General features: G+C 45.1%; 3 protein-coding genes and 1 non-coding gene across 5 annotated transcripts; 2 read left to right on the forward strand and 2 right to left on the reverse strand.

Moving 5' to 3' along the window:
• Window positions 1–34,527: 34,527 nt before the first annotated feature.
• On the reverse strand, window positions 34,528–63,690 carry MOGAT1 (monoacylglycerol O-acyltransferase 1). Its single transcript, XM_028510619.2, has 6 exons — window positions 63,246–63,690; window positions 52,655–52,833; window positions 51,701–51,905; window positions 47,929–48,103; window positions 47,214–47,413; window positions 34,528–39,417 (listed from the first exon to the last, which is right to left on the reverse strand). Exons 1-6 carry the CDS (start codon window positions 63,337–63,339, stop codon window positions 39,263–39,265), a joined length of 1,008 nt encoding a protein of 335 aa, XP_028366420.1. The 5' UTR covers window positions 63,340–63,690; the 3' UTR covers window positions 34,528–39,262.
• On the forward strand, window positions 60,903–61,009 carry LOC114495794. The gene has a single exon (XR_003684468.1). It is a non-coding gene; the product is annotated as a U6 spliceosomal RNA (small nuclear RNA).
• A 13,084-nt stretch (window positions 63,691–76,774) lies between the features above and the next one.
• On the forward strand, window positions 76,775–130,223 carry FARSB (phenylalanyl-tRNA synthetase subunit beta). The gene is made up of 17 exons (XM_028509536.2): window positions 76,775–76,909; window positions 80,417–80,472; window positions 81,497–81,651; window positions 82,310–82,379; window positions 82,991–83,106; window positions 86,566–86,716; window positions 87,518–87,626; window positions 88,597–88,667; window positions 90,085–90,146; window positions 91,066–91,117; window positions 92,638–92,699; window positions 92,966–93,173; window positions 93,648–93,728; window positions 97,076–97,168; window positions 99,612–99,729; window positions 111,852–112,007; window positions 129,889–130,223. The coding sequence occupies exons 1-17, from the start codon at window positions 76,852–76,854 to the stop codon at window positions 130,038–130,040; spliced, it is 1,770 nt and encodes a 589-aa protein (XP_028365337.1). The 5' UTR covers window positions 76,775–76,851; the 3' UTR covers window positions 130,041–130,223.
• Window positions 130,224–137,291: 7,068 nt separating this feature from the next.
• Window positions 137,292–241,042, reverse strand: SGPP2 (sphingosine-1-phosphate phosphatase 2). Of its 2 annotated transcripts, none has more exons than XM_028510635.2 (5): window positions 240,824–241,042; window positions 201,917–202,075; window positions 169,025–169,204; window positions 165,904–165,993; window positions 137,292–140,044 (listed from the first exon to the last, which is right to left on the reverse strand). In XM_028510635.2, the coding sequence occupies exons 1-5, from the start codon at window positions 241,040–241,042 to the stop codon at window positions 139,493–139,495; spliced, it is 1,200 nt and encodes a 399-aa protein (XP_028366436.1). In that variant the 3' UTR covers window positions 137,292–139,492. The 2 variants fall into 2 exon arrangements, with proteins under 2 accessions (XP_028366436.1, XP_028366437.1); XM_028510636.2 differs by lacking the exon at window positions 240,824–241,042 and adding an exon at window positions 220,548–220,811.
• Between the last annotated feature and the right edge of the window lie 47,316 nt (window positions 241,043–288,358).

The following is a 288,358-nucleotide window of genomic DNA, read 5'->3' on the forward strand; positions in this document are numbered from 1 at the left end:
TTTTCCCAGAGGAGCAAACTGTTTTCATGGATAAATTAGTTCACAGGGATCACCTGAAGCGAAGAGCTGAACTGTTTATTTGTTTACACTTACCTCCCTAGGCAATAATTTCCAGAATATATTAACTCACGTCTTTCATGTACTTGGACACAACCGCAAATTATTTGATGTGTGGAAGCTAAATTCAATTATCTTTCAAGAATAACATGGTGAGTTTTCTTTAGAGGACTATTCTCAGTAGATGAAAGGATATGCCTCTTTTTGCCATAGAAAGACCACAGACGTACCTATAGGGGCTTTTTATAAGAGGTAGCCCGTAAACCTGTGGCCAATACACGGTGCTAAGCACATCATGGTCACAGCTGGGCAGGCCGGAGAACGTTTTGTTGCTTTATGGCCCTCATTACACCTATAACCTCAATTTTCCATTATGGATGCCATTAATCATAACAGAGAATAAAAGTGGGCAACATCAGATGAATTCATAATCAGATGAGGAAATCTATCCCCACAGCTATAAAAAGAGCTCCAAGCACATAACCTTCAAAGAAGCATTTCTTACAGAGCTCAGCACATTGGCCAAAAAGCCAGTGTAGCCCGTGTACATCTTATCCACTGTCAGGGCTGACGTAGTCCGTGGAAGTTCACTGAGTTAGGAGGTATTAACACGATAGCATCAAACGAAATCTCCACGATCAGTACGGACTGCCAGATCAGAGCATGCGGGACGCAGGGCTGATGGGCGGGTGTGAACTGCACAACTGGGGGAATGTTTCCCTAAATAAACGGGCTGCGCTGAAGCAGCAGCTTTCCACCTGACAGCGCATCAGCGTTTCTTCAAATCAGACTCTCATTTTCTGCCATAGCAATCACCGGTTTGATGACATAAGCACCATTTCTAGTTCTCATTTTGAGACAAGTTATAGTTCACTGGAAAATTTCTAGCATGGCAGTGTATCCTGGTAGACTCTTTTGTTGCCATTGATACCAAGGATAAAGACCAAGGGAAACCAGAGTGCCTCTCGAGAGAAACTGAATGATAGTGCTCACAATTTTAAGAAAATCTTTGAAAAGGCTGCTTAAGAAGCTCCATTTGAACATAATGAGCTCTTTAAAGACCTAAGCTTCAAGTATGGTTACATTCTGTGGTCCTGGGGGTTGGGGTTTTAACATGAGGATTTGGGGGCTCCATAACAGAGGTAATGAGGAGGGTGGGGGTGCCCACGGTAAACGCACCAGAGGAGGCGAAGCCCAGGGGAGACTGGGGAGACAGGTGCGTGTGTCTCCCAGAAGCCCGAGCAGCCAGGTGAGCTCTCAGACAAGAAGAGACTGAAGAGGTCTGGGCCCTGCTGCTTATGAGGAGCCAGTGCCATTATCTGACTTCAATTTCAGGCGTGGAATGTGTGTGGAAGGAAAGCTCAGCTGCCTGAGGAGCTGCACCTGTTGTGATGGTGTGTATGTCTGTCTTTCTAGATCCCGGGCTCTTGGGGCCAAGGACCCTAATCCAGCCGTCTTGGCGTCCCCAGTGACCAGGGGCCTGAAGGAACACAGCAAGGCTTGTTGAACGAATTAATGGGCCTCTCATGGAGGTGTGGAATGAACTAGAGCCTTCTTTTCAAACCATCTGTGAACTGGGTCACTTTGCAGGGAGGTGGTCCCATTATTTCTAGGTTTATTTTCATCTTGTTCTCAAACTCTGGTTCTTGTCCCCCACATACCCAGGCTGTGTGCACATACACGTGTTCACACACACGTGTATGTGCACACACGTGGACACACACTGTGGTCCTCTGGCTATATATAGCAAGAAAGAATGGCAGAATCCCCACAGACGTGGTACATGCCTGTCTACCTAAAGGTAGATGAGGCCAGACCTTCACTGGCTCATGAGCCTTTGTTTATAAGAACTGCTAGTAACAACGGGGTTAGACTTCTAACTAAGAAACACGGTGCTCACTCTGCCCTTTCTTCTGGCCTTCTTTAACCCTGCCCCACCTCACCACTTTTGGAAACGTGGAAAAGTGGCCTGCAGTCAGTGGGAGTGGTCATCTCAGCTACTCGGAGAATCTGATCCGGGTGTAGATTACTCATGTGGGTGAACAAAGAGGTTCCATGGAGAGTAACCTCACGGGGTGCTCTGATCATAAATTCCTAACTGGGCAGGTCCTGGTGGGTAGTCACCTCCCAGGCATATGACTTCTTTAGTGAAAGGTTTCAAGCCGGGCCAGCCCATTGCTCCGGTGCATCCAGGCTGACGCACCTTAGAACGCCTGAAGTCCTGTGCCTGGAAGCAGGTGCTGATGCTCAAGAGTGCACACCATCTTGCTAAGTACCCTGTGCTCCAGTCCCCACTCTGCTCCCTCCCACCTCCACACAGCCTTCCTTACATTCCCTCCTTGACTGCAAACTCATTAAAGAAGCTGTAAAACTTATTCTCCGGGCCATCTGAGATCTTCTTCCCCAGCTTATGTCATCAGTTTGGTTCAAATAAACTCTGATAAAAACTTTCCACAGGTCTGGACACCCCTTAGGTCCAAACTCATTACATTTTCAGGCACTGCATCTTGTCTTGCTGCATCACCTAAGACGGATTTCCACTTTTTTGAGCCAGTGTGGTCTCTCCCATAACCCACACTGAATAAATGGTGCAGCCAAAACACGCTATCGAAAGTCTTTGGGTTGGAATACGGAAGCGAATTCTTTCTAATCTCAATTTCTGGGATACTAGCATGACCCGGGAGGAAATGCTGTGTCCACATGAAGTGGGCAGGAGGCAGGACAATTGTCTGCTTGGGCGCACGGGGCCAGGTGTTCCCTGTCAAGTCTACCGGTCTACCCCGGGGAGGCCGACGGCCCATCCACGTGTATACATCAGGTAGTGGTAACGGAAAGCAAGTGATCAACTACAAAGGCCTCTGGTCACAGGGGGAAGTATAGTTGCTTCACAATCGGTTCCGAACGTTTAGGTTTTCCCAATTGTGTCCCTTGGACCCAGTATTCCTAATGCCTAACCTTTCACCATTGCCAAGAGACAGGAAAACATATGTCACAATCCCCCTGATAAAGGCCTAAATTGTGCCCCCCCCCCCCCCCCACACACACACTCATATACTGAAGTCCTAGCCCCTCGGACTAAGTTTGGAGATAAGGCCTTTAATGAGAGACTGTGGTAAAATGAGGTCATTCGGGGGGGCCCTCGTCCAATCTGACTAGTGTCCCTGTAAGAGGAGGAGATGAGGACACACACAAAGCACAGACTGGGAAGGGCCTCCAGGGATGCCCGCGGAGAAAAGGCTGGGCGAGGACGCAGAGAGGAGGCGGCCATCTGTAAGCTGAGGACAGAGGCCCCGGGAGAAACCAAACCTGCCCACACCTTGATCTTGGAACTCCGCGCCTCCAGCCCGTGAGGTTTTGTTAGGGCAGCCCTGACAAACTAGTACACCCCGTTTTACAGCGAGCCGTTTGCCCAAGGTCCCTGAGCACATTGGACTTGGACCAAGACCCCTCGGTTTAAAATTTTTTTACGTTGGTCTCATTCTAAAAAGAAACAGACATTTTACTTACCATTTTAAAAGTAGCCCCCCTTGCTTTCTCTTTATTGTTAGAAATGTACATAGGTCTGTTGTAGAAAATTTAACTTTAGAATAATAAGAGTAACTTGAAAGAAGAAAATATAAATTGTCTATTATCCCAGGAGCCTGAGGCAACAGCTGCTGTTGACTCCCAGGCCGACAGCACTCCTGCTGATCTGTGGGCAGAAAATGGTCCACCTCTGAGGGATCATTCGGTCGAAGCCTCATATTACAAACAGGAGGACGACAAAGTGGAAGAAGGCAGTTCCTGATGATCATGGAGGCACCACCGAAGGCATGGGCTACCCATCTTAACTTCCACATGAGAAAGAAAGAAAATTTCATCTGTCGAATCACTGCTATTTTGAATGTTTCTGGTTCAGCATTAGAACCAATGTTGCCGACCAAGACTCAATAGAAAACTTAGAAATTTATGTATGGAGGGTTCTTAAAGTTAAACATTCACAAGAACTCACTCTGGGTGATTCCAGAATACCACTTAGGTGACTAAGGAAGGTTATCGGAATCTCATTGCTTAATCCCAAAACTCTGATGAAAAAAATTCCTTTAATCTTTTGTCTGCTTTCTGTGTCTGAGCCTCTCTAGAACCCCAAGTCCAGGCATGAAAGAGGGGTCAGCCGGATCTACTGTGGGGGAGCATCCGGCTGCCTCAGGGGACCCCATGAACTCTGGGGACCCAATCAGGAGACTCAGGAATTTTACAAATATAATAAATATTCTCTAGAACTATCATAATCGCTACTGTTTATTAAGACCAGGTTATGTGCAGATAAGGTGCTAGAAGTCTTTATGTAATATCTCCTTTAACCCCCAAACATCCTTGGGAATGACTTCCTGTTAGTATGCCTTATTTTAATGAAAAACAGAGACCCAGGTAAGTGAAGTAACTTATTCAAGGTCATACGGGAGCTGTGTTCCCCAAAGGATCTAGAACCAACTTTGGCCCAGTGGCGACCCTCACCCAGCACGGAACCCAAAGGCCTGCAGCTCCATCAGCTTCAGACGGTGTTCAAACCCCGTCTTCAAACCGCCCTTTGGACTTGGCGTGAAGGGAGCAACAAACAGCAACGGCCCGTTTATTTTGCTGAAATGTCATTGAAACTGCTCTTTGTTTTTGTTTAATCTGAGTTCCCTAGGGGCCAGCAAATTGCCAGCACACAATTGAAAGCAGTCTCAATGCGATGACTGCGGAGTTTGCGGGGTAATAAGATGTAATAGAACCTGGTAGGAAGGAGTTAGGGGGCGTGCTTGCTGCTTTCATTGTCCTTAATGATAATGAGTTCACGTAAGGACAGTGCCTTGCTCGGAATTCAGCCTCTGTTTTCTCTCTTCAAGCTCTGAGTTACCTCGTTTACTTCCCCAGCGTTTTACTGTTTTCTTTTTAAAAATATAAGAATATATATATTCTTATAATGCGGTTGATTCACATTTTATTTAAGGTATTGAGTATTTTTTAAATGTCGAGTTTGCTGGGCTTTGCTATCACTATTCAGCATCCTTATGCTCCAGATAATAAATAAGAAAATAAATATACAACTGCAGTATTTTTGACCAAAGCACTACATTTATTAAAGGTCGTATGTCCTCCTCCACCTCCACTGCACTGTCCCTGCTGTGAAGGTTGGAGCAGCTTGAAAATCACATCCTCCTTTCACATGTGAACCAACCCACCTGAATCTATTCTCCCAAATACCCACTTTATCTAAGCCTCACATACCAAGCCAGCATTTGCCCCTACCCTAAACCACCCCTGGGCTCAGGTACCCCTCCAGCCCAAACAAAGCCTGCTGGAATGGTTCAAACTCGCTGGTCCTCAACTCTTCACTCTGCTCTGCAGGCCTGGTCTGGCGGAAACACTAATAAAGGCTTTGACCTTTCGGTTGCCCCAGACCAAACCCTGGTATTTTCTCTCTGACCTTGTGCGGTGTGGCCCCTTCCTCTTTGGAAATGTAAGTAATAATCTTCTCTCAATGGCAAAACAAACAAACAAACAAAGAACAAAACTAAAGCATAGTCCACTATTACATAGATAGAGCCAAGTCCATTTATTTATTAAAACATTATCAGTTCTGCCCTGGCTGGTGTGGCTCAGTGAATTGAGTGTCGGTCTGCAAACCAAAAGGTCACTGGTTTGATTCCTAGTCAGGGCACATGCCTGGGTTGTGGTCCAGGTCCCCACTTGGGGGTGTGTGAGAGGCCACCAATAGATGCTATCTCTTGTGCATTGATATTTCTCTCCCTCTTTTCCTCTCTCCCTTCTCCTCTGTCTAAAAGTAAATAAATAAAATCTTAAAAAAAATTATCAGTTCAAATACCTGGGGCTTGGCAGGGCCGTGGCTGCATGTTTTCCTCCTTGTTGAAGGTCAAGGCCGCCTTTTCCTGCCATCGTAACTCCATCGACCCCTTTCTCACGTAGCCTACTTTCACAAAACATGGATACAGAAAAAATTCATAATGGTTCTTCTCTGTCATTTTGGTTTCCATAAAAACAGTAGAGCTGTTTATCATCCAGGAGCAAAGAATAATGCATGCCATTAGGCATAAAAAGGAATAAAACCTCATTAAAAAAAAGACAACAAAACCAGGTCGTCACCGATTGCTGAAATGCCGCCTGCCAGAATGGCTTCCCCAAGGGATACACCTAGCTCTCTCATTCAATTACGGAAGCAATTTCGCCAGTACAATAAACATTTACTAAGTCCCTCTTCCATCTGGGCACTGTGCTATGCCTCAGCGATTAAAAGACAAACAACAAACAAAAAGCATAATAAAAAAAAGTTATGACTTCCCATGTTCCAAGATCTCACAGTCTTGTGGGGGGAAAGGAGCTACAGACAAGGTCCCAGTTCCCGGGGAGGAGCACACGAGGAGGTGTGAGTACTGTACAGCCGGACGCAGATACGAGAGAAGACATCCATCTGCCCGAATTGTTCAGGAAAGGTTTTGTGAAAGACGAGCACTTAGGTGGGATGCGCATCAGGTGCACTGCAGTAGTTTGGTGGGAGGCTGAGGGGTGAGAGGTGGGGGGACATTCCAGGCAGAAGGACCCGGATGAACAGAGGCACCTGTGCAGCGTGGGGCTGGGTTTGTGCATGGCTATCCCCACGGCCATACTGGTAGGAAATACAGAAATATGACACTGGTTACCTTAGTTCTGGGATTGGAGGTAAATCAATTTAATATTCATCATTCCCCATGTTTTCCAAAATTTGTACAAATAGACTGCTACATTTTTAGTAAGGAAAAAAAGATCACTTTTTTTAAATGCATGCAAATTCGGGAATATGGCGAGGAAGTGAAGAGGTCAGGATGTGGAGGGTGCGCAAGGAGCCTGAGGAAGAAGCTGTGGTTAGGGCGCCCTCCGTTTCCCCGGAGGTTAGGAGGAGGCCTGTGGTTCTCAGTCCTGGCTGGGGAGCTTGAAAATTTCCCATGCTTGGGCCACACCCAGACCAAGCAACAGAAACTCTCTGGGGGAGGGTTTCAGGCCCCTGCAAGTTGGGGTGGGTATGGCCAGACACAAACACTCTAAAATGAGTGTGCAAGGAGAGGCTGGGGGAGGAGCCAGGAGGGGGAGCGGAGACACTGCGGAGGGTAGTGGCCGGTGAGGACATTCTAGGGTTGGAAGAGGGAGGAATTCAGCAGGTAAAGGAAAGGGTGAAGAATAATAGAAGACAGAGGGAGCCCTGGCTGGCATAGCTCAGTGGATGGAGTGCAAGCTGCAAACCAAAGTGTCGCAGGTTCGATTCCCAGTCAGGGTACATGCCTGGGTTGCAGGCCATGACCCCCAGCAACCGCACATTGATGTTTCTCTCTCTCTGTCTCCCTCCCTTCCCTCTCTAAAAATAAATAAATAAAATCTTAAAAAAAAAAGAAGACAGAGGGAAGAGCACAGGAAGGCGTGGAGTGTTCGGAGGAAGGACATAGCGACCCTGTGAGTAGAACAAGGTACAGACAGGACATGAAAGTGGTGAGACTGAGCACAATGGGTTTAATGGATCTGAAAATATCTTTACCACTAAACCCATGGCTCCTTATATGATAGAATGCGATGTGTTTCCTTTTTCTGGCCACTGTACAGTTATGTGCATGGCTCTTGAGTTATTACTGATTTTCAAATAGTTTCATTGATCAAGTTTCAGATGTATGGGTTCTGTGGTTAGTTCTAATTGACCGATGCTTATAAGCTGCAATTTGCTTTAATAATAATGATGATGATGATGATGATGATGATGTTACTGTTTTAAACTCTGGAGTCTGTTGGCCTGGAGCAGGCTTTCTCCACCTCAGCACTACTGGCTGTTGGTGCCGGGTCATACTTTCTCGGTGGGGGGACTCGCCTCTGTACTTCTGCACTGCCAAGCAACACCCCCAGCCTCCACCCACCAGATGCCAGTGACATCCTCCCCTGCCTGTCCCCAGGCATGACAATCAAAAATGTCTCTGGTCATTGCCAAATGTCCCTTGGGGAGTAAAACCCGAGCCTGCCCAAGGTGAGGGCCACTGGTGTAAATCTAACTCCACACAAATTCTTCTCAAACTGTGTGTGCATGGCCTGAGATTTTGCATTTGTAACCAGCTTTTTTAAAAAAGATTTTATTTATTTTTAGAGAGGGAAGGGAGGGGAAGAGAGAGAGACAGAGAGAGAGACAGATCAATGTGTGGTTGCTGGGGGCTGTGGCCTGCAACCCAGGTATGTGTCCTGACTGGGAATCGAACCTGCGATGCTTTGGTTCACAGCCCACGCTCAATCCACTGAGCTATGCCAGCCAGGGCAGTAACCAGCTTTGTAAAGTGGTGCTGCTGCTGCTCTAGGGGCAGCACTTTCGAGGAGCAGGCTCTCTCAATCCCTCATATAGTAGCTAGTGCTAAAGCACATGCTGATTTCACAATGGGCTCGTGTTCTTTACAGCTTTCCATTAGTGCACTTGAGAATTGACCATGACCTCTGTGTATTTGCAGGATCACTTTCTACCTTTTTATAGAATTCATAAACATGGAGACTCACAAATACATTGCATGCTATAAACATGGAGACTGCCATCTGAGTGACTTTGTTTATATAACATTATTCACCTGGAAGCCTTCTTTTTAAATTGCCCCATTGTTAATCCTTTCCACTACAAGACGTGCAATTAGAATTTGATCTTCATTGGCAGCACATATTTCCATGTGGTTATGGGATACTGTTTTATTCTAATCATACTCCACTATCTAATCAAAGTCCATTTTTAAATCATGGGTGAAATGCTGTCCCTTTAGCCTAGGACCCTGTATTAGAGGTTACATATATATTCGGAATGGCCACCCAGATGAGCCTCTCGCGATGGAATGGATGTGATTCAGAGCAGCTGAACTGGAAAATCCATTTCTCAAAGTGAAATAGTATCTTCTCCAACTTATATAATGCAAAGTTTATTTCCCCTGCAATGATTCCCTTAGAAGACAGTATCAGGAGAAAGCCTGTTAAGAATCCATTTAGCATTCTTTGAGTCCACAAATAGTTACTGATGCCCTACAATGGGACGGGGACCATTGCAGGAGCCTGGCACACAGGCTGGGATGTGACAGTGACACGGAAGGGGGTGAGGGTGCTCAGGGCAGGCCTCTGTAGCAGAGTGTGGCAGGGACACTGAGGGCCGAACAAGAGGATATCCCTGCGGAGATCTGGAGGAGGGATACTTCCCAGGAACGCAAAGTGATGTGAGCTAAGAAGACTGGACTGGAAATGGAGGAAGGGGAAATTTCAAAATAAAGAACCAGGGGGGAAAAAAAGGGCCTTGCCTCACCTCAGTTACTTGCTGGCTCTTGGAAGTTGAGCAACCTTCCCTGATCCTTTCTCGGTCTCAGTATCTGCAAAATTAGTTGTTCTCAAACTTGGCTGCATTTTGGAATTCCCCTGGAAGCTGTCCAAACACCAATGGCTTAACTGGCCTGTGGTGAAGCCTGGGCAGAGGGACCCCAAGGGAGTCTACATACACAGCAGCTTGAGAGCCCCGAACTGCATCGTCTGTGACCCACCGTCCCACCCCCTAACACCTACAGTTGCAGGGCTGACTTGGATGTGAAGTGACCTCAGCCAGCCAGCCTCCCTGGGCCCCCAGGCCTCCAGCTGTTGCATGTGCCTAGGTGACCTGGATTTACCTACCCCTTTTGTATTGTTATTATTCTGTGACACGGTTAGATGGTTTGCTTATTTAACCACAGGGCTGAAATCCCATCTTGGGCCAGCAGCCTTTTTCCCAGCTGGAGGAGGCAACGTGATAGGATAGTCCCTGCAGGGTTTCTTTCTGCCTCTCAGCCTTTCCAAAACAAATACACTTTTCCACCCTTTTCAACTGCAGCATGAAGAGAAAGCACCACAGCCTTCATAAGCGTTTCCTTTATGGGAGGAGGCAAACAATAAAATAGCACGCAGCTTGCTAGCCAGCGACACTCAGGACAAATTTAGAAACACCGAACTCGGAACCATCCATTGACGAAACAGGGTGAGAATTTGTTCCTTTTGTTCCCTGACTGTTTCATTCCCCCATGCTCTTTGGAATTCCTTAAACTAGAGTCCCAAGGAACAGGCAGTGTGTCCAACGAGCAATGCTCACTAAAGGACTTAACTCTGCTAATGACTAAATTCCAGCTCAGGCAGATTAGCCACGTTAAGTCCTTGGCATTAGGGTTTCCTGTAACATCCAGGCCCACTGAGCTGTCCGCCCTCCTTCTCACAAATCCTCTCTTAGCTCCCAGCAATAGCAACTTAATCTTCGAAGAAAGCGGCAAAGGAAGAGATCGAAGAACATCCCGTGCTTCCAAGCCGCCCTGCAGAAATATAGGATCTGGGGGAAGTGAGGCCTGCTTGAGTGTGGTTGGTTGGTAGGGTGATAATATGGGTGTAATAATTTATGGTTTTAGCTTGAACATCTCACCTAAAGTGTCAAATGGTATGCTTGAGTGTGATATTGTTATGTGACAGAATTACACGCTTATGACTTTGTAATAATAGAGTTTGCAATAAAAAGGGGGCGTTATTTGTGCCCCTTTAAAAGGGGGCGGACCCTGTAGCTTGTGAGCCACAGGCTAAGTTGAAACTCCCCAGGAGCCAAACTAAACAGGTAACAACAACAACAAAAAAGAGCTGGAATTCATTTTAATTGATATTTTACCCCATCTAGCCATAGTACTGTTCCAACACGTGACTGATATAAAAACTTCATCCGTGAGATGTTTTTTTACACGATCATTTTCTTAACAAGTCATTGACCCCCCAAGTGTATTTGGCAGCACAGGACAAGCTGGACCGGACACCTTGGCAGCTTCCAGCGGGCCAGTGTGGCCAGTGACGGTGGGGCCTCAAAGGGTCCTGACTGTCTGCAGTGCTGGGGGTGCGGGAGGGGTGAGGTCCCACAAACATTTCTTTAAACAAATGGGGAGCGGTATGAACCCGGCCGAGGAAAACATGTGAGAGAATTAAATTTTTTTATTAAACAGGCAAGCTTGAATGAAAAAAGGCTTTGTGGTTAAATAGAGCTCAGTTCAAATTCCGCCTGTTTTGAGTCCTAGGGTGTTTAGACGAGCCGTCTACTTTCTGAGCCTCACTCTCCTCAACTGTGAAATGGGGACAATCTGTCCTCATCAGTTCTTAGGAGAGCGAAGTGAGGAAACACCCAAAAGCCATGTCAGAGCTCCAATCTGGGACTGGTCAATGAGGAAACACGGACACCCACCCTGGGGACCCCCAGTGCCTGCAGACAGCAGGGGACCCGCTGGTGTTTGTTGGGTTCCTTTAGAAAGATGGCATTAACAAAAGCAGCAGCAGCCGGCCTGATTCTTATCGACAGAAGCTCAAGAGCCATAAACCCTACCTGTTGCAATAGATCCAAAGGCTGTTCATGTATTTACGTGTTCTCTAACTTCTCTGACCTGAACACGGGAACTATTATTTGGAACAAGTTGCCACATCACCTCTTGACGTGACTGCAAGATTGGGTTAAAACTTTCACTGTTCCTGAATGAAAGTTTACTTTAACTTTTCTTTCAGGTGGTTTTCCTTTACTAGAGCAGAAGGCTGTGGCCGTGTGCTCTTCCAGACTCCCGCTGTGACAGGGAAACGAACCTCCTCCACTCCCTGCTCTGGGGAAGCGCCCTGATCGCCACTGAATACCGCCGGATCGCTACTTTTAAGATCTATAAGGCGTTATGCACTTTTTAACTTTCAAAAAGACATAAAATATGCAATTTAAAAACAGCTTGGCATGAATAGTGGGGGAAGCTATGCATGAGTGGGGGCAGGGGGTGTGTGGGAATTCCCTGTACATTCTGCCTCATTGTGTGGCGAGCCTAAAACTACTCCCAAACACAGTTTTCTTAAAAGAAAAAAAAAGTTTGGCACAGGTAAAAAAAAACAAATTATAAACATACAATAATACCATAGCTACTATGTTAGTGTGCACAAATTAGTTCTTTCTTTCCCTTGTTTTTAGCCATAATGAGACCTAGAGAGAAAGGGGTTATCTAATGGACATAAAAGCAAAGCTCAAATTGAGAACTGCAACTAGCAAGTCAATAATGTCTGGATGTCAGCTTGGGTAGCTGTAGTTTTGCCAAACTCAGAGCTGGCAGGGTTGAAAACAAGCACAGGGAGTCTCTGTGTGTGTGTGTGTGTGTGTGCATGCAAACCAATCCGGGTGTAATTTTCATTGCCTGAACTCTAACATTAATATAGGATCTAATAAGACAAAAAAGATACCAGAGTTAAATTGTATCAGTGTCCTAGTTTAAGTTCCCACAATGTGGACTCTAAGACAACTTAGGGCAAGTCATTTTGGGGGAGGTAATCTCAGTACGTACCAGTGAGGGAGCAGGAAAGGAGAAGGGAGACAGGGAGAAACCAGTAAATAAGTGGTATGTAAATAAGTCTTTTCTCTAGGGAACTCTAAGATCAGTCTCACGGGGAGCCACACAGGACCTTACAGAATGGGCCCACTGTGGGGGTTGGGAGGGAAGGGTTTGGGAAGTTGAGTGTTTTCCACGGACTCCTCTCCCTCACTGACTGAGGGCTGCCCCTGAGGTTACTGAGTTCCTGGGCCGTCCAGGTTCCCCAGGGCACACAAACAGAACAGATGTCAACCTGCTTTTGAACTAACTAGCAGAGGGTGCCCCTCCTAGAGGTGGGAAGTTGTTGCTGTGCTGGGAACCGTCCACTGCAGCTGCCCGTGAACTTGGACAGAAGCAGGAGATTGGAAAGGGAGGGGAGGGGAGGCAGAGGAAGCTGGCCCCAGGAGCTCTGTTTAGCAAAAACTGATCAACTGATGCATTCTGCTAGTTTATAATCATGTCCTATAATTTTTTTTGTAATTTGTTCCTCCCTCCCTCTCTCTTTCCTTCCTTCCTCCCCTGTCTTTTACTCCCCTTCCCCGTTTCTTTTTTCTGTCCTGCCTTCCTCCCGCCCTCTTTCCCACCCTTCCCCTTCTTTCCTTCCATCCTTTTTTTTTTAAAATTAAATAAAAAAAACTGTAGACTGTCAGACCCTCACACTAGGGAGGGAACCTAAGCATCCAAACTTGCTCACCACCGCCTGGTGGCAGCTCCTGGGATTGCAGGCAAAGAGATTTGGTAAATAACATCTTGGGTATGATTAATTTAAATCTGATGTATCAGATCAAAACTCCAAAGAAAGAACTAAACAAAATGGAGATAAGCAATCTATCAGATGCAGAGTTCAAAACACTAGTTATAAGGATGCCCAAGAAACTTAATGAGGACCTCAATAGCATAAAAAAGATCCAGTCAGAAATGAAGGATACACTAACTGAAATAAAGAAAAATTTACAGGGAAACAACAGTAGAGTGGATGAAGTGGAGAATCAAATCAATGATTTGGAACATAAGGAAGTGAAGACAACTAATAAGGAACGAGATGAAAAACGAACAAAAATAAAAAGCCCTGGCTGGTGTGGTTCCATGGATTGGTTGCCGACCTGCAAACCGAAGGGTCACCAGTTTGATTCCTGGTCAGGGCACGTGCCTGGGTTGCGGGCCAGGTCCCCAGTGCAGGGCATGTGAGAGGCAACCACACACTGATGTTTCTCTTCTCTTTCTCCTATTCCTCTCTCTAAAAATAAATACATAAAATCTTAAAAAAAGAAAAGGATAGTGTAAGTAGCTTCTGGGACAAGTTCAAGCATTCCGACATTTGTATCATAGGGGTGCCAGAAGGAGAAGAGAAAGAGCAAGAAATTGGAAAGCTAATTGAAAAAATAAGTAAAGAAAACTTCCCTGATTTGGTGAAGGAAATACATATGCAAGTCCAGGAAGTATAGAGTTCCAAACAAGATGGATGCAAAGAGGCCCACTCCAAGACACATTATAATTAAAATACCAAGGGTTAATAAAGAGATAATCTTAAATGCGCCAAGAGAAAAGTAGTTAGTTACCTACAGGGGAGTTCCCATAAGACTGTCAGCCAATTTCTCAAAAGAAACTTTGCAAGCTAAAAGGGATTGGCAAGAAATATTCAAAATCTTTAAAAGCAAGGACCTACAACCTAGATTACTCCACCCAGAAAAGCTATCGTTTAGAATTGAAGGGCAGTTAAAGAAACTTCCCAGACAAGAAAAAACTAAAGGAGTTCATCATCACCAAACCATTGTTATATGAAATGTTAAAGGAACTTATATAAGTAAAAGAAGATCAAAACTATGAATAATAAAATGGTGATAAATACATATCTATCAATAATGGTTCAAGTGGAAAATTTTGTTAATATTTTACCACAGTAAAAAAAAAAAAAGAATGATGAGGGCAGAAATTTTTAAAACCTTTAATAAGTCCCTAGAAGCTATACTTTATAACTATAGTTTATATACTATGACTTTTAGTTAAAAAACAAACTAAGCAAACAAGAAGATCAGAGACAGAATCATGGCTATGGAGAGCATTTTGATGGTTGCCAGGTGGGAAGGGGATATGGGGGAATGGATGAGGAAGTAAAGGGATTAAGAGCTACAAACTGGTAGTTACAGAATAGCCACAGGGACGAAAAGTGAAGGACAGGAAATGGAGTAACCAAAGGACTTGTTTGCATGGCCCACGGATGTGAACACTGGTGTGGGGACTGCCTGAGGGAGTGCAATGTACTGGGCAGAGGGGGGCAAAGGGAGAAATATTGGGAAAAGTGTAATAGCATAATCAATAAAACATAATTAAAAAATAAATCCAATTTACTTCCTTGAACAAAAAGGCCATGGAAACGTCAGGTGAAAATAAAGGCTTCTGTTGTGGGATAACATCTGTGTAGTTCCAGGAATTTTTCTATCCTTTTCATAGCCCCAGTTTCCTAATGTGTAAAATGATAACACACAGAGAGGGTAAAAACATTTAAAAATTGCAGCATTTTAAAAAAAATTCTATATGAATGGAGATTAGCTTCGAACACAATGACAAGATAGCGCTGAAGTGAAATGAACTATTTTCTGGATCCAGAGCAAATGCCATAGCAGCACATACAAGGCTGACCGCTGGAGCCATGGAAAGGGTTTCTCGTTCATTATGGGACTTCTCAGGGCCCTTATGCTGTCCCCTTGTACCTGGAACGTCCAAGCCGAGGGTCTGGTTGGCAGCTTCCTAATGGTTCACAGTGGGATCAATCCGAGGCCCCTGAAATCAGTGTTTGTTACATCGCGGTGGAAATGCCTGGCCTATGAGATGCCTAAAATAAATATGAAGTGAGCATTTTGCTTTACGTGAAGATAAAAAAAAAAGATCCAAAGTTGAAAAAATGCATTGATTTCATTTCTTTTATTTTTAAGAGAGTAACGATTTTTTAAAGTAAAAACAAATGTTTGTTTACTTAAATTTTACTATTGTTTTACGAGTTTTACTTTTTTAGTGATTTTTAGAAAGCATACAAATAAGATAAATAGACCAAGACGAATCAACTAATAGCTGACGAGCTGTTTTGCTGTGGGCCCTTCACTCGTGTTTAACCAGCACCATTCAGCTCACCAGATCTTCAAGTCAGATCTCATTGTTTCCACATAACCCCACTGACCCGTTTTGGATTTGAAAAGGCAAGAATAATGGAGCTCAGTTTCTTAAAAGCAGTGCTGTATATATATATACCTGGCCATGTCCTCACTCCTTTAATTTCAGAGGCTTTTGCAGGGGAAAGATGTGGGAAGTCGGCTGTTGGTGGCATCACTGGATGTCCACTCACATATGTAAAACAGACCTTCCCAAAGTCTCTCTCCTCTTCACCCACTGACTGCTTTAATGAGCAAAACAATGCCTTTAAAAGAATAAATTTGGCCACTTCAATGTACACTTAAAATGCTTCCAGTGGAAAATTTTGTTAATTTTTTTTTACCACAATAAAAAAAGAGAAGGATGAGAGCAGAAACTTTCAATCCTTTAGTAAGTCACTAGAAGTTATAAACTATCCAAATACCAAAGTTCATGCCCTCTACTGCTGCTGTAGTTCCTGACATCCTAGAGGGGTTCCCTTTTCCCTTGTTCTTTAGGAAAGGACGTTCTAATAGCCTCTTCGGTCCTGGGAGATTCATGGGAGACCAGTACTTCATAAGCATGCTGACTGATTCCAGTCTATTATGCCTGGAATATGCCTATTCACTTTTAAAACGTCGAAATAGTTATTCATCATCCTGTCACTTACTGATCAAGGGGAATGAAGCTTGGTTTGATGTCTGTGTCCAAACGCAGGTCCACTGGTAGAGCAATAACCTATTTGAATGTCCAAAGTCCGTGGTCATGAGGTGGGCTGATTAATCGCACTGGCCGCAGAAAATGCAAGTCTTGTTTCAGGGAGTATCCAGCCTGGCCTCATTTTTCCGTGGGGCTGAGAGCTGTGAGAATGCACTCGGTACAGTGCATTAGTGTTGTGCTTGGGGAATTCGAGGACCCGGTCGAGTCCCTAGAGGAGCAGAGGGAGAATGGGCTGTGGAACTCAAGGAGCCCATCTCGAATACCCTGAGTGGCCTATATTTAACATGAATCACTAAGATGATCTTAATGATCCGTAAAGTGCCAGATTGCAGAGCGAACTAAACCCTGGGAGACCTACTGTCTCAGTCATCCAGATAGCCACCTGACCGAATCATAGTTATTATTGTTAACGCTGTTTGCTGAAAAACTCCTACCCATCTTCGGCGTACACATTCAGATTTGTGTGGCCCCCAGCTTACGTGAGCCTCACACAGCCCCTGCGGGTTCTGCTCTTCCAGAACTCTGGAGTTTACAGTTCACTTCATGAGCCGTCAGACTTACTACACTAGGTATATATCGGGTGTACAGTTGACTCTTGAACAACACCGTGGTTAGGGCTGTGGAGCCCCTACATAGTCCAAAATCCATGTGTAACTTTGGACTCCCCCAAAACCTAACTACTCACAGCCTCCTGTTGACCCAAAGTGTTACCGATAATATAAACAGTCAACTAATACATAGTATTTTGTGTGTTATATGTATTATATACTGTATTCTTACAATAAAGTAAGCTGGAGGAAACAAACTGTTATTAAGAAAATCAGTCCTGGCTAGTGTGGCTCAGTGGAGTGACCAAAGGGTCGCCGGTTTGATTCCCAGTCAGGGCACATGCCTGGTTTGCAGGCTAGGTCCCCAATGGAGGCCACGCAGGAGGCAACCACACACTGACGTTTCTTTCCCTCTCTTTCTCCCTCCTTTCCCCTCTCTCTAAAAATAAATAAAATCTTAAAAAAAGAAAAGAAAATCATAAGGAAGAGAAAATACATTCATTGAAAAAAGCTCTGTGTAAGTGAACCCGCACAGGTCAAGCCCACATTGTTCAGGGCCAACTGCGCTGTCTTTTCAACACATATATATAACCCTTCACATTTCTGTTCTGAAAGACCTGCTGAGTTTGCCCCTGAGGGAAGCAGCTGTCCCCACTCAGGCAAACAAGTAAGTTCTGCTTTGTTTCAGACTGCCGTGTGGCTATCTTTCATTCTTTCTTTTACACCATACAATATTAAGGCACCTAATGTGAAACCAAAAACCAATTTTGTACACGTGTCAGGGGCACTTCCACTAGGATGGGAGATTCACATACTTTCAGGCACCGGGCCGGTACCAGGCGAGAGAAGGGCTGATGCAGAACGAGAGGATGGAGGGGAGTCTGTACACTGGAGGTACGCCCCTCTCCCGAGGAGGAAGCTGACTCCCAGCTCCAGGAGTGGAGGCCATGTGGCAGGGCCCGTCTACCACTGAACCATCTTCTGATTCTTTCAGAAACACTGTCAACCTGCCTATTAGTGCGAACATTCTCAGGGTTTGAAAGGGCTAAATAAGCTGCAACTGCAGTTTGGCCTACAACTGCAGGCCAAATGAAGCCTGCCGACTGCCAGTTTTCGACTTCACGCTTAGAGTATTTTAGATGTTGTGTTCATAAAAAGAGCCTGCAGTCTGCAAAGAAACAGACATATGCCAGCAGTAAAGTATAAGGTGAAATGCTGTACTAGAGGGAGGCTCAGGATTGACAAGGGGCACAGAGAAACTAGGAACCCTCACAAGACTTGGCTCTGTCTCACCTTGCATTTGCAATGTGTATCAGGCTATTTATTAGAAACTGGAATTAAAAATGGTTACAATGGCAATTTTTATGTTATGTATATTTTACTAAACACTCAGAAAAGCCCGTGAATGGAACATTCTTTAGAAATAGGTCATGTCATCAGGGTGGCTCTTAATGCGATATGACTGATGCCGTTAAAGAAAGAGGGAAATTAGAGACACAAAGGGAAAACACCACGTGAGAGACAGCAGGGGCAGAGGGTGGGGAGATGTGGCTGCCGATCAGTGGCCACCAAGGCCACCAACGGAAGCTGGAGGAGGCAGGGAAGGGTTTTCCCCTAGGCTTCAGAGGGACCAAGGTCCTGCCAACACCCCGATTTTGTGCTCCTAACCTCCAGCTCTGCGAAACAATAAAACCTTTGTTTGAAGCCACCCAGTTTGCGGCCCTTTGTAATGGCAGCCTTGGGAAGCAAGTCTACAAACCTTGAGTAAATCCCTTAGCTTCTCTGAGCTTCTCTGAGGAAGGTTTCCACCCGTGTGAAAGGTGGGTATTGTTTAATTAAGCTGTACGAGGATGCTGCCAGGATTAAAGACAACATCGGTGATCTCTGGAGGCAAGATCTGCGAGAGTTGTCACAATTTGACAGAGAAATCTTGAACTAGGTCACTATGAATTAAACACACTCAGTACACAGAGATGAAAAGAGAATTCTATCCCGGAATCCGCAACTTTTCTCAGGTTCACAGGTTTATTTCATATTTTGAATCATAGACAGGCCTGGCATTTGCTATTATAACCTCCTACTCTTCTTAGCCCAAAGAGATGGTGAATGCAGAAAAAAACTCACTAAAAAGGGAGAAATAGGCTTTCCCCTTAAATTCTCTGTTCCTGACAATTGGACCCATTTTGTCCCCCATGCCAGCTTGTCAGAACAACTGAGGTCACTGGGGTCGCTGTGAACGCCATGGTGCTCTGCTCACCACGCCTTCAGTCCGGGGGTCTCCCCTGACTGCTGTATCGCTGGCCATGAGAGGAGCAACTACAACTGCTGGTTTGACTGACCAATGAGAGCGTGACCAGGGGCCGCGGTACAGGCAGCCTTCCGGGATGAATTAAATGGATAGGATGCGAGTGCAAAGAAACTATGACTTATTTTTTAAGGGAAATAATTATAGTTACTTCTACCTAGCGGGGGAGAATTCTGAAAATTCATGCATTGTGTTTTCTGGTACAGAATCTATCATTGTGCCTTACTAATTGAAAAAAAAGAATACCTTCTCAGGCATGGTCTGGGAGAAGAGTATTACACTAAGAAATAAATAAAATGTAAAGCATGCCATCTAATGAAGTAACAAATAATCCTGGGGGAAACGGTGAAGAGGCTTTGGAGCTTAGCAGAAAAGGAGATAGGAAATTGGGTGAAAGGTGGGTCATTAACAAAATGAGTTTTAAAAAGAGAGGGAAGACCTTTGGCACCTGGAAGAGCCACAGGAGTGGATAAAGAAAGGCCCAGAATCTGTGGCTGGACGCCTGGTCAGAGGCAAGACCTGGCCCTGTCACACAAACGTCTTCGTACGTAAGTGAGACATTCCCTACCTTAGATGACAGCTGAGTGGGTTGTCACTTGTCCTTTCCGCAAACCCACAGAGAAAGAAGTCATTGAGGTGATCTGGAAGGGACGGAAGTGTCAGACAGGTGTTAACTATGGGACCGAACACAGTGGGTCCAACCAAGGAAAGTCACGAAGCGCAGCCCTTGAGTGACAGCAGGTGCGTCTGCACAGAGACCGCCACGGTGCCTGTGAGGACGGGGCGGTGCACAGCTGCAGGTGAAGACGAAGTTCTCACTGCATGCCTTTCAATGTGAAAAAGTTTGAATGTTGCAAATATAACACCTGCTCAAAATAAAAATAAAAGGAACATGTTAAGTTCAATAAAATTTGCCATGTTTGGTCATTAGTTAATATTTTGCATTAAGATTCCACAAAAATAGTAGGATGGCAAGAAAGGATTCCATAAAGTGTGGGGTTACAAGACAGGTGGGGCAATAGCCCACCCCAACCATGCTTTCTCCCACCTAAACAATTAAAGAAATTCCTCTGGGTGCTACATAGGAGGAAAAAAAAAGATACTTTCCTTTAGAACAAGAGAATGAGGCTAGATGCACATTTCTGAATGTTCTTCGCATGAAAGATAGCTTTGGAAATCTGATTAAATACATCTACAGGCCAGTACTCCCAGAAAAATGCACACTGTGCCTAAGTATTTTTTGTATACCTGAAAGGGACAATGATGAGAAAATGCAGGGGGTCACAGTCTTTCTTCCTCATTTCACATTCTAAAGAAGATACTGTGTTTGTTCTACTTTCCTCAGAGCCTCTGTCATGCAGATCAACGTGAGTGTGGAAGGGAGAATGGGAAGTAACTGGAGAGGCTGGATTGACTTACCAGAGGGTCAGGATGCGAATGTAGAGAAGGTGAGTGAGAGTAGATCTGGGGTAGATAAAATGTACTCCTTCAAAATTAAAAACTCTTGTGCTTCCAAGGACATCATCAAGAAGGTGAAAAACAACCCACACAATGGTGGGAAATATTTGCCAATCCTATGCCTGACAAGGGACTTGCATCTACAATAGATGAAGATCTCATGCAATTCAACAATAAAAAGATGAATAAGCCAGTTTAAAAATAGGCAAAAGACTTGACTAGACATATCCCTAACGAAGTCATAGAAATTATCAATTAGCACAACATCGTTAGTCATTAAGGAAATGCAAATAGAAACTGCAATGAGACACCACTTTACACCCACTGGGAAGGCTATAATAAAAAGGGTGGGTAGCAGAACTGTTGGCAAGGACATGGAGAAATTAAAAGCCTCATGCGTGGACGGCAGAACTGTAAAAATGGCTCAGCAGCTGTGGGAGACAACTTGGACATTCTTCAAAAAGTTAAACATAGAATTATCATATGATCAGCAATTCCACTCTTGGGTATACACCAAGTGAATTGAAAACACATGTTCACAGAAAAACTCATGCATGAGTATTTCTATAGCAACATCATTCTTAATGGCCAAAACAGTTACAGGTGGGGGACCTGAGGCACAAGGAGGTTAAGTCATTGGCCCGAGGCTGTGGAGCTGGTAAGCCATAGAGCCAAGACTCACCCCAACCCAACTCTCCATCAGCTCATGCACAGAGAAACAAAATGTGGTGTATTGGAATATTATTCTGCCATCAAAACAAATGTATTGATACTTGCTTCAGTGTGAATAGACTTTGAAGACATTATGCTAAGTGGAAGAAGCCGCATATCCTATGATTCTATTTGTGTAAAATGATCAGAAGGGGCACATCTGTGGAGACAGGCAGCAGACACGGGGTTGCCAGAGCACGGTGGAAGGGACGGCGGGTGATGACTGCTAACGGGAGCCAGGTCCTTTTCGGGGTGATGAAAATGTTCTGGAGTTAGCGTGATGGCTACACCACCTTGTGAATAGGCTAAAAGCCACAGGATCACACCCTTTAAAATGGTGAATTTTATAGTTTCAGAATTATACCTGAATTTAAAAAAGTAGATCCAGGGGCAGAAGAGGAGAGAAGAAACGCAGAAGACAAGGGAGACTGCGTGGATCAGACTTCTGGGGAGAACGAGGGAAGAAAGTTCCAGCTACCTGCCTTGCATGAGATGTGGGAGACAGGCACGGGCAAAGAGGATTTTTAAGAAGTGTGAGGTATATTTGGGATATATCTCCACATCCTGTTGTTACATATTCTAGAATCTTCAGAAACTACCCATTTTTAATGCATTTTAGAATCGGATTTGTGGGGTTGGGGGTTGGGATATTGAACTGAGACTGGTTCCAAAATAATCCACTTATTTTTGGTTTACACATTCATTGAGTCAGCAAATGTTTACTGAGCAACTACTGAGTGCCAGGCTGTGCTGTGAGGACACTGGGTGCATGATGACGAAGACGGGATGAGCTGCTGCCCTGCTGGAACCTTTGTAGGCTAGGGGGTGTAGCTGTGGGTGTGCACATGCGCAGAAATGTGAGCTCAGACACAGGCTTGACGAAAAAAGTAAAAACATATTATTATTATTCCAAGTAGTAGTAGTAGTGCTTTTAACAAAAAGAAGGTAGAAAACAGTGATGAAGAGTGACAGGATCCTGAGGGCTCCATTTTAGGTGGACATGGAGCCCTTGAAGGCCATTGGTTTAGAGACCCCAGGTCCAGAATCCCTGGACAACATGATATCTCTAAATATCCCAAACATGATATCTCTAAATATCCCATTGATCTAAAAAAAATCTGTGATTCATGGACTAGGTGTGAGAGGTGTGAAAGTGACGAACACTCCAAATTCAGCATAATGTCAGGAACTGGGAGCCTGCCGTTTTGAGATGTGCACTAGTGGAACGAGGAGCTTGGCTGAGATGTACCTTATACAATATTATCAATAAAGAGAGAGTCTGCAAAACAAGCAATGTTAAAGTCAAATCACTTCACCGACTCCCTCAATTAACTCACAGGCATTTCCTGAGGTCCGCGGTGCCCAAGGAATTGAGATGACCCAGAGCAGGCCCCACGTGATGGACGCGAACGCTGGAAGGAACTTCGGCGATGATCTAATAACGGCTTCAATCCCTTCATTGTATAGGGGAGGAAAGGGATATTCAGAGGCTCAAGTGACTTGGCCACGTTTCCACAGTTTGCCAGCCGCAGAGCTGGGATTCCAGTCTAGGTGCCCTAATTCCAGGTTCGGTCAGAAGCATCCATTAAAAATAACTGCAATGTCAATACATGATTGTCTGTTTACTAAACCAAGGGCCCAGAGTTCCCTCTGGAACAATATATTGCTTTTTCATTCTGTCTCTCTCAGTGAACAATAACAATGAAACAGAATTCCGTTTGCTGATTTATTTTTCATTTATTCAGGTTCGCTATGAAACAACACGTCACTTCATTGTTTTATGAGTTAACAATAATGACTGACTGATTGCTTTCATTCACTCAGCACTAGACTGTGCACCATTAGTAATGGGCACGTCATTCAGATGGAATCCCTGACCTCAAAAAGCTAAAAATCCCCTGGCTGGCGTGGCTCAGTGGATTGAGTGTGGGCTGTGAACCAAAGCATGGCAGGTTCGATTCCCAGTCAGGGCACATGCCTGGGTTGCGGGCTGCGGCCCCCAGCAACCGCATATTGATGTTTCTCTCTCTCTCTCGTTCTCCCTCCCTTCCCTCTCTAGAAATAAATGGACAGGATCTTTGAAGAAAAAAAAAGCTAAAAATCCAGAAGAAGAAATAAGACGTTAAATAGTTATGATGTAGGGTAGATCTTGGTGACACCATGAGATGCTACCACATGTCATGATGTTCCAGAGGAGTGAGGTCACACCAGCCTGGGATGAAGGAAAGCAGGAAAATACAGGGTGGGGGAGAAGTGGGTTTACAGTTGTGAGGACACAGAATGCAGTTTATTCTCATATTATTGCTTATTAATTATTGTATTATTTTCCATACGAACAACTGCAAACCTACTTTTTCCCCAGCCTGCATAGTCTGACTTTACAAAGCTTCAGAGAAATAACAAATACAGTTTATGGAAACGGTTTAAGTCTTTGGACAACAAAAAAACCCACATAAATTATGAGGGAAAATTAGCAATTTGCTTAAAAGCACCCAAACTATTTAACCACATGCACGTTGTTGTTTTTTTTTTCCGCAGTGGAAATACAACGTCCTGCCCAGCGGTAGTTTCGGGGTGGAGAGTTTCAGACAAACGGTCCAGAAGTTAAAGAAACAAGGAGAAAGGCCCCACGTGCTTGGGTCAAGCCCAGCCTGCTCCCACGCAAACCCCTTCCCATTTTCTCACCACACGCAGCTGGCACCGGGGCCCAGCGCAATGCCATCTAGCGGAGTTCAGGAGGCCAAAGAAACAAACGGCGAGGAAGTACATTCGGGCCTCAGTCCAGCAGGACAATGCAGCCACTGTCTTCCGTTCTGGCTTCTTGGGTCTTGTCACATCTTCACAGACCACGGATAAAGAGATTGGAGTTAGCCGGGCCGCCCTCATTCTCTCGGCTTTCCTTCTCTCGGGGGTGGTTGCCAAAGCACCCTCCCCTCACATCACCCCACTGGCTTCCTCCTCCCACCACCCCCTCTCGGCGATGAAAGTTCATCATTGTCCGGCAGGCCCAGGGGGAGGTGGAAGATGAGAACGGAGAGCCGGGAGGAATAAGCACGCCCCCTCTCTCGCAGCAGTGGGGTGATGCTGGAGACCTACTTCCAGATCCCCACTCTGCCACCCAATGGCTGTGCAAATAGGGGCATGCTGGTATCTATCTTAAAAAAAAAAAAAATAGGGACTGCAGTTAAGAAGTAAACTACTTCCTGTACAGTAATGTTTTAGGGGTGGGTGCCAACGCTGAAGGGCCGGGGAAGGAGTAGTACTTCTTTCTGACCCTTCGACCCCCCTGGGCTCCACTGTCCTTCACCCTTGAAGTTGGCCTGCACCCACACAGACCAGCGAAACAGCATGCCCAGAGAGGAGCCCCCTTTGATGAGAATTTACCCACAGCCCTCCTAGTTTTACCATTTTTCTGAGTCTTGCCCATCTGGGGTTGGCTTTTCGGGGAGCTCCAGTTCATGGGGTTTTATTTAAGGCCTGTACACCCTTTGCAGGTACCTGGCAAAGGCCTGCTGATGGCCTGTCACGGGAACCCACAGGTAAGGATGAAAATGGCTCAGAGCCAGAATGGGTGATTTCTTTAAAATCTAATCTTATAGGGTAAATGTAATTTTCTTTGAGATATGAGGTATTAACACTTTTTATTATCTTAAAGTATATATAAATATTTTTAAATGTTAAAACTAATAAAAGTAGTTACAGTATATTTTCATATTATCATAAACATGGGTTAGCAAGTCAAGGAAGTCAGCCAAGGGTTGGCTTATCATGAGAGCATCAGTTTCCTGCTTCACCTTCAATTGCCCCTTCCACTCAACAATTTCCAACTTATTTAGCTCTTTCTTTATGTATTCTAATCCGTATTTTAACACATTGTTTGCAGGTAGTTTTTATTGCACGCTCTACTACCAGTCAATGTAAAATGTTTAAATACGTTTCCCGCATACAATGTGTTAAATTATATGCTTACGTTGCTGTCTCTTGATGTGTTTATTTTAGACTGCCCGATGGCTCTCTTCCATGCAAGAGGAGGCTTTTGCTCCCTCATGCATTCCCGTACCTGGTTTTCTCCTGCCCACACCCTATATAGTCACGTCACTTTCTGTTTTCCAAATCCTTTTTGCATAGCATTCTGTTCTTGTTCTACTGCTGCAAAATGTCTTCTAACCGCTCTGAAGATGTAAGTTAGGTTTTCTCCCTCTGTCTCCATCGCCTCGAGTTTCTCATTTGTCACGGCCCCTCCTGTTGAAGGCTTGCTTCCAACATCCGGGGATTCTTGGATGTCTGTGACTGCCACTAAAAAGCTGACCAGCAGCTCCATGTAAATAGATAGGAGTTTATTCATTGGTGCGCCCCCTTCTATTTTGACAGATGGGGACCCAAAAGGATTGGAATCAGTAGGTCTTCTCTCTTGGGTTGATCGACTTCCCCCAAAAGGAATCCTCCACTCTCCTGTTGGGGTGACAGAAAATCGGCTCCCCAGGGTGATGGGAGCCTTGTGTGAGAAGGAAGCTACGGGCATATGAAGAGTTTCTCTGAATCTGCTTTGATGGCACCTCATCATTCCATCATATTCCATTGAGCCTAGTATCCCAGAGCTCAGGGCTTCTCTAGAATTTCCCCGAGCAAAACACCTGTGCACTACTCAGGCGGGGGATGGACGAGCTGCAGGAGCTGGGGCAGGGGGCCCGGAAGTCCGCCCCTCAAAGAGACTCTCAGCTATTTTCTGGTTTCGGTTCCCTCCACACCCCATTTTAAATAAGTGGTATCTCCCCATCACTCGGCCTGAGATTCTGCAGAGGGAGTCAGCCTGCTTCTTAGTGGACTCTCCCCCTCCACTGCCTTTGACATTCAGTTTCTGCCTTTTCAGCTCTGCCAAGTCAGCTACCGCACGCCCATCTGTTTTTCATTTTGCAAAATTGTGTTGGCACCACTTTCTCCTCTTACTCCTCCTTTGTGCTCCTTGACTTTGACTTTTTACCATTTTTCTTCTTTTATCCTTGTTCCCGTGGATTTTCATGAAAAAATGAAGATGAATGCAAGCATTCAATTTGCAGTGTTTACCTGAAAGTAATTAATGTTTAATTCTTAGGTGTCATATGCCCACTTAGCTATTTATGTATATACATGTATGTATTTAGAGACATACACACACACACACACGTGTATCTGTGTATACATTTATAATTGGGTGAGAGAAAGACTATCCTTTCCTGCTTCCCTTGCAGCCTGCTGTACCACGTGACTAAGTTCAGGCCAATGTAATGAAAGTGGAGTGATGTCCGCACTTCTGAGCCTTGGCGTTAACATTGAAGTCAGAGCTGCTCAGCCCTCTCTTTATTTTTCCCATGGGCTGGAATGCGGACGTGGCAGAAGCTCCAACTGTGCATCTCTCTAGGGGACTGTGGAGCAACAAGACAGAGGGACATGGGACTTTGAATGAACACATCTGTCATCCTGGACTGTTTGCCTCCAGACTATCACGTGAGAAAAACATTAACTTCTCTATAGTTTGAGGTCTTTGCTACGGCAGCTTAGCTTAACGCACTCTAATGTGACCTCAGTTCATGGCTTCCAAAGCAAGTCCATGGATGAACTGTGGATCTATTGCCTGGGGGGATTTAAAAATGTACAGAATCCCAGAATGCACTCTCAGACTCAGATTCAGTCCATCTGGGGGTGGGTACGGAAATCTGTTTTTGTTTTTTCTTGACTACCTAGCTTTTTCTGATGCTGTGCCAAGATTATGAACCGCTGACTTTGCCCAATTAACTATAAAACATATTCTTTACATTCCCACAGTCTTTCCATTCCTTATTTATTTTCCTTAGGTCTCCATATTCTCTTTCTATTTCTTTGTTGAAAGTCACATGTTAATGTTGTTGTGCTAAACAACTGTTTGTGTCTTCCCGGAACCCATTCCCCCTGGTTCTCCTCTGGGAACTACTTATCTTTTAGTTCCTGTCCACGTGCCTCAGACAGACCGGCCAACCCCACAATAGCCCCAGCTCTAGGAGGAGGCCTCCAACCACACCATCCAGTCCGAGCCAGGCTGGTCAGCATCTTCCAACCTCCTGACCACGGTGATGTGTTCAGGGGTGGACACATGACCCAAGTCGGCTCAGGGAGACCCTGTCCCAGGGAAAAGAGCAGATTTTTTTCCTCTGGGAAGCCGAGCTGGTAGCCTGAGTGCCTGCGGCTGCTGGTGCCCGTCTTCCTGCTGTGAAAGGAGAGAAGGAGTAAAGTCAACACCGTGGGGAGAAGAGAAGAAAGAAGGAGCAAGACTGACTTCCGATGGTACCACTCAAGCATCTGGGCCCCTGCCTGAATCCCTGGTCTCTCCATCCACACAATTCAGTGCCTTTCATTTTTTAAGGACGAGAGCATCTTATTACATACATAATATAGTTATATACTACATATGCATATACATCATGTTCACATGTACTATATTAGAATTTTGTCATAATTCTATGTTTATGGGTACACATATGTGCACATGTATGCATGCATGTTTATGATGTATATCTTTATGTATATACACAAATACATATACACACAATTATAAAAGTAACTGTAAAATTCAAAAGAGGACAAATAGAAAGCTTCTAAGAGAACATATAGGTAACATTGTAGAGAAGTTTTCAAAAACGATAATCACTAGGTCAACGGATGTGACGTATCACTCCCCTGTTTTTACTGGTGTGTGGGGCAGGGTTTGCTCCGGGTTCTCACGGACAGAGCTCGGGCAAACGGGCCTTTGGGCAGCCGTGGAAATGTCTGTGTTACAGCATTGGGAATTTTCTGCTTACAGTGCTGGACTTTATTCTAAAGTTTTTCCATAGAAAGTTGGATCCCGTTTTTACAGCCATTATAGGCCAACTTAACACACAATATGTAAAATACATAAAACCCTCTGGCCCAGAAGATCAGCAGTACAGATTTTCCGAGTTCAAGCTATCTGGTAAACTTCACATCGTCGACGACAAAGAACAGGAGTTGGGGGCTGACTGTCCTCGTCGATCTCGGGGAAAATGAAAGTTGGCTTGCTAGCCTGAGCTTGTCATCACTCTCCAGCGTTCTGTGTGCAAGGAACGCAGCCGATTCGCAGCCGCACTGTGGTGGCCTCCAACGCCACCCCCACCCCGCCCCCACAGCACACACAGGAAGAGCCCGTGACCACATTTTTAAATGGCTGAGAAAGATCAAAAGAAAAACAACACTTCATGAATAGCACATGAAGTTCAACACTCAGCGTCTATAAATAAAGTTGTGTTGGAACCCAGCCACGTTCACTCATCTACACGTTATCTCTGGCTGCTTTTGCCCCCACACGCTGAGTTGAGTAGTTGTGACCGAGTCCAAACGGCCTGCAAAGCCCAAGCTATTCACTGTCCAGGTCTTTACTGAAAACATTCACTCACCCCAACCCCCCATCCCCCATGGAAAGTCAATCACTTTCCCGTCACCATATGACCCAGTTACAACCAATGAGATGTCAGGAAAGTTTGCAAGAGGAGCTCCAGGAACAACTGTGATCCTTAATAAAGTAGAGGGAGAGAGTGGACTCCTTTTTCCTTCTTGCTTTCAATACAGATGTGACTTCCGAAATGCTGGGGGCATTTTTTTTTTTGTCGCCATGCTGAAGGTTGTCAGCCTTTCTATTGGATATACTATTGCTTCACTGCTTATGAAGATCGAATGCTTTCTTGAGTCTCTGGAGTTGGAATTGATTTGAAGCAGTCTGTCATTTTTCTGAAACTAGTCTCAACAACGGTCTCTGGGGAGAGGATAATTTGGACAGATGCTTCCCAAGGGGAACGAAACGTCCTGTTTCTTTAGGAATTTGGTCGTGGTCATATAACCCCAGGCCCCAGAGCTCAGCGTCCACCCGAATGAAATCTGCCACGGGGTTGGAGTGGGAAGGACACACGGACACATGCAGGAAGCCGTGTCCCGAGGCTAAATGTGCTCACTTAACTGTGGCACAGAGGTAAACACACAGGTGAATACTCGTGCCTACTACTCAGCGCATCTGCTGTACAGGAGAAATAAGTTTATTATTTTAAGTAAATACTCAGCTGAAATTCGATATTCTTATATTCAATTCTCACTTCTGTTCCCTTATGTCAGTGACAATTTAGGTCACGAAATCTCTGCCACGGCTATTCCACCTGTGGTCCTTTCGGGAACAAAGTGTAAATAAATAATGAACTTTAAAATATAATATTTTTAACAGGTAAAGGGCAGAACAAAACAAAATAAAGACTAGTAAATGCTATGGAAAGATGAGGTCATAATGTTTGTTAACATTTCAGCCCTCTAAGTATATCTTGGGTTTCAACAGTCCCAGGGGGGTGGGCAACCCTGTATTAAAAATATTTTGGAAATCCGTTATAGGAGAAAATAATTTTCCCCTGTAGAGAGAAAAACTGAAGCCCAGAAGAGATGGTCACAGTCACCAAGTAACACTCATTCCGACAAAATAATGCATTACAAGGAACTTGTGACAGAATGTCGCTCAAACATATGGAGAACCTTCCAGAACCTTAGGCCTATCTGCCTTCGCTTTGTGCTCCCTGCAACTGGGAAGTTTCAGACTCTAATACGGTATGTAACTACATATACGAAGCATAGGGCACATAAAACCATATAATTTCAGAGTATCCTAGACAAATTTATTTCTTTTCCAAAAATTAGTTTAAAAGCTGCTCTTTGGGACATTTAAAAAAAAGACTCCCTGCTGTCCTTCCCAAAGGTGGGGAGAGTGTCTAACTCTCCCTCCCTGCCTACGGCGGCCAACCCACCCACTTTGCCTGGGACTGACGGGGTTCCCAGGACGGGGGCTTTTGCTGCTAAAACTGGCAGGTCCTTGCCTGGTCCAACCACGGCAAGTGGCCACCCCAGCCTGACTCCCCTGCCCAAGGTCTCCCTTCACGCTCACCTGTCTTCCTCATCGCTTCCTCGTCACAAGCTCGAGGGATCCCGTTCCCTCCATGGCTCCTGCCAGACCCACGGGCAACAGTGTCTCTGCCCACACAGCTGAAGCTGTGAACCAGTGCTGTGCTTGTCACACTCGCCTGCCTCTGTCTCTGAGGAGATGCCTTTCTAATTAAGGGCCCTGGGAGGGCGGCTCACAGGCCCCACCCCTTGCTTCGTCCCACCCAGTGCTTGATCACAATCATTCAGTCGACTGGGAAGGCATTCAGAAGAACCGGGCCCCTAGCATCTTCCTCCGCTCTGCATCCCGACTTCCTCTGGCATGAACAGGGACCGCGCACCTTGCAGCCCGGGCCTCAGCCCCTCCGTGAGTGTCTTTGAATGACTGGAAGATGCAGGAAATTCCAACTGAATCTCGTAACCACAAAGCTGAGAGTAATTTCTTCAGTGGATTCCTGCCAAACAGCTCTGGCAGAGAAACATTCCTGATGCAACTCAGTGAATTAGCAGGAAGAAGCATACATACAACCCAGACAGAGGATTAGACTGAAGTCATTCCATGCCCGTTTCTCAAAAACCAGTGCCCAGAGCAAAGAGGAATTTCTCCTTTGAAATAAGGGCCCCGGAGCAGTTCTTAAGCCTATCAAGATGCGGAAAGCGAAATAACTTCTGCAATCGAGTCAGGCCAAAAGGATGTGGTAACCGATTCAGAGCGAGTCAAGAGAGTTCAGTAAGCAACAGTTCCTAATAAACAGCGTTTTCTCTGGCCGCAGGTGACCATCGGGGCACGCTGCTTCCGTGAGCTCTGCCACCTAGACATCCACACCCAGCCATTGTGCAGCCACATCATCCTGATGGCTTGTTTCACAGAACTCGCCACAGTAGCAGTGCAAATACATGAAGTTCTAAAGCCTATGCTGATTGAACTCACACAGTTTTACCATGCTGTTTTTCACTTGACTGTTGCATCTTTGGACTAGTTCCTATATCAGCTGTCAACTTGGCATAGTGTCAGGGTGGCGGCGGGGTGAGGTCTATTTTCAAACAGTAATCAGGGTTATCAATAGCAGCCGGGTAGGGCTCCGAAAGTCTGAACGGCTAATGCAGGAATGCCGCCTTCAGATCACCAGAAAAAAAGGCCAGGAAGGGGCTGTGCCTGGCTTCAGAGGGGCGCCATCCCCGAGAGAGCTCTGTGCTCAGGAAGCTTCAGGTGTTTCTGCCTGCGGCTGAAATGAAGGTCACGGGATCAAGGACACACCAGGGGATGGAATGGGAGAGGTCTGTTAACAGTGCGCCCACTGCTGTCCCTCCTCCTCTTCCTCAGTAACCCCTCCTGCTCGCTTCCTTTCCAGCTCTTCCCTATTTTCAGCGTCCTTGACTTGACCTTTGACAGGAAATACGTTTCTCAATTGCGTCTTGCAATTCATCTCTTCCTCTTCTCTTGCTTTGATATTTTTTTCTTTCCTGGCTTATGGACAAAAAAGCAAAGCTGACGGAGAGAAAAAATGAAATAATGTAAAAGGGTAGAAAAGGGGAGGCGTGTGGGTGGTGTCTGATCAAGGTCCTCCCGGCTGGGGAGGTCGCCCACCCTCTGCAGCTGAATCCTGGGTGGGAAGGTCGCCCACCCTCTGGAGCCGAAGTGCTTTTTTAAGGGCAGGGTAACTGGTCTGAATCAGCAAAGTCATGTTGCCTCTTGAAGAAACACTGTCGGGTGTCGCTGCGTCGTCACCTGTGTTCCCTTGTAATAATAATGGCACTAAGCTCAATCAACTATGTATTACTCAAAATATGAATCACATTCATCTCTAAAAGTATGCCTTGTTCCCAAATAAATTACACTGCTTTTATTCCCAGTGATTTAAAATTTTCTTTATTTGGGCATGATTTCAAGAACAGTCATGAATATATCTCTCTATATATATAATATATAAACCCTTCTGCAAATCCCAGTAAAATTATTTAATATGACTGAACATTCTACATTCATGGACTCAATATCATTTTAAAGTTAAGTGAATTTGAAACGTTATGATCCTGTTCTTGTAGCATCCCCCGATCTAAGAGAGATGGTTAGCATTCCTTTGTTTCAGCGTCACGCATGAAATGTCAATGCCGGGTCAAACTAAAGATCAGATTTTCTACCCACCGAGAATTTTTAAAGAGTGGGGAACTGGAGAAGGCAGGAAAGAAAAGGAAGTTTCTTCTTTAGTTGGAACATGCAGCAATTGTGGAAAAAGTATTTTTTTAATACTTAGAAACACACATGTATGTGTTCACGTGTTAGAAAGAAACTCTAAAATCAGATTGGAGAAGTGAGCTTCCCCCAGCTAATGCTCCACGTGGTAACAGCTACCAAAAAAATCAAAAGACCTTTAGGTAAACAGGTGTTCTTTTTTAAAAAAAGATTTTATTTATTTACTTTTAGACAGAGGGGCAGGGAGGGAGAAAGAGAAGGGGGAGAAACATCAGTGTGTGGTTGCCTCTCCTGCACCCCCACCGGGGACCTGGCCCACAACCCAGGCATGTGCCCTGCCTGGGAATTGAGCCAGTGACCCTTTGGTTGGCAGGCTGGTGCTCGATCCACTGAGCCACACCAGCTGGGGCTAAACAGGTGTTCTTAATGTAGCATTTTAAATGTTTAACCTTGACAACAAATGTTAGTGCACTTGTGAAGCTTTCTTACCCTGTCCTTCTGATGAAGGACACGATACTGTGCCAACTCACAGCGGGTCCCCAGGGTTGCACTGGTTGCTGAGGATGGCACCCATGCCCTTTGGGTGTGGGGCTGGGGGGAGGGAGGGCATTCAGAAATGGATATAAAATCACCAGTAGATGGACCCACAAAGAGCCATAAAGATCTTGCCCTGCCCACCCCTCTAATACGTGAACAACACAAGGTCACATACATAGAGTCACACAGCAAATTAGTGGTGGAGATGGCAGACACCCCAGGGCTCTCAAGTCCTATCCTTAGAATGAGGGCTCTGGCCAGAGGACCCTGGCACCCCCCTGATCACGGTTTACTCGGCCAAGTTCTTAGCCCCTGGGAGGCCCAGTTTCCTGTGGGATAGAAATAGTGCCAACCTCACGGGGCTATTTTAAGAGCCCAATGTCATAACGAACACCCGGAATTCAGCCCATGTCTGGCACACTGCAGGTGGTCAATCAACACCCAGTTGTTTTTACATGATAACGTGAATTAGCATATGCTGCAGTATTCATAAAATACTGGTGAAAATGAAGGTCACGCGGTACTTTACACAATAATAAAACAGCACGTTCTCTAGCCTATAAAATACTCACAAAGAGTATTAAAAACACCTATTTTCAAAAGAGCACCGGGGATGCCAACAGCTCTCAAAAATCAAGGACTAAACTTTCACGCACCAAGTGCTGACAGGGAAGGGAGGCAATTTCCCTTTTGACACATTTTAAAAAGGGATTTCGTTTTCGGCTGCTTCTGTTCTTTTGGCAAGCGTGCGGCTGACTCAGTTTTATGAAACAGCTTTCTTGAGGTACGATTCACAGACCACAGACTTCACACATTCGAGGCGCAGAGCCCAGAGGCATCCCGTGAGTTCACCGAGTTGTGTAACCGGCACCGCGGTCTAATTTTAGAGCGTGGTCATCATCACCCAGGAAGAAACCCCGTCGCCTTGAGCCGTGATTCACCGAATGTGTCATCTGCACGCGTCTCCTGCGTCTTCTCCAGTTTTCGAAGGTTTCGGGTTCTGGGAGGACTCCTCCCCCCACCACGTGAGACCAGGGCTGTTTCCTGGCTTGTTTTCTGCTGCTGCCTCCTGCTGGGGCTTCCCTCTGCACACCTGAGGTTTTTGGTTCCCCCTGCCCCTGCTTTCGGAGCTGTCCTTCCTCCGGTCAGAAGAACTAAAGGATTGACTCTTCAGTATAAGAATGCACAATGCGCCCTGGCTGGCACAGCTCAGTGGACTGAGCTTGGGCTGTGAACCAAAGCATCGCACGTTCGATTCCCAGTCAGGGCACATGCCTGGGTTGCAGGCCACAGCCCCCAGCAACCGCACATTGGTGTTCCTCTCTCTCTCTCTCCTTCTCCCTCCCTTCCCTCTCTAAAAATAAATAAATAAAATCTTAAAAAAAAAAGAATGCACAATGCTCACAATTTCAATGTCATTCCCTGGATTACATCCATACACAAGTGCAAGTTAGCGCAGCCTTGCCAAGGCGTGTAAAAGGAAAACTGTTCCGTGCAAGTGAAACACCACATCCACACGTTTATGGCTCAGGCATAAAACACATTTATTGGTCAAAACTTTACAAACCGAGAGCTTTTAAAAAGCACACAGCAACACATGACAATAGAGGAAATATAAAAAATCACCATCTCCTGTACAGATTTTAACAAGTAATAATCTATGATTTCATAGTTTATGATTTCATAGTTTTGAACACTATAAAGGAGGAATCCTTGTAGATCAATTTCTCCTTTTTATTTAGAGAATTAAATTATTTCTTAGGAATACCAGGACTGAAGGTCACCATGATGGTGGAGAAATTTCTATAGCAATTTATGTTTTCTATATACCAAGAGAGAGCGAGGTATTCATTTGGACTCACTGTATGCCTGCAGGAAACATCCAGGTAACTCTACATCTCTAACTAGATGTCATTACAATGACAGGGAAAAAAAGTCAGCAGGAACCATAGAAATAGAACCAGGAGGGACCTTGATCATTCACTCTGACCTTGGTTTCTATAGGAAGGAACTGAGCCCGGGTCTCCCAGCCCATTCGTGGAGGACCAGAGGCTAAAGGATTGTTTGAAATAGAAGCCTGGAGAGGAGAAGAATGGGGCACCTAGGTTCTCTGGGCATGTGGCCTCGAAACCACTCCCACAGGGGAGGGTCCAGAATCCAGCCAGAAAGTCCTGGGCTGCTGGCTGGTCTGGAAGGAGAGTTGGCAAGAACTACGCAGCCCTGGGAATCCAAGGGAGGTCAGGTTCATCTTTGAATTCTCAAGAGAGCTGAAGATAATTCTTAACCAGAATGTGAGAGCCATAAAAACAAATTTTAAAAAAGACAGCTGTGGCAACCCACCTAGATGAGACGGGAGCCAGAACAGACTCGGAGCTCAGGGCTATCAGTGATGTGAAAGAATCTGCAGGCACCTGTCTGAATAATGAGGTTGCTTTGTCCTGTGTTAATGCCCGCAACACGGCTGAGAGGGATCCTTTGCAAGGTCTGTCACCATCCTGAGTGCAGGTGCCTCGCCTGATCCTGCTGGGGCAATACAAAAGGCGCTGGTGGCTAAGCTTGCTGTTGAAAACTTGGACTGGACTCAGGATGCATCACCAAAATAGCTCTTGCAAAAAGGGAAAGTCAACAATGAGGTATACTGGTCTCAAAACAGAAAAATGTTCGCCGCCCCAGGAAGACAGAGCTTGCTGGAGGGTTGTCAAGTCCCTTGCTTTAGGTATATATTTTTAAACACACTACTTTTTGGACACTTTTGATTCCTCGGGGAACTGCTGGGTTTATTGATCAATGATCGGGACACAGAAGCACCCCCAGCTCAATCCAGAGCAGAGTGATACAAACACAGAGTCAGTTCCAATCCGCATTCAGCTTCACTGGGATTCAACCGCTTCCTGGGCAGAAGGAATAACTAGACAGACTGTGAAGTCCCTTCTGGCTCTGAAACAGCTTCAGTGACGTGCTCCACCCAGTGGCCGGGTCAGTGCCGTGAGCATCCATTGAGAGATTGCTCCAGGGCCCAGATCGAAATGCACACAAGCCAGGCTCCGCTGTCAGGGAACTCGCTATCCCATGGGTCGGCTGTGGAAAACCTTCTCCATCTCATTTAAGATATTAAGGCACTAGGCTGAAGGTGTTTGGGAAGGATCAGTTTCAAAAATCAACACATCGAGTATTAGAGAAACCCTTTTGTTGTTAATACAAAGAACTGCTTCCGAGAGAAACTGGAGCAGCTAGTTGGTTATTCCGAAGCTGCCTTGTTTTTCTTTTTTTAAAAGATATATAAATTTGACTTGGTGGAACTCTCCCAGCACCATCAATAGACATATTACCACTTATTATAAAAAATACAGGTGATAGAGGAGAACCAGCAATCCTGGATTACTGGGGTTGGGTGGGGGGGGATCCAATTAGCACATCCCATCACCACTGTGTCTTGTCACAGGAAGCGGAAGAGGTAGCCAGAAAGAGGTGTCAGGTTACAGAGGTAAGGGCATCATGCCTGGGTTCCACGCCCCGTGCTTCCCATGACAGAAACGTACCGATAGAGGCTCGCCCACCATCCCTAAAGAAGGTACACTTCGAACATTTTCACAGTCGCAGCGAAGGGTTTGTGTAAACCATACAGTGACCCTGACCCTGGTCCCCCATGGGACGGAGCAAAACTGGCTGGCCTTCCGAAGCCCCGAGGCTGCACCCAGCGATGTGAGGGCCAGGGGCTTAGCCAGACACAGACCGCTTCAAGGCTTCCAGACTGCAGACACAGGAAATGACAGCCTGCAGCCAGTGTGCACGGGAAACAGGAAAAAGAGCTGTCCAAACCAAACAGCGTGCGTGCACATTTTCTCAAGGCAGCTATCCCAGTGTCTCTCCCAGCGTTCTGGGGTGACTGCTGCTGCTGTGCCTGTGTGGCTTTGCTGCTTCAATTTTAGGTGCAAGCATGTAGCAGATGAGAACCTTTAAAACAGAGGTCTCCATCAAACCACACTCGTGGATGCAGTCTATGACCCACATGTGCACTGCAGCCAAAACTCACAACAAAAATTCCTTTGCAATTTGTAGGGCTCTATGGAACTTACAACTGGGCTTTGAGTTTATGGAAGGACTTCTGGCCTGGTGGGATTACCACCTCTGGAGACCCTAAGAAAAGAAGAGATGAACTCCCTAATATTCGTACCTAACGAGAGAATTTGGGGTACACCAAAATTAAAGGTGCTGATGTCTAGATTTTTTTAATGGAGGAATTCTAGATAAATTCATCCAAGCAGAACTTTTCTCATTCTTCAGTGCCTCTGTTTTACTACACATGGACTGCACCTGCTTACTAGACAATGCAGCTGAGGCCGGGGGCCGGGGGGGGGGGGGGGTCAGCTTGGCCCTCTCCCTCCCAACCATGAGGTTAAAATGCATACCTTTGTGAAACTGCAAAACACTATGTGCCATGACCTTTTAATAAGCTCCAAAGGAAGGAAATTCATATGCTTTATAATAACTTGAAGGCCTTTGGTTGTGGTTGTTGGGCCTCACAGTTATACTCTGAGAGGCTGAACTCTGACCAGCTGGAAAGTCATTGCATGTAAATGGTGTTCCTTATCCACATATACGGAAATGTTTGTTTGTTTGTTTGCTTGCTTGTTTGTTTTAGTATTGGGTAAAAAGGATTTACAGTTGAATTTCCACCATCTAGTAAAGCAAGTGTTTACTCAATTCCCTGCTTTCTACAAAAAAAAAAAAAAATCGGGACCTTGGCCACAAAACCTTACGAAGAACAATCAGAAGGGTTCCCTTTCGCCTGTGTGAAATGCATCCCTACGCAGGGCACTACCCAGCATGCCTTCACTCTGCTCTGGCGGAACCCAATCCTGGCTCCAGCCCAGAGCTCGGTGTTTTAAAAATTAGAGGCCTGAAGACATATTACCCAATAAGCGAGAGCAACTCAGGGAAGTTACCCTCCAATACCCGGAGTGGAGGAAGCTCAGAAGCAACACCTAGCAATGGAGATTGTTTGGAAACTACACATTCTTCTTACCAAATAATTACTTAATGCCCAGCGGCTAATTATTAGAAATGTCCCTCTGATTTGCTCCTTCCAAGCCAACCTGCAGTACTGTCAACCACGGGTGTGGCACACTTAGACACACACAATTATCTCCTTCTGAAAGTGGGTCTCGCCTTATATTATAGGTTTCATCCTACGGTAGAGCTTTAAAAATTCTTCACCTCATGGCCAAGTTTGTGTGTTCCTCTGCAAATACATTCATTTAATCATGCACTTGCTTCGTGTCTGCTAAGTGTCATGAGCTGACCCAGGTGCAGAGAGACAGCAGCGCACAGAAGGGACGAGGTTCCTGCTCTCACAGACCTGACCTCTGGTTCCGGGGAGACTCAAATAACCCAAGTTGGCAGAGAACTGGGCACATCTGACCAGAGGGGGGCGCTCTCGTTCATAGCTTGTCTTAATCAAAGAGGACATTGGGGAAGAAAATTAAAACCATTTCTATTACCATAAAAACCTGCTGCAGTGTCAGTGTCCTAAAACATGTGCAAAAGTATGTCTTCCTCCTTCTCCACAGCAAGGGAACATCCTCCTAAGCAGGTGAGAAGGATGAGTACTTGTCAGCATGAACAGAAACGAGGAGCCAGGCTCGAATCCACACGGGTTTCCGTAAGGGAGATCCATCCTTCTGGGACCACGGCATAAAAATCCTGCCCCTTTCTATAAAAATGTGTTGGTTGACATGATCTAATGTATCAAATGATCTAAGCCTTAAAAGTCACATTATTCACTGATGCAATGGTCTGTTCAAGTGAAAGAAAAATAAATAAATGATCTAGTCTGGCTCGGTATGGAAGATTATTTTACACACCAACTCCTGAATGTCCCAGCACTGCTGAACAGCAGCGAACACACTTAGGGAAAACACCACCTTGAATTATTGTGATATTTAGAAAAGGGTCTAATTACTTTTTGAAGCTGTCATATTGTTTTGAGGATGTAATTCTAAACCATTCCTGAACCTGTAAGGTGATTTCACCTTCCTAAAAGTTAAGGAAGGTGATTAAAAGACTTAGTCATCTCTAACCTTATCCTACAATCACACATGGTATTCTTATTTTACACAGGTACACATCAACATCCGCCACTAAAATAATACTTTCGGTTGCACATTTGATTCCACGGTCAAGGGAAAATAATAAACTTATTTAAAGTGTTTATTCTCAGAATGGGATGCTCGCTCATCCTCCTTAATGCCTTCTGAGAGGACAGTTACCGAAAAACGACCGTCTCGTGCTCCGGAATACCGTATTTCCCCTTGTGCTCGTCGAATAATTTCCTTAGCTCCTCCATGTAGGTCTGATGCAGCTCCTCGATCTGCTCTGAGGTCGGGTGCGGGGTCTGCTTGACAGGGATGGGATGGCCAACTGCAAGAACAGAGAGGACACCAGGCGTGAGAAATGGAAACCACTCCGCCACCCCACGTGGCTGCCTCAGTGGCCGGCCCCGGAAAGATCTTCCAATCGGGCCCCACCAGGCCTGCTGGCTCCAGGCCCCCTTTCATTCTCCTGGCTGCCGACCATGGTCACCCCGTCCCACCTGATGACAAATAAAGAACTTTCCTTCTCATCAGACACGGCATTGTCTGTGCCCTGGTGGTTTGGACTCGGAGTCAAGCGAACCGCTGTGCTGACTGCAGCTGGGAGGGGAGAAGCCACCGCTGTGTGTACGCATCCCCAGCATCCCCCCCCCACCCTTGGGGACAGGTGACAGCCAGACCACAGTCCCCTCTTATCACTCACTGACTGCGAAATCTTGACTCATGAGGCATCAACCCTCTGCTCTCTTTTTAATGGTACCCCCCCCCAAAATTCAAAGATGGCTTTGTTGCTAAATATCTGTACTAGGAAACATACATGATCCCAAGGATTCCACTGTTTGTAAGAGTGGAAAACAGAACCAACCAAAAGGCTCACTGGAAAAGTTACTAAATAAACCGGCAAACATTTCATTCAATGGAATCTTAGGCAGCAATTTTTAATTAAATAATATTTTTGTAACTCTGTATAATGAGGAAGTTAACTAGATTTATTGTGCTCGTTTTGCAATATAGCAAATACCAAGTCAATACACTGTACACCTGAAACTAATAGAAATGTAATCGTACTTCAATTTTTAAAAATGAAATAATATATATGTAATACACACAGAGATGTCTAAAATGTATTAAGTGGGAAAGAGGTAAAAAAGTCATATGTTCTCATTTATGAAAAAATTATATTTCTAGATGCATGATAAGCTTTTTGTGTATTTAAAAAGTATGGAAAGAGAGACTAATAACTATTACCTCAAGCAAGGAAGGAGAGATGAAGCAATTTTCACTTTACCTGTATTGTAAATTTCTACAATGAGAATACATATGTGTTTCACCTATGTAATTAAAGATGAACTAATTCATTTTTTAAAAACTGGTAACCTCTACATGCATTTTCAAATGCATTTGTGTAATAAATAACTTTAATCTCACTTGTCTCAGATTTGAGAGAATTCAGACAGGAAGGTACACAGGGCTTTAGCTCTTCTGGGTCCTTTCTGCTGCTCACTGCGCCCCCTGCTGCTCTAGTGCTGCTACTAATGCTGAGTTTAAAACGTACAGGATGCTCAATGACCAGCTGGGTGGCAAACTGCTTATTACCTTTCATTCATTAGCCTGGGCATGAGGTCAAGGGGGGCTGTAGGGAACAGAATAGAACTGATAGGGAAGGAGGTTTCCTTTGCCTGTCCTGAGTCACCTGTGCTACATCCCAGCTCAAATCCCTGTCAGCAACAGCAGGTGGTTACTTAAGGGAGAACCAAGGAGGTATATTTGTATATATATAGACCCTTACTGCAACATTTTAGCAAATTGCTAACTTTTTAACCATTTATAGCCTCAAGAAGCTTGTGTACAGTTTTCTTTATAGCCTGGAGGTCACATTTCTATAGAGTAGGCATGGGTCCTTTGTCCTTCAACATGAAGAACTAGAAACACAAGGGAGGTGGGGGGAGACAGAAGAAGGTAAAAGGGGATGAATGGTGATGGAAGGAGATTTGATAGACACCTGAAACCTGCATTATTTTATCAACCAATGTCACCCTACTACATTCAATAAGTAAGTTTTTAAAAAAAGAATTTGGTAGTTATACAGCTGAAAAAATAAAGCAGCAGAAACATAACCGTCTCTGTCTGTTGTGGTTGGAAATGCACGCCGAGGCTAAGGTGCTGGGTGGAAGTGGGAGCTGGTGACTCACACGGGGAGTCACCAGCTGGGGCCAGGGGGCCACGAGGAGCCACGGGGCCGGACGGCGTCTGGTGCCGGCTCACCAGCAGGCACGTGGAGCTAAGGAGCAATGCCCTCCCTCGCCTGCATTCCCACGTGTGCAGGATACAAAGTACAGTTAGGAAGATTCTGAGGCTCCCTTTCAGCTCTGACCTTTGCTGTTTGAGGGGAGGGGGGAAGAGACATCTACATGTCAATGTGCTAGCAAACTCCTGATTTTATAGGAAAGCTTCTGTTTTCTTAGTGAAATGATCCCAAGGACGGAGGTCAAGTGCAACTAACTGTTCGGGGTGAGAGTGAGGGACCTGTAAAGAGACACGGCTGTCTAAGAAGATGAGGCGTGGTGTTCCCAGCTCACTTTGTCATCAGAACGTGAGTTCTGAGGTTGTCTCTCATTTCCTACGAGTTATCTTACAGTCAACTTCGATTCCCTTCAATGCACATCTTTATACTTCAGATAGTTCTTCCAGAGAGCTCAAAGATGCCTATTGTATTTACCATCATGAGACCTTTCCCTGCAAAGCGTGAGGTGGCGCCATACTTGCCTTCTCTCATTTACACGGACAGAAGCTGAGGTGGTGGCAGTTGCTAACCTACACACACTAAGCAGAGGAAATGGTGATGTATACCCAGTATTCCTGCCCCTCATTACAAAACTGACCTGAACTTGGATTCGAGAGTAAGAAACCTTTCTCCATTACTTCTTAGGGATCAAGCCGGAGGGAACAAACAAAAATTAGCAAATCCGAGAAGGGTCTCCTGAGCCCTAAGAGACCAGAGCTCTCCTCTCCACGAGAAGATGTTTACCACTAAGGAGAAGAAAAAAACACTTTCAACCTAAAACAAAGTTAGTGGCAACCTGCCGCATAACTCTCTTTTTACAATACCAAGGGGAAAACAGCTGCCCCAGACTGCTCTGGGCAAGAGAACTCCCCGCCCTGGAAAATCCACCCAACATCTACTTGTGGCCGAGTCAGGAATCTGAGCTTCTGTTTATGTTTTGGTGCTTTTCGGAGCTGGCAGGTCGCATGTCCCCTTTTCCAAGTCCATGTGACAACTGGAGGTTCGTTATGCATTACCGCTTCCCACGGCCACCTCGCTCTGCTGTCTAAGGTGCTGGGCTGCATTTATCGAGGGCAAAGAACTAGCGACTTTGTGAGCCGCTGTATGTGCAGCTGGAGGACCATTTGGACATGGACGTTATTTCCTTCTCACTGAGGCAAAGCGTAGATCTCTGACAAAAAGAAATCTTTGTCCTGCTTTTCTGTAATTATGAAAACTCCACAGCGTTTCTCTCTCTAAAGGCCTTACACAGGAATTGCTTTCTCCAGAAGCTACAACGCCATACACGCGAGAAAGAACAGGCAGAGAGCTTGTGACACCCACAAGCTTGTGTCTCTGCGTGACAGAGTGGGTGGAGGGTCCCAACGTGGGTGCCAGACGAAACCTAGGCATCAACAGATGCCCCGTGTGAGTGTGTGTGGTGTGTGTGCATGTGTGTACATACACACATTACACACCACACACTCAAGAACATTTACTGAGCACCTTACATGTTATCCTGGGCACTATACTGATCCTGTCAACATTACGTACTTTAATCTCTTCAATTAAAATTTCAATGAAAGCTTCCTCTTCCTTTCTTTCTATTTCAGAGAATCCTTTAGCATGATTTTTTTTTCCTATCAGGATATAATAATGACTTGAAACATAATAGACTACATTTTTCCTCATGTGGTTTCAAAGCAATGTTATTCAAATAAAGTACATCCCTTCTCTATCTCTTTTTATTTAAAAATGTGTCAAACCTATAGAAAAAATGATGCAATAATCACTTATATACCCTTCCACTACAGTCACCAATTTCAAAACTTTTGCAAACACATGTATATGAATCTCATTACAAGGGGGAACTAATAAAACCTGGAATAATCTTCTGAAGGGTGGGCCCCTTGTAGCACAGGTTTCCCCCAATAGGTGAGAGTTCTAGGACCCCATCTGTATCAGTGTGCCAGCTGGCATTATTGAGAGGCTGCGTTTGGCTTCACTGAATTTTTGAAGACTCAACGCATTTGCCTGTTTCATGATGGTGATTTACAAGCCCACCTGCTCACATCATGGTGAGTGGTCTGCAGAAGCCCTCCAAGGGAAATGTTTTGCCAAAATGGAAGAGGTAAAACAAAAAAACAGCAGAAGCACTAGAAGGCATCAAAACGGATGCATTCAAAAACTACTCCGAGCAGTGGAAAAAAGTCTTGATAGGTGTATTGCATCACACAGAGAGTACTTCGAAGGTGACTGAAGTTTAAACATATAAGAATACATAATTTTTTAATAAATCCTGTTTTAGGGCCCCCCTTCATATGTATTTACATGTGTATTATTATTTTTTTTGTAGAACCATCTGAAAGTTGCAGACAACAGTGATTCAGTCATGCTAATCATCCCTACGTACTTCAGCATACAAGAACAAAGACACCGTCCCGCATAACAAGACCATTACCACACCCAAGGAACTGAACCTCTGCCCCATATTATTTTGTACTTAACCCACATTCAAACTTGATCAACTGTCTCAGTTGTACCCTGTATCTCTTTTCCCCCCAATCCACGACAGCTGTTCTCACTCTCTCCTTCCGGTCTTTGGCAACATCGGCATTTTTGGGAGAGTTAAGATCAGTTGTTTTGTACCATGTCCTACAATCCGGACTTGCCTGAATGCATCCTCATTGTCCGGATTCAGATGAACCTTTTGGCCAGGATCCTTGCTTACGCAAGGACATTGAAACATATTTGACAGCTGTCAACAATCTGGTCAGGAATCTACCTTCTGCTCTGTAAACGCACCTGCACACACTCACCTGGCACCTGGCGGCCACAGGGTCCCCCCCCCCCAACCCCCTCAGATCAGCTCATCTACTCCCGAGGGACTCGTTGAGGAGACAGGCAACAGGCAATTATAACCGTCTCCCCTTTAGAGGTGGAAAGGCTGAGGCTCAGAGGAGATAAGGGGAACGTTCTAAGTCACTCCGAGTCAGACCGCAAACCCACAGCACTTCCTCAGGACACCTTCCCGGGCGCGGTATCAACTGTGAGTGGCGATGGTGGCTGAGCATCGGCTGCAGCCGCCACGGTGGGCCTGCAGATGGCAAGAACCAATGCCTTTTTTTTTAGAGAGAGAGAAATTGGAAGGAAGAGAGACACATCAATTAGTTGTTCCACTTATTTTTCCATTTACTGGTTGATTATTTTTTAGATTTTATTTATCTTTTAGAGAGAGGGGAGGGCAGAGAGACATCGATTGGTTGCCTCTCACATATCCCCAACTGGGGACCTGGTCTGCAACCCAGGCATGTGCCCTGACTGGGAATCGAACTAGCAACCCCTAGGTTTGCAGGCCAGCCCTCCATCCACTGAACCACACCAGCCACAGGAAAAACCAATGTCTTAATGGCATTGCTTGTATTTTTTCAATGTTGCCATAAGAGTCCAAATGCAGTAAACACTTCTGTCACACCTATAATCAGAAGACAGGCTGAAGGGTTAACAGGAGGACAGCAGACATTTCCAGGCTAGCGAAGATGGGACTGGACCCCTTTCTGTGCCACATGCAAACACAGCAGGTGAGCCTGTCTGGGTAGCCATACTGCAAAATGATCTAACACTGGGACTTTACGGTAAATGACAACTAACTAATACAAAGGGATGTTGTAGTTAGAAAATCACCAGTTGGCAGCCACAACTATAATAATTGAGTCAGGTCAGAATTACCAAAGGAGAGTGAAAACAAGTGAGTGAAGTTTAATAAAAAACAGGGCAGGCCCTGGACAGGTGGCTCAGTTGGTTGGAGCATCATCCTGTACACCAAAAGGTTGTGGGTTCAATCCCCAGTCAGGGTGCATACCTAAGTGTTGGGTTCAACCCCTGGTTGGCGCACATATGGTAGGCAATCAATCAATGTTTCTCCCTCACATTGATGTTGCTCTCATCTCTCTCACTCTTCCCCTTTCTCTCTCTCTCCCTGTCTCTCTCCCCACTGGCTCTTTCTCTCCCTTCCTCCCTCTCTAAAAATCTGTGAACATATCCTCAGGCGAAGATTAAAAAAAGAAGGGTAAGTCCACAGTCTCTAAGTAACACTACCCCCAGATAACATCTCAATGAAGAAAAAAATCTTTCTATTTCTACATATAACACATAACACATATACGTAAATACATAAAGATTTACACAGACAAATGCACAAATGTATCTTGATAGTGAAAAACCTGGCAAACCCCTAAGGGACCAAAGTTACCATCACCAGCAACAAGACCAAGCACCATCAAGCGCCTCCTGACGTGAGGTGTGGAGGAGGACACGCCACCATTTCTGTGGAATTCCTGCCACGTACGCACAGCTGGGACGGGACACAGTCACAGGGAAACACACTACCCCAAGACGAGGGAGCAAAAAAATGACTCCTCTTTACGGTGAATTTGAATCTGGCCACGTCCATTCGACTGCTGACCAATGAACTACTTGTCAGTAGGATGTAACCAGGCCGTCTACATGACAAACCACTTAAACAGAAATGTCCCTAGGGGGATGGATGGGGACGGACGGGGACTCGACTTGGGTGGTGAACACACAGCACAGTGCACAGATGGTGTGCTGTACACATGTACACCCGAAACTCATATAATTTTATTAAGCAATGTGACCCCAGCAAACTCAATAAAATGAAAATAAATAAATAGATAGATAGGTAGATAGATAAATATTTAACCCAGCCAGGTGAGAACTATAATCGTTTAACCTGAAAACATATACTTGCTTTGAACATTCACAACTTATTTCGGGGTACATATGTGTTATACTTAATTAAACGTTTAGATCCTAAAAGCATGTCTTAAAATTTTTTAAATCCCCCAAAATGCCAACTATAGTAAAAATATAAAATATAAATATCACATAAAATATCAAAATGACTAATTAAAAATATGCCAAAAAATGAAACCAGCTTGTCCTAAAAAACACAATTAAAGACTTACTCTTACCTCAGTATTTCTATTGCACTAACTAATCAACGTCTTCTAACCTTCCATCTGAGTTAAATATAGCATTTAAAATGTCACATGACCACATGTGAGACTCAAAGCTCTCACAAACTAACAGTCGTACAAACCCCTTCTGATGAAACAGACCTAAAAAGAGAACATTTAGTTTCATTTAATGGGCCATCCGTGGTGAAACTATTACTTCTACTTTCCTAGGAAGTATACAATTTTGGTTAACTCTGCTATGAACACCTGATTCAGCAATTTCTAATTTTCAACTCTCCAGTTCCTGTTCCACCGGAGACCTAATTACTTTCCTCCTCAGTCTTTTTATCAACAGGCTGTCACCCTCCTCCCCCACCTCCGTTTCCCTAAACATGCAACTTATAAAAATAAAGTCAGTCTATATTCAGATATGCATAAATATATCTAAACTGCAAAAAAAATGCTTTTGAGATAGAAACTGATGCCAATGTGAACTGAACATGCTGAAGACACCTTTTATCCAGAAATCTGCATATACAAACAGGCTCTGACAGAACTTCCTCTAAGAATCTGCTACAGAGAGACAGGTTTTCCTAGAGGATTAGAAACTTTACTTCCAAAATTAGATTCGACCTGTAGTTCCAGAGCAGGAATCTTAGAAGTCATCAATTCCTATTCAAATGGAAAATACAGTCATTTTGTAAACAACAGGCACACCAAAAATGAAACTCAAACAACATCTGTAGAATTGTTATTTTAGAAAGATCTTACTCGAAGCCACTTCGCTTGCATTAGCACCTCAGTCAAGAAGAATAAATGCTGCTCAAAGGAAGGTAACATTTCTATTCATTTTAACAAGCCTTCCGTCTCTGACGTACGTACCAACGGTGTGAATGGGTTTCCTGTAGGGCACGAGCCCAAAGTTGTACTGGAAAATCCCTCTGGCGTGGAACAGCGGCAACGCGAACCCCATGATCTTCTGTAGTTTATCCTGCACAGTTCGCAGCAGCGAGCCTTCGGGGTTGCTAACTTGTTTAAATAGTTCATTTTCACCAAAGGAAAACACCGGGACCAAATAGGCACTACAAACACAAAAAAAAAAGGTGGGGGGAGGAGGGGAGAATAAGAAATTTAAATGAAGCAGATTGAAAGATGTTCTTCTGTCCAACTGACTTTGCGACAGGCTTCTAACAGTTCTTTGGTGCCCCTTTCCTAGACTGCTAACTTCATGTTCCACACGTTGACACTGACTTACACTTGAATTTCTTGGGTGGGAGGTTGGGGGGGTGGTACATGAGCAGTGTAGTAGTTGGTGGACTTTACTCTATAGAAAATCAGGGTTCCAGAAAAATCTTCCTTCTATAGTTTGGGCCATGGTTCTTTTGTTTATTTGGTGGAAATCTTGCGTTTCTTTATGTACTTTGCTTATAAAGTGTTTAGTTACCGGGTGCCATGGCGGTGAGATGTGGGAAGGTCAATCCCACGCGCCATGAGCATCCACATCCGCTTTTATGGGAAGGTCGACGGGAGGAGGGCTGCCAAAATTACTTGACTCCTTTGTGCTCACTCAACAGTGTCGAAATGAAGAGCCACTTACCCGTGGGTCAGAGCCATTTTCACAAAGCCTTTCCGCTGGCGGATGAACAGGGTGAATTTCCCAGGATGAGCGTCTAACGACTCCTCTGCGCCCCCGAGGACAATGACTGAAATGTGTCCACCTCCCTCCTTGCTCAGCACGTGGCACAAACTTTTCTTGGAAACGGAGACTGGCCCTTAGTGAATAAAACAAAAGGAGTAACTAATCATCCTTCGTTAAACATGAAAACACTTTCATCACAATATTTTATGGCATCAGAGAACACCTAACAACATTTTCTATGCTGCTTAGACTCTGTCTACCTCGATGGCTCAACAACCTCCTCAAACTCTAAGCTTCCAAACCCCATGGACCAAATCCTTTGTCGAAGCTGTTCCTTGTCCAACATTTCCTATCGAGGTGAATGGAACCATCATCGGTCCTGTCGCTCAAGTCAGAAACCGAGTCCCATGGGCATTCCCCTGTTCTTAGCCACCACGTTGGCCCATCTTTCACTCAAAATCCTCCACTGAGCGCCTGCCGCAGGGAAGACACCCTGCCAGATGCTGAGGACATGGGGACAAGATCACCACGTGCTGCCTTCATGGAGCCAATCAGCCACTTAGTCTTGTTCAACCTCTCGACCCTTTTTCCTATTAATCTTCTGCATTTCCACGGCCACCATCACTGTGCCCGCTGAGCCCGCAGCACCTGTCCCTGATCACCGCCTTAGGCCCCTCCCGTCACCACAGTCTCCAGGCACATCTCCTGTCTGGATGACCTTTCAAACATGCAAACGACAGTCAGGTCCCTCTTTTGCTCAAAGGCCCTCACAGGTTCCCATGGCTCACTACCAGGGCTTTAGAGCCCTCGAAGGACAGCCAAAACTGTTGTAATCTGATCTGCACTCCCTGCCCGCTGGCTGGCCAGAAGGGGCAGATGGAGGGGGTGTGAGCCTTGAAACACAGCGCACTCTGGCTGACCCCTGCCGGGCACACCCCCACCAGCCTGAGCCGGGAGGACGGGTTTGCAGCGGGACTGACGCACTTAGAGCCACAGAAATCTCTTGAGTGAGAGCACGTCAGACACCTGACAACACAGCATCTCTCAAACCCTGCTGGTTCTTTGCTAGAGGAGGTCTGGCGCACAAGTCTGTCTGTCTGTCGTTCACACCCCGGCTGCACTTGCTGAGGCAGGCGCACAGTGGATGGGCAGCCTGGGACCAGGGCCTGTCCTGGGAAGCAGGTTTTTGGGAGGCACTGGGAGTTCTCTAAGCTTAGACACAGAGTAGACAGAACCTCTACTGGCTATATATCTTGATATTTTTACTTTTTTTCTTTTAAAAAAGTATTGAATTTATTGGGGTGACATTGGTTAATAAAATTATATAGGTTTCAGGTGTGCAGCTCACCACCCCATGTCAAGTCTCCTTCCATCACCATTTATCCCCCCTTTACCCTGCCCTACCCACCCCCAACTCTCATTCCCCCTGGTAATCACCATACTGGTGTGTGTGTGTGTGTGTGTGTGTGTGTGTTTTACTTAATCCCTCCACCTTTTCTAATGCAGACTCCACTCCCCTCCCCGCTGACAGCTGTCGGTCTGTTCTCTGTATCTATAAGTCTCTATTTGTTAGTTTATTTTGTTTATTAGATTCCACATGTAAATGAAATCATATGGTATTTGTCTTTCTCTGGCTGACTTATTTCACTTAAGGTGATACTCTCCAGGTCTATCCATGCTGTTACAGAAGATAAGATTTCCTTCCTTTTTTTTTTTTTTAACAGCTGAGTAGGATTCCATTGTGTAAATGTGTATTTATTTCGCTTTGAGAACGCTTGACGTCACATCACAGCACAGGACAAGATCTCATGGTGTCGTAACGCAGTGGTGGCAGGCAGGCCTCAACTCACACGCTAGCTCTAGCAAACAGCAGTGGCGGCGGCGGTGGCACAAGAAGGAGAGCGCCCCCCGCCCCAGGTTGATTACTGGCATCTGACATGCAGAGGCAAGGGTGCGCCTGCGTCTCCCGTGCCGCAGATTCGCCACACCTGCTCTCAGTCACGCCACTCGAACTCACCTGCGGCTGCACTTTGAAAACGACACGAGTATCTGTAAATAGATTTCTGTACTTTTTTGAGTTTCCCTCACAAAGGGAAGTTTCCCTTTAATTTCCCTTTAATTAAAGTTTCCCTTTAATTTTCTTGTGTAAAACCCTTATTGCTTTGTTATTTTGTCCCTCAGATTCCACATATGCGTGAAATCAGATGGTACTTGTCTTTCTCTGACCGACCTGTTTCCCTCGGCAGGATGCTCTCCGGACCCATCCATGCTGTCGGGAGGGGACACCAACAAAATAGAAACAGACTCATAGAGAGAGAACGGACCAACAGCTGTCGGAGGGTAGGGGTGCAGGGCTGGGCGGAAAGTAAAGGGATTAGCAAAAAATAAAACCTCATAGACACAGACAATCGTACGGAGGTTACCAAAGGGACAGGGGTGAGAAGAGGCAGAACAGAGGATGGGGGGCAAGTGATGATGGGCGGAGACTTGACTCGGGTGGTGCACACACAACAATATACAGATGATGTGTTGCAGAACTGTACACCTGAAACCTATGTAATTTAATTAACCAATGTCACTCCAATAAATTCAATAAAAAAGAAAAAAAACCTCTAACCCAACATCTGCAAAAACATGGAAAAGAAGGGATATTTTTCCTCTAGAGTAGTTAGGAAGGGTTTAGTGCACCCCCTAGAGGCCACATGCAGTGTCGGCCTCGACTGGACTGAGCCCAGGGCCGTGTCGGAGAAGGTCCATAAACAGCCCCTGAAAATCCAGCCACAGAGCCTGGTCCTTTGGTGTTCAGTGATGTCCTGTCAGCTATTCATGACAACGGAGATTTGGTCAATTAACAAGAAGTAGTGAAAACCTGGAAGACCATGTTATCTCTGAACATGCCATTCATTGATTCTGAAATTGAAATTTTTCAAAAAAGAAACTACCCACTTTTCTTTCTATCCAAGAAACCCAAAGACAATAATACGCATAAAGCACTTTCCAAGTTACTGTAGTTGACGGTTAGTCGATAACTTGCTCAAATTGGAAAACCGAACAAACTGCGCCCCTTCAGGCGAGGTGGGAGCTAGCGACAGAAGCTAGGCCTTCTGTCCACGCTCACACAGTATCTCTACGGCATTTCCGCTGAGCGTGTCCCCAGCACCGGTAGAACTGCAACCTCACTGACCAAAGCGTCTTCCACTAGTTCAAAGCGCAATCAAGCAAGTCTGATTTCTGACCCCACCGAGACGTAATCAGGGAAACCAAAGATGGCAGATCATGTTCAGTTTACAGCAGGGAAGCAAAAGATAGGTTATATACACTGCCATTACTTCGAGGTACACCGAGGGACATCTCTCATCTCTAACATTCATAAAAGTATACGAGACACCTTTCCGCAGGTGCAATTTATCATTTGTTGGCTTCTCTCTCCCGCATCTGTATACCATACACTCATCAATTTATCCTTTTGTTAAATTCACGTCTGCTGACTGTCCCTAGCTTCCAGGCACTAGGCCGATACTTGGGTGGAACAGGAAAAAAAAAAGACAATGTGTGTGTTGCTGGCACTTTGGGGCGCGCGGCGCGGAGGCAGGAACATCTAACCAGCGCAGGAAGTGCCCTGTTGGGATGCAGACGCTGCGGACCTTTACCCGCACTGGGTTTGGGGCGGGGCCATTCCCGAGGCCCCGCCTCCCGGAACACCGCAGACCCAGCGTGCGCCCTCACTCACCGCTGCTCATCAGATACTCTCGGAAGAGCGGGCACCGGAACCAGATCGGGAGCACGTGCAGGTACGCAGTGAAGCCGGGGAACAGCTCCTTGAAAGCCGAATAGTTGGTGCAGAAATTTCCGAAGGCTCCGGCCACGAGCACTCCATGGGGGTGAAACCCAAATATGTAGTTGTGACTTGGATCCAAATCTGTGGTTTTGATGAGCTGTAACACATTTAGATCAAGATGGTTTTTGTTTTAATGTTCCCTGCTTAGTTTCCAGGAAGAAAGAAAATGACTCACAATTGCCTCTCATATCAACACAATATACAGGTGATGTATCATAGAACTGTACACATGAAACCTATGTGATTTTATTGATTTTATTAACCCGTGTCACCCCAATAAATTCCATAAAAAAGAAAAAAATGAAAATAATATGTAAAATATATTAGGACTTTAAAAAAGAGGAAATAAAGAATATGACTTGTTTTTGTTCTCTGGGTTAGAGCTGTTCCCCCAATGTACTTTTATCTTCACCCAAGGACATTTTTCTTTATTGTTTAGAGAGAGGAGAGGGACCAGAGAGGAAGGGAGAGAGAGAAACATCAATTAGTTGCCCGTCTCACGCACGTGCGTGACCCCAGACCAGGGGTCATATGTGCCTGGACTGGGGATCAACCCCACAACGTAGGAGTGTGCCCTGACCAGGACTCGAACCTACAACCTTTTAGTTAAAGGATAATGCTCCAACCAACTGAGCCACACTGGCCAGGGCCCCCCAGTTTTTATCTATTTCCTGAGCCCAGAGCCCCTCACCATAGCCTTCTGAATTTCGATTTAGCTTAGAGTCCATTCAGTAACTTGGGCTGACTTGGAGGCTTTCTCCCCTAAAAGGGGAAAAGTTTGAAACATGTGTCATAAAAATGTTTCAGTCATCTCAAAATCATACTACTTAAAAGAAGTCTACTCACATGGATCGGAAAATAGTCTTTGAAGTACTTCCAAACGGTCCAGCTTCTGACCCACTCGGATCTCCTGCCCCCCTCCTCTGGGGTACGCCAGTCGAAGTAAAGCCATGTCAGGTACGGGATGTAGAGGAACCAATAGTTGTACAGGATCAGGAGCACGAGGATTCCAATGCACACCTCCGCTGTGAGAGAGGGAAGACCCCGGGATCAGGGTCCACTGGCATCTGCCCACTATTGCCCAGTCATTGGCCCGTGGAGGGGGACTCAATACAGACGAAGGGTGTTAAACTAAGTCTCGGTTCAAGTGGGTGCTAAATCAACACAGCAATGACCTAGTATTATTTGACACTGATTGGATGTTTACTATATACCAAGTATTGTACTGTGTATGCTACCAAAATATTTCCATGTAATCCTCATAGTATCCTCCATGGTATCAACGAAGCAGCCACAGCACTCTTAATGTCCTGGCTACAGAAGAGATGATGGGTTCAGAGGATTGCACAAGCCACATAGAGTACACATGGTTGATCTATCTAAATTCAAAGTTGACATCGACTCCCTGATGAGATACGCAGGGGGCGAGGGGGAGGCAGGGTCAGCAGGGGATCGCGCCGGACAGGGGGCATGCAGAGGGGCTCCTGCAACAGGTGTTCACCTTGACCGAGGAGCGGCTGTTATGCCCGTGCTCACACAGGGGTCCATGCTAGTGACAAACTTCGTTTTCAGGAACTCGACTGCCAGAGACAGAAAGAGTATAGGGGGGATTCTTTCCATCTTAGCTCATCAATCACTACTCGCAACATTTCACAATGACAGAGCAAGACCCAACCGCTCCTGCAGCTAATGAAGCAAGAGCTGACAAAACTTGACCTGGGTGATAATGGGAAGAATATATGCCTTAAAGCAATACCTTACGCTAAGCTAGAGATTTCCTTTTTATGTCTGTGCTACATATTACACTCAAATATTTATAAAAGGAGAAATATATCAACGAGGGGGAGGGAGCATGAAGACATAGAGCTTGGCACATAGCAGGTGCTCAGTCGGTGCCAGCTGTTACTGCTGCTTTAAGGAGAGCCACTGGCTGCCTCTCTGCTCCGACAGGCGGCAGCCCTAGTCCAGGGCTGACTTCAGGCCCCCAAGTCCTCTCCACTGCCTGTGACTTAGTTAAAAGGAGCTCTGTCCTGACCCGATCCACCATGGTACCAGAGGAACAGCGCCTTGATCTATTATTGTCTTATAGACACGGATATTTTTTTCTGCCCAAACCAGAACATGTATGTGTATATATATATTGTTTTCTTTGGGAAATACATAGATTTAAGCCAAACAGAGACTTGAACTCCGTCCAAGGAGTGTGGGTTAAAGGTTAAACGAATGCAGTGAGGAGGCACACACCCTGCACCTCTCTGCGGGCTGTTCTGTTGCATGCTTGGACCGCCAACAGTTTCCACGAGACCAGAAACCAGGCCAAACGGGTGTCCTTTGCCCTCATTCCTACAAGGAACATTCTACAGGGTCCAGCTTGTGCCCTTTTTTTTATTACAAAATCTTTTATTACAAAAGCATACGCATGTCATTCTGCAACATAACACTAGCACACTCAGGCGCACCAAATGACATGTTAGGTGAAGTGTTCATATTAAAAGTATAAATTGTCACACCCATCGGGTCACCCTACCAGCCGCTCTCCTGCAAGCGGTACTTCTGCCAGACCCTGTATTTTGCTTCATCTACTTCCCACTCCCCAGATCGGAGTGCTGACAATTCGTCACCATTGGTTAATTGTTTATTTCACAAACACAGGCAAACAATGCATAAGAACCTTAGGTAGGTGTCATTAGTCCGTACTCTGAGCCACATCCTGTGAGCTAAGAGCAGTGAGGGGAGAGAAGAGTTCCTGAGGAGTGACCGGTCCCCACCCCCATTTACTCCTGCTCGCTGCCCTAAAGGAAGGTAGCACAGTCCCCGCGTGCAGCTGCGGAAACTGAGGCCAGGCGCTCTACGAGTCTGAGGGACTTGTACCTGGATCTGCGTAATCCTGAAACCGATGCACCAGTTTTACAAAACCAAATCGCCCCCAGGTAATGGCCCCAAAATCATAAACTTACAAGTAATTATTGTATATGCACAAGCAGGTTTATGAGGACAGAGACTCAGGCGAATGAGACATTCAGGGTTTGTGGGTTTTGTTTTTGTTTCTTGTTTTTTAACTATAATGATGGAGAAACTGAGGCCAAAAGCAAATTTATTTGATTTCAACCATGGAGTCGAGCAGATCCAGAAATCAAGTCCCCTAGCTGCTAGGTCAGTGTTCCACTGACCCAACCAACCACGCATGTCCTCTGCCTGAATACACGTTTGTATCTCCTTACTATTCATCATGTGCTTTGCATGTATGATGGTTAAGACGTGAATCTGGAATTGTACTTCTAATGCTGGAACCTTCCCTGACTAGAGGCCCGACCTGAGGCAAGTCCTTTTATTTCTTAAGCCTCAATTCCTTTACCTGTGAACTAGGAGAATGACAGAACCTCTCTCCAAGGACTGTGGCGAGACTGAACATGGAGACGTGACAGTACCCGGCAGGGAGCAAGCACCTGGCCAATGGGAGCCAATGTTATGCATATATTTTTTTTACTATTATACAGGGAGAATGCAAAAAGTAGAAGGGGATAAAATGTCACCCACATTCCAGTCACCCAGCGAAAATTACTGTTAAGATTTTCCTTGTACGCACTCCTATGTTCATTGCAGCATTATCCACAGTGTCAGGACATGGAAACAAACTAAGTGATCTTTGATGGGTGGTTGCATAAAGATGATATGGGACATATATACATGGAATACTGCTCAGCCATAGGAAAAGATGAAATATTCCCATTTGCAACATGGATGGGTCTTGAGAGGGTAAAGGGGGTCAAATATATGGCGATGGAAGGGGCTTTGGTGAGCACACAATGCAATATGCAGATGATGTATTATAAGTGTATCCAAGTTTATAGAATTATACACTTGAAACGTGTAATTTTGTTAACCAATATCACCTCAATAAATTAAATAAAATAAAAATAAAAAACATTCCTTGTAATCTTTTTATTCCAGGAACAGATTATATTTCTTTAACATGGTTGATCACATGTATTTTTTATTCTGTATTTTATCACTCACGATGTTCTCATATTAGCTGTTTGGTATTATAAATATGGTAATATAACTTTCATTGCTTTAATAACACTTATCAGTGCTAAGCCAACCACTACTTTCTCTTTGAACATTTGGGGTTCTAATAAATTTTCTCTACAAACGCACATTTGCATGAAGCTTCCCTGCTTTTTGATGTGCTCTCACCGGGCACTACATCCAATACTGGGTCACCAAGCAGAAATGTCTTTGTCACCTGATACACATCAGCGCCTCACTATCTAAAGGGGTTGTTCTCATTTAAACTCCCAGTCCACAAATTGCATACACCCTTTTATATTTCTCATCATACACAGCACAACATCTTTTTTCAGTCCCTCGGTCCTAAACTGAATCAAGGGCAGAAAACCCTACAAAAACTAGGTGACGAGGTCACCTCTGCTTTCTATTTTTATCTCATTAAGCAATCCAAGGTAACATGATTCTTCTACATTGGAGGTCAGAGAGACACAAGGAAGATATGAAAAGACTATCCCAACACATTGTGCAGCTCTCAAAGCTGATGTTGATGCCTGCTAAAATTGTCTAGATCCTCAAACCAAGCCGCGCTGAAGGCCTGAATTTCAGCAGCCTTGACTTAGTACCTCCTGGATGAAACACCACGGGCCAGCCCCTATCACTTACACTCCCACAGGCTGGACTCTCTCTACACTGTTGAGGCACCTGCCTCCCACTATTTTTTTTATCAAGGTGAAATTCACTTAACATAAATTAACCCTTTTAAACAGGCCAATCTAGCAGCACTTAGAATATTAATAACGTTGTACAAGTACCATCTTGACCTAGTTCTGGAACGCTTCCATCATTCTGAGATAAAACCTTGTACCCACTGAGCAGTGACCCCTTATTCCCTCTGCCCTGGCAGCCAATCATCTGCGTTCTGCTCCTACGGATTTACCTGTTCAGAGAGCTCATTGAAATGGAATGATCTATGTACCCCGTTGTAGACATGAAGTTTTTGAGGTTCATCCACGTGATCGCATGTGCCAGAACTTCATTTATTTTATGGCTGCACAGCATTCCCATGTATGGATACATCACAAAGCGTGTATCTATTCATCTGCGGATGCACTTTTGGGCTGTTTCCACCTCCGGCTGTTGTGATTAGTGCTGCCAGGCCCCGCCCCCTTTAACAGTACCAAAATTCAGAAACCAGTAAGATGCAGCCGCAGCACATACATCGTCGGTACATTTAGCATCACCAATACAGTCACAAAATGAGATATGCCACCCGATATGATCTCATGGAAAATATACCGCATCACCTCTGTGGGCTTCTCACCCAAAATCTTTAACCTGACTCTACTCAGCAGAGCATGATAAGGCAACTCCAGACTGTGGGACAGTCTGCAAGATAACTGAGACTGCTTTTAAAATATATATATTTATAAAAGATTAAAGAACAAATAAAAGATATAGAAACTGTTCACTTTAAAGGAGAATCTTAAGACTTAGGGAAATCTGAATCTGACTCAAATAAGATTATTGTATCACTGATAAATTTCTTGAAAATGAAACGGGATTGTGATTCTCTCCAAAATCCTTCTTCTCAAAGACACACCCTGTGATACTTAGGGCTGAAATGCAATGGGTCTACAACTGGATTCTTGTTTTCAAATGGCTCAACAGCAACAACCACAACAAACTTTGTGTGTGCGTGTGTGTGCGCGCACGCTCATACAGAGAGGAAAAGCAAGTGTGGAAAAATGCTAACAGTTGGTGAATTTAAATAAAACACTCTCTAGTGAACTATTCTTTCAACACTCCTCTAGGGTTGAGAACATGTAAAATCAGAAGGTGGGGGAAATTATGCATCACACAGATAAGTGATGATAACACATAGCAGGTCGAGCACGGCTGCCTGGCTGAGCATGAGTGGGAACCGCTAAGAGGGACCCACATTTGCAGGCAAGTCTTAACTTCTAGTCTCAGACAAGGAGAGGTAATGACTGATCCAGTGACCCTCTTCCAGCTTCACAGTGGCCTCTAGGTACCCCTAGCTTTATAGAAAAGAAGTATTCTAGCAAAACCAGGAATGTGCATTTCTTTTTTTCTCTCCATGGACTAAAGACTTGGCAAGGAGAGAGGCCAGGCCTACAGCATCTGGGAGGCGGAGGGCCCTTCAGTGCTCATGTGGGCACTTCCATGTCGGCAGGCAGCCCGGAAGCAGCCATCCCCCTCTGCGGCCCCCACTCTTTCTGCCTCCAGCGCACTCAACTGGAGTCACACGATCAGTGAGGTCACGCTGACCCAGAGCATGCGAATGGAGCGCACTCTGCTGACAGGGGGTCCAGCCTTTTGGAGCCTCTGCGCCACGCTGGGGAAGGAAGGGTTGTCTTGGGCCACACATGAAATACACTGCAACACATAGTCACACGCACACAAATCTCATAATGTTTTAAGTAAATGTACGATTTCGTGTTGGGCCACATTCACAGCCGCCCGGAGCGTAGATTGGACACCTCTGCTGCAGCGTCTGACCCGTGGCAACTGCACCATCGATGTTAGCGGGATTTCAAAATAAATGATCGGCCCGACCACCTGTGACACAGGGGCTGTAGGTAAACGGTGGCCCATACACGCAGGCTCTCGTTTTCCATTGACTGCTTTTCAGTCAGCGGGCGGGCAGCACGCAAGTGAGCAAGTAACGTCGCCCATTTCTTGAATATTAAGACTGGGTCACAGGAGATCCAGCCATCGCACGTCTGGGGGTTCGTCTGAAGGAAAGGAAATGTCACCATCTCAAAAAGGTATCTGCCGCCCCTGCGCTCACTGCATTGTTTACAGTAGCCAAGAGACGGGAACGACCCGAATGTCCATCGACGGATGAGCGGATAAAGAAAATGTCTCTCTCTCTCTCTCTCTCTCTCTCTCTCTCACACACACACACACACACACACACACACATACACACACACAGGAATGTTATTCAGCAACCATGGAAAAGGAAAGCCTGCCACTTGAGATGACATGAACAGACCCTGAGGGCATTGCGTCAATGAAACAGGCCACAGAGAGAAAGACAAATACTGAATGACTTCATTTACATATGGGATCATACTCACAGATACAGAGAATTGACTGGGGCTTGCAGAGGCCAGAATGGGGTGGGGGTGGCAGTAGGGTAAAGGCATCAAAAGGCACACACGTCCAGCTATGAGATAAATAACTCTTGGTGATGTCATGTGCAGCAAGGTGACTAGCGTTAACCATACTGTGTTGTATATCTGAAAGCTGCTAAAAGTAAACCTTAAAAGTGCTCATCGCGCCCTGGCTGGCATAGCTCAGTGGATTGAGCATGGGCTGCAAACCAAAGTGTCGCAGGTTCGATTCCCAGTCAGGGTACATGCCTGGGTTGCAGGCCATGACCCCCAGCAACCGCACATTGATGTTTCTCTCTCTCTCTCTTTCTCCCTCCCTTCCCTCTCTAAAAATAAATAAATAAAATCTTTAAAAAAAAAGTGCTCATCGCAAGGGAGAAGTTTGCAACTATGTGTGGTGAGGGATGCTGACTGAATTTATTGTGGTGATCATTTTTCAGGATGTACGCATATCAAATCATTATGCTGCACACCTAAAACTAACACAAGGTTGTAAGACTGAATGACACACCTGGCTGGTGTGGTTTAGTGGTCTGGGCGCCAACCTGTGAATCAAAGGTTTGCAGGTTTGATTCCTGGTCAGGGTACAGGCCTGTGTTTGGGCCAGGTCCTCAGCTGGGAGAATGAAAGAGGCAATTAATTGATGTTTCTCTCCCGCTCTTTCTCCGTCCCTTCCCCTCTGTCTAAAAAATAAAGTCTTAAAAAAAAAAACTGACACATACTTAACATTTATCTCAAGGAAACAATGTTTGATTTCATGACTAACTGAAACATTTTGCTGTTTTTTAAATAATCCCAAGGGCTTACAGACTCATTTCCTGATGAGAAAGATTTTTCTCTCCTGGTGGAAAGAAAAATGTATTCCAAGATTCTGATTTAGAGATCTTAATATTGATAGTTAATGAAGCCTCTCTTTTCAGCATTAGAAGTAGCTATTACAACAACTTCTTACTTTAAAACGGATAGTTAGGTGGAAAGAAATAAGTGAGCTTTCATCCTACTTGTCCTCTAAGAACTGAACTGTAGGTTAGTCAGCTGGCCCTAAAAATGGGGGGTGGGGGGGGTAATTCCTTGCATGACGTCTGGTTCATATATGAAGAATGAAAGAAGGAATAAGAAAACTGCCATTTCTGCAGTGCAATGAAAACAGTGAACTCAGGCAAGAATCATTAACAGAGACTCAACCCACCAGGCGAAGGGGGAACCCTTCTGTGTGCAGCACGTCAGCGACCACCCCGCAGATTGCGTCCCACCCGATCTCGCTCTTGGACACTGATAATGGGACAACGAGGCATTATGCGCATCCTGACATCATGCAACGGGAAACACGCCGCAGCGCCTAGGAAGATGCCATGCCAAAAAGGCTTCACCTCAACCGAATGGAGCCCTAACTCTAACTTCCATTTTAGAACAAAAAAAAAAGTTCACAGAATTGGGGAGTAGGTCACCACTTCGAAAAAGCAATCAGACAAATTTCAAAGGTGAGAAAGTTCGCCTGACTTCCTCCGTACTCTGCCAGGAAAATAAATGAGAGAGTACCACTCAACAAAGACACAGGAAAACTAGTGCCACCCAAGGGTCTTGTTTGGATCTTGGTTCAATCAATCACCAATAAAAGTGTACTTTGGGTATAATTTAGGAAATGCGATTTGTTTAAGAGTATGTTTTGCAAAATAATAAATAATATGGCAAATTGTTAAAATAATTATAAATCCGGGTAATTGGGAATATGGGAGTTTACACCCTTCTCTCTACTTTTCTGTATCTTTGAAATCTTGCATAATAAAATTTCCAAAATATATGATAATACAAAATAATATGCTCCTAGGAACATACATGTTAAGGGCATGGGAAAAAAAAGCCTTTCAATGAATTGTCTGTTGAGCCACTGTAGTTCCATGTAAATTAGGAATTGTAGGTCATGTCCAAGCCACTGGTCCTCAGTGCTCGCTTCGGCAGCAGGTACACTGACACTGGAAAGACCCCGAGAAGGTTAGCATGGCCCCTGTGCAAAGATGCCACACAAATTCGTGAATAATTTCATTTTTTTAAAAGGAAAAAAATTGTCCTCACCTCTAACCCCTGTGGCTCTCCATGGACTTTGAGCCACGTGACCTTGAGTGACTCATTTCACCTCTGAGCTCTGTCATTTGCAAAGGAGCGCAGGGTGGCCCCTACCTCACAGGGTTGCTGAGAGGATTACTTAAGAATCGGGGCTGTGGGTCAAATAGCTTGCCTCCTGGGTGACCTCGTGGAGGCAGGCATTCGACAAGCATTTACTGCATATGCCTTCCAGGGCGAGGCACGTGCCCGGGGCTCCCTCACTGAGCTGTTAGACCAGGATGGCAATGGACAGACATTTCTCAAGTAACCGCAGACATACACAAACACAAGCAATGACAAGTGCCATAAAAGGATGAGACATGTGCTGATTGTTCAGAAAGTCAGTCCCCAAGTTCAAGTCACTACAGAGGCAGCACAGGGGTTAAAGCAAAGACTCTGGGTAGAACACTTGGGATGCATCCAGCTCCTTTACCTCTGACTAGCTGTGTGACCTTGAATTTCACCTTAGTTCCCTAGTCTGTACAAGCACCATGCAACAAGCTCGGGTATGCATGGTCCTTACACCATAGGGCTGATGTGAGAGTACCCAGTTAGTACCATATGTTGCCCAGAAGAGGGCTGGCACACGCTAAGCCCTCCATAAGCATTTTGGTTATTATCTCAGCGATCCTTTGGCCCAGAGCAAAATGGAGTGTGATGCTTCCCACCCTGTCTGTTTGGCCTGTGAGGACTTAGTGAATCAACTTTTTTCCATTGCTTTGAGAGAGAGGATGTGAGAGAGAAACATCAATTGGCTGCCTTCTCATACACGCCCTAACTGGGGATCAAACCTGCAACCCAGGCAAGTGCCCTGCCCAGGAATTGAACCCATGACCTTTCAGTCTACTCAGGGCGATGCGTCAACCAACAGAGCCACACTGGCCAGGGCATGAGTTAATGTTCCGAATTTCCTCTCTCAGTAAACCCCAGCTGTACAATAGAGTCACTCAGAGAGATTGCTAGAATTTTTTTACTTTTTTAAACATATAAATATAAAGTACATACACATACACAGTGCATAATAACTTTACAGGTATGAACACGTGAGAGTGTATTCTTGTATTATTATGTATTAATTATTGTGATATTTCTTTGTATTACAACTATAAACCTTCTTTTGCACACCCCCATATTTGATGCATGCACTCCATTCTGAAACAAAAGACCTAGAAACTCTAGGGACAGAGCCTGGGTGTCCATGTTTTGGAAGCTCCTCCACTAATGCTAATGTGCAGCCAGGGTTGGGTTGGGACCACGGACCCAGGCAATCACAACGTAAAGCCATTTCAAAGGTATGGGCCCCTCCTGTGCAATGACTTCTCTGTTGCTGCCGCTGTTGTTGCTGCGGCCTCCACAGTGTACAACCCAAGATCTGACCTCACAGCATACAAACGATGTCTTCAGGAGAGTGTGAGTACCCACCGATTTCCTTCTCCTCTCATGCCATCCCCTGTGTCCCCAAGGGCAGAACAACGAAGTCCCAACTCCACTCCGCCTCCACCCCCTACGCCACTGTGACTAGCTCCCGTGGGTTACTATGCCGGCTTAACCTGGCAATCGGTCAAAGCACACTCCTGGGTGGAATTGTTGACAGACAGAGGCCAGCCAACCCAATGTTTGGAGCCGTCTTCTTTGCATCTGGAAGGCCTTAAACACGGAAATGCTAACACGGCTATTTGTCCTGAGGGCGGGGAGAGGAAGGAATCAGGTGTTAAAGGTTTGAGCATTGTTTTTGCATTTATGAATCAACCGTTCGAGAAATGGGCTTATCGGTTTTGCAGAGTTGACATGCAATGTACTATAGCTCCCTCGGGTCGTGGTCACAAATGAGTGAGTACATTTGCCAAGACCTGTTGGACAGTAACACTCACAACCTGTTATTGCAACAGGTTACCTACAATCTTGTATTGTAGGTAAGGTGCAGCTCAGTTAAAAAAAAAATAGCACAGGGAAAAATAAAGTTGGCAAACAGTGGTTCACGAGGGGGAAAGAAAACAGGAGGTCAGTCCCGAGTTAGCTCCAAACGCCCTCTTTGACCTGTTCGCCCCGGCTTAAGGGGAAGGAGGTCTGGAAGGTCTCAGCACGCCCTTGGACTAGGACTGTCGGGGAGGGAGGAGACGGAGTCCTCTGCACCGCGGCGTTTTGCCTGGATCTGGCGCGCCGGGAGCTCGCGGGGTTCTTACCGAGCAGCAGGAAAGACAGGACCCACTGAAACACCGCCGCGGTTTGCAGCCGCCGCGCCAGCGGGATGTTGAGCGGCGCAAACTCGACCTTCATGGCCCGGCCGCCGCGAAGACAGCGCAGACTGTGGTCAACTGGAACCTCGCTCGCTCGCGGCTCTGCACAGCCTGCGGGAAGTGCGCGGCCGCGGCCGGATCAGGGCCCGGCGCAGGGTACCCGCTGGGCGGAGAGTAGGAGGCGGCGGCCCCTGAGCCGGCGGTGGCTGGACTTTGGCTTGAGTGGGAGGGTGTGCCGGGGCCGAGGCTGGGGGCTACCAATCACGCGCGCCCGGGCCACGGAGCAGCTGGCGCGCCTGGGGCGCATTGGCTGGCGCGCCGGGGCGCTGGTGACAGCGCTCCGCTTTGGGCACAAGGGACGCCGAGAAAGATCAGCTGGCTGCCCGCCGGAGCCCGGCAGCGTGGGCTCCTGCAAGCCCTGGAACCTCCACCGAGATCTGACTATTGTTCAGCTGATCGATCACCGTGCGCTCGGCTTCAGCATCCGCCTTTAAACCCACCCCTTCCTCTGAATCCTCGGCGGCTGGGGAAGGGTTAGTTCAAGGAATCGCCTACCAGCTGGAGGAAAACGCGGGACTGAGGTTCTCTGGAAGCTGGCTACTCACCTGTTCATTGGTCTGTGTCCCCCACACCACCACCAAACTGGAGGTGGAGGGCGGGGGTGGGGGCGGGGACCTGGCCTCCTTCCTTTTGTGTCCTCAGATTCCAACACGAGTCCTGGAAATCCTTTACTTATTCACTCATTCAACAGACACTTATTGAGTCCCCACCACGTGCCAGGCGCCATTCTGGGCGCCGGGGATACAACCAGTAACCAAGCCATTCATTGATGCTGATCTCTGAGTACAAATTATAGGGGGGCCATGGGAGGTGACGAACATTAGCAAAATAACCACACAGTTGGGTGTGTAACTGCAACGTGAAACCCTGCTGTGAATGACTGGAAGAAGGTTCCAAGATAGACTAGAGAGTCTGGGAGGTCTCCGAAGAAGCGACCTTGACTTGAACTATAATGATGAATCTAGTCCAGGCAAAGGGAAGCACGGGTGCAAAGGTCCAGTGGTTGAAATCCAAAAGAGACCAGTAGAGGACAAGGAGGAGTTTGGGGTGAAATGAGGCAAAAACCAGGTCCAAGGCTAACGCACCTTAGGAATGCCAGAAGTAACCCCTTAAGACGGGTATTAGACCTCAAGAGAACACATAACCTTGTCAGTTTTCCTGTAATTCAACCCTCACCTTGCTTTTTCCCACCTCCACATAACCTTCCTTACATTCCCTCCTTAATTTTAGTTGCTTAGGGCCCTGGCAGGGGTTGTGCGTGCTCTCTCTCTCTCTTTCTCTCCTCCTTCCTTTCTCTCTCTAAAATCAATCGCTAAAAAAATTATAAGCTGTAAAACTTATTCTTGGGAACATTTGAGAGCACATGTCATCAGTTTGACTCAAGCTTTTATATAAAAATTCTCTACAGTCTTGGATATTTCTTACACTGATACCTGCTTTGCATCAGGCATTGTCTTCGCTGCTGATGACGGAGAAGAGAATTCAGACCTGGTCTGTCTGTCTGTAAGAATTCACATGCATTCATTCATTCCTTGGCTGTTTGTGGAAAGGCTTCAATGTGTTGGCACCAGATGGGGAGAGGGGATGGGCTACAACAGTGAATAAGAAGGGTCTCTGTCCTCATGGGGCTCACAGTCTAGTGGGAGAAGCAGAAAATGAACACGTGAGTGGATGGTCAAATGTGTGCCAAGGCCCTGACAGAAACATACACGTTCCAGCGACTGAGGATAATGAGCACCTGTCTAGAGCCGACTGGAAGCCAGAAGAGTGGAAGTAGGGAGACCCTAAGAAGGCTATTGTAGGGTGGGAGAAGAGGAGGGGGACTCGGTCTACTGTGGTACAAGGGAGAATAGAGACGGGTTGGGGCTCTGCATGGGAGCTGTAAATCGTAGGGCTAGCCGATTCACAATCTATTGGTAAAGAAGAACAAGATACTCAACTCCCACTCCTCATCACTTGGCATTTACGGGACTGAACACAACCATGCTTTTGTCCCTTTCCCACAGTCCTTAGCCGGTAGAAAAGAACTGTCATTGCCCACCACAGCCCATGGAAGCAAAGCATGGACCCACCAGGGTCCCATTTTAATCTCCATTTTAATCAACAATGAACTCACTCACCGGTTCGTTTACCATTCAACACATTTATTTGTGCACGCATCGCGTCCCAGGTTATTGGAGTCAAGCGATTATTAGACTTAAAATGTGAGAGGGTTTTCATTCATCAAGCTGCTCGAAACAACTCATCCGTAGCAGTTTAGCTGATTTCAGGAACTTAAAACTAACAGGAAAACATGAAGCTTAGACGTTATCTTTTCAAACTACACATTTTGTAGAACGGGGAGCCAAGAGCAGAGAAGTGAGGTGATCTGCCCAGGATAACCCAGCCACTTGCCGGCGGGGGGCAGCCCCAGGTCCCTGCATCCCGTCCTGGGACAGGCGGAGGGCGATGTGGTGGGAGGCGGAGGAGCAGTGCGGTGTGGGGGACTTTAGCAGGGGATTTTGAGAAACTCTTCAAAGACCTCGAGTTTGTGAAAGAAATCCAAGTAACACTTCCCTTGTTGGCATGGAATGGGGAACCTGACTCCCACCTTCTCAGCATCATCCTCCTTCATGAGGTGACATATTTTTAGCAAAATTAAACATCAGACAGGAACAGAAAAACCCAAGTTGGAAATCACTGCTTATTTGCCTTCCTCTCTCTCTCTCTTTCTCCCTTTCTTTCTGTATTTCTTTTCTTTTTCTTCTCTTCTCTTTTCTCCTTCTTCTTCTTCTTCTTCTCCTTCTCCTTCTCCTCCCCCCCTTTTGCCTCCTCCTCCTCCTTCTCCTCCTCCTCCTTCTTCTTCTTCCTCTCTCCCTCTCTCTCTCTCTCTCTCTCCCTCTCTCTCTCTCTCTCTCCTTTCTTCTTTATTTCCTGTGTGTGTAGTGGGGCAGCCTAATATTTGGATAAGTAATTGAATGGGGTCACAGCTAACAACCATACGTGATATATCGGCACTGCTGAGTGCTTACTAGCTCACGGACACGATGCTGTGTGCTCCGTGGGCCACGTCTGATTTGCATCTCACAGCTCTCCCAAGTAGGTACTATTATATTTCTTGCTAACCGACAAAGTGAAACAAAGGTCAAACGAGTTGTTCACCTACCAAGTAGAAGAACCAATTTCTGTTTTTTGAAAATAGGTTTGTCTTGCAGAAGAGAAAAGAAAAAAAAAAACAAAAAGAAAACAGGTTGGTTTGTTTCCAAGGTCTGAGCAAATAAGTGGCATAGTCAGCTGTCCCTCAAATGATGCCACGAGGAAGGAAGAAATGTTGAAACTGCAGAGTAACACAGAGAACAACACTTGTCACAGTTTGGTTTGGGGGTTAGTTCTTCATTCAATCAACAAATATTTACCCATCCCATGCCACGTGCTTGGCATTACATGTGTATGAGTAATAAAACTTACTTAAATTTTCAGTACAGTAATTCAACCTGAATGTCTCAAGCCCCTTGGCTGTGGCAGGTCCTGAAGAGCACGTGGCGACAGGACACCAACACTATCCTGTTTGAAGATCTGAGATTCCCCTGGCGGACTGTGGTTCCTCTTTCTACTGCTCAGCAGTCAAGAACAGAAATGACAGTTCAGATTGACTCACAGATTACAACAGCCAGCTCTGGAACATGAGTAATTTAAAGTCATTTCCTTGTTGTAATTCAGTTCCTGTGTATTTCAGTTAGCCAACTTCCACTAGCAAAAAGATGTGTGTCTTTCTTTCCTTTTTTTAATGACTTTATATTTTTTATTTTTTAGAGAGGGGGGAAGGGAGGGAGAAGGAGGGAGAGAAACATCAATGTGTGGTTGCCTCTCGTGCACCCCTGACTGGGGACCAGGCGTGCGCCCTGACTGCGAATCGAACTGGCGACCCTTTGGCTTGCAGGCTGGCACTCAGTCCACTGAGCCACATCAGCTGGGGCAGATAATGGTTTTCTATTACGTGACATTCTAGGCAGTTTAGGACAAAGGTCAGTGTTCTGATTTTCATATGGTGCCTTAATCATAAAGGTAAATATTCTTTCTCACACGCATGAAACCCAACCATCATGGGCACCATCATTCACTGAAAGTGACCAGCTCTGGTCAAAGTCAAACAGAAGGCCATCACTATGGTAGTTTCAAAGGAACGTCTTTCAGGAAGCTCTATTTTCAAGGCTCTTTGGAACTAGATTCAAGGAATTTGCTCTGACCCCTCTGTTCCTCTTTGTCTTCCCGATGAATTACTTCGTCACTCTGAAGGGTCTGAAGTATGCTTGCTCTGGGCGAAGTTGCAGGAGTCTTGCCTGAGAGAGTGAGGCGTTACAGCCACTGTGATTACTGTCCGATGTGTCCTTTCCCACCCATTTTCTTGTTGCTATAGGAACAGGCAAGGTCTCAGATTACACAGCGTTCCTGCCTTCCTGCCTTTCCCATTTTCCTTTGAAAGCTCCATGGATACAAGGTCCACTGACTGGCTTTTCCTTTAGTTTGTATTAGTATATGATGTTTTCTCTACAAACTAGGTGCTCTTTAAGTCGTAACACTAAGAACAACTCTTCTTAGAAATTATTATGGTAATTACCAATATTTAGTAAATGTCCTTTCTCTCCCCATGACCTTCACCCCCACTTTTCCCGTTTCTGTTTGTTCTTGGCCTGGGGACTTCAGCAAGGAAGAAATGAGGAGAAAAGGGCTGGGAATGCCTACGGCTGCCAACCTGGGTCTAAGGCAGACTCTCTCTCTTTTTTTAAAGATTTGATTTATCTACTTATTTTTAGAGAGAACAGAAGGGAGGGAGAAAGAGAGGGAGAGAAACATCCATTGGTTGCCTCTCGCACAACCCTATCTGGGGACCTGGCCCACAACCCAGGCATATGCCCTGACTGGGAATTGAACCCGCGCTTACTCCACTGAGCCACACCAACCAGGGCCTCTGGCAGACTCTTAAAGGAGGCAGACAGCAACGCCGACAGCAGCGTCCTTGGAGGGGTGGCAAAGTAGCCACCTTCGCTTCCTTCTGGTTTCCAAGAAGATCCAATCCAGTGGAGGGGCCTGTAACTCCTGTTGTGTTTCTTCAGGTGTGTATGGCCCCTTGTTATATGCTGATTCCTCTGGTCTACTATTATTACGTTTTTCTTCACACAGGCCATTTCCCCAGTCCCGGCTGCTATCATTTTCCCTTGGAATTATTGCAGCCTTCCACCCGGTCTCCGAGATTTGAGATGTGCCCTCCACGGTAGCACCTCTAACTCTTTTCCCACAGTGAACCCAACGTGATCATTCCAAAATACCAAGCTGATCATGTCATTTCTCTGCTGAAAACCTTTGAATGTCATCTTCCAGACTCCCATGGGGAACATGGTGGGGGCTGGGGGGCTGCAGGCTGAGTGCATGTCCCACCAGGGTCTGCAGCTCCGGGGGCACTTTCCTTGGCACAGACAGCAGGGAAGGTCATCTTTAAACGGTTTTCAGGGCAGCCAACACCAGAGGCTCCTGGGGGAAAGATGGTGAGTTTGCTGGACTCTCCCCAGAAGGACTGGCTGGTGTTTGCAGGGAGTGGTCATTTGACATTATGCAGATGGGGGGTACCACCCAGACCAAGGAGCTGAATTGTCACCCCCTTATAGGCCACGGAGGAACAACAGGACAATGGGGGGAGCTGGGGTTCAAAGCCATCCTTTGACCTGAGGTAAGCTGTCCAGAACCTGCTGTCCTTCTTGCTGCTGCTGCTGCTGAGAGGGAGGCCAGCTGCACCCACCCCTCCCTCTCCGCACCTGCAGTGCCCCTTCTGGGGCCTGGACCCCAGGCAGTCAGAGGAAGTGCTGTGGGCAGAGAGGGAAGGGGGCAAGGGGAAGATCATTAAGCAAAAATAAATAAATAAATGCATGGTAAATAAAAAGAAATCTTTGAATTTCTTCCTATTGCCCTTAAAATAAAGTCCACATTCAATAATGTAACCTTGAACCCTGCATTATAGGGCAACCACTTCCCTCCGGAGCCTCAGCTGCAGCCCTCCAGCTCACACGCTCCAAGCCTTCAGGCATCTGAGCTTGAGCTGAAGAACAAAGTTTGGGGAAGAAGAGGGGCCACTGGGATTTGAGAACAACCAGGGAATTGAATGCGTCTAGGTCTCTCTACACTACCCTTTCTCGCGGCGTCAGCATCCTTTTACGTCACCGCAGATGTTTTCTTCGTGGGGTGGGAGTCAGGGCCACCGGTGGCTCCTGACTTGTAGCCGCCAGCTGCTGTTATCAAATAAAATGGACTTCAAGTTCCCTGTGGCCCCAAGTCCAAAATCCAGCTTGGCTCAGGTGTATACCCCTGGACCAATTCACAGGCATGAGACACAGGGCCCCCCTTGCTCTAACATGGTGACGGGAAGGTTTGCCCTGTGCTGAGAGTAAAAAGGCCTGCTGGGCAGGCATCCCCGGTGTTCCTCAGTCATAACCAGTTAGAAGAGAGAAATGACAGAGTCAGGGCTAGGTCAACATCGGTATTTCTGGCTTGGGTAACTCAGTGGATGGTGGTGACTCTGGAAAGGATCCGGTGTACACAGGGAAGAACAAGTTTAGTGGTAAGTTCAGTTTCTGACACGTTGAGTATAGGATGCCAGTCTGCTCAACATCTGTATGTGAATGTTCAGCAGCCGGCGAGAAATATGCCCAGAAGAAATATGGGGTACAGATCAGAATGGGAGCTGTCTGTGCTTAGTTGGTAGCAGGAGCTGAGATCTTCTGGGGAGAAGATCCCCAAAGAGATAACACTGGAGGGCACCCCACACCAAAGGTGGGGAAGGGTAGTGTAGGAGGTAGCAGGGGCTGTGAGAGAATTAATAGTTATCGAGCCTCCACAGTGTGTCAGCCCCTCACGTGAACTACTTCTCTTACAATTTGCACAACCATCCTAGGCTACACCTATGGGGTAGGTCTCATTATTATCTCTGTTTTATAAGGACCCAAGGTTTACCTGCATTTGGTCATTGGTCCAAGGTCTCAGAGAGTAAGCAGTAGATACAGTATTTTAATCAGTGATTCTTATCTTGTGTTATCTCTCACATAGTGATAGTAGACAAATCCAGAGAGCTAAATAGAGGAGGGTGGAGACAGGAGAATTTCAAGAACGAGGGAATGGTCAACAATATAAAACATCTCACAAGTTTATTTCGAAAGTACAACTGAAAACGACCATTGGTTGGACAATTAGAAAGTCAGGACTGACCAGCCTGATTTTTTTTTTTTGGGGGGGGGGGTCTGGCAGACCTTTTTGGTTCCAGAGAGATCCATCAGTAGAAATCCAAGAAGAGGTTCAGAGGAATGTACAAAGGGATGCGAGTGCCCTGGGGCATTTAGAGGAAAGGCAGATCCGGTTTTAGCCAGAACGGAACCAGTTGTAGATACAGAGCAATTAACACAAGGCCAGTTATAGTAAACTGTGGTATTTATTACCTGAGTTCTCAGCCCTGCCTCGCCTTCCTGGAGACAGCCTGCTGAGTTGCACTGAGCTTAACACCAGAAGATTCATAGTCTCTGATCACATGGGCTGTTACCTGGAGCGTAAACATTTAATATTCGAAGGGCACTTCGCAGGTTTCAGGTTGTTTCCACCTACTTTTACCCTCTTCGCCGGCCAATCAGGTCCTACTCCATGTTACAAATGAGGAAACTGAGGCTGGAACTGGACGGTGTTTGTTTCTGGAGAGGAAACCCCTGTGTGTCACACCCGTGAGCCATTTTAAACACTCCCCTGCTTGCCACAGGGTGAAATGTCACCGGAGGCAGGACTGCAGTTCTAGGACCTGAAGCATGTAGGAAGGATTTCAGACCTGACGACATGTCTTTCCCAACGACCGCCCAGCCCACGAGCCTTACAGGAAATGATCATTGCAGCAGCTTTCTCCACGGTACATGTTTATTACAGGAAAACCGATGACCATTGCACAGATAGATCTATATGGGCTCGGCCTGCCTGTGGATGAGCGGACTGGATTGTCCACCACGAGGTCTGATTGGGCAAGGAGAACTGAACTCGGCTGGGTTTATTTTTGCTCACACTCACACACATACATACAGTCGTTTAAAACATGTTATTGGCCAGTAACTTGTTTTCACCCGATACATTGTGGTCTTTTTTTTTTTCCATGTTAGAAAATGTAGTTCTCAAGCATCATTTTTGACATTTGTATAATATTCTACTACATGGAGTTATCAGACTTGGTTTAGTCAAGTTCCACATTGTTGCACATTTACGTTGTTTCCGAATTTCCTATATTATGTACAGGAAAATACTTGCTTGATTACTTCCTTCGAAGAATTCCAAGAGTGGGATTTCAGGATCAAAGAGAATACATATTTTAAAGCTTTAAAAAGTTTTTCAATTACAGTTGACATTCGACATTATATTAGTTTTGGGTGTACAGCATAGTGGTTAGACATTTATATAACTTACGAAGTGGTCCCCAGATAAGTCACCTGTCACCAAACATCGTGATTACAGTGTTATTGACCATATTCCCTGTGCTGGACTTCACATCCCCAGGACTATGCTGTAGCTACCAATCTGTACTTCTTAATTCCTTACATGTTTTTCACATGGCCCCTCAACCCCCTTCCCATCTGGTGACCGTCAGTTTGTTCAAAGGGAATACATATTTAAAAATTCGATTCATATTGCCAAACTGCTATTTATATTCATGAAAAGCGTGTCTATTCATGTCAGCTTCCTAAACCTCTGCCAACACACAGTGGTATCGTTTATTTATTTCATCTCTGCCAGTCTCCTGGGAGAAAATAGCCCTGCTTTCATTTTTGTTTTAATTTGCATTTCTCCTCCCCTTCTCACTTTGTGTTTTCTGGTTGTATTGGGTAGGCCCAAAAGTTTGTTTATTTTTTTCCACAATATAAGAGACAGATTTTTCATTTTCACCAATAACGTTATTGATTTGGATATGTCTAGCATGCCGGCTATCTCCCGCTATCAGCTTCCAGTGGGTGGAGGCCAGGGGCGCTGCTAAACATCTTCTGATGAATAAGACAGCCCCACAGCAAAGAATTATTTGGCCAAAATGTTGAAAGTGCCAAGAAACTTTGGAAGCCACTTTTGACACATTTGATCAGTTACAGCACCTTCTCCATACACTGCACAAATCTTTTTTTTTAAAATTTCAGTTGTGTTTTTACCTTTTTTGAAATAATAAAGCATAATATGTCCAAAAATGTTGCATATCTTCTTCCTCCTTCAATATTAAAATGGTTGCACAAAAATTCACCGATTTGGTAAGTTCTTTTAAAATGCATGCTGATATGGTAGCTGTCACAATACAATCTAACAAAACCATTTCAAATGAAGTTAAAGACAACTAAGCACTACCAGAGCCATGTAAAGAAAAAATGAAACAAGTTTTTTGGCCAATGCATTATTTAATGAATTGGTTGTTTATTTTCTTTTTCCATTTTTTCTACTGAAGTATCTACTTTAACCAAGTTAATATACCAAATATTCCTATCATTAAAAAAAAAACTTCAATGATTTGAGAGTCTGCCTATGCCAGTCACTATTTGAGGCTCTTGGCGTCTATGAGTGAACAAAACACAACAATCTCTGCCCTATGGAACCTGGGTTTTAGCACAGAGGAACATTTATGTCTATAACCATAATAAATAGTACAGTCAGGGGTAGGTCATTCTGAGAAGCCTTGTAGGAGCTGAGTGAGCTAGCCCTGCAGGAGTCTAGGGGCAAGGACATTCTAGCAGAGGGAACTGCTGGTTCAAAGGCTCTACGGTGGGCCATGACCTGGCTAGTTCAAAAGCTTGTGTGGAGCCCTGGCCAGGTAGCTCAGTTGGTTAGAGAGTCATCCTGGGTCTCTAAGGTTGCAAGTTTGATCTCTGGTCAGGGCACATACAAAAATCAACCAATGGCCCTGGCTGTTGTGGCTCAGGGGATTGAATGCTGGCTGTGGACTGAAAGGTCGCTGGTTCAATTCCCAGTCGGGGCACATGCCTGGGTTGCAGGGCCAGATCTCTGATTGGGGGCGTGTGAGAGGCAACCTATTGATGTATCTCTTATGCATTGATGTTTCTCTCCCTTTCTTTTCTCCTCCCTTCCTGTCTCTGAAGAAAGAAAGAAAGAAAGCAAGAAAGAAAGAAAGGAAGGAAGGAAGGAAGAAAGAAAGAAGGAAGGAAGGAAGGAAGGAAGGAAAGAAAAAAAGAGAAAAAAAGAAAGAAAGAAAGAAAGAAAGAAAGAAAGAAAGAAAGAAAGAATTAACCAATGCATGCATCAGTAAGTGGAACAATAAATTGATGTATCTCTGTCTTTCCCCTCTCTACAGAGCCAATAAATTAAAAAAAAAATTGAAACAAAAAACTTGTGTGGAGGTTGTAGTTCTTGGTTAGGACAATCCCTAAATCCACAGATTATGTTTGATTCCTAATAAAATATTTTTAAAATGTTTTCTAAAACTTCAAAACTTCTAATGTTCATCTAGAAAAATTAACAGGAGAAAATAGTGAGGATATTTTTGAAAAAGAAGTCTTTGGAGGTACACTAACTCTTCCAAATATTAAAATGCACGAGATAGCTATAATAATTAAAAGTAGTTTGGTATTGACAATGGAATTGTTTAGCAATAGGTCCAAATATGTATGCAGATTTAATATATGCTAAAGGAGGTATTTAAAATCTGCGGGGAAAAAGAAAGTTGTTTAATAAATTGTGTTGGGCTAACTGGATCACTGTTTGAAAACAAAATAAAGCTGATTCATTCGCTTGATCCAAAACCAAAACAAATTTCAGAAAGATCTGAGATTTAAATGGAAAAAAAAGAACACATTCAAGACCTTGAAGCAGCATATATGATTTAAAAAATATTGGGTGAAGAAAGAGCTTTTAAAAGGTAACCTGTACTTGAATAATAATGACATAAAGCCATGTGGAGCCTTTAAAAAAATAAAGCATGACCTAAAACCCAGAATTTATAAAGGAAATGAATTATAAATTAGACTAAAACTTTGGAAGGAAACCTCTTTATGAAAAAAAATATCTTTAAATAATCAAATGTTGCCCTGGCTGGCGTAGCTCAGTGGATTGAGCGCGGGCTGGGAACCAAAGTGTCCCAGGTTCGATTCCCAGTCAGGGTACATGCCTGGGTTGCAGGCCATGGCCCCCAGCAACCGCACATTGAATCTCTCTCTCTCTCTCTCTCTCTCTCTCTCTCTCTCTCCCTCCCTCCCTTCCCTCTCTAAAAATAAACAAATAAAATCTTAAAAAAAAATAAAAATAAAAAATAAAAAATCAAATGTTAAGAATTTCTATTGTTTTTCTACTCACCTATAAGCCATCAAGCATTTGTCTCTCCCCACCCCCAAGAAGTGCTACACTCAGCTCGTTTCCCACCTTCATCTTCACTTCCTTAACAATCCATCCACGGAGGTACACCAGGTTAATCAGAACATTGCTGATACTTCTGAAACCCTTTTGGTATCCCAGTTGCCCAGACTGCATCCTTTCCACCCTACTCAGAACCAGCGTGTCTCAGATTTTGTGTTTTAGCCTTCCTTTTCCTTTTAGTTGTGATGTTTATTTATGCCTCCCTAAACAATATCCTCTTTAAGTTAGCTTCATTTTCATTTTTATATAAATGGCACCATGCTATATACATGCTTCTGTGGCTTACGTTTTGGTTCACAGGCCCACACTCAATCCACTGAGCTACACCAGTCAGGGCTGTGATTTACTTTTTTATCCAAGAAAATAGATAACGATAATGACAGTTGCTCAATTTCTGGGAGCTATGATGTAAGAACTGTATTAGTCATTTATGGGTATTATTTCTAATCTTTACAATAATTCTCTAAGGTGTGTATTATTATCTCTACACTGTAGATAAGGAAACTGAGTTTCAGAGGCCACAGGACACTTGGAGTGGCCAGAGGGAAGCAGGTCAGCATGCAATAATCCCGAAAGTCCTTTATTCATTAATTGAGCACTGAGTACCAATTTGGGAGCAGAGAGGGTTGTTTTTTTTTTTGGCATTGGAGAGAGATGCTTGCCGTTAATGGGCACTCTGCCACTCTGGTATGTTGGGCACTGAGAAGGGACTGCCTGTAGCCCTGGAGGGAAGCTACTAATATAGTGGAAAACTGCTTGATTGGCAACCTGCGAAGCCTAAATCCAACCCAGCCACTGCCCCCTCACCTGAATGGCCTTCACAGCCCTAATCCATTGTACAGTATGAAACATAAGGGCAAGGCCTCCTGTGGAACTGCCTCAGCTCTGCCTTGAGAGTTGGGTGACTCAGACAGCATGGGCCTTAGGTTTATTATCTGTGAAATGGGGATAATGGTAATACCTACCCTAGTGTATAAGTTCCCCATGGCTGCTGTAACAAATTGTTACAAACTCAGTGGCTTAAAACAAAGAAATTTATGCACATTGTTCTGGAGACCAGAAGTTAAGTATAGGGCTGTTCCAGAGGCTTAAGGGAGAATCTTCCTTTCCTCTTCAGTTTCTGGTGGCTGCAGGCATTCCTTGGCTTGTGGCCGCATCGCCCCAAGCTCTGCTTTCTGTTTCTCTGTCAAATCTCCCTCCGCCACCTTCTTATGGGCACTCACGTGGTTGCACTTAGGGCTCTTTCTAATAAATCCAGGATACTCCCATCATTTCGAAATCCATAATCTGCAAAGACTCCTCTTAAGGCAACATTTACAGGTTCTGGGGATTGGGATCTAGAATCTTTGGGGCGCGGGGTGGGGGGATGTTAGAGCTTATTCAGCCCAACACACTCAGGGTTGTTAGGAGGAAATATGCTAATACTGGCAGAGGATGGAGCATAGCATTGGCCAGTAGACAGCAATGAGTAAACGTCAGTCTGTTTCCTCTTCTAAAGAGGGTCTCTTATGAGGCCTCCCTTGTAGGGCTGCTGTAAGTTGAAACAAAACACAGGTATAATGCTTAGAAGTGTACAACGGAGACTATGGACGAATGAAGTAAAAGCTGATGTCTGTTACACATTCTCCCACTCCCTTTACTCGGGTTTGCACACCCTTCCCCCTGGATACCTCAAACCCCGCCTTCTCACAGTCTCCCCAATTACCCGCGAGTATTCCCCACCTTGAGGCCCCGCCCCCTGTACGCCCCTCCCTCTTTCTCCGCCCACGTAGTTGGACGTACTCTCTCCGCTGTGCATTAGCAGCGAGAGGACCTTTGCTGTCTGTCTAGTGTACTGCCCACAAAATAGTAGCCTAGTCTACCCAATATTCTGTCTTCTTTATCAGCTTTTAGTTTATTAATCCAACGTACGTAGGTTTACTGAGCATAGTAGTGGTAATTTACTTGCCTTCAGATAGAAAAGAAAAGTAAAAGCTGTTGGAAGAAGACGGGCAATATTCAAGACAGCCTCACGAGGAGGACCGGGTCCTACATACTTCGGTCTTGGAGGCCAGACCTGCTCGCCGCGCAGGCGCAGTGGACGCACTCACTCGCCATGCCGACTGTCAGCGTGAAGCGGCATCTGCTATTCAAAGCCCTGGGCCGGACCTACAGTGAGTGCCCGCCCCGTGGCTTGGGCTCTGTGCCTCTTCTCGGAGGCTGGGAGGTCCCCCCACCCCAATCCCATCCAAAAGGGCATCGTGGCATTCTTCATGCCCCTAGATCTGTTTTGGCACCGGGTAGTCGGGGGGAGAGGCAGCGGATGGACAAAGTGGCCGGCTTGGACTGATCTAACCTCTCGGAACCGGTCTCGCCACGGCTGCAATTGCATCACCCCTACGTGTCCGGCTCGCTGTGTGATTCATTCAGCGTTCTCGCGTGGAGCGCCTACTGCATGCCCAGTGTTAGGGGTCGGTCGCTGGGGATGAAGCCCCAGCTTGTCTCCCGCGTGTCTCAGCTCGCTGAGTGCAATAAGAAGAGCAACTCCGTTCATGAGGGATGGGGAGAAGGTTGAGCCGGGAGGGGTGACGGCATTCTGTTTTTATTATTAATAATTGTGAACACCCGGTTGTCTGCTAGGCACTGTTCTAAGCGCTTTGGGAACACAGCAATGCACATGACACATAAGGTCTACTCGCACGTTCTGATGAGGGAGGCAAACAGTAATGAACTAGGACATAAATAAAACGCGGATAATATTAAATGAGATTAAGGGTGCAAAAAGGATACTGTGCTAAGAGTGATATTAGATAGGGTGGTAACGTTTGAGCTGAGACCTAAATGACTAGGAGTCTACTTGGTGCACTTAGTCTTCATGCTACACTTCACTTCTTCTTCAGTTCTAAATATGTTACCATATAAAAGGGGAGGAGGGTGTTAAGTACAATTACTAGTTACCCTATAGATGTAGCAGTTGAATTTACATCTGTCCACCCCGTAATTATCAGTTGGTATAAAGGTTGAATGTGGCACTTGGTTTGTGAGTTATCTTTAGTTTTAGGGCCCAATATGGTAAGATAGTCCTAGTCCGTACTGCTTCCTAGAATAAGATAAAAAGTGAAAGTAAAGCTAGCTTTTAAAAATGGTTCTAAAGGTGTACTTTTGGGTACTATGTATTCTTGAAGTATTATTCTCCCTAGAGTTCTGCCGTAGGTACTGCTCCTGCCCTCTGAACTTGCCTCTAATCCCTGACATTTTTTATTTCATGATATTTATATTTTTTATTCATCCTTCTAAATCATATACACTCTAATGGTGTATAACATACCTGAGTTGCTTAAGGTGGTATGTGGCAAATACTCGTTCAAGACATTGATTAGTTCCCACTAGGCCTCCATCTCTGGGAAACAAAGATATAATCCAGGTTTTACAACAAGGGTATGAATACCATTCCCTGGGGACCTGTGTTATTCCCCGCCCTAGTTAATGATACCCCCACCACAGACGTGGGAGTCTTCTAGATTCTTGTTCACTCACTGTCCCCACCTTCCATTCAGTCCTTGAGCCTTACAGATCCTGCCTCTAACATTTCTCACACTCTTCCTTCTTCCGGGTACCCACTGCTGCTTTAATCAAGTCCTCACCGTCTCACCTGTACTGTTGCAATAAAGTCTGTCCGCCACCCTGCCACTGTTTTGTAAACTGCGGATCTAAGGATGCCTTTGCCCAGCTAAAAATCCTTCACTGGAACTCCCCATTACTGGCCAGCAGGATGGAGGATAAATCCCTGGACGGGTTATGACCTGGCTTCTGTCTACTTGTTCTATTCTATTTCTTCCTGACGTGAACTTATGCTCCATCCATATTGAACTTTACAAATTTGCCATGCTGTTGTCTCTCTGCTATCTCTGCTTACTGAACTGAACTCATCCTTTTTCTGAAGGCTTAGTTGACCCTAAGTGGAGCTGATTACTTCCTTTGTTACCACCTCTGTACCTTGCACTTAATTATATTTACACATCCGGTTTGTTTACTAGAGTAGAAAATAGTTCATGTTGGAATTGTGTTTTATTTATCTTAGTACAGTGGCTGGCATATAGTAGGTACTCAATAAATGTTTGTTAAATTGATTTACTATTGGGATCTGGAACTTTTTTAAGATTATTTTTTATTTATATATATATTTTAGAGAGGGATAGGAAGGGGGAAAGGGCGGAAGAGAAACATCAATGTGTGGTTGCCTCTCGCATGCCCCTTACTGGGGACCTGGCCCACAACCCAGGCATGTGCCCTGACTGGGAATTGAACTGGCAACCCTTTGGTTCACAGGCCGGCGCTCAATCCACTGAGCCACACCAGCCAGGGCAGGGGTCTGGAATCTTAAGATTAGCTTTTCACTAGAATATGAGGGGAGGACCCCCCAAAATGGACTTTATTTGTAAAAAATTGTGTATTTATTGTTACACATTTAAACTTCAATCAGTGTTAAAGTCCTCTCCATTTTATGTGATGCACCTATGGAGACATTTTTTTCCCTGCTCAAAAGAGTTTTTGAACTCATTGATTTTGATGCCTTTTAGTGCTTCTGCTGTCTTTTGTTTTACTTCTTCCACATTCTTCCACACCCCCTTTGAGGACTTTTTTCATCCAGGGAAACAAAAAAAAAAAGTTGCCCCAGGCAAGATCAGATAACTAGAGAGGGTGGGGCAGGGGGGATCAAGCTGTTTTTGGTCAAAAACTGCAGAACACTCAGCGCATGGGTGTGGGCAGGTGCACTTGTAGATCACCCATCTTGAAATGGGCAAACACATTGAAAGAGTCTTCAAAAAAAATTCCCTGAAGCTGGATGTAGCCTCTCACAACAACACCAGCTGGTACACTGCTCCAAATGGGCTCCTAGAACACTCCCCTATCAGGGGAAGCCTGTTTACAAGGGGCCCACCCTCAGAAGATTGTTCTGTTCTTTGGGGTGTCCCCTCATGTACTGATAATGAAGCTTTGTGTTAGATATTTTGGTAATGAGGAAACCCTCAAAATACCGTATCAGGAAGTAAACTGGAATATAACTTGCAACTAAGGAAGAGAACTATTAATTATTGTAGACCTACTACATTTCAGGGCACTGTGATGAGCCACGCATTAACTGCATGAACTTATTTCAAGTTTTCCAGTAGTTGTATGCTATAAATAAATGGATGTAAAATGCCACTTTATAGATGAGGCATAAGAATGAGGACGTCTATATAAGGTGCCAAACTCTCAGAACTGGTAAGTGGGGTAGTCAGAATTCAAACTCCTGATTGGCCTGGCTCCAAAGCCAACTGTCAGGCTGCCTAAGAGAATTGTGAATGATAAAATTTATATGACATTATTCCATTGTGTTGGATCTGTGATTTGGAGCCTTCACACTTGATCTTTATTTAATAGGTTACTTTTCTTCTAAGTAACTGTAAACTCCCCAGTTCAGGTAACGTAATTCTGTAGTTGATGTTTGATGAATCAATTTTAATAGTTGTGTGTGTTTTTTCTTATTAAAAAATTTTAAGCTTTGTTTTTAAATGATGATATCTGATGACTGATACTTAGTATGCTTGGCATAAGGCAATTAATAAGAAAATGGAGTTTATATGCTCTTCATTTATGCTGATCAGATTAAAACAATGTTTTTTTTTTTCCCCTAGCTGACGAAGAATTTGATGAACTATGTTTTGAATTTGGTCTGGAACTTGATGAAATCGTATGTATTGGATATGTATTTTTCTGATATTCTGTGTTGAAGCCCATTTTTCAGCCCAGTTTGCTATAGTTTATCTTTGTTACCTTATGGTTAGAACACTTGTGGGCCATGGTGACCCTGTGTTCCTCTGTGTTAAGGGGCTGAGTGCTGGGTCTGAGACTGTCTGTTGCTTTGCCTGAAATCTCAAAAGCGGCCCCTGCCTTATTCTGTGTGTAGCACCTGGCTCCTGCTTTGGAGCTGGGTAGCCGTCTTAGGCAACCCTCCAATCAGAGTGCACTCCTTGGCAGTGAGGTGCCTTATGGCAGATAAATCATATGGGAGGGGCCCTGGGAAGTGGTGGAAATGTTGCTTCAGCCACGGTTGCTGTCTCCGTGGCCTCCAGCTCCCCCTTCCTTCTCTTCTCTGTCCAGCACCCCACCTTCCTTTATGCATATTTAACCGATGTTAATTCATTCCTAATTTATTAACTGTATACATTGATCTTGTAAAGTGATCTGTTTGTGAAGAATGGCTTATAGAAATGATTCTGGAGCATTTTCCTAGTTTTTTGATTGTTGAACAATTAAAATATTTTAAAAATAGCTTTATTTACAACTATATTAACTATATTAACTAATATTGATGATATATTAAAGGTGAACTTAAAAGATAATTTATAATTTAGTGTTGTTATTAAAAACAATTTTTTTATTTATAGATTTTAGCAGGGGAAAAGGAGAGAGGGGAACATCAATTTGTTGTTCTGCTTGTTGATGCATTCAGTGTTTGATTCTTGTATGTGCCCTGACTGGGAATTGAACCTGCAACCTTGGTGTATCTGGACAGTGCTCTCACCAGCTGAGCTACCGGCTCATTTGTGGTATTCTCGAATGAATGAGGATGCTACATGTGTGAACTCAGTAAAAGTCATTTTTTTATGTTGTAGAAAGAAATCTGTGTAAGGTAGTTACTGCTTTATAGTGCTGACAAGTAGTTTTTCAAAATAATTTAGATTCATTTAATTTAATTTTTGTGCTTGTTCTAGACTTCTGAGAAGGAAATTATAAGTAAGGAACAAGGCAATGAAAAGGCAGAGGGGGCATCCGATGTCGTTCTTTACAAAATTGACGTCCCCGCCAACAGATACGATCTCCTGTGTCTGGAGGGACTGGTTCGAGGGCTTAAAGTCTTTAAAGAAAGGTAAGGGGATATGTTCACTAAATACTTTGCCAAAGTGGATGTTTTTTCTTTTTTTGTTTTTAATTTATAGTATTTCTTTTTTTTTTAAGATTTTATTTATTTATTTTTAGAGAGGGAGGGGAGGGAGATAGAGAGAGAGAGAAACATCAATGTGCGGTTGCTGGGGGTCATGGCCTGCAACCCAGGCAGGTACCCTGACTGGGAATCGAACCTGCGACACTTTGGTTCTCAGCCCGCGCTCAATCCACTGAGCTATGCCAGCTAGGGCAGATGTTTTTTCTTTGCCTGTCCTTATTAGCAACTCTTTAAGTTACTAGAAAAAACCTTGTTGGACAGGTATACAGGTCTGGTTCTGCGTAGACGGGTGATTGGTGGGTGAGGTTCACATAGGTTGTAGCCATTTGAAACTTTGGGGTATTGAGTCACAACCGTTCATTTTGGGAGCATATTTTACCATGGAAGTGGTTAACAGTTTTATGGAGAACTTTAAATCTTAGGAAGTTTGTTAGCTTTTTAAAAAAATATTCAGTTCAAATTTGATTTGCTGTAACGTCAGCCCATTGTATTAGTTCTGTCCATTTTGTTTACACAGAGAATATAATTAATTTATGAAATGTTTTGGTTAATAATGAGCAAGTTTGTTTTAATATTATTTTAGGATAAAGGCTCCAGTGTATAAACGGGTAATGCCTAGTGGAGAAATCCAGAAACTGATCATCACAGAAGAGGTAATAAGGATAAAATCTTATTTTCCTTTGAAAATCAGTCTCTTTTGTGTATATATAAAGTGGGGAAGAAAAAAGAACAGAGCTAAATTCTTCTGCCAAATATAATTTCTTTGATGATTTGCAAAAATGGATGTATATTTGACCTCTAGCTTTTAAATATTGTCAATTTGTTTGTATCAAGAATGAAAGGGAACAAAAGCATCTGTTTTCTATGAATAATTTTGGAAAATAATATCCAAATGTTTATTTAAATTACATTTGGGATGTATTATTTAAATTGTGGTATAGTAATAAAATTAAAAAGACGCTTTTGGGAGAAGTTATTTTCATAAAAAATACCAACTGAGCAAACTGCTTACTTAAAGGTTAATTTTTTCTTAATTATTTAGTAAATTTTCAGAATTCTTACTGACTTGGAAATTCCACAAGGACAGTAACTTTGTTTTTTGTCACAATTATATTTTGTTGCTTGTTGGTTGAATGAATATACGCTTGTTTGAATGAAAGTTTGTGATAATGTCAGGAGCTCAGCTGACTTTCTATTGCAAGATGGATCACAGAGAAAAGCTTTAGTTAACACTTACCGTCTCTCACGATATGATGACTTTCAGACTGCTAAGATACGCCCTTACGCCGTCGCAGCGGTCCTCCGCAATATCAAGTTCACTAAAGATCGCTATGACAGCTTCATCGAGCTTCAGGAGAAGTTGCATCAGAACATCTGCAGGTCTGTGGTCGTACCTTCTTTTCCCCTTCCCTGCCTTCCTCCTGCTCCTTTCTCTCCCTACTCTTCCTCTCTCCCCGTCTTCCCTTTCCAGTTTCCCTCCTTTCTTCCCTGTACGCAGAATTTTTCAAGGCATTTCTAAAGTAGTAATGTGAGAATAACAATAACAAGAGCTTAAATTTGCTTTACCAGACAGCTAATTATAAATGCTGCTTGTATATAGTGTATTCATGGAGATATAAGAGACATTTTGACGATGCTGTATAGAGAAGAAATACCTAGTCCTAGAGATTTTCATGATTTTTGTGTTTGTGATTTTGGTTCAAATCATTAGTAATGGATTATACTACTAAATATTACACTATGGTAATGTGAAGAGTGATTTGTTCTTTTAAAAATGGAAAAGTTTTGGCTTGAATCTACTTACTGAGTGAGTATAATTACAAATTGACAGTTAAAACTTGAAGCTTTTAATTGACCAAATTTTCTTACTGTATATTTGACATCACCATACATCATTTTCCGTACAACTCTGTATGGTGATCTCCAAACATAAGTAATTCCTGAACTCCTGAAGGTCAAGGAGCATAACAGTGAGAGTCCTGGAAATAATTTCAGTATTTCAAGAATCTAATGAAAATTACATATTTACTGATGATAACAAACACCAGACTTTTGGTAACATATCAATTTTTTTGTGTTGCTTCTGAGGTATATCAATATAAGTTATCTCATTCCGATCAAAAGGTATGATTAATAGTTATGTACATCTTGAATAGAAATAGTAGAATTTCTTTTTCTAATAAATGCAGTTTGGTAAACCATGGAGACGAGAAGAGGCCTGTGTGTCAGTGATGGGCTGGGGAGGGGGCTGAGGGGGCCTGGGTGTTTTCCTCTGGGGCGAACAGTGCTCACAGGTGAAAATAATGCCTGCGGTTAAGCTCACGGGCTCTCCTTTTTCTGAAACATCTTTGCTAACGTGGTAGAAGACACTTTTTTTTTCATATTCCAAATAACATTTATTCCCAGTCCTTTTATAAAAAGAGTCTATTTGTTAGCTTGCTAAAATGTTATTATTAAGCAAAATAATAATTTAAATATAATTTCAGAATAAAGAACAAGAGATAAGATTCCTGGCAAGTATATGTGTGGGTAGTGAGTGTTTCAGCGAGATGACCTGTTCTGGATTTACTTTATTTGAAGACTATTTTTATCTAAATCAGAAGGCATTTCCTCACTTCAACTCTGAGCTTTCATTGGATATATTTGGAAGTCCTGAGTTTTTTTTGAAGGAGAGAAATAAATCACATCCTAACACTCTTGTGTGCCAGAGTCCTGATCTCTCAGTAAATCCCAATTAACGTTCAAGTGAACTTTGGAAATTTGCCTTTTTTAGGGAATATATTCACTTAGTTTAAGTTATCAAATTCATTGGCATAAAGCTGTTCATAAGGTACCCTTATCCTTTTAATGTTTGTGCTACATGTAGTGACATCACCTTTTCACCCTGTGTCTTTTGTCCCTTGGTCCGTGTGGCTGAGGCTTGGTTTCATTGGCTTTTCTCTGCTTTCCCCCTCTGGTTTTCCGTTTTTATTGGTCTCTGTAGGGCTAATTAGTTGCTACTGCCGAGGCAAGACCCCTCGCCTCCTTTATCCACTGCCACACGCACAGTGAGGCTTTCAGTTGGGTGAGCACTGTCCCCTCCAGTTCCCTTGGCTGGTCCTTCCTTCCCGCGTGTTTCCTCGCATGCCTGTGCTCACGGGACTCGGGCGAATCCTTGAGGGGGACCCTCTGGATCTCCAGACCCCTGTCTCTTTGTAGCCGTCTCCTCTCCAGTTCTCTGTCCATTGGATTCCGGCCGTCTTGGTCTTCCTAGACCCTCGGCTGTGTCTCTTCAAGCCAGAGAGTCCACTGGGCCCCACCGGGCCCCCTTTCCTGCCCTGCAGCGTGGACCCCCCCGCAGGCAGCAAGCTGGGGCAGTCGTGGGGCTCACGTACTTGTTCCCAGGCTCTCAGGAACGCTGCCCTCCATTGCCCGATGTCCGGTGCCAGCCGCGAGAACTGGCGTTTCATCTGTTTGGCCCTTTTTATGGTGTTTCCGTCAAGAGAGCAAACCAGCCTCTGTTACTCCATCTCGATTGGAGGTGTTCAGTGAATTCTTTACCTCAGTTATTTTACTTTTCATCTCCATTTGGTTTCTTTTTAGAAGTTTTTCCTTTTCTGCTGATATTTCCTCATCTGTCCATGACGTGTATATTTTTCTCTTGAACACATTTTTGTACGAGGAGCTTTAAAATCTGTGTGGTGTCTTGAAAATCATGTTAACATTGGGTTTGGTCAGTCTTTAATTTATGTAAACTTTCTGAACCACATCTATTTCAATTTATGATAGTTTTGGAGTTCTCTTTTATAAGCATATCACTCATTGAGTGAAGTAGCACTTCCTTTTTGCTTGTCAACGGTTCTGTTCCAGTCAACCGTGTTTACTAAAGTTTTAGTCACCTGTCTTAGAGGTTGACCAAAATCGGTTTCTTGCAAATTTTAAAAACTGTTTTATAGTTATTGCAATAGAGACTTTAATAAAATTCTTGATTACTAATGCTTTTTATCTCTTCATGTGTATGTGTAGTTATACCTAAATATGCAAATATATGCACATACCTCTAAAGCCAATTTCAAGAAATGTTGGGAATGCCATAAATTCTGACCTGCTTTCTCTTTGAATTGTCTGTTGGAACACTTAGAGCCAAATTGGTGGCCCCCGCCTGTTGGTAAAACTGGGTCTTTCGCTTCTAATTTAGTATATGAACAGATTTCCTGGCTCTGTGTGATATCCCTACTTTCGTTTCTTTCTCTCCTAATTTGTAACTTATTGTAAGTTCCTAAAATTACCTTAAATCCTTTGTGGATATATCCTTTGCAGTAGAACAAATAGCTTGTGAACTTTCCTTATGCATTGAACTTTAAATGTAAACTAACAGTTCTTAAAATTAAATTTTATGCATTATTAATATAATATGTAACAGAAAGTTTAGGGAAATATAAATTAGTCGAAAAACACAGCAATTTGGTAGTTTATTCTAATTTAGTAAAACATTGATGTTTACTTGAGGACACTGATTGGAAACAAGGTTAAAAAAACCAGGGGGAGTGTTGACTTGGAAAATGTCCTATAATAACACAGGTCCTGGGAAGGCATATTGGTGAGGAATTTACTTCAGCTACTGAAATGATGTGTTGTTAGTAGCTTTATAATTTCTCATCACTTTCATGGTTGTGAGACTTTGTTCCCTAACTCCTTTGAAGTCGCCATCCGGCAATAGGCAGTTTTAGGGAGCTGTCCAAAAACAATTTTTAAAAACATGCAGTCTATTATCTTCAGAATTTCTGCTCTGGAATATTCAAATCGCTCTCTCCGTCTCTTTCCTTCTCTCTTCCTGTCTCCCTTCCTTTCAACCTTTAGGAAAAGGGCGTTGGTTGCTATTGGTACCCACGACTTGGACACTGTGTCAGGCCCGTTTACTTACACTGCAAAGCGACCTTCAGACATCAAGTTCAGACCTCTGAGTAAGACAAAGGAGTACACAGCCTGTGAACTGATGAACATGTACAAGGTAAATGCTCCTTTATGTTATGCGGTAGCTCTGAATAAATCTTAAAGTTCCTTCAAAGTCAAGTCAGAGAATTATAGAAAGGTGATGAGTGCTTAAAAAAAGAGCGGTCTCTGGGCTCCAACACAGAGATCTGACTGTTTGGTCTGGAGCGGGGTGCTGGGTATAGTTTTGTCTCATTATTACATTTTTGTCCTCTTGGATGACTTTAATGTACAGCCGGGACGGAGAACCACTGAAGTGGACAGTACCACACTGTAATATTTATATTTGGGTATGGTGAGAACTCCCGTAAGTATAAGGAACAATGAGAATTAGCTATGTTTTGTGGGGGGGGGCAGCATTACAAAGTGCCTGCCTCATTAATTTGACTTTATTGTCCAGCAGTGACAATGAAATCGATGGTCACGTTAGGTTGCGCGTAACAGAGACATAGTGGGTATCATTCAGAAAAAAGCAGCTGTTAGCCTTGGCCTGATTGGCCGGTGGTTTCTTTTGATTTATCTGAACAGTGTTGTGACGGTGTTTGTTTTCCCTGAGATGACTCCGGCGAACCGGCGCAGATCTGCTTTCCCTGTTGAAAGCGGCTCACTTGTGTTCTCACCTCTTCCAGCGGGAGGGGAGGCTGTGCGGGGATGCTGAGGTGCTAATTACTATTAGAAAATCGTAGAAACTTAGAACTCTGTAATTTAGTACAGGTTTGTTTTATGACTTTTAGCCTTCTTCTTAGACTAGGTAGGTATGTAAACTAATTACATCGATAGAAATAAAAACCTAATTTTGTCCGATTTAATTGTTTTTCAGACTGACAACCACCTTAAACATTACTTACACATCATTGAAAACAAACCCCTGTACCCAGTTATCTACGACAGCAATGGTGTCGTCCTCTCCATGCCTCCGATCATCAACGGTGAGCTGTTTCTTAAGCGCCATAGAGTTTCGCTATCTCTTCATATTCTTCTGCATTTCTGTAGCATTCTCAATAGAATTGGCTGAGTCAATCAAATTAACCCTTGACCTGAGAATCTCAGGTCTTTTGTAGACTTTTTTTTGTAATAGTTCTTCCCATTCATTTATTCAATGACATTTTACCTGGGACTTTTATACAATTTGTAGATACGTAAATATTTTTAAGTTCATAAATACTTTCTGATGGCAGTCTCTGGATTCTGTTATATTCCTCCAAAGGGTATTGCTGTTTGGGTTTTAGGAGATAATTCTCTTGGTTAAATTCAAAGTCAGATTCTGCTTTGTTTTATAGTTAAAAAGAAAAACTTTTAAACTGAATTTTACCCTCATCTCTTTTCTGAAGGCTGTTTTGATGAGGCAGCTTGAAGGAAATTACAAAATGATATGATGTTGGATGAGATGATGATACAAAATTTAATGATGTTGAAGCCATAGATGTTTGCTTTTCTGGAGATACGACTGGGATTTAGTTGATTCACCATAGACAGGCGAGTCTTTGCTTCTGAGATCTTGGACTCTAAGTGGTTAAGAATCAGAGGCTGGAGGTTAGCCAGATCCAGCCTCAAATCTTAGCCTTGCTGCTTAATACTCTGTCGTCACGGTAAATGAGCTCCATCCCTGACTCTGAGTGGTCTCTCTGCCCCTCTGCCCTGGGGCTGTGGCGGAGACGAGGTGAGGCACCTCTCTGAAGTGCTGGCTACAGCACCTGGTGCGCTGAGTGCACTCGGTAAGGCCTGTTAGTAGTTCGGTCCGTATTCTGGAGCGGGCTCACTGTTGTGTTTCTCCTTGCTTTGAGATCTTAGTTTGTGTTGTGTTGTAAAGTAACTGTAGGTTCTGTTTGTAGAGCTTTTTAGTGCACTTACATTTCTAAAACTGATTGTTTTGTCATTACTGTTTTGTGCTCATTACAGGAAATCATTCCAAAATAACAGTAAATACTAGGAATGTATTTATCGAATGCACAGGAACTGACCTTACTAAGGTAAAGAAAACTTTTCTCTGTTTTTGTACTGTTAGACATGATAGATTTTACTTCTGGGCCAAGACTCTGTGGCTGAATTTTGAAATGTTTATTTTGAAGGTGGGAACATAATGTAGGAAATTAGAAAGATATAACAGTTTGGTTATGGTACTTTCATTCAGTTGGCAAATGTTCAGTGAGCACCTATTATCTTTTCAGCGCCAAGAATTTAATAATGAGTTGCAAGTTCCTTGACTTCCAGGAGCTGGTAGCTTTGGGAGAATTAGCCACATACCTAACTGTGAAACAGAATGGGATAAGTATGCAATGTGATCTGTATAAATTGTTTATCTTAGTTGGCTCAATTGAAATGCTGAGTAATTTGGTACCTTTGTATAGTTGGTGAAAAGCCTTTAAAAACGAACTGGCTATGAAGAAATTGCAGTTTGCAAACTGATAAAGGGTGTGTGCACACGATACTGAGAATATGTGGAATACTGGCTGTGCCCTCACTTTCGGCTGCTCATCAGTTGGGTTGGATTGTGATGAAAGCTTTTTTCTACGGCGTGTGATTTCTTCACTCGTGTCAAGCGAGGTGCGGAGTGAGGGGGCAGCTAAGCAACTTCAGATAAACTTGAATGGCAGGAAGAGGCTGGAGTGTAGAAGGCAGATAAATGGCATTCATATACGTTAACAGAATCAGACAGTTGTAAGCTATTTCATTTATAACTTTTTGTACCATATTTGCCTTGAGAAATAGTGCCAGTAATATTCATATGAAACCATGTTTAAACTTATATATTAGACATTGCATATCTTTCTTGAAGCTTTTATGTAAGGGTGAGGGATATACAAAAGCAACGCATATATTCTAATAAGGTTACTGTATTTTTCAATTACAATTTTTTAACAGATCTCTATGGCCTTCAGTATGTCAGGCATTGTTCTTTGTGATTGAGAGATAAATATTTTTTCATCCTTATAATAACCAAAATAGGTAGGGAATTTTATTACCTCCACTTACCAGTTGAAGAAACAAAGGTGCAAAGACCATAAGTAACTTTCCCTGAGTCAGACTGCTCGTAAGGAAGTATTTGAGGCATCAGGCCGCAGAGACTTATGGTATTGGTAAGGGTTACCCCTTTAGCCGTTTGTCTTTCTTGAAACATGGAGAATCCAAGGGAGGGGTGTGGAAGTAAATGACTGGTCTCTACTGTGGAGTGTAACTCTCAGAAAACCACATAATGCTGAACACTCCAAGATAAGCACAGACCTAATTTAGCTCCTAAGTGTTCATGCCACTCCCCTTTTTATAATGTGTATGTAGGGGTCCATTTTTAGATCTTTGGGAACTAAATTAAATATTAATTCATTTCCATCTAAGTGAAGAGAAAATACATCTATTTATAGGTTACCATATTTGTCTTTTTCTTTGCAGGCAAAAATAGTTCTTGACATTATCGTCACCATGTTCAGTGAATATTGTGAGAATCAATTTACGTAAGTTCATTTGGCACCTTTATCTGTGGCCTATTGTTCTGAAGGCAAAGCACAAAGGCCTTGTTCTCTATATGAAGATGAAAAATGTGTTCCTGTAACTAGAACATAGAATCTCTTCGGGAGCTAAGACATAGGCATAAACAATATATAAAATAAGAAGTGATAAGCACTTCAGAAAGTTTCAGTGATGTTCTGGCTGTTTGCAAGGGCAGGTTAGTCCCAGCTGGGGCGATCTGGGCCGGCCTCGTGGGGGCAGTGGAATGTCCACTGTGTTCAGGGGTCATTGAGTTTGAGGATGGAGACATGGTGGAGGAGCTGAACCAAGGTAGAGCAGCACATGAGCAAATCCTGTAGGATATATATATATCAATAAGATAACTGTAATGTTTTCAAAGCTAGTTTTTCATTTAAAAATTTTATGTAACTTATATGGCCCTTACTGTGTACCAGCATCATAGTACATTTATTTCAGAATGTTAATTATAATTCAAAATGTGTAGGTGTAGAAATCGGGACTGAAACTGTATGAGCAGTATTGGTTTTGTTTTAACTGATTGACTCTTTGGTGGCTGTGTCAGTCGGCCCTCGTGGTGTGACACACCGCCCTGGGAGAGCCGGGATGCCCCTGTCAGCGTTGGCGAGCAGTCCTGAGAGGATGTGTGCCTGGCGGTGCTGGGAAATACGCTGGGAAATACACGTATGGAGTGGGCGCCGCCTGAAGACACGGGGAGCCGGAAGAGGAGAGTAGGATAGTGAGGTTGTACTTAGGAGGGTTAGTGCAAGCAGCAGTGTTGAAAGTGAGTAGTCTGAATACGTGGGGGCTGCAGCTGTAGGCCAAGTGAAAGATTTGTTAACCATACACCTTTCCAAAATTTATGGACCCTTTTTTGCTTAAGTATTTTATTTCTTTTTTCCCCAGGGTTGAAGCAGCTGAGGTAGTTTATCCTAATGGAAAATCATACACCTTTCCAGTAAGTACTTAAGAAGTGACTTGATGGTGATGATGATGAGGATGATAAGCGTGATAATGGCTATACTGTGCTTGTAGGCTGTCTGTTTATCTGTCCATCCATCCACCCACAGGCCAAGAACTATACTATGTGCATCACACGGATTTAATTCTCACATTAAGCCTATGAGAGTGGGTGCTGTTATAGTGCCCTTCTCTAGACGGAGGTACAGAGACCTTGAGATGTTAAATAGCTTGTCTGTTACTATGAAAGGTGGGGCTTGGATTTAAGCCCGGCCAGCCCAACTTTAGCTCCCAACACACTACATTCTACCACAGCATTATATGGCCGTAATTCCTGTTATTTGCTAGAATCAATCACTGTAAATAAAAAAAAAATGTAAACCAGCATTATTCTTAATTTTGGGCTGCTTTTTCCCCCAAGAGGGCTTTATAAATATAAGCATGGCCACTCTAATAATATGATAGCATCTTAGTCACTTAGTTAAGGTTCTGATTCGGTGAGGCCATTCTTTGATGAGCTGGGGTTTTTTTCACTCTCTGTCAGTTTTGAAGTAAATCAGCGTAGAAGGGTTTCTAGTATTAATATTTAAATAGCTTTTAGAGCAGATAACATCTGTCAACATCAGAAATGTACCCTTCCTGACAACATTGGCACGTAGCATCATCTTTTATTCTAGAGTACTAGTTATAATTCAAAATAAATGGATAACTGTAGAAAGCATGACTATAATGATGGGCAGTATCTTTTTAAAAAATTATTTTTGTACCTGTTACCAGGTTAGCTTATGTTATGTGACAAACTATCCAAACAGTTGATGACTTAAAAGAAGAACGAGTCATTTATCTCTGGATTCTCTTGGTCACCTGGGTAGTTCTTTTGGCCTGGACCAGCCTGGCTGCACTCTGCTGGGCTCGCTCCTGTGTAGTCAGCTGGTTGGCAGGCTAACAGCTGGATGACCTCAGATGGCCTCACTGGCATGTCCCCTTCTGGCAGTGGGGTCAGCAGGTCAAGTGTCTCTCATCATCCAGCGGGATAGCTTGGCCTTCATTGCCTGATGGTGGTTGCAGGCTTCCTGGCAGCAAGACAGCATGTCCAGGGCTCAGGCGCTGCTGAGCAAGCTGTCTTGTTGTCCCAAGCCAGCAGTTTTGCTAGATTGAAAGGGGGAGAAGTAGACTCCGAGTCCACATAGGCTGGAGGAATTTGTGGCCATTTATACAGTTCACCCACAGCGTGGTTCGGATTGGCCAGGGATGGCTTTTAGTCTGTTTTAAAGTAGCGTCTAATTTGAAGAAGTTTTCTTTTTAATACGAAGAATTGCCAAGTCTTAATAAAAGTGTAATAGGTATCAGATTTATTCTTTCATATTAGTGTTTTGAAACAGCAGACCAGGTAATTTCAGTATCCAACAGGCTCTTTGGGGTGGGGGATAAAACTATAACAAGGGGCTGAAACAGAAAGGGGCCAGCGCTGCATCCAACAGGGGCGCTGTAAGCTTCTCCGACTCTCTCTCTCTCAAGGAACTGGCGTACCGAAAGGAGGTGATGAGGGCTGACCTAATCAACAAAAAGGTTGGAATCAGGTATGCTCTGGAACTTCATTGATTTATTGACGGTTGGAGAGAATGCAAAAATGAAGTACGCACAGGTTATTTATTTTTTTCCTGAAACAATGCTGGGAGATACCCCTTCAGAGTAAGTGAAGTGTTGGGAAGACACCTATGAGGATGTCTGCTGTGTCTGGTGGAATTTAGAAAGAAAGGTTACTACTTCAGTTAGTAGCGTGTGTTAAAACAAAATGGAAACACGTTTTAAATAGTCCAGTGACATTTATACATTCCTATTTCAGAGAATCTCCAGAAAACCTTGCTAAGCTTCTGACCAGGATGTACTTAAAGTCAGAAGTCATCGGCGATGGGAATCAGATCGAGATCGAAGTCCCCCCGACCAGAGCTGACATCATCCATGCGTGTGATATAGTAGAAGACGCAGCCATCGCCTACGGCTACAACAACATTCCGATGACTCTCCCGAAAACGTACACCATAGCTAATCAAGTGAGACTGCACCCTTAAGTAAACACTCCTTATTGTTGGAAAGTGCCTGTCGAATGCCGGGAAGGCTGCCAGAGAAACAGAACGCAGGAATTAAGCAGTATCTGGATCTGCTGTGCTATGAGAGGCGGTTTGCTGTGGAGGGGATACAAAACAGATGCCCAGCTGAGGAGAGAAAGTTGAAAACTTGTGATGACTAGTGCTTTGAAGAAAGACAGGTTTTGAGTGTGGAGCCCTTGGTGACTCTCGAGCTGGGAGACTTATTTTCTCAGCTGGGCCTGGAGGCGGGAGCTGTGTGTGGGGAGGTAAACGTGTAGGCGTATCGGGGTGGTGAGGGGTGGGGAAGGGGTGGTACTAGCAATATATTAGTAAGGATGGAAGGGTGGTGTCCTTTTAGTGACATGTTCTGTATAGATCACTTTTTTAAAAATATAAAACTTTATAAAGGTGAATTAAAGTAAACTTTCTTTCTTCCAGTTTCCCCTTAATAAGCTCACGGAACTTCTGAGACACGAGGTGGCAGCCACTGGCTTCACTGAGGCCCTTACCTTTGCTCTGGTATGTTTCCCGGTGCTTTTTGCTCAGCCACCTGTTTCCTTTGAAACTCTGTGCTCTCTCTTCTGTGATTCCTTATATGGATGTGCAAAGTCTAGACTGCCAGAATTTCAGGTTTTAGAAGAGTAACTGTTATTTGAGATGGTACACTTTCTTGTAAAGAAATGTTGAAAGATTTTCCTAGTTGCAGAAAAACATGATGGACTCAAAAAGCGTCTTAAATAACAGATGATAGCGTATTTTACAGTTTCGTATGAGTGTTGATAGCTCACAGTGAATTTCATAACCACATTTCTCAGGTTAGAACTTTAGGTCTCCACTTGGTCGGGCCTGTGTCTGCTGGATGCCACCCTGCTGAGGGTGGGATTCAGGGACTGCTCCACATCAGACTCCTTCGTTTGTCTTTGAACATGTTCACGAGCATTTGCTTTGAGTTGCAAAGCTGACATAAGAGGCCTAAATCAGGAAATGAATTTTATTTCAAAATTAGAAGGAAATCCCCCTCCCCTACCATATTGACCATTTGAAAAGAAGAAAATGTGCATGTAATTTGTAGTTTCCTTTTCTCTTGCTGAGCATTTCTGGGGAGCTTAGTGTAGTTTTGAGCATTCAAGTAAGTTTCATTTACTGATATAGGGCAAAACCCAAAATGCCCAAAGACATCCAAAACAAGCCACTTCTTTTTCTCCCAACAACTGAGTTCCAGCCCTATAATTCTTAAAGTTTTAAAGTATTTACAGAAGGCAGTAGTGGGAATTCCTACCATTGTATGGAGACGCAGCCTCTCCCACAGTCACATTAGCGAGTATTCATAATTCACAAGATACTAACGTCAGAAGGGACCTTACAGATCTGGTTCAGCACCTTGATTTTTCTGATCCAACCATCATTTGCTCGACAGCGTTTCTGCTGCATGTGTTGTGCATCAGGCACAGTGTCAGTGAGGACGGCACAGTGTCAGTGATGCCAAGGCGCCCAGACAGGATGAGGAGTACCTGGCAGTTTACCCGGCCAGCAGGAAAACCAAGGCCAGAAACCCCGCCTTCTCTGTGATGTCATACTGTGTACGCTAGGCTTGTTGTAATGCCACACTGTTTATACATGTACACAAATGTACACAGGAGTTGTGAGCACGGATGACTTCATGTGAAACGAAATACAAAAAGATAGCTTTGGGAAACACATGTTGTTTTTTTAAATGTTATTGAGCGGCACAGAATTTGACTTTGTAGCTAGCCCCAAGCATCTCAGGGAAGCCCGTGGTCTCTCTGCCTCCTGGCGCGCCGCCGCCCTGCAGAGTTGGTTCTGTGCTGACAGCTTCGGTCCACGCACGGTCCCATCAGTCAGCGGGCCCTGTACGGAGGCCTTCCCGGCTCACACAGCAGGTAACTCAGGTAACTTGGCCCACTCCACACAGCAGTCAGCTGTGGGCCAGGGACTTGGCCCGGGTCTATCTGTACCCAGGGCCTGCGACTCCTCTGTCCCACCAGGAGTGCCACTCTGTTCACCCGTCCAAAGTCTCTTCACCACATCCGTTACCACCAGGGGAAAGGAGTGGGGTGCTACACGGCTTTAGATTTATAACTACAGTTTTCCTGTAGGATTTTCATCATTAAAGGTATTTATGAAGTTATATACTATCAAAGCAAAACTAAACTTCTCTGAGTGTTTTATCTACACAAGAGTGCCAGCCCTTTTCCTAAAACCCAGCTGTTGACTTCCCAGGTTTAAATTAAGCAAGTCACATCTCATCATTAGGAGTTTTGCTGTCTGTTTACTTGTTATAATATTTTCTTTTAAATTACCTTTTAAAACTAAATATCTGCTCTAGCCTTATTATAAGAATTATATTTGTAAAAATTGTGGGCTTCATTTACTTGTATTTTCATAACACTTTAAAATAAACACATAAATATTAACATTTAAGAAATATTCCTTCCCATATACTAGCTACTGTCAATTCAGGCTACCTTGCTTTACACTGCTTGTTATTTCTGTCCCTGATCGTCTGTTGTCATGGTCAAGTACAGGTCACTCAGATACCACCCAGCTGCATCAACACGTGTCTGTGGAGCCTTTTTCTTTTGTTCAGACAGTACGAGTTCTTTTGGAGAGTAGATTGCATCATGTAAATTGCATTTCCTAATTGATTGAGCACATTATATCTAAATCTTGTTGTAAAAACTCCTCAGTGGGAAAAACGGTTGCTCCTAGCCGGCTGGCCCCCATTTTCCACCCCAGCCCCCTGGCAGATCAGGGCGCCTTTTCTGCTGTGCCTGGGTGTGGCCCCAGGATCCTGCCCGAGAGCGCGCGGGGGCGAGAGCTGGCGTTGGCATGAAAGGAATCAAACCCGTGCTCGTTTTCTGAGTGAACTACAGGCCTGCTAGCCCTGGAAGATCACGCTGTAGAACTGGGCAGTGAGCCGTATCACGGAGCACTGGGAAATAATACAGTGATCTGATGGTGTGCTAGTTTTATGTTAAGTTTTAACTCTTTTTCAAAGTTAGCATTACTGTATGTGGTAATAAAATATTTTTAGTAATGATTTATTATCATTATTAATAGTTTTTGATCACTTAATTCATGCCAAGCATTTTATTTGCATCATCTCTTCTCATTCATTATTAGATTTGCTATATCTAATAGTTTTATTTTCACAACTCCTGCCTGCCATCCTGGTTTTTAAGGGCGAGCATCTTTGTTTTTGATGGATGAGTGCTCAGAAGTTTATGTATTACCTGGAGCTTTATTGAGTGCATAAGCAGGGAAGTTAAATGGCCACTTGAATTCGGCTCTCAGTCCTGCCGTTCCGCCCTAAGTCAGTACTGACTTAACGGAGCACAGTCGTGGTCAAAAAAGAAAGCCACAGGGACTCCAGGGAGGGAGGGAGCTCTGGCTGGCGTCACGAGGGACACTTTTGTGGAAGAGCTGGAAGTGAGGTCATTGAAGTGCAGCCCTGGGCGGGGGGGGGCGGGCAGCAAGTTGTCAGGAGGGTGTTTCAGGTAAAGGCAGGTGAGAGTGTACGGTTCCGGGGACGGCGAGGGAGTCGAGGGAGGTTAGACGGGTAGGGCAGGTGGAAGGCCAGCTTGGGAAGAAGACGTATCACACCCCCACCTCCGTGTGCACGTGCACTTCAGCGCTCTGTCAGGGGAACGGTTAGTGTGAGATTGCACCTGCTGTGGGGCCGAGTTATTTGGAAAGTGTTTATTCTTAGCTTACTCTTAACTCACTGATTTGAGCAGAGAATCAACATTGCTATAGACTGTTGACTTTCATGGCATTAAATGCTTTATGAAATTCGGTTATTACTTTTCCCTATTGAACTATTTTGTATGTATTGTCTTTCTTAGTGCTCCAAGGAAGACATTGCTGATAAACTTGGTTTGGATATCTCTGCGACACAGGCAGTCCATATAAGTAATCCTAAAACAGCTGAATTCCAGGTAAGAATTTCCAGTGGATAAGTATTTCGGTAAGTATAAACGAGGCAGTACGTAAGTTACGAAAAGTCTCCTCACACTGTTATACCTCAAATGGCAAAATATTAGAGCTTTTTAAAAGTCTCTTCTTGGATAAGTTTATAAGTTCTTACTTTACTGACAAAAATTCTTAAAAGTTTAAAATCTTTTCTTGATTAACTTTATAGCTGGTTCTTACTTGCTATGTATGTTGTCTAGCTCAGTCTTGTCTGAACTTTCCATTTTATAATTGATTTGTTAATACTCTTCTCAGATTTTGTCTTTTTCACCTATTTATAATAGATGAATCAACACACCTGTTCCCAGTATTTCCCTTAAGTCGTTCACTTTAAAATTAGTCGTTACATCAGTTCCCGCCTCCGCTGCCTGTGTCTTCCACTGTAATTGTCTACTTTACTGGTAGTTGCATGAGGAGTTCAGGAATAGTTACATGAGAATGATATTACATTAGTAGTAAATGTTAAATGATCTATGTTATAGATTAGGACATTAACTATAAAGAGCATTTCAAGGCTATAATATATCTTTGCTTATTAGTGACTTCACATCTCTTCCGTACCAATAAGCTCTCATTCTGTTTTTCTTACGCACGCAAGGTCTAGGGGACCGGGCAGGGGAAACAGCAAGGGTGGAGGTCTGAGATGGAAAGCTGCTTGCAGTGTGTGGGTGTGTGGCTGGACCATGGGAAGCCAAGGGGAACGGCAGGGGTTGAGGTGGGAGAGGGGCCAGGTCCAGGTTCTATAGGGTCCCATGTCGGGCATGGATTTTATTCAAAATTGTATGGACCTGTTGGAGATTTTTGAGCAGAGTAGTTTCATGGTCTGACTTAGGCCTGAAAGGGTCACTCTGGAGAGCGGAGCGCAAGGGGGCAGGGATGGCAGCAGAGAAACCAGCCTAAGCAGCTCATGCGAGAGCCTGGGAGAAAGACAATGGCGTGGGAGCCTGCAGCTCCCAGACTCCTGGCGGTGCCGTCACACCATCGCTCTGAAGCCCTGCCGGCAGCACGGTGGCTCCACGGCCGGCACGGCTCATTTGCCTTAGAACGAGACCTGTGTTCCAGGCAAAAGCAGAGAAGTTGTGTGGTTCTATGTTTGTTTGTTTGTTTTAAAGAACTGAGATGTGTATTTGTACCTTTTGGCTACTCAGCTGGAAACCCGAGTCGCCGCCTGCCCCGAGCAGCTGCACAGTTTTTCTAGCACCTGCACATCGGTGACCGGTTTCCCTCGTTGTCCTGGAGTTTTAGTTGCATTTACATTTTCCCTGGTCCGGTTTCTAAATTCTTGATTAGTTCATATTTAATCTATTTAAATACAGGTTTGGGTAAAAGTAGGTTTACAGTTGTGAGTATGTGAAACAGAGTTAATTCTTATTTATTAATTGTATTATTTTCCATATGAACAACCATAAACCTACTTTTGTCCCACCCTGTATTTATATTTCTTATAATTACCTCAACTTAATATAAGGCAGGATATGAAAATTTACATATTTGAAATCTTGAAAGCTAACTTTAATTTTAAAAATGATAACATAACCAATGCTAGATAAAAGCAACTATATTTGCTATAATATTTGTTTATCACTTATTTTTTAAATCAAATTTATGATTTTTTTATTTTGTGAATTCGAAAGTCAGAACATTTTTAGCTTTTTGAATGACCTGAAATTGAAAAATAAAAATGGCTTGGCTGTTGTTACAGCTATATGGTTAACCAATTACTTGTTTTCACTTTTAATAAAATAAATCTTTAATTGTGAAAAAAGTGACAGATATTTAAGCACTGCATTTTCCAGAAGTGTCTTCTTGTGAAGCCACGGGTCTCTTGGCAGTGTCTTCAACCAAGTACACTAGTTCCCCTTTCATATCTGTGGTTTCGCTTTTCTTGGTTTTAGCAACTTGTAGTCAACCCAGTCTGAAAATACTGAATGTAAAATCCCAGAAATAAACAGTGCATTCATTTTAAATTGCAGCTGTCCTGAGTAGTGTGATGAAACCTTGCCCCTGTCCCTCTCCGTCCCATCTGGGACATGAATTATCCTTCCGTCCGGCACCTCCATACTGTTTACACTGCCTGCCACTTAGCAGCCGGCTTGGTTATCAGAGTGGCTGTCGAGGTGTGGCAGTGCTTGTATTCAAGTAACCCTTATACTTAATAATGGCCTCAAAGCGCGAGAGCGGTGATGCTGGCAATCCAAATATGCCTAGGTAAAGCCATAAACTTTATCATAGGTATGTATGGACAGGGAAAATCGTAGTACATACACATGCACCCATATACAGGGTTTAGGACTATCTGTGGTTTCCGGCACCCGCTGAGGCTCTTGGACGCATCCCCTGATGCGAAGGGGGAAGTACTGTGGGTTTGGGTCCTATTTGGCCAGTGCAATTTCCCGTCTGTTCCTGTAGGTGGCACGCACTACCCTTCTTCCCGGCCTCCTCAAGACCATCGCAGCGAATCGGAAGATGCCCCTCCCTCTGAAACTGTTTGAAATCTCTGACATTGTAGTGAAAGATTCTAGCAGAGGTAAGAATGAGCCACCTTTGGTTTGTATACCTAAAGCATTTTTTTATTATGAAAATTTGAACTGTGTGTAAAAGTAGAGAAAATAGTATAATTACCCTCATGAGTCCAACACCCAGCTTCAACAATTATCAAAATCTGGCTAAGCTTCTTCCATTTAGACTCCGGCCCACCTCCCCATATTATTTTAATGCAATTCCTGGACATAACATCGCACCAGTAAGTACTGTAGTGTTGCTTTCTCAACGATAAGGCCTGTCATTTTTGTCTTTTCTAAATAACCCAAATAACAATATCACGCCTTACTATAATTAAACATTTAATTAGCATTTCCATTTTCACAATTGTTGCATAAATTTAATTTTCACCATCAATTTGAATCAATCCAAGCAAGGTCCAGACGTGTGGTTACTGTATCTCGTATTTCTTTTACTAGAAAGCAAATTTTAGCAAAGAATTTAATAACACTTTTGGAAGAGCCCTGTTGAAACCTCAGCCTGAAAACCACTCCTGAAAAGGAGTGTTTCTTTTTTCCTTGCGTGGTACGGCCTACGTGTATATCGTGTGAAGGCACTGGATTTCCGCCCTTCTGGTTTAGTAGCAACTGTCACCACCACTGGTGTCCCGACGGCTGTGTGTCGCCAGTTGGTGACTGTGAATGTGTTTTACCAGTTTTTGTCTGTCTGAATATGGTCTGGACTCATTAGTAGAGCAGGTGGTTTGGTTCAGCATTGGGAGTGTAGCGGTCATTTAATAAATGTGCATTTAGTGAGTGCTTATACCTCATGGCTGAGGAGGTCTGTCTCGGTCAGCTTCCCGTGTCCTGTTCAGACTTCCCCATGTCTGCAAACGCACCCGTTTCGAGCTGCATACGAGGTCCTCTCTTGGTGAGCAGTCCTCTCAAATGACCAAATTGCTGGCAGTATTTCCTTGGTTCCCGGGAATTAACAGTTCAAGTCCCAGCAGTGTTTATTCGGTGAGGCTTACGCCAGACTACAGAATTGCGAGTGTGTGCTTACAAGTCAGTTAACACAAGCAGAGGCCTTTTCCTCGCCCTGTGTTCGTGGACCGTCCGCAGCAAACTGTTCAGCCCGCGCTGGGTTCCCCTGCTCCCCAGCGTGCAGCCTGCTCTCCGTCAGCGGCATCGCCTTGCGTTCATGTGCTGCCTTTACTTTTCAAAAAGAATTTTTTAAATATGCTTCTTCACTTTTGATTGTTAAGCCATCTCTGAGGTAGATGGTACAAAAAACCCTGTCCCCTTTGAATATATAGGAAAATTAAGACAGAAAAATGGTTGTTTTCCTAAGCCTTCATAAATATTGGCCTCAGAACTAGGGTTAGAAGTTTGATCCCCGTGCTTGTGTCCTTAGAGGATAAAAGTGCATTTCCTGCCAGTCCACAGAGAACTTCCCCTGGGCGGTACAGCTGCTGTAACAGGAGCCTGGAAATCCTCAGCGCCAGCTACACCCGGCTATGAGGGCTCTTGCGCCTCGTCCTCCACTGGTGCGGCTCACTACGGATTCGGTCTAACTCTGGTGTCAAGTTGTTCTGTTCCCTGTGACTTGTTTTCTTTCATCTTCTCTGACTTTTATGTTGTTTGACCCTTGGTGACGCAAACGTATTTATAAGTGGAGAGTTAGGTTAGTGACACTAGGTTTCCTCAAAGGTTTGGAATACTGGTTTAGCAGTAAGCCTCTTCCCTAACTGCAGGGGCTCCCTGCAGGGCTGCACGGCTGGGAGCTGGGGGGGCACAGGCAGGCCGCTCAGAGTCTGGGGGGTGGGGCGAGGAGCAGGCTGTGGCCCCCAGAACCGCCGCAAGGAGGGTATCGCCGCTGGCTCGGAGCACTTGGGAGCACTGACTGCACCGCACTCCTGGGCAGAGGTGCCGTTACTGTTTGTCCCCCCTCTGTAGCTCTCGGGGAGGGCCTAGACAGCGCCTCCGCTCTGCCCCAAGGCCTGGGCTCGGGGATAACCCACCCCGGAGAGGGAGCCGGGCTGCAGTGCTGGTGCTGCGGGCGTTGCTGATGATGCACCAGTGCAGACGCTCTTGAACTCAAAGGTTTGCCTTCCCACTGCACTGGGTTCATTCCGTCAGGAAGAGTAGCTCTGGTTTCTGCGGCAGACCTCCCCTGTTCCTGCTTCCCGCTGGGGCTGTTCTGCTCTGCCTGCCCTGCCCGGCCGTGGCATCTGGTAATTACTCTCACCTCTTGTCCTGCACCATTTCGTTTATTCCCTTTCTTTAAAAGTGTCTGTCACTGCGATGTGAGGGATGAGGGGAGGTACATCTGCTCCGGAAGTTTACCGTCTTGAAATCATAGGTTTGCTTTAATTTATTTGGAGTATGTTTCCTCTTTAGCTAGTCCTGGATTTTATTTCATAACAAAAGTAGCTTTTCCGATGGATTATTTTAAATATGTACATGTGGACGCCCTACTTGTCATCTGGTGTGCATAGACACCGCTGGCGAGGCAGCCCGGCGGTTCCGGACGGAGACTGCAGCCAGCGTGTCCGGTCGCGGTCGTGGTTCTGCCGCTCCCCTGCTGCTTCCCTTTGGGCAATGTGTTTGGTCTCTCTGTGCCTTAGTTTCCTTGTCTGTACCGTGGGGATAATAACAGCACTCATTTCGATAGATTATTATAAAGATTAAATTAAAAGTTCCAAGCCCTGGCTGGCGTATCTCAGTGGATTGAGCACAGGCTGCGAACCAAAGCATCGCAGGTTCTATTCCCAGTCAGGGCACATGCCTGGGTTGCAGGCCATGACCCCCGGCAACCGCACATTGATGTTTCTCTCTCTCTCTCTTTCTCCCTCCCTTCCCTCTCTTAAAAAAATAAGTAAATAAAATCTTTTTTAAAAAAATTAAAAGTTCCAGCCACATCACAAGTGCTGTTTGGTATCTACTTTTACTGTTAGGGTAGCAGCAACCCCACACGTCAGGCACTGAGGATCTTGGTTTGGCAGTTTTCTGTGCGAGTGACTTGAAAACCTTTGCTGGCTATTCCAGGATTCATCCCCCCTTGCTGGGGACACTCGGGCTCATTTTTATCCTAACCTTTGCTTAATTGGTTTTTCTTCTGTTGTGTACTATTTTTTTTCTAAGGATATGAAAACCAAAATGTACTCATATGGGAATTTACTTTAGAAAAACAGGAATGTTGTTTTTGTTTTTTTGTTTTTTCAGTAATTCATCACCCACTTCTTTTTAATGAAATGAGCACATATGTTTTTACTGCCTTTCAAAGCAGTAAGCATTTCTTTGTTGGATTTACATTAGTCATTTCCTCCTAAATAATAAACATTTTTGAAGGAAAAAATCTAGTCCAAGAAAAGTGAAATGATAAAGGGGGTTTCCAGTTAATATGAAAGTGTCCAAAATTTTCCTTAGCTGGGGCAAAACCCAAACTGCTGATTCAAAAGGGGGAGAAATGGCCCTAGCTGGTGTAGCTCAGTGGATCGAGCACAGGCCTGCAAACTAAAAGGTGGCTGGTTTGGTTCCCAGCCGGGGCACATGCCTGGGTCAGGCCAGGTCCCCAGTACCGTGTGCACAATAGGCAACCACACATTGATGTTTCACTCCCTCTCTTTCTCCCTCCCTTCCCTCTGTATATAAAAATAAATAATCTCTTTTAAAAATTTTTTTAAAAAAAGAGGGAGAAATGTGTGGCTAGAGTGAGCAAAGCAGTCTCATTCATGGCCCAAAGTACTTTTGAGTTCCTGTTTTGTGTGTGTGTGTGTGTGTGTTTGTTTATGCTAAGGGCTGCTTAGAATATAAGAGGAAGAGTGGATAGGGAACAGACTTCTCTGGATAGATGGGTAGTGTGCAAGGTGCCCTGATAGCACAGGCCTGGCAGTGACCAGTGCCACTAACTTGCTTTGTAAGATTCGGGCAATACCCAGCACCACCAGCCTCCCGCCAGTGCTGTGCGGGCGAGCACGTCTTCCAGAGTGGAGATGAAGGAGGGTCTGTCCTGGGTTTCAGTGCGCCTCCCACCAGCACGCCTGGCCGCGTTCCTGTAAGAGTGACCGAGGGACTGCCCGCCCCCACTGTCGTGCTCGGCCTCCTCCGACAGTGTCCTGTGCCGGAGTGGACTTTTTCACTGAGTGGTCGTGTTGGGGTGCTCCCGGCCTGGCCGCCCAGCTGGTGACTGAGCCTGGTGCACTGCCGAGTATCAAGACTTCCGCTGTGGCTCAGACACGTTCCAGTGCTTTGAGGCTGAGCCAGCCACTGCATTTACAGAGTTTTAAGATCCAGAGTTGCTGCAGCATTTAAAAAAAACTTAGTCATGACTCAGGGGACTGAGCTGATTTATCCCTTTTGTCGGGCAGGGTGGCATGTGTCTTGTGCTGTGGGGTAAGTTTTCGGCTCTATAACAGGGAAGTCGGTAGAGGCAACACTGCCGCTGACAAATCAGGCTGCTGGGTGAGTTATTGATTGGTTCCAGTTGTTAATACCTTTGTTTCTTCTGTTCCACGTCAAGGGTAACTAAACTACAAACAAAATAGTAAAAAATGACTGTAGAGGAGCAGAGGACCTAATTGTGAATTCCTGATCTTTATGCAGCCATATTTTGGGAAGTCCGACATTCTGGCTTTTTATTAAATGCAGCCTGAAGTCTGCCATCACGGTTTATTTCACTATGGTTACCGAGCCACCAGCATGCCTAGACGCTCACTGAAAAGGCGGGAGAAAATGCATCTCGGGGTTGAGTTTAAGTTTAAAGGGACCCACAGCCTAAGAAAGATGACTTAGTTGCCTTCGTAAAGTACGGAGGGTGATGTCGATTTAGCACAAAACAGCCGTTCTGTTGTCAGGGGGCATATGGCTATGGAGAACCCTGATCATCAAATTGCCGTGCACTTTAGTTTCAACTGCTGCGTTCAGAGAATTTGGGGGTTTAGTAATTATTCTAGTGGGTGGAATAGGTTAAAGACCTTTGGTCCCTTGAAGGGCTCCAGCTCCCGCACTCGCCTTAGCACGCTCACGTACCCCGGCCGTTGGCTTCTTGCTCAGACACTTCCCCTCTCCAGAGCGCGGCTGTAGTCCTGCTGCAAGTCTCAGTTCCTCTGCTTCCCAAGTCCCTGCTTCGGTCGCCTCTAGCATTTCTCATTCTCACCGAAGCGGATTTTCTCGTCAGGAATGGTCTACTTCTTACCTTCGTTAATTTGGCTATGGAGCGCCAGAATTTATTTTTCTAAGTTTAGTCGCGATATACTCAATATATTCAAGATTCTTGTTCCTTTCTCCTCTGTGGGCCACTGTAGCTGCTGGGAACATAACTAGTTCACGATTCTTTTATGATTTGGTTTGCTCTTTCAATTTGCTCTTGGTTGGTACCATTCATGTATCTGTCTTATAGCGTAACCTACTGAAATACAGGGTTCAGATCTTCATAGTTTTTCCTATAACTCTTTGATGGATAAAGAACTCAGTAAAAGTGCTTTCATTGTGACCCTGTGAAACGCTTCAGCTCTGGGAAAAGGTCCATTAATTCTGCAGCCATCGGATCGTGGAAGATTATCTAGCGTCCGCATGTGGACTGTGGTTTTTGAAGAGCGCTTATGTCATCCGTGTGGATTAATTTAATTTTACTTCATATTTTTGGCATGTAGGATTTCCAATTAATAATTCAAAAAGTATGGGCGTAAGGCACATTGACATTAACTATATTTGAAGTGGCATCATTCGCATATGTGATGGCATCGTAACTGTGTCAATAACATCATTTTTAATACAGAAAGTTATTTTAGTGTGTTTGGTTCCACACAGATCTGCTAACGTGAGTATAATGTGATCTGTCATGCGTTGCGTATTATATTTTTTTAATAGATAAAAATCCATTCCAGGTTTATGTTAACTAAATAAAAGCCAACCCACAAGACTACAAGTGTGTCCTTCACGCATTGAGAAGGTCATAGATTTTTCCTCACATTTGTTTTTTGGCTTTTGGCATTATATCAAAAAGAATAAAAAGTCTGTATTTTGGTGCTATAATATAGATCCATTTTAAGGAAAAATATTCTTTTCATTATGTACGCTTTTAAAATTGAGGATATATGTGTAGTATCCTTAAGAACTTTCATGAGTATTTATTTCTGACTTGTAAATAATTCTATTCTCTTAATATTAAAAAAAATATACATATGCAACTTCTCCATAATCCTACTCCTAGAATTAGTCGGCAGCCATTGCCCACTCACATGCAGCCATGCTTTACGCTTCTGTGTGTAGCCAGCTATATGGAGGCATGCTTTCTTGAACCGACACCAGTGAAATTATGCTTCACCCGTCCAGCTTTTTTCTGTGAACACATTCTGTTCGCCTCATTCTTTTTAATGACTGCGTAATATTCCATTATATGGATGCACTATAATTTATGTACTCAGACTGTTGTTGAACATTTAGATTGCTACCAAGGTTTTGCTAAAATGTGTCTGTTACAGTGACTATCCTTATACTCCTATACAAACATATAATTTTAGAAATAGAGTTGTTAGGTCTATAGCGCTACACATTAACTGTTGCTCTCTTGTCAAATTCTCTTCCAGGAAGGATTTTTTTACAAACTTGCAGTCCTACCAGGAATGTATAAGGGTTCCTGTTTTCCCATATTAGATATATTTTTTAAATTAAATTTATTGGAGTGACATTGGTTGATAAGATCATTAGAGATCATTTTTTAAGGTGCATGTCTTCAGGGAATTCTTGTAGCTTTCGAGAATCATTTAACACTGCTCTGGAGGTTTTCAGGAGATGACGTTTAAGCTTCAGTCTCCTGAGGACCAGTGTAAAGAAATTTATTGGATGGAATGGACTAGAAGTCAAGATGCTGTATTTTCTGAATATGGCCAGACTGTTCGTCTCGAGCTCAATACCAGCCTGTGGTTATCCTGGGAGCCTTTTTGGTTTTCCAGTAGGCTTTCTTCTGGAGTCTGTTTTTGGGCTTCTGGGTGAATGTGAGAGTAGCGATGCAAAGGGTGAAGAATTCTGCTCTTTTCCGGTCTGTGCCATATATGATAATACAGGCTCACACCCCTGATTCTCTCTTAATCGTTGGTGCTTTAGTGAAAGAGGCTCTACCCCAAGGAGGACCCTATTCTAAAAATCTGAGTTGTGTGCAGGAACCACCTAGTAAGGGACATCATCTACCACCCTTGTTTCCTTTATCTCTTGTGAAAGCTCATCATTTGGCAGGTTCTTCCCGCGTACAGGAGCGGGGCAGCTGCCCCTCTTCTGGGGGGTGAGATCAGCCTCCCCAGGCGGTGCTTTGAAGCCTGTGCAGTGCACAGGTAATTCAGGCTGGCGCGCGGGGCAGGCCCGCTCACAGGGCGGGCTGTGTGATGGCACGACACGCATGGGCGGTCTGTCGCCGAGCTATAAAGGACTGAGTCATTGGCAACAGGCCCTCATTTTGGCATGAAGTTTAAATGCTTCTCATTTTGTGGAGTGCAGTCAGTAAACTTTGTGATACAACACGGTTCTTCAGGGCAGCACACTAGGAAATGGGAATTTTACTATGCATAGCCGTTTCTCCAGGGAGGAATGGGAGGAACTGAGACTGGGGTGCTTTTTCCCTTTTTTCAGTTCAGCCGCAGTGGAGGGCCTGTCTCGGAGAGAGGAGAGGAGCAAGGCCAGAGGGAGGGAGTGGTAGCTCTCGGGAAGTGTGGAGACCGGCCAGTCGGTGGTGGGAGCTGGGAGGGCCACCTAAGTAATGAGTTTCATCTAATTTTTATGGTGGGTTGAGTACAAAGCCCTGAAAGTCAGTGACCTTTCTTAAAAATATTGCAAAACTGAGTCTAAAAATTAAAAATGTATAGCTCATTATTGTATATGTGTGATGTGCATGCAATAAACATCCTGAAACCTTTCTTGGAGTGGAGTTTTCTAAAGCCCTGTATTTTTAATGTAATTTTATTCTGATCATCAGAATCACTTAATTTGTTTTTAATTGTGAGTTTTTAAACTAGATGTTGTTCCTCCTATCAGAAAGGTAAGTTTTACGTAATTTGGAAATCAGCAGAGAAGTATCCCAAGGCAAAGGTTACCAAAACAAGGCTTCCAGTTTACGTTGCGAGGTTCCCTGAGTGGGGGCACTACTGTCGGGCTGTGCTCTCACAGCAGCAGTGGAACAACAAAGTCGTCTCAGTGCGTGTCTGCGCGTTAAAGTGGAAGCATGTGACACCAACAAATGGGTACCACATGGCAGAGATGCCCAGGAGCACTCAGCATTATGAAAGGGGCGATTTAGTTCTGTTTCATTTCATTTTTTTTTTTCCTTCAGGGAGGGAGAGGGGAGGAGAGGGCGAGAGGGAGAAGGGGAGAGATTGTTCCTACACAGGAGTCAGGCCCCTCCTTTTAGTCTGTGCGTGTGGTTGGCTTGTTGAGGTTTGATGCCTGCCTGATTTTAATACCAATCTTTACTCTTACACCTTCCATTAACGCTTTTAGATACCAGAATTCTCCATCCTTGCCAACGGAAATGATGGAGAGTGACAGCAATGCAGTGCTCACTTTCCTACATCAGCTGACTCTTACGCTGACTTTGAATGGGGCCTGTGGTCTTCTGGCCTTGGCCTGGTTCAATAGTTACTTGTGTGTGCTCACCTCCCCTTCCAGGCCTTAATTTATTTATTCAGACAATGATGGTAGAAGCGTTAGTTTGGGCAGGTCCTGTGCTGGCTTTGACTATTACTCTCTGGGGTTACCTAGAGAGGAGTGCCTGAAAGTAGCAGCTCCCGAGAAATGGCATGTGGCCAGAATGGTGATTTCTCCACGAGTGGTCCGACAGTGTTTGACTTAGAAGATACTTTCCATGAGTGAAAATACTGTTGGTGACCAGAAACTTCGGTTAACTGACTTCTAAAAAGAATTTACTCCAGTAACTAGAATTCTTAGAACACTCAAACATTAGCTTATCATATCAAAACCATTTCAAGAATGGAATCTTTGACTATATTAGGTAATTATATATCCGCATATGAGTGTGCCCTTAAATTATTTGTTGTCACCTTGGCTGGCATAGCTCAGTGGATTGAGCGTGGGCTGGGAACCAAAGTGTCGCAGGTTCGATTCCCAGTCAGGGTACATGCCTGGGTTACAGGCCATGACCCCCAGCAACCACACATTGATGTTTCTCTCTCTTTCTCCCTCCCTTCCCTCTCTAAAAATAAATAAATAAAATATTTTAAAAAATTATTTCTTGTCATCTAAATCCTTGAGAGATTTAGAGATTTCCACTGGATGGTGGAAAGAGCATGGGTTTTAGAGTCAGATGATTCTGGTCTAGTCCTGGTTTTATAACTTACTAGCTGTGTAATTAGTTACAATTAGCTCCAGCCAGTTGGCTTGGCTTTGTGCAAAATGTTTCTGAGCTTTTGTTTCTCCATTTCATTTTCCCCATTCTATTTTATAGGGATAATAAAACCCAGCTTACATGATTTTCTTGAGAATTCAGTAAGATTATAGATACATTGATAGATCGGTACTGAGTACCTGGCACTTAGTAAATAGTTAACATTAATTTCCCTTTTCCTTTTATCCCACTTATGTGCTCACTTTTATATTACTTTAGTAGTTGAGTACAGTGTCTTAAAATAACATGTTTTATTTCATTATCAGGAAGGTAAAAGGTATTCAGTATTTTGTGTCAATTATGCAAAGGGGATTGTTAATCAAAAACCTTTGAGACTGAAAGTTTTTCTGAAAGAGAGGATTTATCGAGCCATATGCTAGCCAGAAAAAGGACCAGGTCCCAGAGCATATGGTCTGAGCCACCCACAGCAGGGCGACATGGAGAAGACATACGTGTCTGCCTTCCTGGGGTTGAAAGGGCTCTTTTTTTTTTTTTAAGATTTTATTTATTTATATTACAGGGGAAGGGAGGGGGAGAAAGGAGAGGGAGAGAAACATTAGTGTGTGGTTGCCTCTTGCATGCCCCCTACTGGGGACCTGACTTGGCCCACAGCCCAGGAATGTGCCCTGACTGGCAATTGAACCAGCTACCCTTTGGTTCGAAGGCCAGCACTCAGTCCACTGAGCCACACCAGCCAGGGTTGGGGCTCTTTTACACAAAAGGAGAAGAGAGATGCAGGTGGTTTTGGATGAATTTACATTGGCTGTAGGTAAGAGGGCGCTGGAAGAGGAGAATGGGGGCAGTTCTGGGATAGATGCATATTCCACAAGGAAGCACGTGATGCTTTTGGATTGGTTGTGGGCGCTGGTTTGGAAAGTTCATGTGTCACCAGTATGCAGTGCCTTCTGGTGGTCGGCCATTCTCTCTAGGTAACTGAGGAAATGGCCACCGGAGAGTTAATGCACTCGTACACTCAGTTAATTCAGCGTACACTCAGGAGCGTAAGAAGGCATTAGTTGGTTTTGGCCCTTTTACCATTAACTGATGAACCCTTCCTGGCTTTTCTTTGCTCCGTGCAGCCTGATGTGATTTAACTCAGGACATCTCAGAAGTTCTCCTTCTCAAAATAAATCTGTGGGAAAACTTTGGCTCAAGACATGCTAATATAAAGCAGCTTTTCATTTGTAGTTTGTTCCCTAATAGACATTGGTTCTTTCTTTGGTCCTACTTTAAAAAGTGATATGAAACCCACACTCATTCAGTATTTGTATTAGAGCTGTGGTCTCCTCCAGAATTTATTAGGCAGCCACAATGTAGTGTATACCCATTATAAAGGAAATGACCAGATTGAATTTGAGTCTACCTTTATATGCAGTGCACTTCTTTTTTTTATAAAATACATTTTAATATGGGTTTAAATTTTTGTAACCATCACTACAAGATACAAAACTGTTCTATCACCCTGAAAACCCTTCACGGTTTCCATTGTAGTTGCATTGTTCCCTCCACGTCTCACCTCAGACAAACACTGCCTGCTGCCGGCCTTCTCCAGGACGTCATACAAATGGACTCGTGCTGCATGTAGCCCTCTGAGACCGGCCCTTTTCATTCAGCACAGCACCCTCGACAGTAACCAGAACTGCCACGAGTGTCAGTGGGGTTGTGTCTTCTTACTGCTGAGTATGTCGTATGGATGGGCCACAATTTGTTCATGCACACACCCATCAGGGCTTATTTGGACTGTTGAAAATGAACAGCGTTACCTTTTTAAAAATACTGTCGTTTCTGCGCTCTAAGTTTCAAGGTAGGATAATACATAACTAATCAAGGAAAAGAGAGAAATTAGATAAAACTTGGACAAAAATTATCTCTGCCCAAACATAACCTCTGTTAACACATAAATGCATTTGTTTGGTCTTTTTCCTGTGCGTGGAGTTTTCTTGGCTTAAGGATTTATTCACGCAGTTGTAATTCTTGCCTTCATATATTGCTTTTTTTCTGCTTTAGTTGTGAAAAGTGTATATATGGTTTAAAAAGAGTAGTATAACACAAACACTAGTGTAGCCATCCAGCTTCAGAAATGGACTACTCCCAGTATCTTAAGCTTTTTAAAGACCCCTCCCCATCATACCACCTTCTCTGTACCTGGAGTGACCACTGCCCTGCCTTTTGTGGCAGCCATTCCCTCTTCGCTTTCTAGTTTTTGAACCTGTTGTATGTTCTTCCTTTTTCTTTCATTTACTGTTTCCAGTATCTGTTCTAGCTCTGTGATAAACCTTTATAAAGATGTTTCTTAGCCACATTGTATTCTGATGAGTGATTGTAGTATTTTAGCTAGGCATTCCTTCCCCTATTCACGTGTTTTCTGATTTCACAATTGGAAATAATGCACTGTGCAGAAATAATATCTTTTCAGATGAAGCCTTTTTTTTTGTATTTAGGATTATTTCCTCTGTATAATATTATGAAGTTTCAAGGTTCTGATGTATGCTGCTAAACTGATTACAAAGAGTTCTACCACTCTGTACCACTAGGAACCCTTATTGTCTTTGGGCCAGCATTGAGAGTTTTCCTTACCTACCCCAAATAAAAACTCTTCAGGGGATTCAGTGGTTCAAAAACCATCTTACTTTGAGTTTGAGGTTGAATGGTTCCCTCTTGTGTTTATTAAGAAGTTTTCTTTTTTGTTGATCTCGTCTAACTTTGTGTTGGGGTAAATCGGGTTCTTGAGTAATTGTCAGTGTGACCTCGTAACTACTTCTTTTATTTTTTCAGACGTAGGTGCCAGAAACTACAGGCACCTTTGTGCTGTTTATTACAACAAGAACCCTGGGTTTGAGATCATCCACGGGCTGCTGGACAGAATCATGCAGCTGCTGGCTGTGCCTCCCGGTGAGAAGAAGGGCGGCTATGCCATCAGAGCCTCCGAAGGTGAGACCCAGCGGCTGAACCTGGCGTCAGGGATAATGTGCTGAAGGCGCCTATCCCTGTTTTCGATAAAGAAGTTTTTTTTGGGGGGGGGAGGCATTGGGGAGGAAGGAGACAGGGCCTCATTTCAATTACTTGTTAGTAATATCCCTTTCCTCCCTACGTTTAAAGAAACCGCTGTGCAGAGCTCCTGTGCCGCGCAGCATGCTTTCGTTGCACTCCAAGCGTGCTCGTTTCCCACCGTCCCAGGAATTTGGGGATTTCTGCTTCTCGTCCCTGCGGCTCGAACCTGAGTTCGTTTAGTTAGGCAAGAGATCTAGAAACAACTTGAAAAAATTATCTTACAACTTGTTCCTACTGTTTCATTTATACTTTTTTTTATAACTGTATTTGGCTTCTTAAATTTTTAACAGAACATTCCTGTTTTAGAAGTGTTATTTAGCCATTACTTTGTGGTGTGGGGTTGGGGGGGACCGGTTTTTGTTTTTCCCATAGATTTAGTTTTCTTGGTCCTTGGAGGGTTGTCGTCATTGTTGTTTTGTTCTCACTTGTTTTTATTTGGAGACTTCTTTGAAAATGCAATAACCCAGAACTCTATGGGCCCTTTTAGGTTGAAGACTGATGGGATTGTCTGTTTATAATAATAAAAAAAGATGTTACACTTACAGGATTCTAGAGTGTTAGACCTGAGACTTGGGGTTTATCAGGGTCAGTTTCCTGGTTTGACAAGGGAAGGCGCCGAGGCACAGCGGGTCAGTGAGTCGGGCCGGTCACACGCGTGGAGGCCGGGCTCCCTGCTTCCCAGTGTTCTTTGCACAAGGCCGAGTTGCTTGCATTCATCATTCCTTTTACTGTTAAACAAACACCTTTGACGCTAAAAGTTTTTCTGAAAGAAAGGGTTTATCCTCCTACGAGCCAGGAGGATCCCCCCAAACAGGAATTTATTTATAAAAAATTGTGTATTTATTCTTATGTGTTTAAACTTCAGTCACCTTCGAAGTACTCTCCATTTGATGCAATACACCAATCGAGACTTTTTTCCTCTGCTCAAAACAGGTTTTGAACTCGATGATTTTGTTGCTTTTTTAGTGTTTCTGCCATTTTTTGTTTTACCTCTAACACATTGGCAACACACTTCCCTTTAAGGACTTTTTTCATCTGGAGAAACAAAAAAGAGTCTCTTGGGGTGAGATTGGGTGAATAGGGAGGTAGGCACAGGGATCATGCTATTTTTGGTCAAAAACTGCAGAACACTCAGTGCAGTGTGGCTTGGTGCACTCATAAAACACTCATCGTGAAATGGGCAAGTGCATTGAGAGAGTCTTCAGAACAAAATCACTGAAGCCAAACACAGCCTCTCACAACAATGCCAGCTGGTACAATGATAGAGATGGATTCCTAGAACACTCACCTAGGAGGGGAAGCCTGTACTATAAGGGGCCCCACCTCCTGAAGATAATTCCGGTTTTTGGGGGGCCCACCCCTCGTATGCTAGCCAAAAAGAGGACAAGGCCCTTGGGGCATGCAGTCGGAACCACCAGCAGCAGGGCGAGATGGAGAAGACAAACATGTCCTTGGTCCTGAGGTGACGGGGCTCCTTTATATAGTGAGTTGAGGGAAGAAAGATCTAAGTCGTTCAGAAAGAATGGACTTGGTTGGTAGGTGAGGGGGTGGGAGAAGGTGCAGGAGGGCAAGTTCTGGGGTCGATGCAGAGTCTGGAGGGAGCAGGTACCGGATGCCTGTGCACTGGTCATAGACAGCAGCTGGGGAGTTTATGCATAAGTACCATGTGGTGGCATTTGTTGGTGAGCTGTTCTTTTTTGATAAGAGCTGAAATTTTGGCCAGGGGCTTGTCTTCTTCCCACCCTCCAGTCTACTATAATTTAGGTCAGCTCAGAATTTGGCTCTCTTGTCATTACTTGTTCACCAGTCTACTTCTCGAGATTTCTGCTTTGAGATCTGCTTTAAGGTTATCCTTGTTAATAGCAACCGGAAAGCTGATGTGACACATCTTCCAAACCTTACTTCATAAACAGATTAACTGGATAAAAATCAGTTCCCTGAAACAGATTATACCATGTATTTGAGGTCTAATTTTTTTTTTCTTTCTTGAAAGTTTGCAAAGAGCTGAAATGGTAATTTGGAGCATAATTTATTGTGGGTTGATATTTGTATATGTTACTTCTATATTAATGGTGTTTCTATAAACCACAAACCAATGTCTTAATATTATGACTCTCGTGCCTCAGTAAGCTCCTGAGACATTTGTTTCCCACAAGCATCTGCGTTCCCAGCCAGGAGGCAGGGTTTAGGAGGCAAGGATAAGTAGGACACCGTCCCTACCCTCAAGGTGCCTGTGGCGGGAGAGACCCCTGCAGACCTGGTGTCACAGCAGGCTGCCAAAACGAGTGCCGTGAGGTCTCCAGAGAGGGAGATGCTTCAGGGAGGGCTTCTTGAGGGGTCTGGGAAAGTATTCATGCATTTCTGGGCTCTTAGATGGGCCTTTGAAAGAAAGCTATTTGGAGACCAAGGAAACAAGGCAAAGCACGCGAGAAAGCCAAAAAGGATAGGAGACGTGGCCGAGTGCAGTTTGGTTTGACTATAGGGCAAGGAAGGAACTTAGCACTATATTGAGAGTTTTGAATGCTGGAATAAGGAATCTTAGCTAATTAGGGGGAAATATTGAATCTGCTTCTTAATTTTTTTAAGTGAGTGATATGATTAGATCTGTACTTCAGAGGGATTAATCTGGCAGCAATATGTAGGCTGGGTTGCATAAAGAGTAGAGGTGAGGAGATGGCTGGACGTGTTATGGTATATTCGAGAGCAGTTGGAGTGAGGACTTGAACTTGGATGCTGGCCATGGTTACACTAAGGAGAAGACGGACTTAAGAAACTTCAGGAAGGTAGAAGCCACAGTATTCAGCATTTGGAAAAGTTCACGATACGTGCCACTTGGAACCTTTAATGATACAGCTAATACATATTGATCTCCTTTTATAAAGTCAGATTTTAATCATTCTAAACCTATGACACTGTAATTTGAATCTTATTTATTTATTTTGGTACCAAAGCAATGTGGTACTTAGCATGTAAGTTCTCTAATATGTAGATGTCTGATGTTTTGGTTTGGAGTATACTATTTTTATTAGAAGATACATTCATAAACTGTAGCCACTTATGATGTGTTTGTAGACCTGTATGTTCAGTTTTTTTAGGCCAAATTGTTAATATGGTTTTTGGTTACATATGGGGACAGAGTCAAGCTTGTGTTTCCTTTTGAATTCACTTTGGTTCTCATAATAAAACATTGCAACATTTTAAAGTTTTTACATGTATGAGAAGTCCTGGATTTATGAATTTGAGAAGGTTTGGTGCAACTTCTTTATACATGCGTGTGGCCTCCATCAGTACATATTCCAGTGTATCTAACTGGCTTTCTCTGAAAAGAGACAAGCATTCACTTTCGATGTCTCTGTCAGCAGCACCGGCTGCATCATTTTCCTCGGGATGCTTTCTGTAAGAGCCCTCAAGCCAAAGGGAGTGAGTGTCGCTGTAAATAACAGGTCCTCATTTCTCCTAGGGATTTCTAAGTCTGTTTTGACTGTCTAATGGCAAATACGATTATCTTTTTTTTTATGGTTAAAGAAATTAAGGTCTAAAGGTGTGGCTTGTCAAAATAAATCAGCATTAGTTCTTCATGTAAAATTTCATAAACCTGTGAACTTCGTATAGCTTTATCTCGTGAGTAAACCTGTAAACACAGAATTTGGTTGCAGGGGTATGTTTACTTACATCATTTTTTTTCAAATTTATGATTTTGCATGTTAAGTGTAGGTCTTCTGACTATCAAGGAGTAAAGTAAAAAGAGATTAAGAACTGCTGTTTCCTACCATTCTTGATTGCTGAGTTGTCTTCTGTTACTCTGGCATATGGTTTACCTTTTAATAATTAAAAATCCCTGGTGGCTTTGCAGTTACTTTTGAGTTAAGTCTGTTCACAGAAATGCCTGCTCGCGTCAGTCCGCTGGCGGCAGCTCTGCCTGCTCTCTCCGTCCTTTCCCAGGAACCACCCGTTTCCTCCTGAGCCGCTTTGTTTGCAGGTGGGGGCAGTGGAAAAGAGAACGTGATTCCCCTTTGAGGAACTTGGCCCTGTTCATTGTAGGAGAAATCTGGAAACCCATTTAACTGATCACCACACCGATCCCGAGGAGTTTTGTGGACCCCGGCGTGTAAGCCCGCTTGTTGTGCAGGCGGCCGCCCTCGGCAGCGTGCGGAGCCTCCGCTGAGGTCACTGAGCCTTACGGAGCCTCCGTGTGCCGAGCACCCTTGCACTTAAGAATGTCAAGTGAGGTAGATGGGGTCGAGTTGCCAATGAGAGTGAGGTCAGTTGTTGAGTGGAAACAAAGGAAGGAGCAGCTTTAACTTTTTATCGGACTACAGCGCATTTAGAGGGTCTCCAAAGGGTCCACTCAGAATGTTTCGGTGGCACTGGATCAGATCATTACAGCGTCTGGATGTGCTCTTCCCCAGGCTTCTTCCCCTTTGTTTTTGTGGTTTGTTGCAAACTAAATTATGTATGTTAAAATGCATTTCTCCTTTTTAAAAACCACCTTTGGGCAGGGAACATTTTCCACATTTTTGTGTTTAGAGCAGTTATGTGGTTCCCGGGCAAATCAGTGGCGAAAGCCATTTGTTTTAGAAGGCAGAGGGTTTTGTGTGGGATTGGCTGCAGCGACTTAAGGGTGTATTTTTCCCTCCTTTAATTTGTTACCTATTTCAGTTTATTTACAGTTCTACAGAAAACTTCAGTTTAACTTGATACAAAATCTCTGATGGACAGAAGTTGTAGAACTTTTAGTTTTGACAGTGCTAGTTTTCATGCTGCTCGGGATTCATTTTGTGAAGTGAAAAATAACCTTGTAAGTAATGCACACCTAATCCTGCACCATATGCACCCACAGCGGCTGCTTAGATACCTTCTGTTACAGTAACACCTGATGATTATTGACGTGACCTGTAGGTCATGACCTCTTTCCTCTTTCAGGACACCTGAGAAAGGTTTCAGATGCTGACACCTCGGGGAAATTGTGATGTTTCCCTGGTCTTCACACTGGTTTTCAGTGTGACACCAGCTTGGGAATATATGTGCAGAGCAACCTGCTGGAGTAAAGGTGTTGCGTTCAAGGTTTGACTTACATAAAACGTCCTGCATGGAGTGCCCACATTTAGTTACCACCAACAAAGACATTATTCCGTTAAGGCATCAGGTTTAAAAGAAAAAAGGCTTGGAAGTTTTTTAAGCTTCCTGACCTTGTTACTCTAAAAACACTCCTTATTCCTTTGGTTCCCTGTTTTTTGTGTTTGGGGGAAGCGTTCAGATGCAGTTCAGAGAAGGGATTAAAAGACTCGGCAGCACTAAACCTGTCCGCAGTCGCCATCACTGCGCGGTCAGCACAGCTGGTGGCACGGGGCTTCCGTGTTTCCGCAGGCTTCCTCCGTCACCACGCGCGTGAGTGAGTCCTTGCTCTCTGTGTCATTTCTGTGCACGTGCGTTGTCCTTCCCCACGTTTTCTTACTTGTGCAAGGCAGATTTCTCATGACTCATGGTCACTCTTTTCTGGTGGCAGGTTGGGTGTGTTGGTGCTTGTTTGATTGACATTTTAGTGCTCAGCAGGCCGAGTGCTGCACAGCCCGTCTCCCCGGAATGACGTGGGCAGCTCAGTGTCCCGCCTGACACTGTCATGGCCTGGTGCTTCTCAGCCTTGTGACTCTTAAATCCCCTCTCCCCTAAGGAACCTTTAAATTTTAAGTTCGACCTTAAATTTAAAAACTAACATTTAAGTATATCTGCTGAATAACTTTTAATGTTATTTATTTACTTTAAGTTATAGTGTATCAAATTATATATTTGCCAATTAGCAATTTAAATGCTTAATGTCCATATCAAACATTTTAAAAAATCATTCAAAAATTTTTTTCAGCAAAAGTAAAACAATTGAAAAAGTAATTCCTTAGAAATCATTTTTAGTGAATGTGACTTTTCCTTAATGACAGCAAATAACTACCTGATAGTTAAATACGGTCAGTGTCCTTTTCTGTGCAGCACTTGATGTAATCAGTGATGCACTGACTAGCTTTCTGACTAGTTAGACACCCATAGCCTGAGCCACACACAAACTGGTCCTGGGCTCTCGGGACCAGACACAACCAGTGTCCATGAGGCAGCCAGCGGCAGCCCCTGAGCAGCTCCCCACAGGACTTCGTGGTCAGTGGCAGCCTTCCGGTCACAGTCACGGCCATCCACCTCCACAGGCTCGTAGGCCTGACCGCACGTGGACCGACTGTCTCCCACGTCCCTGTTGCACCTGCAAGGCCCGGGGCAGAGAACCCACTGGGAAGAACTGAATACCAAGGAGTGAGATTTATGTCAGGCAGGTTCAGCTGTGGAGGGCCGCAAACCAGGGTGACATGTAAGATTTTTCATACATCCGCTGTGTCCCCAAGAACCGGTTGTCACCCCTCTTAAACCTGTAGACTGGAGCTGAGTGCATTGTGGGGGCTATTTAAATTTAACTACATGTACTGGACCAAAAAAAAAGAGAGAGAGAGATAAAGATATTTTTACTTAGCACTTTGCACTCCTCTCCTGTTCCCAAACTGGATGCAGACTTCCACCGTTCCACAGAAAAGGCCGTGGCCCCAATACAGAGAGATGCAAAAGTTCACCTTTAGCTCCGTGGGGGCCCAGCTTCTGAAACTCGAGAGGATTTGAGGGTGATTTTCACTCCTTAGTCTTTATCTCACACGTGAAAGGCAGGTTTGCTTTCTCGCGGACTGCCGGGTGTCCGTGGGGGCCCCACTTCGGCAGCACCCTGGTGTGGGATGTGGTGTGCCGCGGCGTGCTGGTTGTCCCAGTCCTGCGAGTTCCTGCACCTGATGTGTCCTGGTGAGCTAGTTATCAGTCCTCGGAGTGACCAATCCTGCTGTAATCTGGAAGGACTGAAGGATGCTGGATGGACAGAAAAGTAGGTGAACGCAGGGCGGGCAGCCGCCAGGTGGGGCTGCGGAATGTGGAGTGCTCTGCCGTGCACCAGGCCGCGCAGAGCGCACAGAGCAGAGGCCTTATTTCCTGGAGCCGCTCCTCTGGCTTTGACGTGAGGGGAAAACACGCTTCTGTCTTTTCCAGCCGTTGTATTTGGGGCTTTCTTTCTTGAAGATTAAACTAATCCTAATTTGCCTGCCTCAACTCCTTTGCAGCATTAAAATGCTACCCAGCTCTAAGATAACTGAATCAAGTTTCCAGCCAGCTTATAAGTTATTTTAAAATTATTAGTAAAATCATTCATTCTTTCATTTACTCCCTCTCTCTCTCTCTCAGTTCCTTTACTCTTCATGTTTAAATGCTTTTGATGGTTTGCTCTTTTATCCACGTCTGCAGTGGTTTTATTCCAGACATTTTCACGTGTACTAGCTTCAAGGACGTACTTGTGTCTCGTTGCCTTTAAGGGTGTTACTGCTAACCACTGGCATTTATCTCCTGTTGGCATTTTTACAGCTAATGAGGACTTTGGCCATTCCCAAGGAATACTGCTTTAGAAGATTGGTTTTAAAAATGTTTTCTGGGCTCCCATTAAAAAAAAAATAAAATTGTGTATACACTTTGAACAAAGTTTGAAACCCACCATGTGGAGAATCAGAAAGTCCATGGATGCTGCAGCGATGGTGGTTAGGGGTTCTCCCTCTTTACACCCTGCTTCTCTTGCCTTCCTTTCAGGTGCGGTGGCCAAGGGTGTCTAAGGTGTTAATACTGCTGAGTCAGCGTACCACGTGGTGTAGTACTTTGCGGGTGTGAAACCTGACTGATGTCGATGTGGCTATTCATAAAGCAGCAGTCAGATTTCAGGGTCTGCGTGTTCTCGTAGCATAGGGCACCAGGCACTTAAGGGTGTCCTATGCTTCCGGGTGCTGGACCATGAGTAGTAATTACGTATCATTACATTGCCTTAAAAAGGAAAGTCTGCCAAAACATTGATGATTCAACTCGTATTTCTTAAGTTCTCTTTAGTAATTTGAAGAAAATGTAGTGATATGAGTTGATATTGATACAACAGAAGATCTTTTTGGTTTTTTGCTTTTTTGGGGGGGGTCTTAAGTTCCTAAAATTCCCCAGTAAAATTAACTTAGTCACTTAAAATAATGTATGATATCTAATACTTTGTCAGGGTAAGGTAATAATGAAATGAGAGGATGTTGCATTCCCCAAAATAGTAGGAACTACTGGGATAGAGGAAAAAGCATGTATGCATGCATCTGGATGGATGGATGGATGGATGGATATATATTAAGTACAGAAATAACTTCTCTCCTTTCAGTAACTTAAATCCCATTTTGTTAATTTTTTGAAAGTCACATGCTTATTAAAAATGCAAATACACCTGCATAATTTTGTCAACTAGTGTGACCCCAATAAATTCAGCAAAAAGAAAAAAATGCAAGTACAGTACAAAGTGCTTTTTCCTGAACTATTTGAGAGTAAATCACCAACCTGATATCCCATTTCCCCTGAATTCTTTAGTATGTGTTAACTCCAAACAAGGACATCATCCTACATAACCACAATATAATCATCACCACCAGGAAAATGTTCATGTTAATGTTAACCACCATCCACTCCCATACCCTGTGCAAGTTTCATCAGTGCTCTATGTCAAAGATTGCCTGTTGCCCCCAGCTGTCATGTCTCATTAATTTTGTTCTGGCGTGTTCTAGCACCATCTTTCCTTGACCTTCAAGACCTTGACACTTTTGAAGATTACAAACCACTTATTTTGTAGCGTGTCCCTCAACTTTGGGTTGCCTGATCTTTATTTACTGTTAGATTCTAGTCAAGCAGCTTTGGAAGAACGCTACAGAAGTAATGCTGTGTTCTCAGTGCGTCCTATCAAGTGTCTTACCAAGACAGTTTCCATTTACCTCTGAACTGATAACGTTCACTTGAATCCCTTGACTAAGGCTCTTTTCTGTAAAGTCATTCTTTTCTCCATCACAGTTAACGTGAATGTTCTATTCCTAATCTGGCTTGCTATGTATTTATATCAGTGTGGATTCAGTATTTCCTATTTTATTCAGTGTATTTTAATCCACTGCAGTCATTATTCTGATGCTCACCTTGTCCCCAGTTTGGCTAAAGGTCGCCCCTTCGTGCTGGCTTTTGTGTCCTTTTAACATGTTCCTGTTAGTTTGCATTATTATTAATACTTCCTGTCTTTGTGCACTTTTAAGACTTCCTGTCTTAACTAAGAAGATATACCATGCTTATCTGGAACTTTCCTTTGCTCTGTGTCTCCATCCTGGTTCTACTTGGGGGTTGGGGGTGGTGTCTAAACACCAAGATTTAGGGTGTGTTTATTGCTATTAGGGGTGAGAGTTGCTATTTGCATGTGTACATGCATATGTGCATATGCATCATTTGAGTCCTAAGTCCACAACACTACCTCCATTGCAGCCCAGCCCTTCAGGGCTCATCCCTGTTTCCTCCCGTTCCCTTCTCCTTTTCTCCAACAGTGAGGAACCCGGCTTCTGTTATCTCTTATCTATCTGTCTATCTATCTACTTATTTATTTATTTAACTATACTTTGGGTTTATTTATGTGTGTTTTCATTGTAGTTATATTGTATGAACTAACAGAACCAATATTCAAAAGTTGTTAGTAATGGTACTATTTAGTGATTCCTTTTAAGGAAAAACATAAGGATGAAACATGCTAAATATCATTTCTTTCTTTTGTATTTACTTGATCAGTGCCCCTGGGTGTAACCTGAACTCCATTTTGTCCCCTGCTGTTGGCCCCACTCATCACTCAGACTCGGACTGTCACCTTCTTGCTTACCTGTGGGCAGCTCTCCTTCCCAGGTCTGGGTTCGGCTGAATTGTCCTGGAAGAGAAAGGGAAAGGACTTCTCAAAGTCTGGAGGAGCCCCCATTGGCTGGGAGATGCTTGTTCAGTGGGTGGCGGGCGGTGATGCAGGAAGGAGATTTCTGGGCTCGTCATACACAGTTTCTGTCTCAGCCCTGGAACCAGCTACATCTCCGAGCAGATGCGGTTCCTTTTGGTGGGAAATCGAATTTTGATCACAATCTGAGTGCTAAGGTTGTTCATCACTACTGAGCGAGTCATTGTTTCTAGGAGTTTTTAGAATGTGGAGCTGGGGAACCCCACCCCCTTTTTTAAAGGACAAAAATTGAGTTCATGTGAATCTTACTGGTTTATACTGGGGATTAGAGAATTTTTACTTACTGTGTTTGACTTTATAATTTATAGTTCTTTACACTGGAAACCTTGTTTTTTAAAATTATTATTATTTTTAAAGATTTTATTTATTTATTTTTAGAGAGGGAAGGGAGGGAGAAAGAGAGAGAGAGAGACATCAATGTGTAGTTGCTGGGGGCTGTGGCCTGCAACCCAGGCATGTGCCCTGACTGGGAATCGAACCTGCGAGAAACCTTGTTTTCTAACAAATTTATATTACTACTTACTTGTTTACCCTGTCTATATATACCGTCTGTCCAGCTAGCTTAGTTTCAAAATAATATCAGTATTATTGCTGACAACTGAGTATAAACACAGTCTGTTTAAGCATCATCTTAAGTCTTTTTGTACTTAGGATATACACGACGGGGCAGAAGTAAGTCTACAGTTGTGAGTACGTGAAGTAAGAGTTTATTCTTGTCTTATTATTTATTGTACTATTTTCCATGTGAGCAACTGTAAACCACGTTTCCCCACCCCGAGTACTACCAGCTAAAGCATGTTTAGAGAATTCCATCTTCATTCCCTTCACACTGTTCCCTCCCAGCCTCTATAGTTTATAAAAATGTTTTCGCTTATTTTTCTGTAGTTTTTAAAAAATGTAAGCATGCGTGCGTTTATACTCTCCTCCACTTTCTCAGCCGAAGAGTCGCTACTCGACACCCTGTCAGCACAGCCTGCACTGGCCGTCACGCTACGGCGGCGCCTGGAGACCCCTCCTCCTCTCTTGATTCTGCGGGGATCTGTGACACGGGGTCCACGTTCATTCAACCGACCCTCTGTTGGTGGACAGGCTGCCGCCAGTCTGCACTGTTACAGACAATGCTGCAATGAGTAGCTTTGGGCGTGTCAGGAATTTTTGCTAGGTATTTTTAGGACAGATTCCTAGAAGTATGGGATTATTAGGACAAATGGTAAATTAATATTTTTGCTAGGTACTGCGAAACACTCCTCTGTGGGTCTCGTGATTCTAACAGTGTACGAACTCAGCAGCAGCGTGTGAGCAGAACCCCGTTCACAAGGCAGGTCGTCGGCCAGCCTTTCAGCGGGGAGCAGTATCCCCTGCAGGGGTAACCGGGTCTCCCTCGTTATGGGCAAGTAAACACATCTTCACGTTTCCAGGACACTTTTATCTCCTTGTCTGTGAACTAATTGCCTGTTCACATGTGTGCTTATTTTTTCTTTAAGTTTGTTGGTCTTTTTCTTCTCTATTTTTAGAAACTTTTTATGTGTTTGGGATATTAACACTTCATGATATATTCACCTGTTTTTATGTTCTCTTGTCTTTTGTGTTTGCCATGTAGATTTTTAAAATTTTTATATGATAAAACTTACTAGTTTTTTTCTTTATTGCTTCTGGACTTGAGTCATAGTTCGGAAAGCTTCTCCCACTCTGTGATTAGGGAGGACTTCCCCAGGCCCCCTCTCGTGCTTACATTTCAGTGTCTTACCTGTTTGTAACGTATCCTGAGTACATAGGAGGGATACATCCAGTTGTATCTTTTTCTATATGCTTTGTAGGGTTTTTTTTGATATATGTTGTTTTCCAGCAATTGCTGGGACTTTTTTAAATGGTACAAATGTTTGGCTTTCTGAATTTATTTTGTTTTATGGTAAATGTTTTTTTAATTCACGAAGGAATAGAAGAGATCTAAAATTTTATGATCTTTGATATTTCTAAAGAATGAAATGATTTATAAAGCCCTTCAATCAGATTGACCATGTTCAAGAGAAAACATGGAGATATTTAAACCAGGTAAGAATGAAAATCCAGTCCACATCAGAGCAGAGTTCACAGATCTGTAGTTACAAAGATACAGCTTGCTATGGTCTCTGTTTCAAGAAAAGACCTTTAGCCATAGCCGGGTAGCTGGGCTGGTTGGGGTGCTGCCCCGTACACCAGGAGAGTTGTGGGTTTGCTCCCTGGTCCCTGCACACACCTAGGTTGCAGGGTTCCTCCCCGTGGATGGGAGGCAGCCAATCAGTGTTTCCCTCCCTTTCTCTCTCAGGTCAGTCAACATATCCGCAGGTGAGGACTTAAAAAAAAAAAGACCTCTGTCATTTAACTCTTTTCTTGAGAAGCATTTCAAGAAATTTGCAAGCGTGCATCAGGGTTGCCACAATAGTCTCCTCAATCCCCAGCCCCTGTTGGATCACATTTAAATTCTAAGATTCCTGACCTCCTTCAGATTTTGAAATGTGAGTATGTGTGTATGAGAGGCACGCGGCTAAAATTAGACTTTAAAGTCCATCTTAAGAAATGTTAAAAAGGGATAGCCATGGAAATAAGCTACAATTTTTCTACATAAAGTAAAACTGGGGAATATTAAAGTTATGATGTTAGACATTTAGTCATAAGGTGGTTGTGGTGACCTGTTTTTTAAAAAACTCTTTGTCAAAGACACTTCTCCATTAGTTAGAAGACTAGGTAGTCTGGGCCTTGCCGGTGACTTTTCAAGAATAAAGTCCTACTGGAGCCAGCTGTTGCGTGCACAGATCTCTCCAGGCTGCCCGATGGGATGTCGCCGAGCGCAGGTCGCCCTGCGGGGGCCACGCGGTGGGGCCCAGTGGGTCCTGGCGCTCCCGTGTCGGTTTCCGTTGGGGGAGAGTTAATGATGTCTGCAGGTGCGTTGGGATTAGCCCCGCAGAGTTGTGTAAGGGGTTTTCTTTCTTTTGATCTTCAGAAGGGGATGAAAGATAGCCATTAAACTCAAGGGATTAGGTCCCCTTTCTTTAAAGACCTTAGGTACCATAAATATTTCCCTTTAGATGTAAGATGAAGAATTGTTGTGCGTCTGGGGGAAATGGGTGTTTTATATTACCACTTAGAAATTATTCAGTCTCCACTTACAAATTAAACGGTATTTGCTGAGACATTTTCTTCCAGCCTAAAGTGTACAAAGATCTGAAAAAAATGTGTATGCTTATATTTGGTAGTTAGGCCTTTTTTTTTTTTCTGCCATACTCCTAAACCCTGTCCTTTCTTTACTGTCTTACCTCCGCTGTGCCTTCTCCTCCTTGGGTCCCCCCTCGGTGTATAATTCCATTGGTGCACCTAAGAAACTCCTGGTTCTAACACTGCAAGAACCACTACTTTAAAAAATGGTGCCATGCTCAAATGTATGGTGTGTGTCTTCAGTTTTTTAAAAAGCCTTATATTTTGTTGTCCCTTTAAATTATCATTATCTAGAAAAGCAAAGTGAGGTTCACGTGTCGGCAGCAGGAACACTGCGGATTGTTTTATGTCCTGGGTGTGAGTGTGAGGATGGCTGGTGGCGTGTGGAACGTGTTTTCTGTCTGAGGTTGCACTGGAGTCAGGGGTGGGGTGGGAAGGGCAAGGTTTGCAAAGGTGCCAACCGCCTGTTAAATGATTATTCCTTCCTCTCACCCCACAGTGCGTAAGCAGTCATTTACAACAGGTGTAAAATACAAAACACATTCAGTTGGCCCAGGGGCTTTACTGAATCTGTACGTATAATTCTCCATTTTGTATTTTCTCCCTGAATTTGGGGACCTCTGTGGTTGTTGGTATTAAATTAAGCTCATGATTGCAGTTTCTGTTATTTGCTAAAACTTACGTGACAGAGGTTCCATTTTCAGTGTTCCCTGCCCTCTTTATTTTGTTTTTATTTTTTTTATTGTAGAAAATGTGGGTGGTAAGTACCAAATTGCAGGGAGTTACAGTATGTGGGTTTAAACCACTAAAGCATGTATTAGTGATGTGCAGGAAGGGAAAAGTAAAATTTATTGGTAGGTAAATTAGAGATGAACTGAATACTAACTACCAAGTGAATTAGTTGAGTTATCAATTCCTTAATATTAACCTCCTAGCAGGGGGTTATTATTAAGGAATTAAGAGTCTCATGCTTGATAACAGCCTGGACCTTTTCAGGTTAGGGGTCTGCTCAGTTGCTACCTTAACCTCTTCCGATGCTTCATCAAGTTACAGGGATGAGTCTATGAGGAAAGTTCGTCCAGTCCGAGGTCCTGGAATATTACTCTAAAAGAAGGGGGCGAGGCGACACTGGGGAAGGTGTTTGGCAACGAGCAGGGGAGGGGCTCACTAGCTCTTTGAAGGTCAATTAGCCAGAAAATGTGCTAAAGGCGGGCGCTGCCCGGGATTACCCGCCCAGAATCAGCCCCAGGTCCTCAAAGCAGTCCTGCCTTCGGAGCTCGGAGACAATTACAGACCTCGCAGAGGGGCTACAAAGGCCTTAATTAAGGGACTTACTTACACCCCACTAAGTTTTGGAAATTCTTGTTTGTGCTCAACCTATGTTTCTTTTGTCTGGGCTTCCCCATGTATTTCAACAGAGAACGCTATTTCCCCAAATCTGTTTCATGTTGGAAACCCTTTCACTGGGACGGACACTGGCAGAGCTAAGTTTAATCGGCGTAAGGAGCGAGGGGGGAATCGTGCTGAGAGGCTTTTTGCTGGGGAGCATTTTGGACACAGGTTGAAAATTGTATTTATGCATCTTGGTGCATCCGTGTGCCAGGGGCTCTGGGCTCAAACACATGAAAAAAAAAAAAACAAATGTACTTTGTAGGATTTGAGTTTTAGAATTCCCATTCACAGGGCAACATGACTTTCCTTGAATTGGCAACCTCTTGTTTCCATACACAACAGGCTGTTTTTTCTCCAGAAACATGTCTGTCTGCCTGCCTGTCTGCCTGTCTGTCTGTCTGTCGGCGAGACGAGAGTAGCCTGTATCCATGACCCAGCTCTGCCTGTTCTAAGCCTGGACCCGGGGTTCCATTCGGAGGGGACTTTTTCCTTCTGGAAAGGCTTTGAGTGGAGCGGCATCAGTCCCAGCCGGGGCGTGTTGATCACACGGCTCACCGCCACCCGGGGCTCCCTGCGGCCCCCCAGGGGTGTCCCCTCTGTGCTGCTAGGGACGCAGTCCATTTCTGCCTGCAGGGTCTGGTTTCAACCGTGAGGATTCTTGAAGCGCACTAAGAAATGCTGGTGTTTTTATAACTTTAAATTTTCTTTCAGTTATTTCTAGTTTACATACAACATCAAGTGGCATATTTTGGGGTTTTCTCTGTACCCCTTTCAAACCCGAAGGTGCTTTTGTGTGTCTTTCCGTTCCTGTCTGGAGAACCGAACTTCTGCCTTGCTCTATCTACCTGAGCAGGGAGTCGAAGGGAAAACCCTAAGAAGTGTCTCTGTCGTAATCTGACCTTGTTAGAAATGAAAAAGTGGCAAGAAAAGGTTAGATTGTCATCACAGGCTGAAGTGCCCAGTTTTCTGTAAAGTGGAGTTTATGCAGAGACCCCGTTACTGGGCTGAACTTGCACCCACGGGTGGCGCAGGAGGGGATTGTTGCTGGGTGTGAGGGCCGGGGGCCTGGGGACCCCGCGGGTCCCTCCACGTGCTGGGCTGGGAGTGTCCGGTATTTATGTCACTTGGACTATTCTCAAACTTGCATGTATTTTAAGTAATGCATAATAAGGATTTCAGTTTTCTTGGGAAAGAGAAAATTGTATTTAGTGATAGGAATATTTTTGTTTACCTAGGTGTTTCATGAACAAAGCGAAGTCTGGTCCAGATTCCTGGATGGAGGTGCAGCTGGTATTATCATACCTGCTCACTGAAGAATATGAATACGAACTGAACTTTGCTAAAAAGTGCCGATTCTAAAAGTTGTTTTATGAAGTAAAAATTCTAAATTCTTTCCTCTTAGGCTTTATTTTGATAACACTGTCAGAACTAGCACATCTGGCTTAGATTCTGAAATAGTCTAGTTTTACGCTTTAGTTAAAGGAATCCAATCAAATTGGAATTTGAGGATAGATAAAAGGGAGGATTTGGGTACAGTGGGGATTCTTAAACATGGAAAGGTTGTCAGGGAAGGTCCTGAAAATGGCCTTTCTGAATGGCCTTTCAGGTGGACTGGGGTCATCCGCAGCTCATGGGGGCAGTGCAGAGCGAGGGCAGCGGCTGGGGGTGGGTGACGGACAGACGGAGTAAGTGACTTCCCAGCAGCCCGTCCCGTGACTGCCAGTTATACTGCTCACCATCAGTAACTGTGCCCCAACTTCACTGGTGTCATCTGAAGGTTTCTTTTATTGGGAAGGGGAATGGTACTGTCTTTTCAGTTAGGTTTTCATTTTGATAGAATTAAAGTGTGTGATCTTCATCAGGTTTAGCTCTTCATACATCACTGAGGCTCTGCCTGATCAGTCCAGCTTGGCTTCTCTGTTAGTTTGAGTCCTCTTCCCACTCCTCTCCCAAGGGTACATTAACAATGTAGCCAAATAATTATGACCTTCAGACGCAGGCCTTTGAAATGCCTGCTTTAATAGACAGCGAAACAGAATTCTTTAGTTTTGGGGAGGTGTGAAAAACAGACCACCTTATATTTCAGCCAGATTGCTTTGGGAATTTTAAATAATGACAAAACTTTTTCAGGACGATAAGCAAACGTCCTTCTGTGCTGGTCAGGAAATACGTGTGATCCCCTGTGTTTCTGTGGGGTAGCTGGTGCTGACCTGACACCCCGCCCCCCCCCCCCCCCCCATTTCTGAACTTCTTCATCATATTGACCTTGGAGCCATTAGTGGAGACTCAGCAGTTTGCTCGTTCATAAATAATGCACTCAGTCTGGAGTGGCAGGCTGGAGGCCCGCGGCCCAGCTCCGCGGGGTATTTATAGCTCAGGCCAGTAAACGTTTTGGTTGGATCAGCCAGGAGCTGTGGGCCCGATCCTTTTCCAAGTTGGTGGTGAGAGAAGTGAGTCAGCGTTTTTAGTTTTTTTGTTTTTGTTTTTAATGTCAGCGGAGTGCAGTGTTGACACCTCTCTGGCCCTGGTCATTAGTGCCCATGGAGGGGCCTGTATGTTTGTAGCTCTTTAAACCTCAGGCACTGTCGCTGGTTTGGTGAGGCGAAGCTGTGCATTGGCACCAAGTGAAGAGAGAATGTTCTGCCTGCCTTGAAATAAGTCGGGGGTCAGCCCAGACTTGCCTGGGGCCGGCCTTGGCTGTGGTGTTCCAGTCGATGCTCCAGAGCTGCTTAGCAAGCACCTTTCCCGGCAGGAACATGGATGGCGTCCAGGTGACAAGGTCTTTGTCTGCCGATGACGTGCAGTTGTGTTCCTCTGTAATAAGGCAGAAAACTTCAGTGCAGACTTTTTGTCCAGCGAGTATTACTGAGGAAAAACCTGTTTCAAAACAGGTTCTTCCCACGCAAGGTCGTCGGTTTCACATTTCATTGTTCCCTTTGTCCTTTCTGGACCCGTTCCACACCTGGGCCCGGCCCCGCTGAGACTTCCGCGACTGCGCCCTGCAGCCCCCGCTTCCTTCATCCCTCCTTCTCCACCGGGACCCTGTGATAGACAACACGGGCCCCCCCGCTTCCTGTTGCCCCTCAGCCTTCCTGGGGGGTGCTGGGGTGAGGTAGCAAATACCTCTCCTTAGGGCCAGAAGGTGTGAGGAAGCACTCATTTCCTAGTCCGTGCTTTAGAGAAGAATTGTTATTTTTAGAGTAGACGAGTGAGCTTTCAGTGTTAAATGTCCATTGGCATTTTTGCCAGGAGAAACCTTGATTTTTCTCTCCTTCTGTTTTGCAGGCCCCGCTTTCTTCCCCGGGCGATGTGCCGAGGTCTTTGTCAGGGGTCAGAGCGTTGGGAAGCTGGGTGTCCTCCATCCTGACGTGATCACCGGATTTGAGCTGAGCATGCCCTGCTCCTCGCTGGAGATCAACATTGAGCCCTTTCTGTGAAGATGGGTCTCGGCTGTGTGTTCTCTGCCTGAGAGTCCCTTTTCCTCCACCGGTGTCCTTCCGTTGTCCTCACGGGGAACAGCCACTGTGCTCTGATGTTGAATAAAGCAGAGGGCACTGTCTCCTCCGTGGGTAGGCCCGCCCGTGCCCTGCATTAGGCCAGCTTGCCTGTGCAAATACGAACGTGGTGTCTGGGTGATGCTTCTTTGTCTGGTAAAAGCTCAGTGGTACCCAGGAAACGCACTAGCGGAGGGCGGATCCGTCCGAAAATCAGAGAGGCTCCTCGGACACCAGGGCAGCACACCGACCGTGGGCCGTGAGGACGGCTGCAGGGCGGGGCCCATTCTTCCCAGTGACGAGCGAGGGGGTTGATTAGAGCGCACGCTGACCGAGCGCACCGTGACGGAGGGTTTTAGTTTTCATTCGCTACATTTGACCTGTGTTCATGCTTGGGAAATGATGACATAGCATTTTTAGAACATCTTTAAGAATCAGTGATGGTCTAGTAGTTACAGCCTCTGAAGTCATTTTTAAAGTGAAACAAAAATCTACAACACAAATATGCAACATATCTGAGAGTATGTAGGTGTTTTTTACTCTTACCTGTACTCTGAGACAGACCTAGAGTTTACACAAGATAAGTAAGTTCTGCCAGAAGAGAAACAAAAGCCATGTTGGTATCAGTGTAGTTTGAACACTAGGAAACAATGAAAAACTCATTGCCCTAGGCCAGACATTTTACTATAATCGTTATTCTAAAATCAAAATCATTGTTTTATATGCTCAACTGAGCTGCTAGTCTCTGTCTTATTTTGTAGGGAGGCGTTAGCTTGTGTCTGAAGTTAGGCTTCTGCCGGCCCACCTGAGCTTTCCTCCCGATTTACGTCATGCGCTGACCTGGAACCCTCCAGTGGGTGCCCCCTGCTGCTGCTGAGGTGTGCACAGTTCCTGCTGAGGTGATACGGACCCCAGTAAAATGTAAAGCTCGAGCGGCAGGGAGGTAGAAATAGCCAAGACAGACAGACTAGAATTATGTTTCTGGAACTCTCGCCGAGCCTACTTCTCAGAACAAACACGACCATATTGCTGCCTCGGAGGAGGACAGCAGCGCCCCACTTAGCAAGCTTCGCGACCGCAGACTTGCATCTGTCCCTTCCTGTCTGCCGTAGGCACATCCGTACAGCATTTCAAAAATGGAATGAGAGATGCTCATAAAAAATAATGCTGGTCAAAAGGTTTATATCCAGCATACAAAGATTCCTTACAACTTAATAAGACAAAATTGGTAACTTAAGACAATAAGACAAAGATTTTTATGCAGCTGTTCACACAGCGTTACAGTAGCTACAGCCCAAAGGCTCACCAACAGATGAATGGATAAACACCGTGTATCTGTATTATGGAATACTTATCAGTGAAAAAAAAAAAGGAACTGATACTTGAGTAAATCTCAAAGCACCAGGCAAGATGGAAAGGCCAGCACTAAAGGCCGGATGTGACCCCACTTACATGCAGTTCTAAAAAAGTCAAGGGGACCCACTGCAGAGGGTTAAGAGGAGACCGTCGGGTGATGGAAACACTGAGGGGCCTTTAAGATGTAGGTTATACCTCAGGAAAGCTGGGGGGGAGAGTTAATGCAACACGCATTTTAATAATTTCGTGCAACACCAGCCTGTGCGTGCATGGGGGCGAGAGCGTGAATCATAGGGTCAGCATGGCTGCTCCTGAAGACATTCTCCCCGAGGTTCGGTTTCACCACGGTTCCAATGGTAGCCACTGCCGGAGTGGGTGGGGCCATTCACTCTGGTTGCAGTCAGCCGCCTGGGCATGTTTGGAGTGGTCAGAAACTAGTAATAAAAACCCCAGCGATACCTAATCGTGGATCCCAGCATGAAAGGGGGAAGATCAGGGCCATCCGTCATGCGGATGCTTCTGCCCCCTGAAGCGGGAAGCAGCAGGGGAGGAAAGCGCCGTCGGCACCCGAGAAGAGGAAATGAGCCTCCAGCTTAGGGAGTCGAGGTCCCCCAGCCAGATCACCTTCCTTGTCCCTGGCGAGGCGTCTGAGCCGGAGCTAGGGCAGTCTGGGGGTGCTGCCGCAAACCCTTTCCTGGAGCAGACACACATTCGGGAAAACGGGGGCCCTGGTACTAAAAGGGAAATCTCCCTGATACGGGTTCTCATTTACAGATAACTTCTACTGCAGCCCGACATTCCCGCGTGACTCGAGTTTCATCGAGTATTTTCACATGGGGTCTTGTTTCAGCATTTAAGTGTTTTAACTTACTGGTCATAGGAGGTAGGTGGAGTAAGAATTCCCTCTGATTGATAGAACAGAAGACCTTCAGAGAGATTTCATGGCATGCCCCAAAGTTATATGGCTAATGAGCAGGATGGAGACACCGAATAAGGGTGACTTGGAGTTCACGATCATTCAGTGTTTAGGACTTTATCTCCTTATCCAGAATATCGAGATGTTTTTACCAGGTTTTTATATAAAAATACTGAAAAACAAGAAGTTGAAAATCTTAACACTGCCACTTTAGAAAAGCTGTGCAAAGGAAGGCCTTCCCACTACTGCACCCTTCCCCGCAATGCCCTGAAGCCCATTACCACTCTTAACAGTTCGGCTTGTGTTGTTTCTGACATTCTCCCTTGTTTGGACAGCCAGCCACGCACGTGCCCACAGCGTGTGGGTCACGCTCTGCTTACTGGTTCACAGCAAGTCTTGACTTGTACTTCACCTAGCATAGCGGATGACATTCCACTTAACATGTCCCTCTTTTCCAGCTCAGGACCTACAGACCTGCCTCATTCTTGGACACGAATGGCGTGGCGTTGTGTTACACAGATGTCCATGATGTGTTCCGCTGTTCCATTGAAGACATTCTGTTGTTCCCAACCAACTGCAGTTACAAACAGTGCTCCAGTGGACTTTGCTGTAGCTCCCCTAAAATAGCCCTGGCTTAGGGACCCCCAAAAACAAGTCCTTGGGCTGTATAACTGCATAAGTGCCCACATCTGCTGTCTGATGGTCACATTCACAGATGCATGGGGGTAGATGTTCCCAGATGTGAGTTTGGTGCCTGGGCAGTGTGTTATCCCAGTAGTTCAGAGTCCTAGACATGTAGGGGACGTCAAGTGACTGACTACCTGTACTGTGGAAACAGGAGCCGCCCGACCTGGAACCCGGGAGCCTCGCTGCCACTCCTGCCGTCCCTGCCGTCTGCAGGGCTGGCCCCTCAGGCCAGTAAAGACATTGCTCACAATCCCGTTTTGCTCACAAAACAGCCTGCCCCGGGCAGGCCCTGGACTGGTGTTTGTACCGGGGTGCAAAGAGGACTGGTGAGCATCAGCCAGACCTGACTTCCTCTTCGACTGTCAAGCTATTTAAGCATCTGGCTGATCCACACACCTTTTCTTCTTTCTTCCCAAGGAGCCTCTTCCTACTTTGTATACCCCAGCTAGGAATCCAGACAAAATATGCAAAACAGTGCTTTTCAGGACACTGGACACCAGCAGTGAAGGTCAGTGATCCCTGAGAGGCACGAAATAAACAAAGGGAGGCCTGTGATTACCAGGCTGGCCTTCCGGGCTGTGGTGCAGGGATGGACCCTCAGGAGGTGAGCCGAGGCTGAGAGGCCACAGCAGCCCAGGCAGCCGGGGTTGGCAGGGAAGGTGAAGGCTGCAGAGACATGCACAGAGCCCCCCGCCCCACCTATTGAGCCCAAAGCCTGGTGCTGATCCGCACTTGCACGTGAGGGCACTGCCTGTTACAGAGACCACCTGTGACCTCGCATGACGAACAGAAGGAGCGCTCCCTGGAGCCCACACGGGCCCAGGCTAGAAACCCGGAGAAAATGGGGGCAGGGAGGGCATGGGGAAAGTCCTCAAAAGGCTTTTGCCTCACTACTGGGAACACCAACTTTAGACTAAATGTTCCTCTGGCCCCACCTAATAAAGCCTAAGAACAAGACCCAGAAGAATCAAACTAGTTCCAGGGAATAAACTGCATCCCAGGACAAACCTTAAGAATATTTATAGTGATACAAAAATATCCAGCACCCAACAGTGTAAAATTCACAGTCCCGATAAAAATTACCGGGCAAGCAAAGAAGCCGGGAAATACAGGCCTCATGAAGAAGGGGAGGAAAACGGGAACCAAAAGCTCGAACGTGGCAGGGCGGACAACACTGTGGGCAAGGACACTGTAACAGTGGTGTTCCAGATGTTGGAGAAGCCAGAGGAGGGACTGGCCAAGTTGGGACGTGGAAGAGGCATGCTTTGAATTCCTGGAGAAGAAAACTACGATGCGAGAGGTGAAAAGGAAAAAGAACAAGCTGATGAAAACAATACTAATACCTAGTTAATAGCAGCATTCATTGATTTCATGAAACAAATTACATTAAACTACATCTTTCTCCTCCACAACAAAAATAGCACTCCAGCCTCGTGTTTTAGCAGCCCCTAACTGAGACGGCTAAACTGACCTGCGTCGGGCGTGCCCCGTGCGGGACTTGCTCTCTCGCAGAGCCACCCATCCCGTTCCCATGAGACCGAGAGGGACTGCAGGCTGGACACCCACTCCTGTGTAGACCCACAGATGCAGGCAGATGGCAAGAAGGCGGCCCCGAGTCGCCCTGCCCCGCCCCCAGCAGTTTGAGGCCAGCTGCGTCCAGAAGCATTCCTGTTCCTCGAACACCTCCGCTGGGGAAGAATCTGGCCTGTGCTCCACCCAAGGGGACCCTGCCGTCAGCGCCATGAGGAACGGGGCCAGCAGATGGGCTGAGCGTGTGCACAAGAGGAGCCTTCCTGCCGGAACTGCTCGCTGCGCCCTTGCTTTCCTACTTTGTTTCTGCATGCCACAGAGACAGGCGTGGAGAAGGAAGACGGATTTTTGGCTTCACGAAGCTCCCTTGTCTCATGTGGCCGCAGTTTTTTAGAATGTAACATTCTGTTCCTGGTTCACATTCAGCTCTCATTCTTCGCACGCACCCGGGGACGAGCCACGTCTGCCCCGCAGGTGTGCCCCACTGTAAGGAAACAATGGACGTGTGGCCGACCCACAGTAATTCATTAAAGAGCTTATGTTTTCAGGGATGGTGAGTTGCCATGTGATTTTAAACAGCACACCCCTTGGTGCACTTAAAATTCAAGTTTAGAAAGTCCAAACAGAGGCAGCTTTTAGGACCACAACTGTTCTCTAAAATGAGATACATCTACATGCTTAATCCACTTGGTCCTGGTCAACCTCTTCCTGGAGACCCAGCGCTTCATTCAGTGTCATTAAAGGGAGACTCGACGGATGTACTTACAGGTCCCCGAAGAGCCAGGCTCATGCGAAATGTTTTTTAAGTGAAATTCCACAGGACCAGTTCAGGGAACCGAGCAGAGAGAGGAGGGAGGAAGGCACCAGGGACACAGACCGAGTCCCCAGATGCTGTCACCTCTGCTTAGAGCCAAAAGAGGACACAGGGATGAAGCTGCATCTGAGAGGGTCAGAGCTGGAGGGAACCGGGCGGGAGAGGGTGCCCACTACTGACTGTTGGGCTCCAATGAGGAAAATGAGAGGAGACTGGAGTCACCTCCCGGTGCCACCTCCTCTGAATGGCCCCACGTGGACACAAGGAAATGGACTAAGTGACTTCTCAGACTTCCTTCCTGTTCTTGTGATCTGCTTCTGCAAAGTCAAAGCCCCCTGCTGAGCCTGCCACCACTGTTATTTCTACCCACAGAGGCCAGCACGGGTTTGGCTGGGATTCTCCCTGTGAGAGCTGGACGGAGGTATTTGGGGAAGGCCTCTGACACACCGGGCCCCCCGTGGAGCGCCACCTTGCACCTGCTCCCCTGCACATACCCCCCTGTGCAAACCTCACTGGCTTGTGCATCCCCTCCCCCACGAGCCTCCCTTGAGCTGCTGCAGCCCCCACGCTGGAATTCACCCTCACTCCTCTCAACTCCCACAGCGTGGTTATTTTCCCCCAACAGCCGTAACACTTTGGATCTTGAATTGTGATTCTCTGAACCTGGCCTTCCGCTCTCCCAGGAAAACTCCACAGGGTGGATGGGGGTCTCATCTGCCTATGCCCGAGGTGTTTATTCAGTAGGAAATACATGCTGTTCAAAGTACAAACAGGACTCTATCCTTGACCTTGCAAATAAGAGTGTCAGCTTTCCATACCATTTCAAATAGTAAGTTCGTGATGCTGGAGGGCAGAGCATAGCGTGGTAAGGATGTGAAATAGGATTGCGTCCATTTGGTTCAGCAAACTGTATACCTTTCATGACCTTAACTAGGAAGACCTATAAAGTTTACCTGTCACCACACAGTGACACTTAATCTATGATTATGGTAAAAGGATGCTCTGTAGTATCAAGGAGTTACAGGGTATTGAAGCATGCAGACACACTCTTACTTCCTGCTAATCACACCTGTGACCTCTGCGACACTCGCCGACATTTGCATGTGACTGAATTATGACAGTGACAGAAAAGGACATAGCCTGCTTTATATTGCTGTCCCCTCTGTCGAACTCACACCCAATAAACCCTGAGAAAAAAAGTCTAGGGGAAAAAAAGCCCAAGGAAGCAGAAACTGACTTTTAAAGCACTTAATAAGGCAAAATCAAACAAAAAAAGATTTTATTTTTAAAAGAATAAATTTACATAACAGTACATAAGCAAGACAGCTGAAAGCTTCCAAAATAGAAACCAGAGCATCTGGCCCTGCGACACCACAAGCCTTGATGGCTCTCGGGAAGTCTCAGCCGCCTCTCCGGGCAGGAGGACCCCATGGCACAGCGCGACCGTCAGGCGTGCTGTGGAGCGTCCGTTCAGGAGTCTCGTCTGCGTCTCTTCTGCGTATTCCGTTACGGGCGCAGGTCTGAGCAACACGGGCACAAAAGGAGCACTCCTTGGAGGGATGGTTACAGAAAGGATGCCCTGGGCCAGAGCAGTGGTGGGCTGGGGGCCGGATGGGGGCAGGGAGGAAACAGGCATCATGTCCCACAGCCCCCACGCCCCTCCCCCGCCCCCCCCCCCCCCCACGGCTCCTGCAGGGGCCAATGATCCGGAGGGCTTTGGTGTCACAGGTTCCAAGGGCAGGGTTGGCTGCAGGCTGGAGGATCTTTGGCCTCTACTGGGTACATCACGGTGAGCTTGCCTTTCGAGTTAATTTCTAAAAATTTTGATGGTAGTTGCATTTTTCAAATTTCTTTATCCTATTGATTTTTCTTAAGTATTGATAATTAAAAAAAAAAAATCATTTTTGAAGTTCTTAGATCAAGAGAGGGGCTTTGGAGCAAGGCCGAGGGTAGACCAGCAGGGGGCAGTCTTTCCCCAGAGAGAAAATCAAAGCATCCTCACAGTAGACCCAGACAAACTCGGAGGGGCCTGTGTGGATGGGAAAGGCTGAGCTGGGGCGAGACTATCAGCATGAGAAGCGGATGGAGAGGGCTGACGAAGCGGGAGCGCAGAGACTGAGCTTGGCCTCATCCACGTACGTACACTCTTTAGCCTCCAGTTGCTGTAAGAAGACACTTGAGAAAGCCGCCAACCGTGACAATCCCTGGCTCGTTCTTTGGTGTGCGATGGCTCAGTCCAAACTCCAAATGCAGCCTTGAGGACCTCAGGATAGCGGACTGACCTTCCTACTGTTGGGAGGCCACCGATGGATCGCCAACACCCACTGCTCGTGACGACAAACGGTACAAGTGGCAAAGGCTAATGCTTTTGTCGGGTGGCTTTGGACAAATCAACTGAAATGATTTTGCATAATTACCCAATGGTTTGGCATCGAGGGATGGAAAGCGCCTCACCCACTGCACTGGGGGCGGGGCAGAGGGAGGGCAGGAGTGCCCGTGGGCTGGGCTCTCCCCAAGCACCGCCCCCGCCCCAATGCGTGGTGCCACAAACACCAGTATGATGGAAAAATAGTCAATTGGTGGCCCATTTTTATCCCTGCCTTCTAACTGAAAAATGTGAGAAGAATTTGAAGGAAGAACAGGATGTCTTACTAAAAATTACTCTCAAGAAACTGGAGCACGAAGTCGAACACAAAAGAAAGACCATTCCAGCCTAGAGGCCAGGGGCGGAGATCAGCGGTGTCCGCTTCCACGCTGGACGCAGAGGTAAGAGCCGCGCTCCCCGGGCAGGCGCGGTTCCCCCAGCGTGTGCTCGGCCGAGACGCGTGAGGGTTATAAATAGCCACGGCGGCGGCTCCAGTACTGGACCACAAAAGGTACTTCGTTAACTACGTATTTACACTAACTTATGAGAAAAATTGTTGCTACGTGTTCCTTATTCTTAGTGACAGGAAAGGTGGCCTGCGAGAGAAGCCCCTGGTGTGGGTCACCTATCTACGTGTCCCGAGGACACACCCTCCGTGCAAAGGCTATTGTGTTTGCTTGGCTTGTTTTCCCAAAAGAGGCTGACATTACTCTTGCATTTATTACCCTGAAAATTGCCAAGAGATGAGAGGGGGGAAGACAGGGGGCCCCTGACTCTATTTGGTAGAGAGAAACACAGATGGACAGAAAGTAACGCAGAAATGGAGGAGCGATGTCAGGACAGGCCACGCCTGAGGCTGAGTCTCTCTGTGTCAGGCTCCAGGGAGAGTTACATTCTCTGTTCCTCTCTGGATCCACTTTCACATGCAGACAACAGTCTGCAAGGAAGCAAGAGAAGCTGGAGATGGGCAGAGGGCTCATCCCAAGTCCCTCTGAAGCAGGAGGGAGCAGGGCACTGAGAGAAGCCCCGGGGGGTACCTGCTGTTGAGGGAGGCTCACCCCCACCTGCCCGGTGTGGCAGGAGCAGCCAGGGGTTCCATGGATCAGAAGAGCGTAGCGATGGTGCCTGGAGTCCCTGCAAGTGCACACACGGGGAAGGGCAGACCCCTGTTTCAATATCCACACCTGCAGAGACTGGGACGCTACAGGCTAATTTGATCATAGTGACAAGAGAGTCACTGTAAGGAATGCAGTTTTCCAGGGTGCTGCCCACCCTTTCTCCTGCACCAAAGTTCCAGTTTGGGAAAGGAGACTCAGCGTTGGGCAAGGCCGTCCCCGGAAGAAAGGCCCGCCCCCCAGCCCCCCAGGTCCTGTCCCCCTCTCCAGAGCCAGGTGCAGCTGTGGCCACTGTTTCCACCAGCCCCTGACTTGGTCTAGTGTCCAAGCTGACACACAGGGAGGGTGGGGACCCTTCAAGAACTTGAGTATGGGTTTCAGCCTGGCTTCCCATGTGACATGACCCTTCCCGACTAATGCTCCTCCGAGACAAGTCAACGCCCCCCACCCTCCCCATACAGTAACAGCATTTATCATGGCTATCAGCAAAACAGACATGTGACTTAAAGAATTTCTTCGAAATAAAATGTGTTGTCAAGATTTGCCCACCCCACAACTTTCCTACTACGTCCTGGCTCTCATCCAGCGGGCTCGCTTCCAGCGGCCCGGGCCTCAGAGCAACCCCAGGAACCTGTGCAGCATGGGCACCACGGTGGTCGCACAGATGCCGACAGACGTGTAGGTGACGAACTTGTAAGGCACTTCGATCTCCAGTCTCCGCCTGGCCTCCTTGTTCCTGGTGACCACCTTGAACCAGGAAAACAGCACCTGCAGCGAGAGCTTTTGCACCAGCTGGCGAACCAGGAGGACCAACATGATTCCCACGGCGAATTTGATCAGACCCAAAACCAGCACGTCGGCGGTGAGTGGGGGGATGTGCTGGATCACGGACCGCGAGTCCAGGGGCTTAGACTCGAGCTGGAAAAAGTGGTTGATCCAGAATCCTATGGTCACCCCCGCCCCGGCGGCCAGGATGGTGGTGGTGTCCGCTCGGGTCGGGCTGTAGTAATCTGACGTGGGGTAATTGTAGCACAAGAAGAAGGGCACCACTATGACGCACACAGGGAAGAGGGGGCTGGCTGAGTCCAGTCGATCAATGAGGGTCCAGGAAGGGTAGGTGAGGACGATGAGGACCGCGGTGATGAGGACGCCACCCAGCACGTCCTGCAGGGAGGAGAGGAGAGAAGAGAGTGTGGTCAGCCAGTGAGAGCTCCCCTGTCTGCAGGTGTAATGTTGTCTCAAATATGGCCGATCTGACATGTAAAAACCAATTTTTACACTGCACCATTTTTAAATACATGTTGGTAAAAATGTAGAGTAGACAAAATTTGAAAGGAGGAATGATACAACCAATAAGCATGCTATGCACGTGATGCGTTTTCTTCCAGTTTTTCTTTGGGAAGAAATTCTATTTTGGTTTCTGTAATGCACAGCTATGATCACATGGCTCCTTCCACCTTCAGTTCTTTTTGATGTAATGTTATATGACAAGTATCGCTGTGATCCCCACACAGGTGGCATCGTCCCTTCCTGGCCAGCAGGGGTTGGGGCGGCAGCGGGCGGGCAAAAGGAGGAGGTTGGTACAGCCACGGCCACACCACCTTGCTTATAGGGCTCCCCTATTCAGGTGGCCTGAGCAGACCTCAGGGTGAGGTGGCACCAGAGTGCCACCATGCCACACTCTTACTGAGTGGCTGCTCCATGCTCGCTTTACCCAGTCTTTCTGTACAGCATCTGAGATTGTGGTTTTCTCTCTTCCTCCCTCCATCCCTTTCTTCCTTAAGTGCCTGCCTAAAGTATCTTTAACTCCTTAATATCATCCATCTTCTTCTTCCTTTAGTGTTCCCATTGCAAAATCTACTAGAAGACAAATCAGTGTAATTAAAGGATGAATACAGGTAAGTCAGAATGGGGAGCTGGCTGCAGTTTTGTTACAAAGTTTCATGTGGGTTGTTTTGAAAGTTTATAGTTGAACAATTTAAAACATTCCTTCCAATGCACTGGAAAATCTGGAAGACACCAGGAAGTGATACATATGCAGTTTAATCTGGAAAACACTGAAAAGTGGAAGAACAAAAATAGATCCTTATTTCCACTACCTGCAGTCAACCCTGCCTATATGTTGGCATGTTGCCGTTTACTCTTTTTTCACATACACATAAAATAGAAGTCTGCCCCAGCTGGTGTGGCTCAGAGGATTGAGTGCTGGCTTGTGAACCGAAAGGTCTCTGGTTTGATTCCCAGTCAGGGCACATGCCTGGGTTGTGGGCCAGGTCTCCAGTTGGTGGAGTGCAAGAGGCAACTGATGAACGTTTCTCTTGCACATTAATGTTTCTCTCCCTCTCTTTCTCCCTTCCCCTCTATCTAGAAATAAATTAAAGCTTTAAAAAATAGAATTCTGAAGACTTGATGTTTCATTTTGTAATAACTTCATTATTTCTCTTGCTTACTTTCTCATAAAATGACCTCTCAAACAATGGGTGAGAATTAGACCTTAGGAAAAAATCGCTGAGGCTGCAGCAAATTTCCGGATCAGTGGGCATCCATTCATCCTTCCGAGGAGCACGCACGAGTGACCGCTGTATGCCAGACACGGTGCTCGTGGATCCAGTGTGAGACAAGTACATAATCAGTTCCCATGCAGAACTTAACAGTCCGGCAGAGAGATGATTCGGTTATTTAAGAGGGAGAAGGCTAGTTTGTGTGGCTGTTGGTGGTCCTTTAGGGTGAGAGACGAGAGAGCGAACAGGCAGGAGACACCTCCTCCAAGGCCCTGAAGTCCAGTCCGCTTCCTGAGGACAACATCCTGTGAGCAGAGCGAAGCCACTGAAGTAGCTCTCCATGGGCACCAGCACAAGGAGATTTTCTCCTCTAAAGGACTGTCCCGACTGCAGTGGGGAGAACAGAGGGAGGAGCAGGAGTGGATGGGGTACCACCTGCCTCCTCAGAGGAAGCCCTGTGGCTCCACTGTGCTCTGTGTGGCACCTGGGACTTCACGTGCTCTCATTTCTGCCATCATCTCTCTCCTCAGTTATCCCCGGGGCAGGCTTTGTCATCTCCACGGTCTCCCTTCCCATGATTCCTTTCCCCATGCCTATGAATATGCACAGGCGTTGACTCATTTTTGGAAAAAGGACAAAATCCTTCCTTTAAGCATCCTGATTACCAAAATTAAACCACACTTTTGGATTACATTTTCTATACCAGTTGCGTCTGCTTCTTCAACTTGAAAAACAAGTGCCGTTTAAATTCCTAGATTTAGATTATGCACCATTTTCAAAGGCCACTTACAGACATTAGTTGGTTGTTTTTTCTCCCAATAGCCTCATATTTTACCTTGAGGATCCACAAGGTTCTGGGAAATTATGGAGTTGAAGCATGTGACCTAGGTAGGCCAATCAATATGTTGTATCTCCTGGTGATAGTATTTGCTGCAGGGGTGGCCATGTGACCTAAGCTGCCCGAATCTGAATGAGCTGTAGGGCTTTGGCTTGGAATTCTTGGAAGGAGATGTTCTTCTGGACACTGTCCTGTGGGTTTACACACTTTTATTTAGCAGGACTTCTCCTTTCTTTCCTTTTCTTGCTTTGCCTTTTCTTTTTTTTTTCTTTTCTCTTTTCTTTTCTTCTTTTTTTTTTTTTTCTTTTTTCTTTCTTTCTTTCCTCTTTTTTCTTTCTTTTCTTTTTTCTCCTTCTCTCCTCCCTCCCTCCCTCTCTCCCTCCCTCCCTTTCTTTTTTCTTTCCTTCCTTCCTTCCTTCCTTCCTTCCTTCCTTCCTTCCTTCCTTCCTTCCCTTTCCTGTCCTTTCCTTTCCTTTCCCTTCCTTCCTTCCTTCCTAAAAGGTTTTACTTATTTATTTTTAGAGAGGGGGCAGGGAGACAGAAAGAGAGGGAGAGAAATATCAATATGTGAGAGAAACACAGATTGGTTGCATGTACCCCAACGAAGGACCGGCCCACAACTCAGGCATGTGCCCCAACTGGGAATCAAAGCAACGACCCTTTGCTTTGTGAGCTGATGGTCAACTCACTGAGCCTCACTGTTCAGGGCTAGCAGACCTTTCACATTCAGCTTCTATTAGTGTTACCCTGCACCATCCCAGCTCTTCCCTGACCACTAACAAGTTAGGCTTTTCTGCTTCCACATCCTACGCGTGGGCATTTCCATGGATTCTGTCTTCAAGCTTTGCGTGTTTTCCCCCATGAAGGGTTTGTGCAGGTCTGTGGCTTCAGCTTCCATTCTGCATCTGTGTGAATCTCCAGTCTATGTCTTCAGGTGTCTCTCTCAAGCCTCGGCCCCATGTTTTTTAACTGAACGCTTCACATTTTCTCCAGATGTCCCCTTAGCCCCCCAAGACAACTTTGTCTAAAATAAAAATCGCTAGCCCTGGCTGGTGTAGCTCAGTGGACTGAGCATGGGCTGCGAACGAAAGTGTTGCAGGTTCAATTCCCAGTCAGGGCACATGCCTGGGTTGCAGGCCACGGTCCCCAGCAACTGCACATTGATGTTTCTCTCTCTCTCTCTCTTTCTCCCTCCCTTCTCTCTCCAAAAATACATTTTTTAAAATCTTAAAAAAATAAGAAAATTAAAAATAAAAATAAAACGAAAATAAAAATCACTGACAACCAAACAGAAAAATGAGTAAAGGAAATGAGCATCCTACAGAAAAGGAACTATGAACGCCCCTTGAACATGGGGAAATGTACTTAAACTTACTAGTAAGAAGTGCAAATTATGCCGAGGAGAAATTAACACTGATGTTCACACCAAAACTGGACATGAATGTTTATAGCAGGTCTGTGGATAACAACCCAAACCTGGAAACAACCGCAGTGTCATCCAGCGGGAGCACGGGTACACTGTGCTATAATCACACAGTGGAATATTCCCCAGCAACAAAAAGCACCCAAGTACTGACGCGCACCACCAGCCTGAAATCTCCAGGAAATCATGCAGAGCAGAAAAAGCCAATCTCTGGGGGCTACGTACTCTATGGTTCCATTTATACGAAACTCTTCAAAAGATACAACCGTAGTGATGGGGACGGGATCATTGGCTGCCAGGGAGTTGACAGGGAGAGGGTGACTGCTTGGGGACAGTGCAAGGGAGTTTTTGGGGCGACGGAACTGAAAGTCCATAGACCTATACACCAAACCAGTCAGTTTTACCATTAATTTAAAAAGAAATTTAAAATTGCATTTCAAACACAAATTAAGAAGCTAACAGGCTCTTTCTTTGACACTGAGTAACACCGTTGAGCATCTGCCGCTGTGTGTACAGCAGTGTGCTGGACACCGAGGCTCCTGGGTTGCACCCCGCATACCCCCTACCCCACACCATGCTGAGAATGTTCCCCTCACCTATCAGCGTTACCAAGAATCCAGAAGTGTGACAACATTCTGTTGAGGAATACAGGAGGTGGGGCGGGGGGGCGGGAAAGGGAATTTGTCTATTACCCAGATGAGTGCAAAACGGCACAACCCTAATGGAGAGGAACTTGGCAGTATTTAAAAAAATGACAGGTTCATTTAACCTCTGACCCCCAATCTCAATCTGGGACTGGACCGCAAAGATACACTTGGCCCACGTCTGAGACGAAGCTTTACAAGTTGTCCGTTGTAGTTTGCGTGTTGTGGCAAGAGACGGGAAACACGGTAAGTTTCACCTGTAGGGACCAGTCAAATCGACCCCAGGTGTGGTCATGCCATCATTTTCATTTAAAAATGGTGGGAGACTAGATAGAGACATTTTTACTTGAATACACAAAACAGGTTCACTTAAGTGGGGGGACAGAGTGGGGAAGTAGACTTTTCTTAGACTACTCTTACATGCCTTTCGAATTTTATATCATGTAAATGGATTGCCTCTTTAAAGTGCTTCAGTGAGATAAAACCCGGCCTCTCCTTCTCTAAACGGGACCGGCCTCTCAATTCCCCTAAAGGACCGGGGGGTCCCAGGTGAGCCTGGCCGTGTCTTCAGCAGGGAACTGGAGGCGTAAGTGTAAGGCAGACATGGCGGGGTGGCCTAACGAAACCACCTGCTGATGACTGAGGGCGTCTCGTGTGTTTTAGAGGAACATACATGTCGAGGGGAGGGAGAAACCAGGCACACCAAGCGGGGGGCGGAGACTCTGTCACTCAGATGGTCTCCGGCAGCCTCACCGGGCTTCATGTCTGAGCCCTAAGGCAAGAGGAGGCAAGAGTCATGTCGCCTCCACCTGGAAAACGCAGAGCTAGGCAACGTGACTTTGAAAGCCCCCGGCAGAGGGCTCTCCGAAGGGAAGAACCTATTCTTCCTTGGACCCCAGGCCACAGTGCTTCCTGGGGGCACTTATGACCCCCACCTGGCAGGGCAAGGGCAGTGCAGCTGTGTCATCCACTACGGCCCTTGAATCAGATTCCTGACCGCTGACCTGCTCTGCCCGGCAGGACAGCCGGAGAGAGGCTGACACCATGCAGATCCGCAGGAAAGGGCGCTGTCGCGGGGCAGAGACTGCCGTACTCAGAGCAACAGCAGCCTCCCCTAGACCAGTGGGTGGCACAGTTGCTGCCAAGGTCAGGGAGCTGCTGGGCCTGGAGGGCAGTGGGCAAGACACAGGTGACCAAGGTCACAGGCTGGGTGAGAGTGGGGGAACCAGCAAAGCCACCCTGACACTAGGGCGTCGGACAGAGTGGCACTAGCTCTGGGGATGTCATGGGGGTTCATGCCAGACTCCTCTGGAAAACTCCAGAAACATGTTGTGGGGACGTTTCTGTGGGGGTAGGGGTAGAAGAGTTTTGTAGAGAGGTTCTGCAGGTGCCGAGGGGCATTCTGATGTACAGGTTTCCGTTGGTGGCACCCCAGGCTCCCTGGTCACGGAAGCGCAGAGTCCTGATGGCGAGATGGGACTGCTCCTTCCTCTGGGCTGCCATACCCGCCAGCCCCTGTGCAGCTCAGGCTCCTCCTCATTCATCCACAAGCTCCTGCTCCTGCCCTCGGAGTCCAGACCTTCATTGCGCCTCCTGCAGGCCATTCTCTGGCCCCAGAATCCACTGCCTGCCTTCCGGACGGCTGTATCAATGACAAATGCCCCCGACGTTAGGGTGCACTGGTATCGCCTCGGGAGATCTGAGGAGGTAGCTTCTGGAGGGAGGGCCCTCTGGTTCCCATCTGAAGTGTGGCCCAGGAGTCTGCATTTTCACACTCTGAGGCACGCAGATGTAGCACGTCTCAACAGAAAACAAACGCTGAGAACTATTAGGCTGTCAATCAAAAGTCGGAGCCCTGCATGCTAGGGGTTTCATGCAGCTATCATTCCAGGGTTTTCTCTCACCACTTTCTGGTCCAGTCAATGGGCCTGCTTGCTTTTCCTAAACATGCCTCACAGAACTTTATCCTCATGCCTTTGTCCTTTTATGGACAGCACACTTTGACCAGCTCCATCAAAATCTTGTCCATTCACTTAAGGCTCAGCTCAAAAGCTACTTCGTTTTCCAAATGTCTCCATGTGCCACCACACATGGCAATGACCTCTCCCTGGGCTGACCGTGAAGGCTTTCCCTTCTATTGCCTTTGCTGCAGGCCCTATGTTTGCATGCTTTTCCCCGGAGCAGATTACAGACCTCCGGTCAGTGAGGATGCGTTCTCCTGCATGTCCGCTCCATTCCTCCAAGCTCCCAGCACGGCGCCCGACACACAGCAGACACCCAGTCATAGTGACGGGGGAATGTAATGCCTTTCTCTTATTCTGGCTGTCCACAGTGTTTAACATGCATTGTTTTGGTACACAGAGGGAAAGGAGTCTTCCTTCCCTGTCTCTCTTCGTACTTGCAGTTATCACATTCCCAGACATCTGGTTGGAATATTCTTGCTCAGCCAAGTCTGTTCACCTTCAATGCTGCAGGGAACCGGGCTATTTCGGTCCACAGCCACAGACCCAGCATATGAGACAAAAGTAATTTTAGTCAACATGGCTGCTGCTGTAGTTTTTTTCTTCTAGCCACACACTTGGGTTTTTATCCATAAAAGGTGATAAAAAGACATTTAGGTATTTTTGCAAGGAAAATACTTGAACCATTGCTCATGAGATTTCTAATTTGGGGCTCTAAGTTTTTAACAAAAAGCTACTCTAAACAGCTTCTAAAAAGAAGAACTTGTAGTGCTTGAAAATTCTCCAGCAACATTTTACATTAAGTTTTTCAAGCTACTGGATTCTATAAAAGCTCACAAATCTCCATCTTGGAGTTGGACCTGCTATTTTGTTTTTGGCAAATTTGAAACCAGGCGGTGATTTCTTTGGAACTGAGCACATGGTCAGGCATTTGTCACAGGACATCAGAAATAAGATAAATATACATGCTGCTTTCTTTTCTAATGGTGTAACAGGAACATTTTCCACTTGAAAAGATATATTTCTACAACCTTGAGTTTTTAGGGTTTTTTGGTTTTGCTTTTTGTTTGCTTTTTTAATTTCCAAGTAACCAACCATAGTGAGATGCATCAAACAGAATATAAGCTTGACCTAGAGGATGACCTTAACTACGTAGCATATACTTGCATGCATGGGTAAGATATCAAAAGGAAATAAACTAAAACGTTGAGTGTTTTTTTTTCTGTTTGGACATTACAGGTGATGATTATCTTGTCCATGCTTTGCAGTATTCTTCAAATTTTCTACAGTCAGTGCCTACTAGTTCTATTGTAATAAAATGTAATCAAGGAGAAGAAATTAGGATGTTAAGATCAGAATGTTTCAAAATAGAAAACTAAAAATAACTAATGCTTATAAATTTTTACATCATGCCAAAAAATGAAATGCCCCCAAGAACCTATGCAATAAGCAACATATCATTCCCCCACGGTGTAAGTGACAGTCAAACCGAAAGCACATGAGACACGTTGCCAGCCCAGCCCTAAAGACCATCTTGTTTGAATGTAATCAATCTTTAATTCAATTTACCATCCAAGGTTTGAAGAAAGACTTCTAAATTGTTTGCAGAAATCATCGCATGGAACTAACATTATCTGGAGATAAAATGCAGAAAGATCTAAATCCCTTTGATTTTCGTACCTATTTTCGCTTCAGTTATAAAACTTAGTATCCAGATAAAAGTTTAAGCTTTATTATGTCTCATAACAGAAAAGAGTAACATAGACAAAAGGTGTTCAGAAAAGAATGCTGACAGAGCCCTCCCAAACATCAGGGTAGATTTTCGTGGGTGCTTACACAGAAAAAAGTGTTCTTACTCTTAGCCAAACAGAAGCGCTCCTTTTGGTAAACATCTCTAGATATTTCAAGGGCAGTCCCTAACCCAGAGTCCCCCCAGCATCAGTGATTTCCGACCCTGCATCACATTCCCATACGCGGGTTACAGCGACACATTTCCATTCTCTCTCCAAACATCTTCAGGGAAGAATGCTTTTGAGCAGACCAACACAACACAAGATTAGCTAAGTAGAAAGAAGCGCCCCCGAATAAACCCATTCATTCAATTGTCAGGAAAGAATGCATTCAGATCTTGGAAACTATTTATGCTGCAAACTCTATGATTCTGGCATCTTCCCCTCTGCTAGGTCCCCTGCTGAGAATGTGAAGAGCCCTCATTGGCCCTGGGCTGCCCTTGCCACTGAGCTGAAGCCGGAGCAGAGGAAAAGCCAGACCCACTTCTTTGTCGATGCAGCGAAGGCTCTGACTGTGAGCAGAGCCCAACATTGAAACAGATTCAAACATCATCAACAAAAACCAACCCCGCCCTCCAAAACCACTACAATTATTCTAGAAGATAATTTGAATTTATGGACCAATGTTTCCTAGTTAACACACTCAGAATACATGCTCTTCTCCAGGCTAGCCCACAAATTAATTGAATTTCTGAGAATAATGCAGAGGAGATTCAATAGAAGCCAAATGGCAAGAGGACTGCATTGTTCATAAATATGAATGTAAATGATTGCGGAGAGAAACCTACAAGCCATGTAATTAGCATATGTATAGGGCAGGAAGAGTGAATGCCTGCGTTCATAAACATGAACTTCCTACTGAAACACCAGTATCCACGGGCATCTGACGGAAGCAGGAAGCAGATTTTCCTGGCCACGTGGTGTGAGCATAAGCAGCCCAACACCCTGACACTCACAGCTATGAATGGGCGTGGTGTACCTGAGGCCTCCCTTTCTGAGTCATGCCTGCCCTCCAAGCATCTCTGAGATCTGAGCACAAATCTACAGCTAAGGGTCCCGAGGTGTCAGTCTATGGTGATTCAGAGGAGGCTCTGGGAAGGGCTTTCTGAAAACTTGCTGAAACTCAGCAGTAGCTTTGTGGGTTGGAATGCCGGCTTTCACCTGCTGCAACCTGAGGGAAAAAAAAAAAGGCCGGCTTGGAAACTAAGTTCATTGAAACCTTCCTGAGAAATCATGGTGACATTTGAACAAAAGTAGGGTTTCTATAAGAGGGTTAAGAAAAAGTATATAAAACTCGGATGTAAGACAAAAAAATATTTCAAGGTCACACGGGGGCAAAGGCTACCCACGAACTACAGAATGAAAAGCACTTTAAGTCACTGTTTACTACTCATTGAAGGTCTCGGACTTAGTGAAGTGACAGTTAACAGAATTTTGCTTGGCAGGGATGCAAATAATTCCTGTCCAGTGGAAGCGACCCCAGAGGTTACACGTGGTAGGACGGTGACCAGTTTTGTATATAACCCAGCAATTTTGATGTATGATTTCTTCACTACATTGTCTGTAAATATTTAGTTCTTCTTTACATCTGATTGGTTCCTTCACTGATTAAGGAGTTGAATAAAACCTTTGACATCGATTCATTTTGTACTTGGGCAGGAGTTATGATTCTACCATTTAAAGGTTAGGTTCTGAAAAACAGATTAGGCTCTAGCAAGTAGGTAATTATTTCAATGTGTAGTCATATGGCTAATTATCGTCAGTGATGAAATATGAATATTTCATATAACAATAATTAGTTTTTATTTTGTTTTCTTTTGTATATTCTACGGGCACTGGCGTGCTAAAAAAGTAAACAAGGCAGGTGTTATGTTTCTTAATGTGATGACATGTCCCATGCTTTATATATTAAATAGGTATTTAGTTACACTGTACATCTCTAAGCTGTATTCCATATACAGCATGGTTTAGGAAATAATCACTTGCTTGTCTTGGCTTCACAGGATCTAACAAGTCCAAACAGTAGAGCTTCATGAAAGAGACAAAGTTCCCTGCCCACAATTCACATCAGTGTGAACAGCTGTAGCTCCAACAGCCCTAGCAGGTCCGGGGGATTGTGACATTAGCCGCAACAAGCTCCCAGGCAGGTTCTAACGTCACCTTCAACAGCTGCCAGGCAGCTCGCAAGACTGACAAGTACAGGGGAGGGCAATCTGCTGGAGGACACAAGGGGGATGTCAAACATTTACGTGGTGTTCCTCAAATCCGGATGGGCAGAGGGGCCTCGGAGCGACAAGGGAACAGAAGAGAGTCGTGTCCGATGCAATGTCATTGTTGAACAGTCCCACACGGGCTGAAATTTAGTTGGCATCGTCCCCATATTAGCTGGGATGAGTGTAGACAGCTTCCATGCTTCCTGATTATACCTTGCATGAGAATCAGTGGGAAGCTTGCTAAAATGCAGGTTTTGACTCAGTGGGGACAGGTGGGGACTGAGAGCCTGCATTTCTCACCAGCTCCCAGGTGACGCTGAGCCTGTGGTCAGGAGACCCTGTTGCAAATGGTCAAGACGACCTCACCTCGTTAAATCGGAGAGGCCAACGCGGGCTCCTCATGCTGGCCACGGCACGTCAGAGCTTCTGGAGCGCATTTTTGAAACACGTAAAATAATACAAATTTGTGAATGACAGGAATTGGACCATACTTGAAAGTGACAGAGCCACCTTTGAAAATCCTAAAGTGATATTCTGATGTAGAAACATATCCGCACAAAGAGGTGTCAGAGAAAGGTCAGAAAATTCTTTGTAGACCCGGTGATGTGGGTGTCATGTGAAAAGCAAAAGTAAATCTGTCCCAGTCCTTTGTCCCTGACCTTGGGGCCTGTGGGCTTGAACCCTTGAGACCTGGCCCCCGGTGCCAAAACAGAACTCCCCGAGTGAGTGCTTTGCTGCCTGGATCACACTAGGAACTGGGGATTACAGGACACTTAAAAACATCAGTCTTGTTTTGCGGCCTGTCCTGTGAATGTCGGAGATGGCCGTGCAAGGTCTTCGATGGGGCTGGACAACCTCAGTGACAGACGGCGCTTCCTTGTCATCGTGTGTCAAGTGCAAATGAGGTCAAGCCGTGCACTTTGTTAACACGGAGACACAAGACCCAGACACAGTGAGGAACATGATGGTGGTCCCTGGGTGACCCTTTGTTTTCACAAGTGTGGGGAGTGCTCAGGGGTGTGGAGTGGAACCCACACTGGGCCACAGACCTAATCACGTGGAATAATTTTATGGAGATTCCAGTGCTTGGAAGATTCAAATGAAGTACCACACTGACAGGAAGCCCTGTGTGCGTTTAGAAACATGGTGCGTGAAGTGTGTGTTTCCTTTCCCGGGGGAGCATGTTTTAAGGAACATTGCCACAGACCCTAGTAAACACAGACCCCAGTAACATTTTGAGATTAAATTCTGGACCTGAGCTGAGTTCAGAGCATAAGAGGCAAGGCAGCCACTCCCCTCCTCTGTCTCTGTGTGCCGCCTACCCCGGCCAGCATTCATCAGACCACCAGCAGGACAGACTGGAGTAACGAGACAGTTCTCAGGCACTTTTACGGACAAACGGTCCACTTGCCCCTCGTGACTAGTGAGATACCGCCATTTCTCTCCACAGGCAACTCAGCCCAGCTCAGTTCCCAAAACCCTTCAAGGTGAATTTTTCATCTTGAAACAGCACCATAGAGAAGAGATGGGTGGATATTAATTCTGTTGAGAATTTGGTTCCCTTTTCAATCAGATTTGGGAGGTTGGGTTATAGCAACTAAGAAGAATGTTGCATATCAGTGGTGAGAGAATTAAGCTGATTCCCAAACAATAAAAGGACAAAAGATATAAGACCTTTGAAACCCATATATTTGTCTTATTGCCAAAATCTGTATTAAGTGGTGTTCTATTAAAAACAAAACAAAACAAAACAAAAGAGAGCCCTCGCTGGTGTGGCTCAGTGGATTGAATACTGGCCTGCAAACCAAAGGGTCACCAGTTCGATTACCAGTCAGGGCACATGCCTGCATTGAGGGCCAGGTCCCCAGTAGGGGGCACACTAGAGGCAACCACATATTGATATTTGTCTTCCTTTCTTTCTCCCTCCTTTCCTTCTCTCTAAAAATAAAAAATAAAAAGTTAAAAAAGGAAAAATACACAGTGTCAGGGAAGAAATCATAAGACATGCAAATACCCAGCTGGAGAAGACTCAGTAAAGTCTAACATCTTCATTCTCTACTGGGACATGTAAATAATAATATATCTCAAATACTTATGCATTCACTCAACAGCTATCATGTGCTTTTATTTTTAGTTGGCTATTACATACCAAGAAATACACTAGGATAGAGGAAGAATAAGATATAGTTTCTGTCCAATAAACAAAAAATTGTTAAAAACAAGTCAGCCTCACTACGAAACATTCATTGCAGAGCTGTCTGTCGATACTCTATCTCCCCCGCCACGCACAATTTTACAACTAATGCCACCAGACTGTATACGCTGATCTATATACTGCTTTTTTCCTCGACAATATGCCACATGCATCTTTTCATGGTTGCAGAACTATATGACTCTCGTGGCTATATAACATTCCATTCTCCTTAAGCAGATCTGATTGTCAGACATTTAGTACAGTCTCCTGTTTGCTATGAACTGCATTCATGAACATCTGGAGGGGCAGTCCAGAACGGTAATTGAAGGCATGGATTCTGAAGCCAGACTGCTTGGTTTTAAATCTCAGTTCGGTCTCGTACCAACTATGTAACTTGGTCAGGTTACTGCACCTAAGCCTCATCTGTGAAACTGGAGTGATAACAGTGCCTCCCTCACAGGGTGGCTGTAACTACCCCAGGAAGTAGTTCATCCATGTAAAGCACTTAGAATGGTACCTAGCAGATCATAAGTGTTTTAGAAGTGTTTGCTACTATTGTTCTTACCTTCATGTTTGTGCAGTTACTACTTTAGAGGAAACTTCTAAAAATGAGCCAAGAGCCTAGAAGGCTATGAACGAACATGTTATATCTCAGTATATTCTGCAACGTGACCTCCAAAAAGCTTATATCGATGGATTAATTGTAACTTTAAAAACAGGTACCCTTGCTTGGTAGTCATGAGGTTTGGAAATTCACTTCCAGTCCGACCGAGCAGCTACACGGATTCCAGGCACATTATGGGCACGTGGAAATGGCAGGCCGTGAGTTCAGGGGCCCTGGGGGAAATGACACAGAGATTCTATACCTAGCAAAACTATCTTTCACAAATGAGAGTCAGATGGAGACATTCCAGAAACACAAACACTGAGAAAATTCAGCACCAGGAGAGCCATGCTACAAGAAACACTAAACAGAGAAATTGAGGCAGAAGGACTGAGATGCCAGATGGAGGACTAGAAGTGTAGGAAGGAATAAGGAAAAACAGAAGGCATAAATAGGCAAATAAACAAAATATGTATAACTATAAAACAACAAAAATAAGTCCTGTGGATTTAAATATATGTAGAATTAAGTTTTACTTAACAACCCACTCTGCCCAGGAAATGATAAAGATACTGATTTGCATTTGACTCCTGTAAGTCAAGGATGCAGGCTATAATCTCTTGGGTCGCCTACTATGAGAATTGTAAAGGCTTTATGACAAGCTAATAGAGGAGGGAAAATGGAAGAGTTAAAATACTTAATTGAAAAGAAGGCCAAAAAAATTTAAAAAGAACAAATAGGGGAGAAGTTAACAAAGAGCAATATGGTAGATTTACACCCAAATATGTCAGATTATATCATGGGATAATAGGTTAGATACAACAATGAAAGAGCGAAAATGTCAAATTAAAAAACCCCAACTATACACCATTCTTAAGAACACAGTGAAAACATGAGGATATAGAAAAGTCAAAAGTGCAAGTCTGGAAAATGCTTTGCAAATGCTAACAAAAGCTGATGTTGCTATACTATTAGACAAAGTAGGCTTCAAGGTAAGAAATATTTTTAGAGATGAAGAACATTTCTTAATGTAAAAGGGTCACTAAATCAAAGAGATAACAATTTATAAACTGTATACACCAAAAAAAAAATAACAGAGCTTCAAAATATATGAGGGAAAAGTGGACAGAACTGAAAGGAGAAGTAGACAAACCCACAATCGTTGTGGGAGATCTTTAGAAACTCCTGTCAGCAATTCAGAGAACAACAAAAAAAAGTTGGTTAAGGGTACAGAAGATTGAAAATACAATTTACAAAAAATGACCTGACATATAAAACACCATACACAACAATTACAACAAAAATTAACCATCTGTAGGGAAATAAAGCAAATTTCAAGAAATTTGAGTTATGAAAATTATATAGTATATCTTCCTAACTACAAGGATATTAGGCTAGATGTAAATTTTAAGACAATAATTAGAAATTTCCCTAATATTTAGAAGTTTATGGTAATATACTTCTAAGTAACCCACAAGGGAAATTAAAGAATATTTTCAACAGAATGGCAATTAAAAAAACAGCTTACTAATGTTTGTAGGATGCAACTAAACACATTATCAGAGGGAAATGTAGAGCCTTGAGTGATATATGGAAAAGAAGGGCTATAAATCAATGATTAAGAATCTACTTCAGACACATTAGAAAAATAACAGCAAACTAATTCTGAAAGGAGGATTAAAACAATAAAGAACAAAAATGAATACTTGTAGAATAGAGAACATTTACAAAATAAAAAGCTGATTGTCTGAAAAGACTATTAAAATTGATAAACTCCTATGAAACTGATAAAGAGCAGATGTACACTCAGGAATGAAGAGAGAGAGATGGTGACAGATTCTACAAAGATAACACGAGACATTGTAAACAACGTCATGGCAACCGACTTGACGATTGAGATAAAATGGGCAAATTCCTAGAAAAGCACAACTTAGGCTGGAAAGGAGAAAACAGAAAATCTGGATTGTCACATATATGGTCTGTCCGGAAGGTATCCAGTCATGTGATATGAAAAATAGAGACATTTATTGAAGAAGGTACAAGAAACATTATACACAGGATGATGATGCTGCAGTCCCTTTCAAAGTGGGCACCTTGGCACCTCACCCAGTTCTCCCAATGGCCATCAGCTGCCCTGTTGTATTTTCCTGAATCTCATCAACAGTCTGAAATCTCTTCCCTTTCAAAGGTGATTTTAGTTTTGGGAAAAGCCAGACGTCTCAGGCACCAAATCTGGGCTATAGGGAGGCTGAGTCACCTGGGTAATTTGAGGTTTCACAAAAAACTCTGCACAAGATGTGACGCATGAGTGGGCACGTTGTCATGATGAAGCTGCCAATCACCAATGGCCCATATTTGTGGCCTTCTTAATCATCTGAATAGTTTCCATGGAGAAATGTTCAAGATTAATGCAAAATTTGATGCAGATTAATTGCTCTACTTGCTCAGTCATTTTGACTGCGACAGCCACACAGTATGCATGCTCACTCAACAGTGTCTACCGCCTCCACTGCCTAGTACAGTGATGTCATCACTGTTCACATATGTATATTACAGTCCACTCTCCTTGGCTGTCTGGTGACATTGATGTCGTGCAAACTGGTCTTGTTATATTAACAATGGCTGGACTTTTTCCGGAAAGACCTAGTATAATAGCAAAGATAATTTTGAAGAACAAAGTTGGAGGCTTTCACTGCCTGACATTAAGACGTTTTACAAAGTGACAGTAAATAAGAGATGAATGTTGGCATGAAGACAGACTAATGAACTAATGCGAAAGTGTACAGAATACACCTGGAGAGAGTATAAATAGTCACATGATTTATGACAAACTTGATGCTTCTATAAATGTAAAGAGGACCATCCTTCCAATAAACAGTACTTGGTACATTAGGTATTACTATAGCACAAAAATGAGTCACAAATCAATTCCAAGTAGATTACAGATCTAAATAAGAAAAGCAAAATAATACAACTTCTCAAACATAAGAGAATATCTCATGACCTTGTTATGAACAAAAGTACCTTAAGCAGGACACAAAAAGTTGTAAAGATAGCTAAAGACTCATAACTGGACTACATTAAAATTAAGAACTTCTGCTCACCTAAAGATACCACCAATGGAGTAACGAGGCAAGTCACAGAATTGGAAAAGAAATTTGCAGTACGTATATCTGACCAGCCCAAAAATCAATAAATCAATAAATCAATACAGAAAGCACAAGCAATCCAATTGTAAAAGTGGCTAAAAGACAAACACCCCCCCCCCCCAAAGAGGATATATAAATAGCCAATAAACATATGAAAAGGGGCTGGATGTCATTCATCAGAGAAATCAAAATAAAAGCACAAAGAGATATTGTCATATACCTACTACAATGGTCAAATGAAATGACACGTTAGTTAGGGCTGCAAGGACATGGAGAACCAGAAATCTCATATCCTACTGGTAGGAGTGTAAACTGGTACAATTCTTCAGAAATCACAACAGCGTGTCCTTAAAGCTGAACACTGCTTCTGACCCAGCAATTTTACTTCTGCATTCATACTCAGCAGTAAAATGTACATACTTGCCCTAAAAGAGCTATAAAAGAAAGTTCAGAGTAGCATGATCTATAAGTCTCAAACTGGAAACAACCCAAATATACATCAGTAGTTGAAGGACTAAAGTGTGATATGGTCATATAATTGAATACTATACAAAAATAAAAATGAATTAAAACTATATGCAACATGTGTGAATATCACAAATAAAACAGTAAATAAAAGAAGTCAAATGCAAAAGAATGCATTCTGTATAATTCCATATACGTCAAGTTCAACTAAGCTACGGTGCCAGAGATCTGGGGAGTGGGTACCCTGGGGAAGATGCAGAGCAGGGGGCATGAGGGGACTTCTGCGGTACTGGTAATGCTGCCCTTACAGAAACATGGGTGGTGGTTACTGGGTGCACTGGAGCAAATTAGGCCTGAAATGTCATTGTGGATGGTGAAAAGGCTAAAGCTGCCCTAGTTCGGGCACATCATGAGGAGGCAGGGTTCTCTGGAAAAGACAATCACGCTGGGAAACAGAAGGCAGCAGGAAAAGAGGCAGACCCCCTACAAGAGAGGGACTGACTCCATAAAGGAAGCCACAGGCCTGAGCCCGCCGGAGCTGAGCAGGGGCGGTGAGGAGGGGACAGTGTTCACATCACTCCCTCACAGAGTCCCCAGAAGCTGATGTTGAGTCAGCGGCATGTGATGCACATGCGCACATGCACACAATGCACACACCTATATCCAAGAACCAGGTACCAGGTTCTCTATTCATGAAATCCTCAAGTTCATTAGGAATGTTGAACTTCCTCGTCCACTCCTAAATGCATTATGATCCCATGTATGAAATGGCGCGTGCGAAGCACTGAAGCGGCAAGTCTTCAGACATTGCTCCCTCTCGCCCAAGCACTGGCCTCTCCAAGAGCCCCAGCGCTGCATGCTGCGGACCACGGCACCTTCTCACACATCCAGGCCCCGGCCGTGTCCAACTCTGGGTGTCTCAGGTGCCCCAAATGCAGCATCCACGCCTGCGTGGTATTTAATGTGGCATGACACCCTCTATTCAATTTTCCACAAGTTAACGTTCATGCTTATAAGCAAAACAAAATAACGTTAAAAAATGAGATGCATGATCTGTAAGTCTCAAACTGTTTCAAGTCTTGAAACGATCCAAATGCACGTCAGTAATAGAAGGGGCAAAGTGTGATCTGGCCTGATCTCCTAGCATAAATGCCACAGTCAAACTAATGGATGACTCTTGTCAAACCTGACTCAGTCAAGTACAAAGAAATAGAAGCAAAAAAAAATAGATTTATGATAACAGATGACATCCATTACAATCCACTTGACACTTACTGCGCACTTACTGGTAGGGTCTCTGCTGAGAATCGGAAGGCAGATTCTTAGCCTCGAGGGGCCCACAGTCTAATGGGACAGACGGACACGAACATAGCCAACCACACGCTCTATCATAGCTTGCCCTCACTTCTACTGAAGTGACATTTATACACTATTTTGCAATATGACTTAAGGGAGTTTGAAAATCAAGTGTCCTTTTGTCTCCTGAAATAGTAACATTTGTATTTAACTTTAACAAAAGCCAAGGTCAGCCCTGGCGGGTGTGGCTCAGTGGATTAAGGGCCAGCCTGTGAACTGATCCCAGGCAGCGCGCCTGCCTGGGTTGCAGGCCAGGTCCCCAGTTGGGGGCGTGTGGGAGGCAGCCTATTGATGTCTCTCTCGCACATTGATGTACGTTGACATTTCTCTCCCTCTCTTTCTCCCTCCCTACCCTTCTGTCTAAAAGTAAATAAATAAAATCTTTTAAAAAAAGAAAACCAAGTTCAGGAAATCCACATTCCTGTCATTTCGGTTGGTACAATGTGCCAAGTTTTCCCTTTGACGCCCCCTGCTAGGATGCTGTCTGCAGCAGGGTGCTCCACAGTGTGCCTGCAGGAAAGTCGGTGACAATGAGGAAAGAGATCCCAGCGCCTGAGGACAATGGTCAGCGGGCACCTGTGACCTCTCTCACCTCCCCGCTGAACGTGAGATGTGGGAAGGATAAACCCTCCATTTTCTAGGCTCCTTGGGAGATCAGGCTCCCCCAGTTAGAGGCACTTGTGCAGAATCTGGAAGGTGGAAAGGAGGGGCCTGGCTTCCATCTTCACGGCTTTGAGTGACGGATAGTAATCTGTGGGATTCTTCTTTCTGCCTCTGGAGATGGCAAATGGCTTATTGAACTAGATTGAATTTTCCTCTTAGGATTGGATTGGATACAGAAATAAGGCTTTAAGCTGGGGTTTTGGTGGTTAGTTGAGGAAACACAGCAAGTCCCGTCATCTCTTTCCCTTTATCCCCCCTGGGACAAACGAGCAGTAGTTTGGAGAGCTGCAGTGCCCGGAAAGTGCAGGGGCGCGCCTGGGTTTCTCAGCATCTCACCACGGCGGTGAGCCTTGTGGCGGCAGCTTGAGTTTCTCCCTTCCAAAGGGGCTAAAGAGTCTTCTTTAAAAATCATGTACATACACGGAAGGTCTGATTCAGTCTAGAAAAGCTGATGTCATAAGCCTTTTTCATGAAGAGAGGTGTATGTGGCTAAGCTTACAGAAGGACTTCACCCTTCTGGGCAACGGTAACACACTATACAATCCAGAAAGCAGGAACCTGATAAAAGAAACAAACATGCAGACTGGCTTCCGTGCGAGACTGAATCAGTGCCTCCTTCTTATTTTACTAGCAGTTGGGAGTCACCGAGAACACACATTCAGCCCGCGGGACTGCTAGATATCGCACCTGTGCTGTCCCTGAATGTGGTGGCTTTTCTTATTCCCTTGGGGAACACAGATGCCTTCTCCACACCACCCAGACTTTAAGAACTTACTTGAGCCCCCTCTTCAGCACTCTGGGATGTAAATGGCATTTGAGTGTCGTTCTCACAGAGGTCAACCACCTGCTTCCCCAGAGCCACCCCTCCTGCTGACTGAGCCGCAGCGGACCACCCCTGTAGCTACAGGCCTCATGCATCTGGCTTGGCTGCCCAGCCATGAGCTGCGGAGAGTTCCCTGACCCCCCCCCTCCCCCCGCAGGCTAATTGCCAGCTGATTCTCACACTCCCTCAGGTCTGCCCACGTGCCATATTGGCACAGCTTCTGAGGCGAGGCCTGGGGCCACAGAACGATAGAGGCCAGCTCGTGTCTGTTACAGCAGGACGGGTTCAAGCCCATGCCTGCTCCAGCCCGTGGGATTTTGGCTCACTGCGCCGTAGGGACCACAGACCCGTGCACGATTCTGGTTCTCTGACCAACTTCTGTCTTTGTACATCTTCTGCGGGCTGTTGTGCGGGCTCAGTCCAGCTCCCCTCCTGGGGTTAGAGCATTCCCCGTAGTCCGTTCACCCACATCTACAGGACAGACGGAAAACCATGCCCTGGCTGTGACTTTTTGGACAGTGTTGAGAAGGGGAAGAAAAAATTCACCAGCTTCTGTTTGTTGTTAGGAATGCACACCATGGGCGGTTCTTGCAGGAAATGGTGCTGAGTCCTCATCCCGATTCGCCCAATACAGAGGTTGAAGTTCCCCCTTATGTCATCTTACCCACGGCTGTCCGGACCTCTCCTGTGGTGGCTAACAGTGATTTGTTTTGCTTTAAAAAAACAGCTTTATAAACAACAGAGGATGAACGCTTTACCTTGTGTACTTACTACTTTAGAAACTAGAAATAATTCTCTTGTAAAGAAGGTACACATATTTCTCTCCAAGGTAAAGAGAAGACATGGGCACAACAATGTGGTGGCTGGCGCTCACACACACACACAACCAGATCCCCCTTGGAGCTCAGGGACGGGCTCATCCAACAGGTAGTAACAGCAAGGAAGGCTGAGTGGGGTGTTAATTAATGTATACCACAATTAACTTTCTTTCCCATATTTAGTAAGGCAGTTTGAAGTAAGGTTGTTTTTTGTTAAGTAGTTTCAAACAACTTGCAAAAACACACCAAAAATGCTCTAGTCCAATGCCAGCACACAGTTTTGTCTGGCCTGCAGTGAATCTAATATTTCAGAAGCCTTTTCAAGATTCTCCAACTCAAACCAAAGCTAAAACAATGTTTATGGGGAAAAAAATGAGTGAGAAAACAAGATCTAATATTTATTATAATTCCACAGATCAAACAGTTCAGGGACAACAGAGCAGCATTTTAGCTAATTCGAGTTCAAAATAATGGAACAACCATTCCCTAATCTAAAACAAAAATTCTGGCTAATTTTACTGATAACGTGTTAGGCATGATGCCTTTATCAGTAAAACATTTCATATTCTGTGTAAGTTCATTTCGGGTATTACGGTATCAGTGTGATCAGCCTTTCCTGATGTGCTCCAGTCCTTTCCCCACGAACACAAATCAAATGTCCAGTTTTGGGGTCTTTGAAAGTGTAGGAAACTGCAATGATGCCCAATGTGGAAAGAATATCACGGGGGGGTTTTGTCTGCCGTCTTCTTCTGATGACACACCCAGTTCTTTTTGGAGAACTGCCCTACACCCACCCACCGCCCCCTACATACCAATTTCAGCTCTAACCTTAACCCTGGCTGCCATCACAGCCCCTGCTTACACAGACTGGCTCCTGACCCAGTGGTCCAAACACAGCCTGCGACACCCCTCAGACAGCGTTTGGCACAGTAATGGGCTCATAATCTAGGCCAAGCCAATCAAATACCTTTCCTGAAATTCTCCCCATTGGACTGCTTTCAGGAGTGAAACAGAAAGAATTTAAGCCCAGACCTCCCCGCGTGTGGTCTGAGAGAGAAGGCAGCCCAGAAGCGTGGGGCCGCCATGCAGACAGAAGCTTGGGAAAGAGTGGGGGAGACTTCCGGTGAAGATATAAGCCTGGGGACCTCTATGCCTATACTGTAAAAACCATTAAGTGTCCTTTTGGGCTTGAACAGGTTTGAGTTAGTTTCTGTTATTTGCATTCATGAACTCCTGGCTCATGCAGGTACAGGGCGACCTTACTGGGTCCCAATAGTGGTGAACTTCCTAGGTTGTCTTCCTAGTCCTAGTGCCTAGGACAAGGGTTCCCAGGGCATTGCCTTTGCAGTCCATAGACAGGGGTGGCTCCTGGGGTCCTGTTTTCCGCCATGACCCTGTCACCCTGCCAAGGCTTACTGGTCTAGGGTTGTGTCTTAAGTAACTTCTCAGGAAGTTAATTAAGGGTTTGATCTGAGAGAGAATTTGGTCAGGGCTGGATTCTGCGTGCGTTGGCACTCTGAAGGGAGGGGAAGATGCAGGCACCACCTCCCTGGTTCTGGCCCTTCCTGAGGCTTATTGATGTGACCCCGTCCATGATGGATTCCTGGAGCTGCCCAGTCCTTCCAAGACTGCAATTGGTGTTACTCCTCAGACCAGGAGAACATGAGATTATACACCAAAAATCTGTCTCTGTAAGTCACTGGTGAGGATACTTTTCACTATGGGAAATATAAGACCTCAAAAACAATCCCCTGGAGCAATAAGGAAATTTTACCTTGAATAGTATGCCTAGCGGAAGGGTGGCTCTGGGTACAGTATATTTAACAGCTCAAGAATATAGAGTATCACCAAGACGCCTATGTTCTATCTCCATGTTTGCCATGAGCAGGGCTGACATCTCTCAGAGGCCGATTCCACTGGGGGCCCCAGTGGGTGCTGCTCACCATTGGGACCACATACGTCATCATCCCCACCCAGCAGGAGATGGAGGAACTTCTCCATAATGGACCAGCCTAAGCAGATTTGGAAATAATATCCTGGCAGTGGTGTGAGAACAGTTCTAAGACATCTTTAAGAGTGAGAATTAATTGGGCATGGTGACTGCCTGGCTGATGGGGTGGGAGTGGGAAGGGAGGGGCCACGGGATGCCCGGGTGTACAATGCAGGCATCTGGGTAGGTAGAGGTGGTACTAGAGCCGGTTTGGCAGGATGGTGACAGTACGTGCAGGTTCAGGGCCTCCCCTGATTTCCTTGGAACTGCCCAGGAGTCAGCTGGAGCCTGTCCAGAAGCATTACCATCAGAGCAAGCCACCGCCTCTGACAGGGCGTGATTTCATCATGGGTGAGATAAGCTCCCTGCGAACTGCTCTCCCCCTTCCTGCCCAGAGAACCACGCACACGAAGCAGGCACCACCTGGGTGACTCATGTGCTGTGGGCGCCTACGCAGCGGCTGTCCCCACCTTCCCTCTGCCCTCCAACTCTGGTTTTGCTCAGGAACACACACACGCCCCACTCTAAAGAGTAATTAGCCTCGTCAGTGGCTCCCAACCCTGGCTGCCCATTAAAATCAAGTGAGGAGCTTTGAAAAAATCACCAGTGCCCAGGATGCTCACATACATATAACTGTGGTAAAAAAACAAAAACCAAAAAACACGTAACAAAATTTACCATCTTAACCATTTTAAAGCGTATGGTTCAGGCATTAAGTGCATTCACACTGTCATGCGACCATCGCCACCGGCTGTGCCAGGATTGTTTCTTCTCCCCGAACTGGAACTCTGCACCCGTTCAACGACTCCTCATGGCCCCTCCCCTCAGCCCCAGGCAACACCGTTCTCCTTCTGTCTCTGTGGATGTGACTTTTCTAAGTGTCTCACGTAAGTGGAACCATACAATATCTGCCCTTTTGTGACTGGTCAGTTCACTTAGCGTTAGGTCTTCAAGGCTCGTCCAAGTTGGAGCACGTGTCAGAATTTCTTCCTTTATTTTAAGGAGGGATGACAATCCACTGTGTGGGTGGGCCCCAGGCTGTTCATCCGGTCATCTGTCAGGGACCCCCTGGGGGGCTCCCGTCCTTTGGTTATTAGAATAATGCTGCTGCTATAAACAGGGGTGTCCAGATACCTCCATATTTTTTAAACGCTTTCCATGGGATTCCAACAGAAGGCAGCAAAGGTTGAGGACCATTAGTGCAGGGTGGTCCCCAGAGATTGTGAGGGGAGAGGCATGTCCCCTTCGCCGGCTCGATCCAGCTGTTCTGTTTCAAGTACCTGTCACATCCAATGATCAGATCTTCCACGTCTGTCTCCATCCACAAACTCGAAGCCTCGGGTGGGTGAGGTCGGTTTTGCTCCCTCAGTATCTCCCAGGTCTAGCTCCGAGTCTGGCATCCAGCAGGAGCTTATTGTGTTACTGCTGAATGAAGAAGGCCACCAACCCACCACTTAACTATATCTGACCATTAAGACCAACTGTTCTGTTCTGCTGCCAGAAATTAGGTACCGTTGGACCCTGGGCCCTGCCTACGGCCCTGCTAGGGGCCTGGGCCTGAGTTGGGGATGACGGTCTTTATGAATTAAAACTATTCACGTTAAAGAAGCCCCAGCACAGATGGGGAGCGGGATGGTGGCAGGAAGAACGGGGCCATGGCCCCTTGCTCTGCTTTCTTCCAGGTCAGATGCTCCAAAAAGGGTGGCTGTGCCCCGCCCTCGCACCCGAATGAGAAGCCTGAACAACCTTCCCCACAAATGTTTGTTTCCCCGTCCCCACAGCCCACTTGACAAGGAAAGGGAAGCCACACCGCCGTGTTTTTACTGAGGCGGGTTTTCGGGGCCTCCATCCACATCTGCCGCTCACATCCTTGTGTTTACTGTGGTTTTGATTTTTAACCTGACTTCCCAAGATCAGTTTTTACTAAAGCCTATGAAAGCTGAGAAGCAGGCCCAGACAAAAGAAATACCCAAACCCCCAAGAAAGTTCTCTTTGCTCCATAGTTCAGTCTATGGAGACAGTCGGAGGGAACCTCCTCCTAATGGGGAGGAGGGGTGTAGCAAACTGAGAATGCCTGTCTCCCCTTTTGTCTTAGAAGCCACCAGACACGCCGTGCAGTGGGACAGGGCAGCAGGCACAGGCTGTGGCGAGCAGAATAGAGAGCATGTCCCCTACTTTTGTCATATTATCAAGACCTGGGAATTGGGGCCAGGATTAGGGTGGGGCACCCAGGCTGGGTTGTGCAGGGTTGGAGCTGGCCTTTATTTGAAATGTGCAGATTTTGCTTACTACAGGTATTTTTTGCATTCATTTTGGTTTCTTAAAGTAGCACATTCAAACCATTTCTCCTGATTGCTTGCTTGGCACCCCGTCCGTTCTGTGCTGTTCTTGACCCCAGTCACTCTGGGCACCTGCCCACTTGCCTCTGAGAAAGCACCTGCGTTTTCAGGAGGAACACCTGTGGCTGCTCCTTGATCTCACACAGCCATGAGCCCCCTTTCTTTGGGCTGACTTCTGCCCTAGTCTCTGCCTCCAGGCATTCTGACAAACCCTCCTCGGTCCGTCTGCCCTCCTGCTCTGCCCATGACCCCCTCCCACCACTTTCCCGGGGTAACCAACTCTAGGGCACCAGGAAGACACAAGAGGGTCAATGGAAGGTGGCCATTCCCCATTCCCACGGGGGTCTTTTGCCCATGCAATTTTTGAGCTTCAGATGGACAGGAACACAATTAGCAAGGGCCTGTTCCTTTCTAAAGAAACCTTTCTTGTACCAAAGACAATGCTAATAGTGCCTGGGGTGAACCATGGCCAGCCTCAGGCTCTGGAACCTCAAGGCAGCGGGCCGGTACACTAGGAAATGGAATTCTACCTAATAATAACTGTACTCAGCATGGCAGCCCAGGAAAAAGTCCTAATAGCATAAAAGGGTGGACAGATCTTTAAATGCAGATGACCGTCCTTGACCAATAACCCAAACAGCTAAATACACTGATCATGAAGAATTAAGGAGGAATGAAGACAACAACTCAGGCCTTATGAAAAGAATTCATGTGTGAGCTGCAAAGAATTCTTTAAGAAGGCCTTAAAATGAGTGTATAAATAAATGTGTGTATCTTTGTCCCCCCCGCTGCCTCCCTAGAACAGTATGGAAGAAAGCAAGCCCATGAGGCTGGGCTCTTCTGGAATGGCAGCGGAGGCCTCTGAAATTCAGGCCCATCTCTGTGAGGACCTAAGAGGGGACGGCGCCCACTCATCACATCCTCGACCCTGGGTGGTGTTCCTGCACTGCTTGCTTCAGCAGCTGTAACCCCACCTGCAAATGAATGACCCAGGTCTCCGTCACTGCTTCAGCCAATCTTCAGAGTCACAAGGCTCTAGCCCAGCTCGTCCTCCTTGGTGCTATCTTAATAACTTATTATTGTTATTATGGATGTGCCATAAAATAATAATTATACTCCACTCACTGGCCTGATGTGAAATGTAATTACATATGCAAATAGCTTTATAAAAACATTGTGTGGAGCACAGATTGACATGCCAGGCACCGTGCTAGGCAGACCAGGATCCCCAGGCCCAACCACGAAGTCTTACCAGCACAGTGTGCATCCCCGTGTACAGCCTGCTGAGGCACACCAGCGTGGAGAACACCACAGCCATCATCAGCCCCAGGCCAAAGGGGTACTGCGGGGAAGAAGAGGACACGGGGACGTTAGGTGGTGCTCACAGACACGCCATCGACGCCCCGGGAGGGAACAGGACTCCTGGTCCAGAAACCGCCAGTCCGACCCTGGCATGCCCTGGACCAGCAAGCTGATGATCGTGGAAACTGGGGAAACTGGGGAAAGAGGGAGAAGATGCCTAGGAATATGGGTTGGGGAGGAAGTGTCACAACATAAGACTTGGCTCTAAGACTCTTGTCCACAAAGATTGTTCTGGCTATTTTCATGGAGCAGATAATTCTTTCTTTCTCCCTGTTCTTAGAGTAAAACTTACGAAGTATACAGTGTTGAACAAGGGGCAAGCTAGCGCTGTGGTGATACAGCTTGGCAACCACGGGCTTCCTGAGAAAGCAGAGGGACGATAAGCCCGAGCTAAGAGAGGGCCATGGTCATGTACAGATGTCAAGGCGGAGGCCCGGACTTCACTAAACCTCAACATGTGCTGGTGGGAGGGCAGCCGGGGAATCCGGGTAATGCCAGATCGTATAAGGAACATGAAAATATTCTGCTTATAATCTAGACACAGGGCTATCATCCCCGTGTTGCAGGGACTCACGAGTCTGGCCTTCCACGGAGAAGAATAAAGCTAATAAGAGAACGGTCTGCATTATGCAGCATACTTTACAGTCACGATCTCATTTAATCTTCATCCAACGCTATGAAGTAGGTTCTATAATTAGCCGCATTCTACGGAGGAAGAAACCCTTAACCACAATAAGTTACATTAGTGTTAAAATTTAGCACAAATATGCTTCCTCATCAATCATCACGTTTGATCCTGAAAACAGGAGCTGGGGCTCAGAGAGGCAGAATGACTTTCCCAAGGTCACATGGCCCGAAGTGACAGGGCCAGAACCCGAAGCCACACACTCTGAGACCAAGGCCCACATATTCTTTCCAATGTAACATGTGAGCACAGTGACACACAGCCGTATGTCTTTTCTTAAGATGTATCATTAGCTGGGTGTCAGGCTGTCATCAAAAGAGTGCTAAACATGAATAAATGGGTGCCTTCTGAAATTAGAGTCTGGGCATTAGGTTCAACATGTATTTATATAAACAAATCCATCTTTAGTGCTATTTAGAAGCAATAACTCAAATAGCTAAATACAGTTATCCTTAAAATGAAATAGGAAAGACCATTACAACTCAAGCCTTATGAAAACTGTTGCAGCCAGGTGGTGAGGGACAAATGCCACATGATCCCGCCTTTACCTGGAACCTAATCAACAAAAGAAAAAAAGCAAGCAAAATATAACCAGAGACATTGAAATTAAGACCAAACTGACAGTAACCAGAGGGGAGGCGGCAGGGGACAATGGGGGAAGGGGGGAAGGTTTTCAGGAACTACTATAAAGGACACGTGGACAAAACCAAGGTGGGGGGTGGAAGCAAGGGAGGGAGGTGGGTTTGGCTGGGGTCAGGGGGGAGTGCTGGGGGAGTAAACACAGACAACTGTAATTGAACAACCATAAAATAATTTTAAAAAAGAGACACTGAAAAATTGAAAAAACAGATTCAGCCTTAAGTCAAATATTCTCTATGAACCATACTGATAAGACAGAAATGGAGGCAGGGGGAAGGTTTTTTGAAAAGAATCTGTGAATGGGGAATATATTACCCAGTGAAACTCATTAAATGTTTTAGTTCTGTTGAAAGAATAAAATATTTATAAGAATAAAAAAAAAACTGTTGCATCATGGGATCTAAAAAGAATTTTTTAGAAAGGCCCCGGTGGCCTCCACCGTGTGTTCAAATGGTGGTGTCTCCCTGCAGCCGGCCTCCACTGGTTGTTTCTTCTAGAGTGGACCAGCGTGTTCGCAGGCACCCTGGGTGCTGCAAGCAGCCCAGTGGGGGCCACTGCAGGGCCCACTGTGTCCTTCTGGGGTAGAGGTCATTGTGCAAGACACAGCTCAGGAGTCTGCTTTAAATCAATTCAGACAGGACTGGGGGACTCAGACATTTTTTGATCCTGGCCTGACGAAGCAAGTTACGACATGAGGTTATACTTGGTTGGAGATATTCCTTATGCTCGTCCCTTCCCCAGTTAGGTCTAACCCCAGGTGACCAGGTAGATGACAGCCAATCCAGGGCCCAATGCTAATCTTGTCCTCTTCCAATCGCATCAGGGCTGACTCCTCCCTTTCTGTATAACCTGGAATGCAGAACATCCCTGCATTTCTTGGGTGTAGGGCAGGGCAAAACAAGAGTATTGTTTATGAATAATACTGCTAGATTCAATGAAATTTACATTTTCTAGCAATCAAAGGTAAAATTATGACAATTAATTATGAAATTTAACACAAACTAGAGCGAGAGTTCCCAGACAGACAAAATAAAACTTCACTGCAGTAATGCTATAACTTTTAAAAAGCCTGACTATAACTGGCGTCTAAGCACATGTTAAGTGAAATTCTTCTATTTTCAGCATTTATTGATCTCCTGTCATTTAGGCTAGTCTAGAAAACATGGAGCCATTACGTCTAATGGTTGAGCCCCACTGTGGTGCAGATACATCTTTGGGGAATAATTTGGGGCACACTCTCTTGCCCACCACCCTGGGAAGTCTAGCAGGAGGATTTGGTGGCCTCACCTCACCTCTGGATGATCATTTACGAGGATGAGAAATGCCCCGTGTCTGTTGCAGACGGGGTGAGAAAGCTGATTCAAGTGCGGTCTCCGCAGGCAGCTCTAGGGGGAAATGCTTTCTGCAGGGGGCAGCGACACGCCCTGGTTCCTGAATTGTCCCTGTTTTGCTGGTGTCCACCACCCTTCTCAGGCACAACCTGACCTGGATGCTATATAGGGCTACTTGACTCAGGAAGAAATTGTCGCGGACAGCTCAATAGGTTCCAGTTCCCCCCAGGGTTCATTTCATACACCTCGAAGTCCCTCAAAGCAGCTTTAAAAGGATCATTGGAAGTGAGACGTCTCTCTGCAGTCTCACTGTATGGAGAGGCTCAGATGGGAGGGAGAAGAGTCAGGCGCCTTACCTGGTACCTGTCCATGGTAGAGATGAGGAGGGTGAAGGAAATGGCAGTGGCCGCCATGGCGTGGGTAGAGGGCATCCCAAACTCAGCAATCATTCTCTTCTCCAGTTTCACGACGGGAGGGGAAAAGGGGCGGGGCCACTTCAAGATATCCTTGGCCACCTGGCCAATATACATCACCAGCTGCAAAACCAAAGGACCAAGATGAATCTATCCAAATGAGCGACATTAGTGAACTCCTACATTTCATGACTTTTTTTGGAGTGGGGGGAAGGATTCCCTGTTTGTTGACTGAAATCCCCTTTCTTTCAGACGCAGCTACCTGCTGCAAAAGCTTTGCAGAGTGATATTTAATTGGTAAAAAGAAAAACAGGCCTGCTGGATTCCACATAGCAACTAAGACATGACATTAACTCCTTTTTAAAAAGATATAATTTATTTATTTTTAGAGAGAGGGGGAGGGAGGCAGAAAGAGGAGAGAAACATCAATGTGTGGTTGCCTCTCATGCGCCCCCTACTGGGAACCTAGTCCACAACCCAGGCATGTACCCTGACTGGGAATCGAACCAGCAACCCTTTGGTTCACAGGCTGGCACTCAATCCACTGAGCCACACCAGCCAGGGCATGATATTAACTCTTTATTTTAGTCATATAGTTAACAAGCATTTATATAGCTCGAATTTGTGTCCAGTACTGTTCTAAGAGCTTTATGAATCATACTAACTTAATCCAATAACATCTGTAGAGTGCAGACCACCCTGTGCAAATGAGTAAACCATTGTATACAGTCAGTAAATGGTGGGACTCACTGGATTTGCATCCAGAGAGTTTGGCTTCAAAATCTGTGCCTTAAACAACCACCTGATAATGTCTATTCAAATCCAGGATGATCCGGGACTAGAAGACCATCTAATACTCAGATCAGAGAGCTGTTGTTTAGAGTTTTAGCCAGAAAAGTCACTGTTCTGTGGAACATCCAGCTGAAAATTTTTTGAATGCTACCGTTATTCCTGTTACATGCAGGCAACATACTGGATTTGACTTAACCTCACTCAGTAATCAGAAGCATCAGCAACATAAATGATATGACATTTTCAGTCCTAAAATAAAGACAACTCAGTCTGGAGGGGGTTTTTTTTTCATGACTTTTGCATGATGACATTAATGAAGAAATTTCCGGTCCCTTTCTGTTTGTTCTTAAAGCAGAGGCAGAAATCAGAATTTGATTTTTGTGGCCCCAGATATGAACAGGACTGTTAACAGCGGACATTTATCTTGTCAGAGAGCTTTACAAGAGGGCCATTTCATGATCTGTTATAAAAGAGGGAAAAGCAAGCCATTGACTTAAGTCTCTGCATTTGCAACTCAAAGAGTGGTCTGAGAACAGCACCACCCCGGCGCTATTTTAAAATGCAGCTCCCAGGCCCCAGCCGGGGCCCACTGAATTCAAACCCCCACTTTCACAAGACTCGTGGGTGGGTCGTGCGCACATGGGAATTGGAGAAGCGCCGCTTTGCCCGGTATCCTTGCGCGGGTCATTTTGCCATCGGCTTTAATCATAAACGTTCTCGTCTTACCACGGCCGTATTGATCTTCCAAGGGCTTTATTTAGCTCGTGATGGATGGGGTTACCTTGCTTTGGAACAAAACCCACTACGGGAGAACTATTTTGGAACAATTTTGATGAGTCAGCCGGGTCGCCTTAGGCTTTCCCACATTCTGGCCCTTCCTTCCAGCTCGGTCCGTTGTTCAGTTGCTGGTTAAACCCGGGCATCGCCGCAGCAGAGTCCATAGCCCCGGAAGGCACTGCCTATGTTTTTGTGCTCAGCTGCCGCTTGGCTCTAGCTTAGAAACCGAGACCCGCTGTCGCTGCACAGCAGGCCCAAGCCACAGGCTTTAAAGCCTCAGGGACAATCACTCCAAATTCCACAGCCGAGATTTCTAATCGGACTTTGAAACTTAAGCTGTTTACCATCTCCTTCTTACCAGCAACCATGGTCCTGGGAAGCAGCTCACTCTTTTATGGTTCTGCCTCCCTCCTGTGAACCGGTAAAAACCACCTCAGACAGACTATTATCTGCGGAGTTGGAGAACCTGCAGATAGTGTTGGCCACCAAGGATTTCTCAGAGGCTGCTTGAGATGGATTTTCAACCCTGCCCCCTCGCCACTCACCAACATAAACAAAATATCACAGGCATAATGACTAATTCTAGTGTGCTCGAAAATACTTTAAAATCCTTGGACACAGGAGACCTTAAGATCGTAAAGTGAAGACAGGCTGGGCAACCCTCAGTCAGACAAAGTTTACTTCCCTTGAGGTTCATAGTTCCTCTGGCTTCATTTATAATTTCACCTCCAATGACTGAAGGATGTTTTTAAGAATGAGGGCAGTGGCTCATTTCATTTTAAAATATTACCATAGCTCTACCTTGTTTCTGATCAATGAATCTTAAATAGCAATTCCTATAAGAACAGCTCTCTTTACACAAGGAAACGAGAGCCGTATTTTTCAAGTCACACAGACAGAGTACCACTCACAGGGGGTGAGTCCTGTCTCACTTTCATTACAACAAAGCTACGAGGGGCCGTGCTCTGTCCCCGGAGTGGGACAGACAGCCACGCAGACGGGGATCTCATCACCACACAGGCACGCTTTGAGACAAACTGTCCACAGAAGTCCATGGGTGTGTCTATATGCAGAGACAGACTTTCGTTCAACCCGGGGGACCAGGAACACTTGGGCTGAACGTTAAAGGACGATCGTTTAACTAAGAGGAGGGACTGGTAGAGAGGCATCGAGGTTGCAAGCAAAGCAGGAGCAAAGGCTTGGAGAAGTGATGCTGGGAAAGGAGGAGCACTGAAGTTTAAACCATGAGGCATAACACTTCCGATCTGTCGGAATGGCTACGATTCAAGGGGCTGACCACACAGGGGCTCAGGGTGGGTGGGAAGGCCCTGGAAGTCTCATACACCTCTGGATGGCAAGCAAAACACCACGGCCACTTTGAAAAGGTGTTGGATAGTGTCCTCACATGTGAAGCACATACTGTCCATAAGATCCAGCTGTGCCACTGCTGGGCATTCACCCTCGAAGAATGAGAGCACAGTCACACAAAGACTTGTGCATAAACGTTCGTGGCAGCTCCTCGGTAATAGCCCCAAACACCACCATTTCCATCCGCAGGTGAACAGGTAAACAAACTAGAGGATAATCACACAGTTGCATACTTCTCGGCAACAACAACAAAAATAAACTATTGATACCATACTTCAGCATAAATGAGTCTTAAAATAATTACACTGAGTTTCTGAAGAAGCCAGACCAAAAAAAAAAAAAAACAAAACAAACAAACAAAAACAGAGTACATACTGTATGTTTTTATTTCTCTACAATTCTTGAAAATGCAAATGACATTCTAGGACAGAAAGCAGATCAGTGGTTGTCAAGGAGGTGGGGAAAGAGATGACCAATCAGTAAACTTCTGGGAGTGATGGGTTCTTACCTTAATCATTGAGATGATTACAGGGATATGTATATATGTTAAAATGTGCCAAGTTATACATTTTAAATATGTCTGTGCTTTGTGAATACACTAAAAATTATTCAACTATATGTTCTAAGTGAATGAATCATATAGTATGTAAATTATACCTCAATAAAGCTTTTAAATATGTGCAGTTTATTGCATGCCAATCACATCTCAAAAGTGGTTGTCTAAACCAGCTTGGATGGCATAAGCCAGGTGGCTTACAAACAATAGAAATTTACTTCTCACAGTTCTGGAGGATGGGAAGTCCAAGTTCAAGGTATCGGTAAGGGCCTGTTGCCTGGGTCACAGATGGCCATCTTCTCGGTACTAAAAAGTGAACTTTCAAGCCATGAAAAGACATGGAGGAAACATACATACATATTTCTAAGTGAAAGAAGGCACTCTGAAAAGGCTTCATACTGCGTGATTTCATCCACATGATGTTCTGGAAAGGGAAAAACTAGAGAGACAGTAAAAAGATCAGTGATTGCCAGGGATTACGGGAAGGGCGGGTGAGCTGGTGAGCACAGAGCATTTTCAGGGTGGTGAAACTATTCTGTATGGTCCTGTATTGGCGGATACATGTTATTATACATTTGTCCACACCCAGAGAATGTACAACAGTGAACCCTAACGTAAACTACAGGCTTAGACGATTATAATACGTCAATGTAGAGTCATCGATTGTACCAGAAGTCCCACTCTGGTAGGAAACGTTGGTAATGCAGCGGGCTGTTCCTGTGGGGAGGGGGCGGCATATGGGAGCTCTGTGTGCTCTTCACTCAATCTTGCAGCAAACCTAAACTATTCTAAGAAATAACGTCTATTAAAAGGAGTCCTGTGGCAGAAGAGAACTACTTCCCCATTCAGGTTGCATTTAAAGAGTATAAGGATTAACGTGATAGGGCCTGCCCGAAATGGAGAACTTTGCTCTGTACCTAAAGGACCAATTAAGTTCCAACATCTTTCACATTCCTTTGGGTTAAGGCCCCAAAGGCCTATATGTGAAAAAAAATTCCACGAGACGACAAGTCAATTACACATCACTGACACCTTAGCAAACCAGCTGGGCCCCCTGCACGGTGCTGGTGGGGATGGGTGGGGGTCCCAATGGGAGTGGAGTAGCATTTCCTGATGAGAAATTAGTGCATTTTCTTACTTCTGCCCTGATTACAGGATGAAGGAAGTATGTAGGTAGGAAGAAAATCCATTTCTCTGGACAGTATGCTGCTGATCTCTAGCAGACAAGAGCTTTTCTGGAGAACCAATTCCGTCAACCGAAATGTGTCCTCCCCCTAGCCTGGAGGAGGGCCTCCCACTTGGGGTCTGTCCTTGATGGCTGGGCTCAACTGGGCCCAGAAGAGAAAACAGCCCATTTTCTCTTAGTGTGGCGGCCTTTCTAGTTATCACAGACCAAAACAACAAGCTTACAGTGTCAAACACATCTCCGACAAACAGGACATTACTCTTCACCCTTGACCTGAACAGTGTAGAAAACAGAAGGTCATCAAAATAACATGATTTCCAGTAGAGCATCCACAGGATTTTCACAAACAAAGCCGCGTGTTCATTCTTTACACACTGAGATTGCTGGCTGCCCCCACTGCTCTTCCTCCTCAAGCAGCACCCCCATCCCGTGCAGAGAAGCTCCAATCTTTTTTTTTTTAATGTTTATTTATTTATCTTTAGAGGGGAAGGGAAGGAGAGAGGGAGAGAAATATCAATGTATGGTTGCCTCTCGTGCGTCCCCCACTGGGAACTGGCCCACAACCCAGGCATGTGCCCTGACTGGGAATCAAACCATGATCCTTTGGTTTGCAGCCCACGTTCAATCCACTGAGCTACACCAGCCAGGGCGAGAAGGCTCTGATCTTATTGCAATAAGAGCTAAGCCCACTTCAGGATGGAGGAGCCATCAAGAGGCTCTTTTCAAATTACCACCCCCCCCCCACGCCATTCATCCACACACAGATGTTGATAAACTCTAACATCTTTCCTCTTTCTGGCCACACCCACAGCTTCCTCCGCCATGGGGAAGTCGTGGCAGAAAAGGGGAAATGACAGGAGTTGTGATATTTCCTAGGTCTCATGGTGGGAAAACACTGGGAATTAGAGTCTATCCATGGATTTATTTTCAATAAGAGAGAAATTACTTATATCATTCTTTATCTGTTGGATAGTTGAGAACAATGAGGTGTAACCCAACTAACAGAGCTTCTCTACCAACACATACCCATAGTGTTTTTCAATTGGTCCATATTAAGCTCATTCTCCTTCTCCTCAGGTTGCTAATATGATGATTTGGAGAAAGAGAAATCAGACTCCCAACCATTCCAGTCCTAGGTACATACCCAATAGAACTGAAAATGCATGTACATGAATGTCCTTAGCGTCATCCTTCTCAATGGCCAAAAAGTTTAAACACCCTAAACACCCATCAACAGCTGAATGGATAAACAAAATGCAGTACAGCCTTACAATGGAATACTATTTGACCAAAGTAGCTCTGAGGTACTGATACATGCCACAGCATGGATGAACCTTGAAAACGGCATGCTCAGTGAAAGGAGCCAGGCAAGAAAGGGGCAAATACTGGATCTTTCCATTTATATGAAATTGTTCAGAGAATGCAAACCCAGAGACAGAAAGTGGATTAATGGTTGCCTGGGCCGGCGGGAGAAGGGTATGAGGAGTGAGTACCAACAGATATGGGATTTATTTGGGGGGAAGACAAAAAATGTTCCAGAGTTAGATGGTTGCACAGCTTTGTGAATGTACTAACAACCACTGACTTACATCGTGGCTTCTTTAACCACGATGCGTGGATGGTGCCACAATTAATACAAGAGGAAGAGGAACTAGGCATTAGATGGGTCCTCAAATACCCCTTTGGTGTGTCCCTTAAGTCCTTTGTTCCAAATGTTCTTGCCAATGTCTTCAAATATTCATTCAGCAGGAGTAGCTACGGGGACTACTAATATTCTTACCTTCAAATGTCCTGCCCAGCTGTGGCTCGGACCCCCAGTTAGTTCTACAGAGCACTGAGGGGGTGACTGCATACGCCACAGAGAAAGCTGGTGAAAATCTAGCTACTCAAAACCATGAGGACGAAATTTGTTTTAGGAGCAGATTTTAGCTGTGGAAGGTTTTAAGATGAATAATTTTACAAAAAAAAAAGGACGGGGGGAGTCTGACTACACTCGCCCATGTTTTGTTTTTCTCCCTGGAATGAATACACACTGCTCTCTATTTGCCTTCAGGGAGTGAATGAAAAGCATTTCTGTGTTGTGGTTACTCGGGAGCCTTCTAGAGACCACTGCTTACTATCCCACATGAAAAGTTGTTATCCATAGATGAACACCCTCTCCTACGTGTGGCATTATTTTTATTTACTTTCAAGAATCTAGGACTCCTTTACAGCACATTTCGTGTGGGTGTGCTCATGTTTATGGGGCAAGGGTGGGGGCGGCAGTGAGTCACTGGGAGAAACGATTGCAATTTTAGACTAATAAAATTTCATTCCATGCCTGAAGCACCAAAACAATGAAATTACAGAGCAGACACTATAACTCACAGAAGCCCATCAGAAAACCGGTCCTCATGTATTCCCAGTTCCGTACACATGAGATGCATTAATGAAAGCAACAAATGGCAGGTGAGGAAAATTAAGTTACCACGTTTTCTTGTTCTAAGTCTCTACTTTTTCAAGTTCACATCTGCTTCTGAAAAAAGTTTTTTTTTTATTTTATTTATTGATTTTAGAGAGAGAGGAAGGGAGAGGGGAGAGTGAGAATGGGGGAGGGGGAGAGAGAGAGAGACATTAGCTTGTTGTTCCACTTATTTATGCATTCATCGGTTGCCTTTTTTAAGTATAGTTTTTTTTTAATTACTTTATTGTTGTTCAATTACAGTTGTCTGCATTTTCTCCCCACCACTCCCCCTGGCCCCAGCCAAACCCACCTCTCTCCCTTGCTTCCACCCTCCCCCTTGTGCAAAAAAATGAAACTCGAGCACCAACTGACACCATACACAAAAGTAAATTCAAGGTGGATAAAAGACTTAAATATAAGTCATCCCTGGCTGGTGTAGCTCAGTGGACTGAGCGTGGGCTGCGAACCAAAGTGTCGCAGGTTCGATTCCCAGCCAGGGTACATGCCTGGGTTGCAGGCCATGGCCCCCAGCAACCGCACATTGATGTTTCTCTCTCTCTCTCTTTCTCCCTCCCTTTCCTCTCTAAAAATAAATAAATAAAATCTTTTAAAAATATTTAAAATATATATATAAGTCGTGACACCATAAAAGCCCTAGAGGAAAACACTGGCAGGAAAATCTCACACATTCCACGCAGCAACATCGGTTGCTTCTTGTATGTGCCCTGACCAGGGACCACAGCCGGGACAATGCTCTCACCAATGGAGCTATGCAGCCAGGGCTGCTTCTGAAATTTCAGAAGACGAACACTAAAGGTGTAAAGATCAGGAGTGAAGTCACAGGTGTGGTGTATCTTTAGGAAAGTCATGTCAAACCAGCAGAGCCTCCTTTTCATTAAGGAGGAATTGTGTTAAATCATAACTCCTGTTTGCACAGTGATTTTTTAAGTGCCTGTTTACAGATGTTATTTAATGTTCATGTCATTCCTATTTTACAGATGAGGACATTGAAGGTCACAGAGGGTGACCGTCTCACCGAAGATGACGCCGTCAGTGTAGAGGAGCTGGACTTGACTCCTGTTTCTGGATTCCAAATGCTATGGTCTTTTCTCCACGTCCCACCATCTAGCCTCCAGCAAATAATACTGAAAGCGAATAGCTACCCTTAAAGCATGGATGTCATTAAAATGGGCTTCAGGCTCAGTACACCCTGAAGGATATTTAGCCTGAAAGAGTGAAACAGGGGAAAGTGTGAGCGCACCTGCACTCACTTGTCCTTTTAGGTCAGCATCTGTGTAGGAGGTCGGGGCGGCGGCCACCTTGCTGACTTGACCGACCGTGAGCCTGATTTTAGGCTGAAGGTCATTAATGTCGAACACCTGGCTGTTCAAGCCAGCACAGACTCTCCTTATCCATTTGCTCAGAGCTGGGTCATGTTACTCTGTAAAGGGATGGTTTTTGCGGCTGAAGAACCTTGGGAGCTGAAGGTTGCCTCGGTGATTCGGCCAGCCTACAGTTTTAGGGGACTCAGAACAGGTGTGAGTGGTGGTCACTCAGAAGAAACAGATAAAAGATTTGTGTTAATCCTTCCAAAAACTTCACAAGGTCGAGCCGTGCAACCTCATCTACGCCAGCTCTGAACCCCAGTCCAGGGAGTGTCAGTGGCTCTCGCCTTCCACGTGACCAGTCAGGTGCACTGCACGGTAAGGCACGGTAAGGAACTGGGACTTGGGGTGCAGGCTGGCACGACCTGTGCTGTAACCTCCGGGCGTTAAAACCACTTCCCGTCACGAAAGCAATGTTCAGGAAGCACTTGATCTGATGGCCCTTGTTTGAGAAAGTTCAAAGGTTAGGGGCCCTCTGTTTGTCTGGATTAGGTTCCCTTTCTCACGTGCCCAAATCTTCCCACTTGTCTTAGTTGGCAAATAATGTAACAGTGAACTTCCTAACCCGTGATAAGAACCGTAGAGGGTTGGCCTCAAACTCTCAGGCCTAAGTGAGTGACCTTGGTCCCTAACAGGCTGACCTTCAGCTGGCTGGCTGCATTTCCTCAGGCTACACAAGTGCACGTGGGTGAGTGGGGGGTGGGGGGTGGGGTGGAACTTCATGGTGAGGAGCTCTGTCCGGCAACAGTCCACAAGCAAACTAAATTAGCAGTGAAGAAGAGGCTGAGAGGAAATGAAGAGCTAAGGAAACGCATATGAAGAAAAACTCAATATGCAGGCTAACAAAATTACGGGAGCCATAATCACAGGATGCAGGGAGGAAAATTCACTTACGACAGCGCAGACGATGTCCGTCTTCGGTCGTCAGAGAGGGCGCCCTGGATACGCATCTGCTCAACTAACGGGGGAGCAGCCGAATGGACTTCGCTATTTCTTTATACAACATCTGTTTCCGCTCTCAGTCTGATGCTTCAGGCTGAGAGATCGGCCCTGGGCAGAGCCAGTGCTCCTTTCCAAGGACTGCCAGCAAGGTGACTGTGAGTGGGCATGGCCACCAGCCTGTGTGCCCAAATGGGTCCAAAGTGCAGAGGCTCGGCGTACTATCTCCACCATACCCTCAGTCGGCTGTGTGTTCATCAGCACACCTATTTACTCCTCACGTGCGGCCCCCCAACTTTTCCCGTCACGGTGAAAACAGTTTTCCTTCCATACCGAAAACAGACATTTGGAGGGAAGTTAGGATCCACACCGTCATCACATCACTGCTCCCCTCTTCCACCACCATCACCACGGGGGACAAAAGCGGTCACATCTCACCTGGGAAAGAAACTGACCTTGGTCTGAGGTGTAACCTCTCTCCTGGGAAATGTCCAAACCTGTGATGGTCTCCTCCATGCTGAAGCAGAGCCTGAGCTCTGTCGCCAGGGGTGGTCCCCTATCTCAGGGATACAACCTCTCAGCGAGAATGGTGGACTGAACAGTCCCCTTGACCCGGGGTTTGACTCTGCCTGCCTGCAGGTAACACCTTTCTGGCAACCGAAGGGTGCAAACATGCCCCAGTCAGGCCCGAACTGAGAGCTCAGTTCTAGTCCAGGGCTCTGTGTCCTGAGTTATCAGGCTCCCTGCTCTAGTAAACACCACCATGGAAGGGCCTGTTGGGGGTAAAAAACAGACTGACACCAACTTTGAGAGCTCAACCCAAAAAATGTCACTCACCCCCTCTTGAGATGAAAATAGTCTAAGAACTAGGATTACACTGCATTTGACAAGGGGTTGTGGACATGTAAATACTGTCTAGCCCATCGACTCCAAAAACCAAGTCTCCTAATTTCCTGTTGGCTGCAGTCATGACTTTCCTCCAAAGGACCGACTTTTCTCCTTATCCCCCGTCTTTGCTGCTCCGTCCTCATCTCCGGCAGGAGGGCGTCATCTCCACATTTCTCCCAGGCAGAGAGAGATGGGTCCCCCTCCCCCCGGCATTAGATGGCTCTCCCCATGAAGAGCCAGTCTTTGAGTAGAAAGGGACAAGAGTCTCCACGGGCCCCCTGCCTGACGCCTGCTCACTGCAGGGAGCAAGGGAAGGAGGCTGGAAAGCAGAGGTGAAGCGGATGGGGAGAGCGGAGAGCCATTGATGTGCCAGTAGGCCAGTGAGTGATTAACTCCAACCCTGTTAGGAGGGGCTGCGGGGCTGTGTCAGAACCTCCCCCAGCAGGACTGAGGGCTGTAACCTCCCGGTGACCCTCTGTAGTGAGCAAGGCTCGCCTGGAGCCTGCCAGCGCCTGCCTTCCAGCCCATGGGTGGCCTCCACCTCTTCTCCCTGGGCCTTTTCTTTGCAGTCTCCACATTCCTCCCTAAGGCTGAGTGAAAGCATTTTCACAAAACAACTGCTGGGTGAAATGTCTTATCAGATCTGAAGCACTGCAAATGTTTGATTGAGAAAACCAACTCAAACATGACCTGGCCTTATACTTTTATTCGTTGATTTATTTTTTTAATCCTTACCTGAGGACATTGTTCTCATTGCTTGAGAAAGAGAGAGAGAGAAACATTAACCAGTTGCCTTCTCATAGGCGCCCCAACTGAGGAATGAACCCACAATCTGTGTATGTGCCCTGACTAGGAACCGAACCTGTGACCTTTTGGTTATGGGACAATGTAGACTAATATTTTTACTTTATCAGCCCCAACCCCACCTCACGTGGATGCTCAGTGTCTGGAACCATGTCTGGCACAGCCTCAGCCCGGAACTCTCTCCCCCAGCACCCCACCTGGCTGGCTCCTTCTCATCCTTCAAGCCTCAAGCTAACTGCAACTAACGCAAAGTGCCCTTTCTTGACCATCTTCTTTGAAGCAGAAGAAGGTCTCTGCTATCACCCTGATTGTGGCCTAAGCAATAATTATATGATCTTTAATGATTGTGTTGATTTATTTATCACTGACTGTTCAGCCTACGACTAAACCCCAGGAGAGTGGGACGGAGTCTGTCTTGTTCACCATTTCGTCCTCCGCACTGAGAGTGGTACTTCATAGCGGGCCCTTGGCAGCTGTGTGGGAGGTGAATGAATGAATGGCTAAGAAGTTGTTGCCCACCAACTGCAAAGTAAGAAAGAGATCCATGCTTTTTAAAGAGCAAATAAAATCTGGCTTCTGGGTCAAAGATTCCTTAGCAGCTCACTACTTTCGCACTGAAAAACCCTGACGGAATCTTGACCAAATTTGCACCCTGACTGTCCACCAAGGCCGCTGGGGAGCCGTTTCGGTGGGGAACAATTGTGTTTTTAAAAGATCCCTAGGAACTACTTTAGTACTTCTAGATTTTCCTAGTGTATCTTCAGCACCCTGAACTGTAATTACTTCTGTACCTGTCTGTCCTTGATTGGGGAATAGGTCTTAAATCGTCTTTGTAGAAACAGCCTTTATTTACTTTACTCAATAATTATTCATTGAGCTGCTACTAGGTGCCGGGTTCAAGGAACAATAAAGACCCATCCAGGAGGGAGTGTAGACACAAGGTTCAGGGTGGTCCGTCTAGAGATAAGATCTGTGCTGAGACTCAAGCAGCCAGGGGCAGGTGAGATCATGCGACACTAGGAATGAAGGACACAGTAGTGCACAGGCATGTCTAAAACACAGGGACTGGGGAGAGAGTGGGGCGGCAGGGTGTCATCAGGAGCTCTGTGACTCCAGAGAAGAGAAAGGGTAGCAAGAAGGATAAAGGCAGAAATTTAGGCAGAGGTCCAGTTGGCCTGAAAGATAATTTTAAGGTGCTTGGATATACATATGTTTTAAAGAGCCATTCATGGTCATTTTTGCATTTGCAATAGGTCACTTTCCGTTCTGTGGGGAGGAGGAATAGTTGCGGGGAGGCTTATTAGAAGGTGAATGTGATAGTGAAAAACAGAGATGACGCAGGACTGAGGCAATGTTTCCGAACCGGCTGCAAACGTAAAGCTCCCAGTGCCCATTACAGAATAAAACTCCGTGCTCAGTGACTCAGCGCCCACACCGTGGCTGCTGGAGAACCAGACCGCTCACCCCAGGAAACAGCGAGCTGAGACACCAGGGGCTACGGGGCATGGACTGTGTTTGTTGGTTGTGCTTGTTTTGTAGCTTTTGTATCACATCTCCCTGTGTTAAGGGAGACCGTTCAGATGTTTCCATTGAAAAGTCCTGCTTTTTGGGCCTACCAAGCTCATGGAAAAAAAAAAAAAAAGAGTAAACAAGTCACCTATATTGGTAAATAAATTAGGATTTACAGTTTGTGGCCAGTGTTAATTACTCTAGAAAATAACTCTAGGAGATAATTAAGACTCTAACATAAAATACCATGTAACTTCTTCAACAGATATAACATCTAAGATACACTACAGGTTTAAAAAAAGCTATTGTATGGTTCATTACTATAGACCTGATCATACTACTAGTTACGTTAATGTCCCCAAATTAACCAGTACATAAACACATATTTGATGGAGTTAATCCGGCGATATTTGACCTTTTTCTTTTCATGGCACACATAAGCTAATTACTAAAATTCCGTGGCACACCAAAAAATACATTTTTTGCTGATCTGACAAAAATAAATAGGTAAAATTTAATTCATTCACACTGGATGGCCATTGTTGTGTCGACTATTGTCATTTTTTATCTGACAGTCGGAGGGAAAAGAGGCCCATCTCCCCGATGAAACAGTCAGGTGTTGCACGTTGTAAAAATTCTTGCAGCACACTGGTTGAAAGTCACTGTTAATCAACAGCCTAGGTTGATTCTAACAGAATTAAAATGAATTTTCTAACAGAATTAACAGAATTAAAATGAATTTTCTGTTATTTTAAAATGCTGTAGCACTCTTTAATACCCATATTCCTTGTGAACTATTTATTCATTAGAACTAATAATAAGACAAGCTAGTTGACTGTGTAGACACGGCTGAGAAGTAGGTACTATATAGCAAATTTCTCAACGGTTCTCATGAATTCTGGGAAAGCTGGATCTAAAATATTTAAAGTGAGAGAAAATACAAGATGCCGTTTAATACTGGGCTGCAGAGGTGCTGTGGGTCACATTCTAATAGACTTACATCCCGTGCTTGTGCTTCGGAGTATAAACACGAATGAGGACGTCGCTGCATGTTGGAGCAGCCATCTTTCCCAAGCAGATGCCAGTGTTAGCCTCAACAAATGACCCCCTCTCCTCATTTTCTTGCTACTTATACGTTGCTTTGGCTAGAGGGAGAATTCAAATGCTTTCCTGGAAGGTATTCTGCAAGACAAAAGACCGCGTGTTGCCCGAGGGGAGCAGACCCACCGTAAATTCTGCCACAGAGCGACACCAGAGCCTGAGAGCGGTAGTGCAGCTCTGCAGGGGTACCTGCGCTAGGGCTGGAGTCCCCGTGTTCTCTGTCCAATGAAAAACAAGCTTGGATTTAGCTAAGGATAGACTTTGTTTGAAAGACCGGGGAAGGGACTTCCTAACTCATTTTTATGCCCCGCAGCACAAGCATTGGATATAACTATATTCAATGTAACCCAAGATCACCTTCTACAACCAAATATTAAGTGGCGTCTTAATATTTTTTCTCACTTCATCCCTAGTACAGTAGGGAGGCCCCTCTGATTGTGAGATCTGCAAGTTCAAGCAGAAGGGGGCTTTTCTTTACAGGAGGAATGAAGGCTGGGAAGATGCTCCCTGAGTGAGGGGAGGTGGCTAGGACAGTAGGTCAGCGCATGTTCGCCCTAAAATCAGCTCATTCTCAGAGGGGACTTAAGGAAGGGCTGTGTGCTGGCTGGGGTGAAAGTGGGTCAAGGTTCAGGGTCCTGGGGATGGAGAGAGGCTTAGCTCAAAGTTTGGTCAAGTCGAGGTAGAAGGTATTTTGTAGATGGGCCAGTGAGGACCAAGCTCAGCTAGTCATTCATAGGACAAAGAGTGGGAATTGGAGGGTTTGTGTCTTGCCTTATCACAGGTAAACAAGGGGCGCATCTGTGCATTTTGTGTAAGTTATACAGGGACGGCTGGGCCCTTTAGGAAGTCACTTCCTGGATCACAAATGGAACCTTGAAGGTTTGCTTTTCCAGGAGGACAGGGCTCAGGTGAAATTTGAAAGGGTCACCTTCCCTTTCTTTTGTTTTTAAGCCAGGAGTTTATTGAGTGCTTTATCTAATCAGATTTTGACTGTGGGGATGGGGGCGGGGAATGTAGCTTTAAAAAGGGCTTTGGTGAAAGTACTTTCAGACCGGCTCTGACATTGGTAACCCCTGTCAGACTCTAATGCCATCAGCAACTCCTCGATTGAGGACACGCTGAGGACCAGCCGCCAGGAGCTTCCTGAGAAGCTGACTCCAGGCAGAGCCAGAGTTTCCAGCACTAAAACAGGGCAAACTTCCCTTTCAAAGAGAAAACAAAAATGATCGCCTTCACCACAGGTTTAAAGATCTTTAAATCCTGCTCAGATTTGCCCAATATAACTTACAGTGTCTAGGTGTACAGTTTTCTTTGTGAAAATTAATAAAGGAGACCTCAATGAACACTGGAGTTGGGAGGGCCTAGAGGGGGAGTCGCATGACCTAACAGTCTTTCTTGATCACATCAAATAGGAAGACGCCTGCCTTTTACCCCCAATAGAAAGGTGTTTTCTACTCTAATACCCAACCGGGAGGAAGGAAGGTATTCCCCTCCCTTGGCAACTGCCAGGCCAATGAGAGTCAGTTACAACCCAGCCAATGAGAAGACACTACATTTCATATTCCCAATTTCCTCCAATGGGCTCTATGGTATCACAGCTCTTTCCAAATTCTCCTTTTCTCTATAAAAGAACAGTCTCCTCCTTTGTTATCCTGATCTGCCTAAAGTTGTGTCATACTTGCATGTCCTGCATTGCAACGCTCTGCTATTCCTAAATAAATACATTTTTGCTGATAAAATAACTGACTTTTATTCTTAAGGTCAACTTCTTTGAGCTTTTATTAAAGGTGCATTTTCCCATCTATGGATATTTCTCTACAACATTTACCTACAGTCTAGACTATTGGGCCCTTTCCCAAGACTCTTCACTTGCTCCAAAGATCCTTTATTTTGAGCCTGACACAGTACCACGAAATCAAACGAGGGCTGGATTGAGAATGAGATCTGGGTGTCATTAATATCTCATCCTCAATTTCATGATATGTAAATGCAGATATTAATATCTTACAAAATTAATGTGAACGCTGAGATAAGAACATATTTGGAAGTTTTGTGCCATCTGTGAAACTGTGTGCTTCTTTTCTTACACATTATTTTTAGAGACAATAACTGGCTTATGGAAATTTTCCCCTTTCCTACTTACATGCCCCTAATATCATATTTTAAATACAGAATTACTATAGAACCTATTTCTATAGTTTGCTTATGTCCAGCTGTTTCCACAGTAGAGGTGAAGAGTTGACACAAGACCAATTACACTTGAGTACAATCCCATCATCTTAAGAGGCAAGAACAAGGACTTTCTGGTAAAGATGGCAGCTTAGGGAAACACAGGTTGCCTCCTCACACACCCACATCAAAATTACAATTAAAATATAGAATAACCATCACTCAGAACTATCAAAAATCAAGTTGAAAGGAAGTCTGAAACTATGGAATTAAAGAAACCACATCCATCCAGTCTAGTAGAAGAAGGGGGGATGCGGAACAGGCTAGTCCCACATTCGTGGGTGGTCGATAGAAATTCAGGAGGGATGTCTTGGGAGTGAGGAATGGCAGCTCCACACCGGACTCCCCAGCCTATGGTTCCAGTGCCAGGAAGGTAAGTCCCCATAACTTCTGACTACAAAAAGCAGCAGGGAATGAGTCAGTGGAAGAAACTCCTGGAGTCCCAGCAGTTCCTTTTAAAGAATCCACCCACAGTCTCAGACTACTCTGTCTGAGTTCCAGCACTGGGTAGCAGTCTGAAAGGCAGCAGTGGCATACAGGGAGGAACTGAAGTGTCTGGCATGACGGTGAGAACTAAGGGACAGAAAGGTGGGCAGAGGCCATTGCCCCTTTACTGAGCCCTCTCTCCACAGAACCACAGAGCTGGCAGGCTGGTGCCATATCTGAGACTCCATCAACCTAGCTAACACCGTTTGATCTCGCCCTGCAGATCCCCAGAGACTCTGTCCCACTCAATGTATGGGCCCACCCAAGCTGATTTTCCATATGAATGGCTGGTGGCTCCTGCTTCACAACTTCCTAAATTCTCTCAGACAAGCAATAGCCAGTCTCAGTAGTCCCCAGACCCTGTACCTGTTGTTAAATGGCTGCAGGCCTGGCACTAACAGCAATCAGCCTAGATTCACAGCTTGGCTTCACCTAAGAATATCCAAGCCCAGCACAAGCAGCAGCCACCTTAGGTTGCTTTATAGCTCAGGCAGGGTGGACCTGAGCAAATCACAGGTGGGGGCTGACCTTGGCCTGTATCACCCAGGAAACCTCAGGGTCTGCACACCCAGTGGACAGCTACAGAGCATGTTGGAGCACTACCACCCTGTGCCTGCACAGCTGGTCCTCCATGGAGGGTGGTGGTCAGTGGTTACAGTCAGTCCTTGCAGCTGACTGGCCTGGGTAAATCCCTCCCATTGATTTGCCAACAGCAATCAAGCCTCAACTACAAGAGGAGGGTGTACTCGTCCCACACAGAAGGGTCACCTCAAGTACCCAGCTTGGGTGATAGGGGAGGCTGTGTCACTGGACCCTACAGACACCTACTACATTAGGCAACACTACTGAGACAGGGAGTCATAGCAGCTCTACCTAATACATAGAAATAAACACAGGGAGACTGCCAAAATGAGGAGACAAAGAAACATGGCCCAAATGAAAGAGCAGATCAAACTCTAGAAACAGAACTAAACAAAAAAGAGATAAGCAATCTATCAGATGCAGAATTCAAAACACTGGTTATGAGGATGCTCAAGGAACTTAGTGAGGACTTCAGCAGCATAAAGAAGATCCAGTTAGAAATGAAAGGTACACTAATTCAAATAAAGAATTACAGGGAAATGACAGTAGAGTAGATGAAGTCAAGAATCAAATCAATGATTTGGAACATAAGGAAGTAAAAAACAGACAATCAGAACAACAATAAGAAAAAAGAATCCAGGAAAATGAGTATAGTGTAAGTGGCCTCTGGGACAGCTTCATGCATTCCAAATTTGCATCTTAGAGGTGCCAGGAGGAGAAGAGAATGAGCAAGACATTGGAAATCTAGTGGAATAAATAATGAAAGAAAACTTCTCTCATTTGGTGAAGGAAATAGACATGTAAGTCAAGGAAGCACAGAGAATCCCAAACAAGATGGATGCAAAGAGGCCCACTCCAAGACACATCATAATTAAAATGCCAAAGGTTAAAGATAAAGAGAGGATATTAAGGGAAGCAAGAGGAAAGCAGTTATTTACCTACAGGGACATTCCCATAAGACTGTCAGCTGATTTCTGAAAAGAAACTCTGCAAGCTAGAAGGGATTGGCAAGGGATATTCAAAGTCATGAAAAGCAGAAACCTACAGCCAAGATCACTCTACCCAGCAAAGATATCATTTAGAATTGAAGGGCAGGTAAAGAGCTTTCCAGATAAGAAAAAAACTAAAGGAGTTCATCATTACCAAACCATTATTATATGAAATGCTAAAGGGACTTATTTACGAAAAAGAAGATCAAGACTATGAACAATAAAATAGCAAAAATACATATAATCAAGAATTGAATCTAAAAAACAAAACTAAGCAAACAAGGAGAACAGGTGGGGGTGTGGAATCATGGATGTGGAGAGCATTTTGATGGTTGCCAGATGGGAGGGGGTGTGTGGAGGAATGGGTGAAGAGGTGAGGGGATTAAGAAGTACAAATAAGTAGTTACAGAATAGCCATGGGGATGTCAAGTATAGGAAATGGAGCAGCTAAAGAAACTTTGCATGAGCCATGGACAGGGACAAATTGTGTGGGGATTGCCTGAGGGAGTGGGGGTGCTGGGTAGAAGGTGGGGGGCAAAGGGGAAAACTGGTACAACTGTAATAGTATAATCAATAGAATATAATTAAAAATGGTAAAAAACAAAAAAAATGAGGCAAGAACATTTAAATCTTTTTTTACTTCTTTTTTTTTTCAGATTGTGCTATAGTGCATCTAGACGTAGTTTAGGAACAAGATGTTCGTAGTTATAATAATGAATTATGCTCATGGCTACAAGATCCCCAAACAAAACACAGTGAAGGCCGAAGCTTGATGTATTTGCAAGAACAGAAGATTCAGAAGATGTGTGAGGAGACACCTTCAGAGATTGCTACACTTGTCTTCTTATTTGTATCAACATTTATTGTTTAAATGCATATAACCTCAGAATTAAGGTAAAAATTGTCCAGAGGACCTGAAAGGAATATTGAACATTGCCTGTGTTCTTATGTGGGCATCTGTCCTCCTAGGGTTTGCTAGGAGAATTTCCATCATAAAATCTCTGTTCCACTTACCAAGCGTATCTCCTGAACCAGAGCCCATTCTGTGTGTGGACCTCTCTATTTTCCTCTTCAAACGGACACTTTAAAAAGGCTCTGGGTGACTTTCTATCTGCTCTATAGATCTACCTTAAAATACACTCCTAATGAATGCACAAGGTTATGCAAAATTAACATCCTTAAGGGACCGAAATAACAGATTAGCACACATTTAACCATCCTTTTAGGCAGCTCTACTATTTTAAAAATAGGCACCTGGTTTCCTGAAACTCAGACTCTTGACAGAATGTTAATGCTTGAGTCCTTTCAGGGTTAGAGATGCACCCTTTTGATTGCTCCCTGGGGCAAATGTTGAAACATTCTTTGCAGATTAGAAGCTTTTTTTTTTTTTTTAAAAAGCACAAAACGTAGTCTTGTACATTCTAAAAGCTTTCCACAGTACAAATTCAGGTTTCAATTTCTGAACTCAGCCCCCAACAGGCAAAAGCTTGTTTGGAATGCTTCCCCAAGTGAACGAGCCTCCATCTTTCCTTATTTTTTAATGCATTCTAATTAAACAGCTATGCTGTGGTCTCGGTTGACTAGCAAAAAATGGAGCCTTCGGTCCATCCCGTGTCCCTTCTTTCTAGCTAAATGTCTTCCCCAGTTACGTAGACCAACACTGAACAGTGCACATAGCCCGGGTTTAAGAAGTGCTCGTGGGGGTGTGGTCAGGCTGGGATGGGCTTCGTCCCACGGGCAGCCCTAATACAGGGGTGCCCTCGACGGCGGACTTAATTAAACCCAGAAGTAAGCTCCTCCTTTGACTGAGCCTTCTGTTATGGTCTAACCAGAGAAGTCAGCTGTCTTAGTTCACTCATTTAGACTTTATTTGTTTCCCAGTGTCGGTTCAAAAGGAAGCGAGCTTTCTGCTGCTCACAGCTTGGTAATTCCCAAGCTCGAGTTTTGGGGGAAACCTTCAGAATGTTGTTTCCCAGGCCCCAGAGTCAAATTGCGATGCATTTAAACAGCATTTTCAGATTGAACAAAACATTTTTTCCCCTTCTGGCTTCAGTGCCTGCGAATGCCAGAAGAAATTTAATTTTGGGAGGGATAAAAACGTAACATCTCTTTCTAGTGAAATATGAGCACATGCAATGCAAACAGTGAATTTACAAGCATGCGCACACGGAAACTCAGAGCAAGACTTGTGGGCTCCGTGATTGCTCTGTGCCTGCCCTAGGGGAGCCCTGAACCCCACCCAGTCCCTTTGTCCCTTGGCTTACAAGTGCTTCCTCGTGACTCAGACCCTGGGTGAGTTCAACTGTCTCCCTAAGGACTCCTTTCCCAGAGAGTCACTAACTGTCGCTCCTCTTGGGGGCCCCAGGAAACCTGGTAGGAGCCAGCTCAGTGAAGGCATGTGGGGGGTGTCACCCCAGGGAAATTTGATAGTGCCAGAGGCATTCCTGAAGCCCGAAGACACCATTAAAACAGACCGAACATCCTAACAGGTCCACCACCATCAGTATTTTTTATAATTGTAAAGCTTTCAAAATAAGAGGGGTCCCACAGGTATTTTGTTTAACTCTGCTTTCCACAGATAGTCACACTGAGGCCCAGAGATCGATGTTATCTGGCTGGTTATCAGTAAACTCCGGACTACAATCGATCACACCCTGTAACAGCTCTGATGCGCTCTGAGCCACCCCAGCCTGGCCACGGCGCCCCCAGACTCTTAGAGGGAATAAACCATCCTTTGATTTAATGACTCCTTTTAGGTTAAAGATTCAATGGTATCCGTATCCCATTCTCCTTTTCTTAAAAATGTATTTGTAATAAGTTCAAGTCATGTTTAATCACTTATGATCCATTTATCACACAATAGCATATAAATTGTATACTGTGATCAAACACTGCATAGATGGACAGACAGACCAAAAAAGCAAATTACTTTCAATCAATAAATGTAATAGGTTTAGGAAACTTTTTCTTATGTTTTCATTTTTTAAAAAATTAATGTGCAGTGTCACAGGTTCTATTCCCAGTCAGGCCACATGCCTGGGTTGCAGGCCACGGCCCCCAGCAACCTCACATTGATGTTTCTTTCTCTCTCTCTCTCTCTCTCTCTCTTTCTCCCTCCCTTCCCCTCTCTAAAAATAAATAAATAAAATCTTTAAAAAAATTAATGTGCAACTGGTAAAATGAAGAATAAAATTAACTGAGCACACTTAATATATAATAAAAGCTGGATTATACTAAATTAAGGGAAAAAGCTAGTGTAGAACGCAGTGGTTCGCAGCCAGGGTTCTAGAGTAAGGGCCACGGGTTCAGATCCCGGCTCTGCCCCCAACTGGCTAGAGCAGCCTGGCCGGCCTCCTGACGTTCCCTCACTTGTACAAGGAGAGACATAACAGCGCTTCACCCAGCGAAGTTTCTAAAGCCCATAGCTCGTGTGCAGCACGCAGAGAGGAATCAATGTGTGCTGCCTGCGGCTGCACGGTGAGCTCTCGACACCCTGAGAGCGGGCACAGAGGCTGCCCCACGGGAGAAACAACACACCGGGAGGACACGGCCACAGGGGGCCTCCCTTTGTGAATTTTGCAGTGTCACTTATTCCTGAGCAGTGGTGCTACTGCTCTCTGAGAACTAAATATCCAACACAGGGGGCACAGTCAGAGCCCAAGGGCTGGACTCAGCCAAGCGAGGAGAACGCTGGGGCCAGGATTGGGCCTCGGACACCGGCAGGGGCCAGGGTGGCGGGGGGAGGCCGGGGGAGGCCAGAGGTCCTGGAGGGAAGCCCTGGGGTCAGAGTTGGGCCAGGAAGCCTCAGTTTCCCAGTTTAGTCTAAAAAATGGCTGAGGTCCAACCTCCCTGAGGCAAATGCAGTGCCTCCCGGTCACCGTGTAGGCCCACTGGGCCACCGGAGCACGAGGGCCAGGCTGGCGCCTGGTGGCAGCTGGGCCTGGAAGGAACGGAACGGTGAGGGCTGGCATCTAGTGGCAGTGTCCCCCAAACAGGTGAGCACTGCCGTCTGCACCAGGGACAAGGGACCACAAAAGGCCCCTCTGGGGTAGCCCCAGGCTGCACTGGTGAAAGACGAGGGAAGAGGAGAGATAATAATACCAGGTTGTCCAGTAACTCTCCAGCTTCCAGAACATTCCAGAGGCCAAAATAAAGGGTGGCCCGTCCACCTGTAAAGTAGTAGAACACTTAACTGATAAGAACCTTTCTTTCCTGGCCCCAGCATGGGGGCCACTTCCTGGCCTTGGGACTCCCAGGCTGCCAGAGAGCGACTGAGGAATGAAGGCTCCCAGTCCAGCACCCCCTTCCCCCTTCCCCTGCAAAGGGTCGCTGAAGGAGAGGCAGATGAGGCTACCCAGGGGCAAGTGGCCTAGGGAAGACAGGACTACTCAGAGAAAAATGCAGAGCCTTCCCAGAGGGTTCTGTTCCCTCAGGCAAGGACAGTCCCCTTTGGGGCAAATCCCTACCTTCTAACATGACACAGCGGGACCAAGACGTTGCACGTGCAGTGGGCCGGGGCACTGGCCCCGTGCTGAGCACACCAGTGGGCAGCCATCCGGTTCAGGCCTCCAGCCCGGAGACGAAGGCACCCGGGCCCTCCTCACCCTCCCAGGCCCTGTGACGGGAAGCGTAAAAAACCCGGGGCCCACGGTCTGGTAAGTGGCAGGGGGGTGGGAGGGGGTCCTCCCAAAGACCACAGCACAGAGCACTGGAAGGCAAAAAAGCCTGGGGAATCTGTGACGTATGACCATGTATACATAGGACACTCGCAAATGGGACTGTGATGGTGTGTGGGGCCTTTCCACCCAAACAGGCCCGAGCGCATTTCTGAAAAACTGAGTGGGGAGCGGGGGAAGGGAGAGTAGAGTTTAGCCATTTGAGGATGGGTAATGCAGTGGAAACACGGATGGTGTTGGGAGATAGACCCAGGTGCGAATACTACCTGTTCTACTCACTGGACATGTCCGCTAGGGTAATGCACTTCACTCGATGGGTTTCAGTTTTTTCCTCTGTGAAATGGGGTTCTTATCTATGAAGCCCCTTACAGGGAACCGATCGGCACGGCAAAGGCGAATGTAGCCCAGCGCTGACCCGGAAAACCCATCAATACGAGGCGGCACACAGGAGCCAGGTGTGCACATCGACTTTCCCTGGGGAACTGGGCCTGCGTTGTACCTGGGCTGCTGTGAGACTTGCTTGTGCTGAAACTCCCTCACCCTGAGCTAAGGCTGCTGACGTTTAATGTGTATCTCTGAAGCCACTCCCTGAGTCAGTGCTAAGAGGTCCCAAGGACGAAATGTAACCAAATCAATCGTTTTCATCATTACCTTGCATTTGCAACTTTTTTCCTTTTTTGTTATCTTTGAGAAGTAATCACTTAACGAAATCTAGAAATAAGGAGAACCTTCTTTGATGTAATGCAATTAGAAACCAATAAAAGCCTGTCCAGGCAAGGGTCAGCGCGCCCTCCCCTTGAGAGAGTGGCCGTGCCGTCTCTTTTTCTCCACAGGACTCAGTAGTCCGTGTGAATTTGCCCACAACACGCACTCTGGAGAGCCAGAGTCTGCCTCAGCAGCTGACTTGTAGAGGAGGCTCAGCCAGCAGCTGCTGAGAACCACGTCAGGTCAAGAACGCAGCCTGGGCTGCAAAGGGAACTGCTTGGTTTAAAAATAAAAAATAGAGTTGTTACGATTTTATTTGAAAATTTCATCTGAAAGAAAAGTCCCTATGGCCTATTGCTCAGCTCATTCTCTTTCCTTTTGTTTCACAAATGAATGGGAGAGAATCTGGGACACAGTCCAGTCCAGAGGTGCTTGGGGAGGACCCCCCGGGGACCGATTTGCCTGGAGGCGGTGGGCAGAGAGCAGCTCAGCCTCTCATCCCAGTGGACTCCAGCTGAATTCAGAGGGAATCTGAACGCCCTGCGCTCTGCCCTGCCAGCAGCTCCTTTTTTTCTGGTCTGGATGTGATCTGGCCAATACAACCTGTGTTGCTTAATAAGACGTTAAAAGCTATACCACAGACAAAGGAAAAGGAGGAGGACTCACTGTATGAAGCATTTTAGGGGTTTTTTTTGCATCATTTTTAGCAGATCTAATCTAATTTTGTCCTTAAAGACATCCGGCCCCCAGGCCCCTGGTGTTTCAAACAATTTCATACCCAGTTAATCTTTAATCACACCTCTGAGGGATAAATTAAGTGAAAGCATTTAGAAGAGATGCTTGGGGGGTGGGGGAGGTGCTGGTCTCTCTCTGGGAGGATTTTAATTCTGCTCAATCAAGCCAAAACCCAACCCAAAACAGACCAAAAAAAAACGTCAGTGCAGTCTTAGGGGGTTGGGAGCAGGATCAGAAGCTGGGGTGGGGGGGGGCGGTGGATCGGGAAAGGGGGAAGGGTAGGAGAGTGAGGGAAGCATGGGGCACTTTCTCCAGTCATCATCAAAAACGAGAGGGTAGGGAATCATTTTTCAGGTAATCATGGTGGTAATCAGAGAGATCCAAATCTGTCTATTCCACCACAGGAGGCCAGTTTAAAGGTTTTTTTTTTTTTAAAAAAAAAAGGAAACTACACTAAAATCAAAAGATTTCCTCATTGTGCTTCAAAACCAATACAGTTTGCATAATAAACCCCCTAGAGACATTGACTTAATATTTAACTAAGGCTAAATTACAAGATTCTACTTCAGAGGCACTGGGCAGAATCCCCGACGCCTAATTCTGTTCCGTTCAATGCGAGTCAGCAAGGGTTACAATCTGGCCATTGTTGAAGACTTTTCAAGACTCATTAATCTCAAGCAAGAGCCAACTTAACAAGCAGGGCACTCTTTTGAAGTGAACGGTGGTAGTGGTTTAAACAGAGGATTAGGAGATAATCACATTTCGAGTCATCTTCTGGCACTAACACTGACCCCAGTCTGGGGGTTGTGGAGTACAGGGACAGGACAGGCTGCCTCCCTCTCTCCCCTCACCCCGTGTCTCAGACTCCCTGTGACAGATGGCAGCCGGTCCGCATCCACAGATGCCACTGCATTTTTGACATGTTATCCCCAAGCTCGCCTCTGAACCAATTTATAAAACCATTTTTATAAAATAAGACCCAAGACTCTGCTGCAGACAGAAGCTATCTAGACAGTAGGCACAATTTAAACGTAAATGTTAGGTCTGCTTCATACTGTAGATATCAGCCAGCTAGCTTTCAACAGTCAGAAGGTGAGAGATGTGAAATCCATCATTTTCGACTCCAGCTCCCCAACCTCCCTTGTTCGACGTGGAGGAATGGGAACAGAAGGAAGGACTAGTCAAGAGGAATCTCTTACGGCTTTTGTTATCTCCAGGGGTTGGATTGTGCAAGAACAAAAAAAGGAATTTGTATTCATAAAGCAATTAAGCATTTTCTTTTAAAGTACTCCTCCAATCACGTTGGATGCAATACAGCAAATAATTGAACATTACTGAGCGATGGATTTGATACACAGTTCAAATGTACTGTCAGATACCAAGGGGGTTCACAACACAACATGGAATAAGTAAAGCCATGTTAGCACTCGGTCTGCGAAAGAAACAACACTCCTCCTCCTTTTTTTAATGTTGCTCTGCCCAGCTTTCGCTCTTTTCTTCTTACTCCATGTCCCGGATGGACCTCCTTCAAGTGTCACACAGTGAGTGTGTGAAGAAGGCTCATGACCACGTTCCAAGCCTCCAAGGATCCTCTAGCTGGTGCCTTTCATTTTAAAGTTACAGCTCTCCAAGCCAGAATCGTAAAGAGACTTGAGCAAGATTTCACCACTAGGGTTATTGTCCAAATTTCTTGTCATTCCATCCTCACCCATAGCTCTGAGCCCCAATTAATTGTCTATCCCATCCCTGGCACAGTTGTTTGGACCAAGTAGAGCCATGGTACCCACCGGCCAGCAATGGATGGAGTCACACTACACAACGAGCCGGGTCAGACTGTCTTGAAAATCTGAACTAAGACATGGTTGGAGAGTGACCAGCTGGCAACAGGAGGTAAAGACGCAGATACGTGGAATGACAGCTTAATTGTAGTAGACAGCTGTTTACTGGCGTCAGTTCCTGTGCGGGTCTGGTTTTTATGGGTTTCTTCAGAATCTTACAACAAACCCTCCACTTTCTAGAGCTAGTTGGAATGGTCTGGGTTTCTGGAAACCAAAGAACGCTGCCTATAAACATGGGCCTGGTGTTCCTCTCATGGTATTACAGGACCACGAGTCCCTAGTGAAACCTTGAAGCCGCTGCTGGAGGTGGAAGCAGACCCCCCTCCCCATGTACTCTCCTTGCTTCCAATCAGGAAGATCATCGACAGCTATGAATTATCAGCCATGACTGGCGTGGCTCAGTTGGTTGGGCATCATTTTGTGGAGCAAAGGATTGCTGGTTGATTCCCGGTCAGGGCACATGCTTGGGTTGTAGGTCTGGTCCCTGGTTGGGGTGCATACAAGAGGCAGCCAGTCAATGTTTCTTTCCCTCTCTTTCTCCTCTCTTCCCCTCTCTCTAAAAATAAATAAATAAAATCTTTCTAAAAAGCTATGCATTATTAGAAGAGAAATCAACCTTGCCTGGAAAACTTTCAGGAGCTACCAGAGCCTTCAACACAATCAGAGAAACTATAGGGAACAGTTTGGATATGATAACAATTATTTTAAAATAATCACACATGGGTTAGGATGCTGGTGAACCTATCTTTCGATGTTAGATAAAAACATTCTTTTACAAATGGCAAAAAGACAAGAAAAAAACTCAAAGACAAATTTTAACGTTATTGGAGTTCAGTTGGCATACCAGATTTTCTAAGGGCTGGTCATCCCTGAGTAAGCTATCGGGTTGGCCAAATAGTCTGTTTAGTTTTTTCCCGTAAAATAAAAGACACATTTTTCATTTTCACCAATAACTTTATTGATTGGCTATTTTGAGTATGTTGGCTCTCTCCTGCTATTGGCTTCTAGTGGGTAGAGGCCAAGGGTGCTGCTAACATTTTCCAATGCACGAGGCAGCCCCACAGCAAAGAATTATTTGGCTGAAAAGTCAATAGCAACAAGAAACTTTGCAAATTACTTTTGACATGTCTGATCAGTTACAGCACCTTCTCCATACACTGCACACATCTTTTGCATTTTCTTGCATTTTTACCCTTCTTGAAATAATAAAGCATAATATGTCAAAAAGTTGCCTATCTTCTTCCATCTTCATTATTAAAATGACTACACAAAAATTCACCAATTTTGATGTTTTTTTAAATGTATGTTGATATGACAGCTGTCACAATACAATCTGAAAACAATGTTTCAAATGAAGTTAAAGGCAACTAAGTGCTACTAGAGCCATCTTACGGAAAAAACTAAAACTTTTTGGCCAACCCAATATTTTACTGTAAGGAAAGCAGCAGGCCAAAAAGATTAAATGCCTGAAGACAGGAGTCCCAAATTCGAAAGCCTTAAAAGAACCAGGGAGGTCACAAAGGGTCAGACAACAGGGAATGGTGAGGTCTGTGACTAAACTCAAGTGAACACACAGTATAAAAGCATTGAAATTCCATTTCAGTGACTTTCTTAGGTCACCGCTGATGTAGCATACAATTAAAAACCATTTCTCAAAGTCCTGAACTTCTCAAATCATATATAAAGACCTATTGCCTCTGAGCTATGAAAATCAATAGCTCGTTATCATTTTATGTTAGCCCCTTTTAAAAATACTCAAAAAGCAGACTTACAGTTCACAAGAGTTAATACAAAAGGCTAATAAAATTCTAAAAAAAATGTTCTCCTCATCACTAAACATATATGAAAGGAACATGAACTGAGATACCCTTTTTCACTGTTTAAATTACCAGTGATTAAGAAAGGACACCGCCCTGACCGGTGTGGCTCAGTGAATTGAGCATCATCCCTCAAAGCGAAAGGTGAACAGTTTGATTCTGGCCAGAGCACGTGCCTAGGTTGTGGGTTCAGTCCTGGTTGGGGTGTGTTCTCTTCCTCCCTCCCTTCCCCTGCCTCTAAAAATAAAAAAAATAATAATATCTTAAAAAATATTGACCAGACACAAAGCTCATGAAGAGATGTCAAAATGAGAACTCCCACATAGGTGATGGGGGCACTGAAACCAAGCAATATATCGAGGGAAATAATTTTGGCATATGAATCACTGGTCATAACGTGTTTATCAGCCCTATGGGGCAGGAAAACATTTTCTCTCTTAGAAATAAGCCTATTATTTCCCAGTGGATTGCTTTTTTATTTTTTTTTTTTGAGAAATTTGATAAGAGTTTATTTGAGCCAGACTGACACATATGCTGGGAAGCAGGACCTCAAATGCTCTGGAGAAATGAAATTTCACTTTGGTTTGGTGGAGGCCAAGTTCAAAGACAAATTCATGGCTCAGCTTAGAATCATCAAGCTACATTTAACTTTAGACTAGACCTGAATATCCTCTCCTGTCTGCATTCCTCCTAATTTTGATTTTATCTACTTTTCCCATTTTTTTTGGTATATCTCATCTTCAATGCCATGAAATATCTGTGAAAAAAGGCAGACTATAAACAAGTAACATATCATAAGAACAGGGAAAATCAGCCTTCCAAGAATCCATTGTGTCAACGATATTTGCATTGCTACTTTACAAAGTGGGAAACAAACTTATTTAGCCAAAAGTGAATTTTGCTTCATGTGATAAAGCAAGTTCACGAACACCATGCAGTTTCCATGAACTTGCCCCTAATCTTTGTAAGATACAGCACCAGCATTTAAAACCTCTGTGTTAATTTTTGGTGGGGCCGTCACCATGCTGCAAATGGAAGTCGAGATCAGCTAGTCGCTTGGTTGGACCATGGCTCCTTCTGAAGCACTATCTCCAATATCTTTTTATGAGCGTCTAATTAGATAATCCACTCATCACCTTTTCTGTCCCGAAGTCAAAGATTCTGCTGAATCCAAGGACACATTAGAAACTCTGGTAAGCGACAGATGACAGAAATAATGACTTGAGTTGATATCTTTCAGTTAACATAACAAAAGCTTATTTTCTGGGATAAAATACCTTTGACTGCCAAGAAAGGCATATAAAAGACATTTACAGAGAATAAAATTGATAGTGCAATCTGGCCAACCTCATACACAGCCACAGCAGAAAAGCAATAGAAGAGAATATTAGGCGCATCATTGTAATGCTTCAAGCTTCAGCTTTAACACCTCTTTAAAAGAAAAAATCGACAGTGAATGCTTTTCACGTCATTAGCTGTTCTTCTAAGAAACAGAGATGGTAGCCCTTCCTCTCTCTTTAGCGCAGAAAGCCACATTACTCAATCCAATGTGATCCTGGTGAAGTTATTTAACCTTTCTGCATGTCATTTTACTGATCTGTAAATTGGGCCAACAATAACCATTGATCAGGATTGCTGACAGGCTTAAACGAGGTAAAATGTAAAAGGCACTATTACAGTGAAATGCAACATATGACATGGCTTACCAGCATTTGAAGTATTACTATCCTGATCTAAAGGATGATGAAAATGATACTTACTGACTGTTATGAAGATCAAATACAGTCATGAGAAAAAAACCATAATGAAATGGAGGCCAACAGAAGCCAGAAAAGATGTACCACAGAGGGCGGAACAATTGTGATGGTGACGATAAAGCAGTTAGAGGACCTAAGTTCTGCTGAGCTATTCCAGACCCTGTGAGTCACCCTGAATTTAACAAGTGATTTGTAAAAGCAATAAAACCTGTCGGGACTTCATCCAAAAACAACTGTAAAATTAATTAAAAAGTTTGACAGGAGGTCTGGAGCTCCTGAATGCAGCTGCCTTCCTTCCAAAGGCTGTTGGGCGTGATTAGATGTTCAAAGTGACAGGACTTCAAGCTCTGCCCCTTAGGTGATTAACGCTTCTTAATCCTCACCCCAGTGAGGAGGCAGTCGTTAATGCAGGGATTCCCCTTCCAGCAGAGAGGCTGCCTCTCGGGAAAGCTGAGAAGAGCCTCATCCTGCCCCACCCCTCCTTCCCTTCCAGCCCCCAGCACCACCAGGAATTTCCCTTCCCTTCCCTTCCCTTCCTCCTTCAACACCGGAGCCAAGCTGAGCCTCTCTCATCATTATCTGTGTAGTGCAGGGCACCCTCCCTTCCTACCTCTCAACCTTTCTCCACCTCCCTTTCTTTTCCTCCTTTTCCTCCCTTTTCCCCTCCCTATCTCCGCATATCTATCTCTCCAGCCCCCACCCACCCATGGCCTCCCTTCCCTCCACCAGGAACGGCCAGGACCACACGCAGTGCCTTACAGACACAGCTGACCACACGGAACACGAGGATCACAGAACATGTTGCTCTCCGTCTGGGTGCCTTGTGGCCTTGGCCGTGTACCCATTTTTTAAAAGCAAGTCACAGGTCGCCAAAGCTCCGGACAAGCTGCAGAATCAAAGATTGTGCTTTCCTTTCTCTGGCAAAGATTTTATTGGCTCACTCTCTGACAAAAGGCTGGTAATTCTATCTCCAACAGGAAATCCTTTGCACACTTTGAAATGAGGACTCCAAAGCGGAAAATAACAACCGATAGAGGTAATCAGAGAGCCCTCTAACCAGGGTCTCTGATCACCCACCCACCCCCAGGAAAAGCTTCCCACCCTGGGGGTGGGGGGGAGATAATTAGCCAGCCGTGAGCTGACTATACACATTACAATATATTCCCAGGTCACTGTAAGTAATTCACATCATTTGCCCACTCAACCAGCATGAAAGTTGGATTTTGTTTTAGTGTCTCCAAAAACTCAAGCATGGTGGGTCTTTCAAGCACTTTCAGATCTTAAAAACAGAAGGCACGGTCCCTCCCCTCCCCCAGCTCCCCAGTGGCCTCCTGCTCTGCAGGGGTAGAAGCTGGATTCAGATGGGGGGAGGGGGAGCACAACTGCCCTGCCATTCACCTTGTGCAACATGCATATTCTCTCTGAAAGGATCATACTTTTATTTTTTTTTAAAAAGATTTTATTCATTTACTTTTAGAGAGAAGGGAAGGGAGAGAAACAGCAATGTGTGAAGGATACATGGATGGGTTGCCTCTGCCACACCCCCACCTGGGGACCCAGCCCAGGACCCGGGCCTGCGCCCTGGCTGGGAGCCGGCCTTTTGGTTCACGGGTCGGCACTCAGTCCACTGAGCCACACCAGCCAGGTGGATGATACTTTTAGACAGAAGCTGGCTTTCAGAAGAGAGCTGGGCAGGAGATAGGGGCAGGGAAAGAAGAGTGGCTTGTAGCTTTAGGGACAAAAGGAGAAAACAGGAAGAATTTGGGGCCAAATAAGCCTAACAGTAAGCCCTGGGGGCTTGAGTGGCCCTTTAGGCTGGAGGCTTCAACCCAGGCCTTAGATGTTTGGACTTCAAGGGTTCCGTGTTCCACTGGCATGTCATGGTTTTAAAATGTAAGCCTGCATTTAAAAAGTGAGGACAGACCTGGCAACTCCAGCCCATTTCTCCTCACAGCAGGCACAGGAGGCGCAGAGGGACTGCCGATCCCCAGTACCCCACGTGCTCGCACTGTGCCCCCCACCCCCGTATTCCCCACCCTCGCCACCTCTCTCCACCCAGGCTTTCACTGTTTTACTTCTCCCCCTGCCTTTGGGGACATTTGAGTTTATGGCTCCTGATCAAGGCCACTCTGAACTTGTTATATAGGTGAAAGTATGAAGTCCAGGGCCAGGCATGGCAGTCACATGCTTACAATCACACCGCTTCTCAGAGCAGAGCTGCCCAAGAACCCGACTCCTTCCTACACAGCCAAGCACGTCCGTGCCTCCCTTTTCCCTGCAGAATCTTAAGGAAGGAAATTGGTCATGCTGGCATCCCTGTCCCTGAATCTCCCTCTCCTAGCTAAGCAATATTTGACCTTAGAACATCTTGCTCTTAGAAACCCCTTTGTCTTCACCAACTAGTCACTGTGAATTATCATGTTCCCAAGTAGCAGCATGAACAGTCCTCCCACAGGCCAGGCCCTGAGTTCTGTGCACACGCTGTTCATCTTCACGAAGATGCTGGGAGATACGCATTATTAACACCATTTTACTGACGAGACAGGTGAGGCTGAGGGCAAGGGCATCCAGACAAGTGCAGGGCTGAGCTGCCCTTGAACCCAGGCCTTTAGGATCCCAACGCCTGCATACTGGCAGCCCACCTTGCTGCCTTGCAAATATCTACCACCTCCCCAGTGATAATAATAAAAAAAGAACTAATTGGTCCTGAAAGTTAAACAATAGAGTCCTGAGTAAAACCTCAGAAAGGGGTTTTGCTTCCCCAGCTAGAATGGGGACTGGGTTTTTGTCTCCAAGCCAACTGCTCATCCTGCACTAGCAGTGCCCTCAGGGGCGTGCCCTGCCTATAAGTTTTTGTCTCTCTGATGATTATAGAGTTCACTTAATACCGCTTGGAGTTATTAGTCAACAGCTTCTAGTTTCAATTTTTGATCCCATTTTACTAAAATGGGCGCCTCCGGACGCACTTCATGGGTTCTCAGAAAGGCCCTGTCTTCTCTGTCCGTCACTTCTCCCTTCTTCTAGTTTTCATGCACCCCCGGGGAGGCAGACACCAAAGTGCACGGAGTCCGCAGCTTTGTCTGGTTTGCAGACGGAACAAGTTGTGTACGCAGAGTTTTAATTCTTCCTGGTATTTTCCCAAAGTAAACCAGGCAAAAATTCAGCTCTAAGTGATTAAAAAAAAAAAAGGAACATATGTGCAAAGCACTTGAATACCAAGGCCGGTACTTGTTGTAGAAGTAGTAGTGATCCGTGAGTAACAGCAATACTTACCACCCATATGAGGATCAGTCTTCTGGATAAATAAGGGTCAATATTCCAGTGAGTGAATGGAAGAAATGTGATGTAGAACACTTCTTCACCCAAAGCGGCTGAAAATCTGAATAGGTAATAGTAGAAATAATTCTTCACAACGTACTTCTGTACATAAGCCTGAAGGAACAAAAGGTGAGAAGACTGTGAGTTCGCCGGACATGTTACAACCGAGCAAATTTTGAAACCTCTCTCTGAAACTCATGTCTCAGTTGCCAAGGCGCCGCCTCCCCTCCCATTACGTCCTTCATTACGGTATGATTGCGTCGGTGTATGTAGTTGTTGAATGTCTACCGACACAGTTTCTTTACACAATCACAGAAAACGTTAGTTCTTCAAAAAGTTGAATAAGTAATATCTGAGACAGAAATATCGGGAAAACACAGAAAAAAAGCCAAAACCTTTTTCCTGTGTATACAGGAGGTAATAAGTCACAGCAGCCGTGGATAACTAAGAGAAAGACTTAAGCAAAATCAGCTGCTGTCCTGGCTGGCGTAGCTCAGTGGATTGAGCGCGGGCTGTGAACTAAGGCATAGCAGGTTCGATTCCCAGTCAGGGCACATGCCTGGGTTGCAGGCCATGGCCCCCAGCAACCGCACATTGATGTTTCCCTCTCCCTCTCTCTCTCTCTCTCTCCCTCCCTTCCTTCTCTAAAAATAAATAAATAAAATCTTTAAAAAAAAGAAAAATCAGCTGCCAATGAACGCTTTCAGTTTACCTTTTAAAATGGGACTAAGGACAACCCAACACAGTGATGGTGTGAGAAAAGCAGTAAATGCACACGGGGCCTGCCAACACACACTCCCATTTTCTTTCCTTTCCCCTCTTATGCTGGAGTAGAAAAAGACAGGGGGGAAAAAAGACTTAGGTGGGTTAAAATGGGAACAAACTATCTATCCAAAATATCGTAATCACCCTTAAGTTATGGTATGTTCATGATGGGTTAAGACATTAAGCATTCTCTTTGTGGTCATCATGGACTCTATAAAGTCAAAGTAAAATGCCAATGCCAAAAATGGAGGGGGGGAGGGGAGAGGTAGCCCTACCACCAGGGAGACTTGTCAAGACCCTTGTAGATCTGGATTTTGTTTTGTTTGTTTTATAAACATGCGGAGGTCCTTGAGTCCTGGGGGAATTTCGAGAATAAGGTATATGTATTTATTTTGAACACATGCTTTGTGTGCCCGGGACAGCCCAGAACCTGTGCTGGGTGCCAAGAGAATTCAGATGAGTCAAGCATGACATGGGGGTTCAAGGAGCTTTTTTCCAGTGGGAGTCAAAGCATGTAACAATTTGGAGCAATGGATCTTTAAAGGTCCAACACTGTGTTTGAGGCCTTGAAGAAGGCCAAGAGTATGCTGTACTTAAGGAATGAAAAAAAAGATGACCTTGGAAATTGCAAGAATATAACTGTACTTGATGCTGTTGGCTGCCTACCAAGCATGCATTCCTTTCTCTCTCCTCCCTAAAAGGTTCCTGATTTTATTCCAGCCTCTCTATTCCCCTCCATGGAGCCCTGTGACTCAGGGGGAAGCTGACACTGCCCTCAGCTCCAGGGCTGGATCTGTCTGGATTTGTCTCAGCCAGTCACGGAAAGTTCAAGAATTCAGCCTCTAGCCAAGCAGTGCGTGGGACTGTTGAAAGCAACTAGTCAGGGGGGAGCACATGCTGCAAGCCACAATTTCTTCTCTTTTGGGGATGAACTTTGCTTTTAATTGAATTCAAATGAGAAAGAATGGCAATAGATCCACCCTAAATGGGGAAAATAATAATGCACAAAATGAATTAAAGAAGGAAGTGTCTAGTTTCATTTCTCTGCCAAAATAATATTATGATTGGATTTGCAAAATAAGGGCAAGGGGCTGTGAGTAAATAAGTGACAAGCTCCTGTCTCTGTTATCTAATCTGAAAACTAATCTCTGCAAGGTCTGCTCTGTGCATGTAGATCTAATAGGCCCTGCCTTCAGGCAAACGCTGTCAAGAAACCCTTCATCGTGAAGATCGCTTTAACCTGCCAGCTACCGGGTGCACCTGGTAATCTGGCCTGCACTGAAGCTTTACAAGGAGAACTTGAGCCAAACTCTGACAAGGGTCAAGCCTTTCCCTTGTGTCATTTCATGGTTCCCAAGTGCTGTTGACACTGTAAACACTCAGTGACAACCACTTCCCTACCCTGGAGATTTACCTAAAGCCAAGTTCAATGATCTTAATCCTAGTAAGTAATTGAAAAGACCATCAAGGTTGACAGCAAACTGCTCTCGTGTTCCATATTACTAAGTAATATATTTAGACATGCTTCCTACAATCTCGCAGGAATTTTTTTTTTCTTTGGTGTTGTGGGGAGCAGCTAAATATTCTCTAAATCTTCCAGGAACAGAAGAAGCAAAGGTAAAATTCTAAACATCAGCTCATATAGATAGGACACCTACAGGAGTTTTTAAAGAACATCTCTGTACATATGATTAAACTTGAGAGCTATTATTTACCTCCAAATTCTTGGGGGTTACTATGTACCTAAATAAAGCAATGAACTACTTTCTCTTTTTTTTAGAATGAGAATCTAAGTTTCCTTGCAGGAAATCTCAGTGTGTATAACTTCAACCTATTTTTGGAAATAACAAGCATTTCAGTTCCAGTGTAGGTGTCGGTCCCATTGGGAACAATTACAGGGAGAAGACACAGGGGTTAGAAACAGACGTGGCAGGAAAGGTGAATGGCAGAAGGAAAGAGCTGAGAGAGAGGAAACCAAGTGTCAGAAACCCACTGGCACATTTCTGTCAAACTGGCTGTGTGTAAGGGGCTGACGGCCCCTGGGCTGCAGGGCAGCGTCTCTGGGCACAGGCTTAGGAGACAGGGATTAGCAGCTAACTTTTTAGACAAAAGATCAGGAAGGCGCTGGACACGGAGGGGTGGAGAGATACTTTTAGCAACCAGACGCTTCCTAGTATGCCTATTATCCTTCACAAGGCCACATGAAGACGTTTCTAGGAAATAAGGATGATAAGCTGGTAACTACTCACAAAACCATTCTAACTAATTGCAAAACATCACTGATGGTCTCGCTTATTTATTTCATTGATTGGCTTATTTTCCCAAACGTTGGAAAACAAAAGTGTTTCCATAGGTCAGAACGTGTGACCGCAGTCTCCCGATGCATCCCCCCTCTTTGGTCATGAGTTCCTTAAATGCCCGTTTTTCTAACATTGGGTTTTCAACAACTTAGCCTGTGGGCCAGAGACGAGCCGCTCTGTGTTGCTGTTATGGGGGTATTCTGTGTTCTCTGCAAGGCTGTCTCCAACACACAAATAGATCCAGAGAGAGGGGGTGCCACGCGGGCTCGCTGTGTGGGAAGGAGGAGAACATTGAGAACATGGGACTTCCTGGCTCGGCTCAGCTCTGAACCCCCGAAAAGCGTTTTTGTTTTGTTTTGTTTTTCCCCAAGCACATACCAAGGAGTCCGAAAGGCAAAGAGAAGTTGGCTAGGTCGGTGCCCCTGATATATGAAGGGCTTATACGCCCGGGGAAGCAGAGGGGCAAATGCCCAGCAGAGTGTTCAAAGGAGGAAAACAAGGAATAGTTTTTAGCCAAAACAATGGGTGACCTGAAGGAAGTCACTTTGTGTCCTTCTGAACTTCAGAGGCCTCAGCTGCAAAGGACAGAGTAGCGTGAATTGAGTTGCTTTTTGATATACAAAAACTTTTAAAATAGGAAAAGTCCCCTTAAATAAAATGGCACCACAGGCCTATTATATAAAATGAGACTGAAAGTCTGTACTAATTGGTTGAAAGTGAGGGGGCCCAGAGAATCCCTATTTTGGGCCCGACCACTTCCAGCCACCGCCCCCCCCCCCCCCCCCGCCCCCGGCCCTGCTCTGGAACAGCCCCTCAGAGCGGGTCAGTAGCAGGTTTGGAAACCACGGACCTTCGCCTCTGCCAGACTCCCCTACCACCATCCTAGCGTTCACCTCTGGCCCCGAGTACACGGGCTACAGGCACACCCACCCTGAGGTCTTTTCATAAACTCTGGACCAAAAGTCATCACAAAGTCTTACTACTTTCTCCCTTTGCTCAGATCAGAGCTACGAATGTAAGTATTTCTCCAAAGATCAAGTTTGAGACACTCCTGCATCTCAACAGAGCTGAGAGGAGTTCACATCTCGGAGGACACCTGCCACTCCAAGCCGTTCTCTCCAGGTGGACCTCACCCTCGAGGGCTGAGGGAGACCCCACGATACAGGTCCGACTACGTGCGTACAGTCAGTCTTACTTAAACATAATCGTAAATCCCAAGGCTCTTTTGTAGAGAGCACACTGAACAGCAGCGTTCCTTTCATAATGACTTTGCTTTGGAGAAGGTTGAGAGACTGGAGAGGAAGCAGCCAGTGAATGCAGGGTGAGCCAGCCTGGAGAGCAGGAGGGGCCGGGAGGAGGACAACTCTGAGCCCGGCGGCGGGGACCCCGGACGCTGGAGCCAAGAGTCTCAGACCGAATCCAGGCTGGCGCACCCCTCGCTATCTGAATAATCTCAGCAGTGCCTGAATCTCCCAGAGCCTCAGTTTCGCCTTTCAAAGATGTAAATAATACTAGGACATACCACATGGGGATGTGGGGGAGCTTAAATCAGATACTGTTGCCTGCATATGCAAAGCACTCAGTTCAGAGCCTGGAGGAGAAACATCTCAGTGAGACGCAGCTGTTGTCCATGACTGACCACGATAGCGGTGAAGATTTCTAGAAACTGCTTCTCAGTTCTAACGTTCCTTTGAATCACCTGGGTCCTGTTACAATGCCGATTATGGTGCAGTTCCCCTGGGGCAGGGCTGATTGCCCTGAGTTCCCAGGTGGTGCATATGCTGCCATTGTCCAGCCCAGGGACCGCACTTCGAGGAGCAAGGGTCAAGGACTCCCCAGTGAAGGGTTTTAAACACAAAAGTGAGGCTTTCAGATTTGCTGGTCGGTGTTGGAGAAAGCCCCAATGGGAATTGAAGGGAGTTAGACAATGTGATATCAAAGCAGCAGGTGAAAACACTGGCAACAAACCGGAGGGAACCAGGAGTGAGTTCCATGCAGGAGCCCACAATCGTCTGAATGCAAGAAGGGAGCCCAGACAAGCACCTTGAGTGCTGAAGCTACTAAACCAGGGAAGGGCACCCCTAGGAGCTGAAATGGCAGCTGGAACCAACTACCAGCTGACAATGCAGAAGGCACTAAGCCATCTCCAGGGTTTGCATAAATTCTTGGATGACAAATACAAAATTAGTTAGGACTCACGGACCTTAAAAAACATTCTTAGCCTTGAGAGACCATCACGATACAGAAAAACAAGTTTCATTTCTTAAAAAGGGCTTTTTGCATCCCTGTCAGATTCCTGGCTTGGAGACAAGGCCCTCTGTCTCTGCAGGCAGGAACCTCTGTCCTTGCGTCCTCTGCTAAAATGCAGGTGGCGATTTGCCTTTTGTTAAAAAATAAAATATAAAAACTGAGAGTATCCTATTAAGATGGGTGGCTTTTGGAAGTTCCAAAGTATTATCTTTTTTAGCCCAACCTGAAAAACTGTCATTGCCAACTACATCTGCAATAATATACATTCAACCTGCACACTTAGCTCATTAATTTCTGAGGACCATCCCATTGTCACATGCTTGCCCAGGGTCATTTTTCAAGGCAGGCAACATCATCGTGTGCTTGGGATTGTGGGAGAAAAGGGGTATGAGCCGATGACCTCCAGATGGACAGTCCTTTATGCGACTGGGGTCTCCCCAGAGAAAATACTGTCTGTGGTCGAGGGGATATCCCAAGCACAGGATTCAGGACTAAAAGTCAACAATGCCTTGCTCTCTGATTCTCACACTTTGCATGCGTTCAGCCAGAATTTCCAATCTAGAGCCCAGAGATTGGGAAGGACATATTCAAGGCACTGGACACCTCTTTCTTTCTTTCTTTCTTTTTTTAAAATATTTTATTTATTTATTTTTTAGAGGGGGAAGGGAGGGAGAAAGAGAGAGAGAGAGAGAGAAACATCAATGTGCAGTTGCTGGGGGTCATGGCCTGCAACCCAGGCATATGCCCTGGCTGGGAATCGAACCTGTGACACTTTGGTTTGCAGCCCACACTCAATCCCCTGAGCTATGCCAGCCAGGGCAACACTGGACACCTCTTTCAATACAGTCAGTAGAAGTTTCGCTCCTGCTATCTCTCTCTGAAGAGGCCTTGGCACACGTGCCATCACACACCACGGGGATGGAACACTTGGGAAATAAACACTCCCCGAGCTGTTATTTAAGACACCAGCTAGCAAGTTAACACCCCAATTACCCACCAAGCAATGCCCAGTGTTTTTTTATAAAATTGAATATGGCAAGCCTTAGGGGACAAGTTTATATAGACCGTTCATTCATTGCTACACATTAGTGATGGGAGATTGTTTACTAATATGCTCTCATCACTTATTTATCTTTACTTTTAAAAGATTTTATTTGTTTTTAGAGAGAGGGGAAGGGAGGGAGACAGAGAAGGAGAGAAACATTGATGTACGAGAGAAACATTGATCGATCACCCCCCTCCCCCCGCCACACACAACCCAACTGGAGGCCTCTTGCAACCCGGGCATGTGCCCAACCAGGAGCTGAACAGGAGACCCCTAGCCCCATGGGATGACGCCCAACAAACCTAGAGCCACACCAGCCAGGGCCCATCGCTTTTTAAAAAATCCTCACTCAAGCATATGGTTATTGATTTCAGAGAGAGAGAAGAAGGGAGGGGGGAAAGAGTGAGAGAAAGAGAGAGAGAGGTGTGAGAGAAACACTGATTGGTTGCCTCTCGTATGTACCCCAACCAGGGATTGAACCCACAACCTAGGTGTGTGCCCTGACCAGGAATTGAACCTGCAACCTTTTAGTGTACAGCACGATGCTCCAGCCAACCGAACCACTGACCAGCATGCTCCCATCACTTTTAATTACTCTTATTTTTTTTTTTTAATTTCAGTTTAGGAAATCAAGACTTTCCAACCTATAAAGAAAATGAAATGATCACTTAGGAAGCCTAAGAAAGATTGACAGTGTCCCTTGAAGGGGAAACCAGAGGAATGAGACTGTGCAAGGGTTTCTTCTTTCATCTTCAAGTCCAGATAGAATTACAGGCGGGGTGAGCTCACTGATGTCTGCTCTTGTGCCGGGGTGATTAAAATTTCAGGATGGCAGGACCGAAAGTCAATAAAATAAAAGGACACATTCTTCGAGTAAAAGAGCTTGAAAGGGAACTTCACGTTAATCACTTTCATCTGCTTAGTTAGCATGTGTCGAGGTCCCTCCGCTTGTGCTCAAGAGTAAGACGGAGGCTGGAGGGGACTGAACCCAGCGTGGCTTTTATTCGATTGTGTTGGAGCCTTCTCCACACTGCAGCCTTGTTTTCCTCGGGACAGTCCATTGGCTTTCAGCTCCTCCCCGGGACAGCTGACATCTTTCTTTTCCTCAAGAGCCAGCTCCCCTATCGGGCACCATCAGAAAGGGGTAGCCGGTGCTATAAATGGTGAAATTCTCGGAATTGCAACAGTGACCCATGGTGGCAACGATGCTCCACTTGTATCTAGAAACCGGTCATTCAAGGGGAGAAAACACTGCCTTACCATGACTCGGGGAGCTCTGCCAGAAACACACAGTCCCTTAGGAAGCGAGTCTGGGAACGTGAGGGGCGGGGTGGGACATGGGTTTGCAGAAACTGCGGACATGAGCCTCGGCTAGGAGGACTTCCTCCACGGTCGCCACGAGCAGCGGGATCAACACGAAGAGCAAAGATGACTATTGCCCTTTGGACAGGGGGTGGGAGGACCAGCTGCCCTTTAAATTCCCGAAATGTCTTAAGAACTTAACTCTTTTTCAAAACATTTGGATCCCTTAAAACCTGAAACACATTGCGCCAAACGCTCTTCCACTTCATTGTTAAGCCCTCGTGTGTTCGGGGGGGATTTTTTTTGCGGCAGATGTTTCTGATTCGTTTATATTAACTTATCAACGTGACGTCTGGAAGAGCTGGAGGATGTTCAAGAAGGAGCCTTTTAAACGCGAGTTCGTTAGTTTTAAATCCAGGAGTTCTGCCCCTGCTCCGATGGGCACACTCGGAATTCAGAATTTGGGAGGCTTGGTTTGGTTCTGCCCTACCCTGGCAGCGTGAATTCATGCGTTCCTAAATCCCTTCAAAAGAAAACCAAAAAACTTTTCTAAAGGTTTAAAAGGCACCACCAATAGGGGGGTGAAGAAGGCCAAAAGGTACAGATTTGTAGTTACAAACTAAGTCAGTCCTGGGGCTGTAATGTACAGCATGCTGACCACTGTTAATAATGCTGTTTTGCCTATTTGAAAGTTGCTGAGAGGAAAGCATCAAAATTCTCACCACAAGCCGAAAAATTCTATAACCCCATAGGGTGACAGAAGTTAACAAGGCTTCTTCTCATCGTTTTGCAATCTATGCAAATATGCAAATATCGGATCATTATGTTGTGTACCTGAAACTAGTAGGATGTTATAGGTTGATTATAGCTCAACAACAAAACAAATGTCTAAACTTTTTTAAAAGGCACCACTGAAATGTAAGAAAGCTATTTGGACACATATAAGGTTTTCTCCTTGGTGATTTTTACATACAGAGATGTAAAAACAAACGTTGAAATGAGGCAAAAAGAAAACTCAAGTCTGGCTAGTTTGCCACTGAAGGCAAGAAGATTTCACCCAAAGGCTTTCCTGCCCCCATCTTTCTGGATTATCCGGGCACAACGGGCAGGGGTTGTTTCAGCCTGTAGCTCCTCTCGTCTGAGGCTACCACGTTGGCAGTTGTGTGTGTACGTGGAGAACAAAGATGAAGCAGAAAAGTACCTTCCTGCTACCCATCCCCACTTCGGAAATCTAGCTCTCCACCCCTCGAGCGCTCCTGTAACCCGAGATGAGAAAGAGAATACTTGGGAATGATTTCCTTTCTTGATAGGCACCCTCCCTCACCCCCCACCCCCAGGTGGCCATCAGAGCAGAGCAGGGATGGCTGGGACTTATGGGAGGGGGAGGACCTTTTGCTGAGAGGGTCTCTCTCCCTCCTCACTCCTCCTAAACCTTGGGCAAGTGCCATCCCCCTCCGCCAGGTTTCCAAGCTATAGTTCCCTCTGGAAGGCTAGCTCTGGCGAAGCTGGAGGTCGCTGGTCACAAAAACAAACTTAGGGAAAGCTTTGAAGCCGTGAGCACACAGGAAGGACATCCAGAAGAAAGCCGGGCTGGATCGGAACAATGGTGCTCCCCACCCAGACTGTGCTGGCGCACTCGGGTTCCTTTGTGCCCGCCAGCGTTGGGTTGGGGATTGTTGTTCTTTCTGGCGCTTTTGATTTTCTGAGTTAAACACGTGGGCTTTTTATGTTACTTGTTTTTCTGATTATCTGATTAATATGTTTTCCCCCCTGATTAACACATTTTACTTGAGAACACGTGGGAGTTCAAAACTATGTAAAAACAAAGCAAAAATTCCCCATGATCCCACCCCTGAGGCTCGACCCCTGGGAATAGCCTCACTGGTCTCTTCCTGGTGCGTAAGTGAGAGCATGTGTGGCCTGTATTTTAGCAGAATTGAGATTCTACTACGTCCTACATGTTTAAGTATGATGTAGTGTATGTCCCTAGGTCCCTAAATATTACTTTAGATCATGACTTTGGCCAAGCTGGGCTGTCGAGCTTCTGTTCCTTCTGCACTAGGCTCCACCAGCTTGCTTGCCCCTTCCAAGGCAGATCCCAGCCCAGCCCAGCCCAGCCCAGCCCAGGGCAGCAAATGCACCCTGCTGGGGGCTCCTGGGGGCACCCTCCCCAGACTCTCTCACTGCCTCACTCCCTCCTTAGCCTGACCAAATAAACATCCACACCGACGACATCCCCCGTGACCACCTGTTCGGCCTTATTGCTGTTTGCTCGTCTTTTTACCAGATCTTGCACAAGCTTCAGGGAGACACTCTGCATCTGCCCGAGCATCCCAGCTCAGAGCACAGGGCTGAAGAGATGAAGAATGACCGGGGAACGGGAAGGACAGTCACTGCGCTGCAGCAGAGGGAGGGCCCCAAATCCACCTTTAAAACGGTGAAACCAGGTCTTCACGGCTTTGGAAGTCCTGGGGTTGGTACGTGAGCCAGAGCCCTCGTTCCCAGCTACCTCTAGCCAAGACGCATGGGTCTACATGGAGCTAAGAGGGTGTGAGTGTCTGCCCGCCTTGGGTCCAATGACCGATCTACTCGTGCAGCTCTGGGGAAATTTGAACTTCCTCGCCTGTCCAATGGGTGTATTCTCACTTGTGCAGCGGGTCTGTCCTTATCTAAGCTACGAGTTTATCCTCACCTGTGAGGTGAGGTACATCCTCCCCTCTGCTGTAGGACATCCTTACCTCCACGGTAGGTATGTCCTCCCCTGTGCAGTAGGACATCCTCACCTCTACAGTAGGTATGTCCTCTCTTGTGCAGTGGTTGGGCCCTCACCTGTGCAGCGGATATAACGCCAGGTCCCCAGCAGAGACGTTAGAAAGATGCAGTGAAGTCACTTATATAAATTACATCCTACTACAGCAGACACACAGTATGCACTCAATAAATGGTAGTTCTATCTGCCATGCTTTTTAAACAGTATAAATAAGAAAATGCCAGAAGTGTCCAGTTTTGGTGGAATACAAAGGATGAGAAAAAGGTAATTTTTTTAAAAAAAACAAAGACACCCTGGAGGGGGCAGGTACACTGCCCCGGAAGGATGACTGGAACCGTGACAGAAAGAGGAAGGGAGGGAGACACTAAGCTGAAGGGAACAGCATGAGGAGAAGGATGGAAGCAGCAAGGCACAGTGCTCCTGGGACGGTGCACGGCCATGGCTATAGCAGACGTATCTATGAATCGCAGGCAGCGAGGCTGGAAACGAGACCAGACCAGAGAGAGTCCTGAAGGAGGGTCAGTCATGAGGAGGCTGGGATTCACCCATGGGCAATGGGGAGCCACTGAGAGCACTGGAGCAGCGAGTGACCCGATCAGCAGGGTGGTCTAATGGCCACCCACGTGCTCACATTCTTGTCCCTTCTCAGTGATACCCCATCTTTTTCAGATTCGGACGTGTGCAAGAAGACAGGCTGCAACACGGCCAGGACCCCTTCTCCTGTGCTGTGCTCCCCGGGGGTTTCACACACAGCCGCCTGGGCCATGGGCAGGCAGGCCGGTCGGAGCCCCCCAGTGTCTGAAATGGAAGCTGGGCACTCTGAGAGTCTCCAGGGGCCACAAGGAAGAGGAAGGAAGCGTGCTTTCTCTTTTTGGCCTGGCCTTTGCCATGTGGGATCTGATGATACAGTCATTTAGCAAGAAACCACAGGAACATAAACAGTTTGATGAAACCCAGAGAAAGGGAGTCCACCCACAGACGGCGACTGAATGCCGCAGGCTGTGTGCGGGGACCCGCCCGCAGCAGACCCTCAGCTCTGGGTTTCAGCTGAGCCCTGCCGCCGGGGCCCCACACCTCAGAGGCTTCCTCCCTACACGGGGGCCACAGCGCCCATGCCTGAGGATGCGGAACGCACTGAAAACGCCCCAGTGTGGGAACTGTGGTCCTCATTTCTTTTCCTAGAACACAGTTTCCAGGAAGCGCTGTGTGACCAGAACCAATGACCCTCCTGGTGTGTCAGAGATGGCCAGAGAAATGTGGGTTTGGGGCCTGGATAAGGAAGGGAACCAGACGAAGCTCAACAACCCGAGGCAACTGTCCACTTGCGAGGGTGATAAGGAGTCGGGAAAGCCTGGATGTGGAGACTGGAAAAAATGAAATGAATGTTTGGGGTCCTCACAGGCCTAATTCCAGAATGACAGGCAGATGCCCATGTACATAACCCCCCCACCCCCATCTCTCATGCATGCACATAAATGCACAAGCACACCAATGCACACACACTTCCTGCCCATCCTACATTCCCCGCTGTGACGGGAACCTGCCACACTAAGCCAGTTGAAATCTCAACTCCTTGACACACTGTCTGCCATGAAGGCTGCTCTGGTTAAAACAATGGCTTTAGTGTCACCTGTATCCTCAGAGAGGGCATTACTTGTAGAAATTCGGAATCTCAGGCCCCAGCCCAGACGTGCGGAGTCACTGGGAATTTGAGCCGGATTCCGAGGGGTGGGGGTGGCAGGCACATGCAAGTGTGAGAAGCATGAATCCGCATCTATTGAGGAAACGAATGTAACGTGTGAATGTGTGAGATGTTACTGCTCTCTCTGGGTCTGGGTGCACAAGTGAGGGGAAACCGCTTGAGGAGAAGAGAAAGCACTCAGTGAGGACGGCAAACCCAGGGACAGAGAGGGGAGGAGGGGTTGAGGCGGGGGAGAGGGAGGGACTGTTAATGGCTATGGGTTTCTTTTGGGGTGATGAAAGTGCTCTGAAATGGATTGTGCTGATGATCGCACAACTCTGTGAGCACACTAAAAAACAATGAAATAGGCAAACTGCATGGTACATGAATTATAGCTCAATAAAGCTGAAAAATATAAACAAAAACACTCAGGAGCCTTGGAAACACCAAACTAGTAACTTCTGACTCCTGACAGCACAAGAGGCCACCAGCAGAGCCAGGCCTTGAAGGGTGACAACGGGAGAGCCTGCTCTCTCGTCCCTGATTGGCATGGTTCGAGGGGCGTGTGAGGGAGCGGGGTGTCAGCACAGAAACACTGAGCTGGCCCCTGGTCTTCAGCCACATACGACTCGGTGCTGCCCATGGGCCGTCCGGGTCTGTGTCCTGACTCGGTCATTTAGGCACACCATTCTGACCTCCTCCAGCTGTGTCCTTCCACACAGAGCAAGGGAGGATGCCCAGTCTTCTAGAGCATTCTCTAGGCACTGCATGTGGAACCCCCGCATTCCCTGTCCAAGTGCCCCAGCCTAAACCTGGGCCCCACACAGGTCTTTGCCCCGGGTCTGCCCTCCCTAGTGTGGGTGATGCAGCAGGGTGCTGTCCCCAGATCCCAGGGCTGTCCCAGGCACTGGGTGGGGTGGGGGTCATTGTGTGGTCCCAGACAGGTGACAGACTGGTCCCCTGACTCTGCTACCTTCCAGCTGGAACTCTGGGGAGTCTGAAGATTCTAAATTTGACCCTAACTTTCCAGGTCACATAAAGATATCTGTCAAGGCAGGAGGTCAAAGTGCACTACACTAGTGCTTTGTTAGTTTAATAAATAACTTTTAAACACTTGGACCTATAGAATCTCTGTCTCCATCTGTGCACTTGCCTAAAAACCCTGCAGTTTTAGAGGTCAGTTATTTTTTCTTCTAAGTTTGTCAAGAGCTAAGTGAATATTTTTGGTCTTCTCTCTTGTGTGTTATATTTTATAGGTAATTATTAATTATTTACTAAAGGTCATCTTGTCTTCTCATAGCTTCATACATAATAAATACCAAGAATTTATTTTTGCTCCCAAACAGTACAGAAAGTTTTAAGATAAGAAGCATTTTATTTTATTTTTTTGAGAGACAGAGATCGATTTGTTGTTCCAATTACTTATGCAATCATTGGTTGCTTCTTGTATGTGCCCTGACTGGGAATTGAACCCACAACCTTGGCTTATTGGAATGACGCTCCAACCAATTGAGCTACTTGGCCAGGGCGATAAGAAGCATTTTAAATGTCTGCCTTTATATACCTCATACATGCAAACATGGTAGTTTTTATAAAAACAGGAAAACTAGGAGGTAAAAAATAATGAATAAAGGGGCTGCATACTATACGTTAATAAAGTTGAACGTTCCTCTTGGGCTATTCTTCTAAAGGAGAATGGAAAAGCAAATCCTCAAGAAAAAAATGAAAGCCACTGGACACTTTTTGAAAATAATAACAAACACCTTATATGGAACTTTGAGGGGGTCGGTGCAGGGGGGTGGGACTTAATGAGTTGAATCCTGAGAGCTTAAAGAATCGTTCATGGCTCCCGGTTTCTTCCTAACTAACAGTTTGGTGTCAGAATCTTAGAAAGGGCAACTTCCTGTCATCACATGCAACTCTCAATTGGAGCAGGAGAAGCAACCTTCCTTTTGCATCCTCTGAAAATACTCTGCTTTGGGAATGATTTTCATTCCCTGTGAGCCGTGAGGCAGAGGCCAAGTTCACAACTTTCCTTTGCCCTCCTGTGAGCGAACAGACGTCACCCGTGCCTGGTGCCAACCAAGCGGACTCCCGCTCGGACAGATTTCCAGAATAGGCTCCCCAGTCCTCACGCCTTCCCCCCGCCCAACCCCGTCATCTGGGTTCCTTGTGGGAATGCCATGGCTTTTGCTTTGTGCTGAGGATTAAGTTTAAATATAACAATTTGTATAGCATGTGCTTCAACATTTCAATCATTCTGGAAACTGGGGAGGTGGGGGATAATGATCTCAGATAAGAACGAATTGGTAAGTTGCCATACAGCTGCCCTGCCCAATATGGTAGACAGATGTGGCTGTTCAAATTTAACTAGATAAAAAAAAAGCAAACCAGTTACTCAGTTGTACCAGTCAGGCACATTTCACGTGCTCGACGGGCCCACGTGACTAATGGCTTCCAGTTCGGACAGAGCGGACACAGAATGTGTCCATCCTGCCCGGCAGTCCCATTGGATGTGCTGATCTGGGAGAATTTTCGTGTTTTCTCTATAGTCTCAGTGAGCCTTCTTTCACTCTCTCCGTAGTGGGTAGTGGGTATCATCACTTTTGCAACTTACAGCCATTTGTTCTTAAGCCCTAGAAGTATATAGGGATGTACTACCTACACAGCTTCACGGTTACACAGCTTTGTAATATACCAAACCCCACCAAATTATATATATTTAAAAGGGTAAATTCAGTGGTATGTGAATACCTCCATTTAGAAAATAAAACCTAATTGGTCACATATCCAGAAATAAGTTCATGAATCCCCCCTGGCAAGTACCACAGAACGGCCAGAATGACCTTATGCAAATGTAAGTCAGGAACGACCAGATCATATCTAATAGCAAACGGAACGATCACCTTCCACCCTCCAGGGGCTCCCGAGAGCTCGAAGGCTGAGAGGACCGCCCACGAGAGGCCACTTTCAAAGCTTATCGTAACATAGAGCCACAACTAACAAATCAGCCCTGGACTCCCTCCTCCCCATCCCCAGTTCTCCTGCGGCAGGTTTCCGCCTTAGCATCTTCTCTGCAGACACTGCCCCCAAGAGGAAGGGGGCGAACACTGATGTGGGCAATGAACAGCACGTGCCCTGGGGTGCCTGGGGTGTGTGCTCCCCCTTGTCTCTGAGAACAGCAGAAACCACCAGCTTCTTCTCTCTTCCTCTGGAGATTCTTGGCAGGTTAGAGACAAATCTTCCTGATTTGCATTGGCAAATGAGACACCAAGGAAACAGAAGTCTATCTTCTGGAGGTTCCCAAGGGACTTCCTCAGCGCAGGGGAACACGGGTGCTAAGTGTTAGAGAAAGTGATCACTAAAGGCACGGCGCTCTTTGGGAATAACCGAAACGGCCTTGGGCGCCCTCCGCAGAAGCAGCAGGGCAGCCCGCCGTGAAGACTTGGGTTTCAAGCCCTGCTCTGCCTCCCACCAGCCGTGGGGCTGGGCCTTGCGCCTGTTTCCCCAGCTACAGAAACTAAGATATCTATCTCACCGAGTTGTGAAAAACAAGTGTGGCCATGCACGTGAGGCATTTAGGGCCGTGCCGAGTGACTGTGAGTTGTTGATGACGATGATGGTGATGATAAAGGTGGTTGCTCCACCCCAGCGGGCACCAAGCAACGACCGAGAAGCAATGCCTTTCATAATATGTTCCTGCCGCTGTGCTCGGTGAACGTAAGAAGGTGCTTTTAAATGTACGTCCCCGCCTCATTATTCTTTTCCTTCCCTCCCTTCCTCTCATTTAGTTAAAAGAATGGGATATTTCTTTTCGTTTACTTTTAGTACCCTTGCAATGCCATCTGTGTCAAGCCAGAGGCACAGAGCTGAGAGGCTGCGGTCCATGGGGAAGCAGCAGGCACTGCGTTCTGCCCCTGAGATAAGAGGAGGGGCAGCTGTGTGCGGAGGCGGCTGTGACTCCTGGGACAGCCAGTGCTCAGTGCCCCAGCCCCTCGGAGGTCTGTTCCACGATTTGTAGGCCAGGCACAGATCATGCAGAGCGCTCAGGCTTTTGGGGCCCATCCGAATAAGTTTCTATGCACTTACTGACCTAAATAAAGAGGTGGCTGGATAGCGCCATGCATGGTCACAGGTGTTTTCTAAATATTAATATGACTTTCAGAGTAGTCACCATCAATGGGGTGAGGAAGAGATTATCATTATTTTTTTTTAGGTCATCCATAGAAAAATACACTAATCATTTAATAGGGCACATCTTTTCCTTCAAAACATTCCCCAGGTGGTTGATTTCACAGGTACCCTGAAAATGAGTTCTGGGAAGTTGTTTTAGTGGGGAGTTTTGTTCTGTGGAGTCTCTGACTGCAGCTTCCCTCCCCCCTTCTATTTAGCCTGGTTTTTATTCATTTGCTACTTCTTATTGAAGTGAAGAAACGGGAGGGAGTTGAAATTCCAGTTGATTAAGAGAACAAGAATGCATTTAGTCAAATACACAAATGAAACGTTAGGAAAGAAATACACAAAGGAGTTGATCTTCATAAATAAATATAAAATAAACCTCAAAAAAAAAGAAAAAGAAAGAAAGAAGGAAAGGAAAGGGAAGGGAAGGGAAGGGAAGGGAAGGGAAGGGAAGGGAAGGGAAGGGAAGGGAAGGGAAGGGAAGGGAAGGGAAGGGAAGGGAAGGGAAGGGAAGGGAAGGGAAGGGAAGGGAAGGAAAGGGGAAAGGGAAAAAAACTTGCCACCCTATTTATCTGGAGAGCTGTCAGGACTGCCCGGAGAAACATCTGCACTAGAGTTTGAATTCTGGGACACACGAGGAAGGCCAGAGAGGAAAGTAAGGTCCTTCTTCTGTCTTTCTCTTCTAGCATGAGCAAGGCTGGCACTGCCCTCCCCACCCCAGGAGTCAGGGGGTGCGGCAGGAGAGACCTGGCACCAGAGGCGGAACCCCCCTCCTGGTTCCTGGGAGGGGTCTGCTGGCCACGTCTTCCCCAGCACACCTGTGTTCAAAAGAATGGCACCATCAGCTAAGCAACTAGATTTCCACTGAATCATCATGGACCCTGGCTGAAACTGAAATCTGCCTGTTTGGGAGCGGGGACCTGCCTGCCTGCCTGCCCACGATGACAATTGTTCTGTCCTCAGCTATGCCCAGTTCATTTCCAAATAATGATATAGGTAGAAAATGGCAGGTGATGACTATGGGGAAGGTGAAAAGAGAAACAAGAGAAGGGTGATCTCTTTGAGACGTTCCCACAAATGATGTATTCCTATTAGGAGAGCTTCCATGATCTCAAAGCCTTCAGTCCTGGGAAGGGCAGGCTCTCTCTGCTGCCTGGAGGCTAACCAGATGGCCAGTGTCACCTGCACCTGCCAGGCGTGTGGTGCTAAGAGATGACACAGGACTGCGGAGCAATCAAGGAGTTCTCGCTCAGTCTTAGAGGAGGCAGACATGGTCGACACCACAGGAGAAACCAACATTGATATTTTATATCATTATTTTTCTTAAGTGTGTGAAAGATTACTTTTAGGTTAAAGTTCGTGACACTGACAATATTTGGTCATTTTGATATATGAAACAGTGATTTATTTAAAATTTTGAATTTATTGATTTTCAGAGAGAGAGAGAGAGAGATCAATTTGTTGTCCCACTTAGTTATGCGCTCATTGGTTGCCCTGACGAGAGATCGAACCCACAGCCTTGGCGTATGGGGATGATGTCCCACCCAGCTGAGCTACGTTGCCAGGGCTAGAATGGTGATTTCTTAGGGTTCAACCCATGACTACAGAGCTTCTCCTTTATTTTTTATCGACATATAACTGACAGGTAACATGATGTTAGTTAAGACCCACAGTGACACACTCACTTTGGTCCGCAAGTAACCAGTTTCTTCAAAATTAGTTGCCAGGATTTTCAGACTCCCGGATTCCAAACCCTCTTTTGAGACTCGAAGTCTGGCGACAGCGTGCGTTCAGCAGGTCTTGTGGCGAGAACCGGCTCACTCTCAGAAGGGCTGCCTTCCTCAGGACAAGGGAGGTGTTCTCCACAGCCGTTGGAGCCCCCAACCTGACCAGAGCTGCTTCTCCCTGGCCCAGGACAGCTTCTCAGTCTGAGGGCGGTACCTAAACCAGGCCGCGGTTGCTGGGTCCTCTCCCAGAGTGTCAAGGCCGGCCATCGATATGCCAGAAGGCTGCCTGGGTTAATGGGGAGCCCACTTCCCTTCTCCTCCTTGCTACCTCCCAGAGAAGGTTCGTCTGCCCACGGCCCCATCCGGGCAGAAGAGGGGAGAGACAAGACGGAAAGTGCAGTGGGAAGGCGGCGCTCACGCAGGACCACATTTGCAAAATCCCCAGGGACGGAAACTCTACAACCGCTGTCTCTAATCCAGTCCCCATGCTCAGCAGCCTTCCCTGTCAGGAAATCCTACCATAAATAACCCAAATCCTTCACGCAGCTTAAACCCATTTCCTCTGACTCTCTGCTCGCTGGAGATGGGGAACAGCTGGTCACCGTCCTCTGTACCAAGTTCTTTGTCAACTGGATGATTGGATTCTGGCTCCGGACCACTGTCATAATTAGGAGTCTGACCAGTTCCATATTGTGCCGTCTGCAAAAGCATGTCGAATAGGAAGAGAAAATGTTGAGCCTGCTGTGCTTCGGAAGTCTGCCATCAGGGGAGCGCGGTCCCTCGCCATGCCACCGGGCTGTTCCCAGTTCAGAAACGTGTAAATGGGAGTTTCTGCATGGAAAACAAAATGTTGTTCTGAGGCTACCCCTGCCATGTGAGCATAGCATCCAATGACGAGAAGGTTCTCTAAAAGCCAGCAGGAGAAATAATACCCAGAGTGAGCATTTACACAGTGCTTCCATGACCTGCATTATCATCTCAGATGCAATGTACAGCAAGGTGCTGAGGTAGGAACCAGGATTTTTCTTGCTTTGCAGGTAAGGAAACTGAGCCACCCAGAGCTGACTTGTCCAAGTTCATGCATTGGTGTAGAAGTGTTCAAATGCAAGCTCCCGGAGCCCAGAGCCTGTGGCCCCTCAGCCACCCCTCCACTCTGCCCATAAACCTGGTGCCCGTGAGTCCGGGCAGCTCACCATGTGGAATACGGTCCCTTTGTTTCAACACCCACCCTTGGCCAGCAGAGACCAAGAAGTCATGGCAAAAATCAGGTGCTGCGGTCCTGTCACAGCACAGAGGGACCCTCTATGGCATAAACATTCAGATAAGCTTGATGTCACCAATGTTGAATTCTTCTCATGCACAGAGTCCTGGGTGAGACCCGGGGCCTCCCCTTAGATGTAGACAGTAAGTGCCCCCCAGTCCCAGTGGAATGACTGTTCCCAAGTATGTGCAGCAGAGTCTGACCCGGCTCAGAGGCCAGCTTCCACCAGATATCACCTGGCCACGTCCTGCCTCAGTGTCCCCAGCAGTAAAGTGGAGATGACAGAAGCCCCTTCCTGGTGGCGTTGGAGGCATGTCTCCATCCCCCTCACCCGTTATCCCCTTGCCCAGCCGTGCTTCCTCTCTGCACTTGCTTCTAATCATGGTCCTTGTCCTGCCACCTTCGCTTGCCCGTAAGCTCAATAGTGCTTCACTCCCCACTCTCCCCAGTGCCAGCTCCGCACACGGCAGTGCTCATTCGTATCGGGGGAAGGACTGTGTTGTCATTAGGAGAATTAGATAAAACTGCCTATGTAAAATGCAATTAAGCTCAGTTCTTCCCACTTCCTATAGTTTTCTCCTTGAAGTGGAACCATGTGTGGTCACAAATCTGATCTATCAGCATTGGATCCCCCTGTGGTTATGTGATGGTCCCTCCTCCTTCTAGTGTGCAGCCTCGGCCTGGACACCAGGGTTCCTCGCTGCCCAGAGCAATAATACCTCCTGAAAGCCCCGGTGGCTCAGTCTTTTCAAAGCACAGCATCAGGCAGTGCGGCTTTACTTTCTGTGCTGCTTCAGAATGGCTTCTACCCTAAACTTTGGGCCACCAGAGTTATGTTCTGAATGGTTGCATTGAGACATATCAAATTGGGCCTTCCCTCTGAGAGTTTGTGGCGGCACCCATGAGAAGCTGCCCCAACCATTTCTGGGGGTGTCCTGAGGGTTTCTACCCTGGGGACCCTAATTGTTCTCCTTTGCTCTGGAAGGTTCTAGACCAGGAGCAGCAAATTCAAATGCCTACATAGGTCCAGCAAGAAGGGACACAGATGAGCAAAGCCATTGCGGGTGCGAGACAGGCGGGTTGGCGGACTCCGAGGGAGCCTGCCCCGGTCCAGGGAGGTGAGTGTGCCTGGAAACCCGCCTCCCGTGGTGTGCAGCGTGCAGGCCGATGCCGCTCCATGCCCCATGTTCTTAAAAATAAATAAATGAACAACAACAAAAAAAACCCATAAGCCAGAAAATCTGGAAAGGGCTCCCTAGAAAAACCGTGTGTGAAAAAAGCTTGTATGGGGCCAACATTGGGACCTCCGGGCCCTGCTTTGGGACCTCGGTTTTGTGGTTAAAGAAGGACCACCGCCCAGGCCCGGCTGGTCTCAGCAGTGACCCTCAGTTGCCGTCTTCACCCCGCACAGATGGCCATTACCCATGTGGGGCTGTATAGGGATCCCCTTATTCTCACGACTCTGACGCAGTCCAGGGAAAAGGAGACCAGGGCACGTCCTCCTTCTCCTGGTCACTGAGGAGTCAGCGCTGTCCCGGGCCAGGCTGGGGGTTGGGCCAGGGGTCGACAGGAACTCCCACACCCACACACTCAAAGCTTTCTCTTGTGACTCATGCACACAATTTCTTTTCCTGTTTTTAAACTCCCGTATGTTCTAGTCTTAAGCATGAAATCTATATGTCATATGCTGTAATAAAAAAAGGATTTTTTCACATATGATGTCCACATTTATTGTTTAAAATCTGAGAACGTCAGCTGAACTCATTCTATATGTGGTACGTTTCAAACCCTCCAAGAAAGCTAAAGAGCAACTTCTTTCAAAATGTCCACTTAAGAGTTTTCTTACGGGGAACGAGGAAAACTGAGGAAGATCTTGCTCCGTTTCATTGACCGTTGATGACCTTGGAGGGCTTGTCTCCTTGGCACCTACATTACGTTCACGTGTGTCCCTGTGTCCCCTGGTGGACTGAGGGCTCTTCCAGGGCCTGGGGCAGCGGCCGTTCCCACTGCGGGGTGCTCAGAGTCCAATCCGGGGCCTGACGTGTTCTTAGGAGCCCCCCTAGACACTGGCTGAACATTAACAGTGTTATCTCAGAGCAAGAAACACTCTGAAAGGCACTTTCCACAACTCAGCAAGCTCCCAGGAACTTGACCTTGGGAAAGAATTTTGATGGCAAATGACTGGACGCCATAAACTACCAAAAGGAAGCACCCAAGGAATGTAAAATTTAATACACAGCCATGTAAACCATACCATGAGCCCAAGTTTTCGGGTAGAAGCCATGCAGATGTGGCACAGAAAGACCACCTGTAGGGTCCAGCACTCCTCCTCCCCTGCCACCCATGCCCTACTGCATGATGCAACTCGTTCTAGAAAACGCCTGTTGGATCAACACAGCAGCGGGGGTTTAGCAGTGGGGGGAGCAGGAGCTCTGCTGGTAGTGAGCCGCCAGACACAGTAGAGAAGTTAGTGTTCGAGGGCTCACGTGACACCAGCAGGAGGTGTTCAGTACACCTCCCGACGGCCTTCTGTGCGTTTCGGAACTCTGGGAGGTGCATGTGATCATTTCCCCCACATCACACATAAGGAAACCAAGGCGAGAAGGCTTATGGGCTGGGCCCAAGGAGATGTGGTTTGGGAGTGTAAGGAGCAAAGCACGCTCTTAGCCCATTCATTCTGCTGCCTCCTCCAAAGTCCAGTCCGTGGCACACGCAGACCTACTGCAGGGGCAGTGCGGCCCTGCAGGGCTCCCTCAACCCAACCACCTTGGCCAACACCTCCCAAACCAATGGTTCCAGAAATAAACACCAGAAAACAAACTTGACCAAACCTGCCCCTGGCAGCACTCTGATCTGCCGAGGCTACTGGGGAGAAGCAGCGGTGGGAGGAGCAACAGGAAGGCCCATCCCTGCTACCTTCTCTCCAGGTGGCCCTTTGTAAGGCCTTTGCTTCAATAATAAAATAAGCCAAAAGCTTTTTTTTTTTTTAATGATGCACAGGGCACAGCCAGGTATAATTTTATTTCAAAACATAGTACTTCTGCTTTACAAGATAATCGCCATTCTGGTGATATATTTTCACTTTGGATATTGTGACAATTGTTAGGGGAGAAACTACTCAAAATGTCATTTGCCTTTTAACTGTGGGTGTTTTATAAAGGTCACGAGCTGCAAATGCGCCAGTTCCTCCCGAGGTGTCCCTTAGCACAACACTCTGATTCAATATGCAGTCACTCTGATTGCAGGCTTGTTCGCGCAGGCCCCGCTCTGACTGATCTGCCGATTCTTGCTGGGCTTGCAGTGGAGAGCCTCCCAAAACCCAGCACTGTAATCGGTGCCTGCTCCGACGGGGGAGGAAGTCCAGGGCCCTCTGAGGCAAATCTCTCCGGCATTGCTCTATTTTATTAGACTCATAAACTGCTAGACACTTCAGAGTTCACACATGAGCCGAACCACACGGTGCAAGAAGAATCTACTTGTTTTTTCAACATGTTTCATGTTTATCCAAAACAAACTAATTTAGTTTAAACCCTAGGAACTAACTGACTAGTTTATGTGTTAAAGCGTATTTACATAGGTCAGCACCTTCTATGATACTGGTATGTATGGACACTTGAAGATAAGCTGTACCATGACGTTGTCCCGTGTTTTTCTGTGCTTAGGAACAACACCCCCCCCACCAAGCCAAAAGGCCAGGGAAGGCGGGAGTTGGAAGACACTTTTAAAATATGCTAGTGCAAAGAGCCTACTTGATAATATTTTTATATTTGCTAGAAGCAGTAAATGTGATTACATCATGACAGAGACTAAGTATCTGTCATAATGAAAGCTTGGTCCAACAAAGAAATTCTCTTTTAACTCATCCTTTTATAAGATTAAAGGAGATTTTAGAAAAAAAACACCCCACATATGATCCTCTCCTTAGACACAGGAAAAGAATTCAGTACAGCTCAGTCTTGGTTCATGAGAACGTCCCTTGGCAAACAAACTCTAAAAGGGAGGGGACGCTACATCAAACATCGTGCTCTGCAGTGACACCCCAGTGCCGTTCCCCTTAAGGTCAAGGTCAAGGGCAAGGACATCTGCCTCCACCACTGCTACTCTGCCCAGCGCTGCTCAGGTCCTTGTCTGTGCGGTAAGGCGGAAAACAAAATAAACGAATGAAAGGCACAGGACTTGAAAAGGAAGAAATCAAATGTGACGTTTTCCCACTGCTTTCACAGCAAACACAAAGAAATGAGACGATTTGGTAGAATGAATCCAAGTGTGGCCAGGTTGCCAAATCAACACTTAAGACTCAACCGCATTCGAACGCACCAGTCGATACAGCATAAGGATGTCAGTGACCCCCAAGTTAACCCAGAGCTTTAACGCAACTCCAATTAAAATCACATTAAAATCCATATCACCTGCAAATTGTTTTACATTTGTTCAGGAAAGTGAAAAAAGTCATATTCTTAGAATATTCATTTTTTAAAAAAGAAAACGTCTATTCATTCAGTTTTTGAAATTCGTAATTATGCTTTATTTCAAAATAAAAATTGATAAATTCCAGTGCCATCCCATTGAGAACCACATCGAACTCGGGCAGTGGGGGCTGCCATGCCCCTGAACTCAACCTGCCTTAGGACCTTTTTACTCTCGTCACTATCACCAGAGTAAGAGAAACTGAGATCCGTCAATCACAACATGTTCCCAAGGCATCGCCAGCAGGTGACTAAAGAGCTAAAACCACTTCAAATTGTTTGGGCCCAAAACAACAAAAAGAGATCTTCTAAAAACCACTCTGAAAGAAACAACAAAAGATGCTTGCCGAACATTGACTGATGGGGGAGGGTGATAACACTTAACATCTGCTTCTCTTAAGACTTTTCTAAACTCCCTAATAATAATACACTTCTGGCCGGGAAAAGAAGAGATCTTTAGGGGCTGAAATCTTTCCCTGTGTTAAGATATTCCCATTGGTGCAAAAGGACATTATGCATGTTAAGCTGTTGGCGTGTCACGTGGTTGTTTGGACAGAGTAGGAACCTGTGATTTATCATCTCACGTGGTGGTTTTTAGGCAGAGGCGTGGAGGGAGCCATCTTGTTTCATCTCCGAAGGCCTGGCCAGGACTTTGCACGGTTTAATAAACGTCCCCTCCGGCTGGGGTCACAACCACCGCTGCTGATGCTTGGGACTTTGTCACAAAGATGTCAGTGGTGGTTGTAGAAAATCCTCACACGGGACAATGGTAGTTATCTTAGTAACCAACCATCTGATATTCCTCAAAAGCACAAATGAGACCCTGGCTGGTGTAGCTCAGTGTATTGAGCGCGGGCTGGGAACCAAAGTGTCCCAGGTTCGATTCCCAGCCAGGGTACATTCCTGGGTTGCAGGCCATGACCCCCAGCAACCGCACATTGATGTTTCTCTCTCTCTCTCTCTCCCTCTCCCTCTCTCTCTCTCTCTCTTTCTCTCTCTCTCCCTTCCCTCTCTAAAAATAAATAAATAAAATATTTTAAAAAAAAAAGCACAAATGATCTTTATAAGAGAACTTTTTCTATGAAATAAAAATGGTTTAATTTTCTCTAAACTACTACCTTCTATTACTAAAAAAAATACAGAAAATACAGACAAGCATGAATAAAAACTTTCTTATATGTCCAGAGAAAACTACTGGTACCACTGGGTTCATCATTCCAATTTTTTTTTTTAGAAAATAGGTTCCAAGACATGCTTATATAGTTTTAAAAATTGGGTCATATTATAAATATCATTTTAAAAAATTTGCTGCTTTTGGTTGAGGTTGAACATATCATGAGGTTGAGCGTATCAACATGAGGCTGAACATGTGTTTCCATGTCTAGAACTAGGTGGAATTTTAATTGCTTTCAAGATATCCTTTGGATATTGCGGTTTAGTTTTCCCTTTGTAGAATATAGCGGAGGGGAAACCTCTTCAATCAGATATCCGATAAGTTAGATAAGTAAGGAAAGTACCTGTGTGGGAAGAACAAAAATCTACCAACCTAGTCCTGGCCAGTGTAGCTCGGTGGATTGAGTGTGGGCTGCGAACCAAAGTATTGCAGGTTTGATTCCCAGTCAGGGCAAATGCCTGAGTTGCAGGCCATGGCCCCTAGCAACCGCACATTGATGTCTCTCTCTGTCACTCTCTCTCTCTCTCTCTCTTCCCTCTCTAAAAATAAATAAATAAAATCTTTTAAAAAAATCTACCAACCAGACAAATGGGTTTGCCACTTGGGGAATGGGTACACCGTTGACCTTGAGCCTGGAAAAAGCAGCCATTACAATGAGAGTTGTGCATCCCCTGCCACGGCCTCAGCTACTGGCATTCAGAGTGCAGCTGCGATCGCAGAAATCTGTGATCCTCTTTATGACTGTCAGAGACAATGATCTCTTCTATCGGTTTTCATTTACAGTCAGTGGCGGGATCCTGCATGAAATTACACATGGGCACAGGAAACCCCCCAAACAGTATCTTATGCTAAACACTCTCTCACTGTTTTATTTCATTTGAGTTCATACTCTACCACAGGAAAAAAAGCATGGGTGGGTGATAAAGGGACCCGAGTGTAAATCTCAGGAAGGCAAGCGTGCTGGACTTTCTAGGGGCGGTAGGGCTGAGAGTAGCTGGTAGAGTGGGAGGGGGATTGAAGATATGGAACAAATCAGTTTGTAGACTGAGAGACAAAATGACAACTGAGGGCAGACTGATGGACCAACCACACCAACTCGAAGTGGATTAACAAAACAAGGTGCACGCGCACACACGCACACGAACACACACACACACACATACACACACACACACACACACACACAGAGCTCATTTTAATGCGGAAACCCTGCAGCTATAACACAAGTCAGCCAGACTAAAGTCAAGGGCAAATGTGCTTTCCTGACCCTCAAACGTTTCCCCACGTTCTCCCTGGGCAGGTGGCGGGGGCCAGTGGGCAGGGGGTTTGCCATCAAGTCCTGTGGCTCTGGAAACAGACACTCAGAGGGAAAGCTCCCGGATGCCGCCCCAGGTTTCCTGGGCTTCTTGCACTGGTGCTCGAAGAACGCCTGCAGTCCAAGCTGTGACAGGGCGGGCAGGACCAGCTCTTGGCAGGCAGCATTGGGACCGTAAAACTTTTTATTTGGAAATAACAATAGGTTCACAAGCAATTGCCAAGGTAGTACAGAGGAGTCCCATATGCCCTTCAGCTGTTTTTCCACAATGGTGACATCTTACATAATTACAAACACGCCATCTACACCGGGAATCTGACATTGGCACGGTGTGTGTACCTCTCTGCACTGTGTCACCACGCGTGTGGACTCGGGCGACCATAACCATCCTCAACTTACAAAACTGATCCGTCGCCACAATGATCTCCCTCCGTTCCAACCCCTTTATAGTCATCCCCCGATTCTTAACCCCTGGCAACCGCTAATCTGTTTTCTGTCTTTATAAATTTGTCATTGCAAGAATGTTACATGAGTAAAATTATATAGTAGGTGACCTTTCCAGATTGGCTTTTTCACTCAGCATAACGCCCTTGAAATCCAGCCAAGTTGTTGGGGAAGTCAGTGGGTCACTCCTCTTCTATGGCATCGTATTGCACGGCACCACAGTTGATTGGGCCCTGCATCTAGTGAGAGACGTTTTGGTTGTTTCCAGTTTTTGCTGTTACAGATAAAGCTGCTATGAAAATCATGTATAGGTTTTTGGGTGAATAAATTCCTGCATCTCTGGGATAAATGCTCAGGAGTGCAATTGTGGATTGCATGGTAAATACATATTTAGCAGTAACTTTTAAAGATTAAATAAATAAGTCCCAGTTTTTAAAAGTTGAATCTCAAAAACAGAATAAACAAACCAGCGGAACATAGAGAGAACAAACTAATGGCTGCCAGAGAGAGGAAGACTGGGAGCCTGGGAGGAAAAGGTGTGGGGTTAAGAAGTAGGAACTGGTAGTAACAGAACAGTCATGGGAATACAGTCAGTAATATTCTAATAACTATGCATGGTGTCAGATGGGGACAAGATTGATCAGAATGATCACTTAGTAAGGCATGTAATGTCTAATTGCTGGTGTGTACACCTGAAACTGATATAATATTATACGTCAACTGTAATTAAAAAATAAACAATGAGCCCTGGTCAGTGTGGCTCAGTCAGCTGGAGTGTTATGCCGTGCACCAAAGGGTTGCAAGTTCAATTCCCAGTCGGGGCACACATGAGAGACAACCCATCGATGTTTCTCTCTCACACTGATGTTTCACTCTCTCTTTTCCCCTCCTTCCCTTCCTCTCTCTCTAAAATCGATAAACATATTTAGAAATTAACAATGCTTTTTTTTTTGAATCCTCACACGAGGACACACCTACTGACTTTAGATAAATTGCCTTCCTAGCTGAGAGCAGCCAGGGAATGCAGGCCTCCCCAACCCGTTCAGAAACCCTGACGCCCGCCCCAGGCTACCGAAATGTCCCAACCCTTTCACAGGCAGCAAAGGGTGGGCCTGGCCTGGGAAGAAGAGTCAAGGACAGGGGCCCAGGCATGACATGTCTACACCCAGTTACCTTGACGGGAGTGAGTGAGTTATTTCCCTTCTGTCCCTCGGACCCCAACAGCTTTCTCTTTATAGGGAAAGAGTAGAGATAGATTAGTTGTGAGCTTATGTTAACCAGTGTGCAGTCACGTGACGGGCCACAGGTATGCACACAAACGGAGTGTTGTTGGGAGTCATGACCGAGACCCTACATTTTCCAAAAGACAATCAATCAGGCAGGGAGTGGGAAGTATAAGCATGAAGAATTCTGAAATGAGCTTCTCTTGTGGCTCTCAGGAATAATTTGATATTTAGACATAGATAAACATTGCAACAATCTCAATAGAAACATTAGAAAATGGTTAAAAATTTTTAAGTTATAGTTGCATGATTAAGCGATTATACTATTAATATCATATAATTAAAGAATACTCAGTGACATGGGGAAGTGCTCACAATCTGAGTGAAAAAAGTTAATTCCAATATTATATGTTCATAACTTAAATATACTATGTGTGATTAGAGATAAAGGAATCAGTACTCTTAAATGTTAATATTTTTCTCATGTTACAAAATTTTGACAGGATTTTTGTTTTCTTCTTCATACTTTTTGGTGCTGTCCCAGTATTTCTGCATAAGCATGTATTATTTTAAAATTATGAAAATTACCCAATTTTTGATATCTTCCTAGCTGAAAAATCATCAAAAGATCAAAACTCAGAAAGAAGAAAAATACCCCACTAACTCCTAACAGAGCCGCCTTTCCCTTGTGATGCTTTTAACAAAATCTTTGATGTTCCAGCACTTGGCTACCTTAAATCACCGTTCAAGAGAGAATACTTTTTTTAACTGCAAAACAAAAAAGTTCATCTTAGATGCTTCTCTACCCATTAAGCCCTGGCCTCTCAGCATCCAACATTTTATACCTTCCGGAGCCTTCTCATTCCCCATCACCCCTGGTTTGATGGGCTGATCCCCATAACATTCTATGGAAACGAAGTTTCTGCCGCTTGGAAGAATCAAAGTATTCCCCTAGAAGGCAGAGAGGACATTTCTTTGGCAGGTGTGATTGCCATGTACGTGGGCATCAACAAAAGCAAGAATGCAGCCAGGGTTTTTTGTTTTATTAAACTACGGGATATGGAGCTGCCGGTGAGTGCTTGGGGGGCTGGCGGTAACATTTAGAACCGTTCAAGTGCACCATCAATATCTAGAACAGTTCAAGTGCACCATCACTTCCTTTCCAAGATTCCCAAGCCCCACCCTCCCTCAAGGTCTGGGGTGTGTTAACCCTTCCCCCTCCACTCACCTTAGCCCCTGCCTAAAGATATTTTCTTTGTTTTTGTAACACTTTGCTAATTAGCCCATAGTGTGTTTGAAGCAAGAGTGCCTCAAGAAAAATATGTGAATTGTAGTCGTGACTGGATGTTTCAGTTATCTCATCTTCTCAGTATGCAGAGTGCATCTCATCAGGGAAGTAACAATGATAAAGAGCAGCGGAAGACCCCCCCTGCTAGCATTTTCTGTGGTTCCAAGCACAGACAGGAGTGCTGGCTCTGAACGTGCTGCCGGGAAACCGTCAGAACTTTCTCCCAGGAAAGTGGTGTGCTGGGGAAAATGTCAGAATGCCTCTGCCAAGGTGTCAATCTTATCAGAGCGAGAGGATTTAATCATTAACACAAAGGGTTGCCACAGAAATGAAAGTGCTTTTTGAGAATTTAAAAGTTTTGACGTGTCAGCTCTAAGGCAGGTAAGTTCAGATTAGACTGGGCTCACTGAGAACAGCCCTCCTAGACCACAGTAACTGAATCCCACTGTTTAAGTGGGCAGGTATTTCACCATTGCTAAGTTACCTATATCCCCCCACCCCTGCCGCCCAGGTGTCCGAGGGAAGAAAGCAAAGCAGTGAAAAAGTTATTCATTAATCAAAATCCTCCATCTTTTCCTGGGTAGAAAGAAAGGAGCTAGCAACAACAAAACATTACGGTGAAAGGTGAAAGAAGACACAGAAGGTAGAGTGCTCAGGGGTAAAATGACAGCAGACAGGACTAGAGAGAGAAGGCGATCGGATCACATTTCTGCTGAGAAAGAAAAGGAGTTTGGCACCCCTCTCATGCTTCGTTCCACAGGCACCATTAGCACCTGCCATGTCCCAGGCACAGGTGAGGGAGAGGGACCTGGTCTGGTCCCCCTTCCCAACTGCACAAAAATGACAGAGCAAATGATCCAAGCACGATTATGTGCAAGTCCCCAGAATGGTAGGGACCAGCGCTTTCTGGTTGCAAGGGGAGACTCCCCCCCCCCCCCCCCCCCCCCCGCCACAGGTTCTCTCTGGGGACTGGAGTTTGTTACAGGACTCCTCAGAAAGTAAGGACACAGTGCCAGCAGACACACATTCTGTCCTCAGAAGTGGAGACCACCATACTCAAGGCTCCCCTCTCCACTCGGACTTTTTCCTCCTGCTTTTACCATTGCTACAGACGTCCTTCTGCTCTCCTCTCTGCATTGGAGTCCGCTGTCCTACTGCTTCCTCTGCGTCCAGCCTTTCTCTTTCTCTCTGAAGTTTGTCCCTGCTCTGCCATTTATGTCCCCACGTCTGGGTCTTGCATTCAGACTCCCTAAGAGAGCCATCCGGAGGCTACGCAGTATCCCAGTTGGATGGAGTTCTCACACCAGGCCATTTCACAAGATGCTGACCAGCCTACAGAAGGCTGCTTTTGACTCAAGGGCTGACCCCCATCCGCTCAGCTTCTATCCATAATGGTGGGGCCTGTGATTCAAGCCACGGCAACCAGTGTCTTAGGAGACCCTCTGTGGTCTTTTTCCTCCTAAGGTGTTACTGCAGGGTATCATGAAGAGCCTCAAACAGATTATTAAGGCTTGATTTCATGTTTTTCCCCCGTATTTGCTGCTGTTTGAACACACAATAACATCAGCCTCTCTCAAATGCCTCAGTACCAGGCTCCCTTCACAGCCACAGGGCATCGCTGGTCCGTCCCACGTTCTTTCCCATCGAGCACATGACACCCTGAGAACCTTTCTTATCTCGGTGTCCTAGTTGTCAAGTCTGAGCAGGCACCTGGGAGGAAACTGATTGGCCACGCCCCCACCTAGAGGACGAAACCCAAATTCTGCAGGAGGCCACACTAAGGCGTGAGCCTAATACTCTGGCTCTAGCCCAAAATGCCAGCCAGTATTGAATTACCACATCGGCCTCTCCATGCAACCTGTGCTTGGACATTCTCCGTTTGTCCCTCCCACCTCTCTCTTCAGGGAGGCTGACGCCTGTGGTCTGCATCGGCCAGGCTCCCAAGCTCCCTGGCTTCTGATTGGATCTGGCCAAAGGGAGGCTCTGGCAGGATCTGAGAAGACACATGGAGAATGAGCCTCAGATGCATTTCCCCCACTACTTCTTCTGCCTGGAAGCAGCTATCCTGCTCCACCAAAGGCCTCAGCTCCCCGCAGGGGCCTCCCTCTGACGTCTAAGCTCTGCTTGGGGCTGGGGTTACCACAACCCTACCCGCCTCCCCGGCTTTTTTTAGTCGAAAGTTACCTGCTCCGAGACCATGTGAAATTTTTCCAACCCTGCCTCCACCTTTGTAAAAGAGTCCAATCTTGAACTCCCTTCGATGACCCACCTCTTTAAAAAAATATTTAAATAGATTTTATTTGAACAGTTTCAACATCAAGAGAAATTTCAAGCATAGGACAGAGAGTTCCTGTATACTCCACATCTTTCTCATACAATCTGCAGCCAATTTTCCTACCATTAATATCTTATACTATTAGTATGATACATTTACCATAATGCTGATGCATTATTGTTAACTAAAGGCCATACTTTATTTAGACTTCTTCAGTTTTTACCTAACGTCCTTTTTTTTTTCTGTTCCAGTGGCCCATCCAGGGCACCGCAATAACAGTTAGTCACCCCGTCTCCTTAGGCTCCCCCATGGCTGGGACAGTTTCTTCACTTTCTTTGTGTTTGAAGACCTTGACGATTTTGATGAATACAGGTCAGGTGTTTTACAGAATGCCCAATTTGCCTGATGTCTTCCTTCTGCTGAGACTGAGGGCGTGGGTTTGGAGGAGGAGGCCACAGAAGTGAAGTGCTTTTTTCAACACGTATCAAGAGTATATGTTTTCAGTACACGACGTGATGTCAGTGTGACTTATTGCTGTTGATGCTAACCCTGACCACCTGGCTGGTTTCTATGCTATAATGTTACTCTCTCCCCTCCCACCCAACCTTTCCATACTGTACTCTTTGGAAGGAAAGGGTACAGCCCACACTTAAGGAGGGGAAGTTATGTTTCCTCCACCAGAAAGTGGGGTAGACCCTATGTGTCTTTTTTTAATTGGTGTAAAGTATATATAACATAAAATTTACCATTTTAACCATTTTAAGGGTTCCATTACCCTTTCTCAATAGGCCACCTATGGCCCACTGGGACTCTTACTATATCCAAGTTGAACTTGTTGCTATTCACCAAAAAGGACAATCTGTCTTGATGTTTAATCACATGAGATTTCCAGGCAGAGAAAAAGAGCTTCTTCCTTTTTTTCCCCCTATTTGACTCCTACTCACTCTAAGACCTGACCTAACTCAAGACTCCATGGGCTCCTCTGAGGATGATGAGTTTCTCCCCCTATCGTCTCGTCATGCATTTACCCTTCTAGTCTAGTATTTTTAACATTGCACCACTTTCTTTGCGGCTTTCCCCAGGGAGGAACTAAATATTATTTCTCTTTGATTTTTTAAGGCTGAAGACTGCCCCAGAAACACAGTTGCTGATCAATAAATGTTGGAAATAAAGGAAGAAAACTGAGATGGAAGTCAAAGTGGACTATTTTTTCCCGAAGACTAAAAAGTGTTGATACCTGACACTGGTGGGGGTGTGGGAAAACCTGCACTCATAGTTATGTGCCATACACACCCTTCCTGCAGGACAGATTGCTAATGCCTATGTAAAACCATTTTTGAAAGGTTTTCTTTATTTACTTTTAGAGGGGAAAGGAGGGCAAAAGAGAGGGAGAGAAACAGCTATATTCGAGGGACACATGGATGTGTTGCCTCTCACATGCCACCCCCAGCCCCCGGGGACCTGGCCCGGAATCCAAGCATGTTCCCTGACCAAGAATTGAACTGGTGACCTTTTGGTTCGCAGGCTGGCACTCAATCTACTGAGCTACACCAGCCAGGGCTAAAAACCATTCTATATACATCTTCCTACCAGCAAATGAAAAGACACCTAGCAAAGGGAGGAAATATTTTAAAATCATACATCTGATAAGGGATTGATTTCCAAAATATATAAACAACTCATATGACTCAATAGCAAACAAACAAACAAAAACACACAATTAGAGAACAGGCAGAAAATCTGAATAGACATTTTTCTAAAGAAGAAATACGGATTGCCAAAAAGTACATGAAAAGATGCTCAACATCACTCATCATCATGGCAATGCAAATCGAAACCACAGCGATGGATGTATGACCACATATCTGTTAGAACAGCTGTTACCAAAACGACAAGAAAATGACAAGGGTGGGTGAGGATGTGGGGGAAGGGAGCCCCTGTGCGCTGTAGGCAAGAATGCAGACTGGCGCAGCCACTGTGCAGAACAGCATGGAGGTTCCTCAAAAAATTAAAAATGCAACTTCCATATGAGCTAGCAGTTCCACTTCTGGGAATTTACCCAAAGAAAAACAAAATACTACCTTGAGAAGTCAGATGCACCCCCCTGTTCACTGCAGCATTATTTCCAATATTGAAGACCTAGAAACAACCAAGTGTCCACTGATGAATGAATAGATAAAGAAAATGTGCCTGCCGTCCACATGCACACAATGGAATGTTATTTAGCCATAAAAAGAAGGAAGTCTCGCCATGTGCAACAACCTCAGGGAAAGGCCTCGAGGGGAGTATGCTAAGTGACACATCAGACAGAGAAAGACAAGTACCATGTGATCTCACTTAGAGGTGGGATATAAAAACAACAACGGCAAGAAACAAAACCGAAGTCAGATACAGAGAACAGATTGGTGCTTGTGCGTGTGGGGAGTGGTGGTTGAAGATGGTCAAAAGATACCAACTTGCAGTTCTACAATAAAGAAGTCATGGAGATGCAGTTACCGCAACATACAGCACCGTGACCACAGCCAACAGTACTATATTGTATACTTGAAAGTGGCTAAGAGAGTAGGTCTTAAAAGTCCTCATCACAAGGAAAAAAATGTAGCTACATGGTGACCATTTCACAATACACACAAATATCAAATCATGATGTTGTATACCTGTAACTAATACAATATGTTCATTATATTTCAATTTAAAGACAATCAAGATATATAGCGAGATACTTGAACAAAGATGTTATTTTAATGGAAAACTGGAAGCAAAGGCCCATCAGCCAACTAAATTTCGGCAGATCCCTGCCATGGATGACGTAGAGTCACTGAAGATCAGTTTTAATATTTACCGAGTCGTTATCTTTGGTGGTGGTGCAGTGGGCATGGGTCTAACTTTTTCTTTGCATGTTCCCCAATTTTCTAGTCTGAACAGTATCGGTAATTAGAAAAAAAATTGATCAAATATACCTTTGCAAAATGGCTTATTTTACCATTTCAGACCTGTTCATCTAAAGTTCGACCCGCTGGTCACTTTAGTTATAATCAAGCCAAAATGTCACAGCCCCCACAGCAGCAGCAGTGGCCAACAGCTGGCCACCCCTCCCTTCATCCTGAACGCACAAAGAGGGGTGGGTCTCAGGACAAGAGAATTCAGAGCTTTCAGCTGTCTGACAGCTTTTCCAGGCCCCACTTCTGACCTGGATCCTGGACATTGCTTTTTTTGTTTTGCTTTTAAAGCTCCTCTGACAGTACTTTCCAGCCACTATTGGAAAACCATGGTTCTATCCCACTCTGCTCATCTTGCATACGGGATGGCTGAGGCCCAGAGGAGCTCAGAATGACCTTGAGGCAGAGTCGGGTCCAGGTCTCTGGATTCCTCTGATAGTTCTTCACACTTTAGAGGGCCAGTCGAGTCAAGGCTGGGGTGTTGTAGATCGACAGACTTGCAGCGCCCCAAATACTTCTAGTGGGAAAGAGATCTAAAAACAGCCTATCTTTGATCCCCTCTCCAACCCAACCTTAGAACTATGTCTCAGCAAATAGTTATCAATAAGTGTTTATTAAGCAGTGTACTTTGTAAAGATTATCTCTAGTTTAATATGATGAGAAAAGACACCGCAAAGGCTAACTTAATGCAACTGTATTGAGTAAGCAAAGATGATAAAAATCAAAATACCATTACTATATCCAAAGCTGGTTCTATGCCAGAACAAATAAACACAATTTTAATGGGGCCTTTGCCCTCCTAGCTCCGTCCCAGAATCTCTGTCTCTTGCTCTTGGCTATACTGCCAAGAACACCCTCCAATAGTTACCCTTGAAGAGCAAAAGCAAATTCTCTTCCTACCCAATCTCCTCGCTGCTCGCAACCAAGCCCCAACACTTCTCATCTTCCCCATGAGACAGAGTAAGAGAAGCCATTGAATTTCTCTCTGGAGGATGGACAGTAGAAAGAGTTTAGACTTGAAAGTCAAAAGATCTGGCTGTGTGGGCACTTGGCAGGCCAACCCTTCAGGACTCAAAACTCTGTGATGTTCATGACTATTGGAACATACCTGAGGTTCCATCTGACTTATTTCATGACAGCTTTGTACCAGCCAAGACCAGCTCTGGTTTGCAGAAGGTGTAGTTAGTCTTTAAGCTAGCAGTGTGCAATGTGAAGAGAACTTGTAAAGGAAAGGCCTTATTCAATCATTTGTGTACTTGGCCTGTTTTAAGAATTAAATCTAGAAAAGGTGGGAGCCGATAAAGTCAGATTTGTTACAATCTAAGTCACTCAAATGAAGAAAACAACTTCTCTATTGTTTGAAGGGTCTAAATCAATGCCCTAGCGCTTCCTGACTTCTAGGCGTTGTGGGAACACTTGATTTTCAATATTTACTCTTAAATTTTAAAGAAATCTTTGCTTTTTTGGTCTTGAGTCTTTAGCCCTCTCTTCATTTTTCCTGCTCCTGAGTGAATACGGTTGTGTTGGATGCGAAGGAGGAAACCCCTACCATTCGGCTGACGGAAGGCCCAGGCTCTCCGAGCAGCAAGAAGACACTTCTCTGCAAGAAATCTGTATCTTGCTTTAAAGGGCTGATGTTATGTTGCAACCTGCACCCATTCACTCACAAAATCCACTGAGCTCCCATGTGGCAGGCCACGAGGGCGGAGTCGGGAGGGGCTGGGGTGAACAAAGAGAACACCAGACATGCTTCACAAATCCTTCGACCTTGCCTCCCACTGCAGGAGACCGGATCAGGGCTCCACACAAAGGGGTATTCATGCCCTGGCCAGGTGACTCAGCTGGTTGGAGTATAGTCCCATACACCAAAAGGTTGTGGGTTCCAATCCTGACCAGGCAGGTACCTGGGTTTTGGGTTCTAGTCCAGCTCAGGGCATGCACAGGAAGCAACTGACTGACATTTCTTTTTCTCTCTCTCAAATCAATAGGTATACTCTCAGGGGAGGATTTAAAAAAAAAAAAAGGTGTATTTGGACAGTGTGATAAATGCTGTAATGAAGAAACACAAGAAAAAAGAGAACCTATAAAAGCAGGGTGAGCATGGAAGGTGAGCAAAGGTGTCTATTCTTGAGGAACTGACCTTCGGCAGTGAAGGATGAGTGGGGGTTATTTAGAAAGAGAACAGGCAGTGCAGGCAGGCCCCAGGCTGGGCAAAGGCCCCGGGCCAAGGGGAAGGACAGCTGTTGCAGAAAGTTTCTTCAACTTTCCCCTCAGAGTCCTGCCAAGTCTCTGGGGCAGGTATGCAGTCCTTTTCTTTTGGGAACTCACCTGTATTTGCAAATTAATCTTCCCAAGTCACTGGAAACCAACCCACCTTTAAAAATATCTGGGAACCTCTCACTTATCAAATGCTTTCATGTTGTTTTCCTCCATCACACATCACCATGGTGATGCCTTATCATGAATTTCTCGCTCACTCTTACTTTTTCCTGCTCTACAGTGAGTGAGTTGTGTGTTGGAGGGGAAGTAGGAAACTCCTTCATTTGGTTCAGTGAATAATGAGGCTCTTTAAGCAACAAAAAGACACCGCTCTCTGCAAGAAATCTGCTGACAGTGCTTTTAAAGGACGAGAGGATCTTTTTCCAGAATACATCACCAGGGGTGATGTTTACAACAGTTGGAAGTGCACCAGTGGAAAAATGCACTCTCCTTCAGCTTCCTGAATTAGGGACACGGAGCCTGGGCATCTACCTGCTGGTGTCAACAGGGGGCACACAGACAATGCCCTTGCCGCATTTCATGAAAGCGCATTGTCCTCATCTCCCCACTCCGCCCCATTTTTTAAAAAAAGATTTTATTTATTTATTTATTTTTAGAGAGGGAAGGGAGGGAGAAAGAGAGAGAGAGAGAAACATCAATGTGCGGTTGCTGGAGGCCGTGGCCTGCAACCCAGGCATGTGCCCTGGCTGGGAATCGAACCTGTGACACTTTGGTTCGCAGCCCCCGCTCAATCCACTGAGCGAGGCCAGCCAGGGCTGCCCCATTTTCAAGACAAGGCAAGAGGAAGGGCTGTCCCAAACTCATCTGAAAGTTCCTGGACATCACGCGGAATAGAGAAGGAAAGATAAAAGGAGAAAACAGTATTATGGAGGAGGATGTCTCTGCAGTGGAACACACACACCCCCTTCCCCTCCCCTGCCACCATCTCCAATTCTGTAACTGTATGCACACAACATCCCACTGCTCATAGAAGTCAGGTCCTCAGATACTAGAAATCGACACAAAAATAAATGTCACCTTCCTGTTACCAAAACTTTCAAGGAAAAAAAAATGTGGCTTCCTCCATGGCTCCTCTCAGCCCTGTTCCGCCCGGCCCCACCCCAAAGGAGAGAGTTGGAATTGTTAATACAACGCTTCTGCCTGCTGGGCCACACTTTTCACCTCCCTCAGGGAAAGGGCAGTGAGGTGCTCAGGGAATCTCACTGCGGCAGAGAGTCCTCCCTCCCTCCCAGGAGCAGCCCTCCTCCCCGGCAGACAGAAGCCCTGGCACGTTAGCCTCTGCGGCCTGTCTGGCTGCTCCCTCCCGCCCAGAGTCCCGGTGCACTGCGACAACACGCGCCGGCTTCCCAAAGCCGCAGTGGGTTGTGTAACCGCTCTCGGAACACCTAGAGGGGAGCGTGGGGAGCTTCCCTGCTGATCGCATCTGATAAAAGTCACTGGTGCCAGTTGACACGAGTCCCACCAGCCGGGAGCCCCCCCCCCCACCCCGCCCCGCAGCTCTAGGGAAGGGGGAGAATGAAGCGCTGTTAGGACCTCATTTCTGCGGGGAGAGGGGGGCGGCCAGCGGGAGGGGGAGGGGCGGGCAGTGTGTGTCAACCTTTCCAGGAGCAACATTTAAACCCGAAGTTCCGTCCTCAGAGCCGGAGATGCACAAAGGCGAAGGGCACATTGAGCCCCGCTACACCCCGCTAATGTGCATCAGGAAAGGGGGGGTGGGGCGGAAATTCATGAATCCTGGGGGAGTTCTCAGAATTTCCCCCCCGGGGAAGCCCGTCATGGAAATGCCAAGGACATCTCCTCTCCGTTTTTCAATTACGTAACGCTTACCCATGTGGGAGAGGATACATGGACATAAATTTAACTTCTTATGAAGGTAGAAAGTCTCTAAATAGACTTCATTTAAAGCTCTGGGGGCATCTGAAGTCGAACTAGACCTGGCTGCTACCTGGCAGCGTTAAAGCGGGGCATCCTGGTGACTGGACACCCCCCCCCCAGGCCCCCTCCCCTCTGCCCACCGCGCCAGAAGCCGGGTCCCTGCGGGGCTGGCGCCCTCTGCGTCCCGCAGGCTCCACGCTCGCGCGTCTCCGCGTCGCGGAGGCACCTGGACCAGCAAGTCCGCAGGAAGCGGAGCGCGCTGCCCTCTCCCCCCACACCCACGGACACCTGGCCCGCGGTTACCTGCGGGGCCTGGACTCTGCGCAGCCCATTGGCCGGTCCCCCGCCGCCCTTGTCGTTGGCCGCGAGGTGGTGAGCGACCCCGGGAGCCCGCGCCACGCCCTCCGCGAGGCCGGCGCTGTTCTCCCGGGGGGTTTCCTCCGGGCCCGGGAAGAGCCCGCAGCTGCGCTGGAAGCGGGCGACGAGCTGGGAATCCTGCAGGCTCCACAGCAGCTCGGCCATGGTGCGCCCCGGACGCCGCTGCCGCTGCCGCTGCCACTGCCACCGCCGCGCCAGGGCCCTCTGCGCTCGCCGAGTCCCTCGCCCTAGCACCAGCCGGCCCGGCACCGGGGGAGGAGGGCGGGCGGGGCCCGGAGAGCCCGCCAACAGGTGCGCCGCTTCGGTCCTAACGCCCGCCCCCGCCCGGGCGCAGGGGAGCCCAGGTGTGCGCCTCCACCCTTCTCCCGGCACGTCGGCCCGCCTTTCCTCCCCCTCCGGCTCCGGAGTCTGTCCGGTCCCGGCTGGGCGGAGGAGCACAGGTGTCTACACCGCCCCTCTCCCCGCGCGACCGCGCCTCCACCCACTCCAGGCGGGCGCAGACGTGCCACCTAATGGGGAGCGGCGGAGCACGTGGGAACCTGCGGGAGTCCGACCTGCCGAGACGGCCGGCTGCCGCCGTAGTCACCTTCCTTTCACTTCGGCGCCCCAGGCGAGATCAGAATTCCGCCTCCGCCCCCCGCCCCCGCCCCGAAGCCAGCCCCCTACTCGCCCATGACAGCTTTAGACGAGTCAAGTCCTGTAGGGGAAACCCCCCAAGTTCGTCTCACACTCTGCGTGACGCGACATCTCGCCAAGGGCCGAACTTCCTCGACCTTGCTCTAGAGCACGGGAGGCTGAAAGTGCACCTGAGTCATCCGCCGCGTCCCTGTGTCCCTGACCTGTGATTTGGCAACTGGGGAAACTCTTTTAAACGCATAGGTACAAAATGTGATTCTCTCTCGGTTTTCTGCTTTGAGAAAGATGACGCTTGCCCCTCCTTCTCCTTATTTCCCTTCTCTGCCTCTATTTGCCCCACGGAGCAGGGAGGACGGAACGAGATCTTTTGGGACCTTTAGACCCAAAGAGAGCAAGGTGCTGAAGGACTGCGTGGTGATTTGACACGCGGCCGCACCTCCGCCTGCTCTAAGCATCCCTGCAGAGCAGCGAAGGACAGGGCCGGCGGGGCGACATTGGTGTGCCCTCCTGCATCCAGAATCTGTTTCCAGGGGCGCTTAGATCCCGCCTAAGGAAGGGCCTCTGTTCTTTCTTTAAAGATTTTATTTATTTATTTTTAGAGAGGAAAGGGAGGGAGAGAGAGAGGGAGAGAGAGAGAGAGAGAGAGAGAGAGAGAGAGAGAGAGAGAGAGAGGGAGAGAGAGAGAGAAACATCAATGTGCGGTTGCTGGGGGTCATGGCCTGCAACCCAGGCATGTACCCTGACTGGGAATCGAACCTGTGACACTTTGGTTCGCAGCCTGTGCTCAATCCACTGAGCTACGCCAGCCAGGGCTGCTCTTTCTCACAAGGAGTGAGAGGCGGCAGTTCAGGTGCGCCCAGCTGATTAGCCAGCAGCAGAAGTGCAACTCAATCCTTCTGTCTTCCGCCCGCAGCAGAAGGCTGCCCGATTCCCGGTCGCCTGTTCCAAGGCCACGAAGCATTTGGTTACACAAATGACTGTCGGCAAATGCCTGCCACTACTTTGTTTGCCGAGTTGTGCTTTCAGTCGAGGAAGTCTCTGGAATGTAGTAGCTTTCAAGGATGATTGGGTCTCCCTCATGCCTTAGTTTGCGCTCTCGTTGCCAACCCTGTCTGGAGGGCAAGATCAGGGAGGCAGAGAGAGCGATGGAACTCTTGGGAGACACCCTTTTCTAGTTAACAGACAGAAGCAGCACAGAGCTGCTGTCCTCACCCAGTTGGGTCATACCCAGGCGTCCAGGTGACCTGGAAAGAAGGCTCCTCTCGGCATCGCGGCCATCATTGACGGTCACTGGGACCAAACCCTGTGGTTTCGTTGTAGCAGGTCAGGACCTGTTCCTTATCTGTGTTGAAGAAACATGTTCTGCCATAAATTCACTTGAGTGACTGTGTCTCTCAAATTTGATCTTCAATTTTTCTTTCTCACAATCGGGGAGGGGAAAGACAAAGCAGCACATGGTACATGCAGCACAAGGCCAAAGAATTGTAATATTCAGACAATGCATTTTATCCCCTTGGAAGAGCAGGTACATCTGGCTGCTAGTGGCTGATGGCTCAGTTTCTTCCTGTGAGAAAACAATAATCCTCACTTCTTATGTTTCTTATAAGGCTGTTGTGTGCAGAGGTCCTTGGCTCATGGCAATATCACCCCAGTCTCTTCCTCTGTTATCACATGGTCTCCCTGTGTGCCTCTGTGTCCAAACCTCACTCTTCTAAGGACAGACACCAGTCATTGGGTGAGGGTTCACTCTAATCCAGTATGACCTCATTGTGATGTGATGGCATCTGCAAAAACTCTATTTCCGAATAAGACCACATTCCCAGGTTCTGGGTAGACGTGAGTTTTGGGGGGCACTCTTCAACCCAGTGAGAGTACTCGCTCCATGCCAAATACCTGCTCTGTGCTTTTGGAGCATGGCTTAACTGAGTCACTGTATCTCCTCCCAGCAGCTCTATGAAGGAGCCACTCTTCATCCATGTATTTGACAATACATACATAGCACCAGGCACTATTCTAGGTTTAGGGCTACATCAGTCTAACATACAGCCCTGGCAGGCATGGCTCAGTTGGTTGGACATCATCCCGCAAAGCAAAAGGTCACACTGGTTTGATTCCTGGTCAGGGCACTTGCCTGAGTTGCAGGTTTGGCCCCTGGTCGGGGCAGATATGAGAGGCAACAGATTGATGTTTTTCTCCTTCCCTTTCTCCCTCCATTCTCTCTCTCTAAAAATAAGTAAAATCTTAAAAAGAAAAAGAGCCTCTAAATCATGCAACTTATGTTTTAGTAGGGGAGGCAGATAGCAGGGAATCCAATGAACATGTATTTTTAGGGAGTGATAAGTGTTCTAGAGAGAGAAGAGCGTTGTGGGTGGGCTAGGGACATGACATATTTAGGTAACATGGTTACTCCAAGAAGAGGATGTTTGTGCAGAGACCTGGAGAAAAGAAGGACTTTGCCTTATCAAGATCAGGAAGTTCCAGACAGAGGAAATTGTAGTTGTAGAGGCCTTGAGTCAGGCCCAAGGTCATCCTGTTGGAGGAACCACCTGGGAGGCCAGCATGGCTGGAGAGATCGGGGGCAGGGATAGACTTGGGAGAGGTGGGCAGAGGCTAGGCCAAGTAGGGCCAGATAGGCTGCAATGGAAAGAAATCTTCTCATTCTGCAGATGAGAAAACTGAGGCTGAGAGATAGGAAATTTGCCCAAAGCCACACGGGATAGCTTTTGGAGGGTGATTTCAGCCAGGACTGTCTGACTCCAATACTTGTTCTCTTTGTTACTAAAGTACGTTCTGCTCCCAGAATTAATCTTTTTTTTTTTTAAGATGAAATTTTTGGTGTTTTTAAAAGATTTTATTTATTTATTTTTAGAGAGGGAAGGGAGAGAGATAGAGAGAGGGAGCGAGACATCAACGTGTGGTTGCTGGGGGTCATGGCCTGCAACCCATGCATGTACCTGACTGGGAATCGAACCTGCGACACTTTGGTTCTCAGCCCGAGCTCAATCCACTGAGCTATGCCAGCCAGGGCCAGAATTAATCTTTATTCTTGACTTTTGTGTTGAAAATTATTCCCAGTATGCAGTAACTGCTCAATAAATACTGAATCAATGAACATTGTTCTAGGCTAAGTAAAATCTCACATTTTAAAATGTTCTCAGAGTTAACGACTCATTTTAAAAGTGTCCCATGTAGATTCTACAGCAACCTGCGGAAGCAAGTAGTCATATCTTTATTCTATAAAGGAGAAGAACAGAGGCTCTGAGATGCGAGGTGATTTTTCCCAAAGTGACGGAATGTGTTAGGTACTTTCTGTGGGGTCTGCCATCTCCCTCTGCTCTCATAGGAGAATGTCCTTCCTCCCCTACCCCCTGCCTTCCCCAGGGGATGGCGCAGGAATGGGGGAGGAGTTTGGCAGCCAAGTTCGAGCCCTCAGCCAAGGCTAATTGGCCCTTGGCTGGACACCTGACCAAATTTGGACTCATCCAATGCTTTCTCTTTGGGAATTTGAATTCAAAGACCCCAGTAAGTATTTGTTAAACCAGAGGGGGAGTTCTAAAACTGGAGACCGCGCTCTGGTGCAGACAACTGTGCCATATGAGGGAGAAGTGCAGCAGATGGACAGAGAAGTCAGGCAAGGACAGCGAAGGACTCCATGAGGCAGCTCTACACTGCCTGGCTCCAGTCACTGCAGCTTTCTTCCTGCCCTGGGGTCCTGAGTTACCCTCGACTGCTTGGTACCAACCACCCCCGCCCCCCCCCCCCCCCCCCCCCCCCCCCCCCCGTCCCCCTGCTTCTGTAACTTGTGGCTAGAAGAGGCCTAACTCAGCCAGCCAGGCGTTGGCAGGACATGAAAACTGAGCCCCAGAAACCTGAGCAGCTTCCCACCTTTCTGTCACTGTCCCAGGATCACCAAAGCTGCACCCACCTCTTGCTGCTGGAGACAGACATCCTCTTGCTTCCATGGAAACTATTGATTCCTACCTGCCCCAGCCCCCTGGGGTGTTGGAGAGGGCTGCAGAGTCCAGATTTCCTAAGAGATTCTGGAACTCGGAGTGAAACTAGGAAGACTATTTCACCTCATGATGAATTCAATTGCTTCCTAGGCTTTGCTGGGAATCTAGTCACTTTGTAAGGGTGAGTCATTCTGAGGTCCAAGAAAACTCAGGGCATATAACTATTTCAAAATGTACCAACTACTATATATGAATTTGGTTACTGGAAGTTTTTAAATTAATGCTAATTTGTATCTTTGCAAGTACCCAAGGATTAGTAGCTTTAGCAGATTAGAGGTATATCAAATTGTTGATAAATTGATCAGAGCCCCAGGATCCATGCATTACGCAGTTGACTGAAATTTTGGAATGTAAAGCATAAGACTCACTCTGTATAGTTCAAGTGGAAATCTCTTTCTTCTCTCTAACTAATGAAAAACATTATTTTCTATCTGGGCATTTTCAATAAATCATGAAACGTAATAACAACATTTTCTTTTCAGAGGAGGAAAAAATCCCTCTTGGATTAAGAAAATTTTGATTTAAAACAAAAATGAAAAAACAATTGCAGGTGACGTTCCTGCTAACGGGAATGGCAGGAAGGAACACAGTGAAAGAAGGACCAGAGTTTTGAATTTCCCCGCAGCAAACTTTCTAGGAATGGCCCAGTTTGCTTGCTCTCACAACCATGGAGGTTGGTGAAGAGTTTGCTTTCCAGCTGGACTTCTTGGTGTGAATCCAGTTGAGTTAAATCATATGGAACCAAATAGTCTCCTCCAGGGAGGACCGATGGGTTTGACCACGTCTTGAGGAACATTTTAGAGTAGAGCCAGCTGTACCTCACTAAAGAGCTCGGGGGAGGGGCACGCTCTCCTGCCAGCCAACTTCTAAAAGTAAGTCCTCTTTCTTTGGCTTGTGCTCTGATAAAACATCCAAACATCTAACGAAGAAAAGGGAATGTTTCATCCAATTACATCAGACTTGGTCAATGCAGAAAGTGCCCCAACTCAAGACAAAGAAATGTATTTGTCCACAAGTGGCCTTTTAGGGATGGTCACTTTTATTCCCAAAGAATATTTCCTATTAATGTCACTCACTGTGGAATCAGTTTCCTGCACACTTTTGTAGTGTGACTCAGTTTACAAATACAGTTAACATAATACCTTCCGAGACTATTCATTGTATAGATCTGGGTAGGGCTGTACCACTTAGTGAATGAGATTTTAAAACTTCATCCACCTATGGATAAGCTTCCAAATCTTAGTGAAGCATTTTTCAGTATGCTTCATGCATATACCCAAATTCATGAATAATCTATCAGCTAAAAGTTGGTTGGAAAACCTCATAGATATGTACCTCCAATATGTATTGTCTAATAAACAAAGAAAGTTCCAGAATACTATGTGGCAATAGGTATATCATGTGGCTATTTATGTTTAAATTATCAAACTACATGAGTGTCCCAGAAAAGAAAAACTAAGGGAGTTCATCACAACCAAACCAGTATTACAAGAAATGTTAAAGGGACTTCTTCAAAAAGGAGAAAAAGAAAGATCAAACATGTAAATAATAAAATGGCAATAACTACATATCTATCAACAGTTACTTTAAACATAAATTGATTAAATGCTCCAATCAAAAAACATAGAGTGGCTAAACAGATAAGAAAGCAAGACCCTTACATATGCTGCTTACAAGAGACACACTTCAGATTGAGAGACACACACGGAATGAAAGTAAAGGAATAGGAAAATATATTTCACAAAAATGGGGAAATAAAAAGAAAGCTGGGGTAGCAATACTTCTACCAGACAAAATAGACTTTAAAACAGTGGCTATACAAAGAGAGGAGAAAAGATGCAGCAATTCCAGTTTGGGGTATTTATCTGAAGAAACCCAAAACACTAATTTGTAAAGACATACGCATCCATATGTTCACTGTAGCATTATTTACAAGAGCCAGGATATGGAAGCACCCTAAATGGCCATCAACAGATGAGTGGATAAAGAAGAAGTGGTACACATATAGAATAGAATATTACACAGCCATAAAAAATGAAATTTCGCCATCTGCTACAACATGGATGGACCTTGAGGGTATTTTGCTAAGTGAAATAAGTCAGAGAAAGACAAATGCAATATGATTTTACTTATATGTGGAATCTGAAAAACAAAATAAGCAAACAAAACAGAAAAAAGCTCATAGAGAACATTTTTTAAAATATTTTTATTTATTTATTTTTAGAGAGGGAAGGGAGGGAGAAAGAGAGAGAGAGAAACATCAATGTGCAGTTGCTGGGGGCTGTGGCCTGCAACCCAGGTATGTGCTCTGACAGGGAATCGAACCTGTGACACTTGGGTTCGCAGCCCATGCCCAATCCACTGAGCTACGCCAACCAGGGTTCTGACAGAGAACATTTTGATGGTTGCCAGATAGAAGGGGATTGAGACAGTGGGTGAAAAAGGGGAAGGGATTGAGTACAAATTGGTAGTTACAGAACAGTCAAGGGGATGTAGATACAGCATATAGAATATAGTCCATAATAATGTAATAACTGCACATGATGTCAGATGGGTACTAGATTTATTGGGGTGTTCACCTGTGGGTTATGTGAATGTCTAATCACTATGTTACACAGCTGAAACTAATAAAATATTGTCTATCAACTGTAATTGAAAAATGAAAAATGATTTAGAAAAAGAATAACCAAGGGCACAAGAAATCTCTCTCAGCTGTTGAATATGTTCATTGTCCTTATTGTGGTTGGCATGTCACGGGTATGTACATATATCTTATCAAATCATACAGTTTAAATGTGTGCATTTATTGCATGGTAATTATATCTCAACTATTATAAAGCTGCTAGAAACATAAAATAAATAAATAAATAAATAAAATACACATGCATGTGTGTGCATGTGCATGCAAAAGAACAGGAAAAAATGGAAAGGTACCAATTTGTTCGCAGTAGCTGACTCCTGGCATGGGATAGGTGCTAACAGGAACTTTCAGTTCTTATTCTGAGTTCTTGACTTTTGTTTCAATTTTTCATAAACATGTATTGTGTTTATAACTTTATACAGTTATGTAATTTAAAACAACATAGAATATCTGGTAGACAAAAACGACAGAAAGATTTTTAGTCCGCCCAGGGGGCTACTAAAAAAAATTAGTGTTCTTTTAGAACTTTTTAACTGGCCAGACGTGGTTAGGGAGAGAAGCAGGTGTTGGAGGTATTCATATAAAAGACATCATTGTGAGTACTTACATCGAGAGGTGATGTGGGCGACCAGGTATTACCTGTCTTCCCCCACAAAGTTAACAACACCCCTATCAAACTCACCTGTAGACAATCACAATTTTCTAGGGCCTTTTGAGTTTCTAGTTTGGCAACATAGCAAGTCACCAGGTGGTAAGGGCCGTGGGCAGCAGACGGCGTGAACAGGTGCGGAACCCATTGGGTCTCAGTGTTCTTTACCGTGGACGGCAGGGCACTGAAGGTCCTTTCAGCTGTGAAGCACTTGTGACAATGACTACTGTCGTAAACGGGCCAATGACCAGTCTGTAACCGGCTTGAGCACACAGGACTGCCGAGCCCACTCTGTACCAAAGTCTTGACCATACCTCCGGCTGACTGAGCTTCTCCGAATCTGTGCCACACCGTGACACCAGGCACCAGCCTTTCTGAAGCCCAAAGAGCCAGCCCCTGAGCACAGCCTGCGGATGAAAGTCAGGGCTATCGACACACTGCAGCCGACACGTGGAGCGCAGGTCTTGGAGTGTGGTGCACACCTGGATCTTAAAAATGGAATTAATTGCCCACTTTTAAATATCAGATGATACTATCATGTAAAACATACATTTCTAGCCTCTCTGAAAAAACCGGGAACTCCGATATCACTAGGCCCAAATTCATGGTGGCGACTGCTGTGCTGAATAGCTGCTGCTCTCTTTAGACTGGACATTATTGAGGAGTTTTCCACAGCTCTCTCCATTTCATATTATTTTACATCCCCCCTCGGTGACACGCTGCATTGCCAGCTTGGCCCCTGGAGCATCTGGGTTTATATCCACTGCAGTTGAAACAAAGAGCGCCAACGCTGATCAGCAGCATTGTTTTCCAATGGAGTCCCACCTCCGGTGCCAGGTAGACACAAGAAGACATTGTGGTCTCTCATCTTATGGAATAAAAGTTCAGGGGAAGACAGACAGTCATCTGTATCAGTAAACCCAGCCCTGAGTTGGGCCTCCAAATCTTCTTCCTTAGCATAGTTAGTGGCTGTCGGGAAACGATCCTGTGTTTGAATATCCTTGATGTGTTTCAAGTTCGCCCATGTCGACATTGGCAGCAGTCCTCTCAAGTTCATGTTGACACACTTGGCGACACGTTGCTGTCTTGCATCAGTAACACATACTTCCTCAGAAGGATGATTAAGAGAAGGCTAATTTGTAATTTTGCCTCTGGCGCTTTGTCATCGCTAACAATGCCCTTTCCTATTACCAATACTGCTGGCAGCAGAATGATCTGGTAGTGTGGCTTTCAGAGTCAGGCACACCCAGGTTCAAGTGCAGGTCCCTTAGTTCTTGAGCAATTCTCTTCTCTGTGACCAAGTTTTAACCATCTGTGAAACTAGGATACTATCATTCTATATCCTACTTTTCCTGAAGGGCCATCTCATGAAGTTAATGAGATGCTTATTTCTCCCTTACTTTTAACTGTCATAGAATTTTCTCCAGATTCCCCAGTTTTTTTCGTATCCACATCACTGTTGACATAGCCCATTTAACATCATTTGGGTAATTCGCTCTGTGAGGTGAGATGCTTTTTTAAAAATTGTGTTTGAAGGCCACACAGTTCAGCTTAATGCTCACGTTGCGGTCAGTGCACAATGGAGAACAACATCCTTGCTGATCATCTGCGGCAACAACAGGAGGCAAAGGGGACGGTCAAACACACTGACTTCTGAGCTGCCCACGCGACCTCTGAGTTCTGCGGTTGTGAATACTGCAGCCTTTACAATGTTTTTATTTTAATGTTGATATGATGCCCCATTAAAATATCAGTGGGGCCCTGACTGGTGTGACTCAGTGGGTTCGGCATCCTCCCGCAAAACGAAAAATTTCGGGTTTCATTGCCTGCCGGGGCACACGCCTGGGCTGCGGGCCAGGTCCCCAGCTGGGGGCGTGAGAGAGGCAACTGATCGATGTTTATCTCCAGCATCGAAGCTCCTCTTCCTCTCTCCATTCCCCTCTCTGTAAAAATAAATCAATAAAATCTAACAAAAAATATATCAGAGTGTTCCTTGGTTCATAAATGCTTAAGGAGCCTTATAAATTCACATTCTCATTTATTAACTGAGTTTATTAGCCGTGGTAAATACCATTTGCGTAACTGAGGTAATTGGCATCTGTGGATTTGCTGAACAGTAGGAAAAATGCTGGGGAGTTCTCTCAGTGACTTTGCAGATTACTTTCACACAAGTGAGCTTTTGAGTCCTAAGATCCAGGAGCTTGTCCCCTTGTTTTAGCAAATGCAAAAATATTTTCCCGAGCCTGGCTTATAGTTTCAACTTCTTTTTCTGCACTTGGTCAGCATTCACTTTGGTGGTTAGTGTCGGGGAATAGTGTAGCTGAATCAGGCCCAATGTCACTGGCCTAGGAACAGTAAGTATCACCCACAACGTATGGACTTCCAGGAGAAAGTGCCTGTGCCATTTGCTCAGACACTTCAGAGAGTCAACAGGCAGGAGTCCCCACATCAACGGCTAGTGCCATCAGGGCTGTAAGTGAGAACCTTTGCTGCTTGGGAGGAAACAGGACAATTTTGTTTGCTGTTGTTATTCAGCTCAACAGAATGTTATCTTACAGATTAGATTCATTTTTTTTTAAATCTGATTTTTAAAAACAATACTTGTAAGCTCTCCTTCGATTACAGGTGCAGGAGGCCTAGAGCCTGCATGTCCCAAACTCATTCTCACTGGCAGAGATCCGGCGGAGACTCCTCCCCTGAGAGAGGCTGGTGTGGATTTGAAGCTGCGAGTGAAGCAGAAGCCATCTTGCCCCTGCAGCCCGGGCAGCCTGGTGCATGATGCCACAGGTGACAGACAGGAGGTCTGGCTCGGAGCTCTGAGCAGCTTGCCGTGGCTCACCCACTTCCCGTGACTCAGCACAGGATCCTTTCACCCCTTTATTTCCTGATTACCTAAGTGTCGCTGGTGGATTTCCCAACCAGGACCCCCATTCAATAGGTAGTGGGCTTCTGACCCCTGTCTCTGTCTACTTCAGAGAATACCGAGAACCAGGGCTCTTCAAGGACTCAGAACCAATGACAGAACATACATCTACACGTATGTCTACATCTGCATACACCCTGCCCATTGATAGGTGTATATGTATCTCACAAGATTCATTATGCTAATTGGCTCACGTGATCATGGAGACTGGCAGGTTGCAAGGTCTATGGGCTAAGTTGGCTGACTGGAGACCCAGCCCGTGGTGTAGTTCCATATTCTAAGTCCAATGGGCGCAGACCCAGGAGGGCAGATGACATATGCGGGCCCTTTATAAACATTATCTGTAATTGTCACAGCAACTGAAAAGTCTGGAAAAGTGATTATTACCCTATCTGACACACGAGAAAGCTGAGGTTTGGAAAGGTTAAAGCACTCGCTGTATAAAATGTAACTTCAATTCACTATTAATGAGCATTGTCAACTCACTGGTGGTTTAACTATTGAACAATCATGTATGTACTTTAGGAAGAAAAATTGATTTTCCTCCCACTAAGCATTTGTGGGGGAAGAAGTTCTATTTCATCCCCTTACCCAGCAATCATCTATGAAATTGCTGGAAAAGCCAACATTTTGTGCTGAACAGGTAAACAGCTTTTAGCACAGAGTGAGGAAGGCAGGATTGAAGTAATCTATTCTGAAGGAAAACTGGATTGGATCAGATGGATGGCTTGCTTGCTTCCCCAGCTGGTTTCAGCTCCCTCCAGGATGTGGGGCTCTGCTCACTTAGTGATTCTGCTCCTGGTCTAAAGACGACATTCCCCAAGTGTGAGTCAAGGTGTTCTCCCAGCGTTGCCGGTGTTGCTCAGGGGCCGTTCTCCAAGATTCTACAAAAACCATAGGATGCAATTCTGAATCCTTGTTGGTCAGAGCAGAAAAAGAAAAACAAAACAAAACAGGATTTGATTCAATGCTGAATGGTTTAGCACCAGCTAACGGAAAAGCTCTGTCTCAATGCTTTGAGGGTAGAGAGTTGAAAAGAGAAATGAACGTAGCTCTTACCCCCCGTGAATAGTGTGGGGGAAGAAACAGGTGGACCTGGGGGTAGCCAGACTGTAATCTAAGACAGGGCAGTGGCAACGAGGGAGGCAGGAGTTACGCACAGCCGGAGATCCCAGGAAACACTAAGGAGGAGGTAGGATTGGAGAAGGTCCACCCGTGGTGGGAAAGACTCTTACAAGGAGAGCCTGGGGGAGAATGTAACTGATAAAAGACAGGGGGCAGCCCTGCTTGGCGTAGCTCAGTGGATTGAGCGAGTGCTGTGAACCAAAGTGTGGCAGGTTCGATTCCCAGCCAGGGCACATGCCTGGGTTGCAGGCCATGGCCCCCAGCAACTGCACATGGATGTCTCTCTCTATCTCCCTCCCTTTCCTCTCTAAAAATAAATTAATAAAATCTTTTTTAAAAAAGACAGGAGGCACAGCCCCAAGAAAAGGAGAAACAGAGAAGGGTGTGGGCTGAAGTCAGGGAGGGATGTGAAGGGGAACCGAGGGAAGAGATCCCAAAATGCGTGACGGAGATCTTCGAAGGAGGCCACCAGCAGGCTGGGCGTGAATAAAACGGAAATAACACATCATTGTATTCCACTCAGGTCCAAGTATTTCTCAGATTAGTAAACTTAACTCCGAGGGCAGACGGATGAAACTTCTCAAAGCGTTAATTTACAAAAATACACGCGTGCACGGAGTTATTCAGCACGAGTGCCGTCACTAAACTGCACGTATTGGTTTTAAAAACATGAAAGAGAAACCAGTTATCATCTTAAGAACTGCAGTAGGTCTCCATGTCCTGAACGAATATTTTAAAGAAGATGAAGCCCATTATTTTCAGAAGCCGGTACCGCTGGCTGTTGGTCACAATATATGGGCTGTTTTTATTTTAATACAAAAAATGATCTGTTTGGTTCATGTGACACCGTTAAATGGATTAGGATCTATTTTTTTTCTCAGGTGATTTGGATCTGAATATGTTCCTTTCAAAACATAAAGACAAAAGCTTCATCGCACCAACTTTCATTGGGTTAGGGGAATGTATATAAGTGAGCCATCTGCCTCAGGTATGCTCTTGGGTGAGACATTGTTGCTTCAGGAGAGGATGGCATCTCTAACAATAGTCATAAGGATGAAAGCAAGGCTGACCACAGGAGCAGAGCTCATAAGGCGGCTGGTTGACCAGTAGGTCCTACAACTGGCCAAGGGGTATGCTTCTTGGGATTAAGGAAGGAGCACAATCCTGCTGCTAACGACACACATCGGTGTTTGGCTTTTAGATAACAACTGGGCTGCTGCAGAGCCAATCACACGAAGCGAAGGTCATCTTACAAAGCAGCTGTGATCAAGTGCCCCAAACTGTGGTCATAACAACAGACCACTGTATCTTGGCCATCAGATGGAACATTCTTCCATTTGAAGAACGTTGGCAAAATCATCTACGCAGCAGTGGAAGGAAAAGGTCGTGGAAATGTGAGATCTAATAATCAAGTAACTAGGTGATACTTACATATCGCCAGCTTCTCTCGTCATAACAGCTCCTCGGGACAGGGGCCGTTTGTTTTCGTGCAGAGAGACCAGATTTACCTGACTGTGCCTGTAATTCAATATCAAGAACACTAGATTTTGAGTCAAGACGTCTTTGTAGCTGTATAACCTAGGGCAAGAATCCACTTCATTTTTCTGAGACTTAGCCTTCTCATCTATGAGATGGGGTTCATAAACCATTGGAAACTGTGGAAATAAGAATAAGATACCAAAGAAAGGCCAGCAGAAACACTCTTCATTCTTTTCTCTTTTCTCTAAATTGAGTTGAAAATAAAATGAGGAATTCAACCTAAGCGGTTGACCAGATGCCGGGGACTGATTCGCAGTAAGCCATAACTGGGATGCAAGTTGCCAGTAGAGCAAAAACATCGAGAGGATTTTGTGGTGGGAAAGACAGGGACTTAAAAAACGTGTGCAAAGCCCAGTCTCTGCCCACAAGAAGGTGCAGTGGGCAGAATTCTGAGAGAGGCCCCCCGATTCTCAGTCCTTGATGAATGCACACATTTTCCCAATTACAGTCAGGCGGAGCTTAATAACGGGGCAGTTCTGAGAAATGCAGCGTAGGCAATGTCATTGCACAAACATCGCAGAGTGCACTTACACGAACCTAGAGGGCAGAGCCTGCTACATCCTAGCTACATGGCATAGCCTGTCGCTCCCAGGCTACAAGCCTGTACAGCATGTTACGGTACAAAAGAACAGGAGATGCAATGAAGCACGAGAGCAAATGGTGAGATCAAGAGATGCGTGAGCACGAGGTGTGTGAGAGACTGCTGCCAGTGTAACCTGGTCTACTATTTCACCGCAAACTCTTTTTATAAGTAGAAAGAGTACACTTCAAGATAAGAAGTATAATATAATAAGTACATAAACCAGTAACAGTTGTTTGTTATCATTATCAGGCATTATGTGTTGTACATAGATGTATGTGTATACTTTTGCACAACTGGCTGCGCAGTAGGTTGGTTTACACCAGCATCACCACAAACACGTGAGTCATGCCTTGCAATATGACGTGATGACAGCTACCACTTTGCTAGACGATGGGCATTTTTCAGCTCCCTTGTGATCTCATGGGGCCACCGTGGTGACTGTTCATTCTGTTGTTGGCAGAAATGCCCTTATGCAGCGGACCTAATGCTCATCTAGGTGCTGCTCTCGAGGGAATTTGCAGATGTAATTAAGAGCACAAATCAGTTGACTTTAAAATAGGGAGATTTTTCCCGGTGGGCCCGACTTAAGCCCATGAACCCTTCACGGCAGGGTCTAGAGGAGAGAGACAGAAGAAATCGGGAACTTGAAGCCCCAGAGGGATCTGATGTGCGAGAAGTTCTCCAAAGCTGACTCGAAGATGAAGGGGGCCAGGAGTGGGGGTGGCCTCTGGGAGCTAAGAGCAGCCCCTGGCCTATGACAGCCCGGAAGTGGGTTTCTCAGTCCCACAACTATAAGGCACTGGGTTCTGCTGTAACCACGGGAGCTTAAAAGAGGACCCTGGGGTCCAGAGAGAAATGCAGCCCAGTCGACCTCTTGATTTCAGCATTGTGAAACCCTAAGCAGGAAGCTTAGCCCAGACTCCTGACCCACGGAAACTGTGAGATAACAAATTAATGCTGTTTTGTGCTAAGTTTGTGGTGATTTTCATGCAGCAAGAGAAAACTAATATAGAAGGGACTTGAGTGAGACATGTTATAAAGGAAAAGTCAACAAAATTAGTAACTAATAGAATATAGAGAATGGGAGTGTAGACAAATCCAGAAATTCCTTCCCAATAGCAAAGTACTTATTTTTCCTTTAATTATACATGTTTAAAGGTGGTATTGGTTGGGAGTGCTTCAGATTGCAAGTAATGGAATACTCAACTACTGAGTATTGAGTAGCACAAGCAATTTTTCTCTCAGAACCAGTGTAGCTGCTCAATGATGTTGGCATACATCTTTTCTGTGTCTCTGAACCTCTGCCATTTTTAATTTGTTATTTTTTTTTGTCTTCATGTGTCACGATTGCAAGGCAGCTGCTGCTCCTCCAGCACCCCATGCTCTCAGGAAAGGAGGGGTGGGCAAAGGGGTTTGCTGGCTGCGTCAGAACTTTTATATTGAGAGAGCAAAACATTTTCTGAGCCCTGGCTGGCATAGCTCAGTGGATTGAGCGCCGGCTGTGAACCAAAGTGTCGCAGGTTTGATTCCCAGTCAGGGCACATGCCTGGGTTGCAGGCCTTAGCCCCAGCAACCGCACATTGATGTTTCTCTCTCTCTCTCTCTATCTCCCTCCCTTCCCTCTCTAAAAATAAATAAATAAAATCTTTAAAAAATTAAAAAAAAACATTTTCTGGAAGCCCCGCTCCAGAAAAGAATCCCTCCCATCTGCATGGCTAGAACTGGGTCACAGGGCCACCCTTGGAGCAATGCGGAGAGAGAGGGAGAGGAATGAGAGTTCTATCACTGGCTTCGACCAATCACAATTCATCCCCTTGCTTGGGGTAGAGGTCCTTGTCGCCACCTGAACAAACCAAGGCTGTCTTCACAGGAGGGTCAGAGGCAGGAATGGATACTGAGCAGGCAACACCTGGTGCCTCTCACAGTTGGAAAGTGTATTTTTATCTTAGATTCAATAAATACTTATTGAGCACCTACTAGGGCATGGCCCAAGGTTTACAAAGATGATGATGATGATGATGATGATGTGTTGGGAGAAAGGAGGGCATAGGCATGCAAACAGTAATTACAGTGACAATTGGTGTAACTAAAAAATGAAAAGTCTCTACTTCTTTTTTAACAAAATGTACTCTTTCCCATAAATACATTAGGTAAACCACAAAAACAGAAATAATAGGTCCTAAGAAAGTATATATTGATTTATGCTTTTAAAGGGGAGAAAATGTTTTAATTGGTAGAAAATATATTCAGAGGAAATTTCTAAGAACTACTGAAGTATTGATCAATCCTTAGTATTGATCAATCCTAAGTATTGATCAATACTTTGAACTAAATCTGGGCAAGAAAGTAGCTCTCATTTAAAATGCAAAAGTGATGAAAACAGATGTGTAACAGTTTCCAAATGAAGTGTTGCAATCTGTCTTTATGAAAACTGTATCCTTGAGTTTTAATAGAATTTACGTAAGATTCTCAGTAGCTCCACCCACTTTAATGGGCTGCATCTATGTTTAAAGGACTCTGGACTCATGGGCATGGACAACAGTGTGGGGATTGCTAGGGGGAGGGGGTATAAGGGGACTAAATGGCAACAGAAAAAATATGATAAAGATTAAATTTAAAAAATAAAGTACTTTGGGTACTTACATATTATTTACAAATATTTAGCCTTTCATTCACCAGCTTCATTCTTGTGAAATGTTTTTATGGAAGCAATAATTTTTTTCAAACTGTAATCTGCTGGTGTGGAATACGACACTTGAGCTTATTCCTGTTGGAGAAATGTACTCAGTGATTAATTGTTCTGATGTACACTTGGCTGGACGCACGGTAACCAGTTTCACGCTAGCATAAGTAACTTGACTTCCCAAGCCTCTGTGATTCCTAAAGATACAGTAGAAGAGTAATGCTAGTGTGGTTTTCTACTCCAGGATGCTTTAGAATAGGGAGATTTTAAAGAATTTGTAAAAATAAAAGAACTTTTTATTAACATAGCTGAGCATGAGCGTGGGGCGGTGCTGTCTGGGTCTCACTGATTTCCCACCCCGTCTATCTGCTGACTCCACTGTTCTGCCTTCTCCCCACTGCGCTCCGCTCCGCTGTACTCTCTAGGCCAACCCCTGGCTGTTTGGAGAGGAGTCAGCCTTCACCTTGACTCTGCTTTGCTGCTGGTTCATGTACACCCTTGAGAGCCCACTTTGTACGAATGGCACTTTAGGTTCTGGCTGGGCTTCCAACCCTCACGATCCTCATAGCCCACCCGCGTCTGCAGCTTCTGACTTCGCCAGGTACAGATTCACCTGTGTACTTGAACTTACTCATTTGTGAAAGTAATAACCTGGGCATTTTTTGCTGTGTTTTTAAAATTTATTCTTTGATTCTATTTGATGTTTTATATTAGTTTCAGGTATACAGCATAGTGAGTAACGACCTGTTTTTTTAAAGCTAGGGTTTTTTTCTTAGTAACTCATGCACACAGGGGAGAAATACCACGCTTGATACGAGGAACCCGCAACTGCTAGACACTGACGGTTGCTCCCGGGGTCTGCTCTTGGAAACAAGGCTGCGGTGAGCGTCCTATGAGCTGACGTTGGTGCAGAGATTCTGTGCCCGTCTTCTGGTTACACGCCTGGGAGTGGACCTGCTGGGCCCGAGGGTCGTGCGCTGTTAGTGTTGGAAGATATTCCAAAGTTATCTTGCAAAGAGATGTCACCAATTTCAAGTCCTCTCAGAGGACATGAAACTCATTTCCTAATCAATCACTGATATTGGGCATTTTCAGTATTTTAGTATTTGCTAATTTTGTAGGCAGGGTGTATCTCATTACTTTATTTTGCTTCTCTGTAATTATAAAGTTTTATTGCTCTGTACTATTTCCTCTGCTATGAATGGCCCAATCATTTTCCTTTGCTCGTTTTTCTATCTTTTTCCATATATTTTTTAAAAATGTGCTTACAGATTCCTTGTACAGTCACAAACATGGCTCTCTTCACATAATATGTATGACCACATTTTTCCAGTTGTCATTTATCTTTTTTTAATGATGTCATTTTTGCCAAGTAGAATTTTAAAATTGTATATAGTCACGTTTAACAATTTTTTCCTTCATGGAATTAATGCAGAATTTGCGACATGCTGTGTGGGCGAGAAGGGGCCACACGCTGACCCTGACAAGCTCAGGGGGGGCCTGCACAGTGGCCTTACAAACTCAGAGACCCAAAGTAGCCACACAGGATGGTCAGAACATAACAATTCCCAACTAAAATCAAGTTGTGGAGGGCAGTTGTGTCCTAGGCTGATGCGGACACCAGCCTGCAGTGTCTGCTGCGTTATGGATGAGACAAGACAAATTCACACGGACTACCAAGTCCTGTGGAGGAAAAGGGGCGGTCTGGCCACTCTCTCAAGGGGAGAGTGTGCTGACCCTTGCCTGGACAGGCTTTTATTGGCTTTCTAATAGCATTACATCAAGGTTTTCATTCATTGTACTTAGGTTTGCTTTAGGTAATTATTTTTTTACAGATAGCAACGGGAAGAACATTACTGACCACTTTCTACTGATTAACAAGGAAAAAATGTTGTGAATGCAAGGGAACGATAAGAGTGATTGGTCTGGTTACACTTATTCCTTAGGAGAATTAGCACAGACGTCAGGAAGTTACTTTAAAGATATGCAGCAAGGGCTTGCTGCCTGAACCCAGGGTGAGAGAGCTTTAGCAAGAGCAAGTCACAAAGCAGCCTGGGTACAATGCAGGCCTGATCTCCCACGGGAGAACCGATCCGTGGGTTGGCATCCTGTGTGCCGCCTTGCACCCATAGGCTTTCCGACAGGGCTGGGCTACATTTGCCATCCCCGTGGATAGGTTCCCTGTATTAGGTCTGTGGCTTCCTGGTCAAAGGTCGATCTTTGCCTTAAGTGAGCTGGTCTATTATATGTCTGCATCTAAAACAGGTAACTCTGACATGTCAGAGTTATCTTTTCCAGGCTCCTCGGGGCATGAGACCATAGAATCCCTCACATGGTATTGGTCCTGCATACCATCTGTATGGGCTGTGCATGTCAATGAGCATCATGTACCCACCAATGTAAGAGACATACGCATCTCCGTTTTGCCTCTTTATCCAATCCCAGAGATGCCCCCACTTTGCTTGCTCCTCCCTCCTTCATCTACCACCGATGGATTCCATGCAACCCTCCTGACATCTTCTCCTTTTACTCTAATGTATAAAATAACCCGCAAAACTGTCATTCTCTGGAACCTTTCCTCAATTGGTTGAGATTTTGCTTTTTAGCAATTGTCATCATTTTGGCCCAAAACCCCTCGTAAAAATTCTCTGCAGGTTTGGATGTTTCTTACATCGACACTTCACAGGTTTTTCTATAAGTTCACATTGTTGTTGTTTTTTTAAATCCACCCACGTGGTCTACCAGTTCTTTTATTAGTTGAATTTTTAAGTTTAATATTGATGCATGTGGAATGTATCCTGGTGTAGGGACGGAGGTGGAGGTTTAGCTCCGCAGACCCAGCTTGGTCTTACCTGCCGCCTTTCCCTCTGGTTATCCGTTGAGAGCAGGCTGGCCCCTGCACGTGAACTGCTAAGGGCAGAAGCTGAGACCACTAGAGTCCGATTGAATGACCTTGTTAACCTTCTCCTGATCCCGCTTGTCCCACTTCTCTTTCTCCATTCCTGTCCCTTCTCCCTCCCATTCCTCCTCCCTTTCTGCCCCCTGCCCTTCCCCTCCTTCTCATTTTCTTCATCTCCTTCGTCATTGCCCGTCAGGGAGAGCTGATGTTGCCTTTATGCTGTGAGATGATTCTCAAACTGGGGTTGGACTGGAGGAAGAACCTCACCTTGTGAAGCCATCAGATCTGAGAGAGGGACGGTCACACGTAGGTTAAGAACCAAGTAAAGCCCTGACTCGTCGATATAATCTGTCTCAGCCACAAACAAAGGACGGATGAGCTCTCTGTATTTACACAGGATGGGGGTGTGCCGGCAGAGGAACACATTGCTTTCTCTATGCAACACCTACGTCGCCAAGCCTGCCGTCTTGTGTAATGGCGTTTCAGCGGCGCCTGCGTGGTCTGAGTAGAGCTGGTGCTGTGTTCCCCCCCATTCCAGCAGCATCCTCGGGCTCCCTTTTCCACCGGCTTCTTTCCTTCCCACCTCAAAGGTTTCAAAGTTCTCCATTCTCGTGGGAAAACAAAGTGAAGAAAAAGTAAGACCTTCTCAGGACCTGCTGCCTCTCTGGATGTCTCCTCAATGTCCTCCATGGTCTGATCATGTCTTGAATCCATGTCCACCTTTTTGATTTAACAATCTGACTTCAGCGTACACTGTTATATTGAATGTGTTTTCTTTTCTTTTTTTTGTTCTGACATTTTTCTTTATCTCTCTCTCTCATGTCTGATATTGTGTTTCATTCCTTTTGAAAGATTCACTTTTTTTGTTGTTGTTGTCCCATATCCACGCGGTTCTCAACAGGGAAGAGAAGGGAGAGGTGAGACTCCCCCCATGCCAGGGGGCTAAGTGGGTTTTCAGAATAGGCATCTCCCTAAGATGCGCCACTTTGGTGTGTAAATTATTCTGAGCTGAAGGTCATAGAGACCCTGCGGGTTCACTTTGGGGCCTTGCCCACAGTAGGAGTTATTACCAGAGATAACTTTCGATGACCAATCTGTAGGGCAGGACAAATTTCTAATTGCTGAACAGTGCTCCTTTTTCTGTCCCATGGCTGACCTTCCTCCCCTCTAAAGCCCCAAGGCACCTTGCCTCACCCGCAGCTCACAGTGCCATATAGACCGCATTTGAGCTTCCTGCCTCTGAGCTGCTTAGGCACACAGGGTCCCTGACTCGCTCATGCATGTGGGGTTCTCATATGTGGGTTTGTAATTGAATGTGGTGATTTTCTCTGATTAATCAAATCTGTCTTATGTAGATTTACTTGTTAGACCAGCCAAAAGGACTTAAAGGGGTAAAGTTTCTTCCTCCCTCATGGGACATTTGGCAATGTCTGTGGATATTTTGGGCTATCGCCGCTGGCAGAGGGGTGCTCCTGACCTTGATCAATGAGAAGCCAAGGGTGCTGCTAAACATCTTACAACGCACAGAATGCTCCCGCCCCCACCGCAAAGAATTCTATCACCCAGAATGTCGGTGGTGCCGAGGTTGGGAAACCCTGTCACACCCAGTGGTACAGTGACTTCAGGAGCATTAGACCGCCTGAGGAACTGCCCTGGCTGGTGTGGCTCAGTGGATTGAGCGCCAGCCTGTGAACCAACGGGTCGCTGGTTTGGTTCCAATCAGGGCACATGCCTGGGTTGTGGGCCAGCTCCCTGGTGGGGGATGCATGAGAGGCAACCATACATTGATGTTTCACTCCCTCTCTTTCTCCCTCCCTTCCACTCTCTCTAAAAATAAACAATTTTTTTTAAAAAAAGAAAGAAAATGTGAGGAACAATAGGCATCAATTTGGTGGTTACAAAGACGGACTCATGAGAGCCACTGGCATTCATCCTGGGAGCAAAAAGTTGGAAACACCCTCCAGTGTATGGCAGCCACCTAGAGAAGAATTGCGCAGTCCCACATGCCAGTAGTACCTTCTTTTTTTTTTTTTTTTTGAAACACTACAATTCAGTCATACCTATACTTATCTTCTCTATTTCCTTTCCTGGTATTCCCCTTTCACCACATTATTGTGAGTGATATTCAAGCCCTTAGTTTCTCTCTATCTCTGAGAGCTCCTCGAATTTCTTTATTTACTCTGGCTCTAACCACCTAAGCATGACAGTGGTGATATTGGGTGTCTGCGGATGATAACATTATTTCGGCAGTTAAGATAAAAGCCTGGAGCTATCTTGCAGCAACAGAAAGATGGGCTCTGTTGTCCCTGGTGAAGTCATCCATTACTTGCTTTGTAGCCACTCAATGGAACGTGGTTTTTTCTCTGGCTGTCTTTATGACTTGCTTTCATCTGTAGTTTAATCATGATGTGCCCATGTGTAGATTTCTTTGTATTAATTGAGTTTAGGATCTGTGGATTGATCTCATTCATCATTTTGGAATGTTCTTGACATTCTTCACACACGTTTCCCCGCTCATTCTGTCTGTCCGCTACTTCTGGGAACCCAACTCCATATACGTCAAACCATATGATATTGTCACATGGGTCTCTGATGCGCTGTTCTGCTTCATACCTCTCCTCACCTTTGTGTTTCAGTTCGTGGTTCAAATGCTAATCTCTTCAGGAAACACCCTCACAGACACAAGCAGGAACAATGGTTTTTGGGGTTTTTTTAAAAGATTTTATTTGTTTATCTTTATACAGAGGGGAAGGGAGGGAGAAGAGAGGGAGAGAAACATCAATGTGTGGCTTCCTCTCACATGCCCCAATGCCAGGGATTTGGCCTGCAGCCTAGGCATGTGCCCTGACTGAGAATCGAACCAGCGACCCTTTGGTTCATAGGCTGGCACTCAGTCCACTGAGCCACACCAGTCAGGGCCCAGGAATAATGTTTTACCCGTCCTCTGAGCATACCTTTGCCAGGTCAAGTTGACACATAGAATGAACCATCACATCGCCATGAGACCTTGGATAATATATCTCGTGCTTCTAGCACCATCAACTCTGATACTGGACGTTGCCCCTGGAAACTCTGCATGCTTGTCCCCATTATCTCCCGTTGCCAGAACTGACTCTGGATAGTATTTATTTATTCATGCAACACGTATTTACCGAGCACCTACCATAGGCCAGGCCTTCTGCTAGGGGCTGTAGAAACACCAATAAGCAGCTAAAACTCCTGCCTTTGAAAACCATACATATTGTTTTAAGATTTTATTTATTTATTTTTAGAAAGAGGGGAAGGGAGGGAGAAAGAGAGAGAAACCTCAACTTGTGGTTCCCTCTTGTGTGCCCCCTACTGGGCACCTGTCCTGCAATTCAGGCATGTGCCCTGACCGGGAATCAAACTGGAAACTCTTTGGTTCGCAGGCCAGTGCTCAATCCACTGAGCCACACCAGTCAAAGCTGTAGACCATATTTTCTCACTACATAACCAACTTGTCCAGTTTGTCTGGACCGTTCCCAATTTAGCACTAAAAGTCCCACAACCCAAGAAACGCTTCAGTTCAATGAATACCTGAGGAAGAGAATTCTAGCCAAAGGGAACAGCAACAACCTTGAGATGAGTAAAGCCCTGTTGTCAGAAGAATAGCAAGGACCACAGTGTGGCTATGGTGGACTGAGAGAGATTTAGGCTAGTTAATAGCACCTCCAAGTTTCACTTTTGTCATTAGTAATTTGAGAATAATAAACAACCTTTTTTTGCTAGTGCCTGGGTGGGGGGAGGCGGCGGGGGGGCAGAGTGGGGGGTGGGGGGATGAAGAGTAGGGGCTCTTTGAAGACACAAGGCGTGTGGCTCAGGAGTCCCCTCAGCCATCCCACCAGAAGCCAGGAGGAGACTGTGGGTTATCCAGGAAGGATATGTGGGGGAACCTCTTGTCTAATCAAGTGACTCTCTGTACAAATGAAAGAGGCCTATAATGTCCCTGAGAATGTCATGTCATCAGAAGCACTGCCCTGTGGACTGCAAGGGACAGAGAGAGGACAAAAGGAGAGAAGGCTGTCACACCCCTCGAATTCTGCAGGCCAGAGGATGGCCGGTAAGACGTGTAAACTACAAACGTGTCTTCCCCTCCATGAGAACGGCAGGGTGGCTTGAGCAGTGACCCAGGAGGGTAGAATCGCTTCTCTGAACACTGGGGGAATACCCAGGCCATAACGGCGTTTTAAAAAATAGAAACAGGGTATAAATACAACTTCGAAGGCAGAGAAGCCCTTTCAGCTAATTTAACTAGGATAAACACCCTACATTCTGTAATCACCGAGTCTGCAAACCAACGCTCTCAATTTCAGTCACATAGTGATAAAACATACTTTGCTTTCTATAACACCCGTTTCTTTCTTTCTCCATACTTCAGCGTGTTTACAAAGATATAAAAAGCTGTCTAGTTACTATCCTTTTCTTTGCTAAGCAAAATATCTATTTATTCATTTACGTCATTGAAAGAACCCGAGCTTTCCAGGCGTCCGTGCGGTACTGGTCTCCTGTCCCCTTCAGTGTAACTGGGTAGGACACGGCCCTTGCTTGGAGGAATGAATCCTTCCTGAAGCTCTTTGAAGCTGCCCCGAAGACCAAGGCAACTAAGAAGAAGTCGTGGACGCTTTCAGTTTTGACCTGCGGCTGAATGATCGCAACGCAGCTTTAAAATGACTCCTAAAAAAATGTTCTGCAGAAGGAGACATCCCCAGGTTCTGCCATGGAGAAGCAAGCAAGAAAACTCTAATCTTAAATATAATTCTTGGCAGCTGGGTCTCATATCAGTTGGCTCTTTTTTAGTTATTATTAAGGACCTCAAAAGCCAACCTAAATAAAAGATGCTAAATTAATTTAAAGCGATTCATGTTTATAATACAAATACACATAAATAACCCTAATTGTCTAAGACTGGTAGGAAAAACAAATCTGCTTCTCATTACAGGAAAAATAGAGCCAACAACCCCCCAAAGGGACCTTCGGAATATGCCACTTAACTCCTCTATTATGGGAAAGCATACCGATCACTGATAAACTTTGAAAAACCTGAAACAATGTGTCCATCCAACTCCCAATCTTACCAGCCAAAGGGAAGAAGAGGCTTAGACCTCGTGCTGTACAAAATACATTAATAAGGGAGAGAGGTACAAAGCAAATAAAATAAACCCAAACGTACTTTCTGAGGACTAAAATAGAACTTCTCTAAAAGACAGAAAGGATTTCTCGCCCTCACAGCAAGGCAGTGTGGTCCATGGCCTTTGCCTACATTGAGAGGTTGAGGAAATAACTCTGATTTTAATATGCTGTGTGATGTGGCCCATTTCCCATCATCTTCTGGGATCTCAACTGTGCAATTCAAACGAAAGCTTGGGCCAGCGTTTTCCGTGTCATCTTGTTACAACCGTTTGCTTTCCCAGGCTCACCTTAATCATTTGCTTTTCTTTGTTTCCCTTTTTTTATTGCTTTGACAAAGGTGAGCCAATGATAATAAAATTGGTAAAAACAGGGGGTGATACAAGAAAGAAGCTGCAACACAAAGAGGGTGTTGGTTCTCTAAAACTGGAAGGCACAGGCCTGGTCCACGAAAGCCTGCTTCCCAGGGTACTGCATGAGCGGTATTTAGCTTGGATTATTTCTTGTTGGTAAGCGCTTCACTTTCAATTACTTCTGCTTTTGTTCCGTTTATCTCTAAACTCCAGGTGTTTTGCACCCCTTTTTTTTACTTGCTTGGGGTTCTGTTTCCCTCCCTTTCCCAGCCCCCACACTGGCTGCTATTGCAAAGTTTCTGGTATCAAGGTTACCCGGGACACAGTTCTGGCTTTAACAGAAGGTCATTTTCAGCAGAGAAATTCTGGCTTGTGTTCACATATAATACAGCTCTGCTTAGGAACGTGACAAGTGGACAAGGGTCATGGGACACCAGTACGGTGGTCTGTTCAGGTACAGTAAGCCTTTGCAGAAGGGCGTCCCAAGATCAAAAACAACTTCTGGAAATAGGGTCTGTCCCCAGCAGGCTATGCCTTTGGCTAGGAAGGACTGAAGCAACTTCTAAAGCTTTTTACTAGACATTAGGTAGCCTCAGATAAATAAATGCCCTATCTCAAAGAAAAAAAACAGATTCAATGGTAGGGAAGTAACTATACCTAGGCACCCAGATTTTTTCATGAATACTTATCACAGTTAAGTCAAAGTGTTTCAATGTCAACAACCTGTTAGTAATCAGATAGTTTGGCAGAATGTCCCACCTTACTCTTAGTGGTTTAGAAAATAATTCACTTTTTTAAAAAAGATTTTATTTATTTATTTTCAGAGAGGGAAGGGAGGAAGAAAGAGAGAGAGAGAGAGAGAGAGAGAGAGAAACATCAATGTGCGGTTGCTGGGGGCTGTGGCCTGCAACTCAGGCATGTGCCCTGACTGGGAATCAAACCTACGACACTTAATAATTCACTTTTAAACTCTAAACCAGAGAAACACAGAATATCATCTTTTAGGCAGTAATATGAAAATGGATGTTCCTTAAGTTTTAACTGAAAAAAAGTATTCTTCAAAGACCATTTTTTTTTTGTCATTCCCCAGCCTTAGGCGGACCCAGCATATCAAGACGAGCCATTTGTGTGTGTGTTTGAATGAAATGCAGAAGAACTTCATTGCAAAGAGAAGGGCCTGTGTCACATGTTCTGTGTCTTCATCAACGTAAACTGCAGCCCCAAATCATTCCCCATATTCAATTACGAGAGTCAGGACTCGGTCCAGCTCTAATTGACTCCAGGAATATTTTATTTCTTTGCATGGAAAAGATAATTGAATTTGCTGCCATATGGTTGCTGGAGTGGCTCTCTGATCTCGGCCCCGACGACTCCCTGTCCTCACCGCCAGGTGCAGGTTCCAGGGAACACTGGCTCACCCTGCTCTCGTCCCCGCCGATTTCACCCGCCTAATCTACGTCTCTGACTGGCATTCATTCCTCTGTGGTTTCTCCCCCATCCCGTGCCTTTCTCTTTTTGTAATCATGGAAGTATTCATGCTTGAATTGAAAGGGTGAAGTCAGATTTGAATGCTAGATCAAAAATATCAGAGAGGAGCTACCAATTTCACGGTTCACAAGCTAATGGCATCAATCTGTACTGTTTAAGAGATACCAGAATCGCCTCACCCAAACTCGAACTCCATTGGCCTTGAAATAATTTACTCCTATCTGATGACGGAGGAGTCATATGAAGGTTTTGCTTAGAATTTTCCAGGTCGATGACTGTCACCGTCGACTTTCATTCTTAAAGCGGTAGAATTTGGTGGTTTGGCGAGTACTCATGTGAATGTCAGGAGACTCAGATTTGTATTTTCTCGAGAAATCAAATGCCCTCGTGCTACTAATGTGTTCATGGCACTCACTTTTGTACAGAAATAGGAAGGTCTTCTCTAAGTTTAGGTGTGAAATTCATCTTGCCCACAGTATCAATTATTGCTTCTATCATAAACTGCAACAACCACTTATCACTGCTCTCGAGTCTGGGGGTGGGCTGCCTGGGTCTGCCGACTTGGGCTGGGCTTGCTCCTGTGGCTGTGGTCCGGGGGCTGTTGGCCAAACGGCTGGCGGGTCTCGGAGGGCCTCAGCAGCACAGGTCTCTCGCTTCCCCACAACGGGCTAGCTTGGGCACGTTCTCAAGGTGGTGGGCCAATCCGAGAACGACGGCCTGATTGGGCAAGAGCACAAGCAGAAAAGCACACACACTTCTCAAGCCTCTGCATTTTCAAGTTCACTCTTGCCCAACGGGCTAAACAAAGTCACGTGGCAGAGCCCTGAGGCAGTGGGAGAGGGCTGGGGAAGTAAATTCCAAGGTTGCCAAATGCAAGTCTGAAAGTTGAATCCAAATCCGTTGGTCGAACAAGAGATCAAGAACGACATTGAGATGTGCCTCTGCAAAGAGGTGGCATAGACACGGAAAAGCACAGAATGAGTAAATGGAGTGTAGACAGTGATGGGATTTTTGTTTTTCAGATTTGAGAGAAAGAGAGGGGAAAGGAGGGAGGAAGAGAGGGGGAGACATGTTGATGTGAGAGAGAAACGTCAGTTGCCTCTGGCATGTTCTCTGAACCTGGGGGCTGAACCTGCAGCCTGGGCATCTGTCCTGACCGGGAATCCAACTGGCGACGTTTTGCTCTGTGGGACAACACCCAAGCAACCGGGCTCCACTGGTCAGGGAGGTGCTATCTTACCCTGCCTCAGGGAGAGTGTGATGAAGAGAACTTTGATGCAAAACCTTCACATATTTAAGGACATATAGGATATAAACTGTACAAAATGACCATTAAAAAATTCTAATACCTACAGGCAGTGGAGGTTCTAAAATTTCTATGCATCTCCTGGCCTGGTGTGGCTCAGTGGATTGAACACTGGCCTCCAAACCAGAGGGTCACTGGTTCAATTCCCAGTCAGGGCACATGCCTGGGGTACACACATTGATGTTTCTCTCCCTTTCCCTCTTTCTAAAAACAAATAAAATATTTAAAAAATAAAAAATAATAAAATTTCTATGCAAAGGAGTTTTCTTTACTTTTTTTTTTTGTTTGTTTTGCTCTGAAGAAGTAATTGCTACACGCCATCCTCATAGATCCTTAATATGCTCGATGCCCAAGACTCATTTCCTTCAGAACTGGAGGGGAGGAAAGCCGTTCCTCTACATGAATCAAGAGCCTTCCTATGGCTAGCCTGCCAACAAAACTTCTGTAACCCAGGATTTTCTTCTTTGCCTTGGTTGCTAGGAAATTCGGAGTTAAGTTTTCCAGTCTACTGATGGGACTCTTTAGACCGGGATCTTTGGATGTAATTTTTCTACTTCTCTTATTTTCCTCTTTGTCTCCTGTGTTGTGCTTTGTGATATGTCTAGTCGTATTGCATCCCTGGTGTCTACAGAGAGGGCCTTAAGCAAGTTACAGTGGAATGCTGGCCGGTCCCCTCTTTTATTCCAGAATCTCCTAGGATTCTGGTTTCTGTGACTCCTGTTTCTCAGAGAAAAAGGGTGGGGCAGGAACATTCTGGCATTCCACTCAGATTTGGCAAATCCCCCAGAGAATCTCTGCTGGAGGGAACTTGTGCCCCGAAATAGGAAACCAGGCTTCCCCAGCCAGCAGCAGAGCACCGCGGACCCACCTGGGGGCTGTTGCTGCATTTCAGAAGTGAGGTCAAGAGGGCAGGAGGGACCTCACATGACACTGTTCTCCAGGATTATTGCTCCTGCTTGATTCTCTCCCACCCTACTGCGGCAAAGAGTGTGTTCCCAGGTTGCCAGATTTAGCCAGGAAAAATATGGGATGCCTGGTTAAATGTGAATTTCAGATGAACGACAAATAATTGGTAGTATAAGCATGTCCCAAATATTGCACAGGATGTGCTCATACTAGAAAACTTATTCTTTCTTTATCTGAAATTGAATTTAGCTGGGCATCCTGTTTTCTTCTTCTTCTGACAATTCAACCACATAACGTACATGAACATAGAGTCAAAAATGCATATTCTCAAATTTCAAAGACGGCTTTTATTCTTTGCCGACCTCTCTATAGCCAGTTTTCTATGCATACAATGGTATTCACTTACAAGGAACACAGTGGAGAATATTTTTCTTAGTTACATTCCTTAAAGAGCTATTTCAAATGTTCTTTAAAAGGCCAAACACTCTATAAACTTAATTTCTTTTTCAACCCCCAGAACACTTATTCAGCAAAGGGAACAAATTGTAGTATATTCACTTAGTGTGCTGTTCATTAAATCAATGCCTTTAAAAAAAATCTCAGTATTGGAGTTTTGCTCATAGAGATCATTGGGGGGGGGGGTTCACGTTCAGGTAGGCCACTATGATAGATCACAGTTGCAATGCTTTCTGTTTTCTTTTTTAAAAATATGTGTCTAGCCAAATCCGCAATGTGGACCATTCCACGGGACATTTACCCAGGCTTCTCAAGAAGTCAACGGCCCAGAAAAACAAACAGAAGCTGGAAGCGACTAACAGATAAAGAGTTCAGACAGATACAAGATTATAAACAGCCAAATACAATGACTGGATCTTGCTTGGATATTGATACGTACAAACCAATCTTTTAAAAGACGGGTGTTTTTTTTTTTTAGCAAAGAGGGGAAATTTGATTATGACCTGGGTCTTGGATGGCAGGAGGGACTATTGTTAGTTTTATTACGTGGGGCTATGAAATGCAGTTAGACAAGGAAATGTGCCTTCCTCTTCTGAGACTCATGCTATAGTAGTTTGTACTAAAATAACACAATGTCTGAAATGTGCTTTAAAAACATGAGAGACAGCGTGACCACTGATGGCTGCTGAAGTCCTGTGATAATTCGTGAAGGTGATATTCTCCACTTGTGTGTAACTTTTGAAAGTTCATATAATATGCAATTCAATCTAATTTTGAAATATTAAGTAGAATACATAGAAAAAAAATTGTAAGGACACCATACTTTCTTTTTTGAACTTTTAAATGTAGATATTAACTTCATTTACTATTTTGTTTCTAACTATAAACATAGTATATACTCAATGTAAAACAAACTAGGAAACACAACAAGAAGCAAAGAAAAGATGAAAGGCACATGACCTCCCCGCTGTAGCAGCTGGGAAAGTTTCCAACAAAGAGCCCAGAGCGTTGTAGATGGTCTATAAAAATGCTTCTTTTTTTCTTCTTCTTCTCTTCCTTTTCTTTAATTTTTCTTCTTCAATTTCAGCTTCTGATCAAGACAATCCCATAATTGAGTAATTTTAATGTCTTTCTGGTGGTACTGAGTGGAAACTCTCTTTTTATTTTTGTATTAAATAACTACTTGTTTATTTAAAATGTGCAACAATGGAATAGTTACCCGTTGTTGGCAGGAAGATGTAAGCCTGATTCTGTTTACATAGAAGGGTATCTGTACAACTCCAAAATTAAGGAAAGCAAAGCCCTTAGAAATATATCCATCAGCATTACTTTAGAACAATGCTCTAGGTGGTTATAACCTGGTGGGATGATTCTTCTCCTAGGCAAGCGCTGCTGCTGTCCTTGGGGGTTGTGTGGGTCATCATCATTAGTGTCCTAGAAACCCGGATGACTGAAGGGTGACCTGGTACTAAAATCCAGAGGAGATGCTAACTTGAGGGATGATATAAGCAAATAAATGTCTTCTTAATCCACAGTTAACCAGGTTCAAAGTGAGTCTTCTACTGATGTTATAAAGCCTTCTGTTGGAATGCAATGGCAGTACATGGCATCATCTAAAAACATTCCTGCTGAAACACTTAACCTAAATTTAATCAAGCCTCTATATCTGTAACAATTGCTTTTGGTGCAGCACAGATCACCCCAAAATATAGTGGTTTAGAACAATGAGCATTTGTTATTTCATATAATTCTGTGAGTTCAGAGAGATGACCCTTCTTCTGGTCTAAGACAGCTGGATGGTTGGGGATGGCTTTACTCTTAACGTGAGCCAGGAGAGTAGAGTGATGGCCACACGCCTTCCCTAGCCAGCAGACTGGCCCAGTCCCAGGGTCCCCGACAGCAGCAAAGGTCCCCCACACACACATGCACAGTTGCAGCAGTGAGCTCCAATGCACACGCATGTTCCAAGCTTCTGCTTGTGTCACCCTTGCTAATTTCCCACTGGACAAAGCAAGTCAGGTGGCCAGTTCACGAGTCAAGGGGAGGAGGACTCAACTCCACCACTTAACAGGAAAAATGGTGTCAGTTTTGTCATCTAAACCATAACATCTAACATCTAATTTAACACAAACCCAGTATGGAGAGGAACCAGCTAAACAATATCACAAGGAAATAATTAGTGAAATCAAAATGCAAAATATTCTATAGATAATCTGTCTAGTGTTTTCAAAAAGCCGATGCTATGGGGGGTGTAGATGTGATGGGTGGAGATGGGGAGATGGTTCTAGATTTTAAAAGACTAAAAAGACATACCCAAATTCAAGTATAAGTCATATTTGCTTATTATTCAGGAAAATACAACCAACCATAAAAATTTTTTGGATATTTGGGAAAAATCAAATATGGATTAAATATTTTAAATTTTCTCCAATGTGATAATGACATTGAGAAAGCATCAGCATCCTCAAGAGATGAGGAGTGACATATTCAGACATGAGATGTCACATCTGTTGTATGTATATTTTTTAAGATTTTATTTATTTATTTTTAGAAAGGGAAGGGAGGGAGAAGGAGAGAGAGAGAGAAACATCAATGTGCGGTTGCTGGGGGTCATGGCCTGCAACCCAGGCATGTACCCTGGCTGGGAATCGAACCTGTGACACTTTGGTTCACAGCCTACGCTCAATCCACTGAGCTACACCAGCCAGGTGTATATTTTTAAGAGGATCATCAAATCAGTACATCTATATGTGTACATATGATATTCAGAAAGAAATTTAAAAAGTGATATTATAGGTTGAATTGTGTCCCTCTCCTCCAAGATTCCTATATTCAAGTTCTTACTCCCAGTACCTCTGAATGTGACTGTACTTAGAAATAGGGTCTTTACAAACGTGATTAAGTTAAAATGAGGCCCTTAGGGGAGTAGGCCCTAATCCAATCTGACCCGTGTCCTTATGAGAAAAACTAGCACACAGACGCACACAGAGGGAAGGCCATGTGAAGACACAGGGCACCACAGCCATCTGCAAGCCCCTGAGGGCAGCCTCAGAAGAAATCAACCCTGCACACACCTTGATCTTGGACTTCCAGCCCACAGAACTATGAGAAAATACAGTTCTGTTGTTCAGTCTGTGGTACTTTGTTCTGGAAGACCTGGCCAAGCAATACCCACGGCAGAATGCTGTTAATGGTTACATGTAAGTGGGGCGCATCTGTATCGATGTTCCTTCTACTCCTTGTTCTCAGCATTTCTGTATGTTTGAGAATGTATATGTTAAAAAGTTGGAAGGACAAAACCTTCTAGGACATCATTAGTCAACTGGCTCTTAAGAAAATATGTTCAATCAATTATAATTGAATTCTGAACTATCAGGACTTGGCTGCAACTTTGCTCGGAGAACAGATGAATGCTTGGAAGGTTGACAAATTAAATGAGAAAGCCATTTCTCACCGCAGTAGCAGTTCTATTGTTTCAGATTTCAGGCCATTATATCTAGACACACAGTGACATGATTGATTTGGAAAATTATTTTGTGCAACAGAATAAAAGGACAGTGAAGCAATTTCCTTGAGTTCCAGCTCCAAGTTATTTCCTAACAGCAATGATGGCAGTTGGCAAACTTTGGGACATTGTGACATGGATGAGGGACATCAATGGTGAAATTATCCAAACAGTGCATTCACTTCGTCTGCCAACGGCTCAAACAAATATTTCCTGATAAAGTTTTACTGCTTCTTTAGTAAACAATTTAGGGGACTTGGTCACTGGATTTGCTCCAAGCATAAAAGCAGTTCGGTGTGGACAGGTTGCCTGCCTTTTTACTGTTCTCTCAGCTTTTCCAGCAATTGCCCAGACAACAAAGCATTCTGGTTGTGTCTCTCTCCCTGGCATTGGTGAGATGTAAGCAGAAGCAATCATGCACTTTAGATGTAACTCTTCCCAGTAGGGGGCTTGCATGTTTTCTTTTTTTCTTTTAATTGTTGTTCAGGTACAGTTTTCTGCCTTTTCCCACATCCCAGCCGAACCCCCAAAGCCTTCCTCACCTCCCTCCCCCATTTCCACCCCCTCCCTTGTTATTATCCTTGCATCCTTTCTACTTGTTCCTGCAAACCCTTCATCTTTTTCCCCTGAAATTTCCTCCCCTCACCCCTCTGGTCACTGTCAGCCTGTTCTCAATTTCAGTGTCTTTGGTTATATTTTGCTTGCATTTTTAATGGCACCAAGATGCTAAGAGAGTGGTCCTCAATCCTAACAGCACATTAGAATCACCTGAGAACATTTTTTTAACTTTATTTTTATGTTGACACTCTTATAGATGTCCCCTTTCCCCCCCTTTGCCCACCTCCCCCCAGCCCCACCCACTTCCCTCTGGCCATCACACACTGCAGTCTGTGTCCATGGGCCCAGCACCTATGTCCCGTGACCAATCCCTTCACCTTCTTTCGCCCAGTCTGCCCCTCCCCACTGCCCTCTGAAAGCTGTCAGTCTGTTCCATGTACCCAAAACGACACACAAAGATAATGATGTATCCCCAAACATTCTGATTTAATATGTTCTGAGGTAGGACCTGGGTACCATTACTTTTACTTTTTAAAGCTTTCAGGTGGTGCCAACGTGCAGCCAAGCAACAACAGCTGCCCTAAAGCAAATTCCTAACCACAACCCCAGGCTCCTCTCGGGGGTCTCGGAAGGGCCTTTAAAGGGTTCTTTAAATCACCTCCAAAATGATCTTTTTATTTTAAAATTCGTTTTAAAAAATAATGCCTAAGTATGCTATTAAAATATCATTTTACTCAGAAAACGTAACAAGTGTTCACCAGCGTGGCCTGCGCTTGTGCACAACAGGCGGAAGTGTCACTATTGCAGTTGCCAGGCGACAGCGTGTAAGCTCTTTCCCCATTGGCCAGCCCCTAGCCTGGCTTTCCACTGCAGCCCAGATCTTGATTTCTTTTCCCCCCCATATTTAAATGTTGACACTATTACAGATGTCCCCCACTCCCCGCACCTTTGTCCCCCACCACCTAACTCCACCACCCCCGCCTTCACCGCAGAGTTGCTTTGTGTCCACGAACTACGCACGCGTGTTCTTCGGCCTAATCTCTTCCAGCCTCTCCTTCCGTGATCTGTCAGTCTGTTCTCTGTATCCATGTCTCTGGTTGTATTTCAATTTCTAAATAATATTTTCTACTAAAGGAACCAGGAATTCTTAGAGACATGAGCAATGTCAAGCCTGGAGCGTGGAAAGTAGGCAGTGAGGCTAAGGTATCCATCTGCCCCAAGGCAAGAAAGCACTCCTAGTCGGATGAGGGTGTTTCGAGAGGGCTCAGAAGCCGGAACAAAAGAGCTATCAATGGCTAAATTTGGGACCATTTGAGCATCAGAGAAATAATGACTATTAAGTGATTGTAACGCAATAAATTTTTTAAAAATGCACTTCCATTATGACACTCAAAATTAAACAGAAAGGAGGGGGGAAAAGAAGAGATCATTTGCCACTATTGAGGGTGACTATTAATAACTCTTTACACTGAGAGGAGAGAAGGAGCAGACAGTAACCCTGCCCGTGTGGAGGGAAGGAGGCTCCACTCCAGGCGATGGCAGAAAGCTCTTCCTTATGCACAGATGCTACCTGATAGAGGAAAACACAGAAGGTTTTTTTAATCACCAAATGCCAATGAAATAACTAATTAATGCAGCAAACATTAATAAATGTAAGAACCAATAGGTAGAACGTTAATGAGATAGCTGCTTTTATTAAGGATGGAGTAGCAGGGATAAGATATACCTTAAAGCAACTAAAACACCAGGCAAAACAGAAATATGAAAAATGACACTTAGGACATTGAACATCAGCTAATGAAAGACAGTGATCCCTGAGACATTGAGAGCAAGTGAGGTGAGTCCTCTGAGTACCCCACCTTACTGCTTGCAGTGATTCTCCGGGGCCTAGTGTGGGGGCAAGAATCTAGGCAACGCCCAGTGGCCTCCTTGAGCTGAGTTGATGGAGCTGGAAGTCCAGGAAAACCAAGATTCCTAGTGTGTGCAGGGAGAAAGGAAGTGAGCTGCACAAAGAAAACGCTGGAGCTCTAAAGGGAATGCCCCTCAAGTACTCAGGGGAGTGTTGTTCAGCCCGTGCATGTGAGAAGACCACCTAAAATCAGGGACAAAAATGTTTTAAAAGATTGGAGGGAACAGTGCCTAGGGTGACCAGAAACAGTGCCTGCACCCACCAGCTGGAGAGGAAGACCTCATAATTCACAGAGCACCAGGGACGGTACTTAGGAAGGATCTCGCTTACGGAAAATATATGGAAAATATACGGAAAACTAACCCTGGAATAAATGCAGCTTTGGTTCCATCTAACAAAGCCTAATGTAAGGTCCAAAAGAATTGAACTGTTTACAAGTGACTTAGTCATGTTCTAGAACAAAGCTGAAGGCATTTATTTACAAGAATTTTTTAAAAATACATGGTGGAATTCATAATATCTGACATCCAGTTAAAGAAGAGAAAAATCAGTTAAAAATCTCATAAAGAACAGAAAACTCAATCAACTGAAAGTGACTTATATATGACACAAATGGTAGAAAAAAACATTGAAATCTTTATTGTAAGTGTGTTGCATATGTTCATGATACCTGAGCAAATTTGTAATTAAAAAATATACACTAAGCTTCCAAACAAAAAAAAAAACAATCTGGGCCCAGATGGCCTCATTGGTGAAATAACACCAATTTTACACAGTCTTCCAGAAAACTGAAGGTGGGGATATTTGCCAACATATTCTATAAGGCCAGCATTACTCTGATATCAAAACTGGACACAGATTTTATTTAAAAAGGAAGGATGAAGGAAGGAATATAGAAAGAAAGAAAGAAAGAAAGAAAAGGAAGGAAGGAAGAAAGGAAGAAAGGCAGAGGGAGGAAGAAGAAAGAAGAAATAAACCACTATCTTTATAAACATATATGCAAAAATTTGAAACAAAAGTTTAGCAAGTTGAATCCAACAATATATAAAAAGAATAATACATCATGGCCAAGTGGGGTTCGTCCCAGCAATGCAACCATTGGTTTAGCATTTGAGAATCAATGTTTCTAAAAAAGAAAAACCAGCAAATTCAGAGAACGGGGGCCTTCTCATTCTGACAGAGAAGCTATGGGAAATCTACAACTGACATCATACTTAATGATAAAAGACTTGAATATTTCCCACCAGGAACAAGTTCTCACTGCTTCTATTTAACATTGTAATGGAGGCTGCAGCCAGTGCAATGAGTAATAAAAGAAATAAAAGGTATACAGATGAGAAAGGAAAACAAAATACTGTCATTATTCTCAGATAATGTGACTATCTGCATAAAGAATTCTAAAGAATCTACAGAAAAGCAGCTAGAACCAATAAGTTAAGCAAAGTTATAGAATCCCAGTTTAATACACAAAAGTAAGGTGACTTTTTTGTATACTAGAAATGATCAGAAATTAAAATAAAAAACCAATAGCATGGAAAATATTCAATGCTTAGGGATACATGTGACCAAAAATGTGTAAGACCAATATATTGAAAACTATAAAACCTTCCTGAGAGAAACTGAAGAAAACCGAGACACATGGAGAGGTACACTGTGTTCGTGAATCAGAAGACACATTGTCCTGTCAGGTCTCCTCACTTGCTCTCCAGGTTCAATGCTGTCTCAGTTAGAATCCCGGTAGGCTTTTTCTGGTAGAAATGGGCAAGTTGACTTTAAAATTCATATGAGCAAGCAAAAGACCTAGAATAATGACAGCAGCTTTTTTACAGAGGAAGGAAGTTGGAGGGCTGCCACTATCTACCTTCAGCACTCAGAAGCTGCAGCAACCCAGAGTGTGGCGTCACCACCAGGGCAGGCGAACAAGTCAGCAGAACAGAAAGGAGAGTCCAGAAACAGACCTGCTCAGGTCAGGTCCACTGACTGTCAGCAGTGACGCAAAGGCAGTGCAATTGAGAGAGAATAATCTCTTCCATCACTGATACCAAAATAACTTGATGTGCATGTGCAAAAAAAAATCAGTTCTGACCCCTACCCCACACCATATACAAAAGTTAAACCCAAATAATCACAGATCGACATGTGAAATCTAAAACTATAAAATGTCTAAAAAGAAACAAGAGGAAAACTTCATGAGATTAGATTAGGCAGAGACTTCTAAGGTATAAAAAAAGCATAATTGATCAAATTAAAAACTGACAAATTGCATATAATCAAAATTATAATCAAAATTAAGAACTTTTGTGGATTGAAAGACTGTTAAGAAAAGTAAAAGACAAGTCACATGTGTGATAAAGTCCTTATAAGCAAAGTGTGTAAAGAACTACAAACTCAATAATAACAATTTTTGAACAAAAAATGGGCAAAAGATTTGAAGATACTTTATAAAAGAAGATATATAGATGGCAGATAAGCACATAAAAAGATACTCAACATCACTAGTCATCCATCAGAGAAATGCAAATTAAAAGCATTAGGAGATACAACTACACAACAATTGGAACAGAAAAAAAACAAATAAAAGATTGGCCACAGCAAGGCCTGACAAGGATATGAAGTAACTGGATCTCTAATCACTGCTGGTGAGAAACATAATGGTACCATCACTTTGGACAACAGTGTGGTGGTTTCTTAAAAAGTTAATCATATGCCTACCAGCCAGGTATTTACCAAAGAGATATGAAAGCACATGTCCATGCCAAACTTGTACATGAATATTCATAACAGCTTTATTGGTAATGGCTCAAATTGGAAAATGTCCCAAATATACATCAACATGTGGATGGATAAAGAAATGATGCAATATTCACACACAGTGGAATCTATTCAATGATAAAAAGAAATAAACTATTGATACACACACAACAGGGATATATCTCAGAATAATAATGCTGAGTGAGAATCCAGACCAAAACAAAGTACATACTGTAGGATTCCATTCATATAAAATTCTAGAAAATGCAAATTAATCTACAGTGATGGAAAGCAGATCTGTGTTTGTCTTAATGATGAGGGAAGAAAGGTCCAGGGGAAATTGGGGTGGGGTAATGAATATGGTGATTACCTTTATTGTGTTGATGATTTCACACTTGTATACACCTTTCAAAACTTGCCAAGCATGTTAATCGACACTTTAAACGTGTAGTTTATTATCTGCCAATTATATGTCAATAAGGCTGTTGTTAAGAGTTTATAGAATGTTTTCCTACTACCAAAGTATTACCCCACAGATAAATTGCTAACTGAAAGGGAAAAATGAACCTACATAATAGATATCTGAGAGCTGCCATGGTAACCAATTAACCAACATCACTAACAGTGGGCCAAACTGGCATGACGTGCCTCCTGATGTAATCCAATTAAGTTCACATCTTCACTTATTTTCACCAAAAGGTTGAAGCTGCATCTTATTAAATCTTTAGCACCTTAATTTGAGCTTAGAGAGAATACCAGGGATAGATGAAAAGATTTCATGAAATCATTAGACAAATCCAGAATGTGGAACATTCTACGAGAAAATTTTCTTAGTCTTTTAAAAAGTAAAAATGTGGGGGGAAAGTTGATGAGGAATAACAAATGCCATGTGTGTGAACTTTTATTGAATTCTACATTTTAGAAAAGAAACGAAAACTATTTTGGACAAAATGAATGATAATTCAATAAGGACTAACACTCTATCCAATTTTGTGTTTGCTTTAGCACAAAAGTCTTCTCTCTCCCAGCTTATTTATCAAATACCTACGTGAAAAGAAAATTGCCCACATACAGTTACAGAGATCCTGTGTAGCCGTACGCCCTGGAACTGTCAAGCAGGCTCACAGCTTCAAGGAGAGGAGGGAACTGAAGTACTTCCTTAATGAAATGAAGCTACCTCTTCGGAATTACTGTCGTGTCTTCTAATACCTTGAAAAATACCGTAGCTCGGAATGATGGTGGCTCAGTGGGTTGGGCATTGTCCCACAAAGCAAAAGGTCACCAGTGCGATTCCTAGTCAGGGCACATGCCTGGGTTGCAGGTTTGGTCCCCAGTAGGGGCATGCAGGAGAGGCAATCGATTGATGTTTTTCTCTCTTTCTTTTTTCCTCCCTTTCCTTCCCTCTAAAAACAAACAGACAAACAAACAGACAAAGACTGCAGAGAACGTTGGCTCTGCCTTTAGTACGACCTACCAGTGGACTGACTCCCTGGCAATCCCTCTTTGTGCCGCACCTCCGGCACCCAAGAATCCCTATTCGTTATCCTCTTTGGACATGCGAAGACCATGGATAACATTGATAACACGAGAGTGGCATTTGCAAAGGAAAACTTGCACAAGAACAATCTGAATATTGTCCATAGAAATGGAGCCCCATGGTGCCTGACAGAACACCAGTCCTTGTGGTTTTGGAGGAGAAATGTGTGTGCTTCCTAGTTTTCCACGTAAGCAAACAACCACGGCAGCCAAAGCCGCCAGTCTTCCTGCCATGAGTCTGGTGCTCATCTCTGGGAAAGACTTTGGCTTCATCAGACTCGGGACCTCAAAGCACCACTCTTTCAAGGTGCGTGTTGGTTTTAATCAAGGAAGGGCGGTAGAACACAATGTACATTTCCTAGATACAAAAATTTGCTGGCATTCTAGAAAGCCGGTCTTGAACACTTGAATGACCTTCAGAAGAAACATAAATAAATAGAGGGGAGAGACAGGGTATGTTGAGAGTAAAGGAAAATTAACTTAGGACAATTGGACATGGATGAGTTTATTCATGGCTTGACTTGGTGGATACTTCTGATCAAACCAGTGAGGTCATTTTTTCCATTCAAAGCCTCACACACAGTTAAGAAACCTACTGAACGTCCCTTCTGTCCAACCTGGTGCTCTGGAAAAGGAGACAGGAGGAGGCAATCAAATTAACTTCAGTGCTAGAAAAAAAATGTGGCTTTCAACTGAAATAGAGAGCAAAAAAATTTTTTTTCATTCTCCCTGCAGGCAAAACTCTGTAGACACCTGGAGCCCTGCAGAATGCTTTTGATGGCTGTTTCTGCTCCAGTGACCTTAAAATGAAATGTGTGTTCATGATCCTTAACTTGCTGACATCAAGCGTGCAGACTGCCAAAAATGACCTCAGACCAGAATGGATGCTGCACAGATTAACCCGAAAGGTTCTGGGAAAAGTCTGCTGTCCCTTGACTCAAGCCTGTCCTTGTCCAGCAAAGCGTGCGAGGGAAGCTCTGATTCCATTACTACGTTTGTGAACTATTTGAACCAGGGTTTTTCATCACTTGTCAGCCAAACCAAAAATGGAATCCACTGAATGTCAAAGATGACATTTGCATTTTATCAAACGGCATTTCACAGTTTCATCTTCTCATTCATGCTAAACAACAGCAGCTTTGCTGTCAAACTCACTCTTGAGCCAATGAAAGTGCATCTTTTATCTGTTAGTATGGAAAATTCCACCCATTTGCAGCAACTGCACATATTTTCAAGAAATGGCCATTACTTTCTGCCTGAAAAATGGGAGTGAAGTATAAGCATAAAGATTGTTTCTTCTTTATTCTGTGTGTGAAGAATAAATTTCCTTTGTTGCAAAAGGTGTGAAACATTGTGGGTATATGTTTATGTGCATACGTGCATACACAGGGCACGGTTACCATCTTGCGTTGCCAAATACTAAACTTTGTTACAAAACTACTGTGATAAAATGGTATTCCTATACATCAGCTTAAAGCATTGTATGTTTTAGTGTGTAGGGGGGTAATACTGAAAGATTTTAAAAACAATATATTCCTAGTCAACAAGCTAGCATATCTTAATGAATTACTTATTTATGCCAATAGAGCACACTCTGCACCATGATATATTATAGTAGAGATGTCACAGAACAATGCAATAAAATAGAGATGACAGGAACAAATCCAAAGATAATAGAGTAGTTGCATATATAGCCAAGTTGGCGTTTCAATTCAGGGGAATGCATAATTAATTAAATAAATAGTGTTGGTAAGATTTATTCTCCACTTGAAATAAACCCCTGAACAATAAAATTTCATACTAACTTTTACAAATTATCTGGGGAAAGATGCCACAAATTAAGTTGAAAAGCAAATGGTAGGCTAGAGCAAAATAACTTTCATGTGTGATAGGCCAAGTGTCATCTCCCCAATGTACAAATTCCTCCAATGTTCATTCATAAGAAAAGAAAACAACTCATTGAAAATGGGCAAATATATGAAATGGGAAATTTATAGATAAGGAAATGTAGCCATCAATAAATACTTAAAAAATGAATAACCCCACTGGTAGTATGGAAATGCAAGTTCAGCAAGACAAATTTTCAACGTCAGATTCAATTATTAGAGCAAAAAAATCTAATTTTTAAAAAAGATTTTATTTATTTATTTTAGGGAGATGGGGAAGGGAGGGGGAAAGAGAGAGAGTGAAACATCTATGTGTGGTTGCCTCTAGCACACCCCATACTGGGGATATGGCCTGCGACCCAGGCATGGGCCCTGCCTGGGAATCAAACCGGTGATGCTTTGGTTCACAGGCCTGTGCTCAATCCACTGAGCTACACCAGCCAGGGTGGAGGATCTAATATTTTTGAGGATGGAGCTGCAACTGGCAATCTCATATAGAGCTGATGAGAATGTCAACTACTACAATATTTTATGAAATTAATCTGGAATATCTACTGAAAATCAAAATATTCATATGCTTTTAAAAATTCTGTTTCGAAGAATTTAGCCCATAGCTATAAAAACCAACATGTAAGAATATGTTTAAAATTTTTATTATGGCATTATTAGTAATGCCAAAAAGAAATCTATCACTACACAACCTGAATGTCCATTGTAAGTAACAGTTGAATAAACTATGATACATCTTCACCATGTACTACTATGCAGCCATTAAAAAAGGATGTGAAGCCCCTGGCTGGTGTGGCTCAGTGGATTGAGTGCCAGCCTAAGAACCAAAGAGTGGCTGGTTCGATTCCCAGTTGGGGCACATGCCTGGGTTTGCAGTCCAGGGTCCCCAGTAGGGGGCGAGCGAGAGGCAACCATACATTGATGTTTCTCTCCCTCTCTCTCACCCTTCCCATCTGTCTAAAATAAATAAATAAATAAAATCTTTAAAAAAATTTTTAAAGGATGTAAGGTGTACACTATTGCTTGGAGGTATCCATAATATATTACTAATTGAAAAAGAGATGTTGTAGAAGAATGTATGTGGTATAAAATCATTAAAAATAATAAAACTCTCCTGCCCTGGCCAGTGTGGCTCAATCGGGTGAGCATCATCACACAAAGCAAAAGGCTGCCCCTTCGATTCCCAGACAGGGCACATGCTTAGGGTGCAGGTTTGGTCCCCAGTTGGGCTACTGTGAAGGATAACCAATTGATGTTTCTCTTTCACATCGATATTGCTCTCCCGCTCTTTCTTTCTCCCTCCCTTTCCCTCTCTCTAAAACAAACAAACAATCTTTCTGTGTTTATATTTTTATTCGATAGGGACTGTTTAATAAGCATTATTATTCTTAAATTTACTAAATGTATTGGGGTGACATTAGTTTCTAAAATTATAGGTTTCGTGTGTACAATTTCATAATACATCTTTTATAAGATGTATTTATAAGATACAAAATCAAATCTCCTTTTGTCACCATATATTCATGCCCTTTACCCTTTTCTGCCTTTCCCTCAGGAACCACCATCATATTATCTGCATCTGTGAATTTTTGTTTGTCTGTTTGTTGCTTAGAGTTTTCTGTCTCACATATGAGTAAAATCATATGATTCTTGATGTTTTCTATCTGGCTTGTTTTGCTTTATATGATACTCTCAAGATCCATCCATGTTGTTAGAAATGGCAGTGTTTCATCTTGGTCTTAGAAAGGATTTTAAAAATTTGACCTAAAAGTCAAGGAAAGTAAAAGCAAAAATAAGTGAATGAGACTATATCAAACTGAAAACCTTCTGCACAGCAAAAGAAACCATCAACAAAACAAAAAGCCAACCAACCCAATGGAAGAAGAAATTTGCATATAACACCCCTGATAAGGGGTTAATATTCAAATATATAAAGAACTCATACAACTCAACAAATAATCCAATTTAAAAACGGGCAGAGGACCTGAACAGATATCTCCTTGAGAAGATATAACATATGGCCAACACATATGTGAAAAGATGTTCAACTTCACTAGCTGCTAGGGAAATGAAAATCAAATCTACAATGAGATACTGCCTCACACCTGTTAGAATGGCCATTATTAACAAGATAGAAATAACAAGTGTTGGAGAAGTTGTTGGGTAAAAGGAACCTTCATACACTGCTGGCGGGAATGTAAACTGGTACAGCCACTACGGAAAACAGTATGGCAGGTGCTCAAAACATTAAAAACAGAACTACCATCTGACTCAGCAATCTCACTTCCGGGAATATATCCAAAGGAAACACAAACACTAATTTGAACAGGTATCTGCACCTCCATGTTCATAGCAGCATTATTTACAATAGCCAAGACATGGAAACAATCTAAGTGTCCATAGATGGATGAATGGATAAAGAAGTCGTGACATGTATACAATGGAATATATTATTCGGTCATAAAAAAACAAGGAATTTTTTCTATTGGTGACAACATGAATGGAACTTGATTATACTAAGTTAAACCAGACTTACAGTTACCAGGAGCAGAGGGCAGCGGTAGGGAGAATTGGAGGAAGATGCCCAAACGTACAAATTTCCAGTTATAAAACAAATAGGTACTAGGGATGTAGTGTACAACATGATGAGGAGAACTAACACTACTATGTGATACATTGGAAAGTTGAGTAAATCCTAAGCATTCTCAACACAAAAATTTTTTTCCTTTTTTTTTTCCTTTTTGTTGTATCTATCTGAGAAGATGAATGTTAGCTGAGCCTACTAGGGTAATCATTCCACAATATATGTAAATAAAACCAGTATGTTGGCCCTGGCTGGCATAGCTCAGTGGATTGAGCACGGGCTGCAAACCAAAGGGTTGTAGATTCCATCCCAGTCAGGGCACATGCCTGGGTTGCAGGCCAGATCCCTAGTGGGGGCCATGCAAGAGGGAACCACACATTGATGTTTCTCTCTCTCTCTTTCTCCCTCCCTTCCCCTCTCTAAAAATAAATAAAATCTTTAAAAAAATCATTATGTTGCATGCCTTGAACTTATACAGTGATGTATGTTAATCATTTTTCAATAAAACTGGGAAAAACGTAGAGGATACATGCTATTTTTAACTTTTTTGTGACAATAGATATAGTACTGTAAAAACAACAAATCTTATACAAGAAATGTTTGTTTATAATTGATTGATACTGCACAAGTAATTAAAAAATTAGAATAGTTACTCTTTAGCATTTTTTCCTGAATGTCATCTTAAGTCTAACTATCTAAATTTCCTATGAATTAAAAAGATTTATGGTGAGTGACTATTTAAAACAATTCAGCAAATTTAAACACATAAAATATAGATAATAGAAAGATACCCCTCCATTCTAATGAAAACTGACTCTAGAATATTCAAAGAATGAGCATTAAAATTATTTGGGAAGAACTTAAATTTCAACTTAGAAATGATCAAGTTAATGTGCTACCACCAAATTACAATGAAATACTTGTGTGATGATTAAAATTATATTCATGAAGATTTTATAAACACTTGAAAATGCTAGATATATTATCTTTAAAAAGTAGGATACAAAATTCTGTATGCTTATGATCACAACCAAAGAAAATGACAGTAACCACAACACAACTTTTGTACAGAAAAAAGACCAAAAGGAAATAGAATAAACTCTCAACAAGCACTTATCTTTGGAAGTTGTGTAATATGGAATTTTTGTGTTTTCTTTCTTATTTTCTCTTTTTCCCAAATATTCTGACATAATTATTACCTAGCACTTTATTATTATACATGTATTAGAATTTATTTCACTATATTTAGGGCTTTCCTTAGGGATATTACTAAGGGGTGAGTGCAATGCTATACTATTATTTAGAATAAAGTGCTACATAACATGTATATAAACAATGACTTAATTTATACATTATTACCTGTAGCATGTTTTATATCTAAATAGTAGTTATTATTTAGTAAATTGCTAATTGCTATTACTATTAGTACAAAATAGTAATACTACTAAAAACAGTAATTATATAAGGATAAATAATTATATATTAAATGCAACAAAAGTATATATGAAATTTGCATAGTTAATACTTGAATTATCATATAATAAAGTTCTATATATGTATAAATAATGACTTCATATTACTTATTATATATAGTACTTTACCTGTTCATAATAATAGTTATTTAGTAAATAATAGTAATCATTGAAGAATACATAAGCAGCTGAATATTGTAAGGTAAAAAAATAATATTTGGACAGTTGATCATACCTTGGAAATATACAAAATATTTATTTCCTGGAGCTCAACACTGAAACCTTATAGAGAATCTGCTTCAACTCTTGAATATCACGCTTCACCAGCAGTGCGGGATTTCCGCCCCCGTTAACTAACCCCTGCAGTTCTGAGCAGACATTCCTGTGCATTAGCTTAAGGCAGTTTCTGTTTACAGTGTCCAGGACTTTTGAAAAAGTCACTTTGATAGTAAATAAGGAAGCGTGATTATGTTAATCCAGCACAGCACACTCTACGGTGGCATGTCTTGGCGGGGAGGTTAAATACAGCATGTAACCAAGACAACGGAGAGAGAAACCCGAGGGGAAGCAGGAACAGTGTTCCACGCGATGCTACTGGACCACCTCTCGGCATTTCAGAGCCTTTGTTCCCCCAACTGCAAACTGATATCGTGTCTCTGAGTGATCATGTTATGTAGAGAAATAATGACTTGTCGATGAAGAGTATTCCTACTTCTGACTCCTTCCTTCTGTACATAGTTGAATATCGATGCAGTGGTCACCATGTCCATTTGTCAACCAGCAAACTCGGTGGCAATAAAGCTATGGATGAGCTAATGATGCCAAGGACCAAGACCTTTACTGGCACCACCTCCAAAACATTCGCTTATTATTATTATTTTTGTTGATCCTGTGACTCACTAGAAAGCCAAGGAGGTTTTAGCCTGAGTCAACAGAGAGTCCAGTTAAGTCATCAGATCTAAAGGAAACACTTTTCTTTTTTAGCATCCACTATGTACCAGGTTCCTTGAGCTTTAAGGCTTGGAAACCAATTCAAACTAGGGTAGGGAAAACGCGGCGGGAGGTGAAATAATGTAGGGCATCAGGGAAACTTCCCAGAGCCCAAGGGTCATCACAGAACGAGTCCAGGAACAGGCAGTCCTTGCCCAAGGTATCATCCCCACTTCACAGGCCTTGCTCACCTCCTCGGCCTGAGCCCCGGTCTGTGTCCCCCTGGCGGAGGCTCTCACTCTTACTCAGGCCTCTCCTCCCACGTTTTGCTTCCTCGTCTCTGACGTGGTCAGAGGTAGCCACCGCAGGCTCATCTGAACGACCTTTCGGCAGCCCACTGATTCAGATTTCCCTTTGCGTCACTTAGCTCAGATTCTAGAAAGGAAGAATGTTGTCATTGAATCCAGGAATAAATATATGAATTGGTCAATAAATGAATAAATGTAGCATTGTTCTCCTTTGAGTTAGAACATTTATTGAAGATTAAGCAAACCATTGAACCCACTTATGTCCCCAAAACATCCACAGATAGACATTTGCAAAGTTAATTTAGAGTAACAGATTATGCCATCTATTTCATCATGGTGTTACATTATATAATGTTTTTTATGTAATTTTGTGTAATATGTTGTTACATAACATTTAATTATGTCATCGTTGGAAGGCTCTACTCAAAGGCCTTTTGTATTTATGCTTCCAAACTACATCTACTAAATTAGTGTCATGTTGAAATAACATATATTCAAGTGTTAATTGAACAAACTGAAATCTTCTGTATTACAGGTCTGGCACTTGTTAAGTACTTTATTGCTTCATTTAATCCTAAAAACATCCAAAGAGAGGTACTCTTGCTAGATGGGAATGAAGAAATCTAGGCACACCTGCCTGAGAAGTCCTTTGCAGACGCCCCAG

This window comes from Phyllostomus discolor, chromosome 4 (genome assembly GCF_004126475.2).
Source record: "Phyllostomus discolor isolate MPI-MPIP mPhyDis1 chromosome 4, mPhyDis1.pri.v3, whole genome shotgun sequence".
Taxonomy (NCBI): Eukaryota; Metazoa; Chordata; class Mammalia; order Chiroptera; family Phyllostomidae; genus Phyllostomus; species Phyllostomus discolor.

Bases quoted from the DNA above. Each gene is read 5' to 3' on its own strand.
- FARSB (XM_028509536.2), top strand. From the start codon at position 76,852: ATGCCGACTGTCAGCGTGAAGCGGCATCTGCTATTCAAAGCCCTGGGC. The intron at 90,147-91,065 runs GTAAGTTCATTT...TTTTTTCCCCAG, and splicing joins TATTGTGAGAATCAATTTAC to GGTTGAAGCAGCTGAGGTAG. The intron at 93,174-93,647 runs GTGAGACTGCAC...TCTTTCTTCCAG, and splicing joins CGTACACCATAGCTAATCAA to TTTCCCCTTAATAAGCTCAC.
- MOGAT1 (XM_028510619.2), bottom strand. From the start codon at position 63,339: ATGAAGGTCGAGTTTGCGCCGCTCAACATCCCGCTGGCGCGGCGGCTG. The intron at 51,906-52,654 runs GTGAGTAGACTT...AATGTGTTACAG, and splicing joins AAGACTATTTTCCGATCCAT to CTCATCAAAACCACAGATTT. The intron at 47,414-47,928 runs GTAAGTGGCTCT...TTGTGTTTGTAG, and splicing joins AAAATGGCTCTGACCCACGG to TGCCTATTTGGTCCCGGTGT.
- SGPP2 (XM_028510635.2), bottom strand. From the start codon at position 241,042: ATGGCCGAGCTGCTGTGGAGCCTGCAGGATTCCCAGCTCGTCGCCCGC. The intron at 202,076-240,823 runs GTAACCGCGGGC...TTGTTCCTTCAG, and splicing joins GCAGAGTCCAGGCCCCGCAG to GCTTATGTACAGAAGTACGT. The intron at 140,045-165,903 runs GTAAGACTTCGT...TCCTCCCTGCAG, and splicing joins CGGGGATGCACACTGTGCTG to GACGTGCTGGGTGGCGTCCT.